This window comes from Macrosteles quadrilineatus, unplaced genomic scaffold (genome assembly GCF_028750875.1).
Source record: "Macrosteles quadrilineatus isolate MER2022 unplaced genomic scaffold, UCM_ALF_1.0 Scaffold_1__1_contigs__length_201487025, whole genome shotgun sequence".
Taxonomy (NCBI): domain Eukaryota; kingdom Metazoa; phylum Arthropoda; class Insecta; order Hemiptera; family Cicadellidae; genus Macrosteles; species Macrosteles quadrilineatus.
The window spans coordinates 9,691,048-9,914,674 of NW_026542594.1; the positions used below are offsets into that span (position 1 = coordinate 9,691,048).

Genomic DNA, 223,627 nt, shown 5'->3' on the forward strand with positions numbered 1-223,627 from the left:
TTACGGGGGGTTTTATGGGGTAAAAATAGGTTTTTCCTATTTTTTACCCAAAAAACATAAAATTTAGCAATTTCTTTTCAAACCATTCTGTAGAGCTTAAAAAAACAAATAATTTAGTATATTGAAGCGTTATTATGCGCCTAATGGTTATGGAGAAAATTCAAAAAAATTGTAAATTTAAAATTCCAATGTTATTCTTATGGAGAATAAGTAAACTGTTGTAGTTTGCTTGTTTATTAACATATTTTGATCAAATTTGGAAAATATTTTTATTTCTTACTAACTATTAACATTTTACAAAAAAAGAACAGTTTTACCCTCCCTGATGCAGCAAACCTAAGTACTTGTTAAACTAATTCTATTTAAATAGGGAATAAATGTTATATTTTTAAGTAGACATTTCAGTGTAAATCCAATCAGTCAAATGGAAATTCGCTTAGACTGCAGGTTTGCTGCGGCGGGGGTATTTTATTATAAGTTATAGTCTGTTCTTTTGTAACACAGTCAGTGTCATCAATGGCAGGTTTAACACGTACCGGTACTAACCTTTTATTATTAAAATTCCAATAGCCTGCTTCCATTTTTGGAACTTGTGAAACATTCACAGCATCTTTACTATCTGTACCTTCCATCAAATTGCTAAGTTTCTGTTTCTTAGCATTCCAAACACCATTCTCTGATTCTAAAAATTCATAATTATTATCGTCTTGTACAAATTTACCATCTTCTTTTCGTATTAAAGTCTGTTGTAAAGTGGGCACATCATTTAAACTTTCACCCTTTTCCACATTAGTAATTTTCCGTTTCTTAGCATTCCAAACACCATTTTCTGATTCTAAAAATTCATAATTTGTATTGTCTTGTACATATGTACCACCATCTTTTCGTATTAAAGTCTGTTGTAAAGTGTGCACATCATCTAAACTTTCACCCTTTTCCACATTAGTAATTTTCTGTTTTTTAGCATTCCAATTTTTATTCTTAGATTCTAAAAACTCATATTTAGTTTTACCTTGTAAAAGACATCACCTTTTCTAGTTAATGTCTGTCCCAAAGTTGATACATCATCTACAAACTCCCCATCTTTAACATTACCAATTTTACGGTTTAAACAATTCCAACTATCGTCTTGTAAATTTAAAGTAGGTTCACTACTAGCCCTGGGTTCTGCAGGCTTATTATATGGATTATATAAACGATAAAATTTATCTATAAACATATTTTTATTTAATAAATAATTCCACTTTCTCTCAATTCCTCAATAACGGAATCTATTTCATTATCCACTCCTGAGTTACCGGCTTGGCGACTTAGCCAAAGAAGTCTTAACCTATCTACAAGCTCATTAGGATCATCCCAATAAATATAGTCTATTTTATTACCAGTCACTTGTCTCAAACCTTCACCAACAGATTTAAATAGAGGTTTAATTATATTAAGATATTTAGTATGTCTATTACTTGAAATTGGTGCACCATCTTTGTAACTCTTTAAATGTCCATTTGTAGCTTCCAAAATTTCTTTATAATTTTGCAAATCAGCCGGAGTATAATCCTCATGTTCTTTTAAAGTTAACAATTGCCACAAACCTTTTGTCCCCATGTAGGTTTTATTTGCAATTGTAACATCATCATTGGCAATATCAACTTCCTTATTTCCAATAAAAAATTTATTTGCTTCTCGTCTAATACCATATGTAGTGTCTGTCATACTACTTTTACTGAGGTAATTTCCTAAATAGTCTGATGCTAAAAAGACCAAAATCTAATTTCTGTGGGGTAGATTGCTGTAATGGTTGTAATGGTTGTAATCTTGGTATTATTGGTATTCTAGATGGAGTCATTGGGAGAATCTCCATTCGAGGCCTCTCTGTTTTGGCGATTTTTTTAATTCTTGCAATGGCTCTATTAAAGGTTGGAATGTTTGGAACCTCTCTTCAGCCTCTAGAAACTTGCCACGTTTTAAAGCTCTATATATTTCTCTCGTATTTGATTTGCAGAGTCAACCAATTCTTGTTGAATGTTTTTCATCTTTTATTTACATTTTATTTATCTCATTTGACAAAGGATTGTACTCAAACACTTTATCATGTATTATCAAACAATATGCAGATGTATTTGCTGGTACATTTTCTGCAGTTTCAATCTCTAATTTAATATCAACAATTCCTTCCTTCATTGTTTCGTTCTGTCTAGAACAGTCTATTACAATTAGTGGATATTTCTTCATAAACTCAGCCCTACTAATCATAGGATCTGGGATAGTATTATAGTAAGTCTCTCTAAACCTCATAAACATCTCATAAGCTTTAGAGACATCTCCATTTTCAAAGTCGAGATTTAAATCACTATAAGGATAATATTCAGAGTTTAGAAATACTTTGAGATTTTTTAACTTACAGTGATCAAATTCATCAGTTCTTTTTCGTGCACTATTATCCCTAGCTGTTTGGAAACCAATTATAATATACCTAGGCTTCTCCAAACTTGAAGATGTCTTTACTGTCCATGTATGTCTTGTAGTATTGGGATATGATGGAAGTTCATGCAGCTCTAAACTTCTAAATGCAATTTGCAAATTTTTATTTTGCAATAACATCTTTTGTAATTGTAACTTCTCCCCATCTGATGGTATTACATGTGGCATAACCCATTGAATTGAGTTAAGTGTAATTTTGGGAATAATATCAGCAGTGCCACTGGCTGGAGCATTAGTGGTTGTTAATATACAATTCAAATCATTTTTGGATCTTTTCAACACCAATTCTTGTTTGACATTTACTAATACCTTATTAAAATCCTCGAATACACCCATTAACAGCTCTAATGGCAAACATGTACTGCACAGCCTGATGAGCTATGGCGTCATTGTCGGGGGACACGCTTCAGAGACCAAAAATATTCGGATAGTTCAAAAGGCTGCCATAAGGGCCATATCCTCCAGCGAAAGACACGAACACTGTAGGCCACTTTTCCGTGCCTTAGGAGTCATGACTATTTACAGCCAATTCATTTACAACTGTCTGGTGCAGGTCAAGGAAAATATAGATAATATGCAGTAACCAACTACATAGTTACGAGGGACGAGGGAGAAAATCTAAACGTTCCTTTCTGCAGGTTGAGTAAAGAAGAACAGTGGCGGCAATAAGAACCCGCGGCCCCCTCGCAAGTTTGTTCGCCGGGCCCCCCTCTCTCAATGATCTTTAAAAACATTTTCACATGACCCACAAGAATAATTGGTGGGTTTATTAATTACTAGCAGAGTACCCGTCCTTTGTACGGGGTTGGCATATAAGTATAAAATGCTTATTGCAGTTGTACTCGATCTTTGTGTTTGCAATGTGAGAAGACACGGTTTGAGAAAATTAGCTTCCTAAAATTTACGGTATGCTATAGAATTACAAAAATTGCACATCTACCATAGCCATTATGTTCGACCACTTCACCTACACAATAGAGAAAGATAGATTATTAAAAATTCACAAAATATCACAAATTATTCATGAAATAAAAAAAACTGTATAAAAAACTGTAAACAATCCTACTTTGACAGTTTTCATTGCGTATCACAGTTTTTTGTTGCTGCTTGGTTCAAATTAGCTATGTTTATAAATAATGAAAATAAACGGTATCAGCATTCTGACACATACTTTCTCCCATAAGTTTGTCAACAACCTTTATCATGTGTAAGCGGTGAGACAATTTTGTTCAGAATTTAAAGGACAAAATTAAAAATTTAAGGAATTTTTGGAATTTTAAGGATTTTTTTACATACTAAATTTTTATCAAAACTGTTTGAGCCAATTTTGGGAAATCCGATTTTTCCGTTATTTTATGGGGTTTTTATGGGGAAATAACATAATTTACAATAACTTTTGAACCGTAATTTTTACAGAAAAGGGATTTGTACCATTTTGTTCAGAATATAAAGGACTATAACATACTAAATTTTTATCAAAATCGTTCCCGAAAGGATTTTTGAAATAAGAATATGCCTATATGTTAATCGGGAATGTGAGCTATCATCATGCCAAATTTCAGCCCAATCCGACCAGTATTTTTCGCGTTTCCTTGTCACAAACATACATACATCCATACATCCAAACTTTCTCATTTATAATATTAGTAGATAACTAGTACACCTGCTGCTCAAATTCGAGCAATATTGCAAAAGTATTACTGGCGTTATTTCAAAACTAATAACAGTCATAATTTCCGATGACTACTTATAAGAGTCAACACAAAGATCATTTGATCAACCACTACAGTCATTAAACCTTCCCGATCGTAATACCCCCCTGCTACCGCGCTGTGCCGATGGCGTGACGTCAGTCCCTTCTCTTGAGGGAACACCATTACTTTGTACCACAAAGTTACGGAGTAGGGTCATAGCCCTCAGTGGTGTAGTGGATAGAATACCTGGCTGATAAACTGGTGGTAGCTGGTTCGAAACCCACCGCAGCCGTTAACTTCTTGCCAAAGATTTAGCTCAGTCCCTTCTCTTGAGGGAACACCATTACTTTGTACCACAAAGTTACGGAGTAGGGTCATAGCCCTCAGTGGTGTAGTGGATAGAATACCTGGCTGATAAACTGGTGGTAGCTGGTTCGAAACCCACCGCAGCCGTTAACTTCTTGCCAAAGATTTAGCTTAGAACTTAGAATACTTATTAACTGTACCTACATCCTTTGTTAGAATTTAAGGCAGTTATAATTTTATTTTATGAACAGAATTATTTTTGACACCATCCTCGTCACGAGCAATAGGCACTTGGACCAACTAAAACTCGAAGCAGCTGAAATCCTTGACGATGGAAAAGCCTGGTTTTCAATGAACAAGCTCAAAATAAACAACGATAAAACCCGGGAACTTATATGCAGTTTAAAACCCCAAACTCTGCAACAACAACCTGTTAAACTACTATAGGTTTTTGGCTGGACAGTAAGTTGACATTGGACAAACATATAAATGGGTTGGAAAGCAGACTTTCTAGAACTGTTTTCCTTTTAAGAAAATTAAAAACTTGGTCACAGACACCTATACCTAAAGCTGGCCTATTATGGCCTCTTCCTCAGCCACAGCCTGATGAGCTATGGCGTCATTGTCTGGGGACACGCTTCAGAGACCAAAAATATTCGGATAGTTCAAAAGGCTGCCATAAGGGCCATAACCTCCAGCGAAAGACACGAACACTGTAGGCCACTTTTCCGTGCCTTAGGAGTCATGACTATTTACAGCCAATTCATTTACAACTGTCTGGTGCAGGTCAAGGAAAATATAGATAATATGCAGTAACCAACTACATAGGTACGAGGGATGAGGGAGAAAATCTAAACGTTCCTTTCTGCAGGTTGATAAAGAAGAACAGTGGCGGCGATAAGAACCCGCGGGCCACCCCCGCAAGTTTGTTCGCCGGGCCCCCCTCTCTCAATGATTTTTAAAAACATTTTCACATGACCCACAAGAATAATTGGTGGGTTTATTAATTACCCACACAACACAAGAATATCCTTGGAATGTCCTGGGGATATCCCAGTGGGATATGGGGGATATCCTCTGTATATCCCGCAATTTCGTCAGAATATCCTGGGGAACTCCCTGGGATATCCCAATGTCCGCCCAAATCCTGATCCCTGGGATATCCCACCAGGATATTCCTGGGATATCCCACCAGGATATTATACATAAAAACAGAAAATAATAAATATTTAGTCTGAAAAGCACTTTTACCTGTTAAGTATTTTAATTAAATTAGCTCATAAAAACAAATTTTGGAAAAAATAGAAACAAAAGTATTTTTGCCCAGACAAGTTTAGAACCGGGTACCTTTGACTTATGAAACTCTTACCTTACCTCCTGAGCTATTTGGGCTTGTTGATATTACTAGTTTTCAAGTGGTTAAAAAGGAGCCGACAGCTGAAATGGTCGCAATACTTAAATATTTTTGATACTATGATTCTGTTTAGGCATCAAGTTGTTAAATTGTTTTTCTGGGAGTTGTAGAGGATACTGTAATAAGAATATAGATTATAATTGTTATATGATTAATTAATATTTCCCCTTAAATTTTCAACCAATAAATTTTCTCAAATAAGTTAGAATTTAAATTAAAATGGAAATATTTGCATTATTATTAAAATTGTAAGCAGGAGAATTATTATTATATAATGGTAAAAATTTTGAGTTTGATGGTTATTATGCCCCACGGGGATATCCTACGGATCTCCAAAGGATGTCCTATGGATATGATCGGAAAACATGATAAATTTTTATAAATCATTAGTTATTAGTTATTTTAATTCGAAATAGTATTGAAATAATTTTTAATAACATTTCTCAAGCACTTGTCACTTGAAAAATTACATCCAATACTATAAAATACGAATACGTTTAATATAGGTAGCCTACCGAGAATATCCACAGGAAGTCCCCAGGATATCCTCAAAATTTTTTCCATTTTACAAATAAATTATGAAAAAGGATATCGTGGATATTCTATGGATATGCCAAAGATATTCCTGTCCCTCGATCAAAAACCCTAAAAAAAATTATTGTAACGGTAATATGCCAGGAATGTCCCAGGGATATTCCTATATCTCTTGGGATATTGGGACCTTTTGGGAACTCTGTGGGATATCCTGAGGATATTCTGTGCAATGTGGGTACTAGCAGAGTACCCGTCCTTCGTACGGGGTTGGCATATAAGTATAAAATGCTTATTGCAGTTATACTCGATCTTTGCATTTGCAATGTGAGAAGACACGATTTGAGAAAATTAGCTTCCTAAAATTTACGGTATGTTATAGAATTACAAATACCCCCGCCGCAGCAAACCTGCAGACTAAGCGAATTTCCATTGACCTGATTGGATTTACACTAAAATGCCTCCATAAAAATAGCACATTTATATCCTATTTAAATAGAATTAGTTTAACAAGTACCTTAGGTTTGCTGCAACAGGGAGGGTAAAAAAGACTTTTTTATAAAATGATAATAGTTTAGTAAGAAATAAAAGTATTTTCCAAAATCGATCAACATATGTTCATAAACAAGCAAACTACAACAGTTGACTTATTCTCCATAAGAATAACATGGGAATTTTAAAATTAAAATTTTTTTGAATTTTCTCCGTAACAATTAGGCGTATAACAACGCTTCAATATACTAAATTATTTGTTATTTTAAGCTCTACAAAATGGTTTAAAAAGAAATTGTGAAATTTTGTGTTTTTAGGGGCAAAAATGGGAAAAACCTATTTTTACCCCATAAAACCCCCCATAAATCCCCGTTCCCATAATCCGATCATGCTGGTTCGCGAACTCATTCAAGTTTATCCCGCCTTACACCTTCAAACCAAATTTTATCAAAATCGGACAAAAATTACTCAAGTTATCGTGCGGATGGACATATATATATATATATCTCTATATATAGATATATAAAAATTTGAACGAATGGTGTTTTTGGCCTCTGGGGACATCAAAATGAAAAAGTAAATCGGTCCCGGGCTTAGGTCTTACCATGAGACCTACGGTAATAGCTACTTCCCTATAGGGAAATTCGCTAAAATTACACATCTACCATAGCCATTATGTTCTACCACTTCACCTAAACAATAGAGAAAGATAGATTATTAAAAATTCGTAAAATATCACAAATTATTCATGAAATAAAAAAAACAAACTGTATAAAAAACTGTAAACAATCCTACTTTGACAGTTTTCATTGCGTATCACAGTTTTTTGTTGCTGCTTAGTTCAAATTAGCTATGTTTATAAATAATGAAAATAAACGGTATCAGCATTCTGACACATACTTTCTCCCATAAGTTTGTCAACAACCTTTATCATGTGTAAGCGGTGAGAGTAAATATATACAGAAATGGGATTTGTACAATTTTGTTCAGAATTTAAAGGACAAAATTAAAAATTTAAGGAATTTTAGGAATTTTAAGGATTTTTTTTTACATACTAAATTTTTATCAAAATTGTTCGAGCCAATTTTGGGAAATCCGATTTTTCCGTTATTTTATGGGGTTTTTATGGGGAAATAACATAATTTACAATAACTTTTGAACCGTAATTTTTACAGAAAAGGGATTTGTACCATTTTGTTCAGAATATAAAGGACTATGACATACTAAATTTTTATCAAAATCGTTCCCGAAAGGATTTTTGAAATAAGAATATGCCTATATGTTAATCGGGAATGTGAGCTATCATCATGCCAAATTTCAGCCCAATCCGACAAGTATTTTTCGCGTTTACTTGTCACAAACATACATACATCCATACATCCAAACTTTCTCATTTATTATATTAGTAGATAACTATAGTGCACCTGCTGCTCAAATTCAAGCAATATTGCAAAAGTATTACTGGCGTTATTTCAAAACTAACAACAGTCATAATTTCCGATGACTACTTATAAGAGTCAACACAAAGGTCATTTGATCAACCACTACAGTCATTAAACCTTTCCGATCGTAATACCCCCCGCTACCGTGCTGTGCCGATGGCATGACGTATGCGTGACGTCAGTCCCTTCTCTTGAGGGAACACCATTACTGTGTACCACAAAGATACGGAGTAGGGTCATAGCCCTCAGTGGTGTAGTGGATAGAATACCTGAAACCCGGGAACTTATATGCAGTTTAAAACCCCAAACTCTGCAACAACAACCTGTTAAACTACTATAGGTTTTTGGCTGGACAGTAAGTTGACATTGGACAAACATATAAATGGGTTGGAAAGCAGACTTTCTAGAACTGTTTTCCTTTTAAGAAAATTAAAAACTTGGTCACAGACACCTATACCTAAAGCTGGCCTATTATGGCCTCTTCCTCAGCCACAGCCTGATGAGCTATGGCGTCATTGTCTGGGGACACGCTTCAGAGACCAAAAATATTCGGAGAGTTCAAAAGGCTGCCATAAGGGCCATAACCTCCAGCGAAAGACACGAACACTGTAGGCCACTTTTCCGTGCCTTAGGAGTCATGACTATTTACAGCCAATTCATTTACAACTGTCTGGTGCAGGTCAAGGAAAATATAGATAATATGCAGTAACCAACTACATAGTTACGAGGGACGAGGGAGAAAATCTAAACATTCCTTTCTGCAGGTTGAGTAAAGAAGAGAAGACTTGTTATCTGGTCCATGGCATCAGACTCTAGATTATGTTATGTTTCATGTAAGAGAGGTTCTCTTAGAGGTTATGACTAGTGATTGTTGGTCCTTCAGTCGGTGGTGGTAATATACAAGGATCTGACGGATTTAGTAGTATGGCGTAAAATATCCTACGTCACTCAGTCCAAAATGTGTTTACCAGACTCGTATGGTAATCCCATACTCAACTTAAAGCATAACTTTTAAAATCATGAATTTGAAAATTTGTAAGGTTTTTACATAACAGCAGACAAGATTGAAAATTAATCAATACCACAATGGTATCCACTACTTACCAGATCAAAAAGTCTAATGTCTTATAAAGGCCATAAAGCGTTAAATATTGTTTCTAAAAGTGTTGGCTATGTATAACTATTTTATCAACAGATGTAAAGATCAAAATGTTTCTATTTCGTGTCCTCTTCCCATTGCAAAGCATGGATACAACAGAAAATTAATCTTCAAGGATAACTAATTAATGTAACTGTTGAATTGGGAATTTCTGGGAGTCTACAAAATAAAATAAAATTTGAAATATACACAATGCTTTATTCTGAGGGTAACACAACAATAAGATAGAGGTCAACTGTGTTGCATACTCTGAAGCTGCAAACTATTGTGTTTGTGATACTAAAACGCAGAGGGCTTTTACAAAAACATTAACTATTGATTGGTATACTGAATTAGGTGTTCCATTCAAATGTCATATTGGTGACTGCAATAAAGATTTTGATATCCTGAAAACAAATAATAGAAAAGCATGTTTTTATTGATTCAAGTCCCAAGAATATACAGTATGCCTGGGACGGTTTAAATTGCACACCAGTTTCACCATCAAATTTCTAGGATAGGCGCCAAACCATTTTTATTCTAACGGAATAAAAGTAAATTTCCCCCTCAGTACTCAATGGTGTTTTGTCCAACAACAATGTGTCTTCTGTTATTTATTTCATTTAATTCAAATATATTTATTTCATTAGGGCCACAGGAGCAAGAATAGAACATAGATTCTTTTTATCTAGAAGAAAATAGAAACACTTTTTGTAATATTTTCTAGGAGAAAATATATTTGACAACATCAAAATCTTGTGCTAAACATTGTGATGCAAATAAAAACGGTTGCCTGTGGTGCTGATAGAAGAAAAGTTTATTTCAGTACCCATAGTCAATATTAAAGCCACTTAACATTTTTTTTATCTTAGGAAACACAATGGAGTAAGGTATTGTGCTTTTAAACCATAAAAAAAATATAAGGAAATGAAATGAATATTTGGAGTGTAAACAAACAACAAACCAAAGTATTATTGTGAGTTTGCGTATTTTTATTAGTTACTTCACTAACTAAACTGAACATTGCATTCAAGAACAAAAACAACGCAATCTAAAAAAATAGAAACCTGGAGTAATTCAACAGGTTAACACAACACAGTCCTTTTCAAACGTTTTTTTAATGTGGACGATGAAACAAAGTTCTATTTTGGTCTATAGACATTAGTGAAAGGAGATCAATATATTGAAGACTGAACACAACCTTGATGCAGAGTGCATACAATCTAATCTTACTTGTAAATATATATATATTTATCTGATACAATAAAATCATTTACTAGTTAGTATATATAGTCTATGTTCAATAAAAAAAATACATCACTTTAGTTCAACTATAAAAGTGTTGCGGCCAATTATTCCTCCATTCATTCATTCATTCATTGTGATTCCTTTTTTCTGTGAGTACAATAACATAATGTGGTTTGACAAATATTGAAACATTTGTTTTATTTTTTACACCTGACCATTACTAAGAGTTAAAAAAGAATTTTTATACTTTCATTTAAACCTGAATTTTCCATTATAGGAAATTTTATAGATGTTCGACTTGGACTTTCGGCATCGCTACACTTTTACAGCTTACTGAGTTCAAAAGTCAAGATACACTTAATAAAATGTCTACGACGTCAATAAATAAACCACAACTGACAACACTTTAGCCTACACTAACATTTAACTAGTCAATATAAATCTATTGAGAGAAATTATGTAAATATTTGTTAAAACATAGCTCCGTGAGAGGGAGGGAGGTACTGGTTATCTCTGCAAGAGTGCTTATCCTAACTTGATAACTCACACAATAATAAATATTATGTTCAAAGCATATTATGTAGCAAAGAGATACCGAAATGTTCCAACTGTGAGCCTGTCTATGAGTACATTTTGTCAGTGGAGAGGCACAAGTTACAATACAGAGTAAGTTATGAGCAAAACCGTACAACAATAGAAGCATATAGTAGTCCAGCTTTTTTTTTGTTAGTGTATGTCTGTTCTTTTAAGTTGTCTTACTTAACTAACTTAAAAAATTAACAACACCAATTTACATAAACCATCATTAAATTTATGAGCTCTGTTTGAAAACAATAAGTTACCAAATAACCACAAAATCATCGGGATATTTGTTTTTCTACGTGTCTTGGTTAAGTTTCATTTGGTTATACTGTTTTCTACAGAAACACAGTAGCCTATGGATGTATAAAACAGTACTCTTTTTTAATCATGTTTAATCAATATGCTCATTTCTCTAAACATATACAATACAAAAATATGCTAGGGGCTGACATCAATTTGTTCATTTAATAACTTCATCAACTCAAATTTAACATGCTATTTGACAAGAATCATGATAAAACATGAAACCTGAGATACACCACTATAGTCCGTCCGTTTGGCTATGATACCCAGCGGATTAGGAACCTTCTCAGAACTCGGAACTCACCTCACCCTCTCGACCCGCTCGTCGGGCTGGCCGGAGACAAACAATAACTCACCCACTGGCACAGTTCCACAGATGTGTAACTTTTTTTTGTTTTAAGTTGAAATAAATTGTTCTTTATAAATTTGAGTTCTGCATGAAATTCCAAAAATAATGAGTCCAAAAACGATGTGGATACTTAATATCTACGATCTGAAAGTATTACTATTAATCTGTATAGTCAGCAGCTTTGTCAAACTTTCAGATCGTATATATTAAGTATCCACATCGTGTTTGGACTTAATGTAACTTAAATATAGAAATAACAATCAATTTTTACTTAAAATAAAAAGTTACATATCTGTGGGACTGTGACAGTAGGTAGGTAATCTTTTTATCAACGGCCAACCTGGCGAGCGGGTCTGAAGGGTGAGTTGAGTTCCGAGAAGGTTCCTAATCCGCTGGGTATCATAGCCAAACGGACGGATAAAACTTATATTACAAAAAGGATAAAGTACGAAGAAATTTATATTTGTTTCTTCTAAATTATGCTTATAGTTATAGTATTAGAAAACTGGAAATCACTAAGAAACAACTGAGAGGCATAGTGTACATAAAAATTCATGATTTGCTCATAACTTACGCAACATGTATTTCAATTCTTTTACATGATATCAGTTTACTGAAACTGACTTAAGATGCAAATTCTATTGTAAGTATAAAAAAAAAATACTTAAAATAAATAAATTGCCTTATCTGTGTGGTATTCATATTTGCAGTCAATTTAATTCCTTAAGAATTATGTTATTTCAAATGGAGCTGTTTGTGATTCTTCAAACAACTTTCATGTATCTTGACAGTTTCTACAATATAATACAGAATACCATACGAGTTAAGCTGACTGAACAAATTTTGAAAAGCACTGATTACAAAATGCTAAAACTCCATGGACACTACCATTCCACAGTTACATGATAAAATATCACTGGAAGCATATCAAAAGGCTAGACTCACACTCCTCAAACGAAAGTGTGACTCGTATGATTTACTTACACCATACTGATATCTTACACTATAGCATCAATTCAAGTGGGCTCGAGTCTGATTACAAATATCAAAATTTCAATACTCCATATAGTCTGAAATATATAAAACAATGCATTATCTGCCTCAGTTTAAGGTAAAAATAGTACTTGTAGGCTATTCAGAGTAAATAAAAATTACTTACTGTCCACCTACAACAAATATCCAGCCATTCAAATTTTGTGGAATTGTTAACAAAGAAGTTTGTATATAATTGAACATGTAACTTAATTTCTAAAACATTAATGGCAAACAGAATGTTCTGTGGATTTTTTACTTTCAGTACTGATCGTGAACCATAAACAGTCAAAGGAGTTATTTTAATGTGAAAAGTATTTTAATTTAAAAAATATATATATACATGTTCTAAGAGGGAAACGACACAGCGCCATAAAGGCACCCTATTGTTTGTTGTGGAGGGACCTGACCTCAACTTGTCTTGATTTTCCCAATAAATCCCAGAATCTCCCAAAAATTGTTGTGGGATGGTTGACAAGGTCGTAGCTACAGGAAGCATTGATAAAGAAATAAGAGCCAAACCTTCTGAGAAATACTTATTAAATTACTTCTAATCTTAAGCATGTACGACTGAGGAAGTGAAAACGGTTTACGAAAATCCACACCAAATAGACCTTGTTTTGTTACAAAATCCAAGGTTCAATTCCTAGAAAAAAAAGAAAAAAAACAAATAAACTAAATAAACAAATTTTGTTAGATTTGATACTTCTTTTGATTTTTTATTACCATATTTGACAGTGATTTAACATGCAATTTAAAAACCTTTTTCCTACAGTCACCCGACAAAGTTGGCTTCCTTGTACTGTTTATAGTACAGAAAGCTGCTAATTGCTGCATATTTATACTTTGCCGTACGGTTTATACTTTGTCGTACGGTTTATACTTTGCCGTACATCAGGATTCCAACGAAACAACACAAAACAGCGTGGTTCTATTATGCACGTAATCTGTGTACGCTTGGAAATAGGTTGGCAACACTTAAAGATAATAATACTATGAGCAGATGATTGACTATTATAACTACGATTTAATCTGTCATTTCGTGTTTATAGTTTCGGTATTTCTGAACTTTCTGGACTTTTCTTTTAAACGTTTTTAAAACATTCCCAAGATCTTAATAAACAAGAAAATACCTTTAAATAATTTTTTTAGGTGCGGAAACCACTTCAAATTACAAAAACATACGGAACTATATTCTCAAAACGCGGGGCACATTTCTTGCCGAGGAAAAATAGCGGAGTGATACGGACCGCGGGTACTACTTTCTCTAGGGTTCACCATTTGTGTTGCCAGCTGAACCTAAAAACGTGTTGCATAGTGTTTGAAAGACTAATTATTTATATGCTTTATAGTGACTGTAGGGAAAATATCATGTGTAACACGAGTGAAAAAGGCCTTTGCTGCACTCGAGATCATTCCGCACGAGCCGCAGGCGAGTGCGTAAACATTGCTCTCGTGTGCAGCAAAGTGCTACTTTCACCACTAGTTACACAAATAACTATTTATTCTTGACATTTTTTTCATAAACCCACTCGTTTAGGAGTTACAGCCTATGAAAAAATTACTTCCGGTATACATGTTGCATCATGTAGCTCCTAAACGAGTAGGTTTATAGCGAAAATGCTAAATGTAAATAAGTCTTAAAATTGCATCTACATTCCAAAAAGACCATAAAATACAGTTTTCCACTTTTCAATTTTTCTACGTCAATATTTTTTAGAATCAATATTTTTACGTATTTTAAGGTCTTTTTGGAATGTAGATGCAATTTTAAGACTTATTTATATATAGCATTTTCGCTATAAACCTACTCGTTTAAGAGCTACATGATGCAACATGTACACTCATAGAATGTGTTAAAATGATTCTAAACTCCAGTAACTGTGTAGCAAGTTTGCAACTCTATCTTTATTACTTTTTCGAATATTTAACTCTACTGCTGTTTTTTCTCCACCCTGTAAAATATATAAATACATAATATAAAATTTGAAAAAAAATTGTGTTTTTGACCTCTAGGGACTTAAAATGAAAAAGTATATCGTTCCCGTGCCCCCTACGGCAATAGCTAATATCCCTTAGGGAAATTCAAAATTTGCTAAAATCGGATAAAACCAGTTTGTATATAACATTTTTTGCCCAACGAAACCAGCCTATACATTGAAATAAACCCACCTAATACATTTAATCAAGTACAATATTTTAAGTTATTGATAATTTTATCTACTTTTAAGCTGATGAAAATTCCACTGATGTACATTTCTAGCCTTACATTGGCCAAAACCCTTCCCCTCGTACTCCCAAAGAATGAGTGCTCTGGTGTTAAGGTCCTTCTAGGAAGTTGCCCTAATCCCATTTGTAGTTTATGCCCAGCTTGCTGTGTCACACACTCCCTCATGTCTTATCACCCCTTACCTACTTCCCTCATACCCACAAGCCACAAACCTTTTAAAATAACCTATACAGACTCAGAGCTATCCATGAACCCTATTGTTCGTTGCAGAGGGTAGGTTTCTAGGATATCTTATGGCGCTGTGTCCTGCACTCGTTCTAAGATACCAGTTTGGATAAGTTTTGTGTTTGGAAATGTATTTATGAACTTTCCATGAAAAAACATTAAACAATATATTATCTTTGTTTATTGCACTGGATAAAATAAACAGTATAAAAACCATTATAAGTTTTTTCCAAACTATTTTATTTTTTTAACCATTTTAGAATTTTTTATATTTTTGGTTACTAAGTAAGACTAGCAAGTGTTTAATATTACTTGTGAGGATAAATTTGTTATAACATTGAAGTTAAGAGGCAGTCAGAGTGGTCTATTGAATCACAAGGCCCTAAATGGGAAGAAACTCAATTTATGTGATATTGATTAAAGAATGAAACTACTCATAAAACAATAGCGAGATGAAAGTTAACTTTTAAAATTTAGACTGGGAAAATGTTGATTGTTGAGATTGATGCCGCTACCTGGGATTACTCCAGATATTAAATATACAGGGGGAGTTTTAATTGCGCCCCCCCCCAACTTTATTCTACATTTTTTCAAATATCAATCCCAGACCACTTACAAACATTGTTGGGTAGTAAGTACTTCATTTTGACAAGATGGTCATTTCCGGCCGCCATCTTGGATTCGCCATATTGGATGCAAAATATTGTTTCAAATGTAAAGGTGGGGTTGTGACCCATTATTTCTAACTACATTTTTACCCTGATTACAATGCCACAAACCGTTTTTAAATATCTTGATCCATTCCAAAGTAATGAGGGCTTTTTATAACTTTATTTTTAGCCCATTTTAACATTGTGCATTAACAAACTAAAAACCATAATCTCAAAATAGTGCTAGATAAAGATACGTATACAATACCAGTCATTGTCGACCTATTTTCACTTGGTTATGACGGATGTAATTTTTCCGGTCGCCATTTTGAAATATAATCAATTATTTTAAATATATATTGGGCTGTTGTGACCCATCATTTCGAATTACATTTTTAAGCTAAACTCAATGCTGCAATCCATTTTTTGTTATCAAGTTTTGTTTTTGGAAATATTGCAATTTTTTTTATGTCAATATTTCAAAATCAAAATATGAAAATGAAAAACGGATTGTGGAATTGAGTTCGGTTTAAAAAAGTAATTAAAATTATGAGTCACAACACCCCCTTCATATTCAAAATAATTTTTTACATTTCAAAATGGCGGATCCAAGATGGCGGCCGAAAAAATTACATCTGTCACAAATAAGTGAAAATAGGCTGACAATGAGTAGTGGTGTATACTTATCTTTATCTAGCACTATTTTTAGATTATGGTCTTAGTTTGTAAATGCACAATGTTAAAATGGGCTAAAAATAAAGTTATAAAAAGCCCTCATTACTTTGGAATGGATCAAGATTTTTAAAAACGGTTTGTGGCATTGTAATCAGGGTAAAAATGTAGTTAGAAATAATGGGTCACAACCCTACCTTTACATTTGAAACAATATTTTGCATCCAATATGGCGAATCCAAGTTGTGGCCGGAAATGACCATCTTGTCAAAATGAAGTAGTTACTGCCCAACAATGTTTGTAAGTGGTCTGGGATTGATATTTGGAAAAATGTAGAACAAAGTTGGGGGGGGGGGGGACAATTAAAACTCACCTGTATATATATGTAGGTTGATAAATAAATTCTGACTTCAGTAGACTCCCTCTTATCCGAACACTTTTCAACCGGACAACGGTTTAACTGGAATACACTCGGCGGAAATGACATCTCTTTAACCAGACAATTTTTATCAGCACATTGGTTTAACCGGACTAGATCGGCAGGAAGTGGGCAGTAATGAAACGACTGTTCTCGTGGGGAAAGATCTGATAGCAGTGATCACGTTTCTAAATACAATGCTCTCCTAAATTTAAATCGAATATCACAGTAAATAGTCCGTTTTAACGAGTTTTTACGGAAGTCGGTTTAACCGGAAAACCCGTTATCCGGACTGTCCTCGGTCCCGAGGTGTCCGGATAAGAGGGAGTCTACTGTATTTAAAGTAGATTTCATTCTCCTTCATTCAGTCCTAAAATACATAAGCTGCAGTTTGTAATTGTTCAACTGTAGTATGAGTCTCAAAGATGGCTGTGGCTGCCTCTTAAACAGGAAATACAGTGAGTAAGTAATTTGAAGTAATTTTCAAAAATCTTTTATCATAAAAAATAAGAACTAAGTACTCCATAACATTTTTAAATAGTTGAGTTGACTTATTTACAGAAATGTTTACCAGGCCATAAAAGTTGTTTAATTTAAATTTGTCTGTATTTTTGTTAACTGAGTGCGCTAAAAATAAACACCAATAAGAACGATTCACTTGGGGAAGGATAAACAAACTCTTGAGCAAACTGTAATGAGAACTTATAATTTGAGCAACTGACTGAATGAGCTAAACCTCAAAGCTTGGACACAACAGTTTCAATTTTTAAAGGGATAAAGTTTAGGATAACAGTGTTATGTTTCTCTTGAAATTATAGCCAGAGATTGATTCTGTATTTTATATAAAATAAAATCATTTTCCACAGTCAAAATGGGCATATGGGGTAGTTTGCTTTTATGCAGAACTGTATAATTCAAAAATGTAACAAGAGAAACTGAAATCAAAACGTCTTAAAAACTATAAACAGTTCTAATTAAGTTATAGCATTTAAAATACTAACACAACATCAAAACCAATAATATAAAAATATGTAATTAAAAAGTCCTAACAATAAATTAAAATTATATTTGTCACTACAATGTCTCTATTTCGGGCAGAATACAATCTAAACTACCGGTACTTAAGATAAAATTAGGAGCCATGCTCGATTTAAATATCTTTTACAATAAATATTTTAATAGGTAATAAAATGAAATAAAATTCTTAAAATAGTGCAACAAAACTTGTAACAGACGCCAACAAGTACAAATATAATGAAATCTGGGATTGATAAAGATGAGGATAACTCATTTAACTGTTTTTAACAGTACACTTGTTTTTATTGTATAATTCATTCAAACTATTATTAATCCTTGACAATACTTTATTTTAATTTTTTTGTCTAATTCTAAAACAGATATTCTCAGAAAACAAATTAAGAAATCGTCATGAAAGAAATATCACAGAGTTCCAATTAGTTGCAAGATGGACGAGTAAATATAGTTGAATTGAACTGGAACTAACCATAATAGTTATCTGCTCTTTATCAGTCCCAGATTTAGGTTTTATTAGAGTGAATACTTAGTGATCTATCGTTGACATAACAGATATCGTTCATTGATAGCCTAGAGTGACGATAGTAATTAAAAAATCTACTGCACGATTTATAAAAACTAAATATATTAATAATAAAAGAGTATATTTACTAATAACGTATTTGACAAAGACAATGAAACTATTTCAGACTTGCTCTCATTTCTTTTAACTATTTGACTGTATTTTCTCAACCTTTGTTACAATTGGTATTTCATTAAAAGCAATCCATATTACTTCTGGCTTGAATATCAGCGGGTAATTTTGTTCAAAGAAAATTTTCACTTGAAAAACACCATCAACACTATGAATCCATTTTTTTAAAATTTTTTTAGAACATAACTTTACACGATACCACATACCCCACAAACTGAAATATACTAGACAGTTCAAAAATAAGTACTGTATGCTATATTCTATTCAGCTAAATACCAGCCCCTGCAAGAAGAGGGCAAAAGTGCCATAAACTTCATACAAAAAGCTTTATTGAGAAAATACAGTGCTCGATGCACTCAATAACCATAGCTCCACGGTAAAATAGAGTTGCAAAACATGACAATAAGCTTCCTGAGCTCAATATGTAACAGAAGAGAAGAGTTAAAGTAAGAGATGAGCAAAAGTAAGTTGAACCTAACTACTGAGCTGAAATATGCAACTTCATAGACTTTCGGTTGATCCTAGATATACATCTTACATCCTATCTGTTGTGTTTCAATCATCAATTTGTTAAAACATAAATATAACTCATTAAGAAATCATTCTGTTTGACATAAAATTAACAATGTTGATTTCACAACCATATATTTTGAACTACAGTAAAATATCAAAATAAACCAAATAAAATAATGAATTTGGCAAACAACACAACATATTAAGTTTGTTGTTAAATAAAATAAATATGTAAATTTGGATTAAATTAAAATTTATAAAACTTAGTTAAGAATTTATATGTAAAAAAATTAAACTTTAAAATTATAAATAAAAATATTTCCTTTTACAATTAACTTTTTTGTTCCCGAAATATTCAAGTATGTGCCAATTTTAACACACAATAGTAAAGGCACAACGGAAAAAAATGAGCAGATTTGAGGGTGCGCCTGCACTACTGTAGTGGGGAAAAACTAAAAGCTAGTATTGGTGATATTTCAGCTCGTGTGATGTCTAACTAGTCCACGGGTTGGGTGATTCTGCCGGCGAAACCCAGTTTCCGTCGATACAATGAAGAGTACCTAACTCGGACCTTTGTCATTTGCTGTTAGCTTGTAGAGCTGAGTTTATCTGGGTCCAAAGATCCTTTTTGCATGATTTGGACCTGGAACACATTGACAGCCATTAATAAATTATAAATTTATTCATAATAAATTTAACATTCATTGATTGTGATTGTTAAAGCTATAAACACAAAATTAATTACAGAATTACTGCCGAGGAAATAGATACGTGCTCTCGAGTTTAAGCCTAAATATCTCTAAGATGAATTATCCGATTTTGTTGAAACAAAAATTAAATATAAGCTGGTTTAAATACATTTTACGTGGTAACAATTAAAAAAAATTCCGTTTACCAGAAAAATGTATGTAGTTGAAAGATCCTAAAAAGTACCGGTTTTTAAGAAACTCTGCACTAACACTGAAGTTTAAAATTTAATTGTAAAAAAAAAACCACTGAGCCAATCTTTCTGAAATTTTTATGGCTTATTGGTAGGTTAATTGTTAACATTTCCATGCATTTTAAAATTTTTACTCACAATAGTTTTTATGCTGCTGTTTATTTTTAAAACGTATGCTAACATCGTTAATATGACGCTAAAGATTTCGTTCGAAATACCATCATGTTTGTCGTGACACAAGAAATAACACCAATATGACAGATTTATAATGCGAACAAAGGTGTTTTTTAAACAGATTTATATTTGTAAACAAAAATTTCTCAAGCGACTGACAGCGAGCCGCCTGGTGTTTGTACGATATTTCCCAGCCGGGCGGGAATCTGCGACGTTGCCGATGTGTACCTGACCACCACACTGACATTGCACGGTATTCACATGTGTTGATTAGTTCACTAAGCTTGTTAAAAAATTATAACAGCTAAATTCCAAGTAAATATTTTCCACCAGGATTTATTTAATGGTTTCTTCAATTTGCCACTTTTAAATAAAAATAAACCACAGATAGTAGAAATCTGAGCAGTCATCACCCTTTCCGGAAAGTGTTGTGTTAAGCTGGAATATCCAATGAGTAATGGAATGTACACATTAGCTCCCCCCTTTCTTGTACTATGGTCGCTATGAGAGATGACTAACCAAGCTAACCAGTTCGTCTTAGATTTTTACACTTTTAACATCTATTCACGAGTGAATACCGTGCAATGTCAGTGTGGTGGCCAGGTACACATCGGCAACGTCGCAGAGCACGCGCTCCCGCCCTGCTGGGAAATATCGTACAAACACCAGGCGGCCCGCTGCCAGTCGCGGGAGAAATTTTTGTTTACAAATATAAATCTGTTTAAAAAACACCTTTGTTCGCATTATAAATCTGACATATTGGTGTTATTTCTTGTGTCACGACAAACATGATGGTATTTTGAACAAAATTTTTAGCGTCTTATTAACGATGTTAGCATACGTTTTAAAAATTAACAGCAGCATAAAAACTATTGTGAGTAAAAACTTTAAAATGCATGGGAATGTTAACAATAAACCTACCAATAAGCCATAAAAATTTCCGAAAGATTGGCTCAGTGGTTTGTTTACAATTAAATTTTAAACTTCGGTGTTAGTGCAGAGTTTCTTAAAAACCGGTACTTTTTAGGATCTTTCAACTATATACATTTTTCTGGTAAACGGAAATTTTTCTAATTGTTACCACGTAAAGTTTACTTAAGCCAGTTTATATTTAATTTCTGTTTAAAAAAAATTGGACAATTCATCTCAGAGATATTTAGGCTCAAACTCGAGTGCACATATTTATTTCCCCGACAGTAAGTACTATCTTTTATCGTATTGTATTTGGCTAGTGACATAAAGATAGCTTGTTATTTGTGTTTACATGTAAGAGTATGAACATAAAATTGTGTTTAAGAAATCAACTCCAAAATTATCCCACTGTTGATCAGCAGGTACTTTGAATGTGCTAAAACATACACACACCACTTCTAGCCAAAATGTTTAGTCTGACACATTGCATTTTCCAAATTAAAAATGTGAAGTAAGATTGAGGCATCCCTCAAGCCAACAATGATAATACACAGATTTTAAAGCTGCTAAATATACTGTTGCACCATTACCAACCTGCGTATAGACTGTAACCACTCCTTGAACTGAGCATTTCCTTCTGGTGTAATCTGGAAGGCTGCTCGGGCTGAACACACAATGTTTACAAAGTCCTCATGATCAGCTGGTGATAGATGATATAACTTCTGATGCATACATTGGATGTACCTGAAATGCATAATGTTGAAATAATTTATGAATGCCTGTTTCAGTTATAAGTAGGGATGGGCGGGATTGAATTTTTAGTTCGGGACGGGATTTGATTTTTTCCTGTGCATAAAAAGAAAGTCTCGAGTATTGCAGTTACCAAAAAAGACAAACAAAATCAATTTTTACCATTTAAGGCACTGATCTATAAAAAAACAATAAATGGGTAAAAATTTACAGGTATAGAAACTTGTAACTCCCGGTCACGGTGTGATCGCCAAAATGACTCGCGGTCACGGCGCAATCGTCCGTCGTTATTATTCCGCAGTCACAGCGTGATCGTCGAAATGACTTCACGGTCACGGCGTGATCGTCGGCCAGTATGACTCGTGGTCATGAAGTGATCATAAATACCCCCGCCTCAGCAAACCTGCAGACTTAGCGAATTTCCATCTGCCTGATTGGATTTGTAGTAAAATGTGTCCTTAAAAATATCAAATTTTATTCCCTTTTTAAATATAATTAGTTTAAAGAGTACTTAGGTTTGCTGCAACAGTGGGGGGGGGGGGGGGGGGGGGGTAAAAAAAAGGTTTTTTGTTGTAAAATCTTAATAGTTAAGTAATGAATGTATTTTCCAAATTCAAACAAAATTTGTTCATAAATAAGCAAACTACAACAGTTGACTTATTCTCCATAAGAATAAAAAATTTACAATTTTTGGGAATTTTCTCCACAACCATTAGGCGCATAATAACACTTCAATATACTATAGTTATTTGTGTAACTAGTGGTGAAAGTGGCACTTTGCTGCACACGAGAGCAATGTTTACGCACGAGCCGCAGGCGAGTGTGGAATGATCTCGAGTGCAGCTAAGGCCTTTTTCACTCGTGTTACACATTATATTTTTCCTACAGTCACTATAAAGCATATAAATAATTAGTCTTTCAAACACTATGCAACACGTTTTTAGGTTCAGCTGGCAACACAAATGGTGCCCTAGAGAAAGTAGTACCCGCGGTCCATATCACTCCGCTATTTTTCCTCGGTAAGAAATGTGCTCCGCGTTTTGAGAATATAGTTCCGTATGTTTTTGTGATTTGAAGTGGTTTCCGCGCCTAAAAAAAATGCTTAAAAGGTATTTTCTTGTTTATTAAGATCGTAGGAAGGTTTTAAAAACGTTTAAAAGAAAAGTCCAGAAAGTTCAGAAATACCGAAACTATAAACACGAAATGACAGGTTAAATCGTAGTTATAATAGTCAATCAGCTGATCATAGTATAATTATCTTTAAGTGTTGCCAACCTATTTCCAAGCGAACACGGATTACGTGCATAATGGAACCACGCTGTTTTGTGTTGTTTCGTTGGAATCCTGATGTGCGGCAAAGTATAAACCGTACGGCAAAGTATAAATATGCAGCAATTAGCAGCTTTCTGTACTATAAACAGTACAAGGAAGCCAACTTTGTCGGGTGACTGTAGGAAAAATTATTTGTTTTTTAAGCTCTACAAAATGGTTGGGAAAGAAATTGTGAAATTTTGTGTTTTTAGGGTTAAAAATGGGAAAAACCTATTTTTACACCATAAAACCCAGCATAAACCCCTGTTCCCATAGTCCAATCATGCTGATTCGCGAACTCGTTCGAATAAATGTAGGTTTACACGTTTGTACCAAATTTCATCAAAATCGGATAATTTTTGCTCGAGCTATCGTGCTAACGGACACATATATATCTCTATATACTATAGCCTTTTTTTAATTTGAACGGATGGTGTTTTTGGCCTCTAAGAGACCTCAATACGAAAAAGTAAATGGGTCCCGGGTCCAGGTCTTACCATGAGTACTACGGTAATAGCTTATTCCCAATATGGGAAATTTGCTCAAATTAATCACGGTCACAGCAGGAACGTCGGTATGAGTCCGAGGTCACGGCGTGATCGAGGGTATGACTCATGGTCTCGGTAGGATCGTTAAAATGACTTGCGGTCATGGCGGGATCGTCGGTATCACTCCGCGGTCACGGCGCGACCGTCGAAATTACCCATGCAAAATGAGAATGATGCGTTCGGGGAACTATCGTGAACATCTCTTGCGATAGCGGCGTCATCGTCACTTACCAAGCGGCAAAATCGCCCACAATCGGATCAAATCCCATTCCGAAAATCAGGAATATTTTTTCCCAAAGAATTCCTGAAATTTCAGTACCAGTCCATCTCTAGTTATAAGAGTCAGTCTCTAGTATTTCAATATTACAGTAATCAACAAAGACTGTTAAATCCCATATAAAATATGAGTAAAGTTTGTATACTTGTTATTTCGATCTCCGAATCGGCACCAAGAACAACCTTTATACTTACGGTAAAGCTCAGTTCTGCTTAAAAAAGTAAGTATAGCTCAGTTCTGCTTAAGGCTACGGCCACACGGGCGTTTTTTCACGCAAGAACGCAGCGTGAAAAAAGGCGAGAAATATGAGCAGCATTAAATGTAATGAGGTATGCCACACGCAGCATTTTTTCACGCAGATGCGGCACGTCTGCGAAATCACCCGCCGCGGGCCCGCAGAAGGATGGACTGGGGTGCATTTTTGAAGCTTGTTTTCACGCTCTGTCCCTGGCCACACGGGCGGGAGCAACACGCAGCTTTGATCAAGTCGTTCCAGCAAGTTGAAATAAAGATAAATGGATATAATTTTTTCCAGGATATTGTAAACTATTTTTGGGTATGCCTACACGTTTTATCTCAAACATAGGTCGACCTTACTGTACTACTTAATAACTTGTTACTAAAAGGAAAGGAATTTAGTTGGACTAAAAAATGTAAAGAGGCATTTATGTAGTAAAATATTCAAAGATCTGATGATAGCCATAAAAATATTTATATTATATTATTTTGGTACTAAATGTAAATAATTAAATGAAAGATCAACAAAATAAACTAATTTTAGTGTTGTTTCCGTACCAAAATTAATATACCATTCATATTTCTTGTTCACTAGTCAGAAACAAGGTTACTATTTCGGCCTTTAGGAAGATATACAACATAATTACGTGAATTCGTCAATCAACAGCGGGTTCCGAGTGCATTTTCCCGCTCCTGGACTTCAACGGCGTGAGAATAAGCTACATTTTACCGCGTAAAAAAAAACGCCCGTGTGGCATACAACAGCGGGAAATCAAGCAGCGTGAAAATAAGCTACATTTCACCGCGTGAAAAAACGCCCGTGTGGCCATAGCCTAAAAAGTACTATATCAGAGTTATAGCTAGGAAAATCTATTTTTCACTATAATATGCATATACAAATTTCAAAATTTAACATGGGATGCCACACTGCCATGGTTTTGCAACGTAAACAAAAGAACAGAAACATAGTCATGTTAAATAATTAGCCATCCATACAAGCACATTAAAAATATAGAACAAAAGTAAGGAACAATCTGATTAATGCAATTGAGCTTATTATACTAAAATATAAATAACCAAATTAGGTCTAAGTTGAGTGGTGAAATTTATGACACGACAAAATGAGGTTGTCCACCACTACAGAATGACTTCATAAAAGGAAATCACAAAGTGATTGATCTAGGTAAGTCTAACCAAAGTAAGTTAACTAGGACTATACAGTTTTTTTTTTCTCCAGTGGTCACAGGCTTATTTCTGGACCTTGCGGAAACACAACATTAACCTTTGGATAAAATTACTCACATTTGCTGACACTTGTGGACCAGAGGTGTAAGGGTGGAGCGCAAGTGTTGCATCACCAGCCCTGGGTTGTTACAGTAGTGATTCTCTGGACTGAGGTAGTGAGCTGCCTCCACAGCCATGTCATGGAGCACAAACGGTGACACAATGCTGTTCACTGCACACATGCACAACTGGTGCAAGTACTGAGTCCCTGTACACACACATTACACAAAGAAACATCAGAAAAAACAACTCACTTATAGTGATGAAACATGATTTAAATTATCTAGTATTGAGTAAAATGAACTTATCAGATAGGTTTAAAGCATCATAATAAAAACAGTGTTCAGGTGTATTAGAATTAACAGCTGTACAGTGTACACAGAATTTTTTGTTTAGGTACCACAAAGGTTGCAAGGACAACCCCCATTGAGGAAACGCATTACTTTTTCAAAGTAGGCTGAAAATTCAGATCCATAAATAAATGACTTCTTGAGAATCCCCCCATGACAAAGAACCACGTTGGTTAGAAACGTTTTACATGCAATAGGCAATATTGAAAAAATCTATAACTTAGTGACCCAATTAAAGTTAGTCTGTTCTTACCCAATTTTTTGGAAACTCTGAGAAGCCACTTGACGTCTTCTCCGTACGGTGGGTTACGAGCGTATTTGGCCTGGGGTCTGTCGTCATGTACTCTGCGAGACAAGGTGTCCAGGGCCAACATGCCCACACGATAGGCAGCCAGTAGATACCTCAGTTGTGTCTGACTGTACTGCTGACCTGGTCTGTGTACCTGTTACATTCACATAATACAACATTTTGGATGTTTCAAAACACAAACTAATTGACTGATGATGGGCCGATTCCAGAATTGCTCAATTCAGTTACCGATTCCAAAACTTAGGTTTTGAAGCTCGATTCTACGCATGATACAGATTCTTTGACAGATACCTAATAATTATCGAGTTTGCAGCCAATCCGTATGTAACGGATGTTACATTTTCACTAATTAAATGTTAATATTGACTTTAAATATTATTAATTATCTATTTTAAGACTTTTGGTTGGTAAATAAGGTTGGTCTTAATATGGAGTGTAAGTTTGGGTATGTTTCATTGATGAATAAACGAATAAAAAATTATTTTGTCGCGTAACGGATGTTACACAATTGTGAACCTGCCTAAAATAATCATGTCATTCCATTGAAAATTCAGTTCATCTTTTATTCAAATTTTAAATGAAAAATGCTATTATGTAGGCTTACTGAAGTAAGTATAGTATTTATTTCCACTTATTTGTTTTAATAAACATTATCAGGCAATTTTAAAATAATTATTTACTAGTGTAACGGATGTTACTCTTATTTTGTAACGGATGTTACACTTTATTCACATTTGGCTAGTTCTTTCAAAACTAAACTTTTTACATGAAATTCATAATTCTTTTGTCAGATATGCAAATTATTACTTATTTATTGTTAACATTTATCACATATTACAACCTTAAACCATTAATTGTTCTTATATAAATAGAATACGTTCAAATGCAGCAGCTGGTAATAAGTTAACACAAAGTAGGTTACTAAATTGTTTATTTAAAAATATTGTTTTACCATTGGATTTGTTTTACATAGAACTGACACTCACAATTACTTAAAACTATTTACCAGTTATGAATAATATAATTATTTGAATAAATTGAACTTAACTGTTCCCAGTGGTCTAGTTTACTAGCTGTATTTAATTACGACACTGGAAGAGGTTGAGTAAACTCATAGTAAAGCCTATCTCCTGCTGCTATTATTTTGGGAGTTGGCAAAATTTTTACTACTTTCTCCACACCAATGTATTTCTCTCCTTCTTCACCAACTTTAAAGACTCGTCCGTTTTTTCCATGGCTGGTCAGAAATAAAACACTAACTTCCCCATCATCGGTAACAGCTGATTGGCAAACGGCTGCATAAAACAAATTGCTCCTGTGAGTGTGGTATTTTACCAGAACATATTTGTCAGGGATAATTTGACTTTCTTCTACCAACTCATCTTGGTCAATCAAAGTTTCTACAACTTCACTCTCATCTTTTTGTCGCTCTTCCAATCCCCCAATACTACTACTGCAATCGTCCTCTGAATTGGTTGAATATACATCACAATATCTCACACGAGTCTTCTTCTGTTTTGATTTTTCAGCCTTGATTGATGTTTTTGCATGGGTGATCTGCATGTTACTGCAGCTAGTACATGATCATCATCTAGCTTCTGGAAATGATGGTATTTTTGTATTCCAATTATCTCAACAGATTGTTCCCATCTTTTTTTGAGTAACTTGTCACCGGTTGCATCAACATCTTCTTTTGAGACAAACAGGGTTGTAACCAAGTTGCAATATGTCTGACATGCATTGAAAAAGTCTTGTGGTGTATTTAAGATCACTGATTTTGACTTAACTCGTATCCAAATGTTTCGCTTCAGCTGGCCACCAATAGCATCTACTGCTCCCTTGCCATGTCCAGCTGCAAAAGAGCTCCACTGAACATCTGTTAAGTTTAAATCAGAAGCCAGGTAACAGACATTGGACACTGTATACTTGCTCTTGAATTGGGCTGAGCAATTGTCAGAGAAAACTGAGAGGGTTTTAAGTTCTTCGTACTCAAACTGCTTAAAATCATCAACAACCACCTTTAAGAAAACCCAGCTACATTTCTTTGTATGTGACATGTCATCACTAACGACAACGTACGATTTTACTCCATGTTCATACCAAATACATGCGGTAAACAGTGTTACCTGAGCATGGCACCAATGGGCACTTTGTATCTCATCTTGAGATGTTAGGGCAAAGTTTTCTGCGTAATCAATCTGTATTACTGCTGACCCTTTATCAATGTTGTTTTTCATATGATCAAAATGTTCAGATTGGACATTTTTTACAAAACAGTGAAATTTAAAAGCAGGTAATGTCTCATTTATTTTGTCGAGTACATCTTGAAGAGGCGTTGAATTTTCCATGACTTGATATTTTCCATCCTCTTTCCGCCATGATTTCCACTTTACAGTTACGGAGTAGTCAGTATTTTCATTTAGAATAGTCTTCATCCCATCAGTCTTACAATTCTCGCAAACATTTGTCATGCAACCTTCACTGTCTGTGTTGCAGCATAGACAATTTGAGGTTATGTTAAACAACAGCCAAAGAATTTAAAACAAAATCTTTGTAAGTGCAGTCAGAAACACCTATTTAAGGCTTGTAACATCCGTTACGTAACGGATGTTACAAGATTTAAACCTCTTATAAAATTGTATTTTTACATAAATATGTAAATATTAGGGTATAGACCAACATGTGCAGACCTTAACCTTACTTTTAGAAACTTTCATTGTTTTTCTTTAGACCATTCATATAAAAAAATAACTTTTTCATGTTTTTGTGTAACGGATGTTACATGCAACCATCTTTTCTAGAACTTTTTAAAAAACTCATAAAGAATCTTGCCTGATCATTCATTTTGGTGTTGTCACTTGAGCATAACCTCAACTGCAAACTGGTCACAGTCTAATGTGGTAGTGAACTATGGTGCCTCCACCAGAGAACTCAAAACTTCAGCATTTTTACAAAGAGTAATCTGGGTCTTCAGTATAGCAACTTCAAATCATCAAAAAAAGCAGTAAAAATAAAAATATTCAAATTTACTATTTTTATTCGTTAAATTTAACTTGTACCTCATAGTAATGCATAATTAGTTTAATTATAATATTAAAAATTACTTTTTCCTCAAATTCCTCTCTTACGCGGATTGGCTGGTTGACCTTAATGACAAAGAGTGAATCATCAAAAATTATAGAAATAGATAATTATACTAATTAATAATACAACAGAACTAATAAGACTAAAAGGAAAATTAGATAAGCCAAATCATACACAGTTTCAAACATATTTTTATTTTAACATAAGGATGTAACATAGAGCACAAGGGCCTAAGGTTTTAGGATTTTTTGTGAAGATAGCAGTCTTACCTCAACGTGAAAGAGTCCAAACTGGCACAAGAGACACAAAACTTTACACTATATACACAAAACATTAGCATTTTTTACTGCCACTGTCAGTTTACTTTAGGCACAATATCTGAACTAGCAACAGAGCCCGTTGTGGTTAAATACAACGGTCTCTAGGGAAATAATGGTTATGAAATTCGCACACACCAGAATTTCTCACTAATAATTACTGGCACAGATTAAGCACATAACCTTTGAACCACACATATCATAAGGAACACACTTTAACCACAAATGCAAATTGTGCACAACAACATGTAAACAAAGAAAATCAATGAAATAACAATACTGAATTACAATCAGCTGACAAATTATTAACACATGTTTCATATGATCAGATTATTCATACCGGCAAACCCATTACTGCATAAAAAAAAAATAAAACATTCATAATTATTTTCAATTCTACATGAATAAAGATTTATTCAGCATTGCCTCCAGGATTGATTTATGACAAATAAAACTAGTACAGGTAAAATTCTACCAAAAGACTAGTAGAAAACATAAAAATTAGTCCAATCATGAAACTTGCAGGAAACGTAGTACTTACCATTAGATTTTGAAATCTGATGAGTCTCTAGTGATTGGGGGGGTGGAAGTACCATTTTAGGGGGGTTAAAAATTGTGGGTAGTGATTTTTGGGAACATTTTTATTTATGGGATCCAAACAAGTATGGTGTAATTTTCTACGCTTCTTAGGATGAAAAAAGCATAATAAAGTCAATACAACCAACATTTTATGAGAAATACCCCCACTGCAGCAAACCTGCCGACCAAGCAAATTTCCATATATCTGAATTGATTTTTAATTAAATCTATTTAAAAAACATTAGGTTTAATGAGTACCTAGGTTTGCTGCTACAAGGAAACTAGTAAAGTGTATTTTTTGGTAAAATATTATAGCTTAGTATATTCAGGGTGGCTAGTGAAATCACATTGAAAATTCCCTGACTTTTCCCTGACAATTCCATGATTTTTTTTAACTTTCCCTGATCGACAAATTCAAAATTACAATTTTAATAGGCCTACTAACTAATTCTTCAAAAGGACTAATCTTTATCTGAAGAATATCTTATGTTTGTTTACATAAGATCTATAAAAATAAATAAAATCTATAGATACAGGCTAGCTTATATTCAAACAATCCCCTGTTCGTCCAAAAAAATAAAAATAGTTTATAACATGTCCCAAATAAAAGCAATTTGAAACAAGTAAGAACTATGTGGTGTTTTGAGGGGTGAAGGGGGCAATTTTTGGAGACGCCCAAGAGGGTTTTGTATAACTTTTATTTTATGACTGTGAAAATTCCCTAAAATCTTTGCTAAGTCTTACCACTTTTAGATATCGCCATTTAAGGAAAAATATGTTTTCTCAAAAATTAATATTTTTAGGGTGTTAAAATTGGAAAATGTAACATTTTTGATTTTGCTGGGTTGTTCGGGAATATTTTTTTACTATCGTTCCAGGGAATTTTTGTAGCTTCTTGTTAAATGATGATTGCATGCCCAATTCCAAAGTCAGAAACTTTCAATGCTATTTCCCAGAAGAATAACATGGTGGGGGGGAGAAATAGTTAAATCGGGTGGCCCCCCACCTGATTATTTTTGGGTTATTTTTGGATAATTTTACTTTAGGAAATGGTCTAGGTTGTTTGGGACCAAGACTAGCAATCCTACCAAATTTCACATATCCAGCAAATCTTAAAGTGGGTGATGTGATTTAGACCGTTGCACCTGTGGGAATAACATTGGGAAAGTTGGGAATGTGGGTTGTTCATTAAAATTATGAAACATGTAATGGGTGATATTTAAAACACAGGAGAATACAAAGCATTAATACTACGAGGCATCTTTTTAGCGAATTTCCCATATAGGGAATAAGCTAGTACTCATGGTAAGACCTGGACGCGGGACCGATTTTTTTTTTTCGTTTTGATGTCCCTAGAGGTCAAAAACACCATCCGTTTAAATTCATATATATGTGTCCGTCAGCACGATAACTCGAGCAAAAATGATCCGATTTTGATGAAATTTGGTACAAACGTGTAAACGTACGTTTATTCGAACGAGTTCGCGATCCAGCATGATCGGACCATAGGAACGGGGGTTTACGGGGGGTTTTATGGGGTAAAAATAGGGTTTTCCCATTTTTGACCCAAAAAACATAAAATTTAGCAATTTCTTTCTAAACCATTTTGTAGAGCTTAAAAAACAAATAATTTAGTATATTGAAACGTTATTATGCGCCTAATGGTTACGGAGAAAATTCCCAAAAATTGTAAATTTAAAATTCCCATGTTATTCTTATGGAGAATAAGTAAACTGTTGTAGTTTGCTTGTTTGTGAACATATTTTTATCAAATTTGGAAAATTTTTTTATTTCTTACAAACTATTCACATTTTACAAAAAAAAAAAACAAAAAAAAAAACAGTTTTACCCTCCCTGATGCAGCAAACCTAAGTACTTGTTAAACTAATTCTATTAAATCAAGAATAAATGTTATATTTTTAAGTAGACATTTCAGTGTAAATCCAATCAGTCAAATGGAAATTCGCTTAGTCTGCAGGTTTGCTGCGGCGGGGGTATTTTAGTAAGTACCTACAAAAATACTATTACTAAAAATAAATTACTCCGTTCCAGTGCTGCGATTGACATTTTGGACACTTTCGCTGTATATGTGCATCTATTGGCAAGCCCTAGCCGGAAATTCAAGAACAATCGGCCGTGTTTACATCCGGTATCGAGCATTCAAAATGGTGGCGCCAATTGAGACTGCCGCCGACTGTGAAGTGCGCGCTGTAATTAGATTTTTAGGTGCTAAAGGTGTGAAAGCCATTGAAATTCATCGACAGATTAGTGAGGTGTGTGGTGAGAACATTTATGAGTGACGGAATGGTACGCAAGTGGGTAAAGGCATCTAAAGACGGCCCCACCAACGTTCATGATGAACAACGCACTGCGTACTGGGGACAGTTACGCTGCCCAGTGCGTTGCTCATCATGAGGGGGTTCAAATTTGAAAATGCGACCTTTTGCAATTCCCCGGGGCTTTGGGCCCAAGACCAAAAAGTGTGTCAAATTTCAACTCTCTACCCCATCTATAAGTGCCCAAACATTTGTATACCTGATCAGTGAGTGAAATAATAATTGATATTAACTGAATTATTTTACCTTAATAAGTTTGTCATATTTTTTTTCATAAATACATTTTTGTCTTTTTCTCATAAACTGTCGGTTGTATTGATTTTGTTATGCTTGTTTTCGATTCTGCATCCTAAGAAACATAGAAAATGACACCCCACTTGTTTGGATCCTATAAATAAAAATGTTTTCAAAATCACTACCCCCACAAACTTTACCCCCTATAAAATGGTACTTCCACCGCCACAATCACTAGGGACTCTTCAGATTTCAAAACCTAATGGTAAGTACTGTACTACGTTTCCTGCAAGTTTCATGAACAGACTAATTTTTATGTTTTCTTGGGAGAGTTTTACTTGTACTAAACAGGTTTACATTCCTTACGTTGTCAATCCTACTGTAGTCTCAGGCGAATACTTTCCAAACCACTGTTGTTTCATTTTCAATAGTGCTCGGCCAGCCATAACTTGCACGATGACCATGACGGACACAACTCAACTGCCCGTTGCCTGTCTGGAGACATTGACATGGAGGGGATGAAACAGCTGATAATTAGTCCCTTTGTTATCAATGTCCTCGATTCTGCCAAATACTATATTATACCGAAAATTTAGCTTTTCATCTAGGACATTCATTAACCCTTTGAGGTCGAATTTTTTCCACATTTTTTGGAGAATTTAGCTTGCCATTCAAGCAGTCAGAAAAATGGCGCCCTGTGACCTATACTCGCCATTTGACCCAAAAAATTAACTTTTTTGATTTTTGAATATTTTTTTTTTTGGTCCTTGTAGGTCGCCATTTTTGAGCAGTCGGCAAAATGGCGGGCGGCGACCTATACTCGCCATTCGACCGCAAAGGGTTAAAGAGCCTTTAGTGCATTCATGTAAAATATCCATGCTATCACTACAGCTTTTGACGTTGTGGTTTTCATTAATCAGGTGTTCAGCGAACTTAAGAGTGTTGTGTTTTAAATTTAGATTTAGGGAGGTATTAATTAAACCTTTTCTTGAAAGAACGACCTGTTTGTCCGAAATATATTTTTGGACAGTGACTGCAGGATAATTTGTACACTACTTTGTCCTCTAGGCTGTTGGATTATAAAATATCCCCACGACATCTTAACCCTCTCTCTGTCGCAAAAAAGTTCCTTAACACGTTCGCTGCTGCCCATCAAATGGCAGGCGTAGCCCCAGTGCGGCGCAGCCCGCAGCGTTAAACAAACTCGATTGCCGGGCTATTGGCTTTCATATTTCGGTATGACGAATATCAAATAACGTGTGGTGATGTCCTGTTTCATGACAAGAGTCGACGTAGTTTGCTAAACACCCACAGTAGATGCCATTATTTTACAATAAAACAAAATTAATATAGCACAAAATTACAGTTAACAAACGTAATGAGTGAGTCAAAATCCACCAGGTATAGTTTCGGAACGAGTAACGATAATTACAAATGGATTGCACCACAAAACTGTCACTGTCATACACGAAGCACGGACAAAAATACTCCGACCTACACCGGAGTGCGGCTGCACTCAAACGGAATAAGTTTGGCGGGTGCACATTACCGCCCGGGCGGTGCGCCGCAGCGTGGCGGAGCGCGGAGCTACCGCCCGGGCGGTAACCCGCAGCGAACGTGTTAAATGTCACACCGATTTTAGCAATTTTGCAGGGTTTATTTACATATATTTTTTACTTTCTCCCCCTATACCCTAGTATATGGAGTATTGTTTTTGTCAAAATTTTTGAGTTTGAGTTTTGAGTGGATATATTCGTTTTGGGTCCCCCTGGACCCAAAAAAGTGGTTTTCGAAGTGATGTCTGTGTGTGTGTGATGGTGTGTGTGTCTGTGTGTCTGGATGTGTACAGACCTAGGGACTACACCTGAAGTCCGATTTCGATGAAATTTGGTATGTAGGTTCAAATCTATGGTATCTCCAGGCGTTTTTTTTTCATTTTTTTGAAATTTTGATTTTTAATGGGGATTTTTCCATAAAACCCCATAAAAACCGAAAAAATTTGATTTTCTCAAAAATGGCCCGAACGATTTTGATAAAAATTTAGTACGTTGTAGCCCTTTAAATTCTGAACAAAATGGTACGAATCCCATTCAAAAGTTATTGTAAATTGTGTTATTTTCCCATAAAAACCCCATAAAATAACAAAAAGTAGGATTTTAGAAAAAAATCCAGTTTTGATTTAACATAGTATGTTATGGTCCTTGTTTTTTATTTTACAGAAATTTTGATTTTTTTATGGGGATTTTCCCATAAAACCCATTAAAATAATGGAAAATCCCAAAAATGGCCCAAACAATTTTAATAAAAAATTTGTATATTACTGTATAGTTTTTAAATTCTGAACAAAATTGTACAAATCCCATTTCCGTATTATTTACTCTCACCGCTTACACATGATAAAGGTTGTTGACAAACTTATGGGAGAAAGTATGTGTCAGACTCAGAATGCTGATACCGTTTATTTAAACTTATTATTAGGAATACATATGAACTATTATATACCATTTTGTCCACCAAATTTATAAATAACTAGTTAATTTTTATAATTAATTTTCGGTTAGGAAGTTATTATTTGTCACCACTTCACCAAGAAAAAATTTCAAGCCAAACTTTAGGAAATAAAATATACCGTAGTTTTCAAAAACATACAATGTTTATGGTCTAACCCTAAAAATATTTACACTATGTATAAAAATCTTACGTTGATCACAGGCAACAACACACAACCTCACTAACGTACATTGACGGTCTGGCAGCTGAATACATCGCATATCCACTGCCACCTAAATAATAAAACCATTCGTCGCCAAACATACAAAGTGGCAATATAAGAAAGCTTATGATTTATAATTTAAAATAGTGAAAAAATCATGCCCAAATTATTAAAATTATGCAAACGGTGAGCATTCAAGTGAGCGCTTGCTAAATGCAGGGGCAGCTCCAGGAATAATTTTTTGGGTAGGCCTGGCAAGGATCAAGAAAGAGTTTGATCTGGGCACTACAGGTTTGAAGGGCTTCCCCACAAACAGGGGGAATTTTAAAATTTAAATGCAAAATAATTAGTTTAAATGCTTTACCTTTATTTACATTCCTTTATTTCTTTCTAATTTTGAATTATCTACCAAAGTTTTGGGTAAGCCCGGGCCTACCTGGCTTGCCCTCCGGAGCCGCCCCTGGCTAAATGCGTCGGAATTCCGACTTTAAACGTTCACAAATTTCGTAAATACATCAGAAAACCAACATGTAACAGAGAGAGGGTTAAATGAAAAGTTAAATTTTGGCCATAATATGTATTTGACAAGACCGAGGACATTGATAACAAACACGCTCATTATCAGCTGTTTCACCCCCTCCAAGAACAATGTCTCTAGACAGGCGCCGGGTAGTTGAGTTGTGTCCGTCGTGGTTGTCGTGCGTGTTATGGCTGGTCGCACACTATTTTATGTTAATTCAATGTATTGTATTCTTCGTGTTTGTGTGTCCTAAATGTTAAAAAATGTTGGTAAATTGACGACGATATTGTGTTCAAATAATCTTATGAATGAGGACAAAGGCTTAAAGATGAAACAACAGTTGAGTTGTTTCAAAACTAGACGCCTGAGACTGCAGTAGGATTGACGACGTATGGTCTGTAAACCTATTTTATATGATAAAGATTTTCATTCACCTTAATCAAATCGGTCCAGTACCAACTGCAGATTTAGTTGTACAAAGTTAAACAAAAATGCCTCTAATTCAGAATGTTTTAAACACTATACATTTTTGAGGCTCATAATTATTTACAATTCTACATGGATGAAGCTTAATTTAATAGCTTATTTATGAATTAAAATCGGCCATTAGAACCGTAGATTTAGTTGTACACAGTTTTAAAACAAAAATATCACTAATTCAGTATTTTCTAACAACTATAAATTTGGTACAATGCAGAAAGTGATATAATGGATTTCTTAAAAATACTCAAAAAAGGTTGGCAAAAGTTACCTTTAAATACAAAAAGTAAAAAACCCCGTTTTCTATGTATTTATTATGAAAAGCATGTTCAGGGTGTCTGACAGATTTCTTAAATGGAATTCCCGGCTTTTTATTACCATAAAAAAAAACCCCACCAAAAACTCTCCAATTTCCATGTTACTACACCTTTTTCCGTCATGGTAACATCGTCAACGTTATGTCGCGGTACGGCCCCATCACCAACATATGTCGTGGGCACGGCACCATCGTCATAAATGTCGTGGTCACAGCAGCATTGTAAACATATGTCGCGGTCACGGCACCATTGACATAGACATAGACTACTTTATTTGCACAAAACATTCCATACATGTCATAACCTTTCGAATAGGCTCATTGACAAAATTAAATCCATACATAAAAAATTTTAAATTAACTTAAAATTAAACACCTAAACTAAAAAAATGTTATAAATAAAAGTTTTGTACAAATATTTGATTGAGTAAAACGCCTTGTCAATAAGTAAATTACCTATTGTCTCTTTAAATTTGGTTTTGTTTGATGACTTATAGCAAATTGTACAATCTCAGCCCAGTATACAATGGAGATTTTTCATATAGATATATCAAAAAAATTCTCGATTAGATTGATATATAAATATACTAGCAGAGTACCCGTCCTTCGTACGGGGTCGGCATATAAGTATAAAATGCTTATTGCAGTTATATAGTCCAGTCAGCAGGTAGTTTTAGATGGAAAAAGATCGGAAGTTAATGAAACTTGGGGATGTTGTTCAGGGATGATAAATCAACATTTTCCCAAGTTTTGGACCTCAAAGACCCTGAGGAAAAAAAGATGGTGGGGGAAAAACTTGAAAATTGTTGACACTTTTTTGCTTTTTTCTCAATAAATTTTTCCCCTTACTTCCTACCGAAAAAGCATACCTTACACTTTTGTAGACTGTTAAATTTCCTACAATTCTACAGTTCAAACATGTTTGTACCATAATTTGTTACCGAGCAATAGTATTTTTACTTTAATGTATTTTTTTTAACACTAATACCAAAACCCCGGTCTGACAAGCCCACGGGAATTTTCACAAACGCATTATGGCAACACTGTTTACTTGGGAGGTTCCATTCCCCCAATACCTTCCCCCCTTTTCCTTCCCTACCTATTGATATACTGTTTGTTCATTTCGCATGGGTGCCGTGACCTTGACAGGATGTCTGTTCATAACATGCCCGTCTCAGACGCCCAGCGTTAGTGTATTTTAAAGCGGGGTCTCACAGGCCGAGGGTTTCGGTTTGTGTGTGTCTAAGCGGGGTCCATTATTTTTCAAAGGGGGTCTCACAGACCGGGGGTTTCGGTTAACGTCAGCCTAGGTAGGGTTTCGGTATTAGTGTTAAATCACCAAAATATGAAAAAAAAATGATTTTCTACTTTTTTTTCTATTGCACACTAACTAGGTGGCGTTTGCAGGGGCATCCACAAAATTGAGCGGAGTCATCAAGGGTTCATATTATGTTGTTTTTGTCATACTGTAGTAAAAACAGTCGTTTTAAATGCATGCGTTGCGGGTCTAAAGTAGCATTTTTACTCTTTAGGGAGTAAAAATCAGCTGTTGTCAACTCAGTTGTAAATTTCTATTGTAAACGATTGCATGTATCGAAATATGTATCGATTCGTGCTTCGTAATCATTTTAACCTACAGTCTACAGTCTCTACCCATAGCATTTTAGCATCGCAGATACATTAATCCATTCCCACACTCAACACTGCTCACCTTTACTACTTCCTTCACCACCCCCTATGTCGTGGACCTGTTTCCCTCTCTTCCCATACCATTTTAGGATTGCAGATACATTAATGTAATTGCCAAAGACAGTTCCCACACTCTGCACTGCAAGCCTTACTACTTCCTTCACCATTTCCTATGTCATGGACCTGTTTTCATCACTTTCCATAGCATTTTAGTATTTTAGATACGTTAATCTAATTGCCACAAACATTGCCCACACTCCGCACTGCTAGCCTTTACTACTTCTTTCACCATTTTCTATGTCGTGGGCATGCTTCCATCCCTTCTCATAGCATTTCAGCATTGCAGATACATTAATCTAACTGCTACAAACGGTTTCCAGTTCCCACACTCCACACTTCTCACCTTACTACTTCCTTCACCTCTTCTTACGTCGCGGGCCTGTTTCCCTCTCTTCCCATAGAATTTTAAGATTGTAGATACCTTAATCTAATCGTCATAAACAGTTCCCACACTCCGCCTTGACTACTTCCTTCACCACTTCCTACGTCACGGACCTGTTTCCCTCCCTTTCCGTAGCATTTTTGGATTACAGATATCTTAATCTAATCGTAATAAACAGTTCCCACACTCCGAAAAAAAACTCGCCTTTACTACTACATTCACCACTTCCTACGTCACGGACCTGTTTTCCTCCCTTCCCATAGCATTTTAGGTTTACCTTAATCTAATCGTCAAAAACGGTTTCCACACTCCGGAAAGCTCGCCTTGACTACTTCCATCACCACTTCCTACGTCACGGACCTGTTTTCCTCCCTTCCCATAGCATTTTAGGTTTGTAGATACCTTAATCTAATCGTCATAAACAGTTCCCACACTCCGGACAGCTCGCCTTGACCATTTCCTTCACCATTTCCTACGTTGCGGACCCGTTTTCCTCCCTTTCCATAGAATTTTAGTAATGCAGATACCTAAATCTAATCGTCGTAAACAGTTTCCACAATCCGGACAGCTCGCCTTGACTACTTCTTTCACCAATTCCTTCGTCGCGAACCCGTTTTCCTCCCTACCCATAGAAGTTTAGGAATGCAGATACCTTAATCTAATCGTCATACACAGTTCCCACACTCCGGACAGCTCGCCTTGACTATTTCCTTCACCACTTCCTACGTCGCAGACCCGTTTTCCTCCCATTCCATAAAATTTTAGTAATGCAGATACCTAAATCTAATCGTCATAAACAGTTCCCACACTCTGGACAGCTCGCCTTGACTATTTCCCTTACCACTTCCTACGTCATAGACCTGTATACCTCCCTTCCCTTGGCATTATTGGATTAAGAATACCTTAATCTATTGGTCATAAACAGATCCCACACTCCGGACAACTCGCCTTTACTACTACCTTCACCACTTCCTACATCACGGACCTGTTTTCCTCCCTTCCCATAGCATTTTAGGTTTGTAGATACCTTAATCTAGTCGTCAAAAACGGTTTCCACACTCCGGTAAGCTCGCCTTGACTACTTCCATCACCACTTCCTACGTCACGGACCTGTTTTCCTCCCTTCCCATAGCATATTAGGTTTGTAGATACTTTAATCTAATCGTCATAAACAGTTCCCACACTCCGGACAGCTTGCCTTGACTACTTCCTTTACCACTTCCTACGTCGCGGACCCGTTTTCCTCCCTTCCTATTGAATTTTAGGAATGCAGATATTTTAATCTAATCGTCATAAACAGTTCCCACATTCCGGACAGCTCGCCTTTACTACTTTCTTCACCACTTCCTACGTCGCGGACCCGTTTTCCTCTCTTCCCATAGAATTTTAGGAATGCAGATACCTAAATCTAATCGTCACAAACAGTTTCCGTTTCCACACTCCAGACTGCTCACCTTTACTACTTCCTTTACCACTTCCTACGCCATAGACCTTAAGCTAGTGTCGTCATTTGATTATATTTATGATCCATACCGTTTCTGTTCTAATATCTGTGGATTAATGCTATCAGCTATTTCTTTATCTACTGCATTCAAAAGTCAACAGCTGATCATGTGTTTTTGTTTATGTGTCAAATACTGCTTCCATAAGGATTACATTGAAACTTTGAGACCCAGTGGGGCGGATTCCTGAGAGACTTTTTTAACGCCATATAGATGTTGGCACTCACCGATATGGTCTTTATCACCATGCAAAATTTGAAAACGATTGATTCAGTCGTCTAGGAGGAGTTTGCGTATTACGAAATGCATAAGAGTCGACGTATAAGAGCTTCGCTCGCTCCACTCAATTATTACGGAATTTTGTAGTAATTATGGAGTTATAAGCACCATCTCCGGATACCCTCATACCCCACCCACCCCTCACTCAGCTGATCATTGTGGCTTCCTACACCCCGGTTTCACACTACCACCATATTACATTATCTCATACTTATTATAGGATATTTCACAATTACAATTGATTAATATGTTGTTATACACTATCATCAACACATCCATCAGTCTGCAAGGTTTCTTTTTCGTTTTCACTAATTTTTGCTTACTAATATTTGCCTTATATATACAGTACAGTCTACCAGTTATGCTCCTCACGCGGGCTATGAAGGGCTATGGAGGGCTCACTCGTGGACGCGGAGTAAGCGATTCTGTGCTTTCTAGATGTACATTAGGCACGTTGTATCTTCAAAGCATTTGTGAACAAGTAGAATTGTTCTCTCAGAGACATCTGAGCAACATTTAGACATGAGACCCGTGTAGTGTGAGAGACAACATGGACATTGATAAACTGCTCGCATGGTTCACTGAACATCCCCTATTCCCTCACATCCAGGAGATGATCTTTGAGCACAGGAATCATTGGTCATGTCGAAGTTAATTGTCACTTAGCACGAGAGATAAAGCAATAAAGCATATCATGCATGAAGAAAATGGTGAAAGAAAATTTTGAAGAATTGAAACTCAAACCGATGCACTTTCACTTCCATTTCATGCTCGTTGACAAGTCATGGTAAAAAACTCACTGTCGATCCTATCACTCTTTTCCAATGTGTCTGCGTTGCAAAAATATCTTAGGAATATACCCCTTTACCTATATCAATCTTTATCAAGGAAGTAATGCGCAAGGGAACAAAGTCTGTAACGTACTCACTCTTCACTCCTATAGAGAAAGTAAACCTTGTCAACAGGCAATGTAATGTAATTAGAGGTTACATAAAGTCGTGGAACAAAACTCAGTACAACCACATTTTAGTTGCTGTGCTCTACGTACATCAACTACGTGCAGAGACACTTTGGGGGGCCAAGTGATTGTTGTATTTGATGGATACTCAACTAATGCTGGCTATAAAAGGACCAAAGTCGCAGAACGATTTTGCCGTTCTGCATTAACAGTTAGGAACCAAGGTCCTGTCCTTCTTGTCTACTATCATGTATCCAGATATGTTGCTTATAACTTGGAACAATAATTACTACAAAACTTTGTGTTAATTTGCGTGCAATAGAAAAAATAAGTTGGAAATCTGTTTTTTTGTGCATGTTTTGGTGATAAAAAAAAATACATTAAAGTAAAAATACTATTGATCTGTAACAAATTATCGTACAAACATGTTTGAACTGTAGAATTGTAGGAAATTTAACGCTCTACAAAAGTGTAAGGTATGCTTTTTCGGTAGGAAGTAAGAGGAAAAAGTGATATGAGAAAAAAGCAAAAAAGTGTCAAAAATTTTCAGTTTCATTAACTTCCGGCCTTTTTCCATCTAACGCCTCTTTTTTCTACCTGCCGACTGGACTAATACTCAAGCTTTATGTTTGCAATGGGGGGGGGGGGCCCAGTTTGGTAAAATTTGTCCTTATATTAGCGGTTGTCATAAATTGAAAAAATAATAGTGCTGCACCCTCCGTTGGTAAACCTTATAACTGTAATGGTCAAATTTGGGTTAGGGGAACGTTTTCGTTATTTATTTATATTCACAAATGATTGGAGTGCGTTGGTTACGTCACGTGACTACAACAATGATCAGCGAAAACACATGTCCAGTGTGTTAGTTCGGGATGACAAGAAGTAATTATTATTCTCATCTCTGGAGGGATGTTACTTGAAGCTCTGAGTGATGATTGACCCGCTGCCCTCTTCATCACGGACCAGGCTGCTTGACATCTGTTGGTTGACCCTACGATGTATTCTTCCTTCTTGGCCTTCTTTGCATCACTCAAGGCCCGTTTGTACTGTTTTTTGAGGTACTTTACTTTATTTAATAGCTGTCCACTTTGTGGTTTTGCATACATACTTTTGCAGAATAAAATCTGATTTTTCATTTTCTCAAGTTCGGGTGTGTACCAATTAGCACATATACGGGGCTTGCTTTTGATTTTAATTTCTTGTAAGGGAAAGCATTATTAAAAAACTGACAAAATAAATCTTTGGCCGATAGGTTTACATTATTAGGCTCTTTCAATATGTTATCCCAGTCCAGACTACATAGATGATGTTGGAATTTAATAATATTGTCCAAGGAAAATTTCCTTTCTAATTTCATTTTGGGTCTATCAATATTTTCAGCTAGGCCTATTTTAAATTCAAATTGGAGTGCTTTATGGTCAGATAAATTTAGTTGTAGTACCCTGGTGTCACAGTCACTTTGTTGCAAGTCCGTCATGATGTTGTCTAAACAGGCTGAGCCTCGTGTGGGTTGAAAATTGGTACAGTATAAATTATATTGTCTTAAGAGATTCATTAGCTTAATAACACTAGTCTTATTTGTGGTTACATCGAAATCTGTGTTTACTTCTCCACATATAATTATTCTGCATTTAAAAATAGTTGGAAATCTCAATAAGTCATCTAACATTTTCAAGAATAAATTCACTTTACCATTGGGAGATCAGTATAATGCCAAAATTATGACATTATACTTCAACCACTTAACAGCCCACACTTCAAAGTTTATCTCGTCGCAATATTTCTTAACTTTAATTTCTTCAGTCAATAATGGTTTGACTACAAACACCCACCCAAACTCCCCCTCTGATACGTTCGTTTCTACAAAAACTAGTTGCAAAGTAGTAGCCTTCTGGAGCATGAAAGCTTATTTTTCATCAGCACCACACCAATGTTCACTAAAACATAAAACTGGAAAAGATTTTTCTTTAAATAAAACTTCTATTTCCATTACCTTTTCTCTTACGCCTTGTATATTCATATAAAAAATACTTCCAGTGTCAAGGCCTACAGGTGGTTTAGAATTATTTACAAAACTTAGCTTATTTAAGTCCTCTTGTACTAACCTTGATGATCTGATTTTTCTTTCCAACTCCAAGTTTCCAAGTTTTTTGACCCGGTAGCTTCTGATGATTTAGCTTTGTCTATTTCAGGCGTAGAAAATCCCTTAAAATCAGTGACACTTGTATTCACGTCCAGGCTAGTGTTTCTTTCTTCTTCATTTACCATTGTGGGACATTCATTTTGCTCCTCAATAGGCCTATTTGCAGTATTTATTGTATTTGCAGTTGCCTTGAGTTGGTTGAGGTGGTGAAATATTGACTGAGCAAACATTCTGGACAATTTTTTCTTGCCCATAAGGTTAAAGTGTAGTCATCTTATTGAAAAGGGTTTTTTTAGAAGTCACAATATTTGTGCACCCAGATTTTTTTAGGCTTTCTAACTTTACATATAGGCTGTGATTCATTTAATTTATTTCTTTGTTCATGTTCATGCTACCTTTGTCAAATCTTAGGGGTATTCCACTAATGAGAATGATAGTAGTCTTGGCGGTTTGAACAAGCTCGTCGATTCCAAATTGTGTTATATCAGGTTTAATTGACTTTACTGTATGGTTAATAGGGTTACTATAGAAATCATTTGACCCAGCCTGAACTATTAAGACATCTATCTGATAAAATTGTTGACTGATCTCTTTGACCACATCATTGAAACCTGCATTTGGTTTGAAGATGGTTGTTCCATTAAACTGAACACCCAGTTCCTCTCGAAGTTGACTATTACACCCCCTTCCATGACTATCTGCCAGTAACAGAACTTTTCTTTTCCACTCTTCGTAACACTTTTATTGAGCATTTGTTTAAAAGTCCTGTGATTTCCCCTCACCGTTTGTTGGTTGGTTAGGTTAGTTCCCTGTCTCGAAACTGTTGTACCCGTTACTAGAGAATTTGTTTCTTCCAAGTTTGTTAGGGCATTAAAGGGGTTAGTTAGAGGCAAGTTCCACTCTGCGGCGGTCAAATTTCTTCTGTTTTTAGTAGTAGACTTAGACTTCTTCCGATCCGAGGATAAGATGGGAAAACAGTTAAAACAAGAGATCTTGTTTGAGGTTGAATCTGCGTTCTGAAGTTAAATTGGTTCCTCTTTGTCACCTTGTAGAGTATCAATCACCACTTTCAAACTACTGATTTCTTCTTTGGCCGCCTTGAGTTCGCTGTTTAAAATTTGAGTTTGAAAGTCCGGGTTTTCCTGATTTTTTAGGAGACTTTCTTGAATTGCTACTTGTTTTATCAGACTGTCATTTAACACGAGGATATCTTCCAGTTGTGTTTTTAGCCTTTGATTCTCTTCAATGACAATATTTACAGTACTTTCACTTACACTCTCTGTACGACTCTGTTGACAGCAATATTCTCATCTCTAAATTACAGTGCTATGGATTTGATGGCCCTCCATTATCTTTTTTAAGAAGATACTTGCAAAATCGGAAACAAGCAGTTTGTATAAAAGTAAGATGGTCAGATGAAGTGTCAGTCGAGTGGGGAGTGCCACAGGGTTCAGTCATTGGTCCCCTTCTTTTCTTAATCTACATAAATGATCTACCCTCTTCTGTTGATTGTAAAACCATTCTGTACGCAGATGACTCTACCTTTTTATCTACTAGTAAAAACTATAAAGAACTTGAAAAAACTATGAAACATTAAATAATGCACAACATTGGTTTCATAGTAATGGACTTTTGCTTAACAAAGCAATTATTGTTCCGCTTAACAAAGAAAAATCACAAAAATTGATATTTCCCTTAAATTATAGTTCAAGAGCGTTGTTTGAGAACAGAGATAAGGGTAGTAAAGTTTTTTCAGCAAAGTTTTTGGGAATATATGTAGAAAGTCAGCTAACATAGGATTCTCATATAGACTACAGTATTTAAATACCAGACTTTCTCGTGTAATATTTTTACCAGGCCGTCTGAAAAAATGCATTCCATTAAATTATGTCCGAACAGCATATTTTTCATATTTTCAATCCATTTTCAGGTGTGGGCTAATTTTTTGGGACAATTGTGCTAGGATAGAGGAAATTCTTGTTTGGCAAAAGAAAGCGGTTATAGAGTTATCTCTAATTAAAGGCTCGAGAGACCACAGCAAACCACTTTTTCGTAATCTTCAAATCCCTACTATTATTAACGTTTATATTTATGACTTGATAGATTATATCTTGGCCAAACACCTTCTGAGGTTTGAGTGGCCTAATAGGTAAGATAAGGTAAGTTTATATCTTGGAAAATCAACATCTTTTAAATTTAGAAACCATACTCATGATCATAATACCAGAAATAAGAACCATACCTCAATAGAATTCCATCGTTTAGGTAAAACTCTAAATAGTCACATAGTTTTATCACTTAAAGTGTACAACTTTCTTGAATCCATAATTAAATTACACAATATAAAGGATTTAAAAAATAAATTTTATTGTTGGCTGACCAATAACTCGTTTTATAGTTTGGAAGATTTTTTTAAGAATAAGATTCCTAAGTTGTAATTATTCATTTAGAATATCTATTATAATATGTCTCCCTTTGTTTAGTTAGCTATAAGTATTTTATTAATTAATTAACTGACTATGCTATACATTTTAGCTGTATCTTTACATTGTCGATGATTTGTACAAATTCAAAAGACAATAAAGCATATTTCATTTCATTTCATTACATTTTATTCTTCTACTTGAGATGACATGTTGGTCTGACATCCAAAGTCTGTACTACTAAAATTGGCCTTACGCCTATCAGAGGGAACATTCTGACTAGGCCTACCTAGGCCTATTTCCTTTTTATGATGGCCTGTCTTTGTACCACTTCTTGTTCTCAATAGACTTTTGTTAGGCAAAACAACTGGTGTACTCCGCTTAGTTCTACTTCGCATGAAATAAGTGGTCTTTGCCCCAGTAGAGTTCACAGCTTTTCCAGACTTTGGCGTAATTTCCTTATAAACCATTTTGTTACTGATTAAATACAATACACTATAAAGTATTGCATGAAGATTGTCAAAACTAATTATAAATGAGCTAAATAAAGAAACTAAAAATTTTACTAAAACCTGAAACTTTTATGACACAGGTTGAGGTTATCTTATTCAGAGAAATCATTGTTTTTCAGATAACATTATATTTTGGAAACAAGAATACTTTTAAATTACAAAGAAAACACAGTCTGAAAGACTTTGGATGGCAATTTTTATTCCAAATCCAGTCTTTACTTTAAATCTCTCCTTTTGTTATGGCAATCAAAAAGGCAGCTGGCAAATGCAACAGGTTTCCTTGTAGATTAAAGTGTATATTTCAACTGATTTTCACGTTACAAAGAACTATTTTTTTAAATGCTTTAAAAAAGCACTGTTAAATAAATTTTAGCACTGAAAAAAACTTGAAAACTTAGTTTTTATACAGAGCTACTGAAAGTCACTATAAATTGTCTGATGTTGTCTGCTGAACAACTACTTCAGCAGTCTGACTACTGATAGTCAACAAGGGAGTCTCGTGATTAGTAAATCATAGGCAGATGATTCTTGAAGATATTATAAAGTAGGTACAGTGATAGATTTAGTTTGAATTGCCATCAAAATATTTTTTATTTTACCAAAATTACTATCCCTTCCCGGGCGGGCGAAATCGTGACATAGAACAGGAAAAAATATAAATTAATTTTTCTTATTTGTGTTTTGTTATACAAGTATACATAAAATAAACACAATGCAACACTTCATACTGTCAAAATAATTGTTTACTCGTTTTTAACTATGCGGATATATCCGCTACCCATCCGCGGATGAGTAGAAAAGCAGCGGATATATCCGCCACCCGTCTTTGAAGATATGACCATGCCAACGTTAGGAAAAAAAAAGAACAAAATGTAAACAATAAATAAAGACAACGTAGTGTTGAGTGCAAAATGTTGAGGGGGGAGTGTAGGAGAGATGGGTGGTGCGCAGGAGAGGGGGAGGTGCGGGAAAGAGCGCAGCCATGGAGAGAGCAGGAAAGTGGCGCCTTGGTACCGCAAAACATCTGGTAACTGCTGAAGCACCTGCCAGTCTGTCTGAAGAGAAGGCGTATATATCCGCTTCCCGTCCGGAACATCAAAAACCATAAGCGGATATATCCGCCACCCGTCCTTTATGGCCAAAGACTTAGGCGGATATATCCGTCACCCGTCCGTGAAGGTTTAATAAAACAAATAAAATCGAGCTATTATTGCATTATATTTTTTTTTTCATTTTAATCGGTATTGGTTTTTAGTTTTAGAAGCCGATATGTTACTGCAAGGAACATCGACACATCAGAATCGAATGATGCAATCTCATTGGGTCTTGGCAGAACTTATAATGTAACTTATAATAAAATTGATTTTGTTTAGTGGAAGTTTAATAGAAAGTAAAATAAACATACACTATTCTGTTTATGATTTTTACTGTGCAATTTTTAATCTGGTGGCAGAAACATGGCAAGTACTGTTTGAAGTTGATTTTGTAGCATAACCTAGAAAGTGGTGATTAAAGGCCAATAGGCTACAGCGGCTGCAGTGAAATGTAAGAGTTTCGTGTGGGATTTTACTTAAAGATAATAAGGCCTACTACGTTTTTGTTTGATATTTTTACTCTGTCAGAGACAAATGACTTTATCATTCTTATAAATGTAAAGAGTGAAGAGGATAGATCTAATACCCATAACCTTCAAACTTAAGGCAGATGAAGTGCTTATCCAATCGATTATTTTAAAATAACTTAATATTGCATATTGATGTTTTTAACTTAAGAAACATGTAGTTATATTAGGTATCTGTTTTATAAATAAATTTATTTTTACAAATTCTGTTTCTTAATTGAATTGAAATTATTCTTAAAGTTATTAAGTTAGTTACCTAGGTTGATTATCATGTTAGTGAGGAGGAAGAAAAGGAAAAAAACTCACAATAACAAGTGATATGTAAATTTAATGCTGCAGCCAACAAGTAGGCTAGGTCGAATTTGTTATTGGCCTATGTTTCGGATCGGATTCGGATCGGATAGTTGAGGCTCGGTTCGGATCGGATCGGATATTGGGAGGTTCGGATTCGGATTTTTTTGGATTCGGATAGTTCGGCGCGGTTAATAATAAGCTGCATATGTATTTTTAACCTATAAAACAATGTAAAGCTGTGTAAATAAACTTAAATGACATTTTGAACTATAGAATTTCAAATTAGCCAAGTCCACAGTTTTCTCTCTCTTGAAAATCACAATTCACAACATTTATTTTCAAAAGTTGGTTGCTTAAATTAAGTACACTAGCAGCCGAAATCTTCACACAACACCTTAGCTCAGCAGGACTGATGTCAAACGTTTGGGCTTGTTTACTTGAGGTTATGTTTTATCTTGTTTCCTGGTTCTCACAAGCCAAGGAGTTCGATCTCAAGTTTATTTTCACATTGTATTTCCTTACGTTTTTGGAACGGATTATTGGCCTTAAGTGGCATTTTGCGGGTTTGCCAAGTTTAGAAAACATCACTAATGCACTAAGATGGGCTCTAGCTCACGATTTGATGTTGGGCAATTAAATTAGACTTTATAACTGTGTAAAAGGTGTGTATCCCTGAATTTATAAATTGCATTCTACACTTATTCACTGCCAAACATAATTCAGTAGAACCTTGATGAACCGAGAATTACACTAGCCTACATAACTTAATTACCCAAAGTAAAATACCAAGATAATTTTTATAATTCTATTTGAATCGTATAATCTTAGTTTGTTAAAAATGGATTGTATGTTCAACAATAATTGCAGTCCATTATTGTTAAGCAGTATGGTCCCAAATTATTGTTTTTGATTTTGAAACATCACAGTTCATTTGACAAAATTATAGTTGAAGCAGCCCAATGCCAAGTCACGCTTGTGCAATAGTTTGTTTACAAGCTTTCTCCAGACCACGGGAGAGGGGAGGGTCTGATAAGCCGTCTATTGTTCACCCCCAAGATGGTCCGACGCTCATTAGTGCCGCTCGGCTGCACTCAGTGGGGAACCCAATACCACAAATCAATCTTTTAAATGAATACAAATATTTGGTAATAATTGTTTTATTAATATTCACCTTGAAATTTCAAGAAATTTGGTGTAAAATTTGACAAAAATCGGTCATTTTGACCGATTATTAATACAGTACCAAATACCAATAAAGTAGTACATTCATTGGTAATTAAATAATAGGTAAAAATTAACCGATTTTCGTTAAGTTTTACCCCCCTGCTGTGCGCTATGTCACAAAAGCTGATAACGACATGGGTGATTAGTAACCATGGCAACTTGTTGAATGCGTGTCGCGTGATGAAGGGAAACCCAAGAAATAGAAGAACAAAGAGAAAGAATAACGACGTTGTTATCTTTATACCCTTTTTACAATTTCCGTTATTGTTATCTTTATGTAAGATTTTATGATTTTGTTTTATAGGTTTATAAAATAATTCTTTTTAACTACGGGAATATCAATTTATAATTTATCAACGTGCTTCTCTTCTGAAACAGCAATACCGGATGCATAATAAAGGTCAATGACCTAAAATATCACGATTGTGCAATATTGTATTTTGACGTTGAAATTAAAATCACGACAAAAATGTGTATATCCATGGTCCCTATAGTTTAATCATTTAATATGTACGCAATCAATGCTAAATAATCTTGGTTAGTTCTAACTTTATTTTTTATTATTCAAAGTTTCTACACAGTAAGACAATCCAAAGTCAAACCGGGCAATGAATACCCAAAAAACAATGTATCTTGTCCTGTGATTGGAATACCACTCGCCGGCCAGTCCTTTAGGTTTAGGGAAGTAGTGCAAGTCTATATATAGCTTCAAGGTCTTACCCACCCCTTCCCCCTCCGGTCCTACTTGACTCACTACCCGCGCTCCATTCGAGGTCATTGCCCAACCCCTCCCAACCTTCTATTGTGCTGCCTTTCTATTGTTTCTATTCTGACTTTTTTGGAAACATTTAATCTATTGTTTACGTAACATCACAGTAGTAGGCTAGATTTTTCTACTTTAAAACAGTACTGTAAAAAAAACTATTACGCAGTGCCCCTAGTATCAGGAGCGAGACAAGCACGAGTTGACTTTCATTTGACCATGGTAGTTCTTTTCTGCTTTATGTCCGTTCCAGACGAATCTAATAGTAAAGCAAAACAGCCGATAACGACTAAACTAGTTATCAGTATTGCATCATACGGCTTCTTTGCCGTTTGCTGTTAGGTCGTTGGAAACGTATTGCTGTAATTTTGTCCTCTGAACCATAAGTTGAATACTAATGGTGGCTATGGAGATTTAGTTTTCTGTCCAAAACGTCAAAATATTGGTGTCCATTAAATGGTCCTGCGTAGTCCATGTGAACTCTTTCAAAGTTTTCCTTAGGGATTTCCCAAGGGTGAAAAACTTTTGTTGGCTGTTTTGACTGTAAAGCACAAGCTGCACATGATCGAACTTTATTTTCAATGTCTTTGTCGATTTCGGGCCAATAACAGTGGAGTCTTGCGAGTCGTTTCATTCTTACCATTCCTATGTGTGTTGCATGAAGCTCTTCTAAACATGAGAGCGTAGTGATCTTGGAATGTAGACACGTTCTCCTCTGAATACAATTCCTTGATTGGTTGAGTAGATTGGATCATTTGCACCTTCTTTTATTTGTTTCATAAGATCTTTTATTCCTGGATCGTACGCAGTTTCTTTTGAAATTGAATCACTCGTGATGTTGATTGATGAGATTTGAAGGATTGAATTGTTCTATTTCATCTTCTTCTTTATTCAGTGCTGTGTCGATACCACGATGTTCCGTTGTTTGAAAAGTCCTGGATAGAAAGTCTACATTTTGGTGTTGTTCTACTTTCTGATGTTTGATGTTGTATTCAAATCCTCTGAGGAAAACTGCATAGCGTAAAAGTCGACCAGCTGTCATTGGAGGAACATTCTTGGGGTGAAATATTAGTGTGAGTGGTTGATTATCTGTTACTGTTATCAATTCAAACTTTCTTCCATAGAGGTAGTTGACAAATTTTCCAATAGAAAATACAATAGCGAGTGCTTTGCGATCAAGTTGGCTGTATTGGGACTCTGATTTTGAAAGTGAGCGGGAGACGAATGCAATGGGCCTTTCTTCTCCATTGATAATGTGTGATAGTACTCCTGAGATCCCATGTGGGCTTGCATCGCAGGCTACGGATACTGGAAGGTCTGGGTCAAAAGGAACTACCACTCTATCTGAGGCTATTTCTTTCTTGATGTTCATGAACGCTTTCTCACAATCTTTTGTCCAGTTGAATGGTTTATTCTTGACGAGTAACTGGCGTAGAGGGTAAGTTATGGTAGAAGCTGCTGGAATGAATTTTGAATAATAAGTTACAAGTCCTAGAAACTTTCTCACTTCCTCTACTGAATTTGGTCTTTGAATATTGAGGATATTTGACACTTTTGCTGGAGACTTGTATATCTTGTTATTTTCAATAACATATCCCTAAGTACCTATGTGATGATTTCTTGGAAGAATGTGCATTTAATTCTGCTGAGGTGAAGATTGTTGGTTTTGAGTCGCTCCAGACAAGCTACAAGGTTGTTGAAACATTCATTCAAAGTTGACCCGTAGACAATTATGTCATCAAAGTAAGAGCTGACACCTGGGAGGTCTTGTAGAACTTGTTCAATTACTTTTTGAAATATGCTGGGTGCAGTCTTAATTCCAAAAGACAATCTGTTGACTTTGTACGTACCTTTATGGGTTGATATTGTTTGAACACAAGCACTTTCTTCATCGACACCTATGTGTAGGTAAGCTTTAAAGAGGTCGAGAGTACAGAAAAACTTGGCATTTCTCAGTTTGTGGAGTGTTTCGTCGATCCTAGGAATCGGATAGTGTGAATCGTAGAGTTGAGGGTTGACTGTGACTTTATAGTCTGCGCATAACCTAAGTGTACCATCAGGTTTAGGCACTACAACTAAGGGTGAACCCCAGTCGCATGATTCGATTTTAGTAATGATTTTGTCTTGTTCGAGTTTGTGAAGATCATGTACCACTCTATCCCGGAGTGCATACGGTAAAGGTCTAGGTTTGAAAAATACTGTTTTGGATTGAGGTCTTAACTTTAGAGAGCAGGTGACATTAGGAACATGTCCTATTTCTGGTGAAAATATTTCTGGAAATTTTGATTCCACTGCAGTAACTAGTTTGTCTGTGTCACTGGAAACTAAGTTTACATAAGTACCTGTACCTTTTGGTCTCTGGGTGTCAAGATCGTTCAAGTGGACTACAAGTTGTCTTATCCAAGTCCTACCTAGTAGAGGGCTGTACATATCAGGAACTACAAACAACTGCTGTGTAGATGAGCGTCCATTGTATTCAACCTGAACATTAACTAAGCCTAAGGGTTGGAAAACCTCATTTGTGTAAGAACGAAACCTTATATTTGTATTCTGGATTGTGTTTTGAGGAAGATTAAGTCTATCAAATTGAGCCTTTGGTAGAAGGGTATGAGCTGCGCCTGAATCTACCTCAAACTTTTGTGGTTTCCCATTGATTAGAATAGTTGTAAAAATTTTTTCTGTGCCTGATGAATTGTAGTCAGATACATTGAGAATTTGAAGTTGCCCTATTCCATAAAGTGAGTTTAAGTCCTGTGAATCATTTGGAGTAGTACTTATTGTATTAACTGTAGGCCTTTTTTTTTTAGAGAGTAGAGTTGATATACAGACCTTGGCTATGTGTCCATCCTTGTCACAGTTTTGGCAGTGAATGTGTGATAATTTGGTTTTACATTCCCTGGAAGTGTGATTTGCTTTACCACATCTTAAACACAGGTTTCCAATTCCAAGTGTTGCCAAAATCAACCTTATTTCGTCTTGTGGGAGGGTGGTTTAGTCTGTTGTTAGATCTGTTGTTGCGGTAGGCTGTCCTTCTTGGTGTATAATTCTGGTGTATTGGTCTTGTCAATAACTTGTTGACTTCCACTTGTTGACTTCCGCCTGTGACGATGTTTGAGGACTAGAAAAGTTGTTCAGAGTTGCACTGTCTATTTTCGAAGCTTCAATTGCTATTGCCTTTCCTACGGCAATGTCAAATGTTAAGTCTTTGGTCTGGATTAATTGTTCTCTAATTAAAGAGTCATGAATTCCCCTGATAAACTGTAATCTTAAGAATAAGTCAGATACAGATGCTTCACATGATGTACAGGTAAGTTTGCAAGTTGCAATTTGTTTCCTAAGAGCTGTTAGATAGTCTGTTATTGATTCATTTTCTGCCTGGATTCTGGATAAAAACTTATGTTGTTCTACAATTTCATTGGTTTTTGGAAAGTAATTGTCTAATAATTTTGTAATTTCATCATAGTTTTGCTCATCAATACTTTTTGGAGCTGAGAGTGATGACAAAAGGTCATATGTTTTAGAACCTACACTATTGAGAAAAAGCTGGGAACAAATAGTTTTATCATCAAAAGCATTCTTTATCTTTAGGTAATTTTCAAATCTTTCTTTGTATAGTTGAAAAGTTTCATTTGTTTGAGTCAAATTGTTCGAAATTGGAAATTAATGTGATGTTGGATTGTTGAGACATTGACATACCTTGAATAGCTGAAGACAAGGTCTTGATTAATATTTCAAATTGTTCTTTGGTTCATTTTGAAAATATATATATATAATAAACTTTAAAACAAATAGAAAACACACGTTAGGCTCTTCTCGTCGCCATTTCTGTTATGTATTGTAAGTTTATATATTGAAATAAATAGTTAAATAAATGTAAGTTGAAAAATGAGCCTTATTTTTTCACTAGTTTATTTACATTAATTTGAATCACATTTTTGAACTAACAGATGATTAAATTATTAATTGCATAGCATTTGAAACATAGAGATACAACAGCCTAATAGGTACTAATAATATTAGTGACTAATATATCTGAAAAAATTTGGCGTAGCCTATAGTTACTTAATTAAAATACCTATTTAGACCTAGGCTGGGATGAAATTTGTTTCAGCAAAATGCTACAAACTCTCAGACAACTGGAGCAAAAATATTATTCTTTAAGCATTGAAAAATCCCATAATATTATGTACATGTTTGAGCATTACATCTTCAATTCTATTTCTAGCAAATTTGCTATAGCCTGCAAAAACAATGTAGGCTAGCATTTGAATAGCAAAGAGGTAAAAAAGAGGTAAAAAGAGGTAGTAAATGCTACCGCAGCTTAAACCCTGGGCCTAGGACTACTTAACGCGCAACTACTCAACTCGACTCAATATTCAAGTTTTTACTCAAATTACTCGACTCAAATTAAAAAATAAATACCCGCCCACCCCTATAAAAACTCCTATTTTATGTTATCAGTTGACAGAACCATACCAGTGGAAAATCTGTTTACTTATGTGATGTTGATGATTGATCACTATTTTTCAAATAATTTCAAAGTAAAGATGTGATGAAACACAAGAGGGAGTTTTTTTATTGTTCCTAGTGATAATAATAAGTACCTAAAGCAAACAAGAAGCTATTTGGTACCAAAATTGTTTGCCACAATAGGTATGTAAATAAAAACATAATTTATTGAAGGCAAAACTAAAAGAAATAGTGTATGGCTGACTAGTAAACAGTTTCTTGAAAACTGATATTTATTGTTATTGTTAAAGTTTTGAAGGCAATGTATAATATAAGTTTGTGTATATCCTTTGATATCACCGGTATTGAGGATTGTTTACCTGTTGCTGGGGCTGAGGCCTAGGCAAGGACAACTGGTGAGGACTGGGTACAGCCTGAGTGACACACTGTGTAGTAGGAGCCTGTGTCAACACTATCTGAGCCTACAACAAAAATACAAGAAGAACAAGTTTGCAAAATACATTCCCGCTCTTACTTATAATTCTTAGTTTCAAAAATGCTAAACCGTCAGTGTTGGGGAAGCTACTTTTAAAATGTAGCTAGCTACAACTACTGCTACATTTCCAAAAAAGTAGCTTAGCTACAGCTACAGCTACAGTTCCGAAAAAGTAGCTAGCTACAACTACAGCTACAATGAAATGTAGCTACAGCTACAATTTTAGCTACTTTTCTTCCAAAGACGTTACTTTTTATCCCACGCACATTAGGTAAATGTAAAATCAATTGCAACTACATTTTTACTGAACAAACATTTAAACAAAAAATGTCAGTATTGTATCTAAAATTATTTGGAAAACAAATTATTCCTAGATTGTATTTAATTTGTTGGCATTATAAACCTAAAATTACAACAACAGAACCAAATAGTTGGGTGTCCCATCATCATATTTAGTACTTATTTTTAAATATTGCATTATTTTTAAGCATCTTATATGTAAATTTCATTAAGTTCAAAGGACATACAACCAAACGATATTTTAAAAGCTCATTTTATTTCTTTAACATAGATTCATTTATAGATCTCTTATATCAACAATTAAGACCAATAAAACTGTAAAACGATTATTTAAAAATACTTTTTTGTGTTACAGAGACTAGCCTCCTGAAATTGGAGTTTATTGCATTTCTTTACTTTTTATGTTAAAAACGACATTGCTATAACTTTTAACCATAGTGATAAGTTACTTGTTCTATGAATAACACTTTTCAATATCAAGAAATCATTTGTCATTATGCATAGGGCAAATTGTGCTTCAACCTAGTTGGTACAGAAAACAGTATTCAGCAACTTAAGTTATCCTGAAATCGGCTTTTGATTTAAACATGTTGAAATTTGTAAAGTAAAAATAACATGTAGGCCTACTTGGCTATGTAACAAAGTTGGCTATAGTAGGCTTGTTCTTGCAAAGGACTAAACAGATATATTCCTAATAATTGAACTTGGTATTCGTCTTAACCCATAGCATAGCCTAGGAATAGGCCTATACAAGAGCTGTTAGCAGGAGTAAACTATGCTATTTTTTCAATCTAAGTTTCATGTTATATGGAGATTTTTTCGTTACAATTATCATGTAGTCTAGGCATATCTTAAATCTCATCAGGTAATTTCCTCTTTGTTAATTTAGTAAACCTTTGAACAATCTTCGTAATCTAACCAAGGAAGGGCTTGTGATGACGAACCACAATCAACAGCTGAAGCTAGACCAGCTTTCTCATTACTTTAAGGTTTAGTGTTGGTTTCCATTAAAACCCAAGTTGGTACACTATCAATATAATAAAGAAACTAAATTGATTACTAATTTCCCTGTCAATCACTTGCAAGCATTCAATAGCTTCTCTTGTCACCGGTATCGTTTAAACGTTGTCTGCAACTAGCGATTTTATTTTATCTGACAGTAATCATAGAGTAGTAAATTAAGGAAATGAGAGCCAAAAATGTGGATAACACTCATTTAATGGCCTCCATGTCCACACAACATTGTAATAGGGAATGAAACGGCTGCAACCAGCTGTATGAAGCCAAGGAAGTAGGCCTAATTTTTTTGAAAATCTCAGTTTGAAAGAGGTTGTTTCACGTAAGGTTGAGGTTATGATAAAAATCACTATCTCAAACAATGTTAATGTAGCGAGAAAAGTAGCTAAAGTTCCGCTACAACTACTTTAAAAATGTAGCTAGCTACAGCTAAAGCTACGAAATCTTAAAAGTAGCGTAGCTACAGCTAATGCTACAAAAAAAGTAGCGCGCTACTGTAGCGTCGCTACTTGTAGCGCGCTACTTCCCAACACTGTAAACCGTATAATATGCATAAACTGCTTGGATACCTGAATAAGTTCTTATTTCAGGATTTTCTAGTGAGAATTTTATAATGTAATACAGGGGTGCCCATCCCCTCCAAAGCTCACGTCGCAGAAGCAGAATCCCCCCCAAATTCGTTGTTTAACCCATGCCAGAAGGTCTGGGGGCTAACCCATAGTTATGTTTATAATGCGGGGAGGGCAGGAGTGCCCCCGACACTTCTTTAAATTTATGGGAATTTAAGCGTTTGAATCAAACTTTTAACCCAATTTAAATGGACAATTTTGCTTTAAAACTCTAGTAGCAAACTATTTGTTAGTTTAGTTTTAATTTAAATGAGTTGGATTTTTAACATGCACACAATTTGAATCAAAATTTGCCATGTAGTTTTTTTTATCCAAATTTCCATGAATTAATAGGTTTTAAAAGGGAAAATCACAAAAGTTGCAATAACTTTAGAACCATAATTTTTACGGCATAGAGGGTTTATACAATTTTTGTCATAGTCAAAGAGTATAACATGTTAATTTTTAATCAAAATCGTTCGGGCCAATTCTGAGAAAATTTTATTCATCCATTATTTTATAGGGTTTAATGGAATCACTATTAAAAATCCAAAATGAAAAAAAAAACATCTGGAGAGACCATGGATTGGTACCTAAAATACCAAATTTCATCAAAATCGGACTCGGACCACAGGCGTGGTCTGTAGCTCTGTACCATACATACACATATACACACATACAGACAGACAAACACATCACTTCGAAAACCACTTTTTTGGGATCAGGGTTTTTACATAAACAATTCTTTTACCATATTAAATTGTAGGGGAGAAAGTACTTAGAGTTATGTCAAAAAGTTTGAGATATTTTCTAAATTGCCCTTTAAACCACTTCTGAGTTTGGTCCTTTTTAAATAAGTGTATAATTGTCAGTCTCAAAAATATTACTAGGCCTAAACTTAATAGTATATTTCGTGCCTAGGGCCATAAATGAGGTTTTGCTGGTTCGAGATAGTTTTTAAGTTCGATACAAAGTCGAGGACTTAAAATGATCGAGAACTGCAAAACCATTTCAGTCTGTGGTACGAACGCTATTATTCACCACACTATACCCTATTACCACTAATTCACCTCAATGATAATGCACTGCACACTGATATAGTCAACACAACTACAACTTTAAGGTCATGTGGATAAATTATTTGAGGAATCAGCAAAAATAATAATAAGTAGTTGCTAGGCAGCGTTGACAATAAAACAACTCTATTGCAATGCTATGGCTACTGATTGTGTATTTAATATGCATTAATGTTTTAAGAAAGTAAGCGGGCAGCTGATTTTGCGGCCCTAGGGATGTAAAAACCTGCTCGATCCCCGAATGACGATGACAGCTGGCATGGCCTGCAAATGTAACTTTCAGCCACCAATTAATGTACCTATATGTAAAACAGTTTAAAAGATCATAGTGTGGTAAAATAGAATATTACGTTACTAGTCCTGAATCCCGTGCGAGACGAAGTCGAGTAGTGGTTTTTTATACGAGTCCGGCCAACACATTTTGGACGAGTGACGTACGATAGTTTACGCCATACTACTAAATCCGTTCAAATCCCTATATATTACCACCAACTAAAGGACTAAAATCACTAGTCATAACCTCTAAGAGAGATTATGTTTTTGTTATAACTACTCATTGCCACCCAAATACAGTACAATCAGCTGATAGGTGTCCGGCAAAACTCATTACAGTACAGTAGTAGGCCTACTGTATGAAACCCCATTTGATTAAGCTGGCGACAAACAGCTGTTTTCTGGACTAAATCCTTGCATGTGAAGTTCGTCAAAATAGTGTAGTGTGGCGTAAAAAATAATTATATATCTATTCTAAGACTATTAAAATTTGTTTGAAGCTCTTTCTAGATTCAAGAAAAGACAATAACAAATACAATTTAATTAATCCAGAATCATGTGTTTCAATTCTTGAAGTTAACGTAAACACATAGCCTATCAAAAACCTTAATTAAATTGTCACAGTACTGTATGTCAATTTCTTCCAATGAATAAATGATCCAGGCATAATTATTTGGGAGAGCCAAAATATTATCACAAGCTTTCATGTTGTTGTTCATGTTGTAAAAATAGCAAAATGATTATCATTATCATAATACTGGTTTTTTATGAATCAAGTTATATATTATAATAAACAAACCTAAAAAAACCATCAATAGGTCCTCAAGGCAATGAGACTATTTGAGAATGAGTTCATAATGAAAGGTAAAAACAAACTCAAATTGCAGATACAATTTAATAAGCCAACCATAATCCTTTGACAGCAGTTGGCATGGAGTTGTTCTCACTGTCAAACATGATACGAGTCAGAAAGTGGAAATCCACATAAAAGTATCTATATATGTTATAGCAATTATAAAATGATTTATTAATCAAGATAAAATGTCAAACGGGATTTTGATTGCATAATTACCCCAGTAATAAATTAAGGAGGTCGTAAAAATTATCTGATTAATCTTTTATGTGCTTTTAACCAACCACTGGCTTGAATCCCCCCCCCCCAAAATCATAAAATCCCCCCCAAATAAATTTCATCAAACCACACTGTGGGCACCCCTGATGTAATACATAAGGAAAAAAGTTTAAAAGATTAAAATTACTCATAGTCCCAGAGGAGGGATGTGTGAGTCCGAGTTTGAGACAGTTCTTCTCTGTTAGATTGTTTGTGAGTCTACTCCAAATCCAAGTAGACCTGGACGCAATTCATCATCCTTTGGATTTAACTCATGTGAGTCCAGTGTTTTGACCAACAGAAGCATTTATAAATTTTAAATAAACTCAAGTGTTGAATACATTTTAACGTGTGTACATTTTTACCAATTTGTTTTTCCGGAACCGGGAACCGAGAACTGTTTTCGGCCAAAAACCGAACCGTAAAAAAATGGAACCGACACATCACTAGTTATGGCTGTAAAATTATCAGACAAATGGGAAAACTCATACAGATTAGAAATTAATTGGATAAGATCAAGAACAATTTGTGCAGTTTTAAGGGCAACAAACATGTGTCTGAGATGAACGAGAAAGAAATGGCGATCAGCGAGGAAATTTAAAGATGGAGCTGGGATTCCAATTTTTTTTTAGTGTCAAATTTATTGTTGAATCAATTGTACTATACTTTTATCTGTAAAATTTCCACTGCAATAAATATATTTTATTAGTTACACACTAAATATTATGTGACCCAAGTATGGATATGTTATCTTGAAAGTTGTATTTTATTTATTTATTAAAATAAAAATATTAAAAGTAAAATTATTTTTGATTATTTGCAAGAACAGTTTATTTTATAGCACCTGTTAATATATAATCATATGTTTATTTATTTTTTTTAAAGAGGTAAATAAAGTTATTTGATTGGAGTTATGACATAAAACAGTGCATCCACTTAATTCTTAGTAAAATAGTACATGGTGGCCGCGGTTTAGAGCTATGCCTCAGAAAATAAATCCTAGAAGGAAACAATCTGAGTGAAGATAATGAAAATAAACAAGAACCAATTGAAAGAAGCAGAGAAAATGAACAAGAACAAATTCAAAGAAGCAGAGAAAATGAATACAACAATTCACCCAACAAGTCAATGATTGTATCAAATATACAGTTATTCAACCTCCAGCTAGTTTATCCTTTGTACCAGCAGATTGGCCAAGATGGAAAACACGATTTCAAAGATATCGGTCAGCATATGGGTTATCTGAAGATTCTGAGAGCAAAGAAATCAATGATCTGATATACACATTAGGTGAGAAAGCTGATGATATTTTTGCATCTTTTAATATAGCAATTGAATCAACATTAAAATTTTAAGAAATCTTAGGTTTATTTGAAAAACATTTCATTCCACGGAGGAAATTAATTTTCGAAAGAGCAAAGTTTTTGAAAAGACAACAAAATATTAACGAAACAGTTGAAGAGTTTATCGTTAGTCTCCATTCTTTGGCTAGAACCTGTGACTGGGGTTCACTTAGTGATGAAATGGTGTTGATGGTACTAATATTTCAATTTCAATTTTTGAGAAGTATACATAATACAGCATTTGAATAGTGTCAAAGATTACAATTATTAAAATATAAAATACAGATTAAAAATAAATCTTAAATTAAAAAATACATCTCCCCATACAGATGCCTTCTTCTAGTATTCTTGAGGGAGGTGGAAAAATTCTTCTTGAGAATAAATTGCCATGTTTATTAAGAAATTTTTTAGTTTTGTTTTAAACTTTTTTGGATCTTTTTCATTTCCAATTCCTCCGGGGATATGTTTAAAAAAACTTTTACCAGCAAATGATGGCTTTTTTTCATAGAACTTTAATCTGTGCCTATTTTGCAAAATCTGATTTTTTTTCTCGTTTCATATCGGTGAACCGGTAGATTGGATACATCGGATGAGGTTTTATTTTTAAAAATTAAAATTGAATCATAAATATACTGCCCATAAACAGTTAGTATGTTTAGCTGTTTAAAGTGCTCTTTTGCCGAGACATCAGAATTTAGTCTGAGCATTACTCTCACTGCTCTTTTTTCATGTTTTAATATTTTATCTAGATTGATTTGAGTTGTTGCTCCATATAGACAGATACCAAAGGAAATATGTGAATGGATATATGCAAAGTAAATGTTTTTCAAAGTTTTGACATCACAGTACACAGACATTTTTGAAAGGGCAAAAATTCCAGAGTTGATTTTTGAAACTATTTTTTTTTGTATGATCATTCCAATTCAAATTTTGATCTATTGTTAGACCCAAAAAGTTTGTGCTGGTCTTTTGCTCAATAAGTTGCGAGTCATACATTATTATTGGGTGATTGGAATTTTTATTTTGTGGTGTTTTAAATGTGATAAAATTAGTTTTTTTGTTATTTAATTTTAGGTTTTGGCACACCAGATAACTGCCCAAATTTCCAAGTTCTAGAAAAGCAGAAATTTCCGTTTGTTCCAGTGTAGGAGAGGAAATAATTAAATTAGCATCGTCAGCATACAGGCACAATTCACTTCTAGGTCTACATACTAGGACACTGCTTATGTCCTTTAAATAGCACAAAAATAGCAATGGTCCTAAAATAGACCCTTGAGGCACTCCATATTTTATTGTTTTAATTTCTGAGGCAGTTTGAATAATTTTATTATTTTTTAATTGAGTAATTTCAACATATTGTGTTCTATTACTCAGATAGGAATTAAACCATTGCAATGCATTTTTAGTTATTCCAAGCAATTTCAATTTATTCAATAATATTGGATGTTTTACACTATCAAAAGCTTTAGATAGATCCATGAATATGCCAATTGTTGTTTCACCTCTATCAACCGATTCAATAACTGACTCTAAAAATGATACTGCTGCAGTGACTACCGACCTTCCAGGCCTAAAACCATGCTGGTAATCATCAAGTAAGTTAAACTTTTCAAGATAATCACTCAACTGATTGTAAACAATTTTTTCATAAATTTTGGAAACAGTTGGAAGAAGTGAAATGGGTCTGTAGTTTATTACATCTGTCTCATCGTCTTTTTTATGCAGAGGGATAATTTTTGCCTTTTTTAATTGATCTGGAAACAAACCAGAAATGAAGGAAGAGTTTATCAGGTGAGCCAAAACTTTACTGATATTATGACCTACTTTCTTAAGTAAATTAATAGGTACATCATCATGGCCGCTAGACTTTTTGTTCTTTAGCGATTTCAATACGTTTTCCACCTCCTTCTCACAAACACTCTTAAAACTAAACTTAGGTTTCAGAAAGACATCTTGTTGAAAACTGGATGGGATTTCATGTGTTACATTTGAATCCCATTGGCTGTTATTAGGATCTAGATCTTCCACCACATTTAAAAAATATTCATTGAAGATATTTGAAATTAATATGGGATCCTCAACACGATGCGTGCCTCTTAACAGTTTTATTTTATTAAGGTGTTTTTGTTTTTTATTTCCAACTTCCGAGTTAATAATGTCCCATACAGTTTTTTGGATATTAGAAGAATTATTAATTTTTTTTGCAAAATAGTTAGATTTGGTTTGATTCAATATTTTCTTAAAGTCTTTTACTTCTGTTTTGAAAATATCCTTGTATTCATGTTTTTTGTTGTCTCTGATTTCCTTGCTGATTTCTATGAGTCCTGGGTTTAAATAATGGAAAACATAGTGGTTGATTGTTGTAGATCCCGAAATGAATTTAGATAAGGGCACTAACCCTTTGAGGACTGACTGACGATTTATCGTCGGTACAATTATAAGCGCAAAATCCCGCACTGACGATAGATCGTCAGCAGGCAGTATTTCTTATTGTACGGCTCTACGGCACTCTAAAATTGTCCCATATTCTATTTTAAATGTCTTTGGTTTTCTATTTCAATGCCTAGATAGTTTTCTGCAATAGTACCAGAACAAAACATATGATTTGTTTGTTGTTGTTTGTTGACCCATGTTTTGCACCGAGTGCCGACTGTTTGTAAACAAAGTGCAGACGGTGAATACAGGTTACTTTATGTTACGTTCTAGTTGTTTCTAAACTATTGCTCTTGAAGTTACGTGAATAAAATTAAAAGTATTCAGTTTATTTTTTCTATTTTTAGCTAGCTTTGTGAGTCTGTGAAATGATTTAGTTAGATTTTAACATGGGAGAAAATCTTAGATCAAGCGAAGTCGATCGTGAACTAATGTTAAGTGATGAGTCCCCGACTGTTAGATATCAATTTAGTTTAGTATAGCATATTATTTTTATTTCAACGCATACTTTCCATTGCCCTGAGCTTTGGTTTCACCGTTTATCTTTCAACCCATGTCCGGCCGATAAGAATGGAATTTCCCGACCTTTGTACTTTTCCATCGTACGATGTTCGGCCACGGCACAGTCCGCTACTACTCCTCTCGACAATAAGTCACTATTCATGCAGCAATACGCTCACCGCTATAACCGTTCTATCTATATTTCTTTTCAAATCAAGTTCAACCCCCAATCATTAGGCCATAAAAGATCGTTTTGTTTTTGCCTTTTTAGCGAATTTCCCTATAGGGAAGTAGCTATTACCGTAGGTGGCACGGTAAGACCTAGACCCGGGACCGATTTACTTTTTAATTTTGATGTCCCCAGAGGCCAAAAACACCATTCGTTCAAATTTTTATATATGTATATATATATATATATAGACTTGTATATATATAGACTTGTATATATATATATACATATATATATATACGTCCGTGAACGCGATAACTTGAGTAATTTTTGTCCGATTTCGATGAAATTTGGTTTAAAGGTGTAAAGCGGGATAAACTTGAATGAGTTCGCGAACCAGCATGATCGGACAATGGGAACGGGGCTTTACGGGGAGTTTTATGGGGTAAAAATTGGTTTTTCTCACTTTTGACCCTCAAAACACAAAATTTCCCAATTTCTCTTTAAACCTTTTTAAAGAGCTTAAAAAAAAATTAATTTAGTATATAAAAGTATTTTTGTTTGATTATTAGTAACGTAGAAAATTAAAAAAATTGTAAATTTAAAATTCCCATGTTATTCTTATGGAGAATATTGTCAAATGTTGTAGTTTTTTTTTTTATGGATATATTTTTAACAAACTTGGCAAATTAATTTATTTTGTACTAAGCTATCAATATTTTACTCAAAAACACACTTTATTAGTTTCCTTGTAGCAGCAAACCTAGGTACTCGTTAAACCTAATGTTATTAAAATATATTTAATTGAAAATCAATTCAGACGAATGGAAATTCGCTTAGTCGGCAGGTTTGCTGCGGCGGGGGTATTATAACAAGAAGTGAGTTTTAAGTTTATTTTTCGTGTACATAAACTATTTCTAAAGACTTTAAAAAGTGTGCAGTGCAATCCCAGATAGGACGACATGACGCCAGCAGGTGGGGTACCCCAGCCGTGAACACCTTTCTACAACTACAAGGTCGGTGGAAGTCTATTTTAAATATAATAGTAAGCTAAAGTCAGTCATTATAAAATTGAACTATTTTTAATCTCATTTAATATAAAACAATCTTTTGAAAATAAGCTAATTATTTCTGGGTGAGCCTAAGAGCTCATTGCTCACGTTTTATTCACTTTCGAACCTGATCATTTCATCATTTGTAGGACTGGCCTAGGGAAAAAATATTTTCTCATATCTCATTCAAATTAAAATTCAGTAAGAATTTTCTGTCGTAATTATTACGAAAAAATATCCTACAATTTTCATGTAATTTCCTGAGAACATCTCAGAAGGCAAGCCTTGTAATAAGCCGCCATTTTTATTTCCCATCAAGCTAAGCCAATCGAATCGGCTTTTTCTGTAACCAGTTATATTTCTCCTCCCCCATATCCTAACCTCCTACGTCATAACCTGATACGTCACAGTTCAAAGTATTAGAGATAGTTACATCTTATGAAGTATATTTCGGCAATAATCATGTCATCTTTAATTTTGTATATTTAAGTCTCAATACTCATTTAAAGGCTCAATATGAGGTTCACAACTTTTGTTAAACATTGTGAGTTGATCGAAATAAGACTTGAAGCCATCAACAAACAAGTGGTAAGTCTTTCTGAAGTTAGTATTGTTAATGAATGAGTTAACCTCCCAACAAATTAATAAGCTTAAACTATTGACAAAAACAGCTAATCAAAAACACTTTGAGTTTGAAAAACATGTTAATAAGCTTTTCTCTAATATTGCTTCCATTGAGGATATTGACAATAACAAACTAAGTGGTTTTCAAGAGAAAATATCAGATTTATTATTAACCTATTTGCCTGCTCCTACACCTGAACAACCAGGCCTAGGCCTAAATGATTCTGATGTTAGCACAGCTGGTCCAGCAACAGAGGTTAAGTCTAAGACATCTTTTAGGCTACCTAAAATCAACTTGCCAGTTTTTTTCTGGTAGGCCTGAGCACTGGATAGCCTTTCAAGGTATATTTGAGACTACCATTCATCTAAATTCATCGCTTTCAAACATAGAGAAATTTTCTTATCTGCTTTCTTGCCTGTCTGATGAGGCACTTGACCTTGTTAGATCCCTGCCACTTAATTCCACCAACTATTTAATTGCATGGGGAAATTTACAAAAAAGGTACCACAATATTAGGCTGTTGGTTACCCTTCACACAAACAAGATTCTTGACCTTCCGCAGGTTCACAAACCCTCTGTTAAGGAGCTTAGAAATTTTATATCAGCTTATAATGACAACTATCAAGCCCTAAAGGCCCTTAACCATGATATTGCAGCCAATGAAAGCCTAGTTCTTACTTCACACTTGTTGCGTAAATTCGATCCTGAGTTACGTGCTGAATTTGAACGAAAAAGGGAAGAATCTAAAATTATTCCAAACATTGGGGAATTTTAAAAATATCTTGAGGATGAGTGTATTCAACAAGAAGCAGCATATTTAAATAACCTGCCAACTTCAACTTTTTCATCTACTTTACTAAGCAACCTAATGCGTCTAAAATGCTACAACCGAAAAATCCTTTTTCAAGGCCAAGTAACGTAGCAAAGCCTAACAAGGCAGTACTAATGTCAGTTTCAGCTGGTAAGCAGCAACCATGTTGTGTCTTTTGTAATTCTGCGCACAACATATTTCATTGCGAGAAATTTGGAGTATTGACTCCTCAGAATAGGTACAATATTATTAGAGAGAAGAATGTATGTCTAAACTGTTTTGGAAATCATAACACAGGATCTTGTAGATCTATTTATTCTTGTAAAAAATGCAAGAAAAAGCATCACACTCTTCTTCATTTTGAAAAGCAGGATCAGAATGTACAATCTAATAGTGCGACACAATCAGTAACTTTAGCCACTTCCTCAACCTCTTGTATCAGAGGCCTAGCCAATGACCTTGGTAACACTGTGGTTGCTACTGCACACTCTCAAAATAGTATGATACTTTTAGCCACAGCTCTGATTAAGGTGTCTACTGAGAATGGAAATCAGATAGTTGTACGTGCTGTACTAGACAGTGCCTCTCAGGCTACTATTATGTCAGAGTCCTGTGCTTCGATGCTTAAGGTTAAGCGCACCTTATGTGGTGTGACTGAAATAACAGGCATATCTTCAGCTCAAATCAAATCTAAAGGTTTAACAATAGTGAATTTTTCTTCACTTAATGGTACTATTTTGGCTTCTTCACACTTCGTCTTAATACTAGACAAAATCTCTAACTACATGCCTCGCATTACCATTTCACCCGATGTGCGTACCAAGTTGAAAGGGTACACATTGGCAGACCCAACCTTTGATACCCCAGGGCCAATTGATTTATTAATTGGGGCTGACCTGTTCACACAAACATTGTTAGGGCCTACAGTTGCACTTGGCGACAACATGCCTCATGCTATCAACACAATATTTGGTTATGTCATTCTAGGAAACGTTCCTATCATGCAAAGCCCTTCTAACTACAGTGGGTTATCTACTCTACTTTCTACTAATGATGTTGATCTACACTCAACGCTCCAACGTTTTTGGTCCATCGAAGAACCTCCATCAATTTTAAAATTTTCACCAGAAGAAGAATGTGAACGCCATTTTTTAGATAATCATTCTAGAGATAGCACAGGTAGATTTGTGTGCAAACTACCATTCAAAGATGAACCTTCAAAATTAGGAGAATCTCCATCTTGGTGCGAAAAACGCACTTTCCTATCTATGGAACGTAAATTTCAGTCTAATCCTGAACTTAAGGACAACTATGTAAATTTCATGGAAGACTAGCTGACCCGGCGAACTTCGTATCGCCAAAGTTATAGGTTTCCCCTAAGACAGACCGATGGAAAGAAAGTACCGTTAAGTTTAATTTTCAAGATGATCTCGTTGGCATCGCTCAATCACGATACGATCAAGATACGAGTTGTCTTCAATGCGTCTTCACCTACGTCTACAGGAATGACCCTCAACAATATTTTGCACCCAGGTCCAAAACTTCATAATGAGATTAGAGACATTATTCTTCGTTTCCGTCTTTTTAAGATTGCCTTTACTTGTGACATTAAACAGATGTTTAGAATGATAGCCATCCATGACGATGACCAACCTTTTCAGCTTATTTACTGGAGAGAAAACCTTTTAAGTCAACTTGATATTTATCAATTAACCACGGTCACTTTTGGAATGTCATCATCGCCATTTCTCGCAAACCGAGTTATTCAGGAGCTAATTAAGCAGGAGGGAGAAAACTATCCCATGACTTAAAAAATCCTACGGCAACAAATTTATGTTGATGATGCCCTTTTAGGCGCAAATTCTATCCAAGAAGCATCGCAGTTGCGTGATGAAGTTATAGCTATCCTTAAGAAAGGTGGTTTTGAGCTGCGTAAATGGGCTTCGAATGATTCACAGATATTAGGAAACTTACCTAAAGAACACTGTGTAACTCCTGTTGTATTAGATCAACATGCTGTTGGAATTTTAGGATTAAAATGGAATCCTGATTCAGATCAATTTTCTTATTCAATTGAGAAACCATCCTCCTTGTTCACCAAGAGATCAATTCTTTCCACTATTGCTAGGATTTACGATGTTACTGGAATGCTAGCACCGCTTACTTTCTGGGCAAAAGCTTTAATGCAGCATGTGTGGACATTAGGGCTTGGCTGGGATGATCCCCTTCCCTGTGAAGTAGCAGATCGATGGTCAACATTTATTAATGAGCTCCCACTGATTGAAAACTTAAAAATCCAAAGATTCATATCCTTAGAAGATGCTGTAGATATCCAATTACATGGGTTTTCTGACGCAAGCGAATTAGGCTATGCTGCTTGTGTATATATTCGCACAGAAGATGTACAAGGGAATATTGATGTGAACTTATTAACTGCAAAATCAAAGGTAGCTCCACTGAAGCGTGTTACAATACCACGGCTAGAACTATGTGGTGCTCAAATTCTTGCAAACTTGCTACATTACTGTGCTGACAAGCTATCTGATCAATGTGAAATCAAATCCATTACTGCTTGGAGTGATTCCACCATAACCTTGTCATGGATTCATACGCCTGCCTACAGGCTAAAGCTTTTTGTAGCTAACCGTGTTGCTCAAATCCAGGAATTAACCCCTTCATGTATCTGGAAACACGTTTCAACTAATGAAAATCCTGCCGATTGCGCCTCTAGGGGTTTTACTGCCGCTCATCTAATAAATAACAACTTGTGGTGGTCAGGTCTACACTGGTTGAAAACTTCACCCTCTTCTTGGCCTATCGCTCATTTCAGGGTCTCGGAAGATACTCTTCCAGAAATGAAGCCTACTACCATTAGTCTTCTCACAAAAGAAGAAAACCAAACTTTTGACTTTATTACCACTCCAAAATACTCTTCATGGACCTCATTACTACACATTATGTGTTATGTTCTACGCTTCATTAAGTGCCTAAAGAATAAATCAAATATTACACATCCTTTGACACTTGAAGAAATCGAGGAATCTGAGAAACAAATTTGGTTATTAATACAAGCAGAAACATTTTCTCAAGATATTGAACTCTTAAAGAAGAATAAAACTTGCTCTAAACGCCTACAGAGATTAACTCCGTTTTTGGATGAAAGTGGATTAATCAGAGTTGGAGGTCGGCTCAAACACTCCAATCTTTTGTACTCAACCAAACATCAGATAATTCTACCTAAGAATCACATTGTGATTAATCTTTTAATTGACCATTACCATAAAATCAACCTTCATGTTGGACCTCAACAGCTTCAAGCTTTCCTTCAAGAAAAGTTCTGGATATTAAACGCTCGAAGTCTTATTAGGTCTAGAGTGTTCAAATGCTTGAAATGTTACAGAGCCAAACCTAAGCTAACAGCTCCTCTCATGGGAGAACTTCCTGCAGCACGTATCACCCCTTCTCGTTGCTTTAATATATCAGCCGTAGACTATGCTGGGCCTTTCTCAGTTAAATTTTTCAGACTCCGCAAGACACAACCTTTGAAAGTGTACCTTTGTCTCTTTATTTGTCTTGCTACAAAGGCAATACATTTGGAAGTTGTTACTGACTTGACAGCTGATGCTTTCATTGCTTCATTAACGAGATTCATATCTCGAAGAGGTTTAATATCTGAGCTGTATTCTGACTGCAGTACTAATTTTGTTGGGGCTGCTTCTTCCCTAAGAAAGTGCTTTGAAGATCTTATGCGCAATCCTAATACTCAAAAGTTTGCAGAGAATCACAGAGTTCAGTTTAATTTCATACCACCAAGAGCTCCTCATCAGGGAGGGCTTTGGGAGCGAACGGTGAAAAGTGCAAAATACCAGCTTACCAGAGTTATGGGTGAACAAACATTGACCTACGAGGAATTCATCACTCTGACCGCTAGGGTTGAAGCCGTTTTAAACTCTAGACCTATTACACCACTTTCAGCCGATCCTAATGACTTACAGCCTATTACTCCTGGCCATTTTCTGACAGGTGGTCCATTGACATCTCTCATTGAACCTCATTTGATAAATTCATCAACAAGTCATGTACAACGTTGGAAACTGATACAAGCCTTTACTTAACACTTCTGGGTTCGATGGCAAAGAGAATATTTGCAAACACTACAGGAACGTTCAAAATGGACTTCAAATGGAAGAAATCTACAAGTCGGTGACCTGGTCATCGTACATGAAGACAACGCTCCACCTCTCTCTTGGAAGATGGGACGAGTAACTGCAGTGTTTCCTGGGAGAGACGGCATAGTACGAGTGGTCCAACTCAAGACCGCAAAAGGAACCTTAACCCGACCTTCCGTTAAGGTATCCTATCTCCCAATCCAATAACTTAACTGGCAACGCCCCTTGCAACCCTCTTATTATTTTCATAATTATTAGGCCACTGAATATTTCTTTTCTTTAATTTTCTGTTGAACCAGGTTGGTTCAAGGGGGGCGATATGTTAGATATCAATTTAGTTTAGTATAGCATATTATTTTTATTTCAACACATACTTTCCATTGCCCTGAGCTTTGGTTTCACCGTTTATCTTTCAACCCATGTCCGGCCGATAAGAATGGAATTTCCCGACCTTTGTACTTTTCCATCGTACGATGTTCGGCCGCGGCACAGTCCGCTACTACTCCTCTCGACAATAAGTCACTATTCATGCAGCAATACGCTCACCGCTATAACCGTCCTATCTATATTTCTTTTCAAATCAAGTTCAACCCTCAATCATTAGGCCATAAAAGATCGTTTTGTTTTTGCCTTTTTATAACAAGAAGTGAGTTTTAAGTTTATTTTTCGTGTACATAAACTATTTCTAAAGACTTTAAAAAGTGTGCAGTGCAATCCCAGACAGGACGACATGACGCCAGCAGGTGGGGTACCCCAGCCGTGAACACCTTTCTACAACTACAAGGTCGGTGGAAGTCTATTTTAAATATAATAGAAGCTGAAGTCAGTCATTATAAAATTGAACTATTTTTAATCTCATTTAATATAAAAAGATCTTTTGAAAATAAGCTAATTATTTCTGGGTAAGACTGTAGTTAATTTGTATATATATGACATTATGATGTACAACCTTGGGATACATAACCATCTGAAATTTGGCAACCACAGGTATAATACACGAAACAAAAATAATGCTGCTTTAGAATTACATCATTTAAATACAACCTCAAGTAGCCACATAATTTTATCTATAAAAATCTACAATGTTTTTCAAAAGCTAATTGCAAATAGGCCAATAAAAGAATTTAAAAATAAGCTTTACTTATGGTTGTTGGGACACCCCTTTTATAAACTGGACGATTTTTTCAGTTGTGAAGATGTCCAGTTTTAGGTGTAGTATTCTTTGTAATTTTTTCATTTTAGAAGTTGCAGTTTTTAATTTGTGATTGTACCGTTTTAACTTGTTATGTACATTTTTCAATATATATATATTTTGTTCTCTCTTCAATATTGGGCTATTACCTTTAAGATAGTTTTAAAAGAGAATAAATATTGTATGACCTGGCAGTTGCACTGCATCTTATGACTTTGTCAATGATACTATTGTATTTTTACGACAAATAAAGATTTATTATTTATTATTATTATTATTAAGCCTAAGAGCTCATTGCTCACGTTTTTATTCTATCACACCAACAGTCAAGATGAAGACTTTATGCTTATAGATGATGAAAAAAACAGTGAAGGTGTGCATGTAAACAGTGAATGAAAACAACCCACCTTATTTAGATCAACCTTTTAAATATAATGAAGTACCTGGACCAAAACATATTCCTAACGGTGTAAAACTTCCATTGGACTTTTTTAATTTGTTCTTTCCCTTGTCATTTCTGAATTTGATTGTGGTTGAAACAAACCGGTATGCTGAACAGATGATGTCAACAAATCACAATATTTCTCCAAGGAGTAGAATGAGAAGCTGGTATAGAGTAAACACCTCGGAAATCCGTGCATTTATTGTGGTAATTCTGAACATGGGATTGTTTCGGAAACCTAGTCTCAAGTCATATTGGTCCAAGACTCATTCCCAAGCTACTCCATGGTTTGGTAAATGTTTCCAAGGCCTAGGTTTGAAAATCTATTAACATTTTTTCACTTAGTAGACAACTCAAAACTTCCCAAAGCCGGCCAACCAGGTTACGATCCATGTCAAAAATTTGAATCTATTGTTCAGCATTGTAACAATTTATTTCCTCACTTATATCGTTCTTATGAACAAATATCAGTAGATGAAAGCATGATAGGTACTAAATGTCATACTAGTTTAATGCAATATTTACCAAATAAACACCACCATCGCTGGGGTGTTAAGTTTTGGGTCCTTTGTGATTCAGTCAGTAAATATTGTTTGAAACTATTTTGCTACAAAGGGGCTAAATCAATTGAAGACAGAGAGGACCTAAAGGAATTTGGTCTGGGATTTACAGTTGTCAAAAAATTATTGACTGCCTGTAACTATCTAAAAAAGGGCTACCATGTTTTTGTCGACAACTTTTTTGTTTCCAACAATTTGGCTAAATGATTGTTTTCAGAAAACACATACATGACTGGTACTTGTCGACGAAACCGTAAGGATTTGCCTGTTGGTGCGAAAAAAAAATTCAAGGTGGGGGAAAAAGCCCATTTCAAAAAAAGAAAGTCTGTTGTCTTGGCGTACAGAGAGAAACCAAGCCAAACCAAACCAGTCGTTCTAATATCTACAAAATCTAAAATTAAAAATGAAACCATCACCAAAAGAAAATGTGGGAGGAGTACTACTGTTGAAAAACCAGATATAATTGCAGATTATAATAGATATATGGGAGGCATCGATTCCTTCGACATGATGTTGTACTGCTATCTCAATGAACGCAGACAATTTAAATACTGGAAAAAGGTTGTTTTTAATTTTATCTCTCGGATGATGCTTAATGCCTACATCATATATCAAGATAACTGTAAATCTATGAAAATTAAACCTGTTGGACATTATCAGTATATTGTAGATATAATTGAAGGTGTGGGGAATTCTTGGCTTACGGAAAAAATAGGCCTAATGATAATAGTGACCCTGATGAACCGAGCCCGTCTGTAAGAAGAGGCCTAGTCAAATTGCCTGGAAAAAAAGAAAAGACTTGTTGGATCTGCTCAAAGAAAAGTAGTGGTTCCCTTGGAAACAACAGAAAAAGATCCAGAACAGTGTGTAACAAGTGTGGTGAGGGGTGCTATGCGGTATGCTTTTCCAAGCATACCTGCAATTAAAACACAACATTTTCATGTTTAAACTTTGTAAATAGTGTATTTAGTGTAGTATTTGTGTATATTAATCCAGTGTCTTTGCTGTTCAAACATTCATCCAAACATGTAAGTAAACTATTATTCAACTTATCCGTAGAATATAGGCTTAGCGTAGATTTTTGTCGTGTTTATTGCGTAAACATTTTATATCATAAAATTTTTATTTTATGACCAAATTCCATAAAAATTGGAACACATATTCTTTATAATATTAGTAATCATATAAATTAGTTTGCCACGGTAAAAATGTTCTTTCCTTTTGATCTGTAGTTGGGAGTAATATAAATAAAGTATAAAAAAAAATATTTTTGTTTTATTTTCTATTAAAGTGTATACAATTTTAACTCAAACAACAATATTACATTATTAGTTGCTAAAGCAACCATTTACAATCATGTGGCTAAAAGAATTATTAAGATATCTTAAAAACTTATGACAGTACAATTTTTTTTGCAAACCTTCGCTAATACGCTGATTTTATATGGTCTTTTTCCCACACCAAACTGTCTCTTGGCAGATTTTTTTTACAAATAAAAAATATTTCAAAAATGGCTTGAGTCCTTAAAGGGTTTTTTTTTTTTTTTTTTTAGGGAGAGGTGGGAAAATGCATTTATGCACACAGGTTGCTAGCCTGTAGTGTGGGACTCCAACGGGCTTAAGGCCCAGAGACTACCCACTAAAAACCTCCTCTACTCTTCGGACACTAGCCTGGGAACACTTGTCGCACTTCATCAGAACTAGGCCGAGTTTGCCTACGCCCGAGGGGCTTACGCCGTGTCTAGCCGTTTATTTCTTATCAAATCTAGACTATGTTCCGATCTAGATCATTCGTTTTAGCTTGAAGGACATTCCGGACAAAGTGCGACCAGCAGTCCCAGTTGTCCTCACCCTTCAGCAAGGTCTCACAGATCGATTCAATCGACAGCACCCCAAGATGTTGAATGGCCTCCTGGCGAAGCATATCCCATTGTGGACAGTGGAAAAAAGTGTGTTCCGCGTCGTCGGGAATGCATGGGCAGTAAATGCAGTCAGGTGAATTCGTTTTGGCCATCAAGTGCAGGTACGACTGAAAATAGCCGTGACCTGACAAGAACTGCGTGAGGTAATAGTCAACCTCACCGTGCCGCCGTTCTACCCACGGTTGGACCTGCCTGATGAGTCTGGCAGTCCAACGTCCTCGAGTCTCCCTTTCCCAGCTTTCTTGCCACATCTGAAAAGTGCGGGAGCGCTCTTCTGTTCTTGCAGCGTCCTTTCCGATGTAGCCTTGTCTCTGGTAGATTGCCTTCCTCTCCGCTGCCAAGAGTTTGACTGGGATAACTCCAGCGATCACCAAAACGGCCGGTTCGGACACCGTACGGTACGCGGAAGCGACCCTGAGTGCCGCCCGACGCTGCACTCGTGCGAGCCTCAACCTATACGCCTCCTTGTTAAGCGCGTCTGCCCACACCTCAGAGCCGTAGAGAAGCACGGACTGGACTGCAGACATCAGTAGTCTTCTACAGCTGGACCGGGGACCACCGACATTGGCCATAAGCCTACTAAGAGCAGCAACACTCCTAGCAGCCTTGTCCGCCGTACGGAAGATCTGGTCCCTCCAGCTCAGCTTGTTGTCCACCAAGACACCAAGGTACTTGGCGGTTCGCGTGGTTTGGACAACTACGTTCCCAACTCGTAGCGGAACGATGGTTTCAATCCGTTTTTTCGTGAGGATGACGATCTCTGTCTTGCTCAGAGCGAGTGTCAGACCATGATCAGTCATCCAGGCGTTTACAACGCGCATGACTTGGTTCAGTTTCAGTTGGGCTAGCTCAACGTTGCGTGCAGCAATGAGGGCTGCGACGTCATCGGCGTACCCAACTAAAACGGTCTCCTCTGGCATCTCAGATCTCAGAAGGCTGTCGTAGGCAGCGTTCCACAAATCTGGGCCGAGTATCGAACCTTGCGCGGCACTGGAAGAGTCCTCAAAGGGTTAAAGTAATAAGACATGCAGATAATGTAAAGAAAGAGAAAACAGATTAATGTGATGAGTAAAGAGTTTAAATTGAAGCAACTACGTCATCAAGTTCAAATAAAAATCAAGGATATAAGTTTCATGAAAAGAAACAAGAATACCCATCGCAATTAATTAGGTGTGGTTATAAACCGTCCCATCCAAGAAGCACATGTCCAGCATAAAAAACAACATGTAACTTATGCAAAAAGATTGGTCACTTTTCGAAGGTCTACAAATTTAAAGAAGCACAGGAAGTATAACAGACGAAAATGGAAGTAAGTGAACTTGGGCCTTCAAATGAGAAAGTATTCATAGATACACTTGGTGATGGGTCGAAATGAAAGCCCTGGAAACTAGAATTAGTATTTGAGGGAAAACCACAAACATTTAAAAATTTATTCAGGGGCAGATGTATCAGTAATTATTCTTGGCATAGTTGATCCAAGTATGCTCCAGCCCACCCTAGTTGAGTTGCATAAGTTTGGTAGAATAAAATTACAAACTGTAGGTTGTATTAGAGCTAATATCCAATACAGAGATGTTAAAATAAATCACAGAGAATATGTTGTGAAGGGACTCATATAACACCGTTGCTTGGTCGTCCAGCAATACAGGACTTGAAAATTTTAACTTTTGTAAATTCAGTTGCAGAGGTAGACAGTGACTTTTTCACCGAATACCATGACATGTTTAGTGGTCTGGGCGTCGTTCCTGATCCTTACACAATAGCACTTAAAGATGGCGCAAAACCATATGCAATAACCACTCCTAGGACATTACATTTACCCCTAATGTATAAAAAAGTAAAAAAAAAGCTAGAAAGTATACCAAGAAATGTTTAGTGGTCTGGACTTCATTCCTGATCTTTACAAAATAGCCCTTGAGGATGGCGCAAAACCATATGCAATAACCACTCCTAGGACAGTACCTTTATCCCTAATGTGTAAAACAGGAAAAATACCCCCGCCTAGTGATGTGGGCTGGATAAATACCCAGTGGGTAGGTAAATATAAATTGGGTTTTTACCCGGGTATTTACCCCAGGCCCGGGTAAATACCCAAAAACTGGGTATTTATAATTTTTATTAAAGTTAGAGAAGATTGAGATGTTTTTTTGCAATTATTACCCTGTAAGGATAGTAAAATGATGATAAAATGTGTTAAACAAAATTTCATATGGTCACTACTATCATTTTACTTCTGGGTATAATCGCCATAAATATCCAGGTCTGAGCATTAAGCATAATCGGCATAAATACCCTGGTCACATGGTTGCACTGGTCCTGACTACTTATGATATTTAAATTTCTATGATAGATGGATGAATTTATTTTATTGAAAGTGAAAAAAAATTGCGAAGTAATAATTATTATTTAGAAAGACAGGAAAATTTAACCTAGTAGTGGCCTATGTGTTTATTTAGAAAGACAGGAAAATTTAACCTAGTAGTGGCCTATGAATTTATTTTATTGAAAGTGAAAAAAAATTGCGAAGTAATAATTATTATTTAGAAAGACAGGAAAATTTAACCTAGTAGTGGCCTATGTGTAACAACTTAAGAAAATAATTAAAATTCAATCTGTGCAGGATTTAATATTTTTTTCTAGATCTTTTGTTGGTATCAAACTAATTTCATAAACTTGTGATACAAAACATTTGAATCTATAGCACAATAAATCTTTCAAAATTATATTAAGTTAGACCAAAAAACAGGAGATACATTTTTTTAGTAGGTTTATCCAAATATATTATTGTTTCCAACTAAGCTGTAACACAGAAAAGTTTAATTACTTTTAGTATTCTGCCATTCTGGTTATGTCAATCGGGCCTTAGGTCTGTCTAGCCTTCCAAGCCATTTATACAATACAAATTTTATATCATAAATATTCAACAATTCCTGGATATTTACAAATTAAAATATTTTTTTTAATGTTATTTAATTGGTTATAAATTTACAACATGATAAAAATTGAAATAGCCACAGCTTATTTTAATAACTATTATTTAGTAAGTTAAATTTAACTGATGTTACTCAATTTAAGACACGAAACCCCATGCTTATTTAGAAACTTTATGTATTATTTAAAAAAAAGTGCTAAAACATTAAATAAAAGGTACTAGCAAAGCTTCAAGTTACAGTAAAAGGTGTTATAGACTATCCTAATTTATCACGTAATGATAACAATAACATATTTAGGGGGTAATATAAATGAATTTCAATCGATTTCATAAATACCCAAAATACCCAGGTATTTTACATCACTACCCCCGCCGCAGCAAACCTGCAGACTTATTGAATTTCCTGATTACAGTTTTACTAAAATATTTCCATAAATAAGACATATTTATTCCCAATTTAAATAGCATTAGATTTAACGAGTGCTTAGGTTTGCTGCTACGGGGAAGGTAACAAGTGTTTTTTGACCAAACGTCAATAGTATAGTATGAAATGAAAAATTTGCCAAATTTTATCAACATATATCCATAAACAAGTTAAAATACGACAGTTTTCATTGTCTCCATAAGATTAACATAGGAATTTTAAATTTTAACTTTTTTGAATTTTCTCTGTAACCATTAGGCCTACAACAATGTTTCAATATACTAAATTATTTCTCTTTTTAAGCTCTACAAAATAGTTGTCCCATGGTCCGATCATGCTGTTCGCGAGCTCGTTCGAATAAATGTAGGTTTAAACACGTTTATACCAAATTTCATCAAAATCGGATAATTTTTGTTTGAGTTATCTTGCTAATGTACATATATATATTGATAAGTAATATATAAAATAACATGAGTACCCTTTTTTTCTTCTTTTTTATTTAGTAAAATTACACAACATGTTTCGTCTATAATGACCTTTTCAAGTGTGTTAAATAAAAAAGAAGAAAAAAGGGGTAGGTACTCATGTTATTTTATATATTATTTATCAATTACTTAGTAGCCCTCATAAGTGAACAAGTTTACAATATATATATAAACTAGCTGACCCGTCGAACTTCGTATCGCCTAAGTTATAGGTTTCCCCTAAGACAGACCGATGGAAAGAAAGTACCGTTACGTTTAATTTTCAAGATGATCTCGTTCGCATGGCTCAATCACGTCCTGGTTGAAGTTCGTTCGCTACGCTCACTCACCTTTGGGTTGGAGCTCGTTCGCTACGCTCACTCACCTTTAGGTTTGGAGCTCGTTCGCTGCGCTCACTTGCCTTCAGGTTAGCTCGTTCGCTACGCTCACTCGCCTCCAGGTTGAAGTTCGTTCGCTACGCTCACTCACCTTTTGGTTGCAAATTAGCTGTTGTCATAAATGTAAAAGAAATAATAGTGCTGCACCCTGTTGGTAATCCTTGTAACTTTAATGCTATTGAACATCATAGAACAGAACCAACTTGTTTAATTGAAACAGCTGTTATGATTCATTAATTCCATTTAAATATGAGTACTCATTAGGTTAACATGGGAAACTCCATAGCCACTGGGGCGGAGCCCGAGAGTCCGATCATAATAAAAACCACTTAGTTTTCCTATTTAATGCCTAAAGAATCAGTGTACCAAATTTCAGCCTCCTAGGTAAATGAGAAGTGGGAGAATTAGTGATGAGTGAGTGAGTGAGTGTGTCAGTGAGGGCTTTGCCTTTTATATATATATAGATAAATAAATATAGGATATTAAAATGGTATAATATTACCTGTTTCCGTCTGTGATCCTATATTTGTTGTATAGAGCTCTATACAACATTGGCTCTATTGGCTCTATACAACAAATATAGGATCACAGACGGAAACAGGTAATATTATACCATTTTAATATTCAAGAAGTGATCCTGGACCAAATAACATCAATATAAATATAGGAGAAAATTTCAAAAAATTGTAAATTTAAAATTCCCATGTTATTCTTATGGAGAATAAGAAAACTGTTGTAGTCAGTTACATAGTTCAACATATTTTGATCGAATTTGATTTGGAAAATGCATTCATTTCTTCCATTGTGTTTCTTGCATTCATTGCAAACCTAAGTACTCGTTAAACTAATTCTATTTAAATAGGGAATAAAATGTGATATTTTTATTCAGACATTTTAGTGTAAATCCAATCAGGCAAATGGAAATTCACTTGTGTGCAGGTTTGCTGCCGCGGGGGTATTATCAATGGGTATTAGAAATATACTGATATAAATGTTCTCTTACCTGTGCTATAGTGCCAGGCTGCATGGTGGCTGCTATGGGGAACACGTGGTGAGGTACTGCACCATGTGATCGAACACCATAATACTGCATGGGAGGCTGCGTGATACTGGCGTACGCAGGCTGGCTGTTAGCAGCGTGTGGAGGATACTGGAAGGTGGGCGGACTGAGATGGTACACCTGATGAGCCAGATGGGGGTGCCTTGCCAGCTGGAAGTGAGCAGGCAAGGGCTGCACAGTGAAGCCAAAGGGTGCCAGCGTGTATGGGGTGATGGTAGCCAATGGTGGGGCGTGGTATGGTGGAGGTGGAGGTGGAGGAGGTTCCCCCACAACCATCACCTCACCTCCAGACGGGGCCATTGGCTCCTCCCCGACATTCTGCTGAGGACATGGCTCTGTCTCCATGTATACCTCACCGTTTCCTGGTGAATGCTGTGGACAACCAACAAGCCTTTAACATAGTTTACAACTTTTGACAGCTCAGAGCATTTTATTACATCCTATAGTTAGTAGGGGTCTGCAGGTCAGACTTTTTTGGTTCGGATCGGGCCAAAAATCATTAATTAAAGGATTTTTTTATTTAACTTCTCTCTTCTAAACTTCTATCATGCATAGATAGGATTAATTAATTGTAAACTTTTCATCAGATTTATATAATGTAAATGCAATTAGGAGGTTGTTTTGCAGACCATGAACCTTTAATATTAGATTTTTTACAGAAAACCATAAAACAATGGAACAACTCAAAAGAAGGCACAAATAAAATAATAGGAAGGCAAAATATATTGTACATTCTTCTTGTATGAACCTTTGTAATAAATAATTAGTTATGGCACTTCTTTGTTTAAATAATTTTACTTTATTGTTAGGCTATTTATTAGGAATGGACGGGTCCTGAAATTTTGGGAAATTTTCGGGAAAAAGATATTCCCGATTTTCAGGACCGGACTCGATCCTATCGTCGGCGAATTTGCCGCTTTGCGAGTGACGATGACGCCACTATTGAGAGAGATGCTCACAATAGTTCCGCGAACGCAGGAGGCGAAGTCATTTCGACGATCGCGCCATGACCGCAGAGTAATACCAACGATTGCGTCGTGGCCCCGAAGTCATACCGAGGATCACGCCGTAACCGCGGAGTCAAAGCGACGGTCCCACCGAGACCGCGAGTCATAAGGACGATCGTGCCGTGTCGGCGAGTCATACTGACGATCATGCCTTGACCCCGAGTCATACCGACGATCACGCCATGATCGCGGAGTCAGACCGACGATTGCGCCGTGACCGCGAAGTCATAAAAACAGACAGCATAAAATATGAGCCTGTTGTGCCACATAGTTACAATACAAGACATAAATACCCCCGTCACAGCAAAACTGCAGACTTAGCGAATTTCCATTTGCCTGATTGGATTTACACTAAAATATCTCCTTAAAAATATCACATTTGTTCCCTATTTAAACAGAATTAGTTCAACGAGTACTTAGGTTTGATGCAACAGGGAGGGTAAAAAAGTTTTTAAAAATGTAAAATGTTAAAAGGTACTGTAGTTAAGTAAGAAATTAATTTAGTTTTCCAAATTTATCAAAATATGTTCATAAACAAGCAAACTACAGCAGTTGACTTATTCTCCATAACAATAACATGGAAATTTTAAAATGACAATTTTTAAAATTTTATCCGTAGCAATTAGGCGCATAATAACGCTTCAATATACTAAATTATTTGTTTTTTTAATCTCTACAAAATGGTTTAGAAAGAAATTGTGAAATTTTGTGTTTTTAGGGTCAAAAATGGGAAAAACCTATTTATACCCCATAAAACCCCCCATAAACCCCCGTTCCAATAGTCTGATCATGCTGGTTCGCGAACTCATTCAAGTTTTTCCCGCCTTACACCTTCAAACCAAATTTTATCAAAATCGGACAAAAATCACTCAAGTTATCGTGCGGAAGGACACATATATATACTTGAATACAATTTCAAAAATCAATTAAATTCATATTAGAAGTTCAAAATTCATCTATCAATTTCTTAGATTTGACCATAACCAAAGAAAACAATTTACATAAATTTAAAATTTTTAGAAAGCCTACTGAGAACAATCTCATCATGCCAGCAAATTCAAATCATCCCTGGCAACACAAAATGGCAACATTCCATTCGTATATTGATAGACTTATTAACATTCCCATGAGTAACGAAGACTTTATTGAAGAAAAGGAACATATCACAAAATTAGCAAAGAGTCATGGATACAGCAGCAAAACCGTAGAAAAAATGATAAAGAAAAAAGCAGGGATAAAAAACCAACATGTCGAGAAAGAAGAAAGAAAACATGAATTTTTATGTCTACCTTACTCAATTACATTTAACAAAGCATATAGGAAAACATTTAACAACCAAAATTATAAGTTATCATACAGGACAAGAAACAGTTCATTTGATTTAATTAACAAATTTTCACAGTCAAACAACAACATATCAGACATAAAAGACAAATCTGGCGTATACAAATTAAACTGCAGTTCCTGCTCAAAATTCTATATTGGCCAAACAGGACGAAATTTTCAAAGTAGGTAAAGTTAGTAGTAAAGTAGGTAAAGAAAGTAAGTTAGTTAGTTAGTTAGTTAGTTAGTAAGTAAGTAAGTAAGTAAGTAAGTTAGGTAGTAAAGTAGTGGTAAAGTAGGTAAAGGTAAAGTAGGTACAAGGAACATATTCAAGCAATTAAATCAAACAACAGAACTACACAAAAATCTACATTTGCAGAACACATACTTTCTACAGACCATAAATATAAAAATTATAACGAAAACATTACCATACTAGACATTATTATCAAAGGAACCAAAATGAACATAAAAGAAAATTTCCACATATATAAACACTACAAAGAAGAATGAGACAACATTTTAAATATAGTACACACACAAACCACTAATCCTATATTTAACAAAATTATAAGTGTTAGAAAAACTAACAACTAAACATTCATTCACATACTAACAAAATTAACAGCTGTATTTATTCATAACATAATATTTTTGTTTGAAATTAGGTTAACACACTTGAAAATGTCCTTAGAGACGAAACATGTTGTGTTTTATTAAATAAAAAAGAATAAAAAAAGGGTATTCATGTTATTTTACATATTATTTATTAATATATATATATATATATATATATATATATATTTCTATATAAAGATATATACAAATTTGAACGAATGGTGTTTTTGGCCTCTGGGGACATCAAAATGAAAAAGGAAATCGGTCCCAGGCCTAGGTCTTACCATGAGACCTTCGGTAATAGATACTTCCCTATAGGGAAATTCGCTAAAAGGATATTGTAACTTCATCCTATAAGCTGGAATTCTCCAAAAAGAAACCGACTTTTGCTGGATCACTAATACTAAGGAAATTGCCTGCCTCTATAAAGGAGGAATCAAATTATAAATTATTTAAAGCTAAATTTAAAATAAACGGTATCAGCATTCTGACACATACTTTCTCCCATAAGTTTGTCAACAACCTTTATCATGTGTAAGCGGTGAAAGTAAATATACGGAAATGTAATTTGTACGATTTTGTTCAGAATTTAAAGGACTACATACTAATTTTTTTTCAAAATCGTTCGGGCCATTTTTGTGAAAATCTGATTTTTCCGTTATTTTATGGGGTTTTTATGGGGAAATAACATAATTTACAATAACTTTTGAACCATAATTTTTACAGAAATGGGATTTGTACCATTTTGTTCAGAATATAAAGGACTATAACATACAAATTTTTTATCAAAATCGTTCGGGCCGTTTTTGGGAAAATCCTATTTTTCTGTTATTTTATGGGGTTTTATGGGAAAATTCCCATTAAAAATTAAAATTTTTTAAAAATGAAAAAACTATCAAAACTTTAAGGACCATAACATACTATGTTAAAATAAAACCGGATTTTTTTCTAAAATCCTATTTTTCGTTATTTTATTGGGTTTTTATGGGAAAATAACATAATTTACCATAACTTTTGAACCGTAATTTTTACAGAAATGGGATTTGTACCATTTTGTTCAGAATTTAAAGGGCTACAACATACTAAATTTTTATCAAAATCGTTCGGGCCATTTTCGAGAAAATCCGATTTTTCAAGTTTTTTATGGGTTTTTATGGGAAAATCCCCATTAAAAATCAAAATTTCAAAAAAATGAAAAAAACGCCTGGAGATACCATGGATTAGAACCTACATACCAAATTTCATCGAAATCGGACCACAGGTGTAGTCCCTAGCTCTGTACACATCCAGACACACAGACACACACACAGACACACACACAGACACACACACACACACACACACACAGACATCACTTCGAAAACCACTTTTTTGGGTCCAGGGGGACCCAAAACGAATATATCCACTCAAAACTCAAACTCGAAAATTTTGACGAAAACAATACTTTCTCCATATTACTATGGTATAGGGGGAGAAAGTAAAAATATTTAATTGGAAAGGCGCTTTATACAATGGAGGAAGTCATTGAATAAATATTCATACTTAAAATGTATTTATATCTAGGCTAGTTTAGTACTTAATAATTGATAATATTTTTGTACCCATGTACATGTAAGGAAAATAAAGATGTTTTGATTTGATTTGATACCGAGGATCACGCCGTGACTGTGGAGTTATACCGATGATCGCGCCGTGACCGCGGAGTCATACCGACGATCATGCCATGACCGCGGAGCCATACCGACGATTGCACCCTGACCGTGGAGTCATACCGAGGATCACGCCGTGACCGCGGAGTCATACCGACAATCACGCCATGACCGCGGAGCCATACCGACGATTGCACCGTGACCGCGGAGTCTTACCGAGGATCACACCGTGACCGCGGAGTCATGCCGACGATCGCACCGTGACCGTGAGTCACAAGTTTCTGTACCAAACCTGTAAGTTTTTACCAATTTTTTGTTTTTATAGATCAGTGCTACAAATGGTAAAAAACTGATTTTGTTTTTCTTTTTTGGTAACTGCAATACTTCCTTTTAATGCATAGGAAAAAATCCCGTCTGTCCCATCCTAAAAATCGGGAAGGAAATAAAAATCCCGTCCCGTCCCGTTCCGAACCAAAAATTCAATCCCGTCCATCCCTACTATTTATTAACCATTGTAAAACTGTGAAACGAATAATTATCTTAATGAGATCTAAAATCTGTCTTGAACTTAATATCCAGTCCCTAGTGTCTTTAATTACTATAATCGGGGTAGCGGATTTTTATCCCCCTGGAATTTTACCCCCTGGGCAAACGTGACGTCACAAACCAGGGGGTAAAATTTCGGCCGCGAACTTTTGAGTTTCGCGACATCAGCTTAATGGATTAAAAGCGGAATTAAACATATATTTTTGCGGTTGTGAATTTAATCAGAACACATCAAAGTATAAAAACCTAAAGTGTACGGCCCGGATTTTTACTCCCGGAATTTTACCCCCGGAATTTTAACTCCCGAATTTGTACTCCCGGAATTTTACCCCCTGGATTTTTACCCCCTGGAATTTTACCCCCTCGCCAGATATATAAATTAGTGAGAATGATTAATTATCTTCATTCTGTTTTAATTTAATAGTAAATATTTTATTATTAAGTAGCCTATTTTAATGTACCGGGTATTTGTAAAATTAACTAATCGAAAAGGTTTTTAATTTTAATTTTGAGATTCTAGTATTAGGATTCGATTTTTGAAGCCAACAGTTGGTTAATATGACGTATAAACAATCAACTGAATGATAATTGTTTCGAACATTTCTTCACAAAATAAATAAATAAAGATATGCTACTAAATAATTAAATGTTTACAATTAATTAAAAACAGAAATAAGAAAATCAATCATTAAATTTCTATAATCGGCCAGGGGGTAAAATTCCAGGGGGTAAAAATCCGGGAGTAAAAATCCCTGGGTAAAATTCCGGGGGTAAAAATCCGGCCCGTACATCTTCAGTTGTCTAAACGCTAGTTATATGGACAGGGGGTAAAATTCTGGTTTTTATCGCTAATCTAATTAATCACGCTTTAGCTATTTTCATTAGACTTCCAAATCCGCGGGGGTAAAATTCCGGCCGCGAACAAACTTTTGGCCACTCAGGTTACTACGTTATAGTGACGTCAGCTTTGCCCAGGGGGTAAAATTCCAGGGGGATAAAATTCCGGCGACCCCTATAATCATATCTGTATTACAGGGCTTGAAATTTTGTACTGCAAAATCTATTCTACAGTTTAACTACAAGAGAATATTATTTTATAACCATCAAATTTACATTTACCTTTAAAATTTTTAATGTTCCTTGGAGAACATTTGCTAGATTTTCAACAGGCAAATTGTGTTTTTAATTTGATTGTATTTAGAGGAAAAATGTTTTAAAATGATATTTATATTTGAGACAAATACCATATGGAATCTACTAAATTCTCTATATTTGGTGACTCACCCGCATGAAGAGTTCGTACCAATATTTGGCCACTTGGAACAGCACTTCAGGGTACACCCCACCTCCCTTGGCTGCACTCTCTACTGTCAAGCATGAGTGCTCTAACATTAGATCACTCTGCTCCTTGCACTACAAACAACCAAAACTATATTTTTAAAGATACTTTTGCTGCATACTCAATTTTCTTAACTAACAATTAAATTAAATCAATTATTTCTTAGGGTTTCTATTTTTTTCTAAAATCTTGGTTTTGCTGTCTCTGTTATAGGCTGCACAAGTCAATAAGCCCAAATCAGGTCCAATAGTTATTAGGACCTGATTACACACCCTACTATCAGTCCTTAGTAGGGTGTGAGTAGTTTTGTATATTGAAACACGGTAGGCCTACACAAAAATGAATAGAAGTAAGTTTTCATAGCCTAAAAACTAAAACCCAAGACAGAAAGAATAAAAAAAAAACATGGTTTTCTGTGTTTTTGTGTTATCTTAATGATTTTAGGGGGCTTGACTTATCTTTTCATGGTAAATATGCTGTATTTCCACTTCAAACAAAATTACTATATTTTTCATCAAATAGAATTACAGTAAGGGCTTATGATAAAGGACAAGAGCATAGGTTTTAAGGATCTACCTACAATATACAATTTGTCTTCCAACAAATTATATTGTTACAATACACAACTTTACATAATATCAGTTATGCTTGAATGACAGACCTGTAGTATAGCTCTTTGGATCTCGTTGGGGTTGAGTGCATGTGCATGAGGTAGGCAGGACAGAGCCAGCTGTGCTGCTGCTGCCACCATGTTAGGGTCACACCCTCGGGACGCTCGGTCAGCTATACTCACTGCCTCCGGGGGCGTCAGATGACCTTCCCATGTGTCCATCAGGAATGTGATGGCTGGTGCGCCTATCTCCATCGCTTGACCTGTAACATACAAATCATAAGGTTGGTGATCTGATCCTGATTAAAATCTCTGAGCATTATAATAGTTTAACACTCGACCAACTGTCTTTGATCTCTGGTCATTAAGTGGCCAGCTTGTCTTGGTCAGTAACTAAAGCACCACAGCAATTCCACATTTGTAGCTCACTAATACTTAAAATCATATTTGGTCAAAGTACCACAATGGTACCGACATAGTGATTTAATGAAGAAGTCAAAAATAGGAAACAGTAACCTAAGGAAGGACAAACAAAACAGGGGAATAATCCAATATAAATGGTTGAATGTCTAATCTGTAGACCTTTCCTATAATCAACAATATATGTAAGTAGTGATAGTAAACACAATTCACTTATAAACCACCATAGTGTGGTTCTATTTCAAGTTCTTAAAAAAATAATCATCACTGATAGGAATACATATCAATTTTGCAGCTCTCTACTGAGACTAATAATTTTGTATCCAGCCCCGCTTTATACACCAACGAATATTACAAAGGTTTTTTGAGCAATTTCTTATCTTTTTTCGAGTTTGACTGTATATTTCCTTCAGTATGATAATTTGTTTGTTGGGCATCACTCACCTTATTGAAATCACGAGAACGTAGTCCTTGTCATGTCACAATCATACACAGTTCATTGCACATAAAAATATAAAAAAATAAAAATAAAACTAAATTTAAAATATCAGACAAAAGTTCTGAGAACTGTTCTGAAAGCTGTTCTGTGAAAGCTGTTCTGAGAACTTTTGTCTGATATTTTAAATTTAGTTTAATTTTTATTTTTGTATATTTTTATGTGCAATGAACTGTGTATGATTGTGACATGACAAGGACTACGTTCTCAAAATTTTCAATAAGGTGAGTGATGCCCAACAAAAAAAATTATCATACTGAAGTATTGACCTCACCTAATATACCATGTCGTTTAGGAATAGAATGTATATTTCCTGTTAAATCATTGGAAAAAGAATGTCAAAACTAAGAAATCTATTTTAAATTGGGTGACTAAAAATTTCCAGTAAAAGGAAACGGGAATTGCACTAAGAAGTAATTTTTAGTAAAATTGCGAAGCTCAGTCTCCACAACACCCACATTCAAATATCCCGCCTAATTAGCACTGGCAAGCCCAGGATCACTCGCGCATGCGCCTCTGTCAGGTGAGAATAAGAATAAGAATAAGAATATTAAGAATATCTTTATTGTCATAACAGTACATTCTTTTACACTAGCAAAGCTAGACAGAATAGATGACATTGTCAATGCAGTAAAGTTAAAGTTAATAATAAAGTTATCATAATTGAGTAGGTTACATCTAGCAATAAGTATCCAGAAAAAAATTAGTCAAACCTCACAAAAATCATTTTAAAAACATGAATTATCTCTTTACAAGTTGTTTTACTAAAACTTATCATTTAAAAATGTGTCAACTGAATAATACATTTTTTTTATCAAAAAATCTTTTAACTTTTTTCTAAAGCCGTTCTCCTCTATTATTTCCTTCAACTCGCTGGGTAGTGTATTGTAGAGTTGTAACGGTGCTGTTTATTTCTTTGAATTAATTAATAATTATTGACTAGTGTTAGGCCGTCACTCAGTCAATCACACCAGTTACATACCTATTTAATTTACTAATTTTACTTTAACTTATGCTAGTAGAGCCTTTCTCTTATCTCAGGGTTTGTGTGGTTCGGTGGGGCTTATTTCATTTTAATAAAATAAAAATTCTCAGAACATAAAAGATTATTTTATTAATTTAAGCAAAACCAGATGTTTTAAGTTTTACATTCCAGAATAAGTTACACAAAAGAAAATCTATCCTTATAAAATCGTTTTTTGAAGGTGAAGTTAATTTACATTGCAAAAAACTGAATTTACTTTAGGTTATAGAATATTTAAGTTGGCATAGTAACCACTAAGTTTGATAAAACACTTAGCTTAGGGTTAGAGGCGAGATGAGATGTCCAATTGTCCACCGCCTGTAGTGTAGATGGTCACTCCCCGAGTCTACGTTGTGGATGACCGTTGGTAGCGTCCCCAGGCCGATGCCGGCGTAGATGTCATGGCGTCGCCCTCCTAGCCGAACTTCTTTCCAAGCGGCGTTTAAATTAGTTTATAAAAAGGCATAGACCGGCCGCGACTTGACTATCTTCACTAAAAATTTAAAGTTCTAACTGGATGTACTCGGATTAAACTATAGGAATTAAAATCGACATGGTGACTGGTGGTAGATTACTTAAAAGTTGGTAGCGGGACTGACATAGGTCAGACCGCCATCAAGAGCTGTGAAGAAGTGTCTCGTTACCGAGCTTGCGCCTCGGTTGAGCTAAAAGTAATAGGAGAACACCTCGAAAACGGAAAATTTCCGTTTTGGAGACCAAAAGCGTTTCCACAGTTCTCAAATCTCAACCCGGGTGCGCATGCGCAGAACACCGATTTGCGTCAAACCCCGCCCTTCGTCTTGGTCAACGACAACAGGGCTTTCATCTAGCCATCTTGGAACATTTACTATTTCCTTTTATTTAAAACCATTTGGCTCTAATTTAACCACCATGTTGCCTAACTGAGCGTCCATTATTGAATTGAATATTGATAATTGGTTTGATTACCGTACCGTCCCGATAATTGATCATTTGTTTATGTTCGATTATTAATATTTATTATTATTATTTATTTAGTTATTTATTGGACCCGTTACAGAGTTTCATCCCCATATATTGTGGTGTCTTTTCAGATAGTGTCAGACGGTGTCTTGGATACTGAAAATTTGCTTGAAATCTAGTTTCTTTCATGATGGTTGCAATGTTACATGTCATATAGCCCATTCACTTCATTAATTTATTTTAGTTATATAATTCTTCTTCTTTTATTGTACCAAAATTCACCATATAGCCTATTTAAATAAATTGTCATAAAATTAATAGTAAATTTAAATTATATTATCCTTTTAATCACCCCTCAGAAACCATCATCACATTTTAAAATATATTGTATATATTCAACACATATTATTATTAATAAAAAACTGTAACCTGTAATTAAGTCCATAGTTGCAATAACACTTTTATCCAAAATTATTAATATAGTATAAATTATTTCTAAAACCCCAACATTGAATTATTATTCAAAAGCCTGATTATTAGTGCATGTGCAAGTGATGAAGAAAGAAGACAGCTGGCTTCAACAATGAACTCTGATCATCCTGTGTAAAATAAAAATTTTCCTCCTTCTCAATTGGGACATGGCAGCTTCAACACCTTAAATTCAGTGAGGGTATAATCCCTAACATTTTAAAAAGTATTAAATTAAGTCAAATTGATTAAAATTATTTAACTGAACATTAACTTAATAACAGAATAACAGTTTAGCTTTTATATACCGGGTGTCCCACGAAGGGGTTTAAACGTTTGATTTTATATTGCGTGCCCATTCATGCACCGAACCTTTTTAAACTTTACACAGTTTACAAAGTAGGTTCTAAAAATATTCTGGAAAAATTTCAACTCCCTAACCTTAGTAGAAACAAAATGGCGGCTTATTGACAAATTTACCAATGTGCTTTCTATAAAAACTACTTTCATGATTTATTATTAGTTATTTTTTTATTATTATTATTTATTAGTTATTTGATTAATTTTTAGTTTTCCATTTGGCTATGTTCTAATTTTTTCTTGTTTTAAAGTCATATTGCCCTGGAAAGTAACAATAAAAATATTTTATAAAACCAAAAATACCTTTTTTAATGTTTTAAAGTAACTTTTTTCAATATGCCGCCATTTTGTTTCTACTAAGGTTAGGGAGTTGAAATTTTTCCAGAATATTTTTAAAACCTACCTTGTAAACTGTGTAAAGTTTCAAAAAGTTCGGTGCATGAATGGGCGCGTATTATAAAATCAAACGTTTAAACCCCTTCGTGGGACACCCTATATAATTTTTTTTTTCATTTCAAAATTGTACTGCCACTTCAAGATTTATATAAATTGGACACTATTACTGAAGATCTGGTGAGAACTCTCCATTTTGTATAGGCTTAGCCTACCTTCAAGAAATTCAACTTAATAGACCTATTTTATTTACTTTCTGATCATCGAACCTAATTATTTGAATTCAAAAACTACTTTATTTCATCAAGAATAATCCCAGAAAAACAATTTGAACAAGAGAACTAAATTCAAAACTTTGATAAATTTTTCACCTAGTCTATTCATTGTTGGACTTATTTAATTTACCTATCCAAGCCTAAGAGCAATATCAAAATTATCCCATTTTTCATAATAATTGACATATTTTATTTCATAAATTAAAATATTTGAAGATCTTTTTAGCCAGCCGAGTTCCCCTCCCTGAGATTTATGTAATTAAACTAAATTGTAACTCATTGTTCTGTTTTTACTGAGCTAGGCTAAACCAAAGATGGCAACCCTATAACTTAACTTATCTGTTATCTGTTCATTTACCCCATTCATCATTGTAATATCTTATTTTTAGTTCATTAAATTTGTATTGTTAAGAAATTCTTCAGATTAATCATTTGTCTTGCTATAAGTATTTAATCTAGGCTTAACTTAGCATAATAAATAGTAAGCAAATTAAAGGTACAAACCTAGACCAAATTTTACTAACTTAGTCTAAATTATTACAAACACAACACGCATTAGTGTTTTCTTTTAATGGCGTCCAACGTATTGGCTACAAAAGGTCTTCAAATATCTCGTTATTGCAACTAGCCTAATCTAAGTATATTGAATATAAGAATTTTATGTTAGTAATAAGTTATCCCTCCCTGCAATAAGCGTCCCCAATGATAAATGACAGAGCATAGATATAATTTCCGACGGCCTAGAAAATACCCAAACACAATGGACTCTGATAACCTACACGACATTGCATTCAATAGTTCAGAGGACGAAGGCAACATTAACGTTTTTGAACACAACACAAACATTCCACCAGTATCAAATATTACGCAAGAAACCCTCCATGACACAGAAGATACGCAAAACATAATTATTCCACCGAATACGCATAATCTACACACAATAACGACACAACACGAACACGGCGAAGTGACAGTGACAGTTACAGACGACGACGACGGCAGCAGCCATCTTGATCGTGACACCGGCATCTTCACTCCACAGTCCACATCCATTCAAAACAAGAGGCCGTAGTAACCGAAGTAGCCGCTAGTAGCAGCACCGTTCAACAACCTTCCCAAAGTGCAGACAACCCGCTTCATTCATCAATTTAATACAGATTACAGAATACAGACCGTAAAATGGATAATGAAAACACAATTATGACAACTGATAATGGCATAAAAGGCAATTCCCAAACTATACAACTAAATCAAACGGCAAACCCAGATATTATTAGTCTTCTAACGGGCTTATTCCATGAAATAAGAGGAGTTAAATCTGATCTGAGTAATAAAATTGAACAGTTCCAGAAAGAAATTAATTCAAAGTTTGACAATTTTACTGAACAAGTTGTAAACAAGTTCACTACTAATATTGAAGAAATCCCTATTAAAAATCACCATCCAACGCAGAATATCTTTGAAACCGACTTAAACAAGACTACAACGACACTAACTCAAGACGTCAACATAAAGCAATCAGATGTAAAACCCAGAAATAATCAAAAACCGATCAACGAATTTGTTGAAAATCATGATAGCAATATTCAAGACTTAAAAAACTGCAATCAAAGTAAACTCAACCTCACAACAAACCCCACTCTACTAATTTGCCATCAAAATCTACCCACATCAGAACCATCACCGAAATCGAACAGAAGAATCAAAGATCCTCCAGAGAATCCTAGTCCCAGTAAACATAAGAAGAATTTTGAACACAGTGTGGTGAAAGCCAGTATGAACTTTGAAGAAACTGAACAATACGGCGACAAAAAATACTTTGACTTCAAAAAACAGAAAAAGTGTCATTTAGCATAATACTCGGATCTTAAGAGACCTACTATCCATAGTGATTACCAATAAACTGTGATATCGAACACTAATCGCGAGTGCGTACCCCATCCATCCCATATCAATGCTATTCTACAAATCCCCAAGAAGATAAACATGTTATTTTCTATGCTCAAAAAACTATTACCCTTACTCACCAATTTACTACAATGTAATTATCTTTTGTTTTGTTTTAATTTTCAAATGTTTTTATGTTTTGTTCTCTTTTAAAAACTTGTTTTTCCCTATAGATATAAGTCAACTTCCAAGATAATCAATCATTTAATGTTTATCATTCTAACTTTAAGATGTTTTATTTCATACTTCTGTATCATCATGACATTTCACATTTTATCAAAATTTTTCCTTGAATTCTCAGATAAAAATTTCTGAGGGGATAATTGCAATGTTACATGTCATATAGCCCATTCACTTCATTAATTTATTTTAGTTATATAATTCTTCTTCTTTTATTGTACCAAAATTCACCATATAGCCTATTTAAATAAATTGTCATAAAATTAATAGTAAATTTAAATTATATTATCCTTTAATCACCTCTCAGAAACCATCATCACATTTTAAAATATATTGTATATATTCAACACATATTATTATTAATAAAAAACTGTGACCTGTAATTAAGTCCATAGTTGCAATAACACTTTTATCCAAAATTATTAATATAGTATAAATTATTTCTAAAACCCCAACATTGAATTATTATCCAAAAGCATGATTATTAGTGCATGTGCAAGTGATGAAGAAAGAAGACAGCTGGCTTCAACAATGAACTCTGATCATCCTGTGTAAAATAATAATTTTCCTCCTTCTCAATTGGGACATGGCAGCATCAACACCTTAAATTCAGTGAGGGTATAATCCCTAACATTTTAAAAAGTCAAATTGATTAAAATTATTTAACTGAACATTAACTTAATAACAGAATAACAGTTTAGCTTTTATATATAAATTTTTTTTTTCATTTCAAAATTGTACTGCCACCTCAAGATTTATATAAATTGGACACTATTACTGAAGATCTGGTGAGAACTCTCCATTTTGTATAGGCTTAGCCTACCTTCAAGAAATTCAACTTAATAGACCTATTTTATTTACTTTCTGATCATCGAACCTAATTATTTGAATTCAAAAACTACTTTATTTCATCAAGAATAATCCCAGAAAAACAATTTGAACAAGAGAACTAAATTCAATTTTGATAAATTTTTCACCTAGTCTATTCATTGTTGGACTTATTTAATTTACCTATCCAAGCCTAAGAGCAATATCAAAATTATCCCATTTTTCATAATAATTGACATATTTTATTTCATAAATTAAAATATTTGAAGATCTTTTTAGCCAGCTGAGTTCCCCTCCCTGAGATTTATGTAATTAAACTAAATTGTAAACTCATTGTTCTGTTTTTACTGAGCTAGGCTAAACCAAAGATGGCAACCCTATAACTTAACTTATCTGTTATCTGTTCATTTACCCCATTCATCATTGTAATATCTTATTTTTAGTTCATTAAATTTGTATTGTTAAGAAATTCTTCAGATTAATCATTTGTCTTGCTATAAGTATTTAATCTAGGCTTAACTTAGCATAATAAATAGTAAGCAAATTAAAGGTACAAACCTAAACCAAATTTTACTAACTTAGTCTAAATTATTACAAACACAACACGCATTAGTGTTTTCTTTTATGGTGCCTATGCTGAGTTTTACTTAAAATTTCAAAATTATTTTTAACAAACATAAGACATCTTAAAATATATAGGCAGGGAACAGTTAATATACCAAATTCTTTGAAAAATTGTTTACATGACTTTGTCTTTGAGGAGAATGTCATGAGGCGGATGTACTTTTTTTGGACCTTAAACATTTTATCCGCATGAGATGACATTCCCTAGAACTCAATGCCATAGGTTACAACTGGCAAAAAAAGACCATGATAAATCATAAGCCTGGTTTTTGAGTCTATAACCTCTCGAAGAACAATCATTTGGAAACAAATAGAGTTTAATCTCTTGAATACTTTTTTGACATAAGTTTTCCCAATTAAGATTTGAATCAATAACTATCCCTAAAAAATTAACTGAGCTGTGAATCTCTATTAAGCTACCTTGAAATATAAAAATTGTCTTCATCTACATTTTTATTTTGTTTAGTTTGAAATTTTACAAAATGTGTTTTAGACTGATTAAGCAACAAACCATTAGCTGAAAACCAATTATGAAGTCCTCTAAGTGTATTCTGAAAAACTAATTTTAAGTCAACATTTGAATTTGCTTTTAATATTGCTGATGTATCATCTGCATAAAGTGTAAGAGTTGAGGATATATTTAAAGGTAAGTCATTTATATATAAAAGGAAAAGCAGAGGCCCAAGTATCGAGCCTTGTGGTACACCAAATTTAACCCTCTGCCATTTTGAGATGTGTTTAAAGCTGTTCTTAATTACTATCGTTCTTTGATGCCGACTGTCCAAATATGATCTTATCCAAGACACCGCTGAGTCACTAAATCCATAATATTTAAGTTTTTCACAGAGAATATCATGTTCAATGCAATCAAATGCCTTGGACAGATCACATCAGACTGTGATCCCTCCAAAGCACCAACTACCTGGTCAACAAAATATGCAACAGCAGATATTGTACTTCGACTGGGCCGAAAACCAAATTGTTCCTGACAAAATAATCTATTATTTAAAAAAAAAAATATTATCTGATTGAAAGCAATTCTTTCAAAAAATTTTCAAAAAGATGGCAAGATTGATATAGGACGATAATTGTCTAAAATTTCCTTACTCCCCTTTTTGTGCAATGGTTTAATTTCTGAAAATTTTAATTTATCGGGAAATTCCCCATTAAAGAATGATTGATTTATAATTTGACTGAGTGGTCTATGAATTGAATGGGCAGTGATTTTCATTAAATTCAAAGGTATTTCATCCCAACCTGCACATTTTTTGTTTTTGAATGAATTTATTGTCCCGGCGACCTCAGCAGCTGATACCAATGAAAAAGAAAATTTAGGATGGGTGTTTTTGTTATTTACTTGAAGTAATTGAATTGATTTTGACTTCGAGGAAACTGTATTTAACATCTGAGAAATATTAGCAAATTTTTCATTAAATAAGTTGGATATTTCTTGTCCATCTGTAACCTTCTTATTTTCCACAAAAAAATCTGGGATATTTAGATCACATTTTTTAACACCTAGTTCTCTGTTAACTATCGACTAGGCTGCTTTGGTCTTATCATCTGATCTGCTTATCATTTTAGAGTTGTATAACATTTTTGCTTTCTTACATACAAGTCTAAAAACTTTTTTATATTTTGTAACATAATTTATAGGGGTGGGCGAGTACTCGACCTTCGAGTAATTACTCGAGTTTTTTCAAATACTCGACCTCGAGTCGAGTAGTAATCACTACTCGAAAAGTCGAGTCGAGTAGTTATAAATATTGCCACTTCACGATTTTCTACACCCATATTTAATAAATTATATTTTGTTGTGTGTTGATGCCTTATTTAATCCCCATTCCTACAAAAACCACTATCTAACCTCATATAGGTTAGACCAGCGTAAACCAAATGTTCAACAAACACCCATCGTCATTCGGCAGAGCTAGCAAGAGGACTACTAACAGAAACAGACTTTCACTTTCCTACAACAGTCAACAATACGTCTCGATAACGATACAGTAAGTTGAAATAAAGCATTGAATGAATCTATCGAATTGCAATAGTCGATAGTCAACAAGGGAGTCTCGTGACTAGTATAACAATGGCAGACGATTCTTGAAGATATTATAAAGTACAGTTTTAGATTTAGTTTGAACTGCCATAAAAATATTTTAAACCAAAATATAGAAATAAAAAAATATTTTATACCAAAATATAGAAATACAACAAATAAAAATAACCTGTTGTAGCATAATATTTTTTCACATTAATCGGTATTGGTGTTTAGTTTTACAAACCGATAAGTTACTACAAGGAACATCGATGCATCTGAATGACGCAATCTCATTGGGTCTTGGCAGAAAGAAAAGATCAGTTCCACTTTAAACTCAGTTCAGTGTTGCCAAATGGACGATAATTGTTGTACTTTTACAACTGTGGTATTGGCGTAATCTAATCAGTTTACATAAACACGATTAAAATTAGTCAAACTATTATTTTTTTTTACGAAATAAAAGTTATAGCAATTTTGTGATAATTTTACCGACATTCACCATATGGTGTAATGATAAATATGGCAACGTCAGCCCTGCAAAACAGCTGTTTGATGGGAAAACAAAGAAGAAGCAGAATGAGCAGACTGACTAGAGAGGAAAGAGTGAGAGAGAGAGAGAGAGAGAGAGAGCAGATATGGTGACAGCTGGCGTAACAACTACAAAACAATGGATTGGAGTGATTGAAGTTATGCCAATGTCAGTTTTGAATGTTTGTACTTTGAAGTGAATTTGTAACTTAAAATAAAATTTATTTTGTTAGTGCAAGTTTAATAGAAAGTAAAATAAACATATTCTGTTTGTGATTTTGATTGTGCAATTTTCAATCTGGTGGCAGAAACATGACAACGACAGTTTGAATTGTAACTTAACCTAGAAAATGTGAGTTTTGAGTTTATAAAGAAAGGCCAAATAGGCTATACCGGGCTACAGTGAAATGTGTTTTATTTTAAATTAAGTGTTTAATGTGGGGTTTTATTTCGAGATAATAGGCCTACTATGTTTTTGTTTGATATTTTCAGTCTGTCAGAGACGAGTGACTTGATCATTTTTATAATTGTACTGAGTGAAGAGGATAGCCCTAGTACCCATAACCTTCAAACTTAAGACAGATGAAGTGCTTATCTAAGTGATTATTTTTAAATACCTAATTGCATATTGATGTTTTTAACTTGTGATACAATATGTAGTTTGATATTAGTTTTCTGTTTTATAAATAAATTTATTTTTATAAATTCTGTTTCTTATTTGAATTGAAATTAATTCTTAAAGTTACCTTATTAAGTTAGTTATTTAGGTTGATTATCATGTTAGTGAGGAGGAATTAAAGGCAAGGAAAAATAAAACACACAAGAACAAGTGATGTGTAGGCCTAAATAATTTAATGCTGCAACCAACAAGTAGTCTAGGCGAAATTTTGTATTAGGCCTAAGGTAGGAGGTACTAATAATTAGTAACCATATAACTTAAAAAAAAATGTTATAAGTACTTTAACTAACTATTTAGGCCTAGGCCGGGTTTAGGCTAGGATGAAATTTGTTTCAGCAAAATGCTGCAAACTCTCTGCAAAGACAAAAACTAAGTTAGGCTAACTTACCTGTATAAAAAATACTATTCAATAACTAAAGCATTTAAAACAAAAAATTCCAGTAGGCTAATATTACATTTGTTTGAACATTACATCTTTCAATTTTATTTGTAGAAAATTTGCCATAGGCCTAGCCTGCAAAACAATGTAAACTTAGCATTTTTAAGTTGTGAAAAGCAAGATGCTAAAAATACTACCGCAGCTTAAACCCTGGGCCTACGCCTACTTAACGCACAACTACTCGACTCGACTCGATACTCGAGTTTTTACTCAAATACTCGACTCGACTCGACTCGAATTGAAAAATCACTACTCGCCCACCCCTAATAATTTATAAAATTAAAATCCACAGAATCTTCTACGATTCTACTGAGATATCTTTTATTAGCAGAGTAAAGTGAGCAAAGGAAGTCTCTGTCTGGTGTCTTCGTTCGTGCCATCAACATGGGGAGCTAACTACGTGGGATAAGGGGGGAAGGTCCCCTGAAGTATTGTGTCGTAGACTAGTATTTCCAAATTTAATTAATAACTAATTGCAGATCATGTAAAATTCATATATTCCGCCATACTAAAACATATTAATTAACTGAAGACTTGCTATTTCTTCAGATGTTAGTTCACGTTGTGTCCGGTTGACTTATATATAAAATATTCTATATGTTGAACGATTAGGATATTTTTGTAAAAAAAAATGCTTTAATTAATCAAACAATCATCAAAGCTGGCTCTTGGGGCCTGTGAATTGCGGTAAATTGTCTCCTCTGTTGAAATAATGTGTCCAGTTCTCGTTTCCAACATGAACGATTTGGTTAAGGATCATAAATCGCATGATCAAATCACCAATGTGTGCACCACAGTATACCACAAAACAAAGAAACCAAGGGTAGCCTAGGCATATTAGGTCAGATAGCGGAAAGTTTAGGTACAGTCCTAATCACCACTTTTCATTATGTTGTTTGGGTCGCTGAACACAATTATGAGATTTGGTGACAAATATTATGCCCAGAAAATTGTTTATTTTGAAGAAAAAAAATTTAAAATTTTGTCACTCTTAAGGTGTTTGGGCTAAATCTTGGTAATTATATGGTTTTGAAATGACTCTACTTTGTAAATTAAAGAATACTAAATTTACTACAAGTTTCATACATAATATTTGTTTCTACTACAAACCGTTACGCCACTAGAGCATACTAAAAATGGCCAGAAGTACCAAAACTGAAAATAAATGCTTTAGTCCTCGCCAACCAAACTTGAGGCAGCCAAAGGCCGCACGCCATATATCTAGTGCGGCCTTGGGCTGCCTCAAGTTATGGTGGCGAGGACTATAAAGGCGGGGACACACTTGTCATACACTCTTCCGATCCTACTACGATCCGATTTGCGGGATTCCAGAATGATCGGTGCGGGATCAGAGGGGGTGAACACACATGTCATACACGCTTCCGACCCATGCCCGATTTCCTCCACCGGTCGATCAACACTGACTTGCCAGTCTGATTTGTAAACTACGTGCAGCAGAAGGTGGTAAACATGTTCAAAAACTTTGGACTTCGGGATTCAGCCATGATGGCGGTTTGTCTAGATGAAGAGGAAGAAAGTCAGACATCTCTGAAGGGCAGTGGAAAACGAAGAATTTGGGTTCATTCTGTATGGAATGAAAGTTAGGTGGTTTACTTAAGTGCCCATCTTATATATTAAGCACATTGGGTTTTCTCTCTCGAGTTCGTTTGGCTCTTCTACCCGTCCGATTTTCATGACCGAGGTCTCAAATTGAAGGTATGCACGCACAGATTTCACATCAAGCATCGGCATATATTTAACTTAAACCATTATTCTTAAATCTTAAAAATAAAGGTGATTTTTTAGAAACAACCCATCCTGCATCCGACAAACGAATAGACTGCAGTGTCGGTGCGTGATCGGAGTCAAAATCGGAGTAGGATAGGAGTATAACGTGACGCGTGTCGGAGAGGTGTAAACAACCGCGTTCAAAGTTAAGTACCATTCCCCTCTCCGACAGTCGTACCACAGTATGATCGGAGTCGGATCGGAAGGGTGTATGACAAGTGTGTCCCCGCCTTTAATGCTGCCGTTTTACATTAGGTTTCCATGAAAACAACCCGAACCCATTTTACGATAGTTTTAACTATATATTCAATAAAATAAACTGAAACAGACTTAATAAATCTGTGCCAAGATGCATGACTGGCTGCAGGAACATTTCCCGTTCCCCGAAAACCCTCAACAGTTTTATTTTCTCTCAGCACAAGGGCTTTTGCTGACCACGGGGTTGACTGACATTGTGCTTGAGAAAAAGGAATGAAAGTCATTAAAAGAGTTGTAGATAAAGATAAGTTTAACTTTGAAAACGACGGTAACGTCAAATTCAGACTAGCAGACCGAGTCCAGCCACTTGCCATAATGAACGCGATGAAAGTAGAGAACGAATTCTTACCCGTAAACCTCACCACATTGTTTCAACGTATCATCATCGCTAAGAATTCTGATGGAGAACTAGAACACTTCTTGTCCTACTCAGTGGCGGCTAAAGGGGGGGGGGCTACCCCCAGATATGATATATATATATGATATAGAAATACACTAGACACCCTAAATTTTAACTTTTTATGTGGTGAAAAATAACGTGAAAATAACGAGTTAATAGTTATATGCAACAAACCAGCAAATTATTTAGGATCCTAGGTACACAGTACACACACATTTAGGGTTTGGATCAGTCGGTTCCTTTCTATTCCCTTATGTCAGCTATTTTCCATAATGTGTAAGGGTGAAATTCTTACATGGAATTCGTAAATTAGCCGATTACAAGGTCCTTCAAGTATGTTCACCATGTTCACTGAATCCGTATTTCCTTTTATGTTGATTCCCAAATAGCCTAAAATACGTCTTTGGGGTTTTTTTTCAAAAATTTTCGGGGGAGGACCCCCTGCCTCCCTCCACACTGAGGGGTATTCCATACCCCCAAGACCCCCCGGCAGCCCAGCTTAGCCCCCCACATTTCGGGGCCTAGATCCGCCTATGGTCCTACTACAACCATACTCATTCTCCTTTGGCCTCTAAGACTCTTTGTCATACGACCATACTCTTTCTCGTTTATTGATAATAACGATTTGCGAAAAGGAACCAATTCAAATCTGTATAAAACACTTGTCCCCATTGAAAACAAGCACTTCCATGGTCATGTGCAGTATGTTATTAATGGCCAGAGCATCATCCTTTCTATAAAATATGTAACAGATACATTGAAAAAACAAGTATGGAGCTCAGACAAGTTGTTTTTGGCGGCTACACTGAACATCCGCAATGTGGAAGTGGAACAAAAAGTTCCGTTCCAAACGATTGAAAAGAGCAATGAAAACTACTTCTGCAGACATTATCTTTGATATGACCCCAACCACAACAAAAGAAAACTCCTACTCAACCCTTATAACAAGGAAAAACTTGGGGTTCGTTACAATTCTATACAAGGAGTCTGATTGGAGGAAACGAAATACGGCAGAGTCGCTTTTCATGGCAATAGAAGACGAGCCACTCTCACGACCATCGGTGGATGTCAGTACAGTGTACTTAAACATTGTTAAAAATGAACTCGTCGAACAACTACGAGATAACAACTACATCGACCAGGAGTTTGAATGGCTTACAACAATGGACAATGCACCTACCCTTGCCCCTTGCCCATCCTCCTCTCCAAGCTCAGCTGATCCGGCAGTCAAGGTTAGGCATTCGACCCGCGTGTGGGATAAAAGTAGTATTTTTCCACCCTGAGGAAGCGGAATGTTTTTTTGAGTTCCGCGAAACGTCGGACTTTTGGTGCCGTGGACGATTTTGTGTTGTAGCCTATATATATGAGTTTATGTGTGTTTTGACGAGTCCCGGATCAGACATCACAGACAAAAATAAAGGTGTGTGAAGCCCACAATAATCTTCGTGAATAAGGAAAAACTAATTTCCATGACAACAAGGAAGACAACCTCATAAAATATATCTTGAAAGCAAGCATCTGAAGATGCGGACACATTGATAGTGACAGAAGCGCTGTCATTGGCTAGCTCTAATGAAAACGTTGTCGTTGATGGAGATAATGTTGTCTTATTGATTATTCTAATCAGTTTCTGTAGGGAAAACCAGTTTTCTTTTTGAAGCCAGGAAAAGGCAAATCTTCATCCATAACATACTCTCCACTCCTTGCTGTAAAGAATAAAACTGTTGCAGATAATATTCCAAGGGTCTACAGAAGTGTGAATTTTTCAACTGAAAGCACTTTGCTGACGCGATTGCGATAGGCTCGGCTGTAGCTTGTTTTAATTGAAGATTTTTTTACATCACTGACTAAATTTTTCTTTTTGATTTTAAGTGTTAGTTTAGATAATTATGTTTTATGTTTAAGGTTTTATCAAATGTTACATGTACAGACAATGTTTCATTTTGACGCACCTATTCGCAATGTTATGACACTGTTATTGAATTTTTTGTACAATAAATGATATCTATGTCTATGTGGTGATACCGATTCAATATGGTAAAAAAATGTAATACATTTAAATATTTTTGAAAATGTATAAATAACTCTAACCAATAAAGAGATTTAAGGTAACCTTACTTCAATCTTCACTGCACCCAAGACAAACATACGTTAACTAACTACTCTATTCATGCTTGTTGTGTGTACCTGTGATCCAGGAGACGTGGGATGAGTAGGTGCGACTGAGCCAGTTGGGCGACACACAGTTGTGCAGCCCCAGGGCGTACAGTCCCAGCTGGAAGGCACACATATGTAGAGCACGATGAGGTCCATGGTGATTCTGTGAGGTTGAGGCTTGAGTGAACAGAGAGGTGGAACTGGTGCCACCGGCCTTCGACAACACAGTCTTGGCCAACTCAAAGGTGAAGTGAGCACCTGCCTCTGACGGCTGGTTGGGGATAGACGGATACGCTCGTTTACCTTTGAACCTGTAAGAATACAGAAAACATAAGTTCTACGATAAACATTTTAAAACGAATCCAAACAAATACTGAAATAATTTAATAGTAAAACTATCAATGATAGTGGGTGAGCTATCTGGACAAGGTTATTATAGGTACAACTATTAATATTTCTCTCACTTGCACAAAAAAAAAAGAATTATTAATTGATAGTTTTTAGTAAGTACCTGGATGAGGTCTCCTTGGGCCTTGTGGCAGAGGGGTTGATGGGGTTGGACAGTCCGAGGGGGGGAGTGACATGTGAAGTCCCAGGACTGTTCAGAGACAAGTTGGCCAACCCTTGTTCAAACTCAGCACTTGTACAGCTTTGTGGTCGACTACTTGCGCCATCTGTCATCAGGTTATTCATATAATAGCTCTAATGAAAGCAATGTTTGGGGAGTTAGTAGCATGACAGACTTAGAATTTACGACAGTGATGTAGTGGGTTCAAATATTGGTACCTGTCACTAGATTTTACCAGTACAGTTCACCTTTGTACTTTACTGGCTTACCCCTTGCTTTCCTGTATACTTTACATGCATGTCCCAAGGCCTATGTGGACGGGCTCATGCAAGGTTAAAGAGGCCGCCAACTTCCTTGAAAGTAAATGCCCCTGCCGCAGCAAACCTGCAGACTAAGCAAATTTCATTTACCTGATTTGATTTTTACTTAAATATTTCCTTAAATATGTCAGATTTATTCCCTTTTTAAATAACATTAGGTTTAACGAGTACTTGACTGTTACATATTTTATTAGTATTCACAAATATTCAGAATTAATTGTTATTAACTATTTAATAAACTTCCAATATCTTTTAAAAATCAGGAAAACATTCAACCGTATAGGTCAAAATTATCAGATTGGCTTATTATATGTCGTGCTTTTTATTCAGTCGAGTAGTTTTTGGCATATTTTTGCATATATATGCAGATTTTTCAACACCTAAATGTAAGACCAAGCAGTCTTGATGATTGTTTGTTCTTGTTATAGTTAGTTTTTTCCTGTTAATTTAAACATTTTGTATTATTACTGATGTTTTATCCTTTTAAGATTTATTTTACATTTTCTGTAGCCTATTTAATATTTTATATAACATAACAAATGTAACAAAACATGTAACGAATATGTGACCTTGTCTATTGTAATTTATTTATTACCAAATGGCAATAAAGATTCATTATTATTATTATTATTATTATTATTATTAGTGAGGAGTTGGTACCAATTTTTTCAATGTCGGTACCAGAACCGGTTCCTAGCCAAAATCGATTCTCGGTTGTCGGTTCCGGTACCATTGGTACCTTATTTTTTATTTTTAATATAACACTTGAATTACCAAACACATTCAAATCAATATAATTTATAATGTAGCAGAAGTGTTAAAAATATTTGATAAAATTGGTGATGTGTCTATATGAAAATTTATCGATTCTCGATACCGATACCTAAAAAAAACCATTCTCAATACCAATACCATTTTTGAATAGGTAGTTTTTACCAAGTTTTCTGAATGGATTAGTTATACTACACCAGCCCCTGTTTTTATGTCTTTCAATTTAGTATTTTTGAGGTAGGCTTGGGTGTTTTTCAAGTAAAAAAATATACAGCAATGAAACATTTTAACTAGCCAATTTCCAAGTTTAAACCCTTTTTATCACATAAGCAAACTATCATATTTAAGGTACTATAGAGGTGTGCCAGCCTAATATTTTCAGCTCAGCCAAAATCAAAGTAATATTGTGATAATCGTCGTATTCTGACCAGTCATCTGTTGATAAATGTCTGCAGTCAATATATTTCTTACAGTAAAAAAAAAAAAAACACATCACTGACTTAATCTCGCATGCGGCAAGAGATTCAATAATAAAAAAAATGTTCTATACACACGTAAGCTAGCTCTATATCCAATATGGCCGATCCAAGATGATGGCCAAAAACACGTTTCCTATCAAAATGACACTGTCATTTCAATAAAAAAAAAACTATGTATATCCAATAAGGGGGAATCTTAGGGTCCTATAGCAGTGAGCTTTAGAGTTATAGATTTAAAATAAAAATTACATTAAGTACAGATTTATTTAGAACTACGGGTTGATACTCACTCATAGCTGATGTGTCCATCATCATATCTGGCGGGTGCTGGTGTTGATGCTGATGTGGGTGCGGGTGTTGGTGTGGGAGGGAGTGTGGGTGAGGGTGCTGCTGAGGTGGAGGCAGCATATCCAGGTCTTTCCTCTGCACCAGTCCACCACGGGCAGGTGGCATGAACTGACTGCGCACTGGGGGGTTGCTGCTGTAGTAGCTGTACGGTACCGGAGACTTAATCAGCTGATGCACCTCCCTGTCAAGCAGCTTGTCCATGATGCGGGCCAACTTATGAGGGTCGTCCTTGTACAACACCAGTAGTGTGATGGCCAGGTCACCTCGCTGACGACGGGTGCCCTCACACAACAGCGGGTGGTCGGCCTCTGACACATTGGCCTTGAGACCAAGCGCGGCCACTGCAGCCTCAAACCCAAGCATTTCATCCCCTGGCAGTCTCAAGTTTGGGTTAATCAACTGACATCTGCATTCTCGGTTCACTGTTGCAACAAAAATAAGGATAAGATTAGATAAATCTTTTGGGTTATGAATACATCTATATAAATAAAATTAGAGTTTTGTTTTAAAATTAAAATTAAAACGTAATAGATGCTGGTATTGTTGTAAATGGACACATCATTAAAAAAAATGCACAACCTATATCTATAAAAGAGGAACTATATATGTATGTACGTTACGGACTTCGAAACCACTCAACAGAGTGTAATAAAGCTTTCAGGCATCATTAAGCATCTTTCAAGGATGGTTTGAGTGAAGTTTGGTGCAGATATGTCAAAAGGGCTCCGCCCAAGAGGGTTTTAAGTAGAGGTAAGCGGATAATCCGAACCGAGCCCAAATTTGATTGTTGAACATACAATCCATTTTTAAAAACTAAGATTACGATTCAAATACAACTTCAAAAATTATCTGGGTATTTTACTTGGGTATTGGTTTAAAATTGTAAAAAATCAATATTTGTTCAAATGTAACTTGTGTTTACATAAAATGATGGATAATTTGTATTACTGTAGATTCTACAGTAATACAAATATAGAAATAACCAAAAGAGGTAGTTGTCCTAACCTATTTTTATAGCTGTCACGACAGAATAGGTCAACTCAAAGCAGTCGCCGGCGACTGACTGGCAATGGTATACTGACTTGACACAGAATAGAATGACATGATCGGTAGTGATTTTGTTTTAAAGTAGGCCTACTGTTTCACAATAGAAAATTCCACTAGTGAACTGTTACGTAAGCAATAAATTTATGTTTATAAAAGTCAGAACAGAAACACTATAAAGCCAAAACAATATAAGGGAGGGAGGGGTTCTGCAATGACCTCGAAATGAGCGGAATAGCAACATTGAGTAGGGGGTTGGGGGGGGGAAGGGAAGGGTGAGACCTTTGAGCTATAGGCTATTTAGACTAGACTTTCACCACTTCCCAAATGGCTGAGTACGGGGATTACGATAGCAGGTTTTTTCCTTGCCTGGTTTGACTTTTGTCTTTTTGTGTAGGAGATTTGAATAACCAAAAATATAATTTGAATTGACCACAATTATTTAGCATTGATAATACAATTTGCAAGGGACCAGGAGGAAATAGACCAAAACACTACAAGAACAAGAAATGAAATACAGAACACAATGATTTAACACTGTCACTCAATTTTGGTGTCTAGAAGGGTCGGTGAACTAATCAATAAATAGCCAAAACCAGTTTCCTCCCCCTCTTGCAGTCTCACCACCACCCCTCCCCCCCCTAAGCCGGGAGGACCAACACTTTGTCGTTGAAACACCCTAGCCTCTGAAACAATAAACCCTTACACCCGCGTAGCTGTTTTGACAACAGGTTTATGAATGTGTTCACTATTTCTAATTTTCCAGGATTAACTATCAATTATTATTATTTGCAAGTTACAAATAGGAAACTACATGACATTATGGTATTCAATGACCCATGTATTATCAAAAATTAATAATTCATTAGGCCTACTTATTATGATAATAAAAAGCATTCATTACAGCACGCAGCACTTATTGATATATATATATAATCATCAAAGGAACTGTTACTTTATACAAAATTCCTTTTTTTATATATCTATCTATATACTTATTTAATACGCAAGCAGGAATTTTGTGACAATTACTCCTCCGAAACTACTGAACCGATTGACATGTTTTTGGTGTCATTGGAAAGGAGCGTAACGTGAAGTTGTGCAGGAAACTTTCTTTTTAGGGAAATAATTAGAGAGTGAGGCCCTGGGGCCCTTTAAAGTTTCGTATTTCTCCATAAGATTAACATGGGAAACAAAAATTGTTTTGAAACTCCAGCTGTTGTCAGAAATTAAATATTAATAATTGGTCTCCATGGAAGCATGAGAAAATTCACAATGTTTACATTTGCTTTGACATTTAAATGTAAACAACCAGAACTGTCGAATGCCTATTTCACAATTTTAGATAGCTGATAACAAAAATAAAACAACTATGTGGTAGGTTTATTTAATCTTAAACTTTATGATAGATTATTATAAATCTATTTCAATAATTAATTATGAAACAAATTTTTCCCGTTGCGAAGCAAAAATTAATAGTGAGAAGAAAAAGATATGTTGTAAACAGTCAATGTGTAAATTATCGAAGTTGCATTAAAAATGTGTATAGTTTTGGATGTTGGTTTGTGTTTAATGATATAAGTTAGTTATTAAATTTTTATTTTAAGGATTTGGCATATGACTAAGCCTATGATAAATAACACCATTTCAGATTTCTGCCAGTTTTTGCATAACTCTGTCCTGTAGAGTTTAAAGTAGCCTACACCTTATTGTCTACAAATTGGCTAAATAACTTAGGTACGGTACTTAATAAAATCTGACAGCCTTTTTACATTGACCTTAAATTGTAAGCTTACCCTTTCCCGTCCATGGGCAGTTTGATTGTTAAAAATTCACCCTTTAAAATGGAAAAGGACTGCTATGTAAATTGTAAGTATTTCCATTGGTTGATAATATTTTAGTTGGCTCTTTTGCTCTTTTAAAATCATTGGAAATTATGACTGTAATAAGTTTTCAACCAAGTAATTTGTTTTTAAATAACTCCTGTACTTCTTTGCAATTGCTCGATTTCGAGCAACATGTACACTAGTAATTATTTAATACGCAAGCAGGTTTTTTGTGACAATTACTCCTCTGAAACTACTGAACCGATTGAGATGTTTTTGGTGTCATTGGAAAGAGCGTAACGTGAAGTTGTGCAGGAAATTTTTATTTTAGGGAAATAATTAGAGAGTGAGGCCCTGGAGCCCTTTAAAGTTTCGTATTTCTCCATAAGATTAACATGGGAACCAAAATTGTTATGAAACTCCAGCTGTTGTCAGAATTTAAAAGTGAGAAGAAGAACATATGTTAATTGTACACAGCCAATTAGTTTGCTAATTTAACAGTTTGCTACAAACATTTACTGGCTTGGTTGAAATGGAATATTTACTATTTGAATTTGGGTTGGCGTAAATATTACATTGGAAAAAAGCAAGAGAGCCTAGATAATTTGATATAGGCTACTAAAAAGAAAACTGAATTAACACTGTGTTGCATTTCGTAGTAATCATTGAAAGAGCCGATTTGCAAACTATGGAAAAAGGAAAATCATAGAACACCACCAAGAAGAAGAAAATGAAACAATGTTTTTTTTAGAATTTATAATAGTTATGGACAACCTAATGCGGCTATGAGTAAGCCTATTTGTAGAAAACACTAAAAAACAAGATCAGCTTTTGAAAAATGATAAGATATATTTACATGAAATGTTGATTATATCGATCTGTTTTGTACATCTTGAGTATTTCCATAATCTTTGAGTGGAATATTTTAAAGTCATCAAAAATTATGACTGTTATTCGTTTTAAATTAACACCTGTAATACTTAGCAATTGCTCGAATTCGAGCAACAGGGACACTAGTATAGATAAAATAGGTACAAAATTGTGTGGCCAGTCAAACTTTTTAAACAAACATTTTATTCTATAAAATACAGATGGTAAATAGGGGTTGGTTTAAAGGAAATAAAATACCAAAATTTTGATAAACGATAGAAAGGTTATGGGATTGATTGAACTAAAATAACCGCAGGGAAACTTATAAGTAGAAAAGTCGTCAACCACAATCTGTTTAATCAGTACATCGTTAGAGAGAGAGAGGGGGAGTTCTATTATCTGGTCACTTATGCGGCTATACGCTCGTCCTGAAGTATACTTGTGGGGCTATTGGTCCTTGTGGGGATATCCCCATAAGGACCAGGTCTTTTTTTTGGCTGAAATGGATTATTCGTTCAAAATAATGCATAAATTGCCCACTTTCAGCGCCAAACGAAAATATCCCCACATGGCACCTTATGATCCTTACACTTAGTTCGCTTTTGCGGCCACCAGAGCTGCGCTGATGCCGGTTTTCTCTCTCCGAAAAGAGAGTAAAGCTTTGGTCCTTATGGGGATACGAGGCCTGATTGGTCCTTTTTGAATTTAGAGAGAGAACTGTACCTCATGATCATTTGTGGGGATATATGAGAATATCTGCGGTCCCTATGAGGATGTCAATTCTGATTGGTTCGTTTAAATTTTAGAGAGAGAATTTTTCCAAATGGTACATTGTGGGGATGGTTTGTGTCTTCAGTGATAGACATGACACTCTTTGAGAAGCACGAGGTTGTAATTTTGTACAGTTATTGTTCTCTGAGTTCGTTGTGCTGCTGCTGAACAGACATCATGAAGCGTGGCGTGGCGCAAAAATCCAAATTTTTACGCATAATTACTATTTTATTAAACCTTTTATATAACTGAAAAACTGAATGGATAATATATTTCTGTCCTTTAAAATCATTATTGGTATATACTTAGAGTTTAAAGAATAACGTCCAATCTATCTAAAATCTATATAAAAAATTAGAGTTTTGTCTGTACATTGCTCAGAATAATATATTTTTAGGTTATTTTTACGTTTTATACATAATGAAATGAAAAACTAAATAAAAAACGTTTATTTATCCCAAGAATAATAAACTAAAACAGAGAATAGCTATACAACATTAGAGTACAACATTTTTAAGATACAATTTGCCTTACTTTGCCTAAATTTGACTAATGGGCAGGTGCCTGTGCGTAAGCCTGGCTGTTATCAGTCTAAAGAAATTGAGGGCACACACTAAAATTGGGAAGATTAAAAAAGCAGAAACGAGTCTTATCTCTTTATTTCTGTCCGCCTGTCTGCTGTCCGTCTGTAACACTCAAGATGGCATTTTACGCGATGGAAAACGAGAGTACCTATCAAGATCCAAGTCATTTTAATGTATTCACTGGATTGGCGAGAGTGTCTTTAGCCATTAATATATGGCCTCACTACTTTGTAAATAAAATTACTGACGTTCAAAAATGCAGTTTTGTGCGATTTTTAAGTTTTCGTCCAATTGTTATCACATAATCATCTATTAAATAACGAACAGCTGTTCGGATCAAGATTATTTTTTCTAGCTGTCACTAATATGTTTACAAATGTTGTTTACAAATACCGTAACCATTTTCGATTACATTTTAAAAGCAAATCCCAACCAAGTGAGATTAAAAACGTTTTTCTTGCATAACGGATTTAATTAATCGCAAGTGCAATAAAATAGTGTAACCACGTAAATGAAATTATAACTAGGCATCATCCAGTTCAGGAACCAGAGATTCTTTTTGTAAAAGATTGTTCTTGAGTTTTGATAACCAGAAAGAAGACCTTGAATCAGTTTTGTATACGGCTGGGAAACTTAAATTTATGAATGATCAACACCAATAAATTAGAAACAAGGTTTCCACTCATTGACGGCGCTTCAATAAGTGTAAAGTAAAAAATCACAACTGCAGTTGGTGATTGTAACTGAGGTTTACGGATGATGCTAAACTCGATTTTCCAATGTGTCACTTTTTGTTCCTATACCATTGACTTTAATAGTCAATAGTTCATACTCACCGTGTGATGCAATCGCTGGACCATACAGCCAATAGGCCCTTAGCCCATCTCTTGGGTACGTACGCCTACCCAATTATTCATAACAAACTTTTTGACGACGATCCTTGATAACCGGTACTTTTCCCTAGAATACACGGCCTACCTACTTTCTACTTAAGAAATAAAATTGCAAACGTCCAAAAACCCAACGTTGTGTGATTTTTGTCACGTTTCCTTATAATGTTAATAAATATACCAATCATTGTTTAGAGAATACGTAATCTATTAAATGACAAAAAGTTGTTTGTCTAAGGTTGTTTTTTTTTTTTTAACTAACACCGATAAGTTTACATTAAACGTTGTTTACAAATAAAGCAATTAATGTGAAATAACATTGATTGCCGATAACTTTTTACGAGAAAATCCAAAACCAATAAGAGATCAATAACCTTGATTAACGCATATAATTGGTCTATTTACTATTATTTTTTTTACTGTAAACGTTAGTTTTTGGTTCTGGTTCTTTTGCCTTAGACGCGTTGGTAGCTGAATTATGCAAATATTTGTTATGCAGATATCTGAAACTATGCAAACCAACTGCTGTTCTAAATATAAGAAGGTTTCAAGTGACTAAGATAAGATCCCCGTACGTAGAACGGGCACAAAGCTAGTAAAACATAAACGGAGCAATGTTTTTATTTTTAAAAGTATTTGAACTCCATTGAATCTCCAACACAACACAATTTTACAAGCTTCATTCTACGTTGGGACAAGAGTTTTATATGTATTGTATTTTTTGCCACAAGCACGAGGCCTCTATCAGGCCTCGATCAGCCTTAGCCTATTGTAGTAAACAAAAACCAGCATTAAATTACTTCTAATGCTATTCTTATGGAGAACATTTTACGTTATATGTAATTTTGTGTTAAAATTTTGGGAATTTCACTATTTTTCCGCCGTCTCGGTATTGTGACCTTTCCCTTTAATTTGAGCCCTCTCCCGTCATTCTAGGACTTCTCAGTCGCCTACAATTTTGACGCAAATAATCGGCTTACGTAGTAATAGTTATTTACATTACAAGTGTAGTAAGAGCGTTTTTACATCACGCAGGTGAATGTTGTGCAACGAGCGAAGGCGAGTTGCATAATTCACCGAAGTGATGTAAACACGCTCTTGCGTAACTTGTAACGTATAAAATTTTACCTGACCCGACAATATTAAGGAGGTTACGAGCAATATACTTCATTATCAATTTCACTCATCTTCTAACAGTAACGTCCATTTACAAACAAAAGCTAGGTTAGGAAAATTGTTCAACGCATAACAATAAAATTCAAGCACACAGCTGATTTCTAGCGTTGAACGTCGTTGGCTCCATGGAGGTATATTTTTTAAGTTATCCACTCAATGTTATTTAAATGGGTTTCATTACATCACCGAGTGAGTTTTTTTCAACTTTACATCACTCGAGAAGTAAGGAAGTTGTATACATCACGCTTGGGATAGGGAAGTTTAACATGGCGGGTTAGGTAAATATATTGACTAGAGCATTTTTCAATAGGCACAACCATTGTAATGTTGATATTTATTTAACGTCATATTTTTGTTATTTTCGTTATCAAATTTGTTATGTAATGTACACTGCAATCGGAGTGTCGTTATTACCGCGAGTCACGACGGACGATGTAATGACAATTCGGAATTTGGTCAACTCGAGTCGTGAACATCATTGTGCGCTGTGATCGGTGGGCGGGGGAGGAATGACCTTCACAGACCGCGCACCTGCTTACTGGCCACACCCCAGCGCAATGGGTCCAAATCATCGATATGTCCAAATGTATGTAATAAACATAAAGGAATCAGCTTTGAAACTTCAAAAAACTCACACAGAATATTTTGAGTTGTTTTTTGCTGAAGAAATAATACTGGGCAGACCTCCAACAAAAAAAAAAGTGCGAAGAACGTTTAAAGAGATTTCCTGAGCTGCAAGGAATAGGAAATTACCTGAAGATCAAATGAAAGGTAAACGCAATAGTACAGGAAAGAACACAGAAAAACCTGAACAAATTATCACATTAGTTGTTTTTACTGTGTTGTATCATTTTTAACTTATCCATAATGCCAGTTTAAACATGTTGGTATTATCTGTCGTTTTTCATAGTCCTCCAATGTATGATTCGTTTATGAATTTAAACACCAACAGTAATGTTTAAACTATCACATTAGTTGTTTTTTCTGTGTTGTTTTATTTGTAATGCCAGTTTTAAAATGTTGGTATTATCTGTCGTTTTTCGTGGTGCTGCATTGTATGAGTTGAATTTGTTTATGAATTTAAACACCCAATGTAATGTTTACTGTTATTTACAAAGGTTTTCAATGGCTTATAAGCCTTAGGGTTTTATGATTTATATGTTTTATGTTTGTACGACCATTTTCTACCACTACCATTTTAGGTTTTATTCTAAACGTGTCTTTTAGAGGAGAGAATTATTTTCTTCTTACATTAAGCAATAATTGCCTCGGTCCTTAAGATGTTTTTGGGGCTTGTCAAACGATGAAATATACAAACAGTTCACAACAAACATGCGTAACGTTTTACTAACCCCAAAAGACATCTGAATAATTAATGTGAGCGTTGCACAATACAGACAAGAAACACTACGTTATTAAAATTATTGTTTTGTGCCCTTAGATCTTTTGAAAGTTATTATTTATACAGTTTAATAGTTGAAACTTAATACTTCTGTTAAATTTCTACCGGTACATTCTATAGTTACTTTCTGAAGGGCTACACCGAAAATTTTTACTTATTTTTACTATAGTAAGATGATTATACTTTATTCCCAATTTTTAGGTTAAGTTCAATTTACATTACTGTATTGTTTGTCAGTATATTTTTATGCCACAGTGTTTTAGCAATTTATTTAATAATATACTACACTATTTGTATATATTATACTTAATTAATAATGTAATTTTTAAAAAAACAATAATGATTTTTGAAAGAAAATGTTTTATTTTAATCCTTAGAGAGTAATCTGGTAATATCTCAAACATTATTAACATGTTTTCAGACGGTTTGAATAAACAGTCTAGTTACCTTGTATTTTTCATGATGTCGTATTTGTCCATGCAGTTTAACAAATTACTTCAATAACACAAGAATTTAACGACATAAACCAGTAAATTACATAAGTATAAAAAGTAGTTGATGATTATTATTTTAATATTAAAAACGTAATTATATTCCAAAATATGACATAAAATATGAAAAATGTATGACGTAGTATAAATATTTATTATTAAATTCAGTTTTTTTATGTTTATTGAATGTTGCAATATTAATTATAAAAACTGTTATAACTCTAGTTACAACTACTACTATACACTCCAGTAATAAAAAAGGTCATTCTTTGCTATACTGGAAAAAATAGACACTTACATTGATTAGAAACAAGAATAGATAAATCAAGTAATGTTACTTTTGAAGCCATAAAAAATGGACTTTTAGGCTTTCACGCCATCTAGAATTAGCAACACCACAAAAGTTTTTTTGGCTGGTTCGATGTGAGTTTCCTGCAAAAATATCTACAGAAATATGGGTTGCAGAAAAAAGCACCTGATGGTGTCATGATGGTGTCATGATGGGGTGACTGGGATTGCAGTATTGCAAGCTCAAAGACCACATTGCCTTCTTTGGAGGCGGCCATGCTTGAATGCAAGCCTATTGTAATCGTTTAATTACAACAAGTAAAGATCGTCCAAAGTATGATTTTCAAAGATATTATATCAAGTTTATTATTAAGTTAGTTTTGGAAGTACGATATCAACAAGTTAAGCTCAACACCACAATGAATGATAACACCATGTTGCGGTATCAACTTGAAGTGACGACTTTTATGAATAGCATTATAACACTATCTGAGACAGGGATCTCAGATGGTGCGTATTTAACCTGCATATGAAATTATATAATATCAACATAAAAATAATGAAAATATGTTACTATTGAAAAAATTGTATGCACATTAAAATACATTTATCCGAAATTTTATAAAACTTATAATTAAATCTTCAGTTATAACGTTGTCTAAGGAATATAAGAATATATTCCAGGTAAAGTGGTGTCAACATTTGCCTCACATACATAATATTAATGACGGGGGTACAGACATGAATATTCATGTATGTATACATGGTAATTTTTTTATATATTTATTTAAACCATTGCTTATACTTATACAAAGTCAAAGTCATCTTTATTGACACATAACGTTTTTTTCAAATGCTCTGGCACAGCCGACATTGTCAAACTATACTAAGATAAACTAGCTAATTGGTAAAAATAAATACATAGTAAAAAAAAAACAATTCACATAGATTTGTCTTCGAGAAACAGATCTATACTAAAATAATTATTTTCCAACAAAAACTAAACAATGTTTCCTTAAAAGATACTAATCCTATGATTGATTCGTTGAACCCAGGCAAATAGTAAAAACATCTTTTACCCATATAAGAAGGTGTCCTCTCCACAAGATTTAATCTGTGTATAGGATATTGAAAATCTTTATTAAATCTAGTGTTATAATTGTGCCGATTATTTTCACTGAGGAGTTTTTCGAAATTTGATTTCACATACAATAAACATTTAAGAATATACAAATTAGGGACGGTTAGAATTTTTAGTTCTTTAAAAAGTTGTTTGCAAGAATGTTTTACGGGTTTGAAAACATTATTCTATGTATTACTTTTTTGAAGTTTAAAAAGTTGATACGAACCAGAGGTGACGCCCCAAAGCTTGAATTTTTCCATACTGTTCCATACTGTAAAATTGATGAAAATAAAGCGTGATAAATCATTAGTCTAGTGTTTAAATCATTTCTTAAGACCATTCAATTAATTATATTACCCTTAAACATTTAGCATTAACTGTTTTTACGTGTCCTCCTAATTTCATTCTCATACCTCCACAAAACCCTCTGAGATATCGCCGTAAAGTCCTCTCTTACAGTCCCACAAATCCCTCTCTTATATCCATTGAAAGTTACTTGGTATCCTATTTCACCGTCTAACATTCTCAAAAACTATTTATAGGCCTACATAACCCCACAAATATCTATCTTGTATATCTCCACAAGATCCGATCTCATATCCTCATAACGCCCTCTCTTGTGTCTCCTGGATAATCACCATCGCACAAACCCAAGTAACTGTAGAACTATCAACTCTTTTCTCATATCGCCATAAAGTCCTCTCTTATATTCCCACAAGTCCCCCTCATATATCCTCACAAAACCCTCTCATTTATCCCCACATGCCCCTCTCTCATATCCTTATAAATTCCTCTCTTATATCCCCACATGCTCCTCTCTTATATCCTTATAAATTCCTCTCTTATATCCCCACATATCCCTCTCACATATCCTCACTATGCCCTCTCTTACAATGACCGTTATATCCTCTGAATGTTCTCTCTTATATCCCCACTAATTCCTCTCACATATCCTCGTAAATCCCTCTCTCATAGTGACCGTTATAGCCCCACAAGGACAAAAATCGGCACTTGGTAAATGGACGAATTTTTGAGAGAGGGCCACAAAAAACAACTGCTAAAATTTTATCTAACAATCTTCTCTCACTAGATTCTTTCTAACACTAAAAATGGCAGAGTTCCCACAAGTGACCATACAAACAAGTATCCCCGCAAAGCACCAGATGCTGGACGGGGAGAGAGAGAGAGAGATAGCAGATAGGGGTGTTTGATAGGGAATCTGAAACAAGGAACTACGACGCGGCAATACTCGTATATAGCCTTATTGTCTCGCCCACTACATTTGCACACGTGACCATTTTTTGTTTCTTCCTTATCTTTCATCCGTCCCAAAATGGAATTCCTGAAATAGTTTGTTGGTATAATCTCCCCTCCCACACAAGGCGCAGTGCTCAGTGCGCACTGTAGGTTGTCACGGCAACCGTGTGTCGTCATAGCGACTAGCCAATCATGCACTCGCACTGCGTTGTAGATTACGATACGAATAGCTGTGTTAGAAAGACAACGCAATAGGTGATAGTTTGTCTCTTTCGTATCTCCTCAAAATTAGGATCGATAATCAGATAATCATTGCGCAACGTAGAATTGGGATAACTTTGTTTTCAATAAAGACACATATTAAGTGTTTTTATATGGACACAGTTAGTCTTTGACATTGCCTAGCCATATGAATTATTTTATTTAAAAAACCCACCCTTGAAAAATGAAAAAAACGTATCTGTATTTGGATCCGATTTTTTCAAGATCCGGATCCGGATCCGGTACCGACATTTTCTTGGATCCGCCCATCACTAGTCCAAATTTTATTAAAACTCCATTGCAGCACACCTGTGCACTCAACAACGTTTAAATTCTCCAATGCCAAATATGTAAACATAAAAACCTTTATCAAAGTATATAAACAATAAAAGGGATGCCAATGCCATAATATTTTTATCTTTAGTTCTATACCCACAAATCTAATATAAATTATTAAGTGAATAATAGTCGTGCGTGCTATCTCAGGTATTCAAATGCCTCTCAATTTGTCATTAACCCACCACATTACTGTCATTAAAAGAAGGAACTCCAATAATACTAATGCAAAACTTAAATCCACCGAAGCTGTGCAACGTTACCAGACTGACGATTAAAAAAATGACACCAAAATTGATTGAAGCAAAAATTATCAGTGGTAAGTTTAAAAGAGAAATAGTCTTAATCCCAAGAATACTGATGATTTCATCCGAATTACCCTCTGAACTTAAGCAACTCCAATTTCCTTTATGTCTTGCTTTCGCAATCACCATTATAAGGCACTAGGGCAATCCCTGACTATCTTTGGTTAAAATTTAGAAAATGCATGCTTTTCACACGGACAGCTGTATGTTGTATGCTCACGTGATGGTAGGTACTCATAAAAACTTACCTATATATTTATACACCTAAAGAAAAAACAAAAAACATTGTTTATCCATTGGCAATTAAGTAAAATATTCTATTTTTATTTTTGGTAGGCTATACACTTTTATTATTCATCGTAAAGAACAAATTACCATTTAAAATAATAGTTGGTGCAGCAACGCGCGCCGGGTAACTGCTAGTATTAGATAAAAACTTTTAATTTATCTAATTGTTTGGTACCTGAGGTGTTTATGAGAGCGTCCAGTATGTAACCAGCCAGGTTGATAGGCAGCAAGGCTTCTCCACGAGACTTGAGTGTTCCTTCACGCAGCTGATGAGCTCGCTCTCTGATCATCGCCAGTTCTTGGTCTCCCAGGGGAATACGCTTTAGAAGTGTCACCAGCTCTGACTCTTGATTGGCTAGTTTCACCTATCACAGACAGACGCATTACGCACACCTTATTACTTTAGCACACTTGGCAAACTTAATAAGTAAAACCTCCAAGCCTATCTAAGTATACAGGTTGTCCCGGAACTCTCTGCCAAAATTTTAGAGCATTGTTCCTGAGTTAGAAACATATGTAAATACCATATTTAAATTGGCCGGAAGCACAGAAAACATACTACTATAACCCAGAATGCCAACCGCATGGTAAAAAGCATTAAGTGTTTTGAGAGAGCTTTGCCTGTCAATCGTAGGCAGCGCCACCAGCGTTGCTATGCTGAGTGCATGGCAACGCTGGTGGCGCTGTCTACGATTGAAAGGCAAAGCTCTCTCAAAACACTTAATGCTTTTTACCACACGGTTGGCATTCTGGGTTATAGTAATATGTTTTCTGTGCCGGAAGTCCTTATTTACTTACACAGCCGCCATTTTGTTTTTATCACTTTTTTTTCTAAAGAACGGTTTAACATACGAAATTGAAACTTTGCACAAACATTTATGACAACCAAACTAAGCTAGAAAAAAATTATGAAGATTTTCCAAATTCATAAAACAAAATGGCGGCGATTTAAAATAATAACTCAAAAACCGTTGATAAAAAAAAAATCAATGGCCGTGATTTTGTTTTATGAATTTGGAAGATCTTCATAATTTTTTCCTAGCTTTGTTTGGTTGTCATAAATGTTTGTGCAAAGTTTCAATTTCTTATGTTAAACCATTCTTTGGAAAAAAATTAATATGTGAAAAAAACAAAATGGCGGCTGTGTAAGTAAATAAGGACTTCCGGCCAATTTAAATATGGTATTTACATATGTTTCTAACTCAGGAACAATGCTCTAAAATTTTGGTAGAGAGTTCCGGGACACCCTGTATATCTAGTCTTAGGTAATTCTAGAATTATAGTTAAAGTTATTTACCTCGAGGGGTTTGGTGCTGGCAGGGGGCCGGGCAAGCTCCAGTCCAAACAAACCAACTTTGAATGCCAAGTGGAAGTAGTCTGCATTCTCTGCCAGAACTTGACACAAGAAACCACACTTAGCCAAGGTGTTGGAGGCTATCACACTTAGCTGGTGTGATGCTGGGTTGACCTGTCAACATAATCATAGGTAAATCAATTTTACTAGTAGTACAGTTTTATTTTACCTTTATATTTTAGACATTTTAGAACTATACTAAGTTAATGTAGACTCTGAGATTGTAAAATTCATGAGAATTGTAAATCAGTAGCACAGAAGAAATGGGATCAGAGAATGCTCTAGTATGGGGTGTTACAGTAATGTGCTAGATAGAGCCGGTGAGGAGGTGGTTGGTGTAGACAACAATGACACTGGCATCTTGACTGGTAAACACAATAACTACTAGAGTTGTTAGTCAATAAACTGTGTAATATTAAAAGAATACACTGATTATTTATTTTCTCTTGAATCAGCAATGCTTAATTGAATGAGGTTTATAAATCAAACTGAACCTAGGACTAACCTTCTTCCGCTTCCCCTTGGCTTGTATGGGAGGTATATCTATCATGAGGTCTGGTGGGTTAGCCAACATTTCCTCTGCCAGTCGCACACCTAAAGTGCACGCCTCTCGCACATGGCCATGAGCATGCAGTCCTTCCGCTCTGGCAAAAAGAATCTCCCAGGGGTCCTCCAGGCCTTGAATGTTTTGTAACACATTCTGAGCAGTAACCGCTGGTGACTCCTACATAAAAATCACCTTAGTACAACTATGGCTAGATTTAATCTATATATTTAACATGCTACATGTCTTTCCTTGTGGCAACTAATTTGAGAGAACAGCTGGGCGTAGAAACTTGGTAGAGTTGTCTAAAAAAAGTTTATTCTTATGGAGGAATAAAACAGGGTTTTTGTGGCAACTAATTTGAGAGAACGGCTAGGCGTAGAAGCTTGATAGAGGTATCTAAAAAAGGGTCTGTAGATGAGCCATCAAAAGATAAACTTATGTCAATTCCCTTGGTCGAGTTTTCTCTCCAGATTTGTTTACATTATGACCATATGGATAATTTTACACAACTTTTTAATGAAACAACTGTTGATATTTAAATTGCATTTCAAAGGTACCGATAAAACATAAATTTTCCCAATTTTTCTCTAAACCTTCTCAAATAGCTTAAAAAACAAACAATTCAGTGTATCAAAGTGTTTTTGTACGGTTATTGATTACGGAGAAAACTTAAAAAATTGTAAATTTAACATTCCTATGTTATTCTTATGTAGAATATTGTAAAATGTTGTCTTTGCTTGTTTATGGATATATTTCGATCAAACTTGGCAAATATATTGATTTTATACTAAGCTATAATTATTTTACTTAAAACACACTTAATTTGTTTCCTTGTAGCAGCAAACCTAGGTACTCGTTACACCTAATGTTAATAAAATAGATCAATTGAAAATCAATTCAGCCAAATGGAGATTCACTTAGACGGCATGTTTGCTACGGCAGGGGTACATTATTGTTTGCATAAGAATTAGTGCATCTAGGCCTACAATGAATGTTCCATATTGCTTGAGTTATAGACTCAAAGCCAATATCAAAGTCATCTTCAATATCACTTAAATTATTTAAAGAATCACATAAAAGTCACATCACATCACATGGAGTTCGTCACATCACTGGATCAGAGACCACAACCCATTTTGAACAAATCACTACACACCTTCAGCAAACAAACAACACACCAAAACATAAGTTAAACAATTAATTTACAATTGAAAACTCACAACAGCTGTTTCATTGTAGTCAGAGAAAAACAACATATAATGATAAAAATACATAGTCGCAAAACGGCCGTCTCCTATAGTCACCATGAAGCCCTGAATTAGCTGAACAGTTGCTATAAGTAAGCTGGGACATTGATCAAGCATATATACAAATGACAAACAAAACTTAGCACCTACAAACTCGCCCGATTTTGGGGGGCGACACTCGTACGCATCAAAAAACCCGCCCAATATGGGGTGGACGATACTTATAGGGTTAAAGGATCAACCATTGATTATATACTCACGAACTGTGTTTATAGTCAATGATATTATACGCTATGATCAGCAAGTTATCAATCTCTTAAGCTGCTAATGAAATGTACATAAAGCCCATCACGAGATAGAAAACGTGAGTTTTACTAGTACCATTAATGACTATACACTTTATGTGTATTATATTTATACATATTCAATGCTTCTGGCAACATTGCCCTCGATCTGACAACATGGCGGCAAGTGATACGCCTCTATCATTCAAATTCAACTAGAGTTCTGTTCTACTAGTTGTCAGTTGAACAAGTAATTCGTTGTGAAATGAACTTGGAATTTTATATTGCTGACTTAAGAGTATTTCAAATAAACTATGATGTGCCACTCTTTATAACCTTCAACGTCAGTTGAGTTTAGCATCATAATTAACCTCACTTCTCAGAATCTGTATCGAGTGCAATGAAGCGAAGTATTGAATATCTGCAATTCATCGATACCACTGGTATCGAAGGTATCGAGGTATCGAGAATTGGAGTCGGCCCATCCCTAGTTAAGAATTTTTTTAAACCCTGTATATAAATACATATATACATATATAACAATTTGAACGAATGGTGTTTTTTGCCTCTGGGGACATCAAAATGAAAAGTAAATCGGTCCCGGGCCTAGGTCTTACCGTGCCACCTACAGTAATAGCTACTTCCCTATTGGGAAATTCGCTAAAAATGTGCATCAGTGCTTAGTTCCTTGTTGCAATTACATCCTGGGAAACTAATTATGGTTATGAAGATTTTATTTTCAGTCTAAAACCTCAAAGTACATAGTCTATCCAAAAAAGTTGGATATTTAAAGGTTAGTGTCGAATATCAAATCTGGGCATAAGTCAGATTCGGATATCCTAACCAAACGGAATCCAATCCGATTTTTTCGGATGCCCGCACACCTTAAATATCTGTTACCTTCGTGTTGGGGCCGGCCTGTTCGGCAGGCTTGTTGTCCGCAGCAGCGGCAGGCTGGCCGTTGTTGGCTTCTCCTCCATTAGCATTGTTAGCACCAGCACCACTGTTCTCCAGAGCCTGAAAACACACATACACAATTAATTAATTTTGTTTAACCCTCTAACTGGCATAGTTAACTCTATGATGGCAAGGCAATTTATGCGGCTTTGCAGACATATTTTTAAAAATTCATATAAATGAATCCAACCAATAGAGCAAACATATTGAACATATTGAACAAAATGTATTGTGCGTAATATAATGACTTTATTAAAAGAGCAAATATTTAGAAAGTTATTTTTGAAATAAAGGTGAAAAAAATTGCTTTTGTAGTTAAAAAACTTTTTTTCATGAACAGGAAATGTATTAAATAAAATCCAAGATAGGCCTATAAAATTTTTTTTAAATTTGTTTCCCTGTATAGAAATGTAAAAACTCCCCCGCCGCAGCAAACCTGCACACTAAGCGAATTTCCATTTGCCTGATTTGATTTTCCCTTAAATTTATTTAAAAAAACATTGGGTTAAACGAGTACCTAGGTTTGCTGCTAATATTAAAGTGTGTTTTTTAATAAAATATTAATAACAGATTATGTAATATAATACTAAATTTAACAGGTTCAGTCCCAGCCGTCACACTCGCTCTATATGTAAGGTCTCTCACCACACGGGAGTGAGTGTGTTAACAGGTTCAGTCCCAGCCGTCACACTCCTCTGTATGTAAGGTCTCTCACCACACGGGAGTGAGTGTGTTAACAGGTTCAGTCCCAGCCGTCACACTCCTCTGTATGTAAGGTCTCTCACCACACGGGAGTGAGGGTGTTAACAGGTTCAGTCCCAGCCATCACACTCCTCTGTATGTAAGGTCTCTCACCACACGGGAGTGAGTTTGTTAAAGGTTCAATAAGGCCAATATACAATAATTTGTTTAATTCCATACGTGCTTTCCAAAACTATGTTTTCATCTTCAAGCTGTGTTGAAAAAAAATTATTATATATTGGCTTTTTTGAACCGTTAAATTTAGTATTACTTTACATTTTTATTAATTTGCCAATATCTCCAATATAAGTTATAGCTTAGTATAAAATAAATAAATTTGTCTAGTTTGATCAAAATATATTAATATACAAGCAAACTGTAAGAGTTTACTTATTCTCAATGAGAATAACATGGGATTTTTAAATGTTCTCCATAACCAATCACGGTCTAAAAATAAGGGGTCTGTGGGTCCCCAATTTTTTTGGATCGGGTCGGGCCTGGGGAAGGCCCGTGATATCGGATTAGTTCAGAGATTTGTTCCGGCAAAAAAAAATCATTTATTTTTAAAGAAACTCTTATATTATATCTATTACTGCAGAGAAATTAAAATGTTAAAATGAAAATTAAATATTCAGTATGTTTACGAGGTTTGATAATGAAGACACAGCAGAGCACAGAGCAATGCTGCACTGCCACTAGCCAGAGCCAGTCATATCATCTGACTGATAACAACTGTGCAATGACGAAACAGTGCAAAGAAAACAAAGTCAAAAGAAAGACTATTCATCCAAAGGTACTAAACTTAACTCCCGATTAAGGTAGTTAAATTAACCGTGTAGCGGTTACCGAGACACATTCCAGGAAAAATAAGTACCTAAAATAAATGCAGAACCTCGGTTTGTCGGTTTGTTTAATTAACATCACAAGTCAATATTTTGAAACTGCAAGGTCTTTTTCACTGAAGGTAGGATGTAAACAAGCCAAAAATTACTGTCTCTAGCATCCTACTAAAGGTCATAGACCTTCCCCTCTTACTCCTCTGTTTGCAATACACAATGCTGAATGCTCCAATTCCAGACAAAAATGTGTTACGAAACATAAAAGTAGAACGTATAAAGAACGTATAAGTACGTATAAGAACGTATAAGTAGAAAGTATTTGTTTACGGAAATATTTAAACAATTTTACAATAAAACGTCAATTTTTTTTGTTATTTCACTAAATCTCTATTAGTCCAAGCAAACTAAAAAAAACTGACACAGGGAATAGTAATAATAATAATAATAATATAACTTTATTGCCATAAAACATTTCACATTTCCAGCAAAGCTGGTGAAACAGATGACATTGTCGTTTCTTAGCTAACAAAAATAAAAATTAAAACTAAGGATTAAAATTAAACTAGTCACTTTTTAAAAAACAGTCATTTAAATACTCATCTATTTTATAATATTTCTTTTTTATAAGGAATGTTTTTAATTCTTTCTTAAACTTAACAATGCTATTGATATTTTTAAAATGAGCAGGTAGACCGTTGTAAAGCCTCAGACTCATATAGTACGGCGATCTTTCATACAGGCATAGCCGATGTCTTGGATACTGCAAATTTTTTTTGAACGTGTTGAACGTGGGTATTGATGAATAAATTGATTGTTTATAAATAATTGTGCATTACTCTTGAAGTATACCAGAATTTTATAAATGTAAAGTGAAGGCATTGTTAACATTCCATATGTTTCAAAAAGCGGTTTACATGACTTTTTTTTGTGTGTAAATGATAAGATTCTTAAAAACTTCTTTTGTATCTTAAAAATGACTGAGGCACATGATGTTGTGACCGGTATTTTAGGGTGGTTGCCGAAAATTGAATTTGAATGCCCAAAAATAGTTCAGCAGCCGGGTATTTTCCAGGGGTCAACCGTTTCACCACCAAAATCCTAAAACCCGGGTCAGCATTGGCGGATTTAACCCTTGTCAGGAGATTGCTCAGGTCGTTATTCTTAGACCATAGAACACTCAGTTCTGTCTTCAACGCCTCACCACCGCCACTCCTGAGGGTCTGTCGAATCTAATAAAAAGGCGAAACTTCCTCGAAAAGCGTGATCTGTTCCGACGGGGCAGCGTGCGGGTGTCAGGGTATGGGGTCCCTGGTCCCAGCACGACGAACTGCTTGAAACAATAAAATCCGAAGAAGTAAACGATTACAATCCTAAATAGTGCGGGTGTCAGGGTATGGGGTTCCTGGTCCCAGCACAACGACTCACTCGGAAACGAATAAAAACGACGAAGTGATCTATTTCGACCCTAAACTGTGCGGGTGTCAAGGTATGGTGTCCCTGGACCCAGTACGACGATTTGCTCGAAAACGAATAGAAACGACGAAGTGATCGATTTCGAACACTAAACTGTGCGGGTGTCAGGGTATGGTGTCCCTGGTCCCAGCACGACGACTTGCTCGAAAAACAAATAGAAACGACGAAGTGATCGATTTTGAACGCCAAACTGTGCGAGTGTCAGGGTATGGTGTCCCTGGTCCCAGCACGACGACTTGCTTGAAAACGAATGGAAACGACGAAGTGATCGATTTTGAACACTAAACTGTGCGGGTGTCAGGGTATGGTGTCCCTGGTCCCAGCACGACGACCTGCTCGAAAACTGATAAAGAACGACGAAGTGATCGATTTCGAACGCTAAACTGTGCGAGTGTCAGGGTATGGTGTCCCTGGTCCCAGCACGACGACCTGCTCGAAAACGGATAAAGAACGACGAAGTGATCGATTTCGATCCTAGCTATGCGGGTGTCAGGGTATGGTGTCCATGGTCCCAGCACGACGACTTGCTCGAAAACGAATGGAAACGACGAAATGATCGATTTCGAACACTAAACTGTGCGGGTGTCGGGGTATGGGGTCCCTGGTCCCTGCACGACGAATTGCTCGAAAAATAATAAAAGACAACGAAGTGATGAAATGAAATGAAATGAAATATTACTTTATTATCACTAAACATTTCACAGATCCAGCGTTAGCTGGTGAAACAGGTGATATTGTCAGAGATCTTAAACACTAAGTTACATAACAAAACTAAAATCCACATAGCTTAAACTAAAATATATTTACTTATCATTTAAATAATCGGAAATATTATAATAATTTTTCTGTAAAAGGTATCGTTTGAAATCATTTTTAAATTTTGAAATACTGTTAATTTCTTTAAAATTAGTGGGTAGACTGTTGTAAAGCCTTAATCCCATATAATAAGGAGATCTTTCATATAAACAAAGGCGATGTCTTGGATATTGAAAATTTTTTGAGCGTGTAAGATATGGATGACTGATTTGTTTATCATTGTACATTTGATAATTAATTTTAAAATTCACCATCATTTTAAATATATAAAGTGAAGGCAAAGTTAATATCTCATATTTAGCAAATAAAGCTCTGCATGAGGTTCTTTTAGGCATAAATGATAAAATCCTTATAAATTTCTTCTGAATTTTGAAAACTGCTTTAGAATAAGAAGTTGCTCCCCATAATTCAATCCCGTATTGCAAGACAGAAAAGAACATTGCATAGTACACTGTGAGTTTAGTTTTTAAATCTATTACATTTCTCAAAACATACATTTGAAAGCAAGCCGTATTTAATTTACCAACTACCATTTTTATGTGTGTTTTCCATGTTAAATTCTTATCGATATCTAAACCCAAAAATTTTGCATTTTCAGTAAAGGATATAATATTATTATCATAAGATAATTCAACAGTGGAGTTTTGCCTATTCTGAATTGTTTGAAATAACATCACCTGTGTTTTAGAATTATTAAGTTTTAGCCCGTTGGCTGTAAACCAATTAGATAAATTAAGAATAGAAAGACTGATTTCTTGTTTAAGATTTTGCAAATTATTTGATTTAACTATTGCTGTAGTGTCATCAGCATATAAGATAAGGTTAGACGATACATTTCGAGGTAAGTCATTTATAAATATTAAAAATAGCAAGGGGCCTAGTATTGACCCTTGCGGAACCCCACATTTAGTGTTAAGCCACTGTGAAATACATTTTTTACCATTTTTTACGATTATTGTTCTTTGATGTCTGTTAGTCAAATATGAATGCATCCAAGACAAAGCCATATCAGAAAATTCATAATATTTAAGTTTACTCATTAATATATTGTAATTTACACAATCAAATGCCTTGGATAGATCACAGAACACCGCAGCTGTGCTCTGAGACCCATCCAAGCCATCAGAAACCTGATTTATGAAATCTGAGACAGCAGATATAGTGTTTTTCCCAGATCTAAAACCATATTGTTTATTGGTAAATAAATCATTATTTTCGAAATATGAATAGATTTGGTTGTAAGCAATTTTTTCAAAGATTTTAGACAAAGATGGGAGTATTGAAATAGGACGATAGTTATCAGGGTCCATTACTGAGCCTTTTTTGAAAAGTGGTTTCAGCTCAGCATTTTTTAATTGATAGGGAAAAATTCCTTCATCAAAACATTGATTGATTACTAGACACAGAGGCTCTGCAATATGGTTTATGGCATTTTTAATTAATTCAATAGGAATTTCATCCCATCCAGAAGATTTTTTATTTTTTAAATTTCTAACGGTTTTTTTAATTTCTAAAATCGATACATGTCTGAACTGAAATTTCATTCTTATATTATTAGGCCTACTAGTATTATTAATCAAATTAGTTGCAGTGTGTAAGCAAGGCATACAATTTATATTTTTGTAAATGTTACAAAATTTATCATTGAGAAAATTTACCACATTTTGTCCATCTTTTAATTGCTTGTCTCCGACACACAAATCAGGGAAATCCAAATGATTGGAATTCAGGACTCCAAGTTCAGACTTCACAACATTCCACACCGCTTTGCTCTTATTATCTGAAGATGATATAACTTTACAATTAAACATTTTCCTAGCCTTATCGCAAACAGCTTTAAATATTTTTCTATAGTTTTTGTAATACTTTTTAAAATTAACATCTTGAACCGTTTTGGCAATAGTGCTTAGCTCTCTTTTTCTCTGACTTGATATTTTAATACCTTTAGTCACCCAGCTTTTCCTATATTTATTTTTGGGTGGTTTGTTAGTGTAAAATTTAAGAGGGAAACATTTATCAAAATTTACTAACAACTGATTGAAAAAATTGTTAAAATTAGTTTGAGCATCTTGTTGAGGCAATGTATTCCAATTAACTCCTGATATGTGTTGATAAAAAAGCGCTTTATTTTGTTTTGAAAATAATCTTTTTTTGTACTGTATTTTTTTGCAAAGTGCAGTATTTCTTGAAATTTCAATAAAAAGTGCCCTGTGATCCGAAACACCTAGTTCAAGGTTCATTTTAGATCTTATATTCTGGTTAAAAACAAAGTTGTCATTAGTTAAAATATTGTCAATGCATGAGCTTGTATTTATAGTTATTCTAGTTGGAGAACGAAAATTAATTGTAAAACCGTACTTAGGGGTGTGCGATGCATCGAAAATGCATCGAAATTTCGATTCGATTCGATTCGATGCATCGAATCGCGATTCGATTCAGTGGTGGTCAAAAAACGATTCGATTCACGAGGGAGTCAGTATCCATATACGAAAAACGCCTGCAGAAAGTCAATGCAATACCCGCAATACAGGAGCGCGTTGCTGTTGCGTTTCCTTTACGAAGGCGTTCTTATTTAATACATTCTTTGCATTAAATATAGCTTTAATTGTTTTATATTTTTTTGTTTTGACATTGCAAATGATTAGAGGTTTTGTTTTTTGTCTTGATGTAAGCAGTGTGTGAAATATTTTACTACTGTGAACCTAGCCAAAACAAGGTAGGTTACTCCAAAATCATTTTAAAAATAAGTCTGAAAAATTGTTACTTAATACTTAACTAGTAAGATCAATGTTATAGACTGATACATTTGGTATTTTTGTTAGGTGTCTGTCGGTCCCGTCTCCGAATTTTTGTTGGGGCAAAAGAAAAAAAAGAATAATTTATTTCCAAAGAAACACTCTTATATTATTATATCTATTACAGAGGAATTAAAATGTTCAAATGAGAATTAAAAATTAAGTTGGCTCACGACCTTTAAGAATAAAGACACAACAGAGCAATTGCCGCACTGCCACTAGCCAGAGCCAGGTCTAGTCGTCTACTGATAAGAGTAACAAGACAAAAGCCGTGACGCAACACTAACAGTGCAAAGAAAACAAAGTCAAAAGAATAGAAAGACTATTTATCCAGACATACTAGTATAATCATTTATTGTTCATTCAATACCTAATTAAAAATATATTTTAGTATTTTACATAATAAATTATAAACAAAAGAAATATCTGATATAGTGAACAGATCTGTATCTTGGTTAAATAGGGTTAAAAAAATATATTTCTAAGATCCAATACAATATTTACAACTCACAAATTACATTGAATTAATTTCTTTGAAAATAATCTCTAACAGTTTTGTGTTTTTGAATAAAGAAATATATTTCTTTGTCTCTACTTCCTTGTTTCATCACTTGCATTTTGTCAGCAATTGAAGCAACTGGGTAGCAACCGGGTGGTGTAAGAGGGGAGGGGGAGGGTCTATGACCTTGAATTCACACATCGTTGCCCGGGCCTGGCTGGTGAGACTGATTCATTGTTTTTGTTGACATACTACTACCCTTCCTTAAGAGAAAAAGGCCCTGCTGTTCCAAAAACATTGAGGGTAGTTTAAAAACATTGACCTGTGTTGCCAAGGGCACTAGAAGATAGCATTTAACTTTCTTGTCTCTTGATTTAATATTATTTTAATCTTCTATATATTATTTAAGAGTTACTTTTCGGGTACCTAATTAGTTGTGATATTGTTTAGCTTCATTTTATGGATTTTTAATTCTTTTCATTCATTAGCTATCAAAATCAGTTGTTTTAGGATTTTAATCTCTTGCAGTACCGGTAGGTCTATACTACTGTATGACATGATATGCATTTTTTAGTCCTTATTAATTATACCATAAACAATGTTTGTATGTTATTTACTGTTTTTGAGTTTTATAGGAAATTAGTTTACACAATATCTTTTCTTCAATGAGTTCTCCACTTGACATGTTGCTTCTAGCATATTACTATTTTAGGCCCTATAAAAATAATGCCTATGTAAAGCTGTAGGCCTACTGATGCCAATAATAATTCTTTATTTATGATGATGTAACAAATAATGTAAGTGTGAGGTTATTATACTAAGGAGGTTAGGAGGCAGGGAATGAATGATACATGTTGCATGGTGGAAACATATTATTTTTATTTTCTTCTTGCTTGCAGTCCTGAAGCCGGTCCACAGGCCCTAAACTTGTGATATGTAAATTTATTTCTTAATGGTCTTTTTATATTAAGTTCCATTCAAATTTGTTGTAATTTAGCTACCGGTACCTATTTAGTTATTTAAACAGTTATTAAAATGAGAATGAATGTCTTGATAAAAAAAATATTTTCTTCTTTCTTGCAGTTGAGCCAATTCCAAGTAAAAATTATGAAATAGGCAAGTAAAGCAGCTCACTGGTATTTCCAGCAGTTATTCTAATACATATGATTGAAAATAAATATTTTTTCACCTAAAATTCATATGTAAGTATGAATAGGCCTAATACCACATCAACAAAAATTTGTATTACACAAATGTGATAAATTTTAATTATTGTTAATCCACTCAATTGACAATTATGAATAGAAAAATACCGTATTGCTTCGAATCGAGTTGCATCGAATCGAATCGAAAATCTTTTGAATCGAATCGTTGCTTCGAATCGAAAATTTTTTGCTGCTTCGCACACCCCTACGCGTACATGCTGATTAAATTTAAAAACCTAGTTTTATGGCTGGGTGAGCTGCAGGTTTCTAAAATATCTATATTAAAATCTCCTGCTATACAAATCTGATAAGTTTTTACATATTTTTGTAGCTTAGAAAGTAGCAATTCTAATTTATCTATAAATATTATAAAATTATTCTCATATGGAGTTCTATAAATTGAAACAATAATAACATTCAAAATAGGTATTTCAATACTACAAACTTCAAAAATACTTTCTTCATTGTATATATATAAATCTGTCATTTCTTTAAAAACATAATCAAGTTTCAAAAGTATGCATGAACCTCCCCTTGCAATTGAGCTTCTACAATAATAAGCTGCTAACTTATATTTGTTTAGACTTGATAACAAATTTATTTGATTATCCTGTAAACAATGCTCATTCAAACACACTACATCAACATTTGAATCATCCAAAAATAAGTGTATATCATGCAGTTTTTTCACCAGACCACCCTGAATATTCAAGTGCATGATAAATGCATTTTTCTTATTTGCACAAAAGGTTTGACCATATTCCCACTTAACACATTTTTTATACAGATCAAAATGACACTCTTTGCAATTTACACAGTAGTTATCTTGGTCTAAAAGGCTTACATTAGAGGATTTAGAGGATTTATCAGCATTTAAAAAAGATGAATTTTTATCAACATTTAAAGGAATTATTTCTTTGGGGTAAGAGAAATTTTCTTCAATTTCTCTTTGTTTAGTAGTTAATGTATGGATTGAATTGGATTCTTTTGGAAACTCTGGATAAGTTTTAACACATGATATACTCTTATACTTAAAGCTAACCCCCTTCAAAATTGATGACAAATTGGTATTCATAAAAAACTACTATTATTTAAAGACATTTGACATGGTGAAACTTGAATATTTACACTATTTACACTCTCTAATGCGCCACTGCTCTGCTTTTTAACACTTCCCGGAAGCTTGACCACTTCACTAAACTGAAGATCACCAGGAGTGACTTTTGGACTGGCAGGGTTACTAGTGGAGGTTGGGCTGTTGTGAGTCGGCTTAGGTGAAGTTCTTTGGTCTAGTGTCGATCTATTGGAAACGGATGCAGATGATTCCAAGTGAAGCTCGCTGATAGGGGAAGACTGTTGGGTGTGATGGACATCAATAATTTGTTGTAGACGTTTCAGAAAATAGTTATAGGGTACACCGTTGTATAAAAGCCTATTTGAGTTTTGATAATAGCAGATAATATTTACAATTGCTCCAGTATTATTTTGAAATCTTATTAAGTTTTGTATAAAGTGATCTGGCCATATTTGATCTCTAACGCAACCCATTGCTGAACATATAAGTATCTTAAGCTGTCTTTTTTTAAATTCATTTGTCAGTTGTTCAAAAGCACAGTCGTAGTCAAATTTTGTAGGTTTCAAAAAATATTTAGTTTTTGTAATGAGACTAAATATGCTTGCTCCTTTATTCACCTTTTGATATGCCAAGTGACTGCTAAGGCAATTTGAAAGGAGGGGCTTGCCAAATTGATTCCGGATCTTTATCGAGATCGATTTCGGTCTTAAACCATGCGGGTGTCAGGGTATGGTGTCCCTGGTCCCTGCACGACGAACTGCTCGAAAATCAAATAGAAACGACGAAGTGATTGATTTCGAACACTAAACTGTGCGGGTGTCAGGGAATGGGGTCCCTGGTCCCTGCACGACGAATTGCTCGAAAAATAGCAAAAGACAACGAAGTGATCGATTTCGATCTTAAACTATGCGGGTGTCAGGGTATGGTGTCCCTGGTCCCAGCACGACGACTTGCTCGAAAACGGATAAAGAACGACGAAGTGATCGATTTCGATCATAGCTATGCGGGTGTCAGGGTATGGTGTCCCTGGTCCCTGCACGACGAACTGCTCGAAAAACAAATAGAAACGATGAAGTGAACTATTTCGAACACTAACCTGTGCGGGTGTCAGGGTATGGGGTCCCTGGTCCCTGCACGACGAATTGCTCGAAAAATAATAAAAGACAACGAAGTGATCGATTTCGATCTTAAACTATGCGGGTGTCAGGGTATGGTGTCCCTGGTCCCAGCACAACGAACTGCTCAAAAACTGTAACTTAAATTTCAAACTCAAATAAAATATCCTGGGACGACGAGTGTTCGAGAAACGCCCTTTTTCCCCTACTTATGGAATATTTTATGTAAAAGATTAATATTTCGGAAAACAGTGATTTTCTCCACTAATATTCGAAATTGCGTTATACCAATGCTAATGCGACTATCGTGGGTTAGTTCTGATGTAAACGACAAAATAACTATAACCTAGGCTTAAACTGTCGAATCATGACTTACGTTTTCGAGACAAGGTCCGATCGGTTAGATGGCGAGAACGAGAATGACCGTCGAGCTCGGTCAAAAGAGAATGTCCAGTCTTCCCCCACTCCTTCCGAACTGAGACACTAGCGCTCCGTGTGTAAGTGGCTATAGCGGGAATTACTGTCTTGAGTAGCAGGTTGCTGCCCGCTCGTGGAAATTTCCATTCGCCGTCGCCGCGTCACCACAACGATCCTTGACTAAACTCACTGTCCAACGCTTGGTGACAATAAACAAAACGTCACAAAAAAAATTGGTGGGTCGCTTTTTCTGACCGTTACAATGTTGAGCCCCATAACTCAATACCATATTGCATAATGGAAAAAAATATGGCATAATAAACTATGACCTTTGTTTTAGAATCTATTATGTTTCTTAAAACATACATCTGGAAACAAGCTGAATGTAATTTTTTAGCTAATATTTCAATGTGACGTTTCCATGTCAAATTTGTATCAATATTTAAGCCTACAAATTTTGTTTGTTCGACAAAAGCTAAAATATCATTTTCATATGGTAATTCAAAAATTATGTTTTGCTTATTCTGTAGTGTTTGGAATTGCATAATATGTGTTTAAGAATTATTAAGTTTTAAACCATTTGCCGCAAACCAGTTAGTTAAGTCTACAATGGAACGATCAAGCTCTAATCTAAGAGTATGTACATCATTTGCTTTTTGTGCCGATTTCAAATGCAAAAGATTTAAAATCCGCGCCAGGCAATGGACAAGTCAGTCCAACATGACGTAACGCGGAGGAACACTACACTCGAACCGTGCCGTGTGCTACCGTCTCGCCATCTCTCGTGGTCCCATGCTTGTACAATCAACATCTAAAGTCGCGTTTGTCGCTGGTGTAAGACGATTTATTAATATCTAATTCGTAGCTCGGAAATTCACGTTCGGGCGAAAATTGTACGTGCATCAAATGATTGCAATTGTCAAAATTTCGCCGAACTGCAATTGGGGGTGTGATTTTATTAGTATTAAGTCGAGACAGTTGAGATGCCGGATTGATTGTTCGCGTTCGTGATGAACGCGAACAATACAGTCTTACAGTCTTAATAACTCTCGTTCTACACTAATTTATTACCAAACACAACAGTGTATCATGCCTATAATTACTAGTGATGTTATAACTAAGGTTAGCCTTCTAACCTATAACCTTAGTTAGGACTGGTAGGCTATGTCTAGGGATAGGCTAGACATAGGAATATGCTAGTTTGACCCCCCTCAAAATAGGCACGTTACACAAGGGATAAAATTTGATGCTTTAAACAAACTACTTGGTTAAAGAAAAGAATTTATTTATAAAAATAAATACGTCTGCCTTAAAAAATAAGGTTGCCAATGACACAGAAAAATTGTACACTTAAAATATTGAAGGATTATAACAGCTATAAGACTGATTAATTTTTATGTTTGCCATATAAATGATTTCTTATTATAGCCAATGAACCTCTTAATGTTTCATGGATAATATTTTCAAAAAGGATCTGTCCAAATCATATTGTTTCCAAAAGTTCACAAAAAATTTTGATTATGTTCCTCTCGAACCAATAAACAATCCAATCACCTAAATTTTCAAAATTTTGAATTTTTGATTGAAATATTCAAAGGTAGATTCATAATTTTTTTTCTTTTCTTCATTTACTTCATTAGGTTGATTTAGGTTTATTTCAAATTGAATTGTTGGATTGAGAATTATGCCTTTGTTTGTTTCTCTTTCGATCAATAAAATATCTACTCTTCTGGTGCTTCCATTAGAAGAAAGACAGTGTACTTCTTCTTGCACTTCCCATGTATTATACCATTTTCGGAAGGCATTTGCTATGAGACTTCTTACTTTGTGGTGCCTTGTGTTTCTTAGAAGTTCACCAAACGGACAGAAGCCAAGGGCATGTGCAAGGGTTTTAATCTCTCCATAGGCATGCCTGCAGCGGTTATTGTCCTGACTTCTGCCGTGGAGAACTCGCATTGGCACCACATTTGCAATCATTTTTATATTTTATTTCCCGGAGTATAGTCCTTGAAAAGGATTTGTACTATATCTGACGACTTAATACTGACTTGTAATATAAATATAAATAAAAAAGCAGGTTAAAAAGCTTAAAAATTCTATTGTTCTTATTTTTAACCCTAGTTCCCGGTAACCCGGCATTTCACAAACTCGGCACCCTTCCAGTCCACATTACGCCGAGTTTGCGGGACTCTACTGTATTGGTTTTTCTTTTCCGACAACGTTTGGCTCTTCTACCCGACCGATTAACATGATTGAGGTCTCAAATTGAAGGTATGCACGCACACATTTGCCATCAAGCATCGGCATATATTTATCTATAATCCCATTCGGCTTATACGTACACAAAATTTGCTCTCCATGTATTTCTTATGGGAGTTAAATTTGGTTTCTCTTTTCCGAGTTCGTTTGGCTCTTCTACCTAACCAATTTGCATGATTTAGGTCTCAAATTGAAGTCATGCACGCAAAGATTTCACATCGCATCGGCATATACTTACTTACCTTACTGTATTACTGGACTAAAAAAATAATTTGATTAATTTTCAAATTCTTACATCAATTTAAAATGTATTTCACCAGTTATAGTTATATAATCCTATATATTTAGGTCTAAGAGCTTTCAGTGAAATATCGGCTTTTATTTAAGCGATTAAGATACTGTATTACACAATCAAAAATCATAAATTAGATTTTTTTCTTGGGTGTTATATTTTTTTTACGCTGCGGAGCAGCATGGGTCCTCTAGTTATATTAAACTTTTGGCTTGACAAAAGTAATGTAGTTAATGATAGTCTTTCTAATTGGGACTTGAATTATTTAATTATTCTTTCTTTATTAAAAACGATCCCTTGGGAAAAGTAAACACCAAAATACTTTATGTTTTCACTATCTGATTCTGAAATACTTTTTATGAATAAGTTTTCATCTAACCACATATTACTTTCAACTAGAAGCCCTTTTTCAATTACAATAGACTGACATTTAGTTTTTTTCATTTTTTTTTCATAAAAATGCTTTAACGCACACAGGTAGCCAGCCTGTAGTGTGAGACTCATGAGCTTGCCAGACTACTCACTAAAAACTCCCTCTACTCTGTTGGACACAGAACTGGGATTGTTTGTCACATTACTTCAGGTCAGGTCAACGTGTGACCTAAGCCCTCAGGGCTCGCGCCGTTTCTGGCATTCAATTTCTTTATGACCTAGACTGCATCTCGGTCAAGCTCTAGCTTCTTTGTACGGTGAATATCCTGGACGAAATGTGACATACAGGTCCAATTGTCCTCACCCTCCGTTCGGATCGGATCGGAATGACCGTGTCTACCGACAACTGCCCTACATGTTGTTCAGTCTCCAGGCGGGGACCTTCCCAACGCTGGCAGCGGAAGAAGGTGTGCTCCGCGTCGTCGGGAGTGCCTGGGCTGTAGATGCAATTGGGTGACACGGCTTTGCCCATCCTGAAAAGGTACGACCGAAAAAACCCGTGACCTTGTCAGAAACTGGGTAAGGTAATAGTCCACCTCACCATACCGTCGGTCAACCCATGGTTGGACTTGCTGAATCAGTCTCCTGGTCCAGCGTCCCCGCGACTCCTGTTCCCAGCTCTCCTGCCAGAGCTGGTAGGTGCGGTTGCGCTCCTCCGTTTTTGCATGGTCCTCTCCGCGCCACTGATAAATCGCTTTCCTCTCCACCGCCAAAAGTTTGACGGGGATTAATCCAGCAACCACCAAGATGGCAGGTTCAGACACTGTTCGGTAGGCGGATGCTACCCTGAGTGCTGCCTGACGCTGCACTCTGGCAAGCCGCATCCTATACACCTCCTTATTGAGCGCGTCTGCCCACACTTCCGCACCATACAGGAGCACAGACTGAACTGTAGACATCAACAGCCTTCTGCGACTGGAACGAGGACCTCCAACATTGGCCACTAACCGGCTAAGAGAAGAGATAACCTTAGCGGCCTTGTCCGCCGTTCGGAATATCTGGTCCCGCCAGCTAAGCTTAGAGTCCACCATGACACCAAGATACTTGGCGGCGCGAACGGATTGGACTTCGACGTCCCCCACCCTCAACGGCACAATGGTGTCAATCCGCTTTTTGGTCAGAATCATGATCTCAGTTTTGTTTAGTGCGAGAGAGAGACCGTGATCTGCCATCCATGCGTTTATAGTTTGCATGACTCGGTTTAATTTTACCTGGGCCAGCTCAACACTACGAGCAGCTATTAAGGCTGCAATGTCATCTGCGTACCCAACTAAAACGGTTTCTTCAGGCATTTCAGACCTAAGGAGGCTGTTGTTGTAGTTATTTATTTATTGTTTTAGTTTATTTAGCATTGTGTACTTCAATTAAGCGGGATTAGAGGAGGATACAGTGTGAATGCTTCGCACAGGATGGCTATGATAAATGTTATTTACAAGGGAGCCGGATTAATTTGCTGGGTCATACAGACTACCACTCAAAAAATGTTATAGAGCAAAATACATCAAGCTGCTTAGCTTCTTTTAAAATGTCTTGAGGTTATAAAAAAAATACAGAGAGTTACTGTGCCCTGTCTTTTACCTTAGGGTCATAGTAATAGACGTTGAACTCATCCCCACTAGGCTGCCAGTCGGAGTTGCTGGAACTAAGGGAGTCATCTTTACTGAGACGGCGAGGTGGTGAGGGATGTGGAGGGGGGCGGGGTGCAGGGGGTGAGGAGTCACTGTCATCTCCACTATAGCCCATGAACTTTGCGGGAGTCACTGTCTCTCCCTCAGGTTCTACTTCTCCTTCCCGACCACTGCTCCATGATGAGTCACTGCCTCCTGGACAAAACAAATCCAATGCCATTTATGAACACATTATAAATTACACATTGCACAATAAAAATACAAAGGCGAAAAGTAAAAAATAATAGAAACACTTTATTTGTAGAGCTGAAAGAGATCGTTACAATATACAAAGGTTTATGTGCAGTATTTCTTGTACTAACACTTTAAGCCCTAAGCCTATTTTTTTTTATTTCTCTGTTAATTATTTTTAAGTTATGTCCTGTTATGTATTTTACAATAATATATTAATTTCAACATATGTCCAAGTATAACAAAAATAAAAACAAAATACCCCTGCCACAGCAAACCTGCAGACTAAGCGAATTTCCATGTACTGAATGAATTTTCAATTAAGTCTGTTTAAATCACATTAGGATAACAAGTACCTAAATTTGCTGTTAAGCCGGGTTTTCCTAGGTGCGGAGTCGGCCAGCGGAGAGAGGAACGCGGAGAGCGGACTCAGCTTGTCTTAGGTAATTTAATGTTACTGTTTTCCTAGCAGCGGAGCGGAATGCCATGTTAATTTCAATTCCGCTCTCCACGTTCCTCTCTCCGCTGGCCGACTCCGCGTCTAGGAAAACCCAGCTTTACAGGGAGGGTAATAAAGTGTGTTTTTAGTAAAAAATGAATAGCTTATTACAAAATAAATGAATTTGCCAAATTTGATCAAAATATATATCTATAAGCAAGCAAACTACAACAGTTTACTTATTCTCCATAAGAATATCATGGTAATTTTAAATTTACAATTTATTAAATTTTCTCCGTAACCAATAACAGTAAAAAACACTTCAATATACCGGTACTAAGTTATTTGTTTTTTTAAGCTCTTTAAAAAGATTTAAAGAGAAATTACGAAATTGTATGTTTTGAGTACCTATCAAAAACTAGAGATCCAATTTTTACCCCATAAAAACCCCCATAACACCCCGTTCCCATATCTCACTTCAAGGCTTTTCATTACAATTGATGTTTTATTGTAAAATTATCGGATTAAAATGCATATCGTATAGGCCTATAATCGGATGAAAGAGGTAGATGGTAAAGTGGTATTAGTTTACAAGTTGATTTTCCCTATTAAAACTTCCAGAACTTTTCTTTATGCGTTTAAAATAGCAGTCCTAAATTATATTCAGTTGGAATCGACTACTTGATTCCCGTAAGTAGAAAGGGCCAACAGCTAGTACCTTTTTAAGACAGCACCCAGTAATCCCGCATTTTTAGTAATTTGGCAGTGCCTAAACACATAGTAGATGAATGAGAACCAACCTCCACCCTGAGAGTCAGTCTCCTCGTGTTCCTGGCGCGGGGCCACATCTCCGTCACAGAAGCCTTCGCTGGACACAGAGCTGTGATTGCCTCCAACCACCATCTGCTGCTGCCTCTGGGAGTGGGTCATGTAGGTCAGCAAGTTTAGTCGGTACATCTGGTTGTGTCTGTAACAAAGACAATAGTATTATGGCTTGGTAATCTTTTAAACAGAATTTTTATTTGACAAAATCATTGTGCTTGCAAACTAAAATAAATTGCAAAAATGAATAATGAAATGTAATATGTTTTCACACCTGTCTTGCCGGTTAGTACCACTGGTGTTGCGGGCCAGCCGTTTGTTGTTACCATTGGTGTGGTGCAGATGAAGGTTGTGGTAGTGGTAATGATGATGTGATCTCTGGTGGTGGTCCAGCACTACCTGTGACGAGTTCACCTACACATAACAACATAGGTTATAACAGAAAGTGACGTTCAAAATTGCAACTTAACATGTTTGCTACCGCTATAGTACTAAATTATGGACCAGCGACGCACATATACGACTGCCGGTTTCTACCTATAGACTGACTAATGTCGCATATTTGCGTTGGTGTCCCAATGTTATTAAAAAGCTTAGATATTCGTAACAGTCTATTTGAAGGCCCTGAATTCTCTGCAGTGGTCTACAGGGATTTCTGACGCACAACTGCGTCACTTGGTCTGTGGATATGATGATTAGTGACGTCATATGACTTGCTGCATCACTGGCCCGTGGTCTGCATGTACTGTTACCAAGTGACACGCGGTCTATGTGTAATATTATAATGTATACCTCGGGCTGTGGCAATGACTGTAGCGTCGCAAATATGTGGCGATCGGTAGAGAGTGTGTTAAATATATCATTTTGGAGGAAATTCTGTTTAGAACTTATTAGAGAATTATTGAGAATCAATCATTCAGCACCAATGCAAACAGTGCTTACTAATGTTTCCATGGAAGTAAGTTAAAAGCAAATTTGGAGTATTTCAGACTTTTTTTACTAACAATAATTATTGTCATTCAATCTACATTTGCTAGGAGGTACATGAACACCCAATGTTTATTTAGTATTTTGTATAAGAAATAAATAATTAAGATCCTAGATGCTTTCAACAAACTGTTTTTATATGCAACTCAGCAGAATTTTTCTTTTTCTTTTACTCAATCATATGTTCTAAAAAATCAACTACTTGTAAACAGTTCATATTTATTTGTTTTGTTCATTTTTACATTTTTCATTAATTTCTCTCTGCTTGAAAACGTTTGTATTAGACGAAAATTCGCACTGGTTCATGTTTCATTTTTCATCATTCTATAAAGAAATCCTCAAGAACAATCCTTATATATAATACGTGAAGGTGATTTCTACAAAACACTTACAAACGATGTGTCAAAATAAAGTTATTTTTTGTGTAGATTCCCCCTTTCACCAATTCCTGTAATCAAAGTCATGACTTTGGCCCACAGGCCATCAAAATCCCAATGTGTTTCTTATGAAGAAAAGATTTTGTTTACTTAAACAAACGAATAATTTGTACTAATTGCATACTAAAACAGCTGTTTATAGGAAACACACGATACACACAAGAGCGTTTGTTTTCAGATTCGATAACTGGAGTGAATGATTGATTAAAAACTATCTTTGAGTTTGCTCTTTTGTAGTCGGAAATTATGACTGTTATTTGTTTTGATATAAGGCCTGTATTACTTTGCTATTGCTTGAATTCAAGCAACAGGTGCTCTAGTATGTATATGTATACAAATTTTAACGAATACAGTTTTTGGCCTCTAGAGACATAAAGATGAAAAAGTATATCGGTCCCGTGTCCAGGTCTTAGCCACCTACAGTAATAGCTTTGACTATCAATACAACGTAATAGCTACTTCCCCATAGGGAAATAGCTAAAAGGAGGAACATTTATCTAAATACAAATACTTACTGCTGTGGGCAACCAGTACCCTAAATGGTATTTGGCCTCCATTTATTTAAATATTTATATAAAATAGAAATTAATATTAAATAATTAATTGGAGCGGTTTTAACTAAAGACTGAAGGTGAATTACGGGGTTAATGTTGGGATGTTCGTTGCCAGTACGTGGTGGCTCATTGTGACGGAAGCAGGTGAAGGATTGGTTCTGATAGAGCCAGGACTGGCTGGTGTATGTGATGCCAGGTATAGGGTAGTCGTCCCAGTTCAGGAAGCAGGCCTCGACGGCTGGTTTGAACCCTGAGAACACCTCCAGGGGGTTCAGCTTGTTGTGGCTGTGACCACTCTGCCTCACTCCCAGACTCTCTCGCTTTGTTACCTGCACAAAAAATACATTTTTGTTTGTAATTACATTAATATTTTTAAATAGGTAACTGTTTTACATAAAAAACCTTTCATGAACAAAAATTTTAATTATACTGGGTAACTGGAAGGAGTAGCTATCAGTTTCCATGGGGAAAATCACAAAACTTGTAAACGCTTTTGAACCGACACTTTTAGTCCAGGATTTGAAGGGGGTTGAGTATGCATGGAAAGGCTGACGCAATTTTATTTCTGATTGTTGTTATAGGCACTACAGTGATCATGAAAACGCATGTTGTCGCCCCCCAGCGTGGTCGACATCCCCGGGGGAGTGGGGGCAATATGGCGGGGGTGCCGTTTACTAAAATGCGTATAACTCGAGAACCATTTGAGATAGAACAGTGCAACAAGTGCCAGTTTACTCATAAAAATATGAGCTTTAAAAAATGGTTATTATGTTTGAATCCGTATCTTTGATGGTTTTTTTTAGTTACAAAGGTTTTTTTTTATAAAATATTAAATAGATTAGGCAAAAACCAGTTTATACAAAAAATATAATTTAATATGGAAATTTAAATGGTTACATTTTTAACAGATTAGAGGTTGGCAACCGTGACAGGATCTTTAAAAGAAATGACAAAATTAGGATTTGGAGATTTGACAATAGAAATGATGAGGGAACGTCTGGATGAAGGTGAGCCGATGGGGGTGGGAGGCGGAGCCTACGAGTTTCGTCCACAGATAGGACGAAATACCCAATTGGTAGAGCTACGACCACCAGCGGACCCGGTGAGTATGTTACTAGCAAAGATTTCGGCAGTTAGAAACTTGATCAAAACAATTGGATACTCATTTTGCAGACATCAAAAATGTAACTTCATCCTCCATTAAAAACATTTTGGAAAACAAACTAAAATTAGAAACTAAACTTATTACCAACACCTATGAAACAGACAAATCGGACATGGAGATTATTTACAATGAAATCAAATTCAACAACCGGGAAAATATCTTGGAGTTAGCCGAGGACTCACCAGCCATCCCCGGAGGTATAGAGATCCTACGTCGGACAGAGACTTTTAAGGACTCATCGGCCTTCTCGGGGAAAGATCCTGAATAGGACAAAGAAGGTCCAGGAGGACTCATCAGCTTCCTTGGGAGGGGCAGAAGAGATCCTGCGACGGACAGAGATGGCTGAGGACTCATTGGTAATCAGAGGAGATGCAGAAGAGATTCTGTGACGGACAGATATGGTCGAGGACTTATTGGTCATCACAGGAGGTGCAAAAGAGATCCTACGACAGACAGAGATGATCCATGACTCATTGGTAATCACAGGTGGTGCAGAAGAAATCTTGTGACGGACAGAGATGGTCGAGGACTTGTCAGCCATCTCGGGAGATGAGGATGGGATCCTGCATCAGACCGATTCTCCTGGGGTCGCATCAACCGTAACGGACACCGAGATACTACCTGCGCTCAATGTTACGTCGTGTGAATACTTTGAGGAGTCCAAGGATACGAAGAGAGGGCAGGAGCAAGAACTGAAGATCACGCAGTGAGACAAGAAAGCCCCTAAACACTGCAACAGGTAACATTGTCTGTTACTAGTGATGGTCGGATCCGGATATCTGACTACCGGATCCGAGCTAGAACCTGCACCGGGTCGGATCCAAAAAATTCCGGATCTTGGTCTGGATCCGGTTTTCATGGATTCGGTTTTTTTTAAATTTTTTCCCGATTTTTTTCCTAACACAAAGCTATTTGTATCACTATACAACCCCGACTTTTTACCAACACAAAGCAGTCTGTATCACTGTACAACCCCGATTTGTTTACTAACACAAAGCTGACTGTATCACTGTACAACCCCGATTTGTTTACTAACACAAAGCTATCTGTATCCATGTACAAGATCGTTTTTTCCCCGAGTGTCTCTTGATGCAAACGATTTATATGGCAAGGCCATGTCTCGATGTTTGTATCTAGATGCAAATAACTTGTATAGCAAGGCAATGTCTCAGTGTTTGCCTCTTTATGCAGATAACTTATATGGCAAGGCCATGTCTCAGTGTTTGTCTCTTGATGCAAATAACTTATATGGCAAGGCCATGTCTCAGGGTTTGTCTTTTGATGCAAATAACTTATATGGCAAGGCCATGACTCAGTGTTTGTCTTTAGATGCAAATAACTTATATGGCAAGGCCATGACTCAGTGTTTGTCTCTTGATGCAAATAACTTATATGGCAAGGCCATGACTCAGTGTTTGCCTCTTGAAGTAAATAACTTATATGGCAAGGCCATGACTCAGTGTTTGTCTTTTGATGCAAATAACTTATATGGCAAGGCCATGTCTCAATGTTTGTCTCTTGGTTCAAATAACATATATGGTAAGGCCATGTCTCAGTGTTTTGTCTCTTGATGCAAATAACATATATGGCAATGGTATGTATCTTTCCGAACCAAATCCGACCCGATTTTTCGGATATCTGCACACCTCTAGTTTTTAGTTTTGTACCTGGATGATAAGCTAATGGCCTATAATCTTGTCTCAAAAATATCCCGTTAGTAATTCAATCCCAACCGATGCTTCGTGATAAAAAATCTCAGTTTTAGTGGCAGTTTTAGTTAGCAAACTTAGTGCATTTTATGATTTTGTTAGTGTCCCCAACAAATGAGGGATTATGGGCTCAACTGGAGATTACTCTCTATATAAGATATATTAACCTTTAAACATTACCAATTTAATTTTAAACAGTATGATTTAAATTGGCATTCTGTTAATAACGTTTTTTTAACCCGCCCTTATGAGAGTGTGTATCTGGATCCGGATCCGAAGATCCGAATTTTTCAAGATCCGGATCCGGTACCGACATTTTCTTGGATCCGCCCATCACTATCTGTTACACTACCAACAAATGGTGGAAAGGTAAGGGAAGACCAAAAAGAGAGAATACTTTTACTTACAACTGAGAAATCGTAAGAAGTTGCAGCAGGTCAACGAGTCTGAGAGTAATGGTGAAGGTAGTGGAAGAGTAAGGAAAAAGAATTATGGAAAATATTTGGAATCTGAAAGTGAAGAAGGCTATACATACATATCTATATGTATCTGTTATATCCAGGGTTAGTAAAAAGTCTAGAGACCCCCTGTTAATTTTTTAACAGCCCATACTAGAAATACCCCCGCCGCAGCAAAACTGCAGACTAAGCGAATTTCAACTTGTCTGATTACATTTTTACCAAAATATTTCCATAAATAAGACATATTTATTCCATATTTAAATAACATTAGATTTAATGAGTGCTTAGGTTTGCTGCTACGTGGAAGGTAAAAAGTGTTTTTTGACCATACGTCAATAGTACAGGATGAAATAAAAAAATTTGCCAAATGTTATCAATATATATCCATAAACAAGTAAACTACAACAACTTTCATTTTCTCCATAAGAATAACATGGGAATTTTAAATTACACTATTTTTGAATTTTCTCCGTGACCGTTAGGCATACAACAGAGCTTTAATATACTAAATTATTTATTTTTTAAGCTCTACAAAACTGTTTGAAAAGAAATTGCAAAAATTTTTTTAATTTGGGTCAAAAATTGAAAACCCCCATTTTTACCCCCCATAAACCGATTATGCTGGATCGCGAACTCGATCGAATAAACGTAAGTCTTTGACTCTTGCAACTTGACGATACTACCACTGGACCCAACCTATCACACTGCTGAAGCTGATACATTACTAGACCTTATTATTCTAAGTGATCCCGAATTTTCAGTTCACCATGGCCAGCTTCCAGTCCCTGCCATTTCTCGACATGACCTTATTTATTGTGCCCTTGCCACGAGAGCTCCCAAGCCCGAAGAAAAACTCATATCTTACAGAGATTTTAGAAATTTGAATGAAGCAAATTTTTTGTCTGATGTAAATTTAACGCCTTGGCACTCCATACATACCCTGGAGTCAGTTGATGATATGGTCGATTCATTTAATGAAACCATTTTAAAATTATATGACAAACACGCTCCACTTGTCAACCATAGGGTTAGTAAAAGTCGCTCCGTTCCTTGGATTAATGATGAGATAATTTATTTAATGGCTCCGCGGGACTCAGTCCATCGCAGAGCCAAAAGAACTAGGGATCAAGGGCTCATGGCCCAATATCGCCAGCTTAGAAATCAAGTAAAACAACATTTACGTAGTGCTAGACTCCATTTTTTTCATAGATTGTTTTCTGAAGGAAAGCAATCCTCTGCTATTTGCTGGCGTAATCTAAAACGTTTTGGATTTGGAAAGCAATTTAACATTGTCCCTATATCAATTCCGTTGAACGATTTAAAATGATTTTTTTAATCAGTTTTATCACAGGTAAACGGTACAATAATTCAGAACCATTTAACAGAGCTAAAAATCAAAAGTAGTGATATACGTGGTGCATTATAAGAAGATTTAAGTGATTTTGGAGGGCTGATTGATGATCCTGAAGAAGTAGGTAGTGATATTGATGTAAATTATCAGCCAGATTCCTAGCTATGGTTAGGCAATGCATTCTTAGCTAAACGCTATGTACTGAAATCTGTTTTTTGCCCATAACTTATTTATTTCCAAATCTACTTCCTTATATTATTATATATTTGTAATCCTCATAAAATTTAGAACAAAGTGGCTATTTTCAAATATTTATAGGCCTATAATTTATACAATTTCATTGAGCGCAAACTTATTTTTTTTTTTTTGAAAATTTTCCAAACAATTTTTTTTACCCAAAAATTTTTTTTTAAACAAATTTTCCTTATGTTTTATGTATAATATTGAAGCCCATAATTTTTCAAACAAAATGGTATATAGAACAGTATAATTAACATTGTTTTTAAGCTTCTCAGATCCGTTTTAATAAAACCTTGCAAATGCGCAAAAAATAGGCAAACATTAAGGCCAAAACTAGGGACACTCGGAGGGTTAATCCATCGAGTTGATGTCGCGAAACTCAACTTACCACTATGCCATCTAATGTATATGCCATTTCAGAATAAAGTAGTAAAGTATGGGTAAGTCAGGAAACATTTGTAGAAAACACCCTAAAAAATAGGCCAGCTTCTGAAAATTACATTTAATGAGTCATTGCACATGCTATTACTACGAAAATGAAAGTACATATCAAATAGAACCCGTAACCTAAAAAAATTGGAAAATTTCTATTATAAAACTTTATTTTAGTATTATAACATCCAATACTAAAATAAAGTTGTATAATTAGCCAAACCGTTGTGAAATTTGTTGTAAAATGGTGATAGTTTTTGTTAAAAATTAATAGTGATAAATTTTAGCAAACCTGCGTACTCAAACCATTTCATTCCAGATTTTGACCAAGATAAGATCATATCAGCTGATCAAATGTTTTGTTTAGATTTCTTATCATGTCAAAGCAAACTGTTCTATTTGTTTATTTTCCCAATGATGTGTAGCATCCTTTTCCTACAGTCTCTTAAAAAACGTATAATGATGTGCTACAGCTTGGCGAGAATAGCTTCCCAGAACTGCCTGCTATGAACTGAGGTAAAATAATTCAAATGTACTATCAGTAATCCAAGAAACATTAAATATAAGACGGGCAACAGCTAGTAAATATATTAGGGATGTGTCGATTCTCAATAAAATCAATACTGATACCCGACACAATTGCAAATATCCCACTATCGGTAAATAATAGGGGTGTGCGAATATTCGAAAGTTCGAATAGTTGAACGAATACTTTAGTATTCGAGCCCGACTCGATCTTAATGAGTATATTCGAACATTCGAATAGTAAACAAACCTAGAAAAAATCTCTAATTTCAACCAAATGAAGCATGGTGTTGTGTTGTTTTATTTCATCATGCTTCGTATTATAAAGTCGGCAACTTCAGCATATTATGACATCTTCCTTAACTCTAAAGTATACACAACCATTTTCAAGGACGATAATTTTGTTGTGTCATTATTAAGATCTCTCCGCTCAGCTGCCTAACTTACAATGCTCCAATACGATAGGCTTACTGCAACCTACTGGCATGGAAACACAAGACTGTCAACCATTCTTATTTGATTAATTAACAATAGCCTATATTTAGCAGCAATTAAGTTTGTATTAGTTTATCAGACAGATATCTATTTATATAACTTTTAAATATATTCTCTTAGCTTAGTTAATATTAGGATCTACTTTTTGTAACTGAACTTAAAGTACAGTAGAATGACGAAATAAGTCGTCTGAAAGAGTTGTCTGAGTAGCAACTAGTAAGCTATGAAGTAGAGCTGCACTTCACAGCAGTCTTTAGCATAGATTAAATATACTCCTTAACAAGACACGAACTACCGTGAATTAATTTCTATGAAAATAATCAGCACCATTTATTTCCATTTTTGAACAGAGAAATATATTTTTTTAACTCTACCATCTTGTTTTGTTACACAATTTTGTCTCTACTTCTCTTCTGAAACAACACAACCGGGATGCGTAATAAAGGCCAATGACCTAAATATAATGATTGTGCAATGTTGTATTTTGATGTAAAAATGCAAATCATGGGATTAATTTAAATATATTTGTAGTTAATAAAAATTAAATTTTTGATAATTCAAAGTTTCTACATGGAAAAAGAGAATCTGAAGTCAAACTGGGCAAAGGATACTCGAAAATACAACTTTTTATCATTGTCCTGCTATTAGAATCCAAAGCCAAGCCAGCCCTCTAGTCTAAATATAGCTTCAAGGTTGCACCATCCCCTCCCCCCCAAACCATCTCCATTCACAATGGCCCGCTCCTTTCGAGGTCGTTGTCCAACCCATCCCACCCTTCTATTGTTTTGCCTTTTAGGCTAGTACTCGGTGCACCGCAGACCCCTAACTAAATGCATTTATGTTTTTAAAAGTTTAGATTAAACAACCGGTTATTGTGTTGGTTTGGAAAAAGTAACCAGTAGTGTTACATTATCTTGTCAAAATTTTGCTGCAAACATGGTTATTCCTAAAAATTCTTTACCAAATTTTTAACTAATTGTTGTGTTCGTGGGTTGAAATGGACTTAGGAAGTGGACTGATAAAATAAATACGATAGTTTTACATGTTTAACACACGGCTACAAACGGGTGGTTAAGGTTTGAGTTTTGGAGGTAGACTCTGTTGTAGGGACGGACGGACATGGACGGTGGTGTGATGTAGGTGGAGAGGGGATCAGGGATGTTTGTAGCCAATGAGATTTATTTAAAATCTTACGATCATAGTGGCGTGATGTACAAGGAAATCATAGCTACAACAGATATTAATATTCTTAAGATATATTACAATTTCCTCCCTTTTAAAATTGAACAAAACACTGCAAAAAAATGTCAACTATTAATATATAGTCCATTGGTGGTAGAGTGATATTTCTTGACGCTTAACCTAATAAACAATCAGAAAATGTATAATCATCATTGGGTATAACATAGTATTTAATATCAAGAATCATGGTAAACAGCAAACACACACACAAATACAAATTGGTAAAAGAATCATAAGTCTAATCTATTTACAGGTTTCCTAACGCGTTCAGGATTGCGTCGTGGTTGACTTTGACAGGTGTTATTACTATTACTACTATCACTACTACGCACAGCTGATTTTACGCACGCGGATACGGGCATAGTACTATGTGCGGGGGAAGGGGGGAGTGACTTCCTGGCTGGTGGTGTAGATCGCCGCGCTGGAGAAGCAGGGAGTGACCTCCTATCATTCGCTGGGGTGGTTGCCATGCCAACCGGCTTGCTGACTACGTCCTTGGCGGGGGAAGAAGTACAATACCTCTGGTATTGCGGCGTTGCCAACTCTGGGTCTGAGCTAGCGGATGTAGGGGTTGCCACGTTTCTATGTACAATATTTTCAGCAAAACCCGTATCTCTGTGCAGCGGGACTGTTATTTAAACCGATCAGCTGATCTATGTGACGCTTAGTAACAATGCCTGAACTTAACTCTATTTCATACATAACAGGACTGATTTGCTTGTGTACAGTACCCTGTAACCATTTGTTGTTTGACCTGTAATCTCTCATCAAAACAGTTTGACCTGGATAAACTATCCTAGTACTCTTTGACTTAAAACTATTTTTACATTCTTCTTGTTTCTTATTTACAAAATGTGTTATGTTTGGTCTCAATAGATCCAAACGGGTGCGCAGTTTTCTGCCAAACATCAGCTTACTGGGTGTTTCATTGGTAGTTGAGTGAACAGAGTTTCGATAATCGAACAATATTCTACTCAAGGCTACGTCAACATTTACATTGTCATGAAAAACGCGCTTTATCTTGTCTTTAGCAAACTTAACGCTGTTTTCAGCTTGCCCATTACTTTGAGGATGGTAAACAGGACTGAATGTATGTCTGATACCGTTAATTTCCATGAAATGTTTGAATTCAGCTGACGTAAATGGTGGTCCAATGTCAGAGTGTAGATTAACAGGTAATCCAAACCTACTGAATAATTCTCTTAAAAACTGTATAGCTAGTTTTGCGGAAGTTGAACTAACTTCACCTACTTCCAACCATTTTGAGTGAGCGTCAATAACGATCAAATACATTTTATTTTTGAAAGGCCCTAGGTAGTCAACATGAATGCGTTCCCAAGGAGCGGATGGGTAGTGCCAAACGTGTAATTGGCTTTTGGATGGCTTGTTCCGTTCCCGAAGACAGGAAGAACAGCTGTTAGCTATGTTGGTGATGTGTTCATCAATACGCGGCCACCAGACATAGGATCGAGCAACCGACTTCATTTTCACAATGCCTAAATGGCTAGAGTGAAGCTCTTTAAGTACATAGTCCCTTAAAGTTACTGGTACGACTACTTTATAACCCCACAGAATAATCCCAAATTCAACTGTCAGTTCGTTCTGTCTTTGGAAATACGGAGCAAGTTCTTCGTTTCCCTCTGGAATGACATTAGGCCATCCGTTTACAATATAACCATATATTTTACTTAAAACTGGGTCTTTCTGTGTTTCTGACTTTACATGTTCAAATGTCAAAGGTAATGAACTCTCCTGTAAACAATGTAAATAAGTACCTTGCCACGCAAACTCATCAGTAGCATTGTTGTGATTAACACTCAACGGCAATCTAGATAACATATCTGCGTTGTTTTGATCCGATTTTACATATTGAATGTCAAATTCGTAACCGGACAAGAACAAAGCATATCTTTGCATGCGACCAGCAGCAAAAATAGGCAATCCCTTTTTTTGAGCCAAAAATACTTAGAAGTGGTTTGTGATCAGTATACAAAACGAACTTTCTCCCATACAAATATTGATTGAATTTTTTGACTGCAAAAGCAATAGCAAGAGCCTCTTTTTCTATTTGTGAATAGTTTCGCTCAGCTGTTGAGAGTGTGCGTGACTGATACGCTATCGGTTTCTCTACGCCATCTGGTGAGACAATACTTAACACGGCGCCTAGGCCTACTGAGCTAGCGTCTACGGCTAATTTTAAGGGTAAATTGGTGTCATAGTGAGCCAAAATAGGAGCGTTAGAGAGTAGCTCTTTTACCTTGTCAAAAGCTGCAATACAATTCTTGTCAAAATTGAAGGGTGTGTCCTTTTTGAGCAGGTTATACATAGGACTTAATATAGTGGAACAATTAGGAATGAACTTCGAATAGTAGTTAATTAGACCTACCAAAGCTTTGACTTCTGTTACTGTTTTAGGAACTGGAGCGTTTTTTATAGCCTCTACCTTAGATTCGGAAGTGTGTAGACCTTGTTTGTCAATACAGAAACCTAAATACTCTACTTTAGGTGCAAAAAATGTACATTTACTCTTCTTAACGGTAAGACCATTTTCTTTAAGACGTTTGCAAACTTCCCTAAGCTTTTGATAATGTAATTCATCATTTACATCTGTAATAAAAATGTCATCTAGACACAATTACATTAGGTAAATCTTGTAAACATTGTTCAATTCTGTACTGAAATATGCTGGTTGCGGATGAGATTCCGAACGGCATTCTTTGATAACTAAACAACCCTTTATGCGTACTTATGGTACATAGTTTTTTAGACTCTTCATCTAACTCTAGTCGCATATATGCTTGGCACAGGTCTATCTTACTAAATTTTTCACCTTTCTGTAAACTAGTAAACAAATCATCTATTCTAGGGATTGGGTACTTTTCTACCTCTAGACTTGGGTTTAATGTAACCTTAAAATCTCCGCAATTACGGATTCCACCATCTGGTTTAAGAACTGGAACTATGGGAGTGCCCCAATCAGAACTTTTGACTGGGAGAAGTACGCCTTCTTCTGTTAACTTCTCAAGCTCTTTTTCTACTTTAGCTTTAAGTGAAAAAGGTATAGACCGTGGCTTAAAGTACCGAGGTGTGGTGTTTGCTTTCAATTTTAATTGAACTGGTTCACCTTTGTATTGACCTAATTTATCAGTGAAAACCTCGGGAAATTCTTTAAACAATTCTTTGGTTAGTTCAGTGCAATGTTTACTATGTACAGTTTGATCGATACTAGCGTTATTATCAATGCCAAAAATTTTATCTTTGAAAGATATTTCCACACCAAGGCTCTGAAGCCAATTACGTCCTATCAGAGGATGAGCTCCCTTCTTAATTACATACAATTCTAGACATTTGCTTACTCCTTGATACTGTACATCTACTTCTATTTTCCCTAACGGAACGATTGGTTCATTTGTGTACGAACTCAGAGATAAGTCAGTGGATAACAATTTAAAAGTGTTGAGATTTTCATTGTAAAAGTTTTCACTACATACACTTACACTTGCACCTGTGTCAACTTCAAAATTAATTGGTTTTCCCTGAACTGTTAATTCTAATTTAATAGGGCTTACTTTAGCATTTTCTACTTTACTTTCATTCATTTTGAATAAATTTGGAATATCTTCCTCATAGCTCTCAGCTTTAGGGTTATCATCGCTTGCACTTGTTACTGCTTCTACATAATTATGCCTGCTGTTATATCTATTACTAAAATGACGAGAATGTTGTTTTTGTGACTTACTCTTAAATCGGCAAACCTTAGCAATGTGATTCTTCTTTCCACACGCGTTACACGTTACACCTAACAATCGACACTGATTTCGTAAATGAAATGCACTTCCACAACACGAACACTGCACTTTGTTGTCGTGCGAAGAGCTGCTTTTGGGGTGATTGTGATGACCTGAAGGTGCGGTGACGGTGACACTTGATGGTGCGCTGCTTCCGCCTGGTACTCTGCGATGGTGTGACGTCATCTTTTGTAGTCGCTCGACGTTGCGGCTCCCGTTGATCGACAAGGCTGCGGCATTCTTCTCAGCGGCTTCTGCTGACGTGATGATTTTGACGGCTTGGTCCAAGGTTAGGCTGGTTTCTGCTAACAATTTTTGTTTGGTCGACTCGTTCCTGATTCCGGAGACTAGACGACCCCTCAGGTAGTCATTTAAAGATGCGCCGAAATCACAATGTGTAGACATCTTCCTTAACTGCACGATGTATTCCGCAGCTGATTCTCCCTCGTGCTGAATTCTTTTGCTGAACTTGTATCTCTCAGCGATGAACGATGGTTTCGGGTAGAGATGATCCTTAATGATAGTCACTATTTCCTTAAAACTCTTCTTCGATGGTACGTCGGGCGTGCACAGATCCCGTGGTAAACTATACGTTTTAACACCAGCAACAGTCAATAAAGTGCTAACCTTCTTCTCCTCCTTAATATTGTTACATTCGACGAACAGTTCGAATCTTTCTATGTATGAAGACCACGTCTCGGAGTTCTGGTCGTACTCGCCGATGCTGCCAATTATCCCGGCCATGCTGGAGTAACTCGACACTTCACTATCTTCAAACAACGGTAGTAAGTCTAAGTCCACTTCGTCGTCCGACATTCACAAACGCGTTCGAAATTTACACTACGCGGCACAATCGAACAGTTGCATTGCGCGGTATGTAAATTTGACCGACCTCGTCGCCATTTGCTGTGTTCGTGGGTTGAAATGGACTTAGGAAGTGGACTGATAAAATAAATACGATAGTTTTACATGTTTAACACACGGCTACAAACGAGTGGTTAAGGTTTGAGTTTTGGAGGTAGACTCTGTTGTAGGGACGGACGGACATGGACGGTGGTGTGATGTAGGTGGAGAGGGGATCAGGTGATGTTTGTAGCCAATGAGATTTATTTAAAATCATACGATCATAGTGGCGTGATGTACAAGGAAATCATAACTACAACAGATATTAATATTCTTAAGATATATTACACTAATTTATTATGGCTATGACCTGTCTGAGTAGTACAATAGGTTAAGCCTTTATCTTAACTGTTTTTTTTTTCTTGACTTAATCATGTTAGGAGTAATAGGTGTTGATAATGTTTGAAACTGCAATTGTTGTTAGAAAACCATAAATGTAGGAAATGTTACTACATATAATTTTTATAGTAACATCAATGAAATAAAATGAGAAAGATACTGGAAGCCTGTACCATTTTGTACCAAGAACAAATAACATATGTAAGGGCAAAAATCAATTATTTTAAAATGTTACATTGGTTAAAATCAGAATTATTAACCTTAGTAGAGTCCCAAAGGTGTGATTGGAAAACTCTTTGGAGTCTATAATAATAACATAAATATTCGCTCGGTAATATTTGATATTCAAAAATATTATGAAGTATTCGATTCGATTTGAACCCAAAAATCACTATTCGCACACCCCTAGTAAATAACCGCTATTGCCACAATCACACTAAACGAAGATGACATTTCCGTGAACGCAGGAGACGATAATGATGTCTACACGGCCGTGGGAGATGATCAGAATTTTGCCGCGTTTGCGGAAGACGACGATAATGTGTACAAGACCATGGGAGATTTTCATGAATTTGGCCGCAGTCGCACAAGACAATGATAAGGCCTACACGACCACCAATAATGATGTCAAGACATCTGCGGGAGATGATCAGAATGACCACGATTGGGGAAGACAATGATAATATCTACTTGGCCGCGGGATACGATGTCGGACGTCCAATAATGTGAATACTGCCCGGGGATCGCGCAAGACATTCATTATTTTTGCGTTACCGCGAGGAGTATTCAGGATTTTGCTGTGAACGAGGAAACAATGATGATGTCTCCACAACTTCGAAGACGAAAATGATGTCTCACGGATGCGGGAAATGATGAGATTTTGCTGCCATTGCTGGAGACGATGATAATGTCCCCGACGATGATAATCTAGAGAGAAGTTCATGATAAATATTTACAGTGCATTGTTTCAGCAAAAAGTTTATTTCATAATGAGTGATGTCATAGCTTCTGTACCTTTCTTGCAACTTCTTCCAAAATGTTTGTTTGACTGTGACTTGGAATTTTATAATTTATAGTTTTTTGGAATTCTACCTATAACCATTAAGCGTACAAAACCACTTCAATATATTAAATTATTTGTTTTTCAACCTTTACCAAATAGTTTAGAAATAATTTTAATTTAATGGTTTGACAGAGAAAAAAAAGAGAAAACCCAATTTTTACCCCTGTAAAGCCCCAATACAAATCTGAACCCTAAAGTCCAATGTGCTTGTTTTGAACAATTCCTAAGAATAAACTTAGGTTTATACGTTTGTACCATTTTCAGTTGGGAACACTGGGAATCCAAAACAGATATTGCAACCCAAAACTCTGAAATCAACTCTTTCCCCACATACTATGTATGGGAGAAAAAGTAAAAATCAATTATCTAGGGAATGATATATTCTAGGTAACAATACCTGTTGAATACGAGTACAAATAAAAGGTAAATACATATACAAAGTCCATCTAAAATAAAAAAATTCCTTAGTCTAGTTTTCAAGTGTGAACTCCTGTAGGCCTATTGATTGATGATAATATTTAGTTTCTGAAAGGACAACAAAAATTTGTAAAAAAATATTAGAATTACCTTTTCGATAACCTTGAGATGCCAGTCCCTGAACTGGTTGCGCAGCAGGTTGCGCTGTGCTGGTGAGATGGCAGGGTTGAGAGCGGCCAGCCGCCACAACACTACTATCTCATCACATAGAGAGCTGCAGGCGTGTTGTGACGCTTGACTGTTGCTGGTCACAGAACCATGCTTGCCTCCTCCACCTCCACTGTAGCCAGCGTGCAGCGCCACCTTAGTATAGAACCACCACACCAGGATCTGCAAACAATGTACACGTGACACCACTGCTATCAGTACCTGGCATTGATACCCGTCATACAGATATTTTATTATATTAATTATCTTCTTTGGTATTCCACAATCTTCAAGTACATACCATAAGATTCTATGGCTAACGGAGTCAAATGCTTTCTCGAAGGCAATGAATGCCAGGTAGATCGCTGCCTGAAATTCTCCACCCTGCTCTTGACATTGATTGGACATTGAACATTAACTTACGATTTATAAAAAGTATTAACTAGTAAATTGCATTACAAAGAAATCTACAAATTTAAGATAGGATATATAAATCAGTGTCATTTTACATACAAAGTGTAGACTGGTTAATTTAAAAATGGGTAGGGTTAGATCAAAAAGCATTTAAAAGGTGGCCTAACATGGAATTTTATCACGTATGTATAAAAAATCAGGTTTGAACAGAAAGGGTTTATTGCCTGTAGTAGTAAATGGTTAAGGAGACAAAGGATAGGATAAGCAGGCTTACCTTTAGAAAGTAGCCTACTTTGTAGGTTTGAATAATCACAACATTCTGTATTAGTCATCATTTGAAATAGTGCCACACTGTTTCTACAGAATGCAGCACAGAAAACTATTTTACTTTTGGATAAGTCCAAATATATTAAACTCCAATCGCAGCAGACCTGTGCACTCAACAAAGTTTAAATTTTCCACTATTAAATATGGGAACATAAAATGTAAAAATCTTTATCAAAGTAGTATCTATATATATAAAATCCAATGTATGTTTGTTTGTTTGTTCTTTACGAACACCGAAACCGCTCGAAAGATTGTAATGAAAATTTCAGGCATTATTAAGCATTATTCAAGGATCGTTTGTGTGAAGTTTGGTGCAGATCCGTCAAAAGGCCTCCGCTCCTGTGGCTCTGGAGTTTCCCATGTTAACCTTATGAGTAGTCATATTTAAATGGAATTAAAGAATCTTAATAGCTGGTTCAACTAAACAATTTGATTCTGTGATGTTCAATAGCATCAAAAATTTAATAGGTTTACCAACAGGGTGCAGCACTATTATTTTTTTTATTTATGACAACAGCTTATTACAGCTTATAGCAACCAAAAGGTGAGTGAGTGTAGCGAACAAACTTCAACCTGGAGGCGAGTTAGCGTAGTAAACGAGTTAACCTGAAGGCAAGTGAGCGCAGCGAACGAGCAGCAACCTAAAGGTGAGTGAGCGTAGCGAATGAACTTCAACTAGGGCGTGATTGAGCCATGCGAACGAGCTCATCTTGAAAATGATTGAGCATTTGACATAAAACCACATTAGGACAGGACGACGTCTGTCGGGCCAGCTAGTACATAATAAAAGTGATGGAAATGCCTTGGTATTGTTATTTTTTGTTTTAACCCACACAATCTAACATAAATTATTAAGTGAATAATAACCGTGCAAGCTATCTCAGGTATTCAAATGCCTCCCAATTTGTCATTAGCCCACCACATTAATATCATTAAAAGAAGGAACTCCAATAATACTTAGGGGTGTGCGATGCATCGAAAATGCATTCGATTCAGCATGCATCGAAATCACGATGCATCGATTTGGCCTCGATGCATCGAAAAAGACCGATGCATCGATTAAGTCCCGATGCAACGATTACGTCCCGATGCATATTTAAAACTAATTTAGGACTCCAAAATGAGTTTTAGATAGGGATGTGTCGATTATCGATACCACCGATACTCGGACATTGTCGATACTAGGAATATCGGTATCAAGAATCGATTGCCAAACGTCGATTTCGCCCGATTCCGCCACCCGACAGGGATGGATAGATATTTTATTTTAATATTTAATTATTTGATAGCTATTAGTTTTTTAATCACGCTAACAACTTTAGTAGCTAACTTAGAACACTATTTAGTTTAAAACAGCTTAAGTGCCCTTGTTTAGCTTCAGCTGTTCTCTGCAGGCAGATGATATTGCACAACACAATACAATCTACATTTCAAGATGTCAGACAGTCAGAATTAAGTCTCAGACGAGTGTCCTCAACACGAAATTACACTAAAAAATGTCTGTATCAATAAGTCAGACCTTTAAATGTATTATTTTTATTTTTAGAACAAAATAAATAACCTAAACTTGTCTAAATGTTCAGTTTCATCCCTGCATTACGCATCATTAGAAAAATTAGATTCAATTACAACATCGTCGAAATCAGAGGGTTAGGCTTGCACTTGAATATTGCACCAAAAAGTAGATCCATATGCAAACTTTTCTCTTTTATTAAGGAGATTTAAGTCCCAAACAAAACATATTCTTTCTTTTCTTGTAGGCTAAATTAAAATATATCTTTACATTTAAAAGTAAAGAAGAAAAAAAACTGGCAAATGGCTGATAAATTCTGATAAGCCCATTTATAAATTACAGTAAAGTTCTATCAGATTTATGCTTTAGTCATTGAATTCAAACATTTATTTTAAAATTAACACTCAGAAACTTTTGTTTAGTAGAATTATGCAAGCGACTGAGGGTGAGGGAGGGCATGTGAACCAGACTTTACAAAGGGCAAGTCTGCCATTCTGACAAACTTTCTATTTTCCTACCCCTTGTCCCGTTAGACAGGGGAGGGGGTGCTTCACTTCACACTAAACGCTCGCAGTTCGCAGTAGAGTTGAGTTGTTGTGGTAGTGACGTCATTCCATTACTGTCTGCTCTTCACAGCTCACTCATCAGCGGCTTTCGTGAAATTATAATTGATAATTTTTGTTGATTATCAGTAAAAAAATGTTGGCCTCCTCACCCTGTTCAAGGGAAAAAGTTAGGGAATAAAATGTTTTTGAAATGTGATTTATTTTATTAATCTGTATTTAAAAGATATCGTAATTTATTAATGTGTTTTCAGCTAGACTTAGTGACTTATTTTCATAGTTTAACACAATGTTGAAGATATAAATAGTGAGAAAATGACATTATATATTATTTAAGTTCTAATTAATAACTAACTTATTATCTTTTTGGTAGGCCTTACTGATCTCTTTGAACTTTTTAGTTTACACACACTTTTATTACTTTCAATCTTTATTTTTAATTTCACATCTATTATTCATAGCATGCAATAATGTATCAAATAGACAGTAAACACTGGTTATCAACTTTTTTGGTTCGTCCTGATTTAAGAATGATCCAGAAGTATTGAAAGCCAACAAATATAAATGTGAAAATTAAGTTACAATTTTCACATTTTCAAATTTACTAGGCCTACATCATAAAATAAACTCTTATTTTATTTAATACAGGTCAATAATAATAAACTTAACGATTGCTATATTGATATATAGGCTTATTCTAATTGTTAGTGAAGGGTGAATTTCCTTAGGCCAACCATAAAATTAGCAGTGTCCATTAGTGAGGTTAGGTCAGCAACTAACTATTACTCTTGTTCATAATTTTATTTAGGCCTAGTACATTTTTTACTTCAACTTTTTTTAAGGTAAAGGATCCATTACAGAAACACATGTTGTATTTAATTTTTAAAGAAAATCATGTCGAATTGAAATTCTTTGAATCGCATCGATGCATTGAATAAAAAAAAAACATGCTGCATCGCACACCCCTAATATTACTAATGCTAACTTTAATCCACTCAAGCTGTCAAACGGAACCAGACTATGACAATTCAAAAAATGACACCAAACTTGATCAAAGCAACAATCATCAGTGGTAAGTTTAAAGGAGAAATATTCTTAATCCCAAGAATACCGATGATTACATCCAAATTACCCTTTGAATTCAAGCGACTACAATTTCCTTTGCGTCTTTGTAATCACCATCATAAGGCAATAGGGCAATTCCTGACTATCGCCGGTTTAAATTTAGAAAATGCATGCTTTTCACACGGACAGCTGTATGTTGTGTGCTCACGTGGTGGTAGGTACGCCTAAAAACGTATATATACACCTAATGAAAAAACAAAAAAACTTTGTTCATCCACTGGCAATTAAGTTAAATAGGCTAAATATTAAAATTTTGGGTACTTTCCTGTTGAAGGGAACATTCATTATTATCGATGATTTTTTTCGATATATCGATATTTTTGTTTTCCGATCAGATCTATTACAAATACAAATTGACAACAACAACTAACTGATCTTGTTTAGGCTAAAATAGTCTATATGGATTAAAAAATGAAACTATTCTAAGGCGGGTTACACACCGGTATCGCGGATATAATGTCGCCGATATTTCTGATGTCGCGGACATGATGTCTGCGACATGTAATAAAATAATTAATGTCATCTTTAGAAGAAGATGATATGTTGTTGCTGTTGTTCTTTCTACAAAAACATTAAAGATAACTTCATGGTAATTTTTCCAAAATACATTGTAATTAATTGTATTACGTAATTTCCTTATGGTGTCAATTGAAGTATTATTATATCACAATACTACATTCCACACCATAAAGCAATAAAGTAAGTAAAAAAGCGCCAAAACTACTAGAAACGTGTTCTGCGCATGCGCGGGCCCAAGAGACACGAGACATGTCTGTCCAAACACCAACCGGTTGGTTCGCTCGAGACACGCGTCTGCGACACGAGTCGCGGGCAACGTGTCTGCGACACTGGTGTGTAAAGCTCCATAAGTTAACATAGGTTGGTTTTCGAGGGGCATGTCGCAGGCACGAAAAATATCGGCGACAACATCATATCCGCGATACCGGTGTGTAACCCGCCTAAGCTAACCTAACATAACCAACCAAACTTGCTGTACCATTTAAAACTTCCGTTTGGGTTTGATAATAGAAAAGGCAAGTTAAACACGGAACTTTTAAATGTTACAGCAAGTTTGGTTAGTTATGTTTGGTTATTTTTTTTATAACAGTTTCATATACTGAACAATATTTATCGTAGTTGTCAGCTGATATGTTTCAATTTGTTAATATCGATATATCGAAAAAAATCATCGATAATAATGAATGTTCCCTTTAACAGGAAAGTACCAAATTTTGTTTTTAGCATACGTTTTTATTACTTATCGTAAAGAAAAAAATTACAATCTAAAATAATAGTTATTAGCGCAGCAACCCGCGCAGGTTAACTGCTAGTTAATTTATAAAGTGCAGACATGAAAGTGAACTAGCAAGCAGACAATAGCAAAGGTATTGTCTGCTAAAGTAGCTAAAGTAATTTGTATCTATGAAAAGCAAACAGTGGTAATATAAATTATCAAGAAAAGAGCTGAGCAATACTCAAATTTAAACAAAAAATAATTTAAGTTCAACGAGAAAAAATACTCAACAAGCAAAAGGTAACAAGAATAAACTATTTAAAATCCTATTAATCCTATAGACAGGACTGAACTTTGAATCGGAAAACATTGTCCTGTTGTGTGTGTAGCCTACTGACCTGCTCACAAGCCATACACTCCTCGGTAATAATCTCTAGGAGAGGCAGTGCGTTGCGATCGTTGCGTTTGAACATCTCCCTCACTATGGAGAGCAAGTTCCACATCCCCTCCGGCTCTCGTCCCCGCAGTGGTCGCAGCAGGCTGGTCCATTCTGCCGCTGCGGGAGGCGCAGTGTTGCTCAGATAGTTTACATCACTGAAACAATCAAACATCAATAATACAACACTCTCTGTGCCTCTTTGAGCAAATTATAAAGAAAAACAAGGGCGTGAGAACCGAAATCTCTGTTCGCTCTACTTCCAGATGAATGAATCCTAAAGCAAAAGCAAGTGAACAGCTGATTAACGACTAAATGAGATTTTGGTATTGCATCAATAACTCAATCAACTCTTTATCAATTATTCCACCACTCGCTACCAAAGATAAAGTAAACTAAATAAAAGAATCTGATTCACTCCCCACTACCAGGTCTGACTGTTCACTGGAAGCATCCTTACTGGAACAAAGTAATACAAGCCAGCTCCCACAAGTACCAACGGACGTCTCTCAAGCCAAAGAAGAAACTAACAAAGATCTAACAATGACAAACAAAGATCAAAGCACAGCTGGAAAAAATAAAAAAACTTGACACCAATAAGACTATAAAGGAGAAGGAAGGAATAAAAATAGTTGAAGAAGATATGTCTGACGTTATCAGCCGCTTGAAGAACAACAGCTCAGTCGCTTTTGCGCACTGTATATCTAGTGATTTTCACGAAGAAAGAAACATGAGCGCAGGCGTGGCTCTAACTTTTAAGAAGATTTTTGGAAGACCACAGACCTCTGACATTCTCAACAAATACCTATCGTTCCAGCAAACCGATAACGGAGCAGGCATTTACGGGCTTATGACAAAATCAAAATTCTCTGCTAAACCCTCTTTAGAAGATTATAATTTGTGCTTTTCACACCTTGTTAGCAACGTCAATACAAGAAACTTTAAAATCTTGGTATGCTCTCCAATGGGCTGTGTGAGGGACCGTATCTCCATTGAAAACTTTGCTAAGAACATAGTGCACTTTCATATAAAGACAGGGGCAGCAGTATGTGTAGTTGCAAAGCCAGAAAACTCATCCAGAAAACTTTATAATGGACTCGACTTTCCTAACTTCATAAATGAACTTCGTCATGAAATTCTTGTGGCCGAGAGTATGGCGAGAGAGTCTGCACTGAAGTCTTCCCAACAGCGCCCATGTGGAAGTAACGGAGTCAAGTCAGTTGTAGAGTTAGAGCACAGCCAAGCAGAGTCAACACAATCTCCTGAGTGTCCAGCAGTGTGTGAAACGGGGGGTTATAAAGTCAATAAGGGGAATAGTGCAGTGAATGTTAGCCGGCCTCAACAAGATAGCATTAGTGATAGTTTTGTAGTTCCATTTAGAAATGATAGTTGTGTGGGAAATGCAAATGATAAATTTCTAGGATTCTCTACACCTGATAGAACTAATTTAAATCACATCAATAGTTTTTTAGAGTCAACTCAACCTCCAGTGACAGACACGTAAACAGTTGCTCTGTTTACACCTCTAAGTCTTTGGGAAACAGATCATTTGCAATATTTCATTGTAACATCCAAGGCATCACCCAAAACAATAAAATTGATGAAATTAATTTATACCTCAATAGTTTCAACAGAAAACCGGATGTAGTTTGCTTTTCGGAACACTGGGTCCCATCTAATTGTAAAATCCCACTATTTCAATTTGATGGATATCAAAACGCTGCGTCTTACTGCAGGGAAAATCAGAAAAGAGGGGGAGTATCTATCCTTGTAAATGATCATTTTAAAATTAAACATAGGCCTGATTTTGAAGAATTAACGATTGAGTCAAGTTTTGAATGTTGTGGGGTCCAGATAGTTAAACCCATAGATCTTATTGTACTGTGTCTCTACAGACCAACTGTTTATACCAAAACTGCTTTTGATGTGTTTTTTGAACGTCTCCATTTCCTTTTAAGTTATTGTGTAAATAATACCCCTAAGGCTCATGTTTTACTTGCAGGAGATTTTAATATCAATGTTTTAAATTCTGACTTAAATACCGAAGAGTTTTTATCAATTTTACGTTCCTTTAATTTTTTTACACATTTCAATGTTCCAACTCAAATTACTAATGTTTCTAGTTCCTGTCTTGACAATATTATCACAAATTTCTGTCCTAACTTGTGAAAAGCAATAGTTTTAGAAAATGGTTTATCTGACCACTTAACACAGTGTTTATGTTTAGATTATATTTATTTTGAAAAGAGGCAATTGGAACCAAAGAAAAAAATCAGTCCATCCTTAAAAAGAAATTATAGTAAAAAAAATTTGGATAGTTTTGTTAACGTTTTGAAGTATGAACAATGGACTGAATTTTTTAGCAAATCTGAAATAATGACTGATGTAAATGTACTTTATAAGTGTTTTCTTCAAACTTTTAAACTGCATTTTAATTCTTGTTTTCCTTTAGTAAATAAGAAATGTTATAATAAAAATAGTGATAAAGGGTGGTTAACAACTGGAATTAGAGTCTCATGCAAAAGGAAAAGGGAATTACATGAACTTAGTAAAGTGTCAAATGATACAAGTTTTAAAGATTATGTAAAAGAATACAAGAAATTATTAAATAAATGTATAAAATCAGCTAAGATATTGTACAGCAGAAATCAGATTAAAGAATCCTGTAACAAAACTAAAACAGCCTGGCATATCGTTAAAAAAGAGACTAATACAACTGACAACAGCAGAAAAGGATACCCCTTCTTGTTGCATTCAGTGTCTGACAGGACGCAACTAAATCAAATTAATGAATTTTTTTCTGATACATGTAAAAGTTTGAATGTTGGTTCAGATTCTTACAAAGCTCTTGGCTTCCTACACAGTAGAATCCCTCCCGAGTCCAAACTTATATCATTTAAGCCGGTGAACCTTCAAGAAGTGCAAAACATAATAAAAGACTTAAAGTCATCTAAAGCCTCTGGATGGGATGAAATTTCAACTTCATTAATGAAATCAAGTTCAGAGTTTATCGCTCAACCCATTGTTCATTTGATAAACATTTCTTTGTATACTGGTGTTTTCCCTGACCTATTAAAACTATCAAACATAATACCAGTCTTTAAAAAGGGTGACTCAAAAGATATATCCAACTACAGACCTATTTCTTTATTGCCTAGTTTCTCAAAAATAATTGAGAAAGTCGTCTTCAATAGATTGTGTGGTCATTTTGAAACATCCCAAATTTTGGATACATGTCAGTTTGGATTCCGGAAGGGACGGAGTACGACAGATGCAATCTTTAGCTTTATTACTGAAGTCACAGGTGCTCTTGACAGATCACAGGCAGTAGCTGGTCTCTACTGTGATCTGTCAAAAGCATTTGACTGTGTAAACCATAGCCTGTTAATACAAAAACTAAACTTTTATGGTGTGTCAGGCATGGCTTTAAGGTGGATAACCTCGTTTTTATCAAGCCGGAAACAGTGTGTGGACCTACGGTTAATAAATCTGAAATCTGATTTCAAATTAGTCACAGAGGGTGTGCCACAAGGCTCAATACTTGGTCCACTACTGTTTTTGGTTTATATTAATGACCTACCTTCGATTTTTAAGTCAAAATCAGTAATGTTTGCTGATGACATTTCCATTATTTTCACTGATCATAGTAAAATTTTCATGCAACAAACAGCTGAACAAGATTTCCTTCAGCTAGAAAAATGGTTTGAAGCAAATGGTTTGGCGTTAAATAAAGATAAATCTCTTATGATGGAATTCCAAAAAAACTACCAGAAATCAGACCCATCAACAACATTAGATTTGAATCTTTCTCTAAATTCAGTAAGCTCAGTGAAATTCTTAGGCATCACAGTGGATCAAAAATTGACTTGGCAAAATCATATTGGTGAAGTAGTAAAAAAATTAAATAAAGCACATTTTATGTTCATTATTTTATCTAAATCGGTTGACAAGTTTTTAAAATGCAAAAGAGAATTATCCGTATTATTTTTGGACTTAAAGGAAAAAAATCCTGTAAGAGTATTTTTAAAAATCATAAAATTCTTACTTTTCCTAGTATATACATATGTATATAGTTTGATGTTGTACATAAGACAAAATTTATCAAATTTTCCAAATAACTCTGATTTTCACAACTATAACACAAGACAAAAGAATAGCCTTACATACCCTAGACATAACACCTCCACCATTGAACATTCTCCATATTACTCTGGTATAAAATTGTATAATAGCCTGCCTAGCACCATAAAGGGTTTGACAGATTTTAAAAGATTTAAAACCAGTTTATTCAAATTGTTGTCAGATAAATGCTGCTACAAGATCGGGGACTTTTTCAATTAGCTATTAGTATGTCAAATCAATAGTTATGTATAGTTATGTTTATTCTTGACTTGACACAATTCATGTATACAAATGTACTGTTTGAATAAAGGATTTTTTGATTTGATTTGATTTGATCAAACTGCTTTGTCTACAAGCTCACAAATATTTTAGGCTAGACAAAAGTAAAACTTGTGAAAGAAAATAATGAACAAAAGGTTAAAATTAAGTGTTTGGTGTTACGTTGATTGTTAATATTTAGCTTAACTAAATTTTTTTCATATGTCTAATGTGTCGATAGTGTCATTAAAATAACCATCTTGTTTCTGATTCATCCGAATGCAGTACAGTATGTTGCGTAGTATATTGATTGTTGTTACAGTATTTGCTTGTTGATTCGATTATTTTCACAGCAAAGACGCTCATATAAATGTTTTGACATTTTTAGAAATGCTATGTTGAAATAACGTCCTTGGAAAGTGGAAACTAATAATAGTTAATGATAGCTCAATAGTTTGAATCATTTTACGCTTGTATAAAGCATTTTCTCACTTTTGTCCCCATAGATTTGTTACAAAGACTATTTCCTTTTAAGACATAGCTAACTGTTGTTTTGAGGGATTGTACTTTTATGTAACGTATAATTATGTACGTGTTTATTTATGTAACATGATTTACATTGTGATTTCATCTGATACATAATTTTATCAATTAGGCCACCGTTTCTCATTTTATTTTCTAGCTATCAACTTTTTAGAAAATACCGTAGGCCTACTTTCTATGGGATTATCTGAACTCAAATGCTTTTATACAACAAAATGGATTGCAATTTACACACTTGACAGGAAATTGTTATTTGAATACCGTTAGAAGAATTATAACAAATGAAGTTTAAGTTTTGATGTGTTTTGTCTTCGGCCTAGTGACTATGCCAATGTCATGCAAACACTAGAGGCTATTGCAGTTGTAGCACGATCAAAAACATTCAGGTCACTTCTACGACCTGATGTTCAAAGGTGTCACAAAGAAGTGTGATCAGCCGTCTTTTATTCTTATCATTAGATAATACTTTAGCTTGAGGAAGTTGAATAGTTCATCAAATGTTAGCTCATAAGTTAAATGAACAGCATAGTGCCGAAGTCTCTCCGCTGTTTTAGTGCTTCTTGGGTCACCGTCAAAAACAATTGAGACGTTCTTACCAAAGTGATAATTCACGTAGGTGGTGTAAAAAGTGTCATGGCCACTGGTTGCAAGCAGAAGTTGTGTGGTGTCTGTTCTAAAAGTGTAACAAAAAAGCATTCCGCTATTTTGTGCGGCGTCATTTGTGAAATTTGGTACCATATTGAGTGTATTGAAATATCAGAAGATAAATATGAGAATTTCAAAATTATACTTCCAATAAAAGGAGTAAATTGGTTCTGTCAGACCTGCTGCCTGTTGCTGCCTGTCCCTGGCAGTAATACAGCACCTCTCCAGGCTCTCCAAACTACAGTTGAACAACTTGTTGGTATTGTAAAGGACCTAGTTTCTAACAACTTGGAAATTAATCAAAAACTTGACAAAGCCCTAGCTGTATCGACTAACTTGGATAAAGTTGAACCTGGAAAGATTAATACCACTTTTGACAAACATAACCCTAACATAGGCCCTGGCCTTGGTGAATGTGTTGCCACTTCTGACTCCAATGAAGTAGGCCTAGTGACTACTGATAAAATTTAATCTCTCGATACGTCTGAGGACGATTCTGGATGTCTCAACCATGCTACTGAATTCAGTGAATGTTTAGAAAACCGTGTTGACAGTGTAGCCTCTAAGCCTAATCTCTCGTACTCTGAAGTCCTATCAGCCTCTCGTCAAACTGTTTTGAATCATTTTATACCTACGGTAAACCAAAGTGATCAGTATCAAACAGTAAGTGAAGCTAGGCCTAATTCTGTGCCAAATTTGCCAAGACCTACTTCTGTTAGCCTAGGTAAGTCTGTACCGTCTAAGCCGTTATCAATAGTAAATCGATCGGTCAGGAGAAAACCTATTATTGGTACTAAATGTAACGTGAGTCAAATTAAAGTAGTGAAGAAGCTTGAATGGGTTTTTGTCAGTCGTTTGGCCCCAGAAGTAACACAAACCGACCTTGAAACTTTCTTGACTGATTCTCGTGTCAATGCTGACTGTGTGGAGCTAAAATCCAGATTCAGCTCGTATAAATCTTTTAAAGTTGGTGTTTACACGGACCTAACCTCAATGTTACTTAGCCCTAGCTTTTGGCCTAGTGGAACATTGGTACGTGAATTTTTACCTAGAAGTGCTACTCGCTCTCGTACTTTTTTAGGGAAGGGACTGAACAGTGTAGCCTACTTCTAGAGCCTACTTTGGGTAAACCTGAACACACTGATTTTCACAGACTTGAATATAATGAAATAAAAAACTTGAGTGTGGCTGGGACTAATCCTGAAGTTAGTAAACCTATTCATTTCAATGTATGTGCTATCAATATCCAGTGTATTAGAAATAAAACTCATGAACTCGAGATTCTCTCTGATGTGCATAAATTGGATGCTCTCTGCGTTTCTGAACACTGGCTACTGAATGAAGAGACAAACTTTTACTCAAATATCTTGTGCCTTAATCTTGTTTCTAGCTATTGTCGTGTTACTCCCTGGGGCGGTGTTTCTATTTATCTTCATAGAAAATGGGAATACTTACCACTGGATTTGAGTATGTACTGTGAAGAATTGCATGGTGAGTTTACAGGTATCATAATCCCTGATTTAACCCTTATAATAGTCACAATGTATCGCTCGCCTAATGGTAGTTTTGAGAGGTTTTTCTACTTATTTGAATTATGCTTGACTTATCTAGTCACGTTGAACTTCTCTCTCATAATTGGTACTGATCACAATGTAAATCCCCGCTACTACCCCAACGAGGTAAAAGGCTTTACAAACATTCTGAGAAGCTTTAACCTTTTTTTAGTGTGGATGAGGCAACCAGGGGAGAATCTCCATTGGACACTGTCATAACTAATATTGACAGCTGGAATTACAGTGCCTGTGTTAGCTCTGACCAAATATCTGATCATAAGCATGTGTTTTTTAGACTAGACTTGACCAAATTAAGCCCAAAACCTGAGCAAGTGGTTAAACCTACTAGAACTGTCTCTTTCAGGGTACTTAATGACACTAACACAGACAGGTTTTTGGAGTACTTAACAAATCAGGCCATAGTATGGTATGATGATATATTATCACAAAGTTTTACTTTGACTTTTGACAGCTTCTTTAAAAGCCTTAAAGATATTTTTGACTTTTGCTTTCCTCTTGTCTATAAAACATCCAAATCCAAGCCTATAGGTGTAAGTAGAGGTGTTCCTAAGTCAAAGAACTGGTACACCCCTGAACTTGCCCAGTTTAAGAACTTCATTTTAGCTATTGCTGACTGGTCCAAAAGCATGCCCCACCTACTGCCTGAACTCCAGAGATTGAGAAGGGAGTACCGTACCAGGGTAAAGGAAGCCAAGCAGGTAGCAGTGGCCACTTCCATCTGTGAGTCACCCAATCCCTGTAAGGCTGCGTGGGATCACATACGAAGGTTAAAAGGTCCTACTCCTGACCCACCCAGAGATTTTTCTAGTGCAGATGAATTTAATCATTTTTTTGTAGAGTCTGTTGATGATCTGGTTAAAAACTGTATACCTTCCAGACCAAATGACACCAATCCTGCTAGCCTTGATTCTATACCCATTTCCCAAGCTTCCTTCACCTGGCATCCTGTGAGTCCAGAGACTGTAATTAAGATTGTGAAACGCTTTAAAAGCTCAAAGAGTGTAGATTATTATGATATGAATGTTGAGCTCTTAAAGAAAATTGTATATGTCATTGCTCCTATGATAGCTCATTTTGTTAACACATCTTTTGCAAAAGGTGTTTTTCCTGAAACTCTTAAAATTAGCCGAACAGTCCCCATCTACAAAAAGGGCCCAAAAGATGATCTCAAAAGCTATAGACCAATATCCATAATTCCTATCTTTGCCAAAGTTTTTGAGGCTATCATGCTTGAGCAGCTGTATACCTACTTTGAGGAGCATAACCTTCTCACCCCTGCTCAATTTGGTTTTAGAAAGGGGAAGTCCACTGTCCAGGCAGTAGACTTCCTTGTACAAACTATTCTGAACGCCTTTGAAGCTAAGAATTCTCTATCTGTAATGATGTGTGATCTGTCTCGTGCGTTCGATTGTGTGTCCCACAATCTTTTACAGTCTAAATTTGAAAAATATGGAGTGAGGGGTAATGCTCTTTCAATCCTCAGATCTTACTTATCTGATAGAACGCAAACTGTCTCTTGGAATGGAAGCAACTCAGGCCAGCTTAATGTTAAGTATGGGGTACCACAGGGCTCTATACTCGGTCCTTTTCTTTTCATTGTTCATTGTCTATTGTCTATTGTCTACATAGCCATGCAACCAGGAGCTCTTCTAATGTACATAGACATAGGGTTAGGCCATCGATCTCTATTATTATTACAGCTGGATCGCGCGCTGTGTGCTGGGTTTTCGGTCCGACCGCTCGCCGCTCCCCCCACCACGCAAGGGTGTTACTGTCTCTCTCTTACTCATTACGTCTTATGGCGTTTCCGCGTTTGCGCTCACAAAATACGCTATATCTCTGTTCATAGTGGCTCGATTGTCAATGTGTTTACACAGTTGTAATCTGCATGAAATTGCGGAGATTATGGTATATGTTTAATATCAAAATAATTATTTTTTAGATTATATTTATACTTAAATCTACTAAATACGGTTTGTTGATGCCGCTTTTTAAATTAATTATGAAGCTGTTATCAATGCTAATGGTTAATTAACTTAATTTAGCATACACACTTAAGTTTTTAATGTTAAATCTTATGTTTTTTATGCATTTAACGTGTAGGAGAGGAGGACCCATGCTGATCCGCAGCTTTAAAATAAATATATTATCCAAGAAAATCAAATTTATGATTTTGATTGAGTAATACAGTATCTTGAGCTTAACTGATTCAAGCGATCAATAAATCAAATTTTGAGTCAAAAACATATAGAAATCATGAACAATACTGGAGCTATTGATTTTTAATCATAGAAATGTAGCGTGTCACCGTCCCTAAATCAAGTGTAATATTTAGTTTTTTTTTTTTTTGCTTTTGTATTTAGGTCAAGTTGTAACAATTTCCTTAGTTCTTTTCTGCTTTTTAGGCTTATCTAACGGCGAATCACGTGATTTCAATGCAAGTGTAAGAACAAAGAGACGCGTTGAAGTTGCTATGATCCCGTATTGGAATAGGGAGGGGGCACACGGGGACCCGTTGTACCATTATTAAAACAAGAAATGTGCCTGGCTTAATATTTTTTAGTAAATTATTATTATTAAGCCTCTTTAAATAGGGTTCTGAGGCTATCTTATTTACTAAATGCATACTAATTTGTACTTATAAACAAATCACTTTAAACCCGCTTAAAGTTGATTTAATGACAAAAGCGTCAGGTATTAGAGAAGTTGTCATAATTTTGTTATAGTTTTTAAGTTTTCAAAATTATACAATTAATTGTAAGTCTAGGAACATATTTAGGGTTATTTTAGGACATAAGGAAATTCGTTCTTCAGCAAAAGTTGTACAAATTAATACTGTACTGTTCAAAAACATATAGGAAATTGTAAATTGTAAAATTGTAGATGTCTTTACAATTGTATTGTATTGCAATATTATTGCCATACACAAATGGTTTGTTTCGTAAATAACATGTTTTTCTCATAACCTATTCTAAACCTTTTGGGGCTCGTTTCATTTGGCACTCCAACTGAACAAATAAATATATGACGTTGGTTAAGTTAGCTGTATGAAGCATAATTTATAACTAATATGAAAAATCTTATATATTAAACAAATTAGGTTTTTCTTTTCCAAGTTCATTTGGCTTTTTACACGACCGATTTCAATGATTGAGGTGTAAAATTAAAGGTATGCACGTCGAGATTTGCCATAAAGTAATGGCATATTATATGTATCTAGTGTTTTTTTTTTTTTCAAAAAAAATAGTTTAATTAATTTTTGAATTCTCACATCAATTTAAGATGTATTTCACAATCTATAATTATAATCCTATAGTATGGTTTAAGAACCTTCTGTGAAATACCGGCTTTCACATAAGCTATGAGTTATTCAAATCGGACGAGTTTCAGGCAAATGCAAGGCGAAGAAGCAACATAAAAACTATTTTCATGAGGTTTTTCTGTCCAGGTCGCGAGAAAAGTCAAGGGTCTTCAAGAGGTATCGCAGCCACCACTACTCTAATTAATAGAGAGTAGGCCCTAATGAGATTGGGAAGATAAAATAATAATAATAATTTTGATGCTGAATGCTTAAGGTTTATTTGAACTATTAGATGCGAATGTGTGATTATATATTCATTATGAGCAAGAGCAATGATGTCGACAGTACTATGGGCGAAGTGCGATTAATACCTAGATGACATTGCCCGTGTGCCCCCTCCCTATTCCAATACGGGATCATAGCAACTTCAACGCGTCTCTTTGTCCTTACACTTGCATTGAAATCACGAGATTCGCCGTTAGATAAGCCTAAAAAGCAGAAAAGAACTGAGACTGTTACAACTTGACCTAAATACAAAAGCAAAAAAAAACAACTAAATATGACACTTGATTTAGGGACGGTGACACGCTACATTTCTATGATTAAAAATCAATAGCTCCAGTATTGTTCATATTTTTTATATGTTTTTTACTCAAAATAATCAGTAACTTATAGGCTTTAATTTGATTTATTGATCGTTTGAATCAGTTAAGCTCAAGATACTGTATTACTCAATCAAAATCATAAATTTGATTTTCTTGGATAATATATTTATTTTAAAGCTGCGGATCAGCATGGGTCCTCCTCTCCTACACGTTAAATGCATAAAAAACATAAGATTAAACATTAAAAACATAAGTGTGTATGCTAAATTAAGTTAATTAATCATTAGCATTGATAACAGCTTCATAATTAATTTAAAAAGCGGCTTAAAAACCGTATTTGGTAGATTTAAGTATAAATATAATCTAAAAAATAATTATTTTGATATAAAACATATACCATAATCTCCGCTATTTCATGCAGATTACAACTGTGTAAACAAATTGACAATCGAGCCACTATGAACAGAGATATAGCGTATTTTGTGAGCGCAAACGCGGAAACGCCATAAGACGTAATGAGTAAGAGAGAGACAGTAACACCCTTGAGTGGTGGGGGGAGCGGCGGACCGATACGTGTGTATCTCTGAGCAGTGCAGCGCGCGATCCAGCTGTAGTAATAATAGAGATCGATGGGTTAGGCTAACCAAAACTTTGAATTCTTTTCCTGTTGCAGGTATAGCCTTTTTTAACACCATACCTCTGCAAGTAAGAAGGAAACCTGCAAAAGCTTTTGCTAGGTGTGTTAAAGATTGGTTGGTGGCAAACCCATTTTACTCCTTGCAGGAGTTTTGGAATTCAGATACCCACACAATGAATTAGAAAGAAATAAAGAAAACAAAAATACATACATATATTTATATTACCTAAACCTTGCCTACAGGTATGAGTGTGGTTTTTAAGTTTTCCGTTTTGCTTTTTCTCTGCTTTGTTAATTTTTATATTTTTTTTCTCCGCTGCTTGTTTTACAGTTTTGTTTTGCAGTTTTTTTTTTTATTTATTTATCTATTATGCATGGTGTGCTCTTTGGACATTTGTATGTGCTCTTTGGACATTTTGTTTTGTAAATCAAGAGGAATGCATCTCTGTTTTGTATTTTAGTTTAGTGTTAGTGACTTGGCCAATTGTTATAAACCGAACGGCTCAATAAATCTTGAATCTTAACCCGAGACAACTGATGCTACTGAACTTTTCCGCTGCCAGACCACTTTGTGCAGACGATAACCACCATCTAAAGAGACGTATTTTTTGGCTTCTATTAGTTTGTAGGAGAGAGGAGAGAAAGCAGAATAGAGTGAGGTCTTTTCGCATCCCATACAAAGACAAAGGGAACCGGCCATTTTGTACTTGAAGTATTCCTGTAAATAATTTTCTGACTGTTTAGTTATGCAAACTCGCTGAAATATTGTAACTGGATCAATAACTACATTATTGTTGGACAGTTTAATAGATCTTGTGTGTAAAGCCAATGTTGCCACTTGGTCCGTTTAAAAGCTACTTTGTCAAAGGGTTTTCCAACGATGAGCTTCGCTCCTTTGTAACGAGTTATTTTTCCTATGGTGTAAATATTTGCTATTTGGCCGCGCACCTATTGTTGGCATCAACTAGCGGCAGCGGCGAAGCGAGCTAGCGCCCTTTGACCCGGCTTATCAGTTCCGATAAGCCTCCGGTATCCTAGATTTTCAGGATAGCCTAGGACGGACATTCGAGTCGTGGATCCCGGGCAGTGAGGATAGTTCGGTGTCTGGTGTCGACGACAGGTGTACTGGAGTACATTGGTGGTGTGATATTGCCGAGTGTTGGTGTTGAATTGGGTGTTGAGACCCACTAGTGGTGAGTGGACGACGTTCCTTGCATTTTGGTTTAAGAGTTGATAGTTAATACTAAAACATTCATCTCTGATTTTATTGGTTAAGCTGTAAATGTGCTGGTCAAAGCCTGACGGTAGCTAGGATGTCAGGAATAATTGTACAGTATATACCTGACGGTTCTGGGCAAGCTCTAAATCGCAAATAATATAGTTTATCGACTCTAGTAGATATTATTTTGCGTTGTGTTAAGAGTTAATTATATTACCGGTAACTCTGAGGCCCAACAAACCTAGGCTGCACGATTTGGCGTTTGTAGTTGGAAGCACACGGCCAGTAGGCTAGTAGCTAACTTTATTAGCCTATTAACAGAAGCCCAGCTAACTATAATATAATATTGATAGTAGTAGCAGTGGCAGTAGTAGTAGGGTTTTATTGGTTAATCATTTAATAATTTTAATTTTAACCTGAACAGCTTGGCTAGTAATCCAACACGTTATCTTGGTAGCTTGGATAGCGGAGTGCCGGCTATCAGATAATATATTCATCTAGTGTTTCCAACGTATTTAATATTTATTTCTCTGCTACTAAGTAGCTCAATAATTTAATAGTAGTGCAATTTACATTTAGTTTTGCTTGTTTGGCTTGGTATTTTTTTTGAGACCAGCTACTAGAGGTTTTGTCACTCTGCCTATAGTGCACTTGGATTATTATACGGTATTATTACTGAGTGAACTGTTTGATTGTTAGCTTGGGCATTAGAGTCGTTTATTGGATTATAGTGGCCGAGTAGACCCCGCCTGGCGATAACTCGCGTTGTGGTTTTTATTGGCAAGTCGTCGTGTAACTCTCTTTGTTTTAGGCACTCTGGGCTTAACTATTGGATAGTTAGAGCGAAGCCCGAGTTGTGTAGTCAGCAACGACCCCCTAGGAGAGTGGAGAATCTGCTTAGGCCTAGTGGTGATTATTGTACGTTTGTTTTGGTGACTTGTTTTCGACTTTTTGTAATCATACCGTTATCGAGCTATAGTCGTTTCAATGCATAGCGCGTTCCGCCATCTTTGCCCCCCTCCCCCCAAGTTCCCGACCACCTCAAAAGTAGGCAACATGTGTATTTTTTATCACCACAGTCCATACTACAACTATCAGCAAAGATATTTCATATTACTTCTTTGCGACACTCACAAATTAATTCTAGGCCTACTTTCGGTAAAAAAACTACACGAAAAGTCCATTTTTACATATTTTATACAATAACTTGTTTATTTATAGAGATACGACCTCGGACCTAATAATTATTATTGTAGTCCACATTTTTAGAATTACAACGACGTTTTAACCGATGTTCTATCTTTTACCGTTTTCGAAATATCGGCGTTTTAACGCATAGCGCCATGTTTACCCCCTCCCATCCCAACCTTATTGACCACTTTTGTAATAGGCGACATACGTCATTTTGGTAATCAGCAATAACATTGCGTACTACTTTCATGCATGCTCAAACCCCCTCAGCTCCTGGACTACATATCCATATATGCTGTTCCCCAGTGGGACAAAGGATAAGACAGAAGCTTTTTTAATACCTCACATATGTTTATCATTTAACTTATTCCCATTGCCCGCTTTGCCAAAACACTGTTGAAAATTGCATGTCTCTCGGTCAACCCATCCTCTGATAGATCGTCAGATCTTACCATAAACCAGAACAAAACTTTTCTGATCAGCTGATCGGGTGTTTTTGGTCAACGTTAACAACAACATGCAACAGGAGTATAAACTGTAAATAATTTTGATAATTTATTATTTCCACACTGTTTTTAATATCCGTTGATCACGTTCCATATTATCTACCATTTTTGAAAGGATCGTTGGGTCTATAAGTGCTAGCTGGGGCTCAAATGAAAGCTAATTAAATTATCTTTAATTTACTCCTGTATATATTTTCTTGTGGATGAGAATTTTTAACAATTTGACGCAAAATAATTGACCATGACGAATCTTTTTAACTTTTTGAAAAATTTCTATAGTTTTTAAATTATTGTATATTCACTAATAATAGACGTACTGGAGTCGTTAGTCTCAAAATTTTGCGAATTTTATCCAGTCTAAGAAAGAATAAGGCAACACTTTCTGTCAGAGGCATACTTTAGGAGATATTTAGCAAAAAGTGAAAAGAGTGTAAATTTTTATGGTTTTTTGACTACTACGCCGGTAGCAGATAAGATTAAAAAATATAGTTTTCTTTAATTTACCCACTGTCATTATAAAGGAAATTTTGTAGGCCTACTGTTACAAAATCCACACCAACTAAGAATGGTATTAACACGTTGACTGCGCTTGCCGACTTTACAGGCGCTCCCCAGTGGCGGGCGAAGCCCCGGCGTGCAACCGAATCAGCGAACGCAATTGGCATTCAAATATTTCAGTCAGACGAATCACAAAAGAGCAGTGGTGACTGGGCTGCGTTACCCCGAGAGTGGATGTAGTTCACTGAAACACCCAAAGGTAGCAGCACTGCACGGATCCGTATCCAGTGTCTTTGTAATGTGGGTTGAAGAGAAAAAATCCCCGAAACCGGGACAAAAGCATTGCCAGACAGGATTTTACGGGAAATTTTAGTACCAACCTACACCAAAGTAAAGCTCGCATTCTAAGCTGGCAGGCTGGCAACGATTATAACGTCTCCGTCTGAGGCTAAGCTCACACTGACTCAATATATTTCTGTTGGTCTGGTGCCGACTTTTGTCGGCGCGCGCCACCTGGGAGCGCTGGCGACGCCGACTAAAGTTGGCACGCGCAGTCAACGTGTTAAACTTACAAAACTAAGGTAATAAACTAGGTGAAAGGTAGGGAATCAAATTCAAGTTTTAGAATAAATCTCTTTACGAGTATTAAACTTTATGGAAGTGATGATCATGTTTCGGTGACCGCAAAAGACGATGATGACGTATACATGGCCGTAGGATATATTCATGATTTTGCCGCAATCGTGGACGACGACGTTGACGTTACTCGGTGACCCCGCAGGAATGGATAATTAGTATTGTCTTCTACAATCGCAGCAAAATTCTGATTCATTTCCCACGCCCCAGTAGACATCGTCATTGTTTCCTGCGGTCACGATAAACTCCTGAATAACCCCCACGGTAACCGAACACCATCATCGTCTTCCACAATCGTGGCAAATTTCAATCATTTTCCACGGTAGTGTAGACATCATCATTGTCTCCTGCGGTCACGACAAAACTCTGAATAAACCCTGCGGTAACAAAACGTCATCGTCGTCTTGCGTGATCACGGCATCAGCAGTAACTTTCCGATCGAGCAGATCTCCGCTAGCGGTATCATAATCGACTTTTAAGCGGGCGATTCTCGATTCTGATTCAAAAGTCGGAATCAACTTTTGAAATCGATCCATCTCAAATTTAAATTACAGTAGCCTATTTGTTTTAGTTTCTGTTTCTGATCATTGGGCTTTAAATAAATTATCCCTGTCAGTAACAAAGCTAGCTACACAGATCATTAAATTCCATTCTACACACATCCTTCTCTCATATTTGGGTTAAAATAAGCGCATAGGTGGCGTCCCCATCTGAATGATTGATTGATTGATACATTGTTATTTCATAACCACCATTGCAACCCATAAGCTGTTTTAACTTATATCATGTTGTTAGTTTTAAATTGAATTGGAATTATCAAATTGAAATGTATTTGTTAAATAACATTCCAACTGTTTTTCAAAAATAACCTCTGTAAGAATGGGTAAAATATGTTCAGCCATTATTGTGTAAAGCGATTACAAAGTTTATATAATGCTGATCTCTAGGAGCTTCGTTCAAAAACTAGAGGAAGCTCAGCAGGATTTCTCTAATTTTCAAGAATTTCTTCATCGCATAAATCACTATCACTAGACTGCAAATATACCTGAATACTATAGGAGCAGGCACACAGAATTTGATGAGTATTTTCTTGATGTTGTCATGAAGTGTCTTTTCATCTAGGTACCATGAAGTTTGTTCGTTTGCTGAGGCACCAGCCGTGGGATCTGGAGCTCCACATACCTAACAAAGTTGTCAATTAGTGAAATGAGCTTACAGGTGTACAGTATTAGGCCTTATTCCAGAAATTTGCTTGTTGAACCCTAGTTATCACACATTACTATCTAAAAAAAAAAAAAACCATCAAAAGTTATATTTGAACTAGGCCTACCCACATTGTTTCCACACTAATTATGTATGGTACAATAAATTAGTAATATGTCTGCTTTCATAAAATTTATAACTTAACAATAGTGCAACCAGTTTCAACTTCTTTCAAAGTCAACATCAGGTCAGTACTATGTCTTGTCCCTTCATTTGAAGGTTGTCAACATTAACAGTCAATAAATAAATAATTACACAAAAGCAGACATTTAACACATGAACATTAACACGTTCGCTACTGAGCGTCGCATATATGCGACGCCGCGGTCATTGCCACAGACCGGGGTATACATTTGAATCTTACACATAGACCGGCTGTCACTTGGATAACAGTACACACAGACCACAGGCGAAAACCTGTAAAACACTGATCATTTACATTGTAATACGCAACAATTGTGTTTGTAAATAAATTATTCTTGTTTTTTTGTACTTTTTATAACCTTTTGTAATGTCGCATATTTGCGACGCCTGGTCTACAGCGAAGGCAATAGTGAAGATTATCATAGTTTTATTGAAATAGACTAAACGTCGCATATATGCGACAGTTCATTTTTTTGTGGTTTAAGGTGAAAGTAAGTAAAAAAATAAACAGATTATTCAAGAACAGTTTATAACTGAACAAATATAAAAGCTACATAGGATTATGCAGCATACATACTGCATACATACATACAGTGGTGCAGAAAAGTAAAGACCAGTTTTTCCAACTATTATATGACGTCACCAATCATCATATATCCACAGACCAAGCGACGCAGTTGTGCGTCAGACATCTCTGTAGACCACTGCAGGGAATTCAGTGCCTTCAAATAGACCGTTACAAAGATATAAGCATTTTCATAACATTAGAACCCCGACGCAATGCGACGGCAGTCTATGGGTGGAAACCGGCCGTCGCATATGTGCGTCGCTGGTCCATGTGAATGGAAAATTTCGTACTATTGCAGTAGCGAACGTGTTAAAGCGACATAGTCAAGTAAAAACAATGATTTATTTTCACATAAACTTTTACAATTGAAGCAGCATAGCAGGTTAAATTAATTGTCAAATTCAATTACAAAACAACTTAAAACAAGATAGAACAAGATTTACAAAAGAATTTTGAATAGGTCAAAGTGATCATTTAGGAAATCTTGCACACTATAATATGCTTCATCTAGGCCTATAAGAAACTTAGACATATGTGTTTTTAATTTGTTTGCTGCGGCCCACCAATGGCTCAGGTGTAGACCCGGTGCGGCGCAGCGTAGAACGAACCTGTTTGGATCTAAAATATTTTGGTCTGACAAATAGCAAATGACGTGCGGTGATGTGATGCGTTACAACAACAGTCAACGTAATTTGCTGAAACACTCAGAGATAGCAGCACTGTTTGGAACTAGCCAGTCTCGCTGTATTGCCAATTGGAGGGAGATAGACGGGACAACAAGTTGATTTCCAAGCTTGCCAGAAGGGGATTTTACGGGGAAATTTACTACCAACCTACACTACAATAAAGCACCCGTTCCTAGCTAAACACAGACATAAAAATACATGTTCCTCAGACTGGTGTGCTGCTGTGCAGAAATTAAATGGAATGTAGGCAATGCTGGCACTTGCCGGTGAGCGGAGGCAGAAAGGAATTAGAGCACACACCGGGGAGTGGCCCGCAGCGAACGTGTTAAATGACTGATGAATTAATTAGTACATTTAATATGCACTAGCAACTTATCATAATTTTTTTACCCATGTCAGGTTTCAGAAAGTGTCAATCTAAACAGTTGAAAATTAATTCGGTCACTGAATAGGTAGCTATGGTTAAAATTGTCATTCATAAAGATTAGATTTTTTTAATAAACATCAAAGTTTGGAGAATGTACATTAAAGATAGAGTTAATATTTTTTATTCTTTAAATAATAATTTATATGACTGTCTAAGTTTAAAGTGAGGTATACATGTTACATATAATCTGCAGGTGACTTACAGAGTTGATGGCGGAGGGCTGAGATGAGAGGAGCTCGTCTAGTAGTCTCTGAGCAGTGGGCAGTATCTGCTGGGGCAGTTCACTGATGAGGTACTGAGCAAACTTCTGCAACTGATCCCTCTGTAGTCTAGACAGCGACTCACTCACTGGTGCTCGCAGACACACTTGTGTTGGCTGAAACATAACAGAAATAGGCCAATGGTATAGCACTACCCCACACAACCGGCTACGTAAAAACATGATTTAGTATCAAATTAAATCTGAACTGTTATCACAACCTCTTATTTTAGACTAGTATCTCTAAGTACCTGATGAATCCTGTGTAGACATACTGCAACAATGTGTGAACACCAGTAAGCAGTAGAGTTGCAGGTACAGTTGCATGAGGTAATGCGTCTGCGGTCAAATGTTACAGCTACATTGTACGTGCTTATACTGGCCGACACACTTGCACTGAGGTGAAAGCCTGAGTCAAACAATGAGAAATTAGTGTCTAACAAGTAGAGTCCAATAAATCACTAAATTTTATAAACGAAACCATTATAAACTTATAAACAGATTTAAAGCTAGATTTATTTAGAAAGATATTTCATTTTTTCTTGTTAATCATTATTGAGGGAAAGTAATTGTCTGAAGTTATTATGGTAAGACTATGGTCTACAGAAAAAATTGTATTCATTTTTACATCTCCTGGTACAAACTTAAATACCCCAGGCCGCCGCAGTAAACCTGCCGATTACGCGAATTTCCTAGGAAGGGGCCTCACTTGGGTCTCAAAAACATATTTTCTCTAGGAAAATAAATTTGAATATAATAATCTGTTCTCACAATTGCCGCAGGCGTCTGCAAAGATTGCACGATCGAAAATCACGGATCGCGGAAGACGATAATTAAGGTCTCGCAACCGCAAAAGATGTTCCGTGTTCACGATTTTGCCGCGATCGCGGGGGCCGATAATGTTGTCCACGTTTGCGGGAGATGTTAACGACTTCCGCATGTAGAATATATCCTTGCGTCCGCGAAAGATGTTCACTATTCCACCGTAAACATAGGAATGATTTCTCCGCCGTCTCGGAGATAACCTGCACGACCACGGGAGACAGAGATTACGACCCCGCAAACACGGACGCTCTCGATTTTGTCTTCACCGAGTACAATATCGTTCATTTTTGCCCCGATCGCAGAAGTCGTTTGGACCACTAGTTCCGAACAATATAATGATGATCATAATATAACAATTAATTACAAAATATAATGTATAATCTAAAGATAACATAATAATATATTTTATAAAAAAATAGTAGTCCTTTCTCCTAAATAAAAAAAATTAAAAGAAGTGACAGAAAAAACCCCGATTTGTGTCACTTCTTGTTGTGCTCGTGCTCATTACGAATCTCCAACTCATAAAAACATAAAATGTTAAAAGCTTAAAGGAAAATTTAATTTAGCATTCATTCAATTTTTCTCAAATAAAAGATAGATTACTTTTAAAATAGTTGCAGTAAGCTCATTTAATCAGTGATACAAAATACATTAACATGTTCACTACTGAGTGTCGCATATATGCGACGCCGCGGTCATTGCCACAGACCGAGGTATACTTTTGAATCTTACACATAGACCGGCTGTCACTTGGATAACAGTACACACAGACCACGGGCGAAAACCTGTAAAACAGCGATCATTTACATTGTAATACGCTACAATCGTCTTTGTAAATAATTTATTCTTGTTTTTTTTTTTGTATTTTTTATAACCTTTTGTAATGTCGCATATTTGCGACGCCCAGTCTACAGCGAAGACAATAGTGAAAATTATCATAGTTTTCTTGAAATAGATCAAACGTCGCATATATGCGATGGTTAATTTTTGTTTGTGTTTTGAGGTGAAAGTAGATATAAAACAGAGTATTCAAGAATAGTTTATAACTGAACAAATATAAAAGCTACATAGGATAATGCAGCATACATACTGCATACATACATACAGTGATGCAGAAAAGTAAAGATCAGTTTTATCATATCCACAGACCAAGCGATGCAGTTGTGCGTCAGTCATCTCTGTAGACCACTGCAGGGAATTGAATTCAGTGCCTTCAAATAGACCGTTACAAAGATATAAGCATTTTAATAACATTAGATCTCCAACGCAAATATGCGGCGGCAGTCTATTTTAATGTGACTAGCCGTTGCATATATGCGACGGCAGTCTATGGGTAGAAACCGGCCGTCGCATATGTGCGTCCCTAGTCCATGTGAATGAAAAATTTCGTACTATTGCAGTAGCGAACGTGTTAAAAGCATATATATTTCTTTTAGTTCTAATCTCTGTTTAGGGTTACTATTTAATAAACACCAAGGTACCCTGTTGACAATTATTTTAAACATAAAATTATTTTTAACAGGGTACTATGGTATATATTATTTCACTTATATATATGTTTGTAAAAACGGCCCTATCATCTATAGCCGCCCCAGGCCCCCTACTATGACAGTACGCCACTGTTTAATAGCTATTTACATTACAAGTGTAGTAAGAGCGTTTTTACATCACGCAGGTGAATGTTGTGCAACGAGCGAAGGCGAGTTGCATAATTCACCGAAGTGATGTAAACACGCTCTTGCGTAACGTGTAACGTACAAGATTTTACCTGACCCGACAATATTCAGGAGGTTACGAGCAATATGCTTCATTATCAATTTCACTCATCTTCTAACAGTAACGTTCATTTACAAACAAAAGCTAGGTTAGGAAAATTCTTCAAAGCATAACAATAAAATTCAAACACACAGCTGATTTCTAGCGTTGAACGTTGTTGGCTCCATAGAGGTATATTTTTTAAGTTATCCACTCAATGTTATTTAAATGGGTTTCATTACATCACCGAGTGAGTTTTTTTAAACTTTACATCACTCGAGAAGTAAGGAAGTTGTATACATCACGCTTGGGATAGGGAAGTTTAACATGGCGGGTTAGGTAAATATACTTAAATAACATTAGGTCTAACAAGTACCTAGGTTTGCTGCTACAAGGAAACTAATAAAGTGTATTTTTAGTAAAATATTAAAAGCTTAGTACAAAATAAATAAATTTGCCAAGTTTGATCAAAATACAGTAGACTCCCTCTAGTTCGGCTTCAGTTGGATCTGCCGCCGGATGGACAAGTCATATCGTCATGGGTGAACTGCCTTCGTCATGATTCAACTTTAATGTTTAGTTTCCGGCCATAGAAGTAAACAATTCATGTCAGTTTAGTTGACAGGTGCTTCTATGGGTGAATTGTTGCATATAACTATGTAAAACTATGTTACATAACCTCAAAAATACCGAGAACATTTTATAACAGATTTTCTTTGGTCTAATATGTTGAAATGCAGTGTAAAATTAAATATTTCGGACCATTTTTTTATGCGGTAGGTTCCTCCATTATTGTTTTTGAAACACCACGGTTTATTTGACAAAAATAAATTAAAGTAAAACAAAGAAATAGCCATCGTTGCTTCAAGGTCAAGCTATCCACTTGCACTGACAATCATCTGCTCTTTACACAACTGATGTCTGCTGTGCGCTTGCTATCTCACATCAGTTTGTGATTGGGTGATTAGTAACCATGGCCACTGGTTGAATGTGTGGATGAAGAGAAACCAAAGAAAGAATAGAAGAACAAAGAAGAAAGAATAAGCGGAGTTTTACGTCATCCATTGTTATCTTTATCCTATTTTACGACTGTCATTATGATTTTATGCTGTTCTATGAGTTGTCTAATGTTTTTATCAACATTCTTATGTTCTGAAACAACATGTAGTAGTAGCCTATGCTGACTACGGTAGCAGTAGCTTGCAGTACTAGACTTTCTATTGTTTTGTTCTTTACGTAATTTATTGCTGTAAGTACAGTGTTGTGTAATTTTTGTTTTGCTTGAGTAGGCGTGATTTTAAACGTTACAGTTTTTATTACTGAACCAAGGTTATGGACTTAACATATCACGATTGTGCAATACTATTATTTGTATTTTGAAACAACATTTTATTGCTTACGAAAACTATGATAACAATCATTTGAATTTCTGTACAGTATAGGCCTAATGAAATGTTGTTTAATGTATTATTGTGAAAAATAAACAGTGATATGAAACAGCAAACAACCGTACAGTACAATATCAGACAATGAACAAAGATAATCACTAAATACTGTACGTGTACAAAATGAAAATTACAGAACTTTAGGCCTACTGTAAACTTTACATGTAAGACCTACTTAAACAACAGCAAAATAGTTTGTAATATTTTTCTGCTTCTTTGCATTAAAAGAAAGTTTTAAAACATTTTCCAGGAGCCTCTTTAGTGTCATAATATCGGAAGCCGAAGCACCGTTTTCTTCCGCCCAAGTTATTGCAGTTGCGTAGGCACAGAGCGCCGAATCTGTGTTGACTGTGTGTGCAGCTGCAGCTGTCGATGTCGACGTACTGGCTCCGCCCACTCCGCCCTCCTCGTCCCCCTCCTCCACGTCACTGCCGTCTAGAACATCTTCGATGATCTCATCGTCTGTCATAATTTGACACTGCTCGTCGTCTGCTCCGTCTAACCAGGCGGTAACATCGGCTGATGTCAGATCTTCTGGATCATCTACTAACTGTTCGGCTATTGCTTCTCTCAAGTCATTTAGCTCAGCATCTGTTGTCAATGTCGTTTGAGGATTTGATTGTCTTCTGTGATCCTCTAATAAATCAAGAGAAGGCCACAACTTCGCCCATGAACAAACAATTGTTTTTGTTGCAAGTCTTTCCCATGCGCTTGCAAGATTAAAAACAACATCTTTTAGGTTGGTTTCCTTCAGAGCTGTAACAACACTCCCCTCTTTTGACAAAACACTGTACAAAAGGGTTTTTTTGTAATTCGTTTTTATAGTTTGGATCACATTTTGGTCCATGGGCTGGAATATCGGAGTTACATTTGGGGCAAAAATAAAGCAGTGATTTTTCCATCCCTACTTTTTAACTCATCCTCATCTGGATGTCCAGGACAATTATCGAGCAACAAAAGGGCCTTTTGAGGCAGTTTTTGTGCTTTCAAAAACCTTTTTACTGATGGTACAAAAGTTTGATGGAACCATTCTGAAAAAAGAGTTTTTGTCATCCATCCTTTTGTCGAGTTTGTGTATGTAACTGGCAACTGTGTGTTTTTGAAAGCCCTTGGCTTTTTGGCTTTCCCAATAACAAGCAATTCTAATTTATGCGTGCCACTAGCATTACAACACGGCATAAAAGTTACTCTATCTTTGGCCAACTTGCGACCAGGGGCACTAGCTTCCTCTCTATGAACGAATGTTTGTTTCGGCAAAAGACGCCAAAACAGACCACTCTCGTCAGCATTGTAGATCTGATCTGGGCCTAAGTCCATTTCATCCACGATTTCTTTAAATTTTTCAATAAAAGGTTCTGCAGCCGCTACATCACACGAAAGCCTTTCACCAGTCATAGTTAGCAGTCAAATTCCAAAGCGTCGTTTGAATTTATCCAGCCACCCAACACTTGGACGGAAGTCGTCCTTTTTCATGATTTTGTTATAGAACAGTTTCGCCTTTTCCATTATAATATCACCTGAAATTGGCGTGTGTCGGCTCCTTTCTTGCATGAACCAATTATAAAGTGCGTCTTCTACTTGCGGAAATTCGCCTAATTTTAATGTCTTTCTTATCTTCGAAGATGATTCACTACTCCTCTTAAAGAATGATTCGATCTGCTCCTTCTTCTTCTTTATGTCGTGTATAGTTGCACGGCCGATATTGTATTCCTTAGACAGATGAGCCAACTTTTCACCCTTTTCCAAACGTTTTAAAATCGTATACTTTTTATCTAAAGTCAGCGTTACATGCTTACGTTTTCCCGACATCGCACTACACTTGTAGATTGTATAGTATATACACTGTACTCACAACACTGCCTTCACTCAACTCACACGCCACGCACTGTACGCAACTACCCGTAGCAGACGTCAGTCGTCAGTGTACTGCTGTTGTGAAATATGGACACTCGCGTTTTCAAGTCTAGACATGAAAATTTACTGAATAATCGGCGAAAACACAGTGCCGGTGAAGTGTTGTCACCCTAACGTACCTTCGTTGACACGGTGCTATCCTTATACACTGTAACTAAGTCACTACGTCACCCTGACGTCTTACACTACGGGAATCGGGAAGTTAATAAGCACTACGGTTTAACACTGTAAAACTGCTAACGACCGAACGGGCCGGAGTTACTCAGGATGGAAGCTGGCTATAACTGAGGTGTAGAGGTGTCTTTAACATGGACTCATGGGTTGGGGAAGTGGCGTGACCGGATCGTCCAATAGCATTCGTTTATTCAAATATTATTAACTGGTAGTGGGAAATACAAACGGTTACAGTTCAACGTACATATTTAAATATTGCCAACATAGCCTTGTAAATTATTAAATAGTAAAAACTGTTATATTACTTATATAAATATATTACATTCCTCCCCTTTAAATCTGGCCATAAAATGTGACCAATAATTATTTTTCAATTTCAGTATCAGTAAACAGATAGAATATAAACGCTGACAAACAAATACATAAATAAAACAACCTAACAACACACAAACACAACAACCGTTATATGACAACAAAACAAACTAATTATAAATCTATTCTCTCGACTGGTTTCCTAGCTCTCATGGGATAACGTCTCTGTGGTGTAGTGGACGTACGGTGTTGTACAGGTGTAGACCTACGGTGTACAGCTGGTGGTGAGTTGCGATCAGCTGTTTGTGGAACCATAGAGCGCCGCGGAGTGGTGGGAGAGAGGGACGAGCGCGTACTATGTCCCGGAAGCTCGCGCGTCATTTGACTGACGTCACGCTCAGCTGGTGTACTATGAACAGCTGGGCGCGCGATGACTGTAGTTGCCGTGGGCCTGTTGTCTGCATCTGATGTCAACATTGGGCCACTGTCGATAGCTATCAGCTGATCAATGTGTCTTTTCCACGTAACCCCCGAGCTTAACTTAACTATATACATAGTTGGACTTATCTGTCTGACCACACATCCTTCAATCCACTTATCCTTAGATCTATAATCTCTAATCAATACATTTTGGTTTTCAAACAGATATCGAGTCTTACTACCCCTAGCATACATCTTTTGAGCTTGTTGTTGTCTATTTACAGTCTCAGACAAATTAGGTCTGAGTAGGTCTAATCGGGTTCTCAAAGGTCTATTAAACATTAACATAGCAGGTGTCTCATTAGTGGTCATGTGCACAGAATTGCGATAGTCAAAAAGAATTCTACTTAAGGCTACAGAAGTATTTACATTTTCCCTAAATGCACATTTTAACTTTGACTTAGCATACTTAACCGAGTTCTCGGCCTGTCCGTTACTTTGAGCATGGTACGGAGCCGATGTTGTGTGCTTGATACCGTTATGTTTCAAGAATGAGGCAAACTCCATTGAACTGAATGGAGGACCGTTGTCACTATGGATTGACTCTGGCAAACCAAACCGTGCAAACAAATCACGAAGGTGATTTATAGTGTGATTGGCTGAAGTCGAACTAGTTTCAAAAACTTCCAGCCACTTTGAATGTGCGTCAACTACTATCAGATACAACTTTCCCTTGAATGGGCCTAAGAGATCTACATGTAACCTAGCCCATGGTCTACTCGGGTAATGCCAATGATGCAATTCGGCTTTACTAGGATTTGGTCTTTCAAGAAGACAGGACGAACAGCTGTTAGCAAGGTTCTCTATGTCTTTGTCTAGACTTGGATACCAAAAATAAGAACGCGCAACAGACTTCATTTTAGTTATGCCCAGATGAGACGCATGAAGTTCATTCAAAACATAACTTCTCAAACTACTAGGAACAATTACCTTGTACCCCCACATCAAAACACCTTGCTCGACAGCTAGTCCTCCCTCCTCTGATAAAATGGGAACAATTCAAATTCCTCTTTAGGGACAAAATTTGGCCACCCAAACATGACATAGCCTAACACTCTCCGTAATAACGGGTCTTTTTGTGTTTCTACTCTAATTTGATCACATGTCACTGGTACTGAGCTCTCTTTAACAAAGTGTAAATAAGTACCTAACCACAACAATTCGGGTTCCTCGTCTGCTGGGGACACTTTAAGCGGTAACCTAGACAACGCATCGGCGCTATTGTTGTCTGACCTAACATATTTTATGTCAAAATCATACCCTGACAGGAACAGGGCGTATCTCTGTAATCTACTGGCTGCGAACACAGGCAAGCCTTTCTTAGGTCCAAAAATACTAATAAGGGGTTTGTGGTCACTCTTAAGGGTAAAATGCTTCCCGTACAAATACTGGTGGAATTTCTTAACACCATAAACTACAGCTAATGCCTCCTTATCAATTTGTGAATAGTTTTGCTCTGCTTGGTTCAATGTACGTGATGCAAAACTTACTGGTTTTTCAGCACCGTCTTTGTCCATTATACTGAGAATACAACCTAGACCATAGTTACTTGCATCTACTGTAAGTATTACTGGTGCTTGGGGGTCATAGTGTGCTAGCACAGGAGCCGTACACAATAGCTCTTTAACTTTCTTAAACGATTTCATACACTCGTCATCAAAACAAAATTCTACATCTTTCTTCAAAAGGTCTCAAAACACCCGCAATATTAGGGACAAACTTAGAGTAATAGTTGACTAGACCCACAAATGATTTTACTTCTGTCACATTTCTCGGTACAGGGGCATCGACAATCGCTTTTATCTTGGCTTGCGAGGTGTGAAGCCCATGTTTGTCTATAGTAAACCCCAAAAACTCAAATTTTGATGCAAAAAATTTACACTTATCTTGTTTCACTGTGAAACCTACAGCCTTGAGGCGTGAACAAACTTCCCTTAGTCTATTTAAATGTACTTCGTCATTTCGTCCTGATACAATTATATCGTCCAAAAAACATTTCACACCTTGCAACCCTTGCAAAGCTTGTTCAATGACTCTTTGAAAGATACCTACTGCTGATGCTATGCCATAAGGCAATCTTGTGTACGCAAACAACCCCTTGTGTGTACTGATTGTACACAGCTTTTGTGATGACTCATCTAATCTTAACTGCATATAGGCTTGACTTAGATCGATCTTACTGAAAAATTCCCCTTTTTGAAGTTCTGTAAACAAATCTTCGACCCTAGGAATGGGGTACCTATCAATTTCTAATTGTGCGTTAACATGCCTAAAGTCCCCACAAATCCTAATGCTACCATCCTTTTTAGGAACTGGCACAATAGGCGATCCATACTCTGAACTGCAAACTGGGACTAAAATATCGGACTCCACCAAACGTTCTAGTTCTTTTTCGACCTTAGCCTTAAGGGTGTAGGGTAGTGATCTGGGTCGATGATATTTGGCAATGGCATTTTCTTTTACAACCAGCCTTACGGGCTTACAATTGCACTGTCCCGATCGATCTGAGAAAACTTCCGGAAACTCATTTACTAGTTCCTTAACTAAACTTTCATGTTTACTCTTTGATTCAGTTTTAGCAACAAATAATTCCTCAATATTTTTGAAAGAAATTTCTACTCCTAACTCCTTTATCCAGTCTCGTCCCATAAGGGGATGAGCTCCGTCCTTAATTACGTACAAGCTTAAAGTTCGGTTTTTATCTCTGAACTGAACATTTACCTCTAGCTTACCCACAGGGTAAATTGGCACATTAGTGTAGGAGCTTAACTTTATGTCAGTAGGAAACAATTTAAAAGTACTCAAATTATCTTTATAATAAGCCTCGCTTACTACAGTTACTGACGCACCCGTGTCAACTTCAAAAGTTACTGACTTGTTCTCAAGAATAACCTCTGTTTTGAAAGGATCAACCTTAGTTATTTTACTGGACCCTTCACTAATTTCAAACAGATTACCTATACTCTCCTCAATATCATCATTTACGCTTACATCATCAGATACCTCATCTACATAGTTATGCTGCTTATTTCTATTATATCTAAAATCACTCTTATTACTACGGAACTGAAACTGTGACTTACTGTTTTGCTGAGATCGACACACTTTTGCTAAATGATTTTTCTTACCGCACTTGTGACATGTCGAACCTTTAAGACGGCAATTCCTGCCGATGTGACCGAAGTCACCACAACAAAAACACTGCCACTGCACTCTATCATTTGACGTTGACGCCGACGCTGCAGACGATGTTGGCTGTTGCTGTTGTCTACCTCTTCCGGTGTTGTGATGCGCTGAACCTCGTGGGCGGGGTTGCTGACCTGATGGGCGTGGTGAAGCTGATGCTGATGCCGCCGCCATGCGTTGGATCCTCCCGCCGTGACCATCGCTGCTTCCCGCCGAAAGTGACGCCGCGCTCTTCTCCGCCATCTCAAACTGTGACGTCATCTGCACTGCCTTCTCGAATGTTAAATTTGATTCCGATAAAAGTCTCTGCTTCATTGAATCACTTCTAATGCCGCTAACCAGGTGATCTCGTTTCGCGCCAAATTCGCAATGTGTCGACAAATGCTTTAATTGCACGATATACTGGGAAACACTCTCGTTTTCTAACTGAATTCTCAAACTGAATCTATATCGTTCCGCAATGAAAGATGGGGTCGGGTACAAATGGTCTTTAATTAATTTCACTAATTCAGCGTACGATTTAGTAGACGGTTTGTCCGGTGTACACAAATCTCGCAAAAGCTTAAACGTCTTTACACCAACTACTGTGAGTAACGTACTAACCTTTTTCGTTTCACTGACCTCATTACAACTTAAAAATAGTTCGAAACGTTCAATATACGAGTCCCACGTTTCCTCGTGTTGGTCGAACTCCCCGACACTTCCTATAATTCCCGCCATTTTATGTCCGAAACTTAAATCCTTCACTAAATAGCTTCTCTATGTTCATTCCTTCCCCACACAAACTAACGAAAATCTTTATATGGCGCTAAAACAAGCCATTTACACCACGCGTACAGTACCGGACGTAGACCGACGCTTCACTCCCGAACGTTAAAAACTGCTCCAATTGTCCTCGTCGCCACTGAAGTGTCGTCACCCTGACGTACCTTCGTTGACACGGTGCTATCACTACGTCTTACACTACGGGAATCGGGAAGTTAATAAGCACTACGGTTTAACACTGTAAAACTGCTAACGACCGAACGGGCCGGAGTTACTCAGGATGGAAGCTGGCTATAACTGAGGTGTAGAGGTGTCGGTTAACATGGACTCATGGGTTGGGGAAGTGGCGTGACCGGATCGTCCAATAGCATTAGTTTATTCAAATATTATTAACTGGTAGTGGGAAATACAAACGGTTACAGTTCAACGTACATATTTAAATATTGCCAACATAGCCTTGTAAATTATTAAATAGTAAAAACTGTTATATTACTTATATAAATATATTACAGCCGGATTACTGGACGTGCCGGTCTAATGAACGGCCGGATTATAGAGACTCTACTGTACTGTGCTGTGGATTTAGAAATATTATATATTCATATTCATATTCTTTATTCATATTTTTGTACAAAGGTGGTACAATGAATAGCGTCAATAAAAAGAAATACAACTACAATGATATTAGTAAATATTAACAAGTAAAATAGGAGCTCTATCAGGAAAAGTAGCATTGAATAATTGTGTGACTTCTGTAAACGGTCTTGCATTATCACCCCAGCCGCGCATCATTAAGAGTGTAATTCTTTCACGCTCACTAAGCGGCATCTTTTAAAACTTATAATCTTATAGTAACAGGATATGGCTGCAAAAACTACTGTAGCTTGAGTGGTACTGATAATTGAACTGTTAGACATATAAAAGCCATTAAGGGGGAAGTCCAGTGGATGGAAAACCCTGACCTAGAGGCACTGCTTTCACTTTTCATTGTACTTCTTAATACAGCAGGTTTTCCTGATTAAACTTAGCACATTGTCAGACGGCCGAAAGGAAAGAGTAAGATTATTTCTTACGTAATAATGGTATTTTTCATTTTTAAACTTTGAAACACGATTTCTTCCGACTGGATCAACCTTTTGAAGTCCGGTTTGCGGCATTGTTTTCAGTTGAAGTAGACCTTTAAAATGATGTACAACTCAACATAGGCTGTCATTAAAGATTTTCTTCTGACCCCCGACGGGCCGTCCTCCAAAGGTGATATCCGACCACCATGTACACAGAAAAGTAGCTTACAATTTCCAGTAACGGTATACCAAATGTGGTTGTGATATCGTTTGTCGTTTAAAAGTTAGCCCAGGCGCATATTGAGCTGTGCGGCACGGTCCGAGCAGTGCAGCACAGCACAGGGCAGAATTGGGCAAAAAGTCTGTGTTGCACAGTTGACATCGCATATTGGGAAGCAGTGTCGTACAGTTCTCGTATAGGAGTGACACAGTTTCTTGTGTGAACATGTTGTTAAATTTAGGATTTCAGTTCTAAGTCAGATTCAGGTGCTGATCTAGATTTATTGTTACTTCTTCACCAGAGAACAAGAAAGAAAGGGCAAAAAAATTTACAATATTTAGTAATTTTTGTATTTTCTGCCAGATTTCATTCTTGTAATTACTCTTTATATACTTACTATGACTGGTAACGTAAAAACTGGATAAAAACGCACAATTTCTATTAATTATCCTCTAGATCCGTCACAAAACACTAGTCAACCCGGCGCAGGTGAGCAATGCGGCACAGACACGGCAGTCCACGTGCGGGACTGCACTGCCCTGCCCTGCGCTGCGCCATAATATGCGCGTTTCCTAGCAAACATGTGGTTTACAAAACACTGCCCTGCGCAGCACTACGCTGCGCTGCTCCGACTGCGTCTCAATATGCGCCGGGCCTTATAAAGTCATCCGAAGACTTAATGGTCACCCTGTATAAAAAAATAAGTTACTTAGCCCACTGTCTTCGCAATCTGATTGGTTACAGCACTACGACCTTTTCGGGGATTGCTCAATTTTCGGGTGCGTAGTATTTAAATTTTTGCAAGATTTCTTTTTTTATATTGTGTCAACGGTTGATAAATAAAACATATAAATAACAAGGCACGACACAAAAACATCTAAGCACATGCACGGCTAAAAAACTGACGACCAACTGATCAAGCTTTAACATTGCTAGAGTAGGTGGATGACTGGAACAGCTGATAACCCGACACGTACCAATTTTGTTGCTCTATTTAAACCTTGTCCTGTTTAATTTGTATTATTTTCTCAAAAATTCGATTGGCTGCTGAATTTGTCTGGGAGTTAATAATTACTAAGTTGGGTTCTTTGGCTGTACTGCTATAGATGTGGAAAATTGTCAATACAATTTAGTTTGTGACCTTTGTTGCTAACATGAAGTATTCTAAACTATTGATTTTGGAATAATCGTTTCAATACTGGTGAATATGTTCGGCATAATTTGAGACAGGATTGGGTTTCTTTATAGTGTTTATGTGTTCTTTAAAAACATCAAAACAGTATCACAGTGAAGTTATTTAAGCTATTAATAAATGCATCTCCTTAATGTGCTCCAAAAATGTGTGGGCTTCCAAAAATACATAAAGAGAATGATCCAATTAGACCTTTAGTAAATTTTATTAGTGTACCTTCATACAACTTATGCAAACTTATTGATAAATTTTAATAAACAACATTGAATTCAAAACTAATAAGAACAGCACACACTTAGTTCATGAGATACAATAATGTAAATATTCAGTCTCTCACACAGTTTGTATACTTTGATGTAAGAAATTTGTATACAAGTGTATCTAATGATGAAACCATACTTTTGGTAGAACAATTAGTTAGAACAAAAGGAACTTTGAACCAGGGGTGTCCACAGGGGGGGTTCGATGTTGCAAGTTGCGATACCGGCAGATTTTTTTGGGGGGATTTTGAGGTTATTATAGGATTTTGGGGGGATTCCAGTATAGTTGGTTAGAAGCACATTTAAGATTTATTACATGATTTTTACGACTTCCTTAATGTATTACTGGTGTAACTATCACAGTCCCATTTAAATTTTCATCATTATATACATAATTTAATGATAGCTATTAAATTTATTATTTTTATGTGGATTTCCACTTTCTGGCTCATACACAAGTTTTGTCAATTGTAACAACTTCTTGCCTATAGTATGTTGCACTGCAATTAGACCTATCTTAAACCTCAACATCCAAAGTGAAAGCTTACTTTTCCCTCCCAGAACTGTTCAATAGCCTATACAGTGGCGTAACAGAAGGGCCCACAAGGCCTGCAATGCAGGGGGGCCCGGGAGCTGAGGGGACCCGCCCTCCGGTGAGCGGTGAGCAGAGACGCCCGTGATACGAGTGGGGCCGAAAATTGGAGTTCATTCTTATTTAAATGTATTATCAATTATTCAATAATTGTATTGAACAAGTAATAACATTAAAGTTATTAATAATATGTTGTTATTGTTTAATTTCGTTAGGCCTCTTCAGTGATAACGAACTAAGGCAACAAATTTAACGTTTTATAACGTGGGTCATTGATTATTTTCAATCTTACTTTCATCACCGGGAAATATTTTACTTCTCAGTGATTTCGTACACTGCTTATGTCGTCAGCAAACATTTTGAAACATTAATTTACCTGGAGCTGGAGTCATGAACGTTGGATGGGGCTTTTAATCTATATAATTAATACGCTAGATGAAACTTTGTCGGTTGAACTCCTCCGCCATTTCTTAACCGATTTTATCCATTGACGTCTCATTGGAAAAAGCGTGTCGCGTAGATTTGCAAACTGACCTTACATTTATTTCAAGTCCCTGGGGCTCTGCCCCAGTGGCTTTGAAAGTTCCCATGTTATTCTTATGGAGAACATAATTGTTTACATTTTGATCAGCTGTATAATTTAATTGCTGTTTTTTATTTTTCAATTCTACGAAACACATTGGGTACATTTACTGATTTTGTTGAAATTAAATATTGACTACAGTAGAACCTCTTTAATCCGAACTAATTGGGACCGGCGGTAGTTCGGACTATTGAATTGTTCAGATTACAGAACATATTGTTGTTTTTACATAACAATAGCTAGGGAAAAGTGAAAAATGCTTTATAATGTAAAATACAGTGTTTATTTAATACAGTAGTAAACATAGAGAATAAACAGTACTGTACATTACAATTGAAATAATTACGGTGCGTATATCAATAAATACAGTATACAATAAAGAACTACTGTACTGTGTATAGAGTACAGCAATGAGGCGTTCGAAAATGTGGACGTTCGGATTACAGGGGTTCGGATTAAAGAGGTTCTACTGTACTTTGATTTACATTTTTATAAGAAACCGATTTTTTAACCATGGAAACATAGGAAAGTCATGGAACGCCACCAAGTATTGGTTTTTAAATACTGTAAATACTTTACTTCTTCGCAAATGCTCGATTTCAAGCAACATGTACGCTAGTATTGTATTATTTTACATTTTAGTTTTGCCCTAATATTGATTGTATTTTGTTAAATACAATATATTGCTACTCTACTGACTGTTTTTGTTAGCCTATAACTTACTTTATCTCACAATTAACCAATACTAAAGACATATGTTTTTAAGGTAAACGCTTGTAATCCAAACAAAGATAAAAAAAAAATTCAATAGGCTATTTTAGCCTGTGATAAAAGTATGTCATTGTTTTAAATTAACTAACTTTTAGTGTTTGAGTTAATTATAACCACCTGACGATGGAGTAATCTCCAAAACGGCTGTAGTTCCTTAACAAATCAGGATTGCGAAGACAGTAAGGAACTTAGTCTATATATTTATATTTTAAAATCTACAAAAAAACTGCCACACTAAAAATCATGGGTTCCTTTGTGTCTAGGCCTATTTATTTTATAATACAAGTGTTTTGATTATCTGTGATCCAACTAATAGCTACTACATGATAAAGGGTATTTTAAAGGAAAATAAATCTGTATTATAGAAGATTACTACATTATTCAGATCCAGCGTAACCCTAGGGTTATAACAGCATAGTGGCTAGTCCTAATAGTTGCTACAAAGATTCACAAGAGTGTAGCAACCTGTAGCACTTTTCAGACATATCTCTTGGCAGTCTTATTCCAAAATAAAATTTAATAACTTTTTTAAATACAAGCATTTTAATTTTTTTAATTTAAATTATGCCTACAAACAAATGGATGATTTCATGAGAGAAAGTCAAGAACACTTTTATTTAGCATTTAAAATCCCCTATCAAGCGACAACACAAGTTCAAAAATATTGAATAAAAAATAACTGAAATATCACGATTTTTAGTTGTAAAATGAGGCAAATCTTAGTAAACCTTATTCTACCCAGGGTTTATACTACATTCTGGATAAAAAAATTCATGGACAATTCCCGTACATTTAAGGACACTTTGCCGTAACCTTTGTCGGTGTCATTAGGCCTACTGAATAATTTTCCTGATTTGTCAAACTGTATTAATCTTGTTATTCACTGTAGTTGTACCAGAGAGAAAAGTAAATAATAATAGATAAGAGTTAAAAATTACAAAATATAAATTTATTGAAAGCCAACAAACATAGGCCTACCTATACTTTAGGTAAAGCTTTTATAGTGTAACAGAGAAACGCAATCATTGTCTCCTGCGATAGCGACAAATATCTCCATCAGTCACGTAAACTTCATAACATAGCTTATCCGATCCAGGCCGATTAATTTGGCATGATTCGCCCTGGCACAACGTTAGGTTCTCGACTACTTTTGAAAAAAAATCTTTAATGCATATTGTTACTCAATTCTTAGTACAAAATCAAGGTATGGTAAGCGGCTATTAATAAGCAATAAGCACAGAGTAAGATTATTGTATTTTCATTTGCAAAGTTAATATCGACACATAGCAATCATTAGTTGTTTATCTTAGGCTCAATAACATTTTCTTAATATATTTTACAGCTCTTTCAAGAATCAAAATACCCAGGCCTAGACCTAATTATTTAGGAGGGCCTATATAAACTGAGTAACAAACAATGAGGTTATAATAGCAGCAAAGTCACTATCATCATTGTAGTTCATAAGATTTTGATTGCTTAAAGCATACAACTCAATAAATAAATATATGGGAAACAAAAAACATTGAAACCTGAATAGCCAACAATATAAGACAAAGATACAGAAAATGCAATGACATAATTTGAAACCAAGCAGGCCTACATAGTGATAAAACATTAATGCAAACAACAATGCTTGTGGTTTTGTCAATTGAAAGATAAAATGTCCATAAAAAAGGGGTTGACTTACAAAATAAGACTGTAGATTATTTACATGTTTAATATGAAACTATAAACAGTTTTATGGAACTAGGCACTGGCCACGACAAATTAAATCTTCAAGCCGAAAGTACAAGTAAGAAGTGAAATTTAACAGTCATTATAAAGCTATTATTTTCACGATCAAATAGGTTTGAGATCTAATAATAATTACCCTAGTAATAAAAAAAGAAGTTGTAAAGGAATAAAAGTGATACAACTTTTATGAGCTAGCTGCTGAGTCAACAGTTCTTGGAAGTACTTGACTTGACACTTGATTGTCGTGATAAAATATTAATGGGTTTGAGATTGTTAATGGGATTTTTATTGAATAATTACTCTAATAATAAATTATGAAAATGTAAACAAACGTCTGATAAACCTTTTATGTGCTCCTAACCAACTAGCGATCAATAAAATTGTGGCCCATTAATAATTTAAGGACATAGTCTGGGGCATTTAAGGACAATTCCCGTACATTTCATGGCCAGTAAAAATTTAAGTACAATTCCCGGTTTCCCCGGATTTCCCGGTTGGTAGACACTCTGTCTACCCCATTTTACTACTTTTTTTGCGATTGCGGCAAAATGATAAATATATCCCACGGTCCTGTAGACACCATCATCGTCTCCCGCGGTCACGGTAACATCATCATCGATTTCTGCGATTGTGGCAAAATGTTAAATATATCCCACGGTCGTTTTGACACCATCATCGCATCCCGCGGTCACAGAAACTCATAATCGGACTCCGCAATTGCGGCGAAAGTGTAAATTTGCCAATTGCAAAATCATCAAAGACACGTTCTGCGATTGCAATAGTAAAAGCTCGGCATGACTCGCCCTATTTTCTTTAGAAGACTCTTTAAAAGAATTTCGGTAAGAGCCCAATTAACAAAATTTTCGATTATCCGAATGAGGTCCAGTCCCAATTGATTCGGGTGATTGGAGTTTTAAAGTACTTGATTTTCTCCTTATTTTGAACGAAGAAATCATCCCGTTAATTTTGTCCCAACCTTTTTTAATGTTTTTGCCCCCAGTATATATGAATTTGAACGGATGGTGATTTTACCTATGGGGACCTCGAAACAAAAAAATAAATCGGTCCTGGGTCCAGGTTTTACCATGAGACCTACGGTAATAGCTTATTCCGTAATTGGAAAAAAGCTAAAATACCCCCGCCGCAGCAAACCAGCAGACTAAGCGAATTTCCATTTGCCTGATAAGATTTAAACACTAAAATGTCTCCTTAAAAATATCACATTTATTCCCTATTTAAATAGAATTATTTTAACGGGTAGCCTACTTAGGTTTGCTGCAACAGGGAGGGTAATGCAATTTGTTTTTATGTTAGTAGTTTAGTAAGAAATAAAATGCATTTTCCAAATTTGATAAAAATATGTTCATAAACAAGCAAACTACAACAGTTTACTTATTCTCCATAAGAACAACATGGACATTTTAAAATTACAATTTTTTTTAATTTTATTGGTAACCATTAGGCACATAATAACGCTTCGACACACTAAATTATTTGTTTTTTTAAGCTCTACAAAAATAGTTTGGAAATTTTATGTTTTTAGGGTAAAAAATGGGAGAAATCAAAATTTTAACCCCATAAACACACGTTCCCGTAGTCCGATCATGCTGATTCGCAAACTCGTTAGAATAAATGTAGATTTACACGTTTATATCAAATTTAATCAAAATCGGATAATTTTTTCTCGGTTTTATTTACATTATTTTGTAACATGTAAAAGATCCAAATTAAATATAGGCCTACAGTATTATCTTTTTGCATCCCAATAAACTACTTTTTAAGTAAGAAAATCACAATATACAAAACATACTCCCCCATATTAACTAGTACATTTCTCATCCTTATGGATCAGCTGAAGACAGTTGTATTGTTAGTTCTGTCCGGTGCACTGTCTTTAGAGGTCGTGTTTTGTTTACAATTGTTTCTTGTTTTCAGCCATTTAAAACCTCATTTAACCAATTAAAAGGTTTTAAACACGTCCCCTAGTTATATAACCAAACAGTAAAGAACAAATCATGAAGTTAAATATAAAATAATAGAAACACAATTTCGTCGAGCGATAAGTGTCACCGGACATGAACTAGACACGAAAAACTAGCTTCAAAGTTTACAATGGGATGTAAAGATTACTAGTGTTAGTTAGTCTATGGTAAGACTGTAATGCATTTTCCACCCTAATAATCATGAGAATAATATTAAACAATACTCAATAGTCGACTCTTTTTAGCGAATTTCCCATATAGGGAATAAGCTATTACCGTAGTACTCATGGTAAGACCTGGACACGGAACCGATTTAATTTTTTGTTTTGAGGTCTCCAGAGGCCAAAAACACCATCCGTTCAAATTCATATTCATGTATAATTATAAATGTATACAGGGTGCGAAAAAAACTATCAACTAAAACTACAACTATTTTCTATAGTTCTATTTGCAGCGCACTACTCGGCGAAAAATCTACTAGCAGTTACCCGGCGCGCGTTGCTGCGCTAACAAAATACATCTGTCTGTGTGAAAAGCATGTTTTTTCTACATTTAAACCGACGATAGTCAGGGATTGCCCCAGTGCCTTATAATGGTGATTGCGAAAGCAAGACACTGAGGAAATCGTAGTTGCTTAAGATCAGAGGGTAATTCGGATGAAATCATCAGTATTTTTGTGATTAAGACAATTTCTCCCTTAAACCTAACACTGATAATTTTTGCTTTAATCAATTTTGACGTAATTTCGTTAGTCTGGTATTGTTGCACAGCTTCGGTTGAATAAAGTTTGCATTGGTATTATTGGAGTTTTTTTTCTTTTAATGACAGTAATGTGGTGGGTTAGTGACAAATTGAGAGGCATATGAATACCTGTGATAGCACGCACGATTATTATTCACTTCATAATTTATGTTAGATTGTATGGGTAGAGAACGAAAGAAAAAAATACTAAGGCATTGTCATCCCTTTTATTGTTTATAATACTTTGATAAAGGTTTTTATGGTTTTAATATTTAAAATTGGAAAATTTAAACGTTGTTGAGTGCACAGGTGTGCTGCGATTGGGGTTTAATACATTTGGACTTATTAAAAAGTAAAATAGTTTTCTGTGCTGCACTCTGTAGAAACACTGTGGCACTATTTCAAATCATGACTAATGCTAATACAGAATGTTGTGATTATTCAAACCTACAAAACAGTTGGTGAAAGTAAACATCTGCTTTTAAATTATATTTATTTGTAAACATTGTAGATCAAAAAGTCTGACATTGGCCCACTTAAAACCCTCTGGGGCAGAGCCCTTTTGACGGATCTGCACCAAACTTCACTTGAACCATCCTTGAAAGATGCTTAACAATGCCTGAAAGTTTCATTACAATCTGTCGAGCGTTTTACGAGTACATAACTTATATACACACATACACACATACATACATACATAGTTCCTCTTTTATAGATATAGACTAGCAGTTACCCTCTATATATATCTATCTATCTATCTATACCTATATAAAAGGCAAAGCCCTCACTGACTGACTCACTCACTCACTCACTCATCACTAATTCTCCCACTTCCCACTTACCTAGGAGGCTGAAATTTGGTACACTGATTCTTTAGGCATTAAATAGGAAAACTAAGTGGTTTTTATTCTAATCGGACTCTCGGGCTCCGCCCCAGTGGCTCTGGAGTTTCCCATGGTAACCTAATGAGTACTCATATTTAAATGGAATTAATGAATCTTAACAGCTTTTTCAATTAAACAAGTTGGTTCTATTCTATGATGTTCAATAGCATTAAAGTTACAAGAACAAACAGAGTGCAGCACTATTATTTTTTTTAATATTTGACAACAGCTAATTTTAAACCAAAAGGTGAGTGAGCAAAGCGAACGAACTTCAACCCGGAGGCGAGTTAGCGTAGCGAACGAGCTAACCTGAAGGCAAGAGAGCGCAGCGAACGAGCTCCAACTTAAAGGTGAGTGAGCGTAGCGAACGAACTTCAACCAGGGGCCCATTTCATAATAAACTACAAGTTACAAGTTACAACTTGTAACTTGTAATTTCCATAAGATTTGCATTGGGCGATCAGCTGATTTACTAATAATATTAGTTTGTACTTTATTATGAAATGGGCCCCAGGACGTGTGAGCGCAGCGAACGTGCTCCAACCTAAAGGTGAGTGAGCGTAGCGAACGAACTTCAACCAGGACGTGATTGAGCCATGCGAACGAGCTCACATATGAAGTTAAACGGGGCAAAGCCCGCGGGTACAGCTAGTATATATATATATATATATATATACACGGTGTCCGGTCATAAGTGTTAAATAAAATTTTGCATTAAACTACATGGTAATGGTGACAGAATGTCGCACATTTGAGGTTCCCAACTTCAACAGTTAGAGAATAACAAATAAATTAAGGGTTTTCAAAAATTATTGTAGTTGTTATGAAAAAGTTTATATTTCTCTGTTAAAAACACACTTACTGTCAATTTCAATATAATTTTCAGAATCCTCACAAAATTTTAAATAGATATAACACAAGTAGTTGGGTACAGAAAAATATTCTATTTAAATTTCTTTGTTAAACAAATTATTTTTATATCGACGAAAATGTAAATAACATTCAGAGCTTTATTTCTCGGTTGCCGGTTCTTCTTCTCAACCCATCCTGTTTACAGCAAACGTTGATGCACTCTAGTAAACACCTGAGTACTGGGGGTGTTGCGATCAGAATACCAATCCTGATACTCTCTCTGAGCAGCCGACGCATTACCGTTACACAAACCATAAATAAAATGCATTTCAACATACTCCCTAATCGAAAAAGACATAGTTGACCGATCACTGTCCACCTGTGACTGATAGTTTTTTTTATATGACTACGCTTTGTTTTCTTATCGCTTAGATAAAGTATTGTTATCAGTAAAATACCTGAATCTATTGACTAAGTCCATTCAACAAAATAGAAATTCCGAGAGTTAAATGAAATCTTACGTGAAATATGAAAAATCTACGATAACCTTAACTTTATCACAAACACATTTTACTACTGTATGTTTCTTTTTTTAGCTTGATAGTTTTAAACAAAGCGTTGCATGCGAGAAAAAAATACAAATTATTTGTTGCCTGCACTTAAATGTATTATTCTACGCAATAGCTTTCCTTTGCCCTACAATGTTTGTTCACAATAATGATTGAATTACATTAGGAAATTTGAAATTAGGTAAAAACTATTATACACCATTGTAAAGCCCTTTAAATAAGGAAGTTTTTATTAATATTTGATCAACTCAGCGGAACCGAGAAATAAATTGCTGAATGTTATTTAAATTTTCGTCAATATTAAAAATAATTTGTTTAACGAAGAAATTCAAGTAGAATATTTTCCATACCCCAACGGTTATGTGTTATATATATTTAAAATTTTCTGAGGATTCTGAAAATGGTATTAAAATTAACGATTAGTGCATTTTTAACAGAATAATATAACCTTTTTCATAACAACTACAATAATTTATGAAAAATCTTAATTTATTTGTTATTCTCTAACAATTGAAGTTGGGAACCTCAAATGTGCGTCATTATGTCGCCATTACCATGTAGATTGCTGCAAAATTTTATTTAACACTTATGACCGGACACCCTGTATATATATATGAATTAGAACAGATGGTGTTTTTGGCCTCTGGGTACCTCAAAACAAAAAAGTAAATCGGTCCCGGGTCCAAGTCTTACCATGAGTAACTAAGGTAATAGTTTATTCCCTATACAGTATGGGAAATTCACTAACAAGAATATTTTCAATTTTTAATGTTGAAGTTTGACAAGGTTGATCTACACATGTTAAGATTATAGCCATTGCACTAAACTGAACAGTTTTTTACAAGAAAACAATGCAAAAAGACCAGTTAATTTCAGAAAATAAATCCTACACATAGACAAGAAAAAACTTGACCAGACCCAGATGCCATTTGTCTTGCATCACTAATCATGACTATCAATTAATGAAGGTTTTTAACAACAGGTCGACGATAGATAGTAACAAGACAAGAGTTTGGGCCTTTTGAAAAACGTCATTAAATGGCACTGGTGTATGGACGTAGTAAAAAACTTTAACCCTTTGAGTGCCAAAGCAACTTTCCTTCTTTATTTCAGTTAAGAGAGGTTCTTCTGTAATAAGAAACTAATTTGAATTTATACTCACCAATTTGCAAGGGGTCTTTGACAGCGCGGGAGCGATAAAGGTGTTCTCCTCTCTGGAACTCATCAGAGCTAGAGTTGGCGAGACAAGAGTAGAGGCGAATGTCTTCCTCATTGTCAGGGAAACTCCAATAAGCGATACGCAGCTGCAGCTGTTCCGGCACTGGAGGGTACACATGCTCCACCAGCTCGAACGGGATGTGAGACGCAACACAGCGTGCGGTGAGCTCACACAGCGGTGAAACTCGGTCAGTATCTGTGCAACAACACAATGAACCAGCTAAACAAATAAATATAAATAAACTAGGCCTACCAAAAATTGCATAGGCCTAGTCAAATTTGTAACATGTAGGATATTAATAATTGTTAAATATAAAAAAAAACATTTCATTTACACAATATATTCTTAAAAACCAATACCTACACAATAACATTTGTTTTGTCATACCTACTGCAGCAAAAAAAGCTGTATTTAATAAATGTGTTGAATGTTGTGTGGCTAAGTAGCTCTTTTACTCCCTAGAAAGTAAAACGCTTTTTCGTCATACTGCAGCAAAAACAGCCGTTTTTAATTAATGCATGCTTTACGGGTCTAAAGTAGCATTTTTAGTCCCCAAAACGTGTTACGGCGTGTTACGGCCCGGTATATAACATAACAGGGTTGTCATGCGATAACTGTTGTTAGGTTAACCTGTTGCGGTGATCTCCCTGTTATTAAAGTACTCTTTTGAGTTTCGTTGCGACAACGCCTCGGCTCGACAGTTGGCCTGGCAGCGGGCAGATACGCAGAATGCCGTTTTTGAAAAACCATAATAGTTTTGACAAAAATGTTGTTGACAGCTAGATTACAGTTGTTAGTTGTTGAGTGGGACTTGAAATAACCAAATATTACTAAACACGTTGCCGCAAATAACTGACGGACACCTGTGTTACGGCAACATTGCCGAATGGTAAAAAAGAAATTGTTGTGCCGTGGGAATGGCATGGAGAGAGGAAGTCCCACAGGAAATATGTGTTTGCTACCAATCCTGAGTTAATTTATGCATTTACACTTTCGTTTTAAGCTGATTCTCACGATAACTATACACCACTGATTCAATTCTAAAGTTCATAAGTTAGGTATATCAGTTTTTAGTATTTGCATGTAGTGAAGCCTTAGTCTTTGTTTATTATTATTAACTGTGGTTAGATTATTGTGATTACTTTTCTTAAAATTACTTGTGCAAGAAAGTAAACATATAGTTATTTGTGGAGCAATTTTAGCGTAATGAATGATGAAAGAAAAGATATTCGTTGTGATATATGTGTGGACAATCATTTAGTTATGTCGACTGAGTCAAATCTTAGGCAACACCTTTAAAAACGACATTCTACAGTACATTTTGCCAGCGGTTGATGGTAATTACTAATTTTTTGAAGTGGATATGATATTTATACATTTACATATTATTTTAAATTATTGGCATTATTTTTATTTAGATTAGTGGTTATTAATTACTATTATTTTAGAAATTAGAATAATAATTCTATAATATTAATTTAGCCGTTGCAATAGCTAAAATACCTATTAAGAAGATTAAGTTTAGCAAATACCAATTCTATGTTTTTTATGACTTGCAATACAAAATTATATCAATATGTAAAGCAGTATAGGAATTTTAATAAAACTTCAGACTTCAAAATTGACTTTATATTTAATTACTCTACGTACAAAATGTTCAAAATTCCAGGGCAAGTGAGCCAAAATTGGTGGTTTTTATCAAACATTAATAAGAATCATATAACACAGATTTACATAAAATTAATCATCGTTAAAATAAACATCGTGTATATTATTTACAAAACAAAACCAAAAAAAAGAACAATCCATTGAAATATCTGGATTAAAAATAAAATACAAATTATTAGCCTACTAAAATTGTATAAGTAAAATATTTACAAATTTACAAAAGTTACACTTATTTCAAACCATAATAAATTTAAATTATATACTGTAGTTAAACAATAATTATATAATCTTTAAAATGCAAAGCAATATTAACCTTAGTAAACATTTTACAATCGTAAATATTTTAAAGATCACAGTACCGGTAAGTAATATCTTATTAATTTTCCAGAAAAACTAAATCACATTATTGGCAAACCTCAAAAACAAACTTAATACTTTAAATTTGATTACAAAAAGAATTTTAAAATGTTTCCTTTGTTAAATGTTGTTGGAAGAGATTATTAAGTTTTGTTATTCATTAAAAAGTCCATTGTAGCCACTTTTAGATGCAGAGCAAACTTTTTTTTTACAAAAAAAGAGGTTACAGCACATTTGCAGTATGTTGCTGCATAAAAAGGTAAAATCCGTGATGGCAGCACACAAGTGTAACGTAAAGCTCATGAAATTGTTAATAAAATGTATTATTAAATAATTGTGAACTGTGAATTTCAGAAACTTTCATACGTATTCACTCTTCGCACGGACTTTTTGAACTTCTTACATAGTGGTTTTTAAGTTTCACCTCCAGTTGTGAATCTATAATTTTACTTGTATGTTAAGCTAAAATATTTCTTTTACGTCTTATTAAATAGCGAATTTGACGTCGATGAAGAGGATTTTCATTGAAACCAGACCCAGACCAACGTTTTAGCGAATTTCCCATATAGGGAATAAGTTATCACCGTAGGTATTATGGTAAGACCTGGACCCACTGGTTAAATTTTTTGTTTTTATGTCCCAAAGGCCGAAAAAACCATCCGTTCGAATTCCTATATATATATGTCCGTTAGCACGATAATTCGAGCAAAAATTAATTTGGTATGAACGTTAAACCTATATTTATTTGAACGAGTTCACGGAACCATCACGATCGGACCATGAAAACTGGGGTTTATGGTGAAAAAAATCAAGTTTTTCCAACTTTGACCCTAAAAGCATAAATTTTTGCAATTTCTTTTGAAAGCAATTTGTAGAGCTTAAAGACAAATAATTTAGTACATCGAAGTGTTATTATGGGCCATAATAGTTACAGAAAAAATGCCAACAAATTTTACTTTTATAATTCCCATGTTATTCTTATGGAGAATAAGTAAACTGTTGTAATTTCCTGTAAAAGGAGTGTATTTTGATTACATTTGGAAATGCATTTATTTTACACTTAACTATTAACATTTCACAAAAACACTTATTAACACTTATTATTGGGGTATTATTGCAATAACAGCAGCAAACTTTTTGGAAACTTCAACTCACGTCCATGCAAATGTGCTGTAGCCTTTGTTTTGGTAAAAACTTTACCAAAACAACTATCGTAGACATTAGGAGTTTGGCCACCGCGCGGAGTTGGGCTGAACCCTTCGGGGGCCATACAACTTTTCCTCGGATTAAATTTGACCACTGCGCGGAGTTGGGCAATCCCCCTTAGAAAAACTACAGATCAGGGCCATTTTTTTAACACTTTAATCATCAAAATCGGTCTAAAAATTAGAGAGTGTATTATATATATAGATACTTATGAAGTCTAACGGGGTGAAGCCCGTGGGTAACAGCTAGTAACTTCTACAAATGGCTTTTGAACAACCCCTTCTATTCTGTAAAGAATTTTTTTGAAATGCCTGGTATTAATTTTTAAGTAGAGTTAGCAAGTTGACCAAGTACTGGGGAGGATTTTGTTGGTTACGGGGTTTAATCACTTCCATTAGGTAGCCTATATTCTAAATGCCAAAAAAATTTCTTAAAAACAAGATTATTCAGTAGTAATATTTAAAAAATGCATTGTAACATGTCTCTTTTTCTGTAGTTATAGATTCAATGTACTATAAAATTATTGTTGTTCTTTGCATTGTAATTACATACAAGGTTAGTGAAATAAAAAAAAAATAATAAAAAATAAGTGTTTAGATGTTATTCTTGTACTTTATTTGAATCAAATGCTAATGATATTTCTTTTGTAAGATCGATGTAAACAACACCCACTTCTTTAACGTTGATAGGTGATAAATGTTTAATTCTTTATTTAGGCTAATCTATAAATAAAATTACAGTTTTGTTTGTACATTGCATAGAACCATGAAGTGTTTGTTATTTTTACGTTTCATAGTCTAAAAGAGATTAAATGAGTTTTATCTCAACACCCACTGTTGAAGAGTATAAGTTAGTTAAGGCAGCCTCTGGACTGAGTAGCAACAATGAAAGTGACAGTGAAAGTACGAGTCTCCTTGAAAATCAGTGAAAGTCAGTGACTAAACTTTCTCTAGTCCGGTAGTCTAACCTAATATATCAGCTGGACTTTTTTCCCTTTATAATTTTTATGTCAACGGTCATGGACCTGATATTTGCTTCTTGGTTAATCAATACTTATCCTGATATTTGATTCTAGGTTAATCAATACTTCCTCAAGTAAAAACTTAGGATGTGTACATGAGAAACTTAAATGAAATTGAACTATTGTTTGTGAGTCAAATGAACAGGTTTTTGGAGATATAGTTTGGTTTTTATATGAATCATGCATTGTTTAGTGTTATTTACAGTCTCTTGGTTCTAAAGAAGTTAATACTAAAGCAATATAGAGGTTTAGGCTACTTTTTCTTTTACTAGAAAAATTATATTGATACAGTATGCATCATGTTTTAGCAAATTTTCCTATAGGGAGTAGCTATTACAATAGGTGGCACGATAAGACCTAGGCCCGGGACCTAGGTTTTTGCCCGGAGGCCATTTTGGACCGCAGAAAACTAGCAGACTAAGTATGTTAAAAGAATCAAAGTGTCAACAACTGGTACGCTGGGTGTCAACTATCGGTAAAATCAAAAAATTCACATTCAAATTACTGGTAGGCTACCTACATGAGCAAACTGTTAAAACATTAATAAAAATTCATTATTTTGTTAATTAATAAAAATGTATACATTAGTGTAATGTACAAAGTCTAATGTTTATTTATATTTCAAACTGTTTTCTAAATTCCATTAATTTTCAAACTTGAGAATTTTATGATCGTATTTCCATCCTTAAATTGTCAACTACTGGTGCTACCTACTAAATAAACAGACCGTAATGCTCCTCTGGCATGACGTAATCATAGGCGACGGCAATGACGTATGGTAATGTTTGCCGTTAGTGATCAGCTGGTTGTTTTAATCATTTCTTGGAAAACAAAAATATAACAAAGAATATAAACATTACGTCATTGCCGTCGCCTATGATTACGTCATGCCAGAAGAACATTACGGCCTGTTTATTTATTGTGGCCTTGGTTCACTTATACAGGGTGCGGCAAAAAACCGATCTATTTTCTGCAGAGCCCTGTTCAGCGACAGGTCGTCCGAGTGTGGTGGGAGTATGCTCGTTGGAAAGCCTACACAATGCCATTTTTGTAGTCATAGAGCAGTGATCGCCTGAGCTAGTGTGGTTGTTATAGAGTCGTTTTTATAAAATAGTGAATTCATTCTTGCTATTTAGCGGCAGTTTCATGCATTCTTTCAATTAAGGCAGCATGGAGAAGTTCCGTTCCGTAGGACAATAATGCATTGGGTTACTTACATTAGAACAACGGCTTCTGCGTTGAAAAGGAAGCTGACAGGCCTTCCAAAGTGAGATCGGACGCCAGACAACAAACATTCGATATAGTTTGTGCTGCTGTGAAAACAGTACTCGTAGGCCAGCCCGAAAACAAGCGGCTGCTTTGAACATGTCTGACCGCTCAGTTATACGAATTTTGAGGTTAATTTTCATCCTTGTAGATTAGAATAATAATCTGTATAATTTGGTAATCATCCATACAGATAATCACGACGGAACCTCTCTATGTCGACCTAATTGAATAAAAGCACGGAACTGCCGCTGAGTTGCACTGACTAAATCATAACTTTTTTAAACGACTCGATAACAACCGCACGTAGCTCATACGACCACTGCTCTATGTCCACAAAAAATGGCACTGTATAAGCTTTCCAACAAGCCTACTCCCACCAACCTCAGACGACCTGTCGCTGAACAGTGCGCTGCAGAAAATGGATCGGGTGTACAAACAAGTGTACGATTGCTCATTCTTCATCAGATTAGGCATAGGAGGGACATGAAACCCTCCATCAGTGCGCAGTCTGTAGTTTTGGAGATAAGACAGATATGGGGTAAAGATAAGGGATAACTGGAACGGTCCTTGCGACCCTTGATGTGGAGTTGTGGGTTTGCAATATTTATCTCAAAACCCGGCACAAGGTATTTGACTAAATTTTGGAATTAGGGACTTATAAGCCTAAATACATGATTGGTGAAAGCCTCAGGAGGCAATACTGAACTTGTACTACTTATGATATATTGAATTTTTTTACCTTATACCAAAATTAGGCTATTTGAGCAATTTTTTTGGCTCTTTAAGGGGAAACGCCTATTTCACTATGAAAATCATGTTTCAAAATCGAGAAAAGCTTTAGAAATCGGCGATTTTAAGCCCTCGAAAAGCCTTTTATCCTTTTTATGGATTTTTATGTTATGTTAGGTTAGGTTAGGTTAAGTTAAGTTAGATTAGGTTGGGTTAGGTTAGGTTAGGTTAAGTTAGATTAGGTCAGATTAGATTAAGTTGGGTTAGGTTAGGTTAGATTAGGTTAGGTTAAGTTGGGTTGGGTTGGGTTGGATTAGATAAGGTTGGGTTATGTTAGGTTAGATTAAGTTAAGTTAGATTAGATTAGGTTGGGTTAGGTTAGGTTGAAGTTATATTAAGTTAGATTATATTAGGTTAGGTTAGTTAACCCTAGAGCTGGCACAAGTGTAACGCTGTACTGGTATAGGGATATTAATGATTATGTAATATCATTTTCAAACCATCATAAAAATTAGAAATAGCAACATAACTATGGATTATTATACAGGGTGTATATAAAGTCCCGCACGGGCTTAATATTTTCTAAACGACAACAGATAAATCAATAAGATTTGGTACGGTACATCAACACCACACCTATAAATCTACTTTTTCAAGGAACTATGAATTTTCTGTCATATCATGGAGTCAGAAGGAAATCTTAGTAGGTATCTTAATAGGAGCATCTCTAGGTCAATATGCACATCAAATGAAAGGTCTTTTTTAGTAGAATACAATGCCGCAAACCGCACTTCAAAAGGTTGATCCTGCGCAAAATGGCGGCTGCTCAAAGATTTCTTGAATCCGCCATTTTGAATCTTTGAACGACTGCCATTTTTTACTCAGGCGTTCTTTTGAGCTTGAATTTACGGCATTGTAATCTACTAGTGAAGACCTTTAATTTGATGTGCATATCGACCTATGCTTACGTTAACAATTTTCTTCCGATTCCTAGGGCTGTGCCCGCTGAGGAGTAGGTACCGGTAAGCGTATAATAGCAATGCAAATTAAATTAATCTTTGAACAACTGTCATTATAATTTAGGTATGTTCACGTGATTATTAGTTTATATATCATAGTTGATTTACTGTATTTTCTAGACAGCACCAAAGTCCATTTTCTTTTAAAAATTTGGTAATTATTCCGTACAGGTGCCTCCAAACGAATTTTTAATTTTGATATCTTACTTTATAGTTTTTTACCTCCTGAATCCAAATATACCATTAATTTTCACCGCTGATGAATATTTCTCAAGATATCGCCATAAAAACATACTTAACATTACAATAAACAAGGTAGGATGGATGACATTTACAAGTGGAATGTACGATGGGTTAAGTAAACCAACCAGCTGATTGTTTTCAATCATAGTCAAGCAAATGGAAGTGACAACTTTTATTAGCTAACTCTGATTCTGCAATATGAAAATCACCTGATTAAGTTACACTTTTCACTTTCTAAGACCAATAAGTTAATAATGTATTATTGTTTCCAGTATTTTATCCTTATTAATGATTTATTGATTTATATTTCGCCGTTTAGAAATTACATACTAAAATGGTGCTATTCTAACATAACCTAACCTAACCAAACCTCTAGAATGTGTAAGCAAACTCCTTTTGATGTCAGAAAAGGCATGTCAGGGTGATAGGTCGTGCTTTATGTGAATTGGTGACTGCATTAAGTCCTTTGAAGGTAGGTTAGATTAGGTAAGTTAAAGTTTAGGTTATAATGTATCGAGTTGTTCGTTTATGTCGCCTGCAGACTGTTTTTGTAAAATTAAAATCCAGAAAAAAACACTTCAAATTACTATTTCAAAAATGCAAGCATTTTTTAAATAGTAATTTGAAGTGTTTTTCTCAGGTAGGTAGGCCTATGTTTTTACGGCGATATCTTGAGAAATATTCATCAGCGGTGAAAATTAATGGTATATTTGGATTCAGGAGGTAAAAAACTATAAAGTAAGATATCAAAATTAAAAATTCGTTTGGAGGCACCTGTACGGAATAAATACCAAAAATTTAGTTATTGCATATTGTAACTCTGATTTTGCTCTCATGGCGTCGTGTGTGGTTTTGTCTGTTTAGTTTCGAATGTAAATAACTGACAGCTGTTTCCACTCCACAAACCTTCCACCCCTTTAAGTGTTAGTCGCCACTAGAACTTGGACTCGTCCATACGACAAATATCTTAATAAATCAACAAAACTGAAGATTAATATTCATTATTTTACTGTACGGCCACTTAGGAATCTCTCCGACAAAAACTGACATTTTTGGATTCAGTGTGAAAAATACCGTAGGTAACTTAAGTAGACATCTAAAAATTACAAGATATCGCATTGTAGAAATAGCAAATAATTACCGTGAGACCTGTACTGCCCTGCTAAGAAAGAAGGCAGTATGTGCAAAAGTGAATATTTTCAGAAAATGACCTCAACTTTGCCGCCATTGCCCTAACACATGTGAAGACTAAACTAATATTTTTTGTTATCTTCGGTAATGCTTAGGCCTAAATATTCAATTGACACTATAAAAAATAATTTTTTTAAACTGGATCAATATAAAAATGCACATACTGCTTTTGTCCTTAGAAATATTTGTGTTCATGCTAAGCCAAAAGGCAGCATCTGCTCATACTGCCATTTTGTTTAGCTAGTAAGTGCTAATAGGAGGACCCTAAGCTAAAAAGCAGTATCTAACTACTACTAGCCATTTTCATATTTACAAACAACAGTGTAAACACAAACACAACAACATAATCTCAGCTGGTAAAAACTGCTTTTAGTTCCTCATTTGTACCCATAATGCTAAGCAAAAGGCAGTACGTGATGTACATCACTAAGCATAAAGGCAGTATCTACATCGCAGATACTGCCTTTCTTGCTTAGCTTTTATAGATACTGCCTTTTAGCTTAGTTTTTGTTGAAAAATGATGTATATACTGCAATATACACCTGCCATATCTCAGAAACGGTTGTAGATGCGGCTTTTTAAGTGTGTTTTTCAGAATCCCTGACCCCAAAAACCTTAAATTACAACAAAATCTGAAAATCAAAAATTTTGCACTTACTGCCTTCTTTATTAGCAGGGCAGTGTAGGCCTACCTATGTGATTGACAAACATCAGGTTAAGTTGGCCTGGCCAGGAGTCTAGGCCTAGGTCCTGACATCATTTAGCCATAACACCTCTTGGGCCTTTAAGTCTTAACTTACCATCTGAAGCTTTCTTTGATGGTCCATAAACAGTAGTTGAGCTTAAGGAAGGCTTCTTCCATCCTCTCCAGTTGTTACACACTGATTCAGGTTCACTACTCCAACTACAAAGAGAATCTTCTTCAAACCTATCAGAATCTTCAAATGACAGATTATCATTAATGTCATTTTCTTCACCCCCCCAAATATCCAACATTCCAGGGTCTTCGGCGACCTCTGGATTTGCAGGCAAGTTGCCCGCCAGCTCTATAAATAAAAAATACGCGAGTGAAAATTGCCCAGGGTCTACCTTGACCCACACAGATAGGGTTACACAAAAGTACAATCTAGGGGTTTATGACCTCCCGACTCCCCTACCAAACATAAGAACAAAGCCAAGTTCTAAGGTTGTCTGGCATTTGAGACAAATTCAACATTGTATTTGCAAAGAACACCATTGCCACTTAAATAAATAGTTAGTTTTTAGCAAAACCACAACAAAACAATGAACACTCAGTGTTTTCTTATCATTTATAATCCAACACCACAAAGCACAAACACCACACAAAAACAAACATGGCGGCCCCAGCCAGCAGCAGATTGCAATGATTGCAATACTAATTTCTGTTCCTGTTCCCCTGTTCGGTCTGTTCCATTGTTGTCAGATGCAATGCAAAGAGATAAGGTGTCCCTGTTCTCTAGCTAGCTGATCGCCAAAGACCTCCAAGTAATGTACTCTATAGGTATATTTAGGATAGCGCTGGGTTCACAACGATATGGTAGGCATTCTGTTAAATATCGAGCTTGTTTCCTACCGGATGACAGACATCGACTTTTTAGTATCGGCTCTGGCTCACCGGCACCGGCTGTCATGGTGGAGGTGGAAGTAAACTACTGTATTGCAATTTTAAGAGGTCCGTGAAGTTACCCCCCCCCCCCATAAAAGCACTAACAATAAAACTAGTATTAAATAATGGTTAGTGCTTCGTTAGTGCTGGTTAGTGCTTCAACTCCCATCGTTAGTGCTCTTACGGGTCGCTGTCAATGCGCCACCATGTCAAACCGCCACCTCGGTGTTTTGGTCAGAGGCGTCAACCCGCCACCACAAAAAAAAACCAAGGTGGTGGGTTGACGTGTACGTACAGGTCAACCCGCCACCTCGACAACAGGCCACCACGACAACCCACCACCACACAATTTTCCGAGGTGGCGGGTTGTCGTACACACTCAAGTCAATGACCCACCACGACAACATGCCACCACGACAACCCGCCAACACCAGTTTTTATCAGAGGTGGCGGGTTGTCGTGAAGCTCCATGTTCGATGTCGGCAACCCGCCACCTCGTACGTAGGTGACAACGTGCCACCCCGTCAACCCACCACCACTCTTTTACGAGGTGGCGGGTTGACGTGTACGCTCAGTGTTCGGTGCCGTCAACGCGCCACCTCGCTCATAGGTGACAACGTGCCACCTCGACAACCCACCACCTCGCGGTTGGATTTATCAATAAATAAATCGGTTGGATTTATATTCTGTAGCATTAAATATATTGTACTTTGATTCAGTTAATTTAGAGAAAGTTAATGTACTGTACCTAACTCTTAAATAGCATTTGTGGACATTTTAGTTTATATTCGGATGAAAGATTGATAGGTAATACAATTATTAACATGGTGAAAACCCGACATTTGAAAGGGTCTCACGCCCTTAAGGGTAAGAACTTTTAAATTCTAAAACCTTAATCCAAAACTACGAATTGGTCCGAATCCTTTAACACTAACACCTTAAACGTTGAAATTTGTCCACAAATAAGGGAAGAGTAGTGTTCACAAAACACAGTCCTCGCGTAATTAATATGAGATGATAAAAACGTATACCAAAAACAAAAATAGAATAGTTATTTTACTTAATTGCCAGTGAATAAACATTTTTTTTTCATTAGGCGTATAAATATATAAGTTTTTATGCGCACCTACCACCATGTGCGCACGCAACATACGTGTGAAAAGCATGCATTTTATACATTTAAACCGGCGATAGTCAGGGATGCACAATTTGTTTTTCAGGATTAATTTTGCCAACAGTATCATTTAGAGGCTTCTGATTGACTATAACGAAGGTTTAGTAATTGAAAAATTATTTTTGTTCATAGAATAAAATAATTATAAATGCTTCAAAATCAATTATATGTTTTTTTATTATGAAATTAAACCGTCATAACCTAACCAAACCAACCAAACGTGCTGACAATGAAAAAAATCTAATGAAGGTTTATTAATCGAAAAAATATTTCTGTTCATAAAATAAAATTATAAATGCCTCAAATCCTATTTTATAATTTTTTATTCTAAAATTAAACTATCATAACCTAACCAAACTAACCAGACTTGCTAATAATGAAAAATCAAATGAAGGCTTAACCGAAAAAAATATTTCTGTTCATAAAATAAAACTATAAATGGGTCAAATTCAATTTCATAATGTTTTAATTATAAAATTAAACCATCATAACCTAACCAAACCAACCAAACTTGTTGATAATGAAAAAATCCAATACAAAAAAATAGAGCTACGGCTGGGATTCGAACCCGGGTTCTTCGGATCATCAGCCCAGCACTCTATCCACTTCACCACCGAGGCCGTTGGCATATACCGTATCGTCGCGGTAATGATGTTCCCTCAGCCAATCAGAAGCCTCAAAATAATACTGTAGGCAACACTAATCCTGAAATAAAAATTCAGCGTCAGGCACAGTCTTGTGCCATTTTATAATGGTGATTGCGAAAGCAAGACGCAAAGAAAATTGTATTCACTTGAATTCAAAAGGTAATTCGGGTGAAATTATCGGTATTCCGTGATTAGACCACGAATATACTAGAAGAGACCCGGTATGAATTATAAACATAAACAAATGATGTTTAAAAAAAATAGTACAACACCCCATTGCTGTAACAATTATGGTCCAAAAGTTATTTCAGCTTTTGTGATTTTGAACTATATACTATCACCACTGTCCCATGATATAGGATGTTAACAAGCTAATGAGAGAAAGTATGTTTCAGAATGCTGATACCGTTTATTTTTACATTTATTTTGTCATTTCTAATGTTTGATATTAAGTAATCGTCCGTGATATGAAATAAATTGAATCACGTATATTGACGCTTTCAATTGGCTGAAGGCCACTGGGGCAGAGCCCTGATGGAATTTCAAATGTGTTTTGTTTTATGACAAATTTACATGTCACGACCTATCCAACGACACCCTAAACTTGATGATCGGATGTGTAGCAGTTTCAAAACAATAATCACAACATTTGTGTTGGCCAATTAAATATTTAAATAATGATGATGTTTATGTGTAATGTATCCTCGACTAAACAATTTTCACAATGTGCAGTATATCGTATCTACATAGGTTAAAACAATATTACTGATTCATTTAAACCTTAATTATGCAAGTAGTTTCATTATACGATTAGATACAAATTTGACTTAGGATTATAACCTGAAAAAGTCAAAGCCAAAGTCCTTTATTTTTGTTAACCTGATTTTTGTTTGAAAAAAACTTTTTTTGCAAGATAATGACTTTTGGTACCATTTGCCTCCGTTTAATAGCTTATCAACGCTGTTAGGCGAAATAATATTACATTTGGATGTTAAATAATTTATAAATAAAAATACTTTTTAAAAATTCCACGTTTTTAAACGCACTAAAAAGTATGAAATAATTTATTCAATTTTGAGAGAATAAAAATACTTGTAAGATTTAAAACGAAAAACGTGGGGCGCATGCTGATTTACAATTAACTTCACCTATTGAACTATTATAATCTATTGCATGCGCCCCACGTTTTTCTTTTTAAATCTTACAAGTATTTATTCTCTCAAAATTGAATAAATTATTTCATACTTTTTAGTGCGTTTAAAAACGTGGCATTTTTAAAAAGTATTTTTATTTATAAATTATTATCTAGTTTTTAGTCTTTAATGTGTAAATAATATGTTAAATCTATTTTACATAACTAAAACCCAAAACCTTATTATCTGTAATCAGATGTTTTATCTTTACTTTAAAATGATTGTTTTATATGTATTTTTAGAATATCTCGGGAGCAGAACCTGTACCTCTTAACCTCTGTTCTTCTAACTGTCAAATTTAAGTATTTACAGCTGACTTAAATTAATTGATATGTTTACATTCTTTTAAAATGTAAAATGTGTGTAAATGTGTTTAATGTAAATTTTGAAGCCAAAGGGGCGTAGCCCAAGGTAAATATGAAAATTAAATGATATAATATTGCATTGTCATCCATTTTTGAGCTATGTTTCAAGTTTCAAATCTCTAGCTCATCGGGAACTTCGTTTAAAATTGATATCAAAATTTGTAGGAAAGCGAGCTAATAAAAACAAGCCCATGGGGCGTAGTCCAAAGGAAATATGAAAATTAAATGATATAATATTGCATTGTCTTCCATTTATGAGCTATGTTTCAAATTTCAAGTCTCTAGCTCATCGGGAAGTATCAAAATTTGCAAGAAAGCGATTTAATAAAAACAAGCCCATGGGGCGTAGCCCAAAGGAAATATGAAAATTAAATGATATAATATTGCATTGTCTTCCATTTGTGGGCTATGTTTCAAGTTTCAAGTCTCTAGCTCGTCGGGAAGTTAGTATAAAATTGATTTCAAAATTTGTACCGGACAAGAAAGCGAGCTAATTTTTCAAGTTACGGCCTGATTCAACAAATGAATATTTGTGTGTTTGTTTGGGGTTCAATCACTCAATAACAATTCATTGGGCACATCGGGATTAGGCTGAAATTTGGCATGATGATAACACTTTCCTGATTAAAATATAGGCTTATTATTACCTCAAAACTTTTTTCTTTCTTTTTGCCTTTTTGAATATCTCTCGTATGTATTTAGAACAATAGCACAATATGCCTCATTATTAAAAAATCAGGAACGAACCACTAATTATTACTGGGAAAGGTTAACGAAATGCATGTTGTAAAATGTAGACGTGGACATCTGGTGCAAAGTATTTGGCCGATTGTTTAATATAAACAAACCCATAACAGTCAGTACTGGGAACTTTAAAGGAAATATTAGGGAACAGAATACAGGGGTGTCCCGTTAATCCCCTCGCACGTTTCTACGAATGGACTTAATCTGAAATTTCTTAGATTTTTATTTCACATCAACAGGCCATTCCAGTTATTGAGGTGTCGGGTCACTCAGGCCAGTTCACTTTCCCGTAGTTGCGAGATCGCGATTGTCCTTTAATTTCCAACCTAAATACTGTTTTCATTTCACGTAGTAATCACAAAAGAGAACCAAACTAATATTCTGCTGTTGATAAAACTATTCTATTTCTTGTATTAATTTATTTTATTTAGTCGTCGGATTATACTTTTTGAAAGATTTTTAGACAAAACAATCCAAATCACTGTTTTGAATGATATTGGACACGTTTCTTTAAAATTGTACTAAAACGTCACTTACCAAATACCATAATGTGACGAGATAATACGTTATCTGAAAACAATTGGCGGCCTGTTTAGTGTAATCATCTTCCTACCAACTGTCAATTATATCTTTACGTTATAATTTATTTACATTTAGTGAATAAACGGAACTCCTGCTGTGCCCGTGATTCGCAACGGGAAGATGTAGCAAAAGTCCATACTGCCTAATCCAAACACTTGTTAAGTAGATTGAATTTTTAAACAAATAGCAATCACATTTTTACAAAAACGTATGCCCTACATTGTAATTACCCTACTGTTTACATTAAAATATATCAATAACATAATTTTTATAACTTATGGTTATAGAATTTTTCTTCATTTCAATAATCAATTGCATAAATAAACCTACCACATAGTTGTGTAAATTACATAATGTTTAAAATTAACATATGTTCTTCTTCTCATTTTTAATTTCTGACAACAGCTGGAGTTACATAACAATGTCTGTTTCCCATGAATCTTATGGAGAAATATGAACCCGTAAAGGGCCCCAGGGCATCACCCTAATTATTTCCCTAAAAAGAAAGTTTCCTGCACAACTTCACGTTACGCTCTTTCCAAATGACACCAAAAACATGCCAATCGGTTAAGTAGTTGCGGAGGAGTAAATGTCACAGAAAAACCTGCTTGCGTATTAAATAAGTTAAAAATCTCTCACCTCAGAATTTTGAAAGCCCGTGGAGCAGATACTAGTTCAATATCGAAGGTGGGGGGTAGTTCTAATCCTCGGAGCGGTAGCTTGATTTTTGTCCAATTTGAGTCCAATCGGTTCAGTAGCTTATAGTTGTTTATCTCATACAAACACACAAACACAACCTCTTCTTTATAATAGTACTAGCTGTAACCCGCGGGCTTTGCCCCGTTTAACTTCTTAATTTTCAAGATTATCTCGTTCGCATGGCTCAATCACGTCCTGGTTGAAGTTTGTTCGCTACGCTCACTCACCTTTAGGTTGGAGCTCGTTCGCTGCGCTCACTTGCCTTCAGGTTAGCTCGTTCGCTACGCTAACTCGCCTCCAGGTTGAAGTTCGTTCGCTACGCTCACTCACCTTTTGGTTGCAAATTAGCTGTTGTCATAAATGTAAAAGAAATAATAGTGCTGCACCCTGTTGGTAATCCTTGTAACTTTAATGCTATTGAACATCATAGAACAGAACCAACTTGTTTAATTGAAACAGCTGTTAAGATTCAATAATTCCATTTCTCATAAGGTTAACATGGGAAACTCCAGAGCCACTGGGGCGGAGCCCGAAAGGATTTTTGAAATAAGAATATGCCTATATGTTAATCGGGAATGTGAGCTATCATCATGCCAAATTTCAGCCCAATCCGACCAGTATTTTTCGAGTTTACTTTTCCCATACACACATACACACATACAGCAACCACCTCTTTTTTATAATAGTATAGATAGACTAGCTGACCCGGCGAACTTCGTATCGCCTAAGTTATAGGTTTCCCCTAAGACAGACCGATGAAAAGAAAGTACCGTTACGTTTAATTTTCAAGATCTCGTTCGCATCGCTCAATCACGTCCTGGTTGAAGTTCGTTCGCTACGCTCACTCACCTTTGGGTTGGAGCTCGTTCGCTACGCTCTCTCACCTTTAGGTTGGAGCTCGTTCGCTGCGCTCACTTGCCTTCAGGTTAGCTCGTTCGCTACGCTCACTCGCCGTTACGTTTAATTTTCAAGATGATCTCGTTCGCATCGCTCAATCACGTCCTGGTTGAAGTTCGTTCGCTACGCTCACTCACCTTTGGGTTGGAGCTCGTTCGCTACGCTCACTCACCTTTTGGTTGCAAATTAGCTGTTGTCATAAATGTAAAAGAAATAATAGTGCTGCACCCTGTTGGTAATCCTTGTAACTTTAATGCTATTGAACATCATAGAACAGAACCAACTTGTTTAATTGAAACAGCTGTTAAGATTCATTAATTCCATTTCTCATAAGGTTAACATGGGAAACTCCAGAGCCACTGGGGCGGAGCCCTTTTAAGAATTTCGAAACGGGAAATAGTTTACGTCCGATTCGCATACCTACAGAATTTACACACCAAATTTCATAACGATCGGTGAAGTCGTTCCGGAGGAGTTTGCAGACAAACACTGTGACACGAGAATTTTATATATTAGAAGAATAGATTTGATGATATGGATAGATAGATGTTATTATTATGTGATTATTGTTATTGTTTATATTTGATTTGTTTACAAGCTGTACACAGATTTAGTTTAGTTAGTAAAGATACTTTTAAATATGAATCAATTATTTCATACAATTTTCAACAGTACATTAGTGGAATGCCCCGAACCCATTGTGCCAAGAGCAAAAGTACGGTATTAATGCTACTTTGATATTACTGTATCCGCAGCGTGCTGCGGTGGTTATGTTAGGTTGGGTTATCATAAATATGTTTGTAGAACTTTCTTAGTTTTGTTAAGGATGGAATGATACCAGATGAGTCATATCGCCAAATCCCCTCCAAGTAGGCCAAGGTCATGTCGTTGACCAATGGCCGGAGCGCGCGCATCACCTGTCACCACCTGTATCTCAGGTATCGTCACTCATGTTGTATTGTTAGATTCATAATGGAACGAGGAAACCCAACCTAACATAACTGCTAAAGCGCGCAGTATTTACTCAGTATCTACTCGGCGGAGTTCGCGTGGCAGCTAGGGGCGGTGACGCATTCAACTCAATCTTGCCTTCTGGGAGGCAGAACTCAAAATCCGCTAATTGCAATTGCAATCATTTCATATTTGGACAGTAAGTTAATTAAAGTATATTCTTTCTAATTATGTGTTTTTTTTTCTTAGGTAAAAAAAATCCCTCTAGAAAAAAAGTGGCCTCCGAATAATACCAAAGTAACGGTACCGGTACGGTATTTCCTGAAGCATGAAATGGAATATCAAGCAGAGCATGATCAATTCAATAGAAATCTTGGTTTAAGATATCTCCTAATGAGATTTTTGGAATATATCTGTCTGGTATGAACTTCTCTGGGCAACACCCTTGACTCAAAGAGGTCAAAGTACGTTACCGGTTGGGTCGAGTCTAGTTCTGTATCCTTTCTCAAATTCTTCTAA

General features: G+C 35.6%; 1 protein-coding gene across 1 annotated transcript; it reads right to left on the minus strand.

Annotated features, from left to right (window-relative positions):
* Positions 1-17,889: 17,889 nt before the first annotated feature.
* On the minus strand, positions 17,890-215,621 carry LOC128994973 (zinc finger SWIM domain-containing protein 8 homolog). The gene is made up of 26 exons (XM_054419837.1): positions 215,030-215,621; positions 205,470-205,721; positions 182,259-182,416; positions 181,951-182,124; positions 179,706-179,842; positions 162,888-163,083; positions 157,257-157,496; positions 143,063-143,305; positions 141,273-141,412; positions 140,977-141,143; positions 139,457-139,701; positions 123,864-123,980; positions 121,391-121,609; positions 120,829-120,999; positions 119,707-119,896; positions 106,562-107,041; positions 104,645-104,807; positions 104,164-104,444; positions 87,938-88,149; positions 87,222-87,350; positions 80,738-81,166; positions 55,798-55,899; positions 26,483-26,672; positions 25,898-26,087; positions 22,067-22,216; positions 17,890-20,089 (listed from the first exon to the last, which is right to left on the minus strand). Exons 1-26 carry the CDS (start codon positions 215,223-215,225, stop codon positions 20,023-20,025), a joined length of 5,238 nt encoding a protein of 1,745 aa, XP_054275812.1. The 5' UTR covers positions 215,226-215,621; the 3' UTR covers positions 17,890-20,022.
* Between the last annotated feature and the right edge of the window lie 8,006 nt (positions 215,622-223,627).

Coding starts and splice junctions, on each gene's coding strand:
- LOC128994973 (XM_054419837.1), bottom strand. CDS start 215,225: ATGTTGGATATTTGGGGGGGTGAAGAAAATGACATTAATGATAATCTG. Junction 55,900..80,737: donor AGCCTGGCACTATAGCACAG/GTAAGAGAACAT, acceptor TTTTTGTTGTAG/GCTCAGATAGTGTTGACACA. Junction 26,673..55,797: donor GGCCTCAGCCCCAGCAACAG/GTAAACAATCCT, acceptor TGAATGTAACAG/GTACACAGACCAGGTCAGCA.